Source organism: Podarcis muralis, chromosome 14, assembly GCF_964188315.1.
Source record: "Podarcis muralis chromosome 14, rPodMur119.hap1.1, whole genome shotgun sequence".
In the NCBI taxonomy this organism is placed as follows: Eukaryota; Metazoa; Chordata; class Lepidosauria; order Squamata; family Lacertidae; genus Podarcis; species Podarcis muralis.
Window position 1 is genome coordinate 39,912,131 of NC_135668.1, and position 273,617 is coordinate 40,185,747.

At 45.4% G+C, this 273,617-nt stretch overlaps 1 protein-coding gene across 1 annotated transcript; it reads right to left on the minus strand.

The window, feature by feature from the left end:
• Positions 1-2,257: 2,257 nt before the first annotated feature.
• On the minus strand, positions 2,258-242,960 carry SHISA9 (shisa family member 9). The gene is made up of 4 exons (XM_028706721.2): positions 242,120-242,960; positions 230,017-230,144; positions 29,169-29,324; positions 2,258-5,292 (listed from the first exon to the last, which is right to left on the minus strand). Exons 1-4 carry the CDS (start codon positions 242,740-242,742, stop codon positions 4,934-4,936), a joined length of 1,266 nt encoding a protein of 421 aa, XP_028562554.2. The 5' UTR covers positions 242,743-242,960; the 3' UTR covers positions 2,258-4,933.
• Positions 242,961-273,617: the final 30,657 nt, after the last annotated feature.

Sequence of the window (273,617 nt, forward strand, 5' to 3'; positions counted from 1 at the left end):
TAAGCCGCTAAGCCGCTTAACAGCTGATCGCTAAGCCGCTTATCAGCTGATCCGCTAAGCCGCTTAACAGCTGATCCGCTAAGCTGCTAAGCCGCTTAACAGCTGATCCGCTAAGCCGCTAAGCCGCTTATCAGCTGATCGCTAAGCCCGCTAAGCCGCTAATAGCGCTAATCCGCTAAGCGGCTAATGGGCTTGCTTCGCAAGACGAAAAAACCGCAAGACGAAGAGATTCGCGGAACGGATTCTTTTCGTCTTGCGAGGCACCACTGTACATTTAAAGCCGTATCATACCATTTCAAACAATCATGGCTTCCCTCCTCTGAAGAATCCAGTGGACTAGGGTGCACTGAGTGTTGTTACGGGACCCTTATTTCCCTCAGAGGTCTACAATTCCCAGAGTTCCCTGGAAAGAGGGATTGATGGTTAAATCACCTCAAAACATGTGGCTCTGTGAGGGGAGAAGGGTTGCCCTAACAGTTCCCAGCACCCCTAACAAACTCCAGTTCCCAGGATACTTTGGGGGGGGGGGGAAACCATGGCTTTTTAAAGTGGTTTGAGATTGCTTTAAGTGTATACTACAGATAAGGCAATTACACATTCCTCACCATTTACCTAAATCTTGTAAAAACAATAAAAAAAATAAGAAAAGTCAGCTGGAGGGCCCATCTAGCCTAGCAGCCTGTTCTCACAGTGGCCAGCCAGAGGCCTATGGGAAACTCATAGGCAGGACTTGAGCACAAGAGTCTTCTCCTCTCCTGGGGTTTCCAGGAACAGATATTCAGAAGTCTCCAACTGCAGAAGCAGAGCACAGCCATTATGTCTAGGAGTCTTCTATATCCCTCTCCTCCATGAATTTGCCTCATTATCTTTTAAAGTCATCCAAGTTGCTGAGCATCACTGCCTCCTGTGAGAGCAAGTTCCTCAGTTTAACTATCTGCTGCATGAAGAAATACTGTATTTTTTCGTGTATAAAGACGCCCCATATTTTGGGGGACTAAAATTTAAGAAAATGGGGGGAGATGGCACAAAGTTGTTGAGGGTACATTTTTTTTTGGGGGGGGGATTGCCCAAGGTTGTTGAGCTTTTTTAAGAGGGAATTGCTGAAAATCGCTAACCCACACGCCAGCAGAAGTTGCCAATCGCCCGCCCAATTGCCGCAGTGACAGCCAATCAATACCAGCCCTTCACACAGCCCAATAGCCTCTGACAGCCACAGCAGCAACCAATCAAACACCCACCCTATGCACTATCCATGTATAAGACGACACCCACTTTTTAGCATACTTTAACACCCCCATCCCAAAACCCCTAGTCTTATACACGGAAAAGTACGGTACTTTTTTCATCGGTCCTGAAACTTCCAGCATTCAGCTTCATTGGAGGTCCACAAATTCTATTGTTATGGAGAGGGAAAATACTTTTCTCTACCTACTTTCTCCATGCCATACATACTTTTATAAACTTCTGCCATGTCACTCAGCCTTCCTCTTAACTACAGCATCTCAAACGTTGAAACCTTTCTCCATCTCCTTGATTATTTTCCTTGCCCTTTTCAGAGCTTTATTTCCAACTCAAGCAATATCTTCTCCATTGTGAATACCTGTGAGAATTATCATAACCTTCTAGAAACCCTGTGTAGGCTGGTCCATTAGGGCGGATGGGGGGGGGGGGGCTTCCTCTCCAACTTCAGCCTGCCTTCAGCCAGCCAGCCAGCCAGCCAGCCAACCAACCAACCAACCAGCCCCTTGCCTCTCTTCTTACGTTACAGCCAATCCAAGAGCACGGCCTACCAGCTTCTTCCTCCTTAGCCTTAACATTGTCCTGCCTATGAGTTTCCCATAGGGAACAAAGTGAGAATTAATTGGCTCTGACTGGCTCTGGCGCCATCTACTGTTGGTCTTCCTGCATTCTGCCCTATCAGTCCCAATGGGCAACAGCCACTACCGCACAAACCTACACTCAAGATTTATAGAACATGGAGGGGCACAATCCAGACCTTGTCCAGGAAAATCAAATTTAAGCCTAGGGAAATCAATTTTAAACACACATGAGCTGGGGTGTGCTCTGAGTTATCCTTTGTGGTGCACTACCATGCATAACGGGGGTGGGGGGAATACATTCAAAACACAACAGAGGTTATCGATATCGTTCAGGCAGGAAAACAAAGGGCAGGCACCCTTGCTATACTGTTTTAGATGCCTTGCTAAATGCTCCCTTTTTTATTTCGACAAGCCTTATCTGGATATAATTATATCCAGATATATAATTCAGTATTTGTTTTTAACTTCTGCTGGCTTTATTTGTGTAGCATTGATAATTATTTTATATTGTTATAAATAAATAAAATAAGAAATACTTGTTTTCATCACTTGTTTTATGTACATTGCTTATAGACTGATTTTTTTTTAATTAAACGGTATATCAATTCTTCTAAATAAATATTCATAAATCAAAGTATGGTTGTACTTCTGCTGGCTCATAAACTGAACTTAAGCGCAATGGAGAACAAAACCCTCCACATTTGTGGAGTGGAGTGTCTAGGAGTGCAATCCTATATCTTCTTTTAATGGGGAGTAAGCTCCGTTGAATTAAATGAGACCAGCATTGGGCTGTGGGGCTCCTTCTGTACTATACTTTTAAAGCAATATACCACTTTAAACAGTCATGGTTTCCCCCTCAAAAATCCTGGGAATGATGGTTTGTTGAGGATGCTGAGAGTTGTTAGGAGACCCTTAAGCTCCACCTTGGAGCTTGTTGTTCTCCCTTGAGCTCCTTGGAGAAAAGTTAGAATATAAATGTGATGATAAATGCAATAAACAAATTAAGGTGTTTGGTGTCAGGGATCTCAGTAGCACCGCACTTTGCGGTGTGCCCTGCCACCTTACAGGGAAATATATATATATATGACAGAAGGAGGCCCAGGGCTCAGGCCACCTCACAGGGCCGCCCCTAACAATGCTTGTAGCAGTCTCCCAGCACCACGAAAACACCTCCCTCTCGTTCCCTATCACTCATGGGCCACAGGTGTGCAGATGCAATGAGCAAGTATGGGACATGTATGAAGGAAAGGAAGGAAAAACAAACCATTAGAAGGGAGGCAAACCATTAGCATCAGTGGGCCCTGCCAAGGCATTTGGGCCCCAACAGCTACGTGAACAAGCCAGGTGCTGTCACCATCCCTGATGTGATTGAGTTTTGCTTTCTCCGGAGAGTGGCGGAGTTTAGTGCACAGTGATTGTAAAAATCTTATGTTTTCAGTTCATTGGCTCCCAAGCGTGCAGACACAACTCTTGCATGCTTGTTCAACCTCGGCCTTGATCCAAATGTCCTTTATCATCCCAGGAGTAGCATGCCTCACATTTAGATGGGTATATTAGCATGAACAAATGCATATCAATAATGAGAAACTAATAAAAATATATTGTTTTCTTGTTTTTACATGCAGGCTTTCTTTATGGGAAATGGTAGCATGTGACGCTCCCTTTAAAACATATGGACCTTTTAAAAGGGATTAACCATATGGGGGGAAGAGGGAGAGAAAGGCTGAAAAGAAGTTAACGAAGGAACATTGGCATAAATGCAAAGATGGAATGAAAGGTTGAAAGCCAAGGATAGCCAACGTGATGTTCTCCAGATGATGATGGACTACAGCTCCCATCATCCCTGAATATCCACCATGCTGGGCTGAGGCTGATAAGAACTGAAGTTCAGCAACTTCGAGAAGATACCACATTAGTAATCTTCATACTGGGGAGATTTGAGGCAGGGAGAGATTGTTTCAATAGGCGAAGAGGCAGGCCAGGAGAGCAACTTCTGGCCTGGCAAAAACACGACACATCAGTAAAACATGTTCTCTCTTGGCAGCAAAATGGACGGAAGGACACCTGATTGGTTGAGTCCCACACATGAGGAAAGAATCGTAAGTTGGTACAGGTTTCACTTTAAAAACAAGACGATCATTAAACGTTAGCAATACAGTAAAGGCACCACCCACGCTTATTTATCTTCAGTCCAAAGTAACATGAAACGGAGGAGAGGGAATCAGGGTAAGAAAAATTTGGAACTGGCTGAAGAGCAACTGGCTTTATTCATTGCCCATAGATAGGGCAGCTTAGACTGGGGTGAAGAATCCCCACCAACACCCTGCTTCTTCTGGCCCTACCCCCACCCCCTGAAAAGTCCTGAAAAATGTAAGACATAAAAGTGGGGGCTAAAATCATCTCTCGTGTGAGCTTTCCACTTCCTAGAAAGTCTCCATATGCTTGTCACTGTAACAGTCTTCACAGGTTTCGCGTGAGTCTTTTCTTATGTTTCGTATGTATATAGATATTTTTTGCTTGCTTGCTTCTTTAGTGACGGTACAAAAAGAAAAGGAAAGGAAACACTAAAACGTAAGGATTTCTACCCAGGCGTTTGCTCGTTGTTTCAGCTTCCCCTTCTTCTCCACAGATCTTAAAATTTGTACAAAAGAAAGCCCCGAACTTCACAATGTCCCTCCCACCCTGATGTATCGTTTTGCGTTGATGCCCATCTAGCCCAAGGCAGGGACGTTGCAGAAAAAGTTCTTAAGCTGATGGATGGTGTCTCTAGATTGTGCTACTTCTCATCATGGATTTGAATTTGGAGTAGAAAGAAAGAAAGAAAGAAAGAAAGAAAGAAAGAAAGAAAGGAAGGTCCAGTCCCAAGGGGTTGGTTTCCAGTGTAAAATACAAATGGAGTTCAAATAACCTTCGGTGTATATTGCTATATAGCGCTAACCCAATCTTCGGCTCATAGCTGGCTACCTTAACCAGGAACCGCCGCCTCCCCTCTACCAGGAATGTCCACCTCTCCTTGTTCCGAGCTTTTGATCTTATCTCTTCCAGTTGTGTTTGTGTTTTTCCCCCTTGTTTTTTTTTTAATTAAAAAAAAAAGAGTAAGAAGAAAGTTGGTCTCAAACAGTCACTTCTGTCTTGCTGTTGGTGATGAAGTATGGCTGTGTGGGTAAGTAATGCTGACTCCGCGTCGTGAGTGGATCACTCCCCACCGGATCACCTGCGAGGTTCCTCCCTTTGGTTGCATAGGCATGCCTTCGGAGGGACTGGTCGCTAGGGTCCCAGGTTTTGTACGCTAAAGGGTGCATGTGTGGCTTGGAGGCTTTCGACTTCTGCCCGTTGTGCTTCATGGTGCCGCCCTCGAGGATGTGTGGGCGGTCGTCCTCCATATGCACCGGGTGGAGGGGCAGGTTCCCCTTTGCGGCGAACTCCGAGAGATGGCGCCGTTTGGAGTAGAAGTCGTCATTGACCTTGTCAGCTGGTTAAAGAAAAAGGAAAGGGAAAGCAACATCAGCTAAGAGTCAGCGGGGAAAACCCAACAACCTTTGAAATACCATACTGGTCCGAATATAAGCCGCACCCACAAATAAGCCGCACCTTTAAAATTGAAGGGGTGGGGGAAAATACCCAAATATAAGCCGCTCCCTTATAATTCCGCAGGCACTCACACCCGTAAATGGCAAATGTAGAAGAAAACCCTACAGCGATATTGTAAAAGCCCATTTTTGCAAGGTCGCAAATTTCAGCCGTACTTTTCACGGTCAGAATTTTTTGGGGAGGGAAGTGCGGCTTATGTTTGGGCCAATACAGTAAAACAGGCAATCGACAGACGACACTGTATAAAAAGACTACGACATTGGTTAAAAATAAGATACGCTTCCAGATGGGAATAACACTGTCTTCATAAATAGCGCTTATCAAAATAAAAATACAGTGATCTTTCCTTTACAGAAAGGATGGGGAAACTGTGGTCTTCCGGATAGTGGTGGACTCCATTGCCCATCAGCCCTAACTGTCATGGCCAATAGTCAGGGATGCTGGGAGTTGTCATTCTACAAGATCTAGAAGGCCACAGGTTCGCTATCCTTGCCTTAAAGAGGTCTGTGAAATCTTAGCACAGCAGACATTGCTTTCTTTCACGGTGCTCCAACAATTCATACAGTCCTACACGTCTTCCTGGGACACTAATCTATTTAATGGTTGCTAGTTTTCTGGATTTTGTCCTGGCATTTGTTTCATTTTTTATTAGATTTTAAAACATAATGATTTTCAATATAATGAACAATTACATAGCCTTATTATGATTATTTATGATTTCACATATGTCATGGGTGATTTGTACACATGGATGGTTATTTGTAAACAAGGAGAAGACACAAAAGTGAAAGATTATATATCATAGCTGATACCTGACAGAAGGAAAACAACAGATAACCACATGATCTACTATAAAAAAGTGGGATGTATCCAGTGCTAGCCCTACTCAGAGTAGACTCTTTGAAGCTAATGGACATGATTAACTTAAGTTCATTAAATTCAATGAATCTGAGTGGGACTTAGATGAAGACTACCCTTAATTTCAATTTTCTACAGGTTCTGATGTTTATTACAGCCTTTGATGGCAGGTACTAAATTTCAATATTGTTTCTATAAGAAGTAAAAATATATATGAAGAAGAAGAGAAGAAGAGTTTGGATTTGATATCCCGCCTTTCACTCCCCTTCAGGAGTCTCAAAGCGGCTAACATTCTCCTTTCCCTTCCTCCCCCACAACAAACACTCTGTGAGGTGAGTGGGGCTGAGAGACTTCAAAGAAGTGTGACTGGCCCAAGGTCACCCAGCAGCTGCATGTGGAGGAGCGGAGACGCGAACCCGGTTCCCCAGATTACGAGACTCTTAACCACTACACCGCACTGGCTCTCAATATGCCATGCTTCATAAAAGTTGCTTGGTGTCCCTAGATCTCTTCACAAACCCACTTCATGCATTAGTATTTTGGCTATCACCTACAGATATTTGTGCATCATAAATCCAATTAGGTACAGATTTTTCAGTTCAGCTGCCAAAATAGGAAAGAGAAGTAAATATGAAAAATTAGAATCTTCCAAAAAGGTTATTTTTAATCTTGCTTCTCAACTAATAATAAAAAAACAGTATAATAATGTGGCTTTTATTGTTTTTTATATTTTACAATTCCCCTCTTGGGAAGGATCAACTGGAGAGGCAGATTATAGCTACAATATTAAGGTAAGCTTTTCTCCATGTATGCATGTTGTCAATTGTCCTGAGGTTCACCCGGATTTTTTAAAAAAAGATTTTTTAAAAATTCATTTTGGAGTTTAAAAATTGCATCATTGTGAAGGTTTTGTTTTGTGTGGCACCTGGAGATCATGTTTTATGAAGTAAATAGCTAATAACAGCAAATAAATAAATAAGCAAGTATTTACACAAACTCTGGATTGTAGGTATCATCTTCGAAAAGGCTCCCCCACCCTTAGTCATAGAGAGATGGGTTCTATGTGCCTAAGATCATAAGACAAAGCTGCTGGATCAAACCAGTGGCTTTTCTGGTCTAGCCTCCAGTTCTTACAGTGACTGGCCAGATGCTCGTGGAAAGCTTGACATGAGCACAACAGCAAGACTGGGGGGAAATCTTGCGAATCAGCAGCGTTTGGAATCTGAGTTGGACTCAAGAAATACGGCATTACTCTAAGAGGCCCCCTGCTGCAATATGTGTGGGGATCATCTAAAATATGGGTGGGAAATATATGACCCTTCAGATTTAGTTGGTTTCTTATTCCCATCACCTCTGAAGATGGAGCAGACTGGTTGGGACTAACGGAACTTGGATCGCAACAACAACTGGGGGACCACAGCATCCCCCACCCCAACCGAAGTTCTTTTCCCCTTGAGAATTAATGTATTTTCATTTGGAAAGATATGCATGTTCAGTCAATTAATCAAATAAACCCACTCTGGTTCCAGTTTGGGATATTTCTCATGTTTGGGATACTTAGCTGCAAAGACAGATTATACAATGATTGCAATGAAAAGATGTTTGCAGTTTCCAAATTGTTCTACATTCTTCTTGCAAAGACATGCCAGATCACACATTGTTCCCCATTCAAAAACAGCAGCTACAACAGACTGGGCTCTTTCACCTAGTTTGCTATTCGGAAAGCCAAAGTCCTTGGTTCTTATGAATGGGCCCTTTTCAAAGATCTGCCTATTGTGTTTCATTTCCCACTTTTGAAAGGGAGCCATTCTACTGAAAGAAGAATGGAATCGTTGACTACTAGGGACGCACAAATCTGTCAATTTCACTTTCAATCTTTCTTTCATTCTTCTGACCTGAAGTCCAGTTCACTCTGTTCCTACTTCAGTTTGTGGTTTTTAAAATAAAATTTAGAATGTATCAGCATTTTAAAGCGCAGCCTTTTCCCTAATACACACATTTTTTGTGTGTCGTTTTCCCTATACGTAGATACTTTTTTTGCAAGCAGCTTCCCCCAATATACTTTATTTTCATTTGAAATTTTCACTCACATAAATTTTTATGCACATCATTTATTGCATTGCAAATTTGGAGTTGTGCTAATTCAAACGATTGGCTTTCATATTGTTTCTGGATGTGCAGATTGGGTTGATTTGTATTAAAGTGCAAAAATGATCTGAATTCCTCCTCTACCTCTGACTGATTGTCATGCTGGTTATACAGAACCTCCAGCACTGGAGCCAGTATATTATGGATAGGGAACCTGTGACCTGCCAGATGTTCTTGGACTGCAACTCCCATCTCCCCTGAACATTGGCCATGCTGAACATATACAGAGCCCTGCTGGATCAGGCCAATGGTCCATCTAGTCCAGCATTCTGTTTTCGCAATATATGAAGTTTAGTATGGTTATGTCTGGGACGCGGGTGGCTCTGTGGGTTAAACCACAGAGCCTAGGACTTGCCAATCAGAAGGTCAGCGGTTCGAATCCCCGTGATGGGGTGAGCTCCCATTGCTTGGTCCCTGCTCCTGCCCACCTAGCAGTTTGAAAGCACGTCAAAGTGCAAGTAGATAAATAGGTACCGCTCCGGCGGGAAGGTGAACGGCGTTTCTGTGCGCTGCTCTGGTTCGCCAGAAGCGGCTTAGTCATGCTGGCCACATGACCCAGAAGCTGTACGCCGGCTCCCTCGGCCAGTAAAGCGAGATGAGCGCAGCAACCCCAGAGTCGGCCACGACTGGACCTAAAGGTCAGGGGTCCTTTACCTTTATGCTTATGTTTGGGAATTAATTTTGATGGAAAAGTTAACAGAAAGGGTACGTGAAAGAAAACAACATGGGAAACTACATAACTTTTACACAACGTGGTCCTCCTTTATTACATATGCATCAAAGAAAGAACATGCATTTAAACCACCTAAGACACACAGGAGCATGTGGAATGATATTTTTTAAACCAGCAACTGTAGAAATAATTTTTCATTTGATTATGTTACTAATGTAATTACCTGGACGTAGTTGGGGCTGGGTTTTTTTGGGGGGGGGCATAAGGGAAAACTGTATTTGATTGCTTGTATTTGATTATATGTTGTTCTTATAGTCAACTAATAATATATGTGTGTGTGTGTGTGTGTGTGTGTGTGTGTGTGTGTGTGTGTGATGGATAGGCTATGGTTCAGATTCTGAGAATGAATGGGTAACAATGGCACTTCCTGCTACGCTAAGGTATCATTTCTGGAAAGGGCTTGTAATTCAAATCATATAATGACTTGTGGGCTTGCAGACATGAGTTTAAAATGTAGCATGAGGAATCAGCTCTTAAAATACTGTCCATCTGCAGATAAGTAAGACTCCAGGAGTACTTAAGTGCTCCAAAATTCTCCAGTTGGGACTTTGCCCATGGTGAATTTCATGGGCAATTATTGCCATGTGAGTTGCTAGGCTTGCATCAAGGACATTAGGTGTTTAACAGCTGCGTGCTCAGAGTTTCTTTTTGGTGCCATAATATGTTCCCTTCCTTAAAGAGATGCTTTTCCTCCTCCAGGTGAATTTAAATTGCTTTTGAAGGAGCCCATGTTGTAAAATTACGCTCTACACGCCTTACCTGTCTCCATCTGTCTCCTTCTTAATTGGCGCCTGAGTGCTTTATATAACATGCAGGTGTAGTTAAAGGGATGTCTTCTCTTTTTAATTAAAACATGGAATGTAGATAATGGCCTGTTCCAATTTCCAAACAGGATCTGAGATCGCATCTTATAGGGCTCTTGTCAGCCTTCATTGCTGCCTCCTTTTGGAGATCTGGAACCTATCAGTGAGGCATTTTCCGTCTGCTAAAGCTTTTAAGTTTGGCCAAGCAACACAGACATGGGGGGTGGAACTGACCCCCAATATATATAACTTTAGCAAATGAAAAGGAGATGAGCTCTTTTCAAGGGAAGGCTAAGGAGCATTTCTGCATTCAAGGGCTGTAACCCCATACACCCTCCCAATATAATACCTTAGTTGTAGCCATTCTGATTTTTTTTTTTTTTTAATGATAGCGAAGAATATATATTGGTATAAGTAAATAAATCTCACTATGTCATTTCCATGAGTTTCTGAATTTTTAAGCGCACTTTCCCCATTAGAGTACACATTTCTTGGTTGGAAAACGGCAACTGCATAATTTGGAGAAGTGCAAATTTCAATGGTGAGCTCATACCTGCCAACTGCTGTGAAAATATTGGGATTGTCACAAAAACCCGTAAGCCATCACAGTTTCTCACTTTTTCATGCAGAGTCCCAAATTCCCAGAGGGCCTTTCCATCAGTACACCATTTCAACATGTTACTGGAAGTTCAGACCCATGCATCCCTCTAAATTCAGACCCATTTCCCCTCCCACTCAATATGGCACCACTTCCTGTTTCTCTGAAAACAAGATCCGGGTCACTTGAATGCCCCTGAGAAAGTTTTTCACTGTTTCCCTGCTACTCAGTTGATTGGTCTCCCATAAAGAAGTGGTGAGTGGGAAACTGAAGTGGGGGGGGCTGCTTGCAAGGCCACTGCTACGGCTGCGAGGGGCGCCGAGGGGTCATGGGCACTGAACCTGTGACTTTCTGTATGCAGATTATAGGCTCTGCCGCTGAACTACAATCCTCCCCCATTAGTCTTCCTGTTCACCACTGGGACAGTGAAACTGCATTACTAGTATTTTACGGATCTGCATTACAGTCATACCTCGGGTTACAGACGCTTCAGGTTGTGCATTTTTGGGTTGCGCACCACGCCGAACCCGGAAGTACCAGTCGGGTTACTTCCGGGTTTTGGTGCTTGCGCATGCGCAGATGCGCTAAATCATGCTTTGTGCATGCGCAGAAGCAACAATTCACAACCCGCACATGCGCAGATGCGGCGCTGTGGATTGTGAATGTGCCTCCCGCACGGATCATGTTCGCAACCCGAGCGTCCACTGTACTAGGATTTTATGGATTTTTGCATTTTAATTAATCATTTTAATGTCATGCTTACATTTATGTTTTTAGATTCTGTAGTACCTTCAAGAGCCTATTTGGGCTCAGTTCTAGAAGTACATAGGGCAAAAAATGACAAAAAGTGTTCAGCACGTTAACCCAAAAAAACAGCTTTTTTATTTTTTGGCAAGAGATAAAATCAGGACCTTGGTCAGGCAGCTCCTCAGGGGGTGGAAATTGCCTTCTGATAGAAGAAATGTAGGGATTTCTTTTCTGATTAAAAGCGGGGGAAGGGTACTCTGTCTTTTGTGCCATGTTTTGAAAGAGTTTTATTACCATATCTCCCATAAATGATTTAGCACTGCAAGCGTCATTAGAGTACTTTGTTTTCCACCCCCATTAACGTTGCAGCTAATTAAATCAAAAGAGGTTTTCCTGGAGTGGCACGGAACCAGTAGCAGGAAACTGGCGAATTGGGAGAACAGAATCACTTAGTTTGGGTGGAAAAACAGGGGCTGGGGATGGAAAATGCTCCATAAAGACACAGGGAGGAATTCAATGTCACACTTTTCTGATTGTTCTGTCAGCATTTCTGCTTCCCAGACAGAACAATCCACCCCACCTCTACCCCATATGCTGTTCTAGGGGTTCTCCCAACTCTCCAGATTGGATTTGGTGGGATCCCCTGTGCTGGTTTTTCCTATTGTGCTGGTTTATCTGGGTCAGTACTTGGTGCTAAGGTAGGCACAATGCTAATTACTGATCTCCTGCACCATACTTTTGGCCTTTGCCTGGGGGGTCGGGGGTCTAAATGGGAAGAGTGGATTTTGGACAATCTACTGAGACTAGACTGGGAGTGGTATCATTGTGCTTAAGACGTTCCCACTGATGTTTTGTGCTATGATCACTCTGCTACAATTTTTCAAAGGACTGCTGCTTTATCTTGGCTTCTTCACAATTTTCATAAAAGGTAAAGGAGACCCTTGACCATTAGGTCCAGTCGTGGCCAACTCTGGGGTTGCGGTGCTCATCTCGCTTTATTGGCCGAGGGAGCCGGCGTACAGCTTCCGGGTCATGTGGCCAGCATGACTAAGCCGCTTCTGGCGAACCAGAGCAGCACACGGAAACGCTGTTTGCCTTCCCGCCGGAGCAGTCCCTATTTATCTACTTGCACTTTGACGTACTTCCGAACTGCTAGGTTGGCAGGAGCAGGGACTGAGCAATGGGAGCTCACCCCATCGTGGGGATTCGAACCGCCGACCTTCTGATCGGCAAGTCCTAAGCTCTGTGGCTTAACCACAGCGCAACCCACGTCCCTGCAATTTTTATATTTTTCACAGATACTTAGATATGTGTGGGGCCTCCTGGGATTTCATTTTATTCTTTAAAGAAGCTGTGTGTATGCATATGGGAGTGCTCTGAGTTTGATGGAAACAATAGTACAGAGGGAAGGTGTGTTTCACCCCCCCCCACACACCATCCCTCCAACTTCAGTGGCCCCACACCCTGTCTGCAATTAGCTGCTCTTGTTTCCTTACTCAATCTCCCACCTTTCTTCCAAGTTGTGTAATACAACATACCTGGTTCTTCTCCCACAATTTTCTCTTCACAAAACTCCTGTGAGGTAGGTTTGGCCAATTGGCCCAACATCACCTAATGAGCTTCGTGCCTGAGTGGGAATTTGAACCTGGGTCTCTCCAGCCTTCATCCAACTCTCTAACATGAGGCTTCAGAGCCAGTTTCCAGGAACGAAAATACTCTAGCTGAAGGTGTGGTCTCTCAGCATGTCCAAGCCAAGCATGCTGAGACAGAGCCCTCTTCTCTTCTACTAGGAATGACTAGATTCCCTCCACACACACCCCATCTCACTCCTTCACAGTTCTCCTGGTATACTGGAGAGAACGTATAGAATTTATTCTGAAATACGGACCTGCACTTTCTGGTTTATTTGCATCTTTACACTGTGATGCCAATGGGCAAGTACACATTGATAAAATACCTATTTGCCAGAAGGAAACCTTGATATGATTATACGCATGATTGAATTGAGACTTTTGCAGTGTTCAATGCATGCAGGTGGATGACTTCAAAACATGTTTTTATACCTCCTCCGAAAGGGGGGATTGCATAATTTGGGTATCTGCCCAAAGTAATGCATTACATTATGAATGAAGTGGAGGACTACATCCTTGCCTGCTGCAGGATTTCCCCTCTCTGAAACCATCTGAGTTGAACTTACGGATGGGAGAGAAATTCAACTCAGTTTGAATTTAAAGATGAACCTGACAGAGAATATGCAAACTGAAACGCAGCCAGCCTTCTCTGACTTTTACCATGCACTATGAAGGAAAGTGTGAAGAAATGCATATACTAGGGTACTGTGCACATAAATATGCAGACATTAGTGAAAATGACATACAAAACAGCATTACATTTGTCCATATATATTTTATAGTTTTCCAATGAGACAGGAGAAATTGCTTCGCAAAAATGTGTATACATCAGGGGAAATGGCATACAAAACATTGCCTATTAGAAGAAATTCACACTAAAACGTGGATGAAATTGCATGAGGACTTCTAAAAGGGGGAAAAATCATAAACTAATGCAGAAATGTGGAACACTGAACAGTATGGGAAACACATGGAAGAATATTACTATCATGACCTCCAACAGGTCATCTTTTTGGTGCCTTTTGTAGAGTTTATTTAGAGGCCTGAAACGACTTAATCAGACTCCTTGTCTAATTAACTGGCTATAGAAATGTATTATGTCATGAATAAGAGCTGTGCACTTCTGTAAAGACCACAGCATGAGTACAGTAATAGGGGCGGTGAGCTTCCCTTAAGGCAATCAAATGTGACACTGGACAGCAGTTAGGTTTCTTGGGTGATAGAGATTAGCACAGGACCGCTGACCTATCTCCCTCGACTATTAGCCAGTCCTTTGACGTCACCCATTGGCTTTGCAGTCAGGACAGTGGAAAGTGTGCTGTTTTCATTCTAAGACATTAGAAACGATACATAAAGCCAAGTAGAGCCCTTGCTTAGTGGAGGTCCCAACACAGACCTTAAGAGAGAGGAGATAACTTGACTATCAGGACTTTGGTAATGTTGCTAAGGAGAAGATTTCCCAGCAACTCCAAAGGCTGTAAAAGATCTGCTTTCCCATGTTTTCTGCTACATACTTATCAATCACATAAAGCCTCTTAAAGTGCCTGCTTGTTTGCCAGCCAGATTCCCAAAGAACACCTTGCCCCCTTAGTAAGGCATGGGTTTAAGGATGGGAAAATGAGAAATTTGCCTCTCCCAACCCAGACCTCTAGAGAGTTATGAGAAACTGTACCTATAGCATTGCCCACATGGATGTCACCGAATCCCTGCAGTTGGTGGATCTGGGGAGGGTCCCTAGCTGAGTTGGAAGCACATGCTTTCCTTGCTTATGGTCCCAGGTTCAGTCCGTGAAAAAGACTTGGTTTGACAGATCTGAACAGCCATCTCCTGTGAGAATTCTCAACCAAATTCTCTGGTGCAATATAAGGTGGTTCCTACCTCATCCCAATATCCTGAAGCTGAGGCTCCAATACTTTGGCCACCTCATGAGAAGAGAAGACTCCCTAGAAAAGACCCTGATGTTGGGAAAGACGGAGGGCAGAAGGAGAAGGGGATGACAGAGGAAGAGATGGTTGGACAGTGTTCTCGAAGCTACCAGCATGAGTTTGACCAAACTGCGGGAGGCAGTGGAAGACAGGAGTGCCTGGCGTGCTCTGGTCCATGAGGTCATGAAGCATCAGACACAACTAAACAACAACAAGAACAAGAACCTCATCCCATGATGGCTGGGTCAGAACTTTAAGCGTCTCTCTCTCTCTCTCTCTCTCTCTCTCTCTCTCTCTCTCTCTCTCTCTCTCTCTCCTACTCCAGGCATTATAAACATCACAGCTTGAGCTCCTCTTTCCCCAATTTCATTTTTTTTTGCTGCACATGAATTGATTTCAAAGCTGCCTCAATACAGTGGATGCCTGAGTTTACCTGGGGATGAATGTACAGCTGAAAGGCAACCGTCACTGCATGCCTCCAAACCCCATTTTCAACCGGTAATGCCGTGTGCAGCTGTGACGTGTCAACCTCAAAAGACAATGGTGTTCAAAGCTAGCCTTGCCAATCCAATTTTCCACCTCTTTTCTTAAAAAAAAAAGGTTTTGGGTTTTTTTGTTCTTTTTTTAAGGCATCTATCTCAAACACAAACAGCAAAAAAGCACACTGTCAAAACCCATCAAAGCTGCCAATATCCCTATATGGCACATATTTTATGCTTTCCGAATTGTCATTGTCACCAGGGTGGGGATGGGGGGGAGAGAACTCAACTGACAATGGCTGAACATTCACTGATTGTAAGAGAATTGTCAAGGCTTATGCCGGCACATTTACAGTAATACTATGTGTACATCCCCAGGCACCAGGGCAGCGTGCTTCTACAATGTGCTTGGGAGCAACATTGGAGCTGGTGGAAACAACAACAAAGACAGACTATAGGTTTATTTGGACCTGTAAGTCTCCCCCTTTTTGAAATAAAGGGAAAAGAAGAGGGATGCATCTATCAAGAAGGGAGTGAGTTCCAGAAACTCCCACCCCCTCATTTGGGCATCATTAGAATGGAGGTGGATCCGGGACACGGGTGGCGCTGTGGGTTAAACCACAGAGCCTAGGACTTGCCAATCATAAGGTTGGTGGTTTGAATCCCCGCGACAGGGTGAGCTCCCGTTGCTTGGTCCCTTCTCCTGCCAACCTAGCAGTTCAAAAGCACGTCAAAGTGCAAGTAGATAAATAGGTACCGCTCCAGCGGGAAGGTAAATGGCGTTTCCGTGCGCCGCTCTGGTTCGTCAGAAGCGGCTTAGTCATGACCCGGAAGTTGTATGCCGGCTCCCTCAGCCAGTAAAGCGAGATGAGCGCCACAACCCCAGAGTCGTCCGCGACTGGACCTAATGGTCAGGGGTCTCTTTACCTTTACTTTACTGGAATGGAGGTGGAGGGCCTATCATTTGATAGAGTAAGGGAGAAACTCCTGGCATGGAATGCTGCGAGGTGAGGAATGATGCTGTGGATTTGGGTAGGCAAGCGATGTATGCTATGTGGCCTGCCCATCACCCTTACTCCAGGCTATTCTGTTGCGCTTGAGGGTGCTCTCCTATTGCTGGTGCAATAAGAGTAAATGGTTGTCAGTAGGGCTTGGCTAAACACTGTGAGATACCGATGGATCCTGCTCTTGTGATTCACTGCCCCCTGCAGGAGGCAAGGGAGTCCTGAGCTAGCAGAGTTAACAGGGCCTGCAGGAATCAAGAGAAGCATGGGCTGCTTCAAGGTTTTTCCCACATTGAGATTTTTGCATAGTACACACACACATCATTATTTGCGATATGTTGCCAGGTCAAAAATTATGAAACCAATATCACGATGCAGACTTAAAACTGGCTCTGGATTGATTGGTCAGTGTGAAAAGCTCCCTGCCCCAGCACCATTGGGGTGTGTGGTTTGTTTTTTTGGGGGGTGAATAGTTGTGAAAGAGTGAAAAGGCTTTTTCTTTCCACCCTCCCCCCAGAAAACATTGCCATGAAATTAAGCATTGTGAAGATGCACCTAGACTTTGTTCTCATTAGTGATGTGGCGAATCATCAAAACAGTCCACACCAGGTAGCTGAGCTTGGATGCAATAAACTATGGTTGAGTCAAAATGACTCACCATTTTCTCAGAGCATTTTCTATAGTGTCAAAATATAAAGACCCCCCTCCCATTCTGACACTCCTTGTGAAGATGTTTCCCAGTTTACATTGTCCACTCTCATTCATTCTTTCTCAAATAAGTTTATTTGCCCTCAAGTGATCTCATCCCATAGTGGTGGTGTTCTGTTCACCACATGATCTCTCATCCACTGGGAACATTGTGCAATTTGGATTAAGACCGTCTCTTTCGTTGTAAACCACTCTGAGGTCTACGGGTGAAGGGTGGTATACAAATTTAATAAATGATGATAGTAGTAATAATTTACCATCAGTAACTGTGAAACCTGAATGACACACAAAGTTGTGATATACTGTCCCATTCACAATTTAATCCTTGATTGACTGGGATGACTCACATAACTAATCCAGAAGTGGTATCTTCATTTTCATTTGATTTATCAACAGTGGTGTCATCCCATTGCCAAATCTGATTGGTTGCACAGTGTTTTGACAGTATTCTAGGTATTACATGATTCCTGATTGGTTGGAATGCATAGCTAACTAATCCAGAAAGGCGAAAGCAACTTTAATGGGGATGGTGGCACTCAATGAGAGAGTGGAAATTTTTCTTCTTCTTCCATGAAATATTTATATCACTCTCCCTCCTATTTCAGCAATAAAAGAAAAGGAAGTAAAACATATTTGGTGGAACCCAACAACAAACCCACAACATCACAAGCTAACTGATACCTCTCATATGATGCCTGTAGCATCGTTGGGATCAGCATGCAACGATTTCTCAGCATTTCAGAAACGAGGTGTGCACTTTACCTCTCACCATTAAAATGGTGAAGATGGGAAGTGTCTAGATTGGTGGCTTAAGGAAAGGCTTAAGGATAATGAATCCAGCGAGATCCTAAAATCTTTCAAAGGCGTTTGATGCTTCAGTGTATTAGTGTAACCAAATTAGCTTGATCCCACGTTGATCCTGGCGATTATCTCCTTGTTTGCTGCAGTTATCTGAATTCCTTGAGAGGTATCACATCGCCATGTCTCCCTCTCCCCTCTAGTATGGACTGATATGCCTGTACTATCCCAGCCTTGTCAATCATTCAGTCATTAGGAACCCCGAGGAACTGACTTTTCCTTTTTCTTTTTTCTTAAGGAAAGGGCTTTACTAGCACTGTGCTGCTTTTATTATCTGCATGTTAATAGATTTTTTTATATTGTATTAGAGTTTAATTGCTATTTAAATAAAGTAATTTACTTTAAAAAAACTATTATCTTTTATATGTTTTTAGCTTTTTGTATTTTATCTGTGTTGTTTTAATTGGTGGAAGCCACCTTGAATCCTGGTCTGGGAAATGCATACACACATACACCTGTACACAGGGTGCAAGAGGAGGGTTCCCCAGCCATGCCACAGATTGAATTTCCTGCAGCCATGCCTCCTGCCAGCGCTGATTGGACAGCGGGGTCCAGCACAACACCAGTGACGTGGCCCGGACAGCAACAAGGGTGGGCGTCAATCTCCACTCCCCGCTGAACCACTGCAGGGGAGCCAAAGCCTGGCCGCAATGCCACCCACCAGAAAAGGTGATCGGACTTCCCAGCGTTTCTGGGAAAGAGAGATTCACTGTTAAGCCACTCTAGACACTGTAGCTCTGTGAGGGGAATAAGGGTCTCCTCATAACTCTCAGACACAACCTTGATGGCAGAAAGTGAGGAGGAATTAAAGAACCTTTTAATGAGGGTGAAAGAGGAGAGCGCAAAATATCGTCTGAAGCTCAACATAAAAAAAAACGAAGATCATGGCCACTGGTCCCATCACCTCCTGGCAAATAGAAGGGGAAGAAATGGAGGCAGTGAGAGATTTTACTTTCTTGGGCTCCATGATCACTGCAGATGGTGACAGCAGCCACGAAATTAAAAGACGCCTGCTTCTTGGGAGAAAAGCAATGACAAACCTAGACAGCATCTTGAGAAGTAGAGACATCACCTTGCCAACAAAGGTCCGTATAGTTAAAGCCATGGTTTTCCCAGTAGTGATGTATGGAAGTGAGAGCTGGACCATAAAGAAGGCTGATCGCCGAAGAATTAATGCTTTTGAATTATGGTGCTAGAGGAGACTCTGGAGAGTCCCATGGACTGCAAGAAGATCAAACGCATACATTCTTAAGGAAATCAGCCCTGAGTGCTCACTGGAAGGACAGGTCGTGAAGCTGAGGCTCCAGTACTTTGGCCACCTTATGAGAAGAGAGGACTTCCTGGAGAAGACACTGATGCTGGGAAAGATGGAGGGCACAAGGAGAAGGGGGCGACAGAGGACGAGATGGTTGGATAGTGTTTTCGAGGTTACCAGCATGAGTTTGACCAAACTGCGGGAGGTAGTGGAGGACAGAGGTGCCTGGCGTGCTCTGGTCCAGGGGGTCACGAAGAGTCGGACACGACTAAACGACTAAACAACAACAACAACAACAACAACATAACTCTCAGAACCCATAACAAACTATGTTTCCCAGGATTCCTTGGGAGAAGCCCTGGCAGTTTAAAGTGGTATGCTGCTGCTTTAAATGTATAGTGCATTTATACATTTATATACTTTAATAAGTACTATTTTATATTTCTACCAGCATTCAGTTCTCCATATAACACCACAGGACTTGTTTCCCTTACTAAATTTTCTTTTTTTTTGTTTCTGCAGAAGTGGAACTCTCTCTCTCTGACTGAAAAGCATGTTGTCTCAGTGACAGCCGACGTTGTCTTAATGGATCTCGTCGGCAGCACAAGGACAGTTCCTTAATGTGCAGTTTTGTCACATCAGTGGTGAAATTTCACTAAGTGCTAAATATGTGGTTTCAGGTTTCTATTCTGCAGGCGACAAAAAAGGTCCATTGAAATCATCATGCCCATTGTGTGCGAGCTTTTCTTCTCCTTAATAGTGGCGACAGCTGAAAAGCCTAAATGGTGAAAAATAGTGGGTTTTGTCTTCCTGTGGGAATGGGAACAAGGTCACAGGCGTTCCAGTTCACAGTAAACATAGGTTTGGGTCAGATGGCAATAGCAAAAGCCTCCTAGGAGACTTAGCTTAGTGAGAATCAAGTACAGTCATACCTCATGTTACATTTGCTTCATGTTACATTCTTTCAGGATACGTCCCGCGGCGACCCAGAAGTACCGGAAAGGGTAACTTCCGGGTTTCGTTGTTGGCGCATGTGCAGAAATGCTAAATCGCTCTTCACGCATGCGCACAAGTGCCAAATCGTGCCACACACCTGCACAGATACAGCGCTTCAGGTTGTGCTCTTTTCATGTTGTGAACGGGCCTCTGGAACGGATCCCATTCGCAATCAGAGGTACCACTGATTAATGTTAATGTTAAATAATGTTAATGTTAAATAAATTACTTCTGGTAAATGAGCCATCATAGCCGCTAGAGGGCCATGAAAGTTTGTGTCCCAGGGCAAGTCTGGACCCAGCCCCTCAACTCCTCTTGTTTCTCCCTCCTTGCATAACTCTGGATACCATTTTGCCCCTTAATATCACTGGAACCTTCCAAGGGAAAGATGCTGGGATGTTCTTGGACTGAATGTTCTTGAGGGCTGAAATAAATTTCCAAATCTCTGCAAATGAGGGCTCTTGTACTATGTTGCTTGGATCTGTTGGGTCCCAGAGCTCATTTCACACGACATTTCAGTCAACGCTGCTCTGAAGCAAAAAAAGTCAGGCGATGTTCTCCACACAAAAACCCTCCCCAATATTAGCTGTGCGATAAAATCAGCTACGGAATATGTTTTTTCCTAGAATGTAAGAGAGCAATACAGAGAAGCTGTACACTTTATTCTGAACATAAAGCATAAGTTTCCTTGCTGTCAAACTAAGAGCTTTTTTTCCCTTGACACAGAGTACTCTCTGTACTGAATATATTACTTTTAATACTCACTGTAGCTTTTCCTTCCTCCCTAAGAGTAGTTTGCTGATTTGACTACCAAAGAAGAACTGATAGAATACTTTGCCTTAAAAAAAACCCCAAACCGTGCAAGATACATTTACACCTAGGGATTGATGACTCAATCTGTTCCCATCTTGGGTCAGTTTTGCATGTGTTCATTCATATGTCTGTTCCTTCCACATTATTCTGCTGCTTTATTTTCAAAATCAGTATGAAAACTGAAACTAAATCCTGATAGAGGTGTTATGTGTCGCAACTTTCTCAAGCCCAGGAGGTGGGGAAATGGTCTGTCCTGTGCAGGCCCATGACTTGGTGGTGCTCCTGGACTCAATAATGTCCCTGGAGTCTGAAAGCCCTAAACGGCCTCGGGCCTGTACCTGAAGGAGTGTTTCCACCCCCATCATTCAGTCCAAGGCTTTTCTGGTGGTTCTCTCACTGCAAAAAGTGAAGTTACAGGGAACCAGGTAGAGGGTCTTCTTGGCAGTGGCGTCCACCCTGTGAAATGCCCTCCCAGCAAATGTCAAGGAAGCAAAGAACTACACAACTTTTAGAAGACATATGAAGGCAGCCCTGTATAAGGAAGTTTTTAATGTTTGATTATGTTTTATATGTATTGGCAGCTGCCCAGAGTGGCTGGGGCAACCCAGTCAGATGAGCAGGGTATAAATAAAATAGTAATAGCAACAACAACAACAACAACAACAACAACAACAACAACAACAATGTGGATGACACCCAGTGACTAGGAGTCCATTTTTCCAGCTCTAGCTGGCTGGCGAGTTACAGCCCCTTTTGGGCAGAAATGACCACTTTATTCCATGTTCTGGTAATGTCTCCGTTAACAAATGCTAATTAAAAAAGCACCAAGCTTCTCAAAATAACAACCACTCATTTCTCCTGCCCACAAAAAAACCATACTCAGATTTGTTTGGAGGTGTGGCTTTGAAGAAAACAGCTCTGAGCATGCTCAGAACAGCTCCTGGGTCTACCCAAATGATAGTTAACGCTATCTTAGTTAACGCTAAATGCCTTAGCCAGATTGAGATAATGATAACAGGAGGGAAAGGAAAACTACACAAGCAGGACAAATAGTAGCTCTGTTAAACAAAACAGAAGAATGTGGGGTTTTTTTCTGCCTGGAGGCAGATGAGTGGGACCTCCTGGCTAAAGAAATACTTTTGGATTGAGATTGGCTGAGTGGTGCAGAGGGATGATTGGCCAGAGAATAGGTGATTGTTGTATCCAGGACTGTCTCTACGTTAAAATGGATTTTGGAAGGATTTGTGGGACAGAAAAGAGTATACTACACACACACACACACACACACACACACGGCATTTCACTTGATAGGGTTGAGCCCTTTTTGTCCTAAAGGACCAGCCTCCAGAGCTTAGAAATCCTGATGGGCGCCATGTTGGCAACCTTTGCATAAATTGACCAATGTCTCATACACCTAGACCTGTGCACAATGAAGGACATTTGTGGCTTTAGCCAATAGAACTCAAGCTCAACCAGAGATGGGTTACTCACCCCTCTTGAGAGTGTCTCTCCCATTGTATCTGTTCTGCTAACATCTTTCTGTCATGTAAGTAAAGGTGGTTGTCAGATCAGCTAGCCACAAGTCTGACAAACAGATTATCTTTAACCTTTAAATCTTCTTTAAGTTTAAACCTGTCACTCAGCCTCTTGGGTTATCCATATTCATGGCTTTAAGATGCATTCCTGAGACATCTTTGCTCAGAATGAGCCATTAAAACTTTGAAGATCCTCCAAATCCATTTCTAATTCCATTTTCCTTTCCTCTGATGTGTAAGATTCTTTATTATCAGTAGTGTAAAGTAAACGTTGTATTTGAGTCTGAGTAGGGAGTGCAGAAGTAATTCCCTGCTTGCTCTGAAATGTGTTGAGCCTTAAGTTATGCGTATGCCATACATTTAAAGCACTTTGATACCACTTTAAAGAGCAGTTGCTTTCCTCAAAGAATTCTGGGAGCTGTAGTTAGTAAAGGAGCAGTAATTAGTAGTCTCCTATTCTTTTCCTAGAGCTATACTTCTCAGAGTGGTTTAACAGTCATTTCCTCTTCACAAGAATCTGCATGAACCCAGTCCTTGATGGATCATCTTCCCCCACCAGGAACTAAGGCTGCCTCTCCCAGAAGTGATCCTATGTGGAACATTACTGCCATGTAGACTTAGAGTGCCCAAGTCCCAACGGGATTCTGGGATTTCTTGGGGGATCTGTTTCATTTCCATGACAGGAAAAAACCATTCCATACTGGGGGTTTTCCAGTCCACCCAGAAGAAATCTTTAATTAAGTTGCCCACATTGGAAATTATGTTGATGTCTAGAACGTGGGGATATCAAATGAAGATGAATGTTGGAAGCTTCAGTGCAGACAAGAGAAAGTCTGTTTTCATATACTTGTAGCAGCAAATGCCAAACTTTAACTAGGCACTGGATGAAGATGTACCTTTTTTGTCTATCCTGAAGCTTCCAGTAACTATTGGTTAATCAAGACATGTTCAGAGCCCCTCTCCTTAATGCCACTGTTTAATAACTGTTTGCAAAGCTTTACTCTATTTGCAAACTTGTCTTTCTACTCCTTTCACAATTACTGACAATTGATAGTAAATTGGGGGGATGGGACAGTAAGTCTGGCTGTGCTTGCCAAATTCTTTAGGACCGCTTGACAAGCAAAAAAGTGAGATGGATGAAGTGCAGTAATTTTAAGTGTGCCATAACTTGGCATGGAATCTGTTTTGATGAGGGCAGTTCCTCCAAGTGGGCTGTAGCTCAGTGGTAGAGCATCTACCTTGCATTCAGAAGCTCCTGGGTTCAATCCCCTGTCAGTGTTTGTAAAAAAACAACAACAAAGGTTCTGACCTCCCTTTGTCGCCTCAGCCTGGTCCTCGGACCCTTGTCGGCATAAAAGAGTCCACAAGAAAAGTATCCTTGCAGAGTACTTTCTGCTTTTATTCTTAAAAGTCTTTCTACAAAAGCGACTGACCAACTGTACACACATCAACACTACCAGCTTTCACTAACCAACCAACCAACCAACCAACCAACCCAACACCAAACTAACATTTCTCACTCTATGTATACAACCCGGTGCAGGCCGCTGACTCATGCTGACACAGCTTTTTAAGCATTAAAGAAACAGCGGCCAATTTTTAGCCGTGACATCCTCAGCATCAGAATGTCCCCTGTCTGAAACCCTGGAGAGCTGCTCAAAGTTTGTGGAGGCAATACTGAGCTAAGCAGGCCAATGGTCTAACTTGGTACAAGGCAGCTTTCTGTGTTCCTATGGAGAGGCCCACAACTGACCTTTGCAATATAACAGCTAAGACCAATCTAGTTCCTTGTAGAATCACATAATTGTCAAGTTGGAAGGGATCCCAAGGGCCATCTGGTCCAACTCCTTGCAATACAGGGATCACAGCTAAAGAACCCCAGAGAGAGGGCCACCCAACCTCTGTTTAAGAACCTTCAAGGAAGGAGAGTCTGCCACCTTCTGAGGGAGTCCGTTCCACTATTGGACAGCTCTCACCATCAGAAAGTTCTCCCTAGTGTTTAGTTGGAATCTCCTTTCTTATAATTGGGATCAGCAATGTGAGATCAGGTGGCTGGGCTAGCTGGGTCTTTGGCCTGATCCAGCAGAGCTCTTGTTATGCTCTGATAGAGGTGGATGTTTCCTTTCTGCTTCTCACTTGGGTGGGAGAGATCCAGGGCCCAGGGTGGTGAATCAAAGGGAAAAACCTAGCTGAGCATTATGTGTAAACCTGAAGATACCTGAAGATACATGAAATCATTAAATGTATCATCCTCTGGATGTGACAAACGATGCATTAATCTGTACTTTGCAGCCTGCTTTTTCGGCATTAAACCTGGAGAGATATCCCTAAGGCTAAGACTCCCTTGATCTATTTCCCCTCCTCCTACAGGCATTTCTGGAAGCTGAAAGTTCAATATTTTACTGCTGTCTGACACAGAGATTTGGAGGAGGGAAGGTGGAAAGTACCACTCTGCTATTAGGTTTGCAGTCCCTGGCTGAGTATTTTCAAGGAAACGTAAGTCTCTTTTTACAAGTCTAGCAGCGTTGATGGAAACACGGTCAGAATATATTAGCCCTGCGCTGCTTCGACTTCCCCATTTTTCAAAACAACATCAGACAGCATTATCTGTCCTGGAGCCATGCTTGGATATTTCCTTTTTATTTACAAGAAAAGAGCACCATTTCTTGGGGGGTATCTTGTCTTCCATTCCATTATTTCCACTGCTCACTCTGTGTATACACACATCTTAGCCAAACTTCCACAGGCAGGAAGCAAGTAGCTTGCCTGGAATTCAGGACCACATTCCAGGAGAAATATCGAGAGGAAAAAGAACTGCAGCAACGTTTTTGTACTTCTTACAGATATGCATCTGCCTCCCCCAAATTCACAAAGCAAATTTATATGAAATCTGCATCTTCTAATGGCCATTGATAGAGTACTGCATTAGTTTCTGGTCTTCCTCCTTTTCCTTGACCCTCTTGAAAGCTCTTTTGGTTTGTTCTCTAAAAAGAAGGCATTTCTGTGTGCTGTTTTTGTGATCTGGCCAATCAAAGGTTGTATAGCCAGCATATTATAGTACCATGTAGCAGGTTGATGGAACTTTCTTTCATATGTGGTGGACCTGTAATAGGGTTGTGATAGGGTTGTGTCCAGGGTGAAAATCTGAACACCAATGTTGTTGATTGCCATTTCTGATCTATTTTGAACTATTATTTATGAAAAACAGCACTGCCCACATTCCTTGTCATACCTCTGGATTTTCTTAGACATCTTGCCAATTTTTGCCTGAACACTGCTTTCAACCACAGTATTCTGGGTATGTCCAAGAAATTCTGGGTGTATGGCAACCCTAACTTGTAAGAAAGTGAGGGTTTTGGGGGACATGACATATGACAAGGTAAAAAGGATGTTTAAAGTGATTATACCAAAACAACCGGAAGCCTTTCTCTTAGGGATTATAGGGACAGAAGTTCCAAAAAAGACGATTAAGTCATTTATGTAAATAACAACAGCAGCCAGGATTCTCTACACCCAAAAATGGAAGGAAGAAGTAGTTCCCTCCAAAGAAGAATGGATAAGTGAGGTTGTGGACTATGCAGAATTGGCAAAGTTAACAGCCAAAATAAGAGAATCTAACGATGATTGCTTTGTGGAAGAATGGAAGTCCTTTTCGATTTAAGTAAATATTATAGTATGATGAACTCGCAAGCAGGACTTGAAATATGAGCAACAGAAGGAAATAAAGAATACAGTAGGGATGTATTGGTATAAGAGATGGGAGATATTGTGCAGCAAAGGGGGAGAAATTAAAACACCATGGAAAATGGGGTGGGATGTCGGAAAAAGACAAATTTATTATGTATTGAAGTATATATGTCAATTTTTTTTGAAAACTTTATAAAATTTATTAAAGCAAAAGGTATTATAGGTAAAGGTAAAGGGACCCCTGACCATTAGGTCCAGTCATGGCCAACTCTGGGGTTGCGGCACTCATCTCGCTTTATTGGCTGAGGGAGCCAGCATACATCTTCTGGGTCATGTAGCCAGCATGACTAAGCCGCTTCTGGCGAACCAGAGCAGCACACGGAAACGCCGTTTACCTTCCCACCTTTTATCTACTTGCACTTTGACGTGCTTTCGAACTGCTAGGTTGGCAGGAGCAGGGACCGAGCAACGGGAGCTCACCCCGTCACGGGGATTCGAACCGCCGACCTTCTGATCGGCAAGTCCTAGGCTCTGTGGTTTAACCCACAGCACCACCCACGTCCCTAAATTATAGTACCACATAAACCATCAGATTTCCTTAGATGGTGACATCACAAAACTGTATCAGCAGAGTCAAAAGGATTACTGCTCTTCCTCTGAATGGCAGAAGATTTTTACTCCAATTTGCAGCCCCTCAAACTATCGTCCAAACTAGAGGAAAAACTTTTTTTTTAAATGAGATCATCTTCTCCCCCACCTCATTTAAGGTCAGGGTTATTCTAATGGCTGCAAGTAAAGCTTGACCTGTTTATGCAATCCAAGTTTTGAACTAATTCCACAGAGTCCCTGAGATAGTCCTCTTTCTAGCCAGCTGTGATGAACAAGTCCAGGTACGTTACCTCTGCTCTTGTCATTGGCGCATGAGTGAGCAGTGACCATTTAAGCATGGGAGTAAAAAAACATGCTTGATGAATCGAAAAAGAGAGAGAATAATTTATGCAGAAAAACCACTTTCAGCACTTTTCTACATGAATAATAAAGTGCTGGAGAAATCCCCCAAGAGACCACAACCGTGTCGGTAATAAGGAAAAGTCTGAAAGCAGAGTTTGGGCACATGTGTCTGAAAACTTTCCCTTAACACTATTGGCCGAAGCAGCCAATATACTAGGGCTGTACGCATTGGCTCTGTGTGTACCACAAATTGTGAGCCAGGGTGGTGGAGAGGGAACCGGGGGGCATCGTGGTTACAGTTGTTGGGCCAGGACCTGGGAGACCAGGGATCAAATTCTCACTTGGCCATGAAGCTCAGTGGGTGACCTTGGGCCAACCACTATCTCTCAGCCTAAACCACCTAACAGGGTTGTTGTGGGGATTAAATGTGGAGGGAGAGAGCCATGGAGCCACTGAGCCTTGAGGTCAATGGAGTAAGGTAAAGGTACCCCTGCCCGTATGGGCCAGTCGTGTCCGACTCTAGGGTTGTGCGCCCATCTCACTTAAGAGGCCGGGGGCCAGCGCTGTCCGAAGACACTTCCGGGTCACGTGGCCAGCATGACAAGCTGCATCTGGCGAGCCAACGCAGCACACAAAAACGCTGTTTACCTTCCCGCTAGTAAGCAGTCCCTATTTATCTACTTGCACCCGGGGGTGCTTTCGAACTGCTAGGTTGGCAGGTGCTGGGACCGAGCAGCGGGAGCACACCCCGCCGCGGGGATTTGAACCGCTGACCTGACGATCGGCAAGTCCTAGGCGCTGAGGTTTTACCCACAGTGCCACCCGCGTCAAAGGTGGCATATAAAAGCAATACAGTGGTACCTCGGGATACATACACTTCAGGTTACAGACGCTTCAGGTTACAGACTCCGCTAACCCAGACTCCGCTAACCTCAGGTTACAGACCGTTACAGACTCTGCTAACCTCGGGTTAAGAACTTTGCTTCAGGATGAGAACAGAAATAGTGCTCCGGCGGCGCAGCAGCAGAGGGAGGCCCCACTAGCTAAAGTGGTAGCTCAGGTTAAGAACAGTTTCAGGTTAAGAACGGACCTCCGGAATGAATTAAGTACTTAATTTTATTTTCAATCCTAAAACAAGCTCAACAACTTTGGTCGGCTCTCACTTCATCAAATCTGTCCCTCTTTGAAAAAAGTTTGGGCACCCCTGCAGTAGAGCAACAAGACTTTGACCCCTGCTCCTCCTCCTCTTGCACCCTCCATGCCCCCCAGATCAGCTTTGGGGGGTCATGAGAAGTCTCAGGACAGCACACAGAGGGAGGAGAAGGAAGAACATTCCATTTGGTAAACGTAAATGTTGGCACTGATGGAACAATCATAATAGTGCAACATTGAAATCCATCCAAAGTCTTCACAGTAGGCTAACTTTTACTTAATGTACACCTAAGCTAGTCATGGTGGTTCATTTCAATAGGCCTACTCTGAGCAAACATTAGCTGAATACATTGTTTACCCAATGCATTGAATACCCATTGTTTCTGTGCTATGAAACCAAGAGGTTAAATGCTGGGCTTTGTTGTACACAGCTTAAAGCTTGTATATTATTTAAAATTTAAAGAGACAGGAGATTATCAAAGTGAGACTATGGAAAACAAATATTGATATTGATGAAATAGTTGGACTTGTGCAAATAGCTTTGCTAGATTTCTTTAAAAAAATACACGAGGGAGAGCTTAATGAAACCAAAATAGAAAAATGTGAGAAATGTATGTGAAATATGACACGGTGTATTTATAATAATTTTGTGTGAGTGATAGAAAGAATGAGGTGATTTACCATAATAATTTTGAATATATGAAAACTTTTGTACATTATTTTATATGAAAAAGCAGGCTTGCTGCTTTTACAAAAGCCAAGAAATCTTTGCCCCCCCCCATTTAGCTGTGTGAAATATTAAATGGACATTGGGGCATTCAACCTGCTGATGTGGCAAAATTAACGAAGGAGGGGAATTCAATATTCTTTGCTTACCTACTGCTTTTAGGGATGCATACTTGTTAAGCTCCTTCCCTGGCGGCTGCTGTTCGTACGGATTTGTGATCTGCCCCATGCTTGGGAAGGAGTGTGGATGTGTCAGCTGTGGGAGAAGAGGCGATGTTGGCACCACGTTGTTCATCTGTGTTGCATCTGTACAAGAGAAGTAAGAGGAAGATCATCTCACTGAAAACAAATCAGACCTCTAAGGTTCAACATCAGGGAAATGTCCTGCCTGTAAGGCAATTTCAGGGATAGGCAACACAGTGTCCTCCAGGTGTGGTGGAATACAACTCCCATGAACCCCAAGCAGGCATGATCAATGGCCAGGGATGATGGGAGCAGTAGTCTAGGGTCACTTAAAGGACACTGTATTACATAATTAGAATTGAGTGAGCCTGTCAACGTCACTTTCTCATTTCTCCACATCAGTTTGTGATATCATTGCAGGGAGTTGGACTAGATGATAATAATAATAATAATATTATAATAATTTATTATTTATACCCCGCCCATCTGGCTGGGTTCCCCCAGCCATTCTGGGCGGCTTCCAACCGAATATTAAAAACAATACAGCGTCAGACATTAAAAACTTTCCTAAACAGGGCCGCCTTCAGTTGTCTTTTAAAAGTAAAATAGCCTTGACATCTGCTGGGAGGGCGTTCCACAGGGCAGGCGCCACTACCAAGAAGGCCCTCTGCCTGGTTCCCTGTAACCTCACTTATCACAGCGAGCCACCAGAAGGCCCTCAGTGCTGGATCTCAGTGTCCGGGCTGGATGATGGGGGTGGAGACACTCCTTCAGGTATACAGGACCGAGGACATTTAGGGCTTTAAAGGTCAGCACCAACACTTTGAATTGTGCTAGGAAACATACTGGGAGCCAATAAAGATCTTTCAGATGACCCTCATGGTCTCTTCCAACTCTACAATCTATAATTCTATATTCTTCATGAAAATTCACCAGCATCTTATTGTGAATTTCTCCTAATACACACACATTATTTTTTTTGCAAGCAAATTTTCCTAAAGTGCGTACCTTGCAAAGCAGTTCTCCCGGATACAATGCGTTTTTGTGTGCTGTTTTCACCTGTATATGCATTTTAACCCTTGTGAATGTATTTTTGTACACGTTACTTAGATGAAGAATTGCGTTACAAATTGGAGAAATGTGAATTTTAAAAGATTCCTAGCTTTGCATATTGTTTCACACAGTGTGAATTAAGGAAGTTTGTATTTAAATGAAAACCAAAGTAGATTTCCTCCATTCCCATCTATATGCATACGCATTCTCACTGGGTCAGAACCCCAGCCCCCTGCTGTTACGAAGGCTGTGGAGGTGAGGTCACATGGGCCCCACACAGGTTTTGTATATGAATTGCAGAAAGGGAAACCTTTGATGCTGACTGCTGTTTGGGGGCATCTTCAGAGGTAAAGAAGTAATGCCCCAGAAAAAGCATTGCTATTTTACTAATAAGATGAAAATACTGTGTGGGTGTTACTGTCTGTCTGTCTATCTATCTATCTATCTATCTATCTATCTATCTATCTATCTATCTATCTATCTATCTATCATCTATCTATCTATCTATCTATCTATCTATCAACTGGCCATCAAGACAGCTTGCTATTCCTTTCTAAAAATGGTATAAAAATAACCCACTAAAACTAATTTCAACACAACTTAGTGCCTTTCCACACATACCACCAAAAACAAGAGAAAGCAGCTAAAAATTAGTAAAATGGGTCATCTTATTAGAGGCCCAGAAGAATAGGATGGTTCTAACCAGAAATTTTGTAAGTTTTATGAATGCGGCCGCACACACACACACACACACACAAATTCATTAGAGTAATACTCATCAGAATACATTAGATAAACTATTCTAATACACCTTTAAAAGAAAAACTGTTTTTCCCATGGCTTCATTTTTATTTTTATTTTTAAGCCCAGTATGCTTCATGTTTGAAGAACAATTTGAAACCAAGTCTCCTACATGAATTTACAAGACTCTACTGGGTCCAGCCCAAGGTTTATAGCTGCTCTAACACTGCACATCTATTGATTTCTACTCAGAAGTAAGTGCCATTCAACTGAATGGGGCTGACTCCCAGGTAAACAGTTTCTGGGCGGTAGCCATCTGAAGGCAGCCCTGTTTAGGGAAGTTTTTAATGACTGATGTTTTAATGTATTTTTAATCTTTTGTTGGAAGCCGCCCAGAGTAGCTGGGGAAACCCAGCCAGATGGGCGGGGTATAAATAATACATTACTACCACCACCACTATTACTACTACTAAGTCATCCCAGGGGCCATAGATACAGTAGGTTCCTTCTCTGACAATGGAGAGGAAGATTCTTCTTCCATTGCTGCAGTATAAGTGGACTCTTAATTGCATATTGTTTGACCCAAGAGGCATCATTCAGGTGGTGAACTTCTAGGCTGTCTCTAATTGCCTCACACCCCTGGAATTTTGGCACCCTAAGTAGCTGAGTTACTCCCTGGAAAAGACCCTGATGTTGGGAAAGATTGAGGGCACAAGGAGAAGGGGACGGCAGAGGACGAGATGGTTGGACACTGTTCTCGAAGCTACCAGCATGAGTTTGACCAAACTGCGGGAGGCAGTGGAAGACAGAAGTGCCTGGCGTGCTCTGGTCCATGGGGTCACGAAGAGTCGGACCCGACTAAACAACTAAACAACAACAACAAGTAGCTGAGTTGGCCTCATATAACATCCACAGTATAGCAGTTGCTTGTTCCTCTATTGCCCTATCATTGAGTTCCTTTCAGCTCAAAAAGAGGATGGGGAAACAGCCACGATACCTTTAATGTGCCTTATTACCTCTTTCCTAATATTTCAACATTAGGGCACTCCCATTGCCTTTTAATGCTGTCGCTCAACAAAGTGGCTGAGAACCATCTATCACTTGTAACAGCCATGGCATGGCTAGCTCCAATCTAAATCACAGCACAAATCACACAGCAGTGCCTGTTTTCTGCTTACTCCCTACAGAGGAGCCAGAAAGCTGAACTCGTGTGGCAGGCTAGTTAACTCCCCACAACATCAAATTCAGGGTTAGAATGTTCAAGTCCAAGTGGGAACAATCTTATTCATGCAGAGTGAATTGTTCCCTTCCCGGGAATCTGGCGGTGGCCTCAATGGCTCTGCAAAGGAAGCCAGGATTTTGAGGGACTCTTGCCACATGGTTTTCTGCAAATGGCTAATGGAGCAGAGTAGATCAGCAGGAGCACCCAGGGGAAAGCATAAAAAAACTCCCCACTCTGCCAATACCAAAGGAAATCGCTTGAAAGTCTGAATGCCAATCTCAATTAATAGGGAAAGCAATTCTGAAGAGTGGATGGAGAAATTAGGTGAAATTTCAGGGGGTGGGGGCTTATAATAGATGTCTTGAAGATGGACCTGAAATTCAGGAGAGTGAAATTTTAGAACCCTGGGTGTCATCTCTTGAGTATCAATTGAGTGTCACAAAATCTGTCTTGCATCTGTATCTTTGGTAAGGATCCTGATCTCTCTTGTAGCTGCTCTATGCCTTTTCAATCCAACTCATTATTTAGAACCAGTGGCATGCGGTTAGTGGACTAGGGGGATCAGGCTAGCCCCCTAAATGTTCCCGGTAAATTAGAGTATGAAAGTATTAAAGCCTAGTGTCTCCTTCCCAAAACCTGGGAAGCTTCTACCTGGGCTAGGGAGGGAGGCGTGATGCTCCAACAGGGTCCAAGAACCCTCCTGCCACCTTCCCAAAGCCTGCCTAGCAGGCATAATGCTCCTTCTGCCCAGCTTAGGGAGGGAGGCATGATGCTCACCTGTGGGATGTCATGATGTGCCCCCCCCCAATCACCACCACAAGCTGGTGCCTCTGGTTCTAACTGCTCCCCTACAAAAAATTTCACCACTGGACTAGACCTGTAGCAGACAAAGCTCTAGCCACCCACTCCCACTATAATGGGGAACCTGAAAATAGTTGTTCTCCCCTCTCATTTACACAGAAGTGGATGGAATTTGCAGGTCTGATCCAGCAAGGCTCTTGATACCTTTTTATGTTCTTATGCTATTGTTATAGGTCTTCGGTGCTGGGTTTGCGGGTGCAAGTCATACATAATTCTTAGAATTAGTACAAGTTAGAATCAATCAAGGTTTGATTAAACTGTGCCAAACACGGAAATCCCTGGGTTCCGCATGCTAAGGAGCCAGAGGGCTAGCTGAGTGTAAGTCATTAAGGAGCAAAACAGAGTAATGGCCCATCAAGGAAACCATCAAGAGAGAGTGAAGACTGCCAGACAAGGAGAGGTGGGGCTCCTCTTCCAGCTGTGAGCTAGTGGGCAGAGACCACAGAGGATTTAAATGACAAGCAAACAGGAGGAAAATATCGGTTTTGCAAGTGGTTTGGCAAGCAGAGGGGGTGGGGTGGGCAGAACACCATGTCAGCTGAGGAAGACAGGCTAGAACAAAAAGACAGAGAGAGGATGGTGGATTTTTCTGTCTTTAGACCTAAGCCTGCTAAGCCTATGGAAGAAGCACGAGCCCCTCTTGAAATGTGATGTGTGTAAATAAAACCGTCTATTATAAAGACACTACAGTCTCTGCTGTGCCTCATTGTCCCAAAAGGGGACACAGACCTTGATAAGTGCAACTGCAAAGCTGTGGAGATTGGGGTGGCATGCAACATTATGTTCTTGTTAAATTTTTAGGGCAAGTTACTGACCTTGACATCCAGAGGCTGACTAGCAGCCTAGGAGTTAAAGAAGTGAAATCTCCAGTTGGAGAATGTATGCCTCTTGTATGTCACAAAGATCCATTGCATTGTTTAAACTGATTTTTAATCATGTTTTTCTTTTATAGTATCATTCGTTTATTGAATTCATATCCCACCGTCCCTTCCAAAGGAGTCAATATATAAAAAAATATATAAAACAGTTAAAACATCTAAAAAGAGTTTCAGTTATTCCCCCCCCAAAAAAAACCACAACAAAGCCCATTTTCAGTTAAAAACATCCTCTCATCCAGTGATATCAGGGTTAAATTTGTTGTAACCTGCCCTGAGACCCTATGGTAGGGTTATCAAATGTCCCCGGTTCCTGGGGACAGTCCCCGAATTTGCAAATCTGTCCCCGGGCAAATTCCACCCCCAGAATGTCCCCAGATTTGCAAATCTTTCCCCGGGAAATGTGGCAGTGGCAGCCTCAGCATCCCGGAGCCAGCCTGGTAGCACAGTTGGCTCTGGCTGGCTTCAGGAGCTGCTCGTTGTCGTGGCACCCACCATTTTTCCTCGCCAGAAGTCCCCATATGATGTGTCTTGTGTGCAACACATCATATGGGGACTTCTGGCGAGGAAAAATGGTGAGTGCCACAGCAGTGAGCAGCTCCTGAAGCCAGCCAGAGCCAGTTGTGCTACCAGGCTGGTACCAGGCTGCTGCTGCCACAGCCACTGCCGAAGGGGAACCGGGGATGTCCGGTGCTACAGATCTCCTTCGCCCTTCCCCCTTTGTTTTGCCTGATTGGGGGAGGCTTGGGAGAAAGGGTCCCCGGATTCATTGAAAAAAATCTGGTAACCATACCCTATGGGGAAGGGTAAGAAATCCTATAATGACAAATGTTGGCAGCAGATTTGGGGGACCCTTTCCCTTGATGGCACTACCTCCTCAGTGCTGTAGGCGATTTGCTTGCCTTGGATCTCTGGGAACAACCCAGACCACTACCCAGGGCTGAAACCACATTGGGGGGTAGGTGTTCCACCCTCCAGTGGGCCCGCAGCACCCCCCTGCTGCCTGCTGCAATCTTATTACGAAGGAGAGAACATGGACATGCAGAGAAAACAACAACAACAACAACAACAACAACCACCACCTCATCCCATGATGGCTGGGACAGAACTTTAAGTGACTCATCTCTCTCTCTCTCTCTCTCTCTCTCTCTCTCTCTCTCTCTCTCTCTCTCTCTCATAACAACTAGAACTTCCGACAACCAATGAAGCTGCATGTTGGAAGATACAGGACAGACAAAACAAAGTTCTTCTTCATGCACCACATAGTTGAACCATGGAACGTGCTCCCACAGGAGGCAAAGAAGGCCACCAATTTCGATAGGCTTAGAAGAAGATCAGATAAATTTGTGGAGGATAATGGCTACCAGCCACAAACTCTGTCCAGCCACCTCTGCTGTCAGGGGCAATATTCCCCTGAATGTCAGTTGCTGGGAATCACAAATGGGGAGAATAATGTTACCCTCAGTCCCTGCTTGCCAGCTTCCCATAGGCATTTGATTGGCCACTATGAGAGCCAGATGCTGGATTACAGGGCCATTGGCTTGATCCAGTAGGGCTCTCTTCTGATGTTCTTACCTGGGAGACCAGGATTCAAGTCCCTACTCCACGAAGCTCGCTGGGTGACCTTCCCCCCTCAGCCTAATCTACCTCACAGGGTTGTTGTTGGGATTAAATGAGGTGAGATGGTAGGGGAACCGTGTAGACCACCGTGAACTCCTTGGAGAAAAAGTTGGGATATAAATGCAGATAAATAATGACGAAATGAATGTTCAAAGCTCTTGGCGGTAGCTGCACCTTGCGGCAAGGACTTCCACGAGCAGAGAAGAAATTTAAAACAGAGCAGAACTAATGCTCAGCGAGCATTGAAAGAGTCTTCTAATATGGCAGGTGAAATCATACATAATTGAAAAGTAAAAGGGGGAGGGAATGGGGAGAAAAGATCTTTCTCTCGCTGACACTTTGCTCTTCACACTGAAGATATTCTCTCTCTCCCCCTCCCCACCACCACCTCAGATAAGAGATAAGCTCAAGGGTGAGCTTTGTTACCATTTCGACCGCAGCAGCCCTTCTTTTTACCCATCAGCCTTCAGCCTCAAAGGCAGTCAAGATGCTGCGGGCGTCTCAACCTGATGTTATTTTAAGAACCTATTTCTCTGGAGCTTCCGCAGTGATCGATAAGGACTGTATCTAGACGGGGATGTCTTGTCGTGATGATGACCCACTTCTATTTTGGGTTGCGAGGGAGGCCTTCTGATGAAGTGAGACTATTTCACTAGCAAAAGGACGCGAGGGCAGGGGGGAAACCCATACCTTTCAGCATATGGAAACGAGAGTGGCAGAAAAATTAACGGAGTGTGAAACATTTTCTATTATTATTTGTAAGTGTCCCCAGTGTCGGATAGGGACGCTGATGCTGCAACAGGGACAGGGAACTTAATTTCAGTCAGAGAACAGTAAGAACTTGATCTTTGAGTGTGGCAGCACCTACTCTTCGGAACTCCCTGCCTGTTGATATCAGGCTGGTTCCTTCACTGTACTGTTCTGCACCTGATAAAAACATTTTTGTTTAGACAAGCCTATCCAGATATTTAGCATGTTGATATGTGTTTTGATCTACTGTTTTTGTTTTATTGTTGATTTGCATTTTTCAATGTTTTAAATTATTGTTGTTATTTGTTTTCATTGATTTTACTGGTTTAGCTTTTTGCAAACCATTTTGAGGTTGTTGGGTTTTATAGTAGTAGTAGTAATAATTAATAATAATTATAATTTATTTGTACCCCATCTGACTGGGTTGCCTCAGCCACTCTGGGTGGCTTCCAACATATATAAAAATATAATAAAAGATTAAACATTAAAAAGCTTTTTACAATCAAGTGTTGTAAAATTTAATGAAATAAATAGATCATAAGCTGTGTTCCCACATGACGGTGGTGAGTAGGACTGGATGGAGAAGTGGGCATGACCAAAGATGAAAGAGGGCAGAGTTAAGGATGAGACTCTGACCTTTGTACCATAGGTTACATTCGAGCCACACTTAATCCAGAGGTGTCTACGCACCCACACCACTCCATCACCCATTCACAATTACTGTATTTTTCACTCTAGACCACACCAGACCACATGATGCACCTAGTTTTTGGAGGAGGAAAACAGGAAAAAAGAATATTCTGAATCTCAGAAGCCAGAACAGCAAGAGGGATCGCTGCGCAGTGAAAGCAGCAATCCCTCTTGCTGTTCTGGCTTCTGGGATAGCCATGCAGCCTGCATTCGCTCCATAAGACGCACACACATTTCCCCTTACTTTTTAGGAGGGAAAAAGTGAGTCTTATAGAGCAAAAAATACGGTAAATGATCGCAATTCACAATGACCACACTTAAAACACACATTTCAGCTACTCATAATAACTCAAGGAAGGCATGGAACAGAAGCTGAGAAGGGATGGTGGTCGCCTAAGGAGAGTCCTGAAAACCAGACAGAGAGGTTCTACATATTGTCTTCATCTGTACTAGTGGTAGTCACTAGTAGGGCAGTGGGAGACATTGACAGTAGCCAGAATGGGCCAGAAGGACACTGGAGGATAAATTCCCTACTGAGGGCATCCTTGGCAAAGGACAAAGCATAAAGGCTATCAAATATTCATACAGACAACTCAAGGTCTGACCAGCGATCCACCAGCCGTGGCACCACAACTAAGAAGGCCCTGCCTCATACGCATGCCAATCTAATGGACCTTAAATGATGGAGCCTCAGCAAGGGGACCCTCAGAAGCCCATCTTACAGCTCAGTTTGGTTCATACAAGTGCAGGTGAGTCTTCAAAAAGACCTGCATTGTTACCTACCAAAGTCCAGCCCTGAAAAGACTATTCGGTCAGTCTACATGATGACCTGGGTTACGTGACAGAAGCATCCTGGGCAATCTCTCTCCCTGGCACTTCCTTCAAATGCCCATGAACATCTCTACGAAGCTACCTAAGCCATTCATGTATCAAGCCTGCACGTGGGGTTCCCCTCCCCCCTTTAAGTCGCTTTGGGATTTGCTAATATTTTCGATCAGCCAGTTCATTTCACAAATCCTCTCCAACATTAGTCACACACTCCTTTGCTGCTGGCAGGGATTTGCCTGCTTTCAGAATCGCGTTTGTGTTTTCCACCGTGCGGAGGTGATTTGTAATGCAAAAGTCAACAGGAACACGGGAAAACATAGAGCAGAGGGCAGGAAACAAACCCAAGAAAGAGGAGATGGAGTGGGAAAACGTTACATGCTCTGAGCTACAGCTCGAGACTCAAACAACAGTCCTGCATCTTCTTCAATGTTGTCGTCTGCTCTAAACAGCCCTTCCTCCCATATGAGCCCAGAGCAGTTTACAAGGATTATGTACAGTCTCTTCCATCGAAGACTTTTGCATTACAAACCTGTGCCACACATGTCAGCAATTCAGGTGCCCACAGTAATAGGGCATCGCTGTGTTAAATCTCGACTAGGAATGGGTCCCCTCATTCAGCAGCAGTGACATATGGTTTTCAGGGAAATTGAAATGCAGAATGCGGACGAAACACTCCTGTCCCCAGAGTTTCTAATTGTTTGCCATGTTTTACAGTGCTCAGGTCATAGCATACCAAGTAAACACAAACACATACACAATACATGTTCACTTCTAGGCAGAGTTCACCTTCGCTCAGTATGCACACAGATTTAGAATGAGCTACAGAAACACGTATAATTTTAAAAATCTAAGCAGAAGCAAAGCATTTTGCAGCACCAGAGTGGCTTTTCCGTTTCAGCTGGCAAGTTAAGTTGCTGTGGCAAAAAAGGTGACCAATAAATGTAATAATACTAATAATTAACAATACTAATACAGTGGTACCTCAGGTTACATACGCTTCAGGTTACATACGCTTCAGGTTACAGACTCCACTAACCCAGAAATAGTACCTCGGGTTAAGAACTTTGCTTCAGGATGAGAACAGAAATCGTGCTCCGGCGGCACGGCAGCAGCAGGAGGCCCCATTAGCTAAAGTGGTGCTTCAGGTTAAGAACCGTTTCAGGTTAAGAACGGACCTCCGGAATGAATTAAGTACTTAACCCGAGGTACCACTGTAATCAGTGCTGTTTTTATAGAAAAAGAGGTGCTGGAACTCACCATGAACACCTCCCTTGCTCTCTTATAATGGCAACAGTGCCCGCCTGAGAGGTGCAGGGACTAAGTTCTGGCGAGTTCCGGCTGAAAAAAATGCCCTGCTAATAATTATTGTGATTACTTTGTAGTCTACTGCATCTAGAAGACCATGCAGGGGCATAAAAACAGGATTGGGGGAAAGCTGTTTCTCCAGATGCTGTTGGATTCCAATTCCCCCATCCCCAATGGTAAGGGATGATGAGGGCTAGTTCATGAGTCCCGTGAAGATGTCTTGGCAGGGTTGATCAGAAGGGAAGGAAGAATGGGCTGACAGGAACTGGAAAAGGGGAGATAGCCACCATTTTTCAGCCTCACGCAGTGGGCAGTCTTGTGCCAATATGAACTGCCTGGGACACTGCCTTCAAGCACAAATTAAAGGAGCAAATATCTACTGCGTACAATGTTTTTACATGAACCAAAACAACCTGCAGAACCTTTCGTTCTTCAGATAGGAGGAAATCTACCCAGAAGGCAGATAAATGTGAACCAAATGTGAACCAAATTGCCAATTAGGAGATCACCCAGGCCTGGCAAAACCCAATCATCTAATGGATGTATTCTACCGCTCAGTGATAAGGGCTTTAAAGACCCATTCACCCCTTCCCCCAGCCAGCCTGTTTTGCATTCCTTATTATTTTCATAGCGGTATGAATGCCCTTTGCAGAATTGCTCCTTTGACAACTAAACAGAGGCACAAAGGGCAGTTTTGCAATTTTTAAATGTATGCTTCTGTCCCGTGGCTAGAGGCTGCGTAGAGGACCTGACCTTTTGGATGATAAATGGAGAAAATCAGACACATAGATTAGTAATAATGTTGTCGGGGATGTATTCATTTAAAAGCATAGCCTCTTTTTGCATGGTATTATTGGTTCTTGTCAAAGCATGGGATTTCCTCGAGGAATTATACACATTCACACTGGGGCAGTAAAAAGTCCTGGATTTTGCACTGCCTGCTCCTGTGCTTGCAAAGTTTGAGTGCTGTTTACAAGCTGTGTTGCTCAATCCCCTATAAAACAGTGTGGAATCAGAGTGTCACCCATGCAACTAAAGGACTTGAAGCATTGGTCAAAACTCTCATCTCTCACCTTCCTATCCATATTGGTAAGTAAGAAACTAAGATAAACTGATTGGTCCATCAAGGACAGTACTGTCTACACCAGGCTTCCTCAAACTTGGCCCTCCAGATGTTTTTGGCCTACAACTCCCATGATCCCTAGTTAGCAGGATCAGTGGTCAGGGATGATGAGAACTGTAGTCTCAAAACATCTGGAGGGCCAAGCTTGAGGAAGCCTGGTCTACACTGACTGGAGGTGGCTTTCCAAGTTATGAGTATCTACACTTCCGACATGTGTTGCCATACGCCTGGGTTTTCCTAGCCATTTTACCGATTTACGGAAATTCCACCTGGATACTATTTCCAGCAGCCAAATCCCAGCTATGTCTGGGAAATTCCAGACGTATGGCAGCCCTACCCCTGCCTGATGTCAATAGGCAAGGAGTTCCAATGTGCAGTGTTGCCATACCAGTACCTGACCTACTGGTGAGTGTTAATGCTCTCTTATATTTTGATGTGAGCTGTTAATTGCTGATTTCTAAGTGGCTTTTTGTTCATTTAGTGCAGTAGTATTATACTTTTTATAAAGTATCATGATTGGACTACTGCATTTAGATGACTTTGTGTTGTTGTTTTTTAATGTGAACTGTTTTGGGCACAGATGTATTTGTGGAAAGTGCAGTATATAAATAAAATTGACTATGACTAAATTAGCACATGGACATTTTATGCAAGCCAGCATCCTCCTTGATCCTCTTTCTTTTTTTGGTGGTATGTCAGTGGCTGCTCTGTCAGATGTTCTTATCTTCCTCAGACAATAATGAAAGCTGGTGAACCTCCTTCTCTACACATTGAATGCTGCCTCTGCTGGATTCAAGGGGTCAGGGAGTGAAGGAGGCCTTAGACTAGGTGTGGTGAACCTTTGGCTCTCCAGATGTTGCAGCTCCTGCCATCTCTGACCATTGCCCATGCTTGCTGGGGCTGATGGGAGTTGTAGTTCAGCAACATCTGGAAGACCACAGGCTCCCCATACCTGCTTTACTGCCTTCAGTGAGACCTCCACTTCACTGTTCTTGTCACAGTGCCACCTGGCTACGCCACCTGTTCTTATGACCTAATCCAGGCATAGGCAAACTTGGCCTTCCAGATACTTTGGGACTACAACTCCCATCATCCCTAACTAGCAGGACCAGTGGTCAGGGATGATGGGAATTGTAGTCTCAAAACATCTGGAGGGCTGAGTTTGTCTATAACTGACCTAATCACATCATGAGGAGTATGGTGGGATATGCATTTATAACTGGGATCAGGGAGAAATGAATTACTCGTGTGTGTGTGTGTTTCTGTGTTTGTGTTTGTACAGAGAGAGTTCAGTTTGCTGAGGCTTCTTTTGAATTGAGCCGAGGAGAATTTGCTCATCAATAATTGCCTCACAAATTCTTACATAGAAAGATTTCCAGCCTTTCTGGCACGGCTTCTTTGGGTAGCCGGAATGTAAAAGTGGTGAATAATTCAACATCCCACTGACCTTTATGATTTTTCTCTTCATATAAGGAGGAAATGTGCTCCCATTGAACACAAGGCCAGCAGGCTTTTCTCCTTCAGTTGGAGCATGTTAACCAGGAACGGTGGGAGGAAAAAGATTGGCTTGGTTTCTTGGGGTAAACATGTGTTTATTATTTATTATCATTTCAGTTCTGTCCCACCTTTCCCTCAAGGTAATCAAGGCAACGTATGTGGTTCTGCTTCCCACTTTTTTATCATCACAACAACCCTCTGAGGTAGACTGTGACTGGCCCTAGATCGGCAAGTGAGCTTTGTGGCTCAAGTAGGGATTTGAACCCTGGTCTCCTGGGTGCTAGTCCAGTGCTCTAACCATTGCACCACAGGGGCTCTTGGGCAAATCTGCACTCAAGACTGCCTTCTTTAAAGTTTACAAGTGTCTATAGGGGATGCTGAGGTGCGGATCATTCCCTATACCCCCTTAGGCTGTGTCTTTCTTGCAAATAATCCAGCAAGAGCTGCTAATTGCTTTCTGTGTGAAAACTTACAAGTACTCATACTTTTTAGATGCAGAAATAAGTCTGATAAAGTAGCCTGCAGTTTAGTGGGAGATGTCCCCAATCCAAAACTCTGGGCCTAGGCTCAATTTCCAGTATATCCAGGTAGGTCTGAGGGTGACTCCTACCTGGAATGCTGGCCATCAGGGCAAGATGGACCAATTGTCTGACTTGGTATAAGCAGCTTCCTATGTCACACACACACACACACACACACACACACACACACTCATACTCATTCATTTCATTCGTTTATTATATTTCTATGCTGCTTTTCACCCATATGCGTCACAAAGCAGCTTACATACAATAAAAAATAACATAATAATAATAATGACATAGGACTCATTTAGATTGGTAAAGAAAAAGTGTGTGTATGCGATATAACAACGTGACACCAGGTGGCGATGTGGAGTTCTGTCTCTCCCTACCAGATTTCCCTGTATGAGTTTACAATGCTTTTAACTAAATCGCTCCTTTGATGTGTCTAGGTCCAGCCATAGTAGAACATCACAATTGCAACATAAATTATATAAAATAATTAACAAATCATCAATAAAACAACTACCTTCTATAAAACACGCTTAACAAAACAACTTAAAAACAGGTTGAACAGCACAACCACAAGAATAGTCATAACAACAACAAATTTTAATTTGTACCCCGCCCTCCCCAGCTAGAGCAGGGCTCAGAGCAGCTAACATCGTATAAATAATACAATATGCATAAAAATAAGCAATCAATTGATTAAAATGCATCTCAAAATTAATTCAAATCAATTAAAAGCAAAATTAAAACTGGACAAATGACAGTCCTCAGGTTAAAATTGAAAGTGGTTAATACTTGTCAGGACCAACTGTTTCCACTGATATCATAAGGACCTGTGAACGGGCAAGGAAACCTTCTTCATGCTTGTTCTTATACAAAGAGAAAACGAGTCAGACTGAACCCTGACCTGACTGAATCCTGACCTGGCGGAAGGATGTCAAATCTCGCAGGGCCCTGGTCTCTTGTGAGAGAGCATTTCACCAGGCCAGGGCCACGGCCGAAAAGGCCCTGGCTCTGGTCGAGGCCAGTCTAATATATAATATATAAAACCCACAAAGCATTACAGCACTCATAATGCTCATACAGCACAAAACAATATTAACAACATTAACAAACGAAGCCAAAAGCAAACCAAAAGCAAACTGAATTCACACACATGCACAGCATAGTTGGAAGCTGCTTCAAGCTGTGTGTGTCCCTTAACAGCAAAAATGGTTGTAAAAATCCAATTCTCTTAGTTAAACTGGAATTCAATAGGTGTGGAAGGCAGTGCAAACATCCACAGCTCTAAATAAATGGTAAGAGGAGGAAGACTCCACGCACCCCCTGACACAAAATGACCATCATTTTAATGAGGTTTCTCCCAAATAATCCTGGGAGCTGTAGTTTACCCTCACAGAATTACAAATTCTTGCACCCTTAGTGAACTACAGTTCCCAGGTTTCTTTGCAGGAAATCATGTGCTTTAAATGTGTGGTGTAGACCTGCAGTCATTCAACAAATCCAACACACACACACACACACACATATATATATATATATAAAATCTGGACCGTTTTTGTTTTGGAAAGTGAAAGGGAAATGCACTGAAATGCACAGGATGAACAAATGATTTAATGGGGAACATGTAAATACCCCACAAACATTGTGCTATAGCCACCCCATAAACAGTTCAGAATGAATGCTCAGTAAAGAAAGGGCGCGATCTAAGCACAACGTAAGCTTTGTGCAAGCAATTCAGGATGAATGTTCAATAAGCCGGTCGTATAGTGGAGGCCAGAGCACTTTAATTCACTTTAATTGTGCAAGGCTGAGTTTATGGTATTTATTAAACTTGTAGACCATCCTTCATCTGAAGATCACAGGGCAGTTCACAACATAAAAATACAAAATAAGAACACACACACACACACACACACATATAATATAACACAAAACAAACCAATAATCTCCCTCCTACAAACACATTTAAAAGGTCACAGAATGTACTTTTGTTTTATTTAAGATCTCTCCTGCAAAATAAAGAACAGACTGGAGGCAACCTTAGAAAGTTTATCACCCTTTCTACTTAACGGTGGTCCCTTGTGCACAAAGCTTGCTGCTGATAACCTCGGTGAAGATGAATATCGTTCAGATGTCGAAGCAATTAGTAACTAAGCCAAATGCCCTCATATTATGTAAATACCGAAAACAGCATCATTTGAGGTGGCATGAGAACTGCAGGTGACAGATTACTTCCCTGTCCTTTTCATCCGTCAAGTCAGACTAGCCTGGTAGTTAACATATTTTACCATAATATTAAAGGCAGTTTAGCATTAGGAAGTCATTAAATAAAATAAAAAAAACATTTCTCAGAGGTATTAATTAGGGAAATGTTGCTTTATGCTCATAAACGCTTTATGTTTTCCCGACTAAGGGGGTCATTTTCATAAATAATTTGAAATGTTTGCAGTTCTGATGGCAAAGAACAGGAACTTTAAAGGCCTGGAGGGAGAAGCAAGGAAGGGAGAAGAATGCTGAAGGGCAAATCAGCAACGTGGCCCAGTGCTAACAGAACAACTGTTTTAAAATGGCGGATACAGACAGGAATGTAGGCATGCCACCATATACCACTATTTCTCCATCGATCCCAGGGGTGTGGAAGAGTTTCACATTCCCTTCTGGGCAATCTTCTGGAAGCCATATTGCTGAGGCTGATGAGAGTTTTGGTCCAACTACACACAGAACCATAGAATTCAACCCAATGCAATGCAGGAATATGTAGCTGTTTGCATATGGGGATCAAACTTGTGAACTTGGTGTTATCAGCACCATGCTCTAACCAAGTGAGATGGAGGGAGCCATGCTGGCCTCACTGACTACATAAGGCAACTCTCACGTAGCCTCAGACTTATCATTGGATCAGGCTGGTATAACGATAATCTCAAAAGGAAGTTAGAACTGGCCTGAACCACCTTTCCCGCCGATCAGAAGGTCAGCGGTTCGAATACCCACAATGGGGTGAGCTCCCATTGCTCGGTCCCTGCTCCTGCCAACCTAGCAGTTCGAAAGCACGGCAAAGTGCAAGTAGATCAATAGGTACCGCTCCAGCGGGAAGGTAAACGGCATTTCCGTGCGCTGCTCTGGTTCGTCAGAAGTGGCTTAGTCATGCTGGCCAGATGACCCAGAAGCTGTACGCCGGCTCCCTTGGCCAATAAAGCGAGATGAGCGCCGCAACCCCAGAGTCGGCCACGACTGGACCTAATGGTCAGGGGTCCCTTTACCTTTACCTTTCCCAAACCTGGTGCTCCCCAGACGAATGGAACAACAGATCCCAATACTGCCATACCTCGGGTTAAAGTCACTTCAGGTTGAGTGTTTTCAGGTTACGCTCCGCGGTGACCCGGAGGTAATGGAACACGTTACTTCTGAGTTTCGCCGCTCACGCAGACGCTCAAAATGATGTCTCGCGCATGCGCAGAAGCGGCGAATTGCGACCCGTGCGCGAGCAGATGCTGGTTGCGTTCTGCTCAGGATGCGAACGGGTCTCCAGAACGGATCCTGTTCGCATCAAGAGGTACCACTGTAGCCAGTGTGGTGTAGTAGTTAGTGTGTTGGGCTAGGAGCAGGGAGACCAGGGTTCAAATCCCCACTCAGCCATTAAATTCATTGGGTGTTCTTGAGCCAAACACAGCCTCTCAGCTTAACTACATCACCAGGTTGTTGTGAGGATAAATGGGGGTGGGGCATATACCCCACATCAAGCTCCTTGGGGGAAAGGCAAGATATGAATGAATGAATGACCATTCACCATGCTGGCTGAGGTTGATAGTCCAAAACATAGAATCAAAGAATTGTGGGGCTGGAAGGGGTTCCAAGGATAATCTACTCCACCCCCCAGCAACACAGGAGTCACAGGTAAAGAATCTAGATAGATGGTCACCCAACCTCAAACCTCCAATGAATGAAAGTCCCCCACCTTCCATGTAATTGGGGAAGTCTGCTGTGGGATGTCAGGCAACAGTAGTCTTTTTTTTATGGAGATAGAATAACTTCTCCAAATCGCAATAGTACATTTCTGATCTCTTGTGACATCAATTGTTAGACTAGCAGCAAATATTTGTGTATATCATTAGCCCAGGTCCACAAATGAAAAGTGGTGCATTAACACAGAAACAAAAAATAAATAAATTGTAGTTTAATGATTCAGCAACAGTGACTTTTTAAAAGCAAGAAGCAGCTCTTTTAGCAGGTCAACAATGCATTCCCCACCACTAGATGATCGTAAAGGTACCCCTGCCCGTACGGGCCAGTCTTGACAGACTCTGGGGTTGTGCGCCCATCTCACTCAAGAGGCCGGGGGCCAGCGCTGTCTGGAGACACTTCCGGGTCACGTGGCCAGCGTGACAAAGCTGTATCTGGCCAGCCAGCGCAGCACACGGAACGCCGTTTACCTTCCCGCTGGTAAGCGGTCCCTATTTATCTACTTGCACCCGGGGGTGCTTTCAAACTGCTAGGTTGGCAGGCACTGGGACCGAGCAGCGGGAGCGCACCCCGCCGCGGGGATTCGAACCGCTGACCATGTGATCGGCAAGTCCTAGGCGCTGAGGTTTTACCCACAGCGCCACCCGCGTCCCTCTAGATGATCATAGTAAGGGAAATTAGGCTGCATTCCTATGTTCACTTTCCAGGAGGTAAGCCGCATTGAATGTGATGGGTCATGAGACAAGGTTACTGAGATCCACATTACATAGAAGCACAAAAATGGAAGGTGTGGGGTCTTCCTAACATAGGACTTCTTCCTAGGTGGGCAAAGCAATCCTAAATACAGGAAGCCAGTGGGATTTATGCCAGATTAATGTAAACTGGTGTAAATTACCCTCTTCCAGGAGCAAGGCTGCTGTAAACTGAGCTGGACAGAACCTGATAGAGGGAATACAAACCTCAGGTGGGCTTGACCAAGAGGGTAAATGGAGTGGGAAGGCAGCAGGAAGGTCAGTGAGCTGTAAACTCACTAGCAGAACACACTGTTGCTGGTGTGCTCCGAACCCACTTTGCCCCTTCTCCTGTTAAGCAACAGCAACCTGCCTGCCAGGAAGACAACATCCTGTCTCTTCCCCAGTTGGTGAACCACTTCTGCGAGCTATGAAGGTGTCTCCCATTGACATTTTGAAAAGCTCAGTAAGCCCTCTGATACAGCTCAAAAATTAATATTAGTAATAAGGAACAGAAAGAAGCTTAGCCCAGTAATGAACATCTGATATGTTTACACTCTTCCTTAAAAACAATACAGAAACAAATCACACATACACAGACCAGAAGCAATTTATCTGTTCATGGAGAGAACCAATACCAGCTTAAATAAAAGCAGTTGTTTATTTGTGAAAAGGTGGTGGAGTAAAGGTGAAGGATGGAAATTGAAGGGAAATCATTGGCATCAACAAGCCAACTTAGACATGTTGGAGTTGCATATTAGAGATATATTTGTCTGCAGAAAACACTGGCTGGTGTGACTGGAATGTAGGGCAGTTTAGAAAGGGGAGAGTTATGGATGTTGTTCTGCCCACTTTTGCTTCTGGCTCCTCCCACACTGGCATGTGGTTCTTGGAAGGCTTTCCACAATAGGCCATGGTAGGGCTGTGCACTTGGTCCCCTTATCTGATTTAGGGCATAATATGTTGCTTTAGTGGGGCCTAGATCCAACTAGATCCTGGACCATAAAGAAGGCTGATCGCCGAAGAATTGATGCTTTTGAATTATGGTGCTGGAGGAGACTCTTGAGAGTCCCATGGACTGCAAGAAGATCAGACCTATCCATTCTGAAGGAAAGCAGCCCTGAGTGCTCACTGGAAGGACATATCCTGAAGCTGAGGCTCCAATACTTTGGCCACCTCCTGAGAAGAGAAGACTCCCTGGAAAAGACCCTGATGTTGGGAAAGATTGAGGGCACAAGAAGAAGGGGACGACAGGGGATGAGATGGTTGGACAGTGTTCTCGAAGCTACAAACATGAGTCTGACCAAACTGCGGGAGGCAGTGGAAGACAGGAGTGCCTGGCGTGCTCTGGTCCGTGGGGTCATGAAGAGTCGGACACGACTAAACGACTAAACAACAAGATCCAACTCAGCATAATCTGGGACTGACCTGACACAACCTAGATTTGGTCTGACTACTGACACAGGAGCATTGCAGAGTGTTCAGTGATGGTCCTAATTAAACATGTTGTCTGGGGGGAGTGGAAGAAAGAGGGCAGAAAGAGAGGGACACAGAACACCTGCCCATCTCCTTCTCCTCCCCTCTCCTTGGAAGCCCCAGATCACTCTCAGTGGACCTGACACAACCTGAGTTGACCCAGGGCTGCCTCAACCCATCTGGCTGAACCCCAAATTGAGCAAATCAGCCCAAGTCAACCCAAGATCCAGGATTCAGCCGTTTCCAGTGCACAGCCCTAGAATTAGGCTCTCTGAAGAAGGGTCCCTGGTCCCTGAAGGGAAAATATACCAGTGCTCAAAATCACAATATTATTCCTCATATATTTCTGAAAAGTATCAGCGGCCTAGCAAGGAGTGCCTTTTTTCAAACATGAAACTGGCTCTCAGTTACAGTTTTGGACTTGCTAAATCAGCTTAATGGGGTATAATGATATTAGCGGCATTAGCAATCAGACGTTCAAAAGGGTGTGTGTGTGTGTTTTAAAGACTCTCCATGAAATGCAGAGCTAATGCATATCGCAGGAACAATTTCCGTGCAAAAACAAAAAAAAAGCAGGGGAATGCAAAACGATGCACTCTTGACAATGTTTCTGGATGATCCATGCTCCTGGATGAGAGGAGCATTTAAATAAATGTGTGCTCGTGATTGAGGAGTTCTCTTCCCACTCTCTCATTTCACTTATGCAAATTGAATATTGGCTACTTAAGGAAAGGTATGAAGTGAGAGGCACAATCTTTAAAAGAACATTTGTATAATGGGAGTATAATGGGTACAGTGCACTAGGAAAAAGGCGGGCAAAGGGGCCCATCAAGTTTGTAGTTCTCTACTATCTCGTGTTCAGGCTACGTGATAGTCAGGAAAAAAAATGAAAAGCCCAGCATTGTTGAAGGATAAGCAGCAGATCCCACAGACAGGCATTTTGCAGGCCTGGGTGGGGCCACCTTCCTCCTTCTGACCTGGATCACAGCCCTCTCCCTTCCTTGACAGCATGGCTGCCATCCCTGCTGATCGCTTTCTCCCACACCACTACAATCGCCCAATCACCATGTGTAACAGGTGGTTCCACTGCAGTATTTGCCAAGTACAGTGGACGCTCGGGTTGCGAACGTGATCCGTGCGGGATTCACGTTCGCAACCAGCAGTGTTCACAACCTGCGTATGCGCGAGTTGCGATTTGGCGGTTCTGCACATGCGCAAAGCGCGATTTAGCACTTCTGCGCATGTGCGACCGCTGAAACCCAGAAGTAACCCATTCCAGTACTTCCGGGTTTCGGCAGTCCGTAACCCGAAAAAACGCAACCTGAAGCAGCTGTAACCTGAGTCAACCGACTGTACTTCTGCCATCTCCAGGGGGCCGCGTGTACCTGGCCTTGGTGCCTGGCCTCCACCCCCCTGCTACCACCTGCTGCCTCCATGGCCACCTCCACACACCACCACATCCATGCCAGAGCTGCCCAAGGGGGTAGTAAGGCATTCTTCTCACCCGTGTGCTCCCTCCCCCTTTAGCCTGCACGCAGACATACAATCTTGTCTCTGTGTGCCTCTGTGTCGGGGAGGACCACAGCTAATACAATCCCCATTCTGCCTCCGGATAGGCCTTCTTCTCCCCCTGGCTCAAGGCTGAGCCTGCAGGGAGTCTGTTGGACTTGGGTTTCTTTTTGAATCCAGGCCTGGAGGCATTTTCCTGCAAAAGACTGAGGTCTATCAGACTCATGCCCTGCTTGTGGACTACATGGAAGAATCTAATTGGCCACTGTGAGAACAAGATGCTGGATTAGATGTATCTTTGGCCTGATCCAGCCGGGCTCTTCTAAGGTTCTCATACAAAGAAACATTATTTCTGTATGATTTGTCCCAGAGTGCGGCAAGTGAGGAACTAAGAGCCTGTCGCTTCATTATTATTTTTTTTGGTAAAATGTGCTCTGCCACATTGAATAAGATAAGCAAAGGATTTAAATTGAGGGCATGGCCTACAATCTAAACAACACATTTAAGATGCCTACAGATTTCCAGCATTAATAACTGGCTGACCCAAACCATCCTGTTAAATCTTGCTGTTGCTAAATACCATCTGAACACTGACATCCTTTCATTAGACCGGCATATTTTAAGGCATCCACTTTCAGCATTGGGTATCCCAAGATCGCTTCCGCATAGCATGTCTACAGCACTTCCACAGTGCAATCCTGTACATGTTTGCTCAAATGTGATCTCAGTGGGGTTACTCCCAGGTAAGTGTATATAGGAATAGATCTTCAAATATTCAAGATGTTTCACTTACAGTATACAGTCATACCTCGGGTTATAGATGCTTCAGGCTGCGTTTTTTCAGGTTACAGACTGCCGAAACCCGGAAGTACCGGTATGCGTTACTTCCAGGTTTCGGCACATGCACAGGAGCTCTAAATCGCACTATGCGCAGAAGCACTGAATTGCAACCCGCGCATGCACAGACGCGCAGCTGTGGGTTGCGAACACTGCGAGTTGTGAATGCTGCAGGTTGCAAACGTGCATCCCGCACGGATCATGTTCGCAACCCGAGTGTCCACTGTATATTGTTATAAGTCTTGCAGCAACCCTTCAATGTAGGCCCGTAGCACTAACCCCAGTTTGGGGTCTGAGAGACACCTGCCAATTTTTCATCAGGTCATCCCCCCCTGGCCCATTGGATCAGGGTCTACCTGCTATGAATCCTGGCCACAGGTCAGCCAGTCTTAGATCACAGATCTAAGGCACAGTTGCCTGTGTCCTGGGAACATTCAAATGTACAAAAAGTTAAGAAAGGTACAGGAAAGTCTAATGAGCTGCCTCATCCATTAAAACCCTTCTTAGGAAAGGCAGGCAGTTAGGTAATTTCAGACTCTGGACTTAATAGCCTTATGCCTCCAGCTCTTTAGATTGTGAAAGTGCTTCTTCATACAGCGTATAGCTAAACTCTGGAATTTGCTCCCACCATCATTCAAAAAAGACCTTAATTAAAATATGCAATAAAGGAATCCTATTAAAACACAGTGATTAAAAGAGCAGACTCGGGACAAGAAATCAAGGTTGCGAGCAGTGCAAGAGATCAAGGAATAATGTGTTTATTTCACTCTTGCCCCAGTGTGGGGAGCCCGCCTTGCTGCACTCGGGGGCCCTCCTGGTCTTTTTTGCTAAATGGGGGCGCCCCTGGGCATCTGCCAAGATGGCGCCCCTGTTAAACAATGTTAGAATATGTGGGTGGCGGTGGCTAACTGTAAAGTTTCTCTGTGTGAGTAAGGCTGCAGTTGGGCATGAAGGTATTTAAATATTTAAATTTATCCTATGGAGGACATCAGTCCCTCCAAGCAGGATTTGATGAGAAGTTTTGGAAGCTCCCTTTTCCTTTGAATAAAAAGCAGTGTGATTCCAGTGATGGTGAGAATGAGATTAAAGTTACTAAGATGAAATGCAAGAGGGACCCAGAGGCGCCCAGATCCTGGCTCCACCACTGTGTTGCGGGTGGGGGAGACGTGCATGAGCTGTGCCAGAGGGGTGAAAAGACTGATGTGCATTTGGGGAGATGGAAATGAAGACTGACACCTGAAGCAGGGCAAATTATCCAGAGGATTGTATTTATTTATTTTAAGGGTGCATTTCTGCCCTACCTTTGCATCACATGAGACCAGTTCTCTTCCCAAAGCCTCTAGTTCTGTCCTCTAAGTGTCCCTGACTTTGGATGCTCTTAGCACAACAAATATACCCACAATTCACAATATTGGAGATATACACCTTCAAGTACGGATGAAGGAGATTTTTTTCCGGTTTGCATTTAAAGGTAAACCTATCTAATTGGAACTTTCTGGAATTCACACGTTTTTGAATTTTGCACTGCATTTCCCCAGCCAAGGAATGTGTATGGAAATGTATACACCAAGGAAGAGTGTGCATAAAAATGCATGTTAGTGAAAATAATATTTAAAAATGCATTATATTACGGAAAATATAAATACTAGAGAAAATATATTTTGAAGGGGCAGTGGCGTAGCGTGGGTTGTCAGCACCTGGGGCAAGGCAAGTAATTTGCACCCCCTAACCCGTGGATTTTAGCACTCAAGTGCAAGCGCCCCCCCCAGATGTTGCGCCCGGCCCCCCTGCACCCCCCACGCTACGCCACTGGGGCTGGGGGCGAGCGAAGGAGCCAAGGACCCCCCCAAAGGCTCAGCAGGAATTTATTAAATTTATTATTTAACTTGTCCCTTCCCTCTGGACTCGCGCTCCCCCAGATGTTGCGCCTGGTGCAGCCGGCACCCCTGGCACCTCCCACGCTACGCCACTGTGAAGGGGGAAAAAAGTACCCTGGGCGAATGTGCATATAAATATATGTGTGTATTTGAAGTTTGCACCCAAATGCTGATGAATTTTCTTGGGGATTTTTTTTTAAATGCTCACCTGTAGATGGTAGACATCTATTTTGCATGCAAAAAGTCCTAGGTTTAATCTTCAGGTAGAGCTAGGAATGCCCTTTGCCTGAAATCCTGGAGCATCTCTACCAGCCTGTGTAGACAATACTGAACTAAATGGTCCATTGGTCTGGCTCACTATAACGGTGTTTAAACAACAAGACCCAAAATATGACAATGTTTTGAACATGAAGAACATGAAGAACATAAGTATATATACAACTTTATGAAAATCCTGTATTGAACTTTAAGAAAATAAGTATATATGTTACAATTAAACAACAGGGTGTGATATATATAAGAAGACTGACACACTGGTTGAAATTCCATTTTGACATTTTGTTCTTTTGTCTGTGCAGCTGCTTTTTCATTGGTAGATTGTTAGCTATAAGCACAACACACGTGTGTGTGTGTGTGTGTGTGTGTGTGGCATCGTTAGAGAAAGAAACCCAAAGAAAGAGCATAAAATAAATATCCTCCTGTCAGGGAACTGACATCAGAGCGAGAGGCGAAGGGGAGGCTCCCAGATTCTGCTGGCGAAGGACCAAGCACCAGGGGGAGAAGCAGCTCGGTAGAGGGGGAAGGAAATCAGCGCAACACCAGGGATGAAGGGGGGCAGATGGGGGAAGCGGAGAGGGAGCTCCGGGACTCTTCACTGGACATCAGTGAGGAGAGCACAGGTCCCCCACTACCCACGCCCTCCCTGCACAGAAGACTCCCGCGCAGTGAGAGGAGAAGGAGACTGGGAGTCAAACGGCTTTTATGCTGGAAGAGGTTTAAGAAACGCCCACAGACAGATTCTGCTAGCGACTGAGACAGCCATGCGGAGCTGGGCTGTGCAGTCAGAACGGTTTAACAAGGCAATTTAGCCTAGAGAGGCGGCAGTTTACGCACGAGTAACTCATACCCATTACACCTCCCTACAGACAAGCAAGAGCCATTGCGTGGACAGGTGGAGTTCCCCAAACCCTGGGTGGCCCCCATGTGGAATAATGGCTCAAGACAACGTGCTATGGGATTAAAATTGGCCACAACTTTATTATGTTTCAGATGTGGGTAGACCTTGGCTCAGGCATTGGGCGTTTATCCCTCCCAGTCCCCCACCAGGGATCTGGGGAACATCAGGGTTATCCAGGGTATGTGGGGATTGGACTGGCTCTGGAGAACATATATTCAAGCAGAGAGAGCCCGCCCCTGTTACACTGCCGCCTCAGGGGAGAGCAATGACAACCTCTAGGCATATGGCCAAAGCCTCCCCTCAAACAACCCCTTTAACGGGGAACCCTGGTATCGCCACCACGAAGAGGAGGGGGTGTGGGTCACCACTACATGCCCTCCCCCATTTAGGGAAGATAGACTAAAGGATTCCACCCAAGGCCTGATACCGCCAAAATTGTGACGTTTTGCTACGGGAAAGGCAAACCTGCCAATGCAGGAGAATTCCTTTCCGACCCTTCAACAGCGACCTTGACGTAGCAGCACCCACGTTGGAGAAAAGGTTAACCTGCAGAAGAAGTCTTTTTTTTTTTTTGAAATAAATTTTTATTAGTTTTTCACAAGTAAAAAAGAAACAAAGCAAAAACATAAACAAACACAAAATCGACTTCCCCGTACCACCCCTTTTCTGCATTCTTGTTTCAAGATTTTTCAGCAACCCTTTCGTAATAAACTTGTTTATATTTCATAAATTTAACTTCCATAAGTTATTAATACAACTGTAGTTCTTTATCTCTTATTGCCCTGAGCCCCTAATTTTCCAAATTACAACAGTTTTTAAGATAAACTTTAAATTTGTTCCAATCTTCATCCACCGCCTCTTTCCCCCGGCCTGCAGAAGAAGTCTTAACTGAGGGTGGGAGAAGCTCTGGAGCCAACGATTCCCAGGTAAGATCCTCCCCCTATTGTGTAGGCAGATGGTCCCTCCCCCTACCTGGCCTGATCACCTTGGCAACGCCTCCCCAGGCGGGATTGGGCAACTGGCTGAGGTGGGCGGAGACCTCCAGGTATCCCACCTGGGGAAGGCGAAGCCAAGCCTGTGCTAATGGTGCCGCATAGGGACCAGGCTGCGTGCGACCACGCAAAGGGCGCCCCCTATTTAATGTGGGGAGCGGTCATTATCAGAGTTCAATGTCCCTTTTCAGCAAGGCATGAATACTCAAGGAGGGTGTAAAGCAGCAGTGGCGTAGCGTGGGGGGTGCAGGGGGGGCCGGCCGCACTGGCCGCAACATCTGGGGTTAGGGCAAATCCACAGGTTAGGGGGCACAAATCCACGGGTTAGGGGGTACAAATCCACGGGTTAGGGGGCGCAAATTACTTGCCTTGCCCCGGGTGCTGACAACCCATGCTACGCCACTGTAAAGCAGAGTCAGTGAGGGGTGTGGCCTGGGGAATGGGGATGTGGCTTGAGAAGGGCTATGGCCTAGGGAAAGTCTCATGGGTCAGACATAGCAATTTGGAGGGCTGCATTAGACCCCCCACCCCACCCAAAAGCCTGAGGTTCCTCTGTCCTGGAATACAGTAAGACTTCAGTGTAAATATGCACAGGACTTCACTGTCACCATCATATGATTAATCAACCATGATCTACTTTAACAGGATGACAGCCTTCATTGTAAATTGGCTGGGGAGTGGATATTCTGATATTATGCAGACTTAGTCCTTCCTTTCTGAGCCTGTATTGCTCTAGTAAAGCTAGATTGCTGTATTCCACACACACACACACTCCCCAACACACACACACACACACGGCAACTTGTCTCATTTTTGCTTCTCTCCAAGACAGTTCCAGACATCATAAAAAAAAAAAAAAAAGACATTTCTGCAAAGGGATTTGACGCATTAAGTTTACTCTAACTAAGATTCATGATAGCCTTCTTGCTCTTTTCCACCAGTGGAATCAAACAACAAAACACTTGGAGGGAAGATTAGTCAGTATTCTTTTAAAATGCCTTTAAAGTACCACTGGGGGGCAATTCCATTTTAGAAAGATACAGCCGTGCTGCTCCTTATCTGTGCCCTGAAGGTCAGCCAAAAGTGCAAGAGGTTATCGTTGTCTCTTAAGACAGAATTTATCCTTGACCTTTTCCCATCAGAGAATCCAACATGAATAAATGAGGATGTGCGGTTGACAGAGCCATCCTATACATTTCTGCTGAGATGTTTTAAGTCTTACTGACTTCAGCAAGGCTGGAGATTAGAACTGCACCTTTCCTCTTAGTATGGAAGAAAGAAGTAAGAACCCAATAAATACCAGTCCAATCTTCACCAACCTTGTGCCCTCCAGATGTTTTGGACTACAACTCCCATAAGCCAGTATGATATAGTAGTGAGCCCAATGGACTGGGACCTGGCAGACTGGGGTTCAAATCTCCTCTAGGTAATGAAACTCCTTGGGTGACTAACCTACCCAACAGGGCCATTGTAAAGATAAACTGGGAAGCAGGAATAGCTCCATAGATGAAAGGTGGGATATCAATGTGGTAATAACTAAATTATAAATACCGTATTTTCCAGCGTATAAGATGACTGGGCGTATAAGACGAGCCCCCAACTTTTCCAGTTAAAATAAAGAGTTTGGGGTATACTCGCCGTATAAGACTACCCCTCTTCCAATGCACACCAAATAAAAATTAAAAAAACCAGTCTCCAGTCCGGCTCAGAAATCCACTCCACTTCCCAGTGGCCGGGGGCTTCTGGGGCCAATTTTCAAGTGTATTTCTGCTTCATCTAGAGAGCTTGGTGTCCTCTGATTTAATTTGCTGCCGTTTTATCCTTTGGTGGGGAGTTGCTGCAGGAGCTGCTGCTGTAGCCGGCATATGAGACGACCCCCGACTTTTGAGAAGATTTTCCAGGGTTAAAAAGTAGTCTTATACACCAGGAAATACAGTAGATAGATGATAGATAGATGATAGATAGATAGATGATAGATAGATAGATAGATAGATAGATAGATAGATAGATAGATGATAGATGATAGATAGATAGATAGATAGATGATAGATAGATAGATATATAGATAGATAGATGATAGATAGATAGATAGATAGATAGATAGATGATAGATAGATAGATAGATAGATGATAGATAGATAGATGATAGATGATAGATGATAGATAGATGATAGATGATAGATGATAGATGATAGATAGATAGATAGATAGATAGATGATAGATAGATAGAGATAGATAGATAGATGATAGATGATAGATAGATAGAGATAGATAGATAGATAGATGATAGATAGATGATAGATAGATAGATAGATAGATAGATAGATAGATGATAGATAGATAGATAGATAGATAGATAGATAGATAGATAGATGATAGATAGATAGAGATAGATAGATGATAGATAGATAGATAGATAGATGATAGATAGATAGATAGATTAGATAGATAGATGATAGATAGATAGATAGATAGATAGATAGATAGATGATAGATAGATAAAAAGCCATTTGCCATGTTGGCTGAGGCTGATGGGAGTTGTAGTCCAAACCTTCTGGAGGGCATTGTGTTGATGAAGGCTAACAGTGAGTGTAAGCATTTGGAGTGGGTGGTGAGGAAGAAAATTACTTAAGAAAAAACCCTGCTCTTCATGCCTGAGGACAGCCAGGAAGCAAATTTAAAACATCCTTCCCAGAAAGGCATGGTTCTATTCTTTTGCTGCCACCTTCCTAGCATCTTCCTCAACTTGAGCTGCACTGTGCTATATGGAGAAAGGGAGTGTACAGTCTATTTCTATAACAAGCTAAATCCGAGGATGGGATCGGAAGGTGCGTCAGTGAAAGCAACAGAACTCCAAAGATAAAGCAACAAACTTGAACACACAAACTCAGCGGCATCAAGGAGTTTATGAGTCCTTTTGTGAAAAAAAAAGAAAAAGCACACACAGAATTATGTAGCTGGAAGGGACAGCAGGGCTTATCTAGACCAAGGTTTCTCACACTTAGATATCTAGCTGTTGTTGGACTACAACCAGTGCCAGATTTACGTATAAGCTAAACAAACTATAGCTTAGGGCCCCACTCTCTTGGGGGCCCCCAAAAAAATTTAAAGGAAAAGAACAACCTGGATGTACATTTCCAAAATATGAAATAAATATTTGTTATGTGCAAATGGCTTTAGATACATGTTAGGTCCATAAATTACCATATAGCATATTTTCAACCCAAAAACAGTGACAATTTGTTGTTGACAAAGGACAGCTGGACATATAAAGGGCCCCATTACCTTCTGTAGCTTAGGGCCTCATCAAACCTAAATCCAGCCCTGACTACAACTCATCATTCCCAGCTAGCAGCACCACTGGTCAGGGATGATGGGAATTGTAGTCCAAAAACAGCTAGAGACCAAAGTTTGGGAAACCCTGATCTAGACTAACCACTGTTCAGTGCAGAAATCTTGAAACTCCAGCACCCTTGAGAGATGACCATGCTAAAATATTTGCAACAAAGGACAGTCCACCATCTCCAGAAGTTACTCCTCTGTTCAACAGTTCTTAGAGCTTGAAGATCTCCCAAATTCTCTGCTGCAATTTCTACCCATTTGTTCTCATCTTGCCCTCTGGAGCAACCACAAACAACTGTGCTTCTGTGTCAAAGCCCTTTGTGTGTTTTAAAATGACTCTTGTATCTCCCTTTAATCATCACTAGGCCAAACATATCCAGCTCTTCCAATCATCCTCACAGGACTTGGGTTTCAGACACAGTCTCCTGATCACCCTCCTCTGGGCATGCTTCTTATAAGGGAATTAGACAGATCCATGAGGAATAAGGCTGTGAGTGATGACTAGTCGTGATGTTTCTATGTCTAGTATTAGGGGCTTGGGCAAGATGCCTTCAGGGGGACATCCTTTTCCTTCTAGTAATCATTCACTTGCTCTTTCACAGAGGAGAAGGCTCTAAATGTCTACAAGCTCCATAGCTGAAGGCAGTACACCACACTGGCTCAATTAGAGAAAACTAAATTAGTTTTCAAATGCACTTCTCTCCTAACAGGATATGTCTGAAGAATGGATGCTTTGAGAACTTTTGATAGTCCTAGTAGGATGCACTTGAAACAATACCTGAGAAAACGGAAGCTGGAAGGCATCTGAAGGACCACTGGTTTTCCATCCCAGCCCTAGGCAAAAATGATACATATGACACTTTCCTGGAAGATACTCCTTTGAGACCAGCTGAAATCATATGAATATTTCCTTGGGAGCGAGCCAGATTGAACTCAGTATGACTTACATCTGAGTAGGTTTCATGAGATACAGAGGATCATAGGATCAGGCCTCCTATCTTTCTCCTACTCCCTTCACTGTTGGAGGCAGCACACACCTGAGTTGCTGGTGTGCGTGCAGGAGCCAGGCCCTGTGACCAATAGGACAGTGTTTCCCAACCTTGGGCCTCCAGCTGTTTTTGAACTACAATTCCCATCATCCCTGACCACTGGTCTTGCTAGCTAGGGATGATGGGAGTTGTAGTCCAAAAACAGCTGGAGGCCCAAGGTTGGGAAACACTGCAATAGGACTTTGCAGGACTGGGGCCTTCCTAAGTTTGTTCTGAAGAGGCAAGGCACAGCCTCACAGGTGAGGCCAATTGGTAACTCACAGCACCTGGTGGCAAGAGCTGGGAAGGGATATAAGGTCAGCATTTCCCTTCGGCTCTTTGCCACAGCAACACGCTTCCGGCCTTGCTGTGTTTGGCTTCTTGCTTCCTGATCCTTGAACCTCGGCTTCTTGACTCCCTGCTTCTTGATCATTGGACCCTAGACTTCTTGACTTCTTGCTTCTTGATCCTCGGACTCCTGACTTGGTGACTCCTTGCTTCCTGACCCTCAGACCCTTGGCTTCTTGACTCCCAGCTCTCTGAACCTTGGATTCTTGGCTTCCTGGTTTCTGGACCTCCGTTCCTGCTCCCACCCAGCCATCTTGCCCCCGGTCCTGATGTCCCCTGCCAGGACTTCGCTCGCCCGTGAACCGGACCATGACACTGGAAACTGCAGGAGTGGGTTGTTCTGAAATGCTTAGGTCCCACTTGCAGGTGTTCCACAGACATCTGTTTGGCCACTATGGGAACAGGATGCTGGACTAGATAGGCCATTGGCTTGATCCAGCCGGTTCTTCTTCTGTTTCCTTCAAGGAGACCAATATAGCAGTGGCACCTCCTTTGGTATATCCTCACTTTTTATGTCAAGACTTTTCTAAGGAGGGGGAGAGGCAGCGAGCTGCAGAAAGGCTATAGTTACCCATATAGTGAAACAACAACAACAAAAATCTAGTGCCTAATTATACAATTAGGAATTTAGTAACCAAGAATAAATTAGGAAGATGATTCTCTTAATAGGATAAGCATCTCCCTGGGGGTGGAGGCTGCTGGTGTTTAGACCTGTTAAAAATTGCACTAGTGAACTTGGCTGATCCTTCCAGTGACAGATTGCTGGTTGCTAAGGAAGGATGCAGAGGTCAGGTGCTGGGGTCTTGTCAGGAGGCACATCAGGCTGCATTAATTCCAGGGCACGAATTACACTCTCTGGTCTGGGCGGCGTGCAAGGAGACACTCATGAAATCTGCCACAATTATCCTCTAAATTTAGTTACCTAATTATAGGAATAGCATCAAGCAGAAGAAACTTTAAGCGCTAGTTGCTCACATTCCATTTGTGTTTCCTTTCCTTTTTTTTTATTAAAAAAGAGACACACTCTTGTAATGTCTTCCTCCTACCCCATCCCCATGGATGAGGCCATTCAGATGTAAAGGAGGCCATTGTCCCAAACACCTGTCATGTTAGTGGCTACAATTCATCGTGGAAGAAAAGCTTGTCATTGAGTAAACAGAGTCTACACAATGGATGGGGTACTCGGGGCTCTCAAGATGTTGTTGGACTCCAAGTGCCATCAGCCTCAATCAGCATGGCTCATGGACAGGGATGCTGGGAGATGTAGATATGAGTCCTACAAGACCTGCTCCACTGGTCTACTTCCACTTGGCTTGGAGAGTGTGGGAGTCACTGAAAGCTTCTGCTTCTACTGAAGGGGTCTGAGACCATCTCACTTATGAGGCCTGCAAGACCTGCTGTTCAGGATGCCTGGAGACTATTTGGATGAACTATCAATTAAGATGGGTTTTTATTGGGAGGCGGGGTCCATTTTCCAGTTTGGAACTGCTTAATTTTTGCTGTTGGTAGAGCCAGTGTGGACCATCTTGGCTGTGAGTCCTGGAAGACCTTACCTTGCAGTCCTTTCCCCACCTGGCCTGGGAAGGAGGGGCCCTGACTGACTCCACCTGCGGAAGCTGAGGCTGCTGAACAGACTCTTGGGTTCTGTTTAGGGGTTTTTGTTGGGGGTGGTTGTTCTTGATATTATTTTTTTGTATCTTTACTTTAGGTGTTATGATTTATGTGGAAATGGTTTTGATTTGGTTATGTACTTTTTGATTTATTGTTTATGACTACTTTTGTTATGTTTGTGAGCTTTCTCCCTTCATGTTGCAACCACCTTGATCATGGCTATAACTGTGGAAAGGCAGCATACAAATAAAATTATTTATGTATCTATGTGGTGTACTGGTTAGAGTGTTGGACTATTTTCTCAGAGATCAGAGTTTGACTCCTCATGCAGCTATGGTGTTTACTGGGTGACCTTGGGCCAGTCTTTGTCTCACCACCGAACCTATCTCACTGGGTTGGTGTGAGAAGAACATGAGGAGGAGAGAACAATGTAGGCCACCTTGAACTCTTTGGATGAAAAGGTGGAATATAACTGAAATAAATATAAATAGAATGCTTTTGTATCTTTATTGCCTGACCTTATTATGCGGAGATTGCTTAACTTTAGAAGTCTTCAACTTTAGAAGACCTCCTTTATGGAGGTCCTGGGCTGCCCAGATGACAAGTCCTTGCTCTTGGCCTCACTGATGTGGCCCAAAGGAAAGTAGAGCAATACGGTTGTCACCAGCTTGGCTGCAGGAGTTGCTAGAAGGAGGCGTACAAGGTGCCATTCAATCGCCTTAGGGATTCCACTCCAGATTTGTGTAGGGTTTACACCAGGGGTAGGCAACCTAAGGCCCGGGGGCCGGATGCGGCCCAATCGCCTTCTCAATCTGGCCCGCGGGCAGTCCGGGAATCAGCTTGTTTTTACATGAGTAGAATGTGTGCTTTTATTTAAAATGCATCTGAGTTATTTGTGGGGCATAGGAATTCATTCATATTTCCCCCCCAAAATATAGTCCAGCCCACCACATGGTCTGAGGGACAGTGGACCAGTCCATGGCTGAAAAAGGTTACTGACCCCTGGTTTACACCTTAGCCTTTTCTTCTCCCGAAGATATGCCGCAAGATGATGAACAATGAAAAAACCCACAGCCCTCCTTTGAAATTTGCACTTCTTTGAATTTTGCAATGAAGTTCTCCAACATATGCCACGTACGTAAATAATATACTAGGGCAAACTATGCATAAACTTTGCATTTTTAAGTGAAAATAAAATAGAAAGAGGCATTATACTGGGGGAAATGCATTGCAGGAGTGCATATATGAGGATAAATTTGTATTAAAGTGCTGATGAATTTTCATGAGTGTTTTATTACTACTACTACTACTACTACTACTACTACTACTACTATTATTATTATTATTTGCAAACTGATGAGGAAATGTGGAGAACCGAAGCCTGGAAAAATGAGAAACGGAGAGAAAATGAAATTGACCAATTCATCCATCCCTAGTCAGGTTACAAATATTTGACTAAAGAAAGGGAATAAAATGAAATCCTGTAAGGTGGGACTTTAAACTGGGGTGCTACCAGTGTGATGGGAGTTTGCCATACAGAGGAATAGAAACCATACTCCAAAGCAATTGTTGAACCAGATACTGATTTAGCCGGGAACCTGCCTCTGTATAATGAAACAAGCTCTACTTGTTCCTATAGAGTTGATCCTCTGCTTTGTCTGCAAAAGGGATACAGTGGATTAAAAATGCTGAAGATGCTGTTTTGAAGGAGGCTGGAGTTACAATATCAGATGCAGAACAGATGGAGTCTAAAATGTCACAACATTGATACAGATAGCAAGCACGCACTGCAATGGGAAGATTATTCATTACAGTTATAAACTGCAGCAGCAACAGACATATAATCATGCTGGAATACAGAGACTACTACTACTTCTTTCTTCTTCTTCCTCTTCTTCCCTGCAGCAATTGTCAAACAGCCAAGACGATGGCTACCTACGCCTAGAGTATCCGCAATAAATCCAAAGGTTCAATCCTGTGCTGGAAAGGAGAATGCTTTAAAATGCTAATGAGTGGGAGATTTGAAATGATTGATTGACTGGCAGTCCTTTGGGCAGGGAACTTGCCGGGACTTCTGAGAAAACTGGCACAGAATCAGGCTGTTGGCAAGCAAAGCTTAATCGAAAAGAACTCAAGCACTTTTGAGCTCAGCATCGTATATTTTGCAGATGAAAAAGATATAAAATAGGAACTATGTACAACCAAGAAATAGAGGATCACAACGGATTGGTTTGTTGTTGCTAATCAAAAGTTGCCTTGAGCCTGGTGGAGGAAGCTGGCTATAACTTTTTTAAACCATTTATATATTTCTTTAACTTTCTTTTGTGTTTCCCGTCAAATCGCAACCCATTTCCCAGCACGAATCACACAGGGGGAGGGGAGGAGAGTGCAGAGGAGGAGAATGGAAATCAAGGTGAGGGTAAGCAGCCAATTTTATTAGTGATTTGCCGTTAGTTCCTTTGCCTCCCAATGTAACAACATCCCAAAACGAATCGACCTGTTGCATCGGACCAGGAAGGAGGAACCTTTGGCTCCCAAAATGTTATTGGACTTCCATCACTCCCAGCCAGCATGGCCAACAGTCCAGGATGATGGGACTCGTAGTCCAGCTACATATGGAAAGGAAGGGGCTGTAGCTCAAAAGCAGAGCATCTCCCTTGAATGCAGGTCAATCCCCAGCGTCTACAGGTAGGGCTGAGAGACCAGCTCTTACCTGAGATCTTGGATCGCTGCTGTCAATCAGACTGAGCTAGATGGACCAATGGAGTTGTATGACAAAACGCTGTCACGCTGTCATGCTGGTAGCCATGTATCTATAATAGATTGTTCCTGCATGAAGCCTTGTTATTGTTGTAAGCTGATATGGAGCCAAACTCAATTTAAAAGGGGGAGAGTTCACACACTTTGTCTCTCTTGGAAGTCAGAGAAGGGGTATAAACAGTGCCGGATTTACGTATAAGCTAAACGAGCTATAGCTTAGGGCCCCACTCTCTTGTCCCCCGCCCCCCGAAAAAAAAATTAAAGGGGAAAAAAATACATTTCCAAAATGTAAGGTAAAAAACAACTAAAATGGCTTTAGATACCTATTAGGTCCATAAATTACCATAGAGCGTATATTCAACAAAAAAAACCCAGCGACAATTTGTTGTCGACAAAGGATAGCTGGGCATATAAAGGGCCCTATTACCTTCAGTAGCTTAGGGTCTCATCAAACCTAAATCCGGCCCTGGGTATAAATACCTGGAGAGGCTACTCCATGAGAGCCACACTGATCTCAGTCAGCTCCCACATGCCTGCCTTCTTATTCACCATCAGTAAATAATCGAGAGGATGGCACTGACAGTGTCAACTTCCGCTTCAAAACAAAATAAAAAAAGATTCATCTCAGTAGCACTTTAGACTCCTGCCAACCTAGCAGTTCGAAAGCATGCCAAAGTGCAAGTAGATAAATAGGTACCGCTCCAGCGTTTTTGTGCGCTGCTCTGGTTCACCAGAAGTGGCTTAGTCATGCTGGCCACATGACCCGGAAGCTGTACGCCGGCTCCCTCGGCCAATAAAGCCAGATGAGCGCCGCAACCCCAGAGTCGGCCACGACTGGACCTAATGGTCAGGGGTCCTTTTAGCACCTTAGTGACCAACTAAATTTGTTATTGGTATGAGCTTTCGTGTGCATGCGCACTTCTTCAGATACCAAGAAGTATGCACATGAAAGCTCATACCAATAACAAACTTAGTTGGTCTTTAAGGTGCTACTGGAAGGAATTTTTTTATTTTGTTTCGACTACGGCAGACCAACATGGCTACCTACCTGTAACTAGTACTTCCTCTTCCTTCGTCTCAGTGTCACCCTTGTAGAAGCAGATAGGATGAGACTGGGGGCAAAACTAGCTTTGGTTGGCTCTGCCTGTCATTGGCTCTGGCGCCACCTACTGTTGGCTTCCTTGCCTTCCACTCTACCAGTCCCAACAGCAGCCAGCGCCCACTGATAAATTTGCTAAATATTTCTTAAAGCCTATTTTGTGAGGTAGTGGCCATGAATTCATTTTACCCATGAATAGTCAGCCGTCCCACAGGGCTTTGTGTACTTCTTTCATAAGAAGGCTCATTTGAGTAGCGTTCCTTTTGTGAAAACCTGTCTGTTTAAAATCTATTTCAAAACCTTTCTGCATTGGGAAGAAGGGGAGAGGAATTTGCTGTCAGCATTAGCAAAAGGAAGAACTTACCCAGTGAGCGACTGAACTGGAATGAAGTGGTGGGGGGGGGAGTGAAATGAATCGCTTCCCCACCTGTGAAATAGCCTGTTTAACAAGTGGGACACTGCAACAAAACGTTGCAGCATGGATTGCTCCTCTTCAGAGTTCCAGGCAGTGAATCAAGTGTGCCTTTTCCCAGGATACTCCATTACATTCTTCTACCTGTGGCTTTCTGTCCCATCCCTCTCCAACTGCCAGTCATTCCAAACCTGCATCAGGCTGCTCTGGAGTTTGCTTTCAGTCAGAGCAGATTCATTGAAATTAATGACCATGACTAACTGAGGTCCATTCAATTCAGTGGGTTTGTTCTGAGTAAAAGTTAGTCAAATACAGCCCCGGGCTATATTTCTAGGGGTGTTTGTTTGTTTGTTTGTTTGCAGATTTCTTCCCAAACTTGCAATTCCAGCTACATAAGGAATACACCTACAGACAGTAAGTTCACTATACCTAAAATATCATCAAATGATGTAATCATAACAGGCCTTTGTATATCGTACTACTACTACTACTACTACTACTACTACTACTACTTTCCCAGTAGTGATGTATGGAAGTGAGAGCTGGACCATAAAGAAGGCTGATCACTGAAGAATTGATTCTTTTGAATTATGGTGCTGGAGGAGACTCTTGAGAGTCCCATGGACTGCAAGAAGATCAAACCTATCCATTCTTAAGGAAATCAGCCCTGAGTGCTCACTGGAAGGACAGATCCTGAAGCTGAGGCTCCAGTACTTTGGCCACCTCATGAGAAGAGAAGACTCCCTGGAAAAGACCCTGATGCTGGGAAAGATGGAGGGCACAAGAAGAAGGGGACAGCAGAGGATGAGATGGTTGGACAGCGTTCTCGAAGTTACAAACATGAGTTTGACCAAACTGCGGGAGGCAGTGGAAGACAGGAGGGCCTGGTATGCTCTGGTCCATGGGGTCACGAAGAGTCGGACACAACTAAAAGACTAAGCTACTACTACTACTACTACTACTACTACTACTACTACTACTATACCCTGCTTCCCCAGCTCCTAAGAACCAGGACTCTAGGAGGCTTCCGAAAATAAAAACAAACATAAATAAAACACAGAAAGCTAAAAACATATAAAAGGTAATAGTTAAATTGTTATTTAACTATAATGGAATGAAAAACCAAATCTATTAAAATATAGATAGTAAAAACAGCAGAGAATTATAAAAGCTGCTAGCTCCCCAAAGCCTGCAGCAACAAAACAGCCTTCACCTGCCGACAGAAAGGCCACAAGGAGGGAGCCAGTCTAACCTTACTAGGAGTTCCCAAGGCCGCTTTTCCTCAGAGAAGATTGCAAAGCAGTTTACGAAGGAAAACTGAGCTCACAATCCTACAGCTCTTACTTGTCCGGGTGCCTGAAGTCGAAACCTCACGTCGTGCTTGATTTAGGCTGGTTAGAAATAGCTATATCATAACAAACGGCCTGATTGGAATAAATGACTTGAATAATGAGATAGCCTTGTTAAGTATTTATATGGCGACCATCAGTCTAGGTTCTTGACACCAGTTCATCGCATTTATGCCTTTCTCAGCCAAAGATGCATGGCGAAGATAACACGAACAGAGTTTCGGCACAAAGAGTGTAATTATTCCTCACTTCTCTGATTGGCTTTTATAAGATGTTTTGATTTGAAGCATGGCTTCAGGTTCAGACTTCCTTCTCTTCCAGGCCACCGTGACATATGATCTCAGGAAAGTAAACAAAACAAAACATGCAGAGTGAAATCCTTTTTGATATATCTATACGCGCCACAGGTGGGGAGTGTTTTTCAGCCCAAGGGCCACATTCCTTCTGGGGAAATCTGGGGGGGGGGGCAAATGACAGTGGTGTGTGGGGCCATAGGCAAATAATTAATCTACATGTTACCTTTGTAACATTTAAACAGGCCAGTTTCTACACACACTCACAAATCTCTCTATCTTCCATCCAGACAAGCAAGAGGCATAATCAGGCATTAGTAACATTAAAGGCAGGGAAAACACGGCTGTGAGGCCGAGTCTGCATCCCCCACCCTCCAGAACTGAGGTTCCTCACTGTGGGACATCATTGCAGTCAAAACCAACAGTTCATGTTTTACTAGATAAGCACACTAAAGGGCTGAGGCTCACAGAGCTCTCCTGCAAAATTTGCCAGAGAGAACTCTGTGAGATCTCTTCCTCAGAGCCACAGAGCCAGTGTGGTGTAGTGGTTAAGAGCGGTGGACTCATAATCTGGTGAACCGGGTTCGCTTCCCCGGTTCTCCACATGCAGCTGCTGGGTGATCTTTGGCTAGTCACACTTCTTTGAAGTCTCTCAGCCCCACTCACCTCACAGAGTGTTTGTTGTGGGGGAGGAAGGGAAAGGAGATTGTTAGCTGCTTTGAGACTCCTTCGGGTAGTGATAAAGCGGGATATCAAATCCAAACTCCTCCTCCTCCTCCTTCCTTTGTATAGTGTGGCAGGAAGCTGTAACACTACATACTTCCTTCCTGTCTGGGCAGCCTCCTCTTCATCGTGCTTTCAAGTTGACCACACATGCGTGTCTGAGCTGTACAGCTCAAATACCATTTTTGAAGTTGCAAGTTTTGTAACTTAGTAGTAGTTATAAACCTGCCTTCATTTTGCTGCTGAACTGCTGCTTCAAGATCTACAGTATGTAAGTAAACACTACTTTTACTTCTTCACAAACCAGAGTACAGTGGTACCTCTGGTTGCGAACGGGATCCATTCCGGAGTGCTGTTCACAACCCGAAAGGAACACAACCCGTGTCTGCGCGTCTGTTCACGCGCGGGTCGCGATTTGCTGCTTCTGCACATGCGCGTGACATCATTTTGCACGTCTGCGCATGTGCAAGTGGCGAAACCTGGAAGTAACCCTTTCCAGTACTTCCAGGTCGCCACAGGATGCAACCTGAAAAAAACATATCATGAAGCAAATGTAACAAGCGGTATGTATGTATGATTGTTGTTTTTAAGATGAGGAAAAGTGGAATTTGCTGCCAAGGAGTGTGGTGGAGTCTCCTTCTTTGGAGGTCTTTAAGCAGAGGCTTGACAACCATATGTCAGGAGTGCTCTGATGGTGTTTCCTGCTTGGCAGGGGGTTGGACTCGATGGCCCTTGTGGTCTATTCCAACTCTATGATTCTATGAAAAGAGGTAATACCAGGGAAAATCCAGTCTGCCTTAAAGCATTCTGGATTAATGTTTAGAGAAGGTTAAATCAACCTTGTCTTAGCTTCCAAGTTTAACGATGATACTCCACTGATCTCACTAACACGAACAAGGAAGGATAATGATAGCTACAACTTGCTGTATTGACCACACTTGACGGTCCATATGGGACCAATGCAGGCATGATTGCTATGTGAACTCTGCCAGAACCCACCTTGAGGTCAAGTCTTTTTTCTTTTTGAAATGTAAAGCTATGCTCTATGAGTCACAGTGGTTTGTTATTTCCCCCCAAAATCAAGGGCTCAAATGTACTTTGGGAACACTGTTTAGATTTTTCATTCATTCTCCTCCTTTTTTACCTGCTGTGAATAATGCATCTGTTTATCATAAACCCTTGAGAAACGGGGATCAGAAAATAGAAGCTGAATTTCAGCCCACTCTGGAGTGACATCGCAGCAACAATGCGCAGCAGATAAGGCAAAAGAAGATTACAGGCGACATGCTGACAGCACGGCCATCCTTAGGCACTCAGAAAGAGAACACAGGTTTCCTGCAGCTTGGAAAAATCACACCAATCCATTCCTCCAACACTGGCTAATGTTACCTTCCTTACTTCCTTACTAGGACACTCATATAATAGCGCTGAAATAAAGGTAGGAAAACCAGTGCGCATGTCTGTCAGAGTCACAAACAAATTCCCATACATGGAAGCATTTCCATCCTCTTGAAGAACAACCAGCCTTCAACTGGTAGGGTGGAATTAGGTGGGGAACCTTAGGCAAGGGCAAAGGATACCCCTCTCTATCATACCGGCTGCCCAGTTGCATCCCCCTTGAGTGTTTTTAACCTGGCTGAAATGTGTCCTTGAACTCTAACAATGCCCCCTGCTTCCTTGGATGAAGAATAGAGAGTAACCAGCCTACCATACAGAGGTTAAATCCAAATTTCAAGTTCATAAGTTTCTTGTGCTAGACAAAGGCTATGACAAACTTTTAGCAACAGTATTAATAAAATACAAAAGAACATAAATTCATAATATGAGCCACCATCCATGATGAGAGAGAGAAGTTACCAGAGGTAAAATCCATTGCTCTACCCACTGGTGAGGGAATAAATGAATGAAGAGTGGACTTCCTTCACTTTCCATTTTTTAATTTATTTATTCCTCCCCTCCTCCACCAGTGCAAAGCTGCGATTGCGCAAGTAAAATAAGCATAAGATGTGAGTTAACAGTACTCATTATTATTTGCTCTTAATCTTTTCAGGGATTTGCCCAAAGAAAGTGAGTTATGCTAAAGTCCCATTCAAATTAATGGAGGTATAAATCTAGTCACAACTCACAACTTGCCCTATTGATTTCAGGGAGACTTGCGCTACAATACTACGCACACTTATTTCAGAAGAAGCACCATCAAATACATGGGCGGACATGTACGGAATCACAGCATCAACCAAAACCGCTTCCCTCTGGATTTTGACGCCTGTACTTATTTGTCATGATCAGTTAGTGTTTAAAACATTGCAGGTCTCTTTGTTGCTGCAATGGACTAAGAGAACGACCCCTCTGGAACATCACATTGCAGGGTTTCTGGCGCATCTCTTTCCTTTGCGTTGCATCTCCTTTAGAAGCGCCTGCGCCAGAAGACCCTTCGCGTCCCAACATGGGTGCTAATGCACCTGTTCTTGAAAGCAACATGGATTCACAGATGGCTGATAAAGTGCGTCGGGCACTGGCTGCAAATAAAAAAATCGCAAGCACTCCACAGCACAGCCTTCAGTCCAATTTAAATGAGCCTCTAGTAAGTTCGCATTACAGTCAATTCACAAGTGTACACAAGGGTGTCTTCACAATAGAGGCTAAGAATAGTACTTGAATTTCCTGTGTTTGCAAATTAAATGAGACACTTGGATTGGGATGAAAATGAACTTTTGCTTTTTTTAAAGGCACTCTTCTGCTTTCTATAGGACATTAACAGCATTATGAAATGGTGCATTGGAGACAGTAAGATGTTCTTGGGCTTTTTGGCAAATGCCCACAAATTAGTGGGAGCCTAACGGGCATTGGGAGTTAACCTCTCTGACAGGGCCGTAGCTAGGGGGTGGTGAGGTGGGACCACGCCAGGGGCGCAAGTGATGGGGGCCCCCTGCAAAATCGGCTTAAAAATATGTCCATAAATATAAATATTGATTATTGCCTCATAAGAAACAGTTTTAAATAAAGGGAGGATTGAATGGGTGGAGGGGGCGGGGTTGGAGGAGAGGCGGAAAGAAGAGCTAATTTGTCTGTGGCTGCGGGGGGGGGGGAGCGCAATCTGGATGGTTCTGCCAGGGGTGCAAGATCACCTAGCTATGGCTACTCTCTGATGGGCAACTGCCCTTCACCCGTGACGAACATGCTTAGAAGAGAGAGCTCAGGTGGTAGAGCAGGTACTTGCAAGCAGAACTTTCCAGGTTCAGTTGCAATTGCAGCTGCTAGACTCAACTGCTCAGTCAGAGCGCCAGACCAGAAACAAATTAAAATCGTGTCCATGACAGGCGGCAGTGGTGGGCCCCACCAGGGCATTGGACCCCAGGCAACTGCCCAAAGATGCCAAGCTCTGAGTCTGTTCCTGAAGCCTAGTTTTACAATGCTTTTAGCAGGACGCAGTATCCTATGGCAAAGGTGGGGTACCTCAGCTCTGGGGCCCAAAAGAAGGCACCCAGGCTCTTTATGTGACCCTTGGGAATCTTCCCAGGCCACACCCACTTCCCAGCCACACCCCATAGGCCACACCCATCCCCAGCCTTTTTTAACAGCCTGCTTGAGTGTGTACAGTGGTACCTCAGGTTAAGTACTTAATTCGTTTCGGAGGTCCGTACTTAACCTGAAACTGTTCTTAACCTGAAGCACCACTTTAGCTAATGGGGCCTCCTGCTGTTGTCATGCCTCTGGAGCACAATTTCTGTTCTCATCCTGAAGCAAAGTTCTTAACCCGAGGTAATATTTCTGGGTTAGCGGAGTCTGTAACCTGAACTGTATGTAACCCGAGGTACAACTGTATTTCTTGGCTGGGGTGTCCTTGAAGTCTGGTAATGGTTCTTGCCTGTCTGGAAGGAGCACAGAGTATGATATGTGAGGGTGTGTAGAAACACCTATAATTTATATTTATTGCTCTGCTGTCATGGACTGGTTGGATGCAGAGGAATGGTAGGAGGAACCAGCAAGGGAAGAGGGCTCAGAGTGCTGCGGAGTGGTGGTGGGACAATAACAAGTGGTCACAGGGAGAAGAATGGGAAGAGGAGGTGTTGAAAGCTGAGGGATAACACGGCTTAGTGATCTGGGAGAGCCGGTGGCAGAGATAAGTCCAGAATCAGAGGCAGAAACAGAAGCAGGAGAGGGGGAGGAGGAAGGCCAAGAGGTAGATATGAGTCAGGCGGGTGAAGAATCAGGGATGTCTCCCCCTCCTGCTGCAACGAGCTCTTTTACTGCCTTGTCTCCCAGATCCAGAAGAGGCATGAAAAGGGTGGAGGAGAAATTGGTGATGTGCAGACACAGTCTCCAAATGCTTGGGAAAAACCCCTGGAGAGGCAGGCACCTTGGGCAACTGTGGGGAGGTGGGGACTTTCAGTCCTGGCAACTGATTTCCATGGAGCAAAACCACCAGGACTAAGTTGCTGTGCTCATTTGACCTGACACTCAGCCAAGTCTGTGGAGGCCGTGTTTTTGCTAATAAAGAGTTAACTCCAGCTTTGAGCTGTTTGGTTACTGACTAGCACATTCCTGTGACATCTGGCTTCCTTTGTCACTGCTCCCTCTCACCCCTGGCATGTGGCCCCTGGAAGTTTGCTCAGAAGGGAATGAGGCCCTCAGCCTGAAAAAGGTTCAGGCGGAACTTATCTGCAACTGAATCTCATCTCCCCAGCCCCATGGAGTCCCAGTAATGTACGGCCCTGACATTGCGACTCACCACAAAATATTTCCCTTCCCATCCTCCAAACTGCCAGTGCTGCAAGACTCTGCTGATCTTCTGGAGCGGGGAAAAATCCAACTATATTTTATGGCCGTTTCTTACAACCTCAGCGGTAATAAAGATGCAGGATGTGTGGAAACCTGGCTTACAATATTGTTGCTGATGAAGGTGGCAGAGCAGAATCCATCTCCTTCTCTGCTCAGCACCACAGGGCCATCGGAGCAAACTTGTACCAGGCATAAGGGCTTAAAGACAAATTGAAGGTCGCTACCTGGAAAAAGTGCAAAAGGCATGATTGCTCTTTGCAATAGCCCCAGAGGCTCAGCGCTTTCCCAAACAGGGTATGCAGCCATCCCTCTTACGGACTAACCTATTACATCTCCCCCTGCCTTATAAGACTTGGTTTTATAGCTTGCTCTATCCTAAGGGCTTGAGCACAGGGCAGGCTATTTGTTTCTTGGACTGTTTAACACAGTGGAGATTGGAGCATTAGGGAGCGCGGGGGCTGCCCCACCAACTCTGTCTGCCCCCATTCAGTCCAGAGGGTGGCACTGGCTCAGGGCTGTCTTACCCAGGGGTAGGCAACCTAAGGCCCGTGGGCCGGATGCGGCCCAATCGCCTTCTAAATCTGGCTCGTGGATGGTCCAGGAATCAGCATGTTTTTACATGAGTAGAATGTGTCCTTTTATTTAAAAGGTTCTCTGAGTTATTTGTGGGGCATAGGAATCCGTTCATCCCCCCCCCCTTCAAAATATAGTCCAGCCCACCACATGGTCTGAGTGACCATGGCTGGAAAAGGTTGCTGACCCCTGGTCTTACCCATAGGCACTAGGAGTGTGGGGGCATACGTGCGCCGGACTCTCAGGGGCGCCAGGCTGAGAGTCCAGGGAAGAGCCCACCCATCAGCTGGAGTGCCATGGTGGGCTCTTCTGCTGCAGGTGGCTCTGCACCACGAGTTCAGAGGCAACCGAGCCAATGAGATGCTGAGGCAGCTGGCCGGCTCCGCCCTCCTGCACGCCTGGGACTGGGCAACTGGGGCGGCACCAGGTGGATCTTTGCACCCCAGCGCCACATATGCTTAAGACAGCCCTGCACTGGCTATCAGTTCCCTCCTCCTTAGTCTCAGTGTTTTCCCTGTAGAACTCATCCCCTTACAAGGGAGGAGGATGGGACTGAACTATAATTAGTTGGTTCCACCTATCATTGGCTGCAGCTTAGCCTGTCACTAACTCTGGCTCCACCTACTGTCGCCAGCAGCCATGGATAAACAACAAAGGAGATCCCCTGTAAACAACCACAGGCAACACGCGGCTAATAATGTGCTAACAAAATATTTATAACAGTATAAAGGTAAAGGTCCCCTTCATGGATCACTGCCTTGCCGTGGCGAAGGGGCTTGAAGAACTCAGAGAAGCTATGAACTACGCCAAGCAGGGCATACAAGATGAACAGGTCATAGTGGAGAGTTTTGACCAAACGTGATCCACCTGGAGGAGGAACCGGCAAGCCACTCCAGTATCCTGCCAAGAAAACTCCATGGACAAAGACAACAGGCATATAAAAGTTATGACGCTGGAAGATGAGCCCCTCAGGTCGGAAGGCGTCCAACATGCTACTGGGGAAGAGCGGAGGGCAAGTACAAGTAGATCCAGAGCTGATGAAGCGGCTGGGCCAAAGCCGAAAGGACGCTCAGTTGCGGATATGCCTGGAAGCGAAAGGAAAGTCCAATGCTGTAAAGAAAAATATTGCATAGGAACCTGGAATGTAAGAACCATGAACCTGGGTAAGTTGGAGGTGGTCAAAAATGAGATGGCAAGAATAAATATTGACATCCTGGGCATCAGTGAACTAAAATGGACGGGAATGGGTGAATTCAGTTCAGATGACCATCACATCTACTACTGTGGGCAAGAAACCTGTAAAAGAAATGGAGTGGCCCTCATAGTCAACAAAAGAGTGGCGAAAGCTGTACTGGGATGCAATCTCAAAAATGATAGAATGATCTCGATACGAATCCAAGGCAGACCTTTTAACATCACAGTAATCCAAGTGTATGCACCAACCACTGGTGCTGAAGAAACTGAAATTGACCAATTCTATGAAGACTTACAACACCTTATAGAAGTGACACCAAAGAAGGATGTTCTTCTCATTATAGGGGATTGGAATGCTAAAGTAGGGAGGCAAGAGATAAAAGGAACAACTGGCAAGTTTGGCCTTGGAGATCAAAACGAAGCAGGGCAAAGGCTAATAGAGTTCTGTCAAGAGAACAAGCTGGTCATCACAAACACGCTTTTCCAACAACACAAGAGACGACTCTACACATGGACATCACCAGATGGGCAGCATCGAAATCAGATTGATTATATTCTCTGCAGCCAAAGATGGAGAAGCTCTATACAGTCAGCAAAAACAAGACCTGGAGCTGACTGTGGCTCAGATCATCAGCTTCTTATAGCAAAATTCAAGCTTAAACTGAAGAAAGTAGGAAAAACCACTGGGCCGGTAAGATACAATCTAAGTCAAATCCCTTATGAATACACAGTGGAAGTGAGGAACAGGTTTAAGGATTTAGATTTGGTGGACAGAGTGCCTGAAGAACTATGGATGGAGGCTCGTAACATTGTACAGGAGGCAGCAACGAAAACCATCCCAATGAAAAGGAAATGCAAGAAAGCAAAGTGGCTGTCCAACGAGGCCTTACAAATAGCGGAGGAGAGAAGGCAAGCAAAATGCGAGGGAGATAGTGAAAGATACAGGAAACTGAATGCAGATTTCCAAAGAATAGCAAGGAGAGACAAGAAGGCCTTCTTAAACGAGCAATGCAAACAAATAGAGGAAAACAACAGAATGGGAAGAACCAGAGATCTGTTCAAGAAAATTGGAGATATGAAAGGAACATTTCGTACAAAGATTACCATAATAAAGGACAAAAGTGGTAAGGACCTAACAGAAGCAGAAGACATCAAGAAGAGGTGGCAAGAATACACAGAGGAATTATACCAGGAAGATATGGATGTCTCGTACACCCCAGGTAGTGTGGCTGCTGACCTTGAGCCAGACATCCTGGAAAGTGAAGTCAAATGGGCCTTAGAAAGCACTGCAAATAACAAGGCCAGTGGAAGTGATGGTATTCCAGCTGAACTATTTAAAATTTTAAAAGATGATGCTGTTAAGGTGCTACACTCAATATGCCAGCAAATTTGGAAAACTCAGCAGTGGCCAGAAGATTGGAGAAGATCAGTCTACATCCCAATCCCAAAGAAGGGCAGTGCCAAAGAATGCTCCAACTACCGCACAATTGCACTCATTTCACACGCTAGCAAGGTTATGCTTAAAATTCTACAAGGAAGGCTCAAGCAGTATGTGGATCGAGAACTCCCAGAAGTGCAAGCTGGATTTAGAAGAGGCAGAGGAACCAGAGACCAAATTGCAAACATGCGCTGGATTATGGAGAAAGCTAGAGAGTTCCAGAAAGACATCTACTTCTGCTTCATTGACTATGCAAAAGCCTTTGACTGTGTCGACCACAGCAAACTATGGCAAGTTCTTAAAGAAATGGGAGTGCCTGATCACCTCATCTGTCTCCTGAGAAATCTCTATGTGGGACAAGAAGCTACAGTTAGAACTGGATATGGAACAACTGATTGGTTCAAAATTGGGAAAGGAGTACGACAAGGCTGTATTTTGTCTCCCTGCTTATTTAATTTATATGCAGAATACATAATGCGAAAGGCTGGGCTGGATGCATCCCAAGCTGGAATTAAGATTGCTGGAAGAAATATCAACAACCTCAGATATGCAGATGACACAACCTTGATGGCAGAAAGTGAGGAGGAATTAAAGAACCTTTTAATGAGGGTGAAAGAGGAGAGCGCAAAATATGGTCTGAAGCTCAACATCAAAAAAACGAAGATCATGGCCACTGGTCCCATCACCTCCTGGCAAATAGAAGGGGAAGAAATGGAGGTAGTGAGAGATTTTACTTTCTTGGGCTCCATGATCACTGCAGATGGTGACAGCAGCCACGAAATTAAAAGACGCCTGCTTCTTGGGAGAAGGGCAATGACAGGCCTAGACAGCATCTTGAGAAGTAGAGATGTCACCTTGCCAACAAAGGTCCGTATAGTTAAAGCCATGGTTTTCCCAGTAGTGATGTATGGAAGTGAGAGCTGGACCATAAAGAAGGCTGATCGCCGAAGAATTGATGCTTTTGAATTATGGTGCTGGAGACGACTCTTGAGAGTCCCATGGACTGCAAGAAGATCAAACACATCCATTCTTAAGGAAATCAGCCCTGAGTGCTCACTGGAAGGACAGATCGTGAAGCTGAGGCTCCAGTACTTTGGCCACCTCATGAGAAGAGAAGACTCCCTGGAGAAGACACTGATGCTGGGAAAGATGGAGGGCACAAGGAGAAGGGGGCGACAGAGGACAAGATGGTTGGATAGTGTTTTCGAGGTTACCAGCATGGGTTTGACCAAACTGCGGGAGGTAGTGGAGGACAGGGGTGCCTGGCGTGTTCTGGTCCATGGGGTCACGAAGAGTCGGACACGACTAAACGACTAAACAACAACAACAAAAGGTAAAGGTGCCCCTGCCCGTATGGGCCAGTCTTGCCAGACTCTAGGGTTGTGCGCTCATCTCACTCAAGAGGCCGGGGGCCAGCGCTGTCCGGAGACACTTCCGGGTCACGTGGCCAGCGTGACATCGCTGCTCTGGCGAGCCAGCGCAGCACACGGAACGCCGTTTACCTTCCCGCCAGTAAGCGGTCCCTATTTATCTACTTGCACCCGAGGGTGCTTTCGAACTGCTAGGTTGGCAGGCGCTGAGACCAAGCGACAGGAGTGCACCCCACCGTGGGGATTCGAACCACCGAACTTTCGATCGGCAAGTCCTAGGTGCTGAGGCTTTTACCCACAGCGCCACCCGCGTCCCTGTTTATAACAGTATAACGTTTCACAATTCAAAAACAGAAAATATGCAATGGAGTAACGAATAATTGGAGTCATGAACAACAATAATTGGAGTCAACAATAGAGAGCATGGTTAGTCAGTATCAGAGAACCTGGAGATGAAGGCAAAATGCCTTTCAATAGGCACAGTCCTGCAAATGTGCAGTGACGTAGCATAGAACAGTTTTGATGGTAATTCTTCATCAGCAAATGAATTGTCCCTACAGGTACATCAAGTAGCAAAGGATCAGCAACCACTGAGAAGTGTAGTAAGCTGATACCAGCTTACCAGGACCATGTTCAAATCCCCACTCAGCCATGGAGCTTGCCGCATGACCTTGGACCAGTCTCTCAGCCTGACCTACCTCACAGGGGTGTTGTGAGGATAAAATGGAGAGAGGTAGGAGAACCATGCATGCCACACCCTGAGCACCTGGGAAGAGAGATGGAGTATTAATGCAATCCGTATAGTTAAAGCCATGGTTTTCCCAGTAGTGATGTATATAAGTGAGAGCTGGACCATCAAGAAGGCTGATCGCCGAAGAATTGATGCTTTTGAATTATGGTGCTGGAGGAGACTCTGGAGAGTCCCATGGACTGCAAGAAGATCAAACCTCTCTATTCTTAAGGAAATCAGACCTGAGTGCTCACTGGAAGGACAGATCCTGAAGCTGAGGCTCCAATACTTTGGCCACCTCATGAGAAGAGAAGACTCCCTGGAAAAGACCCTGATGTTGGGAAAGATGGAGGGCACAAGGAGAAGGGGACGACAGAGGACGAGATGGTTGGACAGTGTTCTCGAAGCTACCAGCATGAGTTTGACCAAAATGCGGGAGGCAGTGGAAGACAGGAGTGCCTGGCGTGCATGGGGTCCCGAAGAGTTGGACACGACTAAACGACTAAACAACAACAACAAAGTCTAGCTCAGTATTGTCTACTAAGATTCTCCAGGGTTTCAGGTAGGAGCTTTTTCCAGTCCTACCTGGAGATGCTAGGGATCAAACCTGAAACATTATGCTAGGCAGATGCTCTACCACTGAGCTATGGGTCTTTCCATAAGGGTGAGGGGCTTGTGCTATGTTATATTGGCTACAGGAAACCTAAGACACAAGGAAAGTAGAAATTATAGCAAGGATCAATATTTTTCATTTTCTGTTCCTGCACACCTTTAGGTAGAGTTTCTCATTTTGGCACAGATCCTACCCATCAGCCCTACTGAGGTGAACTGAGAATGTGGGCAGAAGGTGTGCTTCAGGTCTACCCACAATCCCCAGAGAACCGACCACTGCAAGGTATGCGGAAAACCTTTTCCACTTGAATTTTTTCCCTACCATCTTTAGAATGGTGTGTGCGAATATATAAAACACCCCAAGTAACACCCCTTATAAACTAGGGCAAGGAGAACTTTCTCTGTTACTATGGTGATGGTTGCTGCAAAACTCTTCAGATAGACTGATGTGCAGAAGAACAAAAGCCTCTCAGAAAGACATCAGGGATTTTACTGTATGGATGTGGGTTACCTCAGCAGATCCGGAGAAGGATCCTCTTGAGAAAACAGTTCCACAGCGAATAGTTACTCCAGAGCATTGGCTTGCCTTGTGTGGTGCCATGCCACCCCCCAAAGCTAATTGTTTAGTGGAGAGAGTGGGGGGGGGGGGGGAGAAAGATGTGATCAGAAGTTGTGCTTGCCTGAAGAACCGGGCTTGTTTACAGTAGCAGGTCAACAGATGTGTATTTGTATATAAAAAGGTAAAGGACCCCTGACAGTTAAGTCCAGTCGCGGAGGACTCTGGGGTTGTGGCGCTCATCTCACTTTACTGGCCAAGGGAGCCAGCGTACAGCTTCCGGGTCATGTGGCCAGCATGACTAAGCCGCTTCTGGCGAACCAGAGCAGCGCACGGAAACGGCGTTTACCTTCCCGCCAGAGTGGTACCTATTTATCTACTTGCACTTTGACATGCTTTCGAACTGCTAGGTTGGCAGGAGCAGGGACCAAGCAATGGGAGCTCACCCTGTCATGGGGATTCGAACCGCTGACCTTCCGATCTGACCTTCGAACCGCTGACCTTCCAAGTCCTAGGCTCTGTGGTTTAGACCACAGCACCACGCATTTGTATATATACAAATATATATATTTATATTTGTATATATATGCATCGCCTGCCAACCTAGCAGTTCGAAAGCACCCCCGGGTGCAAGTAGATAAATAGGGACTGCTTACCAGCGGGAAGGTAAACGGCATTTCCGTGTGCTGCGCTGGCTCGCCAGATGCAGCTTGTCACGCTGGCCACGTGACCCGGAGGTGTCTGCGGACAGCCCTGGCTCCCGGCCTATAGAGTGAGATGAGCGCACAACCCTAGAGTCTGGCAAGACTGGCCCGTACGGGCAGGGGTACCTTTACCTTTACCTTTATATATATGCATATAAATGTGTACTCTCATGGGGTGCATGAATGGATGAAACCACAAGCAGAGATAGGCAATTCCTTCCAAAGTTGTCCTGATCAAATGACTCTCTGGCTTGGTTCTGGAAATTATGCTTCAAGCCACAGTCAAGTTAGCACACAAGAATCTGAGGCCATGCCTTGATCCTGGTTTTTGTTTGTTTGTTTTTAAGCATAGTGCCCCCTGATATTTTGGACTACAACTCCCATCATCCCTAGTTATTGGTCATGCTGGTTGGGAACAATGGGAGCTGTAGTCCACAACATCTGGAGGACACCACATTGGCTCCCCCTGGTTTAAACCAATGGGTTGGAGCAAACCACAGCTCCCACAAGTTCATCTGTAACACAGAACTGTGGTTTGCCTATACAACGAAAGGGAAAACGTTCTTTTACCTTTAAACATGGAGGAGAAATAGAGGACAGAGGAAGTGTGTGAGTCCAGGGCTGTCTGGAACTCATTTCTGGCCTTAAATCCATTTTTAATGTGATTATCCTAAGTAGACCTTTATTTCTTTCATTGCCTATGGAAAAAGAAAAAAAGAAACCCTAATTCTGGCCCTCCTTACGACAATTGCTTCATGCATCTGTTATCAACCTCCCTCTCAGGTTTCTCCAGGCTAGACAACCACATCTCCTTCTGTTTCCCTTTCATTCTGCAGCCATTGCTTTTCTTAGGTTATTTACAGCTTTTCTTTTTTACATATTTATTCGAGTGAGGCCAGCTGATACAAGAGTTGAACAAGGATTTAGTGTTTAGAGATGAACAAATATTTAGAGGGGATTTAGCATCGCTGGTCCCATACTGTGGAACACTCTTCCAGCAGAGATTCAGCAGCCGTCCTTGCTCTTAACCTTCAGATATCTCTTGAGGACATTTTTATGCTGGTAGGGCTATCTAGTTGCTTAATTTTCATTTCTTTTTAGATTACTCAGTCATTTTGCGATTATTTTGTATTTTATCATAAGATATTTCATAAGTGTAGGTGGTATAGTTTATAAAGACATAAATAAACATGAATAGTCCAGGAAAGCTCTCCCCCATGACCAAGTAGTTGAAATACCTTCTTATCCTGTTCACGACAAGCTGGAATGTGTGCAGGGGAGAGTGACCAAGCTGATAAATGGCCTATAAACCAAGCCTTATGAGGAACAGTTGAAGGAGTTGGGTACATTTAGCCAGGAGAAGACTGAGAGGTGATTTGATAGCCATCTTGCAATATCTGAAGGGCTGCCACATGGAAGATGGAGCGAGCATGTTTTCTGCTGCTCCAGAGGGTAGGATGCAAACCAATGGATTCAAATTACAAGAAATGAGATTCCGACTGAACAGTAGGAAGACCTTTCTGGCAGTAAGAGCTGTTCAACAGTGGAATGGACTACAGTGGTACCTCGGGTTAAGAACTTAATTTGTTCTGGAGGTCTGTTCTTAACCTGAGGTACCACTTTAGCTAATGGGGCCTCCCACTGCCGCCGCACGATTTCTGTTCTCATCCTGAAGCAAAGTTCTTAACCCGAGGTACTATTTCTGGGTTAGTGGAGTCTGTAACCTGAAGCGTCTGTAACCTGAAGCGTCTGTAATCCGAGGTACCACTGTACCTGGGAAGCTAATGGGCTCTCCTTCATAGGAGGTTTTTAAACAGAGGCTGGATGGCCATCTGCCAGGGATTCTTTAGTTGTAATTCCTTCATTGGATTAGATGACCCTTGGGATCATTTCCAATCCTGCAATTCTGTGATTCAGTGTATATTATTGGGCAAAGGGAGTGTGCACAAAAATGCATATATTAGAAGACAAGCGTACAAAGATACACACAAATTTCCAAAGCTGTGTGTAAGATCTGGTAAGACTGGGTTACTCGATTGCATGTCTAAGACACAATCTTGAGGATCTGCAGGATATTAATTCATCCTGATTTAATTATGGTTCAGTTGCTATCTGATTTTACAGTTGCCTCTGAGGAAGAGCAACAGCTTGAAATGTGTTGGGCACTGTAAATATTTACTGGAAGGTGTGTTTTTTTTTAATGGATACGTTTTTATTTGACACCTTGGGATTCCCCTCCCTGTTTCCAGTTATATTTGAGCGATTGCCCTGATTCCCTCCCACTCCTCCCTGTTTTGGCCACCTCAAATTCAAGAATCAATACACCACCGAATCTCCAATCTCTTCTAGAGGACCATTCTCCCCTTCGGTGATGCAATGAGGCTGCCAGGGGGAGGCTTTTGTAGTGTTTTGTCAATTTCACATCATCCCTTGAGCTCCTGATTTGTTTCACTTACCCTGGCTCAAATCGCCTTGTCTTTCCACCAGCATGACTGCGGTGACAGGGACTGCCTAGGCTTCACAGCCTTATATGCTTAACCAGCTTCCCGCCATTTCAATTCTCTTTTCTAAAAAAGAAGTGTATTCCATGTGTCCGCCTAGAGCAGGGCTAGGGAAGAAATCTTCTTTCAGCTCAGAGGCTGCATTCCATAATAAGAGGAGCCTCCTGGATCAGGCCAATAGTCCTGTAGCCATAGTGGCCAACCACATGCCTCCGAAACTCCTAAGCAGGATTCGAGCACAAGAGCCCTCTCCTCTCCTGTAAAGGTAAAGGTAAAGGGACCCCTGACCATTAGGTCCAGTCGTGGCCGACTCTGGGGTTGTGGCGTTCATCTCACTTTATTGGCTAAGGGAGCCGGCATACAGCTTCCGGGTCATGTGGCCAGCATGACTAAGCCGCTTCTGGCGAACCAGAGCAGCGCACGGAAACGCCGTTTACCTTCCCACCAGAGCAGTACCTATTTATCTACTTGCACTTTGACGTGCTTTCCCACTGCTAGGTTGGCAGGAGCAGGGACCGAGCAACGGGAGCTCACCCCGTCACGGGGATTCGAACCGCCGACCTTCTGATCAGCAAGTCCTAGGCTCTGTGGTTTAACAGCAACTGTAGTTTGCAGCAACTGGTATTCAGAAGCATTGCTGCCTCTGATCATGGAGGCAGAGAATAACAATCATGGCCAAGAGCCATTTAAAGTCTTCTCCTCATCCAATTCTGTTTTACAGGACTGCCTCTCCTGGTATGCCCCGCAGAGGACCTTAAGTGTGGCAAAATTGATATTGGGACCCCGCTAATTGATTTATTGGTCCTCAATTAGCTATTTATGGCAGCCCGGTCCGGCGCGCTTCCCTCAGCTGCGCCACTCAGCTCCGTCGTCCCGTAACTCTCAATCACACCTTAGCAGAGATAAACACAGCGGTGAAAAACTGTCACGTCCTTTGACAAACACATACAGAGTCCAGGTTTGTCCATTTCAGTTCTTTATTCCGACATTCCCCCAGGGATCTCCTGGGCTCACCTCCGCCATTACAGGCTACGTCTTTCTCCCTCAAAGACCCAGGAGGAACAGACAGAAACTCCTCCCAGGCTCCTCCCAGCTTCTACAGCTGACGTCTGAATGTTGAGGCATCATGGGAACTTCTTAACCAGTTAAGTTCCAAACCTGACACCCCCTCTATGCCGAAACCATTCTGACGAGACCTTCTGAGTTCAACACCTTCCCCTTTGCCTTGTGCCCCTTCCCGGCATCTTTCCCAGGCACCTGTTGAACCCCTTCAACATTCCCAGAATCACACTGTGCGACACTTTTCCACGCACCTGTGACCTGATACCCTACTGACCCATTAGAGCCAGCAGTTGTGTCTTCTCCGTCAGACTCTTCCCCCTCTGACTCGACAACCCGTCCGTGAGCTTTCTCCATTACCGGAGATGAAGCCTCACACCTGGACACTCCTTTCACAACCCTTGGAGATGCCCAAACCTGCCCTGAACCCTGATCCTGGACTTGGTCCCCATCACCGGGTTTTGAACCCTGATTCTGGACCTGATCCCCATTCACCGGGTTCAGCCACAGCCTCCCTTCTCCCTTGAGAAGACTTTGCACCCGTCACCTGGTGACGTATTCCCTTTTCCGTGAAAAACTCCTCCAGAGCAGACCCAGTAAACTGTGACCCTCGGTCGCTCTTGAACCCTTGCACCTTGGTGGAAAACCTTAGTTCCACCTCCGCAACCCAATCCTTGATCAGTTGCGCCGCCTCCCCCTGTGATTTGAGAGAGAGACACCAGCCAACCTGGCTGTGGTCATCTGTCAGCGATGGCACATACCTGGCCCCACCCAGACTCTCATACCTCATGGGTCCTGACAGATCTGTGTGTGAACAAGCTCAAAGGGCTTCTTTGGCTACCCTCCCAAACCCGGGAAAACCGTGTACCTGTGCACCTTTGCATGCCCTGCACCCTAGGGACCTCCCACATTTCCGGAGTTTACACCCTTTTGTGCACCTGTGCAACTTTTGCACATCTTTGGGAACCTTAGCACACTGCACCTGTGCTTTCCCAGCATTCCCACCACCCTCCAGAGGTGTCTCCAGAACAAAGAAATTATTCTTGCTCTTCGCCATGTTGACCTGTTGTCGCCCCCTCTGAAAATGGAACAGGTGTCATTTTCAAAGCATTTTTTTGAACCCCTGCTTCGTTAGAGCAGATACAGATAACCGACAACAATTCAGTCCCGGCACAACGTAGACCTCTGGCTCCTCCTGTAAAGGAGAGAAAAACACGTTAGCCACACCACAGACTGATTTTCTGTGCTCCGTCTGCGAACATAACAATCAATCCTGTTGAAACAGCCCTGCAGTTCCGCATTCCGCCTGCAGGCTTGCCTATCAGGTGCTGCCTGATAGCAGAATCCAAAACACCCAGCGTGTCACCGTGTCCTGGCTGGAGTTGTTCTTCACAGTTGCCATAGAAGCAACAAACGTCCCGCTGCCTCTGTCCTTGGCAGCGTCCGAAACCGCAACATCCTGCGTTGCTCTGAAGACTGGACTTATCTCAGAGTTCCCAGACAACTCTGCAGCACGTATCTCCCTCTGCAGCAGATGGCTGGCCTTGAAGCCTGTAGCTGTGTCCTGTTTCCCAGGCTTCGACTTTCGACGCAAACATCTCTTGGCAGCCTTTGGAAAAAGAGGCTTTTCTGTGCTTTTACTGCTCACCGCCCCCCCACTGCTCCCAGGGCTCCCAGGACGCTTTCCTGCACCCCCAGTGGTAGGTAAAGGGCTCCCAGCAGCTTGCCTCTCTCCAAGCTCCTCACGCAGATGTTGAACTCCAGTGGAAAATCACTGCCTTGGGCTCCTCCCGCTGGCCTCCTTCTCCTTCTTCCGGAAAAGCACTCCTTGCCAGCTTTGCCCCCTCTGAACCGCCATCTTGCCTTTCTGTTCTGAAGCAGCCATCTCCCAGCCCTTGCTTCCGCCTCCAGCCTCACAAACTCCCTGGAGCACTAGGCAAACGGCCTCTGGCTTCCTGGCACCCAGAACAGTAGACTTCAGATCAGCAGCCAGGTTGCCCAACTTCTTAAAGTGAGCATGGAACGTCCTCCAAGACCTGGCAGCCTGCCATCTTCTTCCATTCTCCCAAGGGGCCCCAAGCTGTACTTACAGATCACAAGCTCCTCTGGCACTCCCTTCCGTGGAGAAACGATTTTCCAGCTGCTCTTCAGCTCTCTGCAACACAGGCAACCACTTTGTGTCTTTCAGTCAGCCGCTTTTAGCTCCGCAGCTACTCCTTGCCTCTTAACACCAGGCAAAAAAAACCACCATCTCCTGCCGCTCCGTTGCTCCGATCGCCAACTTCAAACGCATTCCAGCAGCCTCTTCAGTGACAGTTTTACAAGCGGTGATTAGTACCCATAACCTGTGGCAATAGATATATTGGGACCCCGCTAATTGATTTATTGGTCCTCAATTAGCTATTTATGGCAGCCCGGTCCGGCGCGCTTCCCTCAGCTGCGCCACTCAGCTCCGTCGTCCCGTAACTCTCAATCACACCTTAGCAGAGATAAACACAGCGGTGAAAAACTGTCACGTCCTTTGACAAACACATACAGAGTCCAGGTTTGTCCATTTCAGTTCTTTATTCCGACATTCCCCCAGGGATCTCCTGGGCTCACCTCCGCCATTACAGGCTACGTCTTTCTCCCTCAAAGACCCAGGAGGAACAGACAGAAACTCCTCCCAGGCTCCTCCCAGCTTCTACAGCTGACGTCTGAATGTTGAGGCATCATGGGAACTTCTTAACCAGTTAAGTTCCAAACCTGACATTAAGGTCCATGAATAACCATAGTTTAGAGGTCCCAGGCCCTAAGGAAGTCAGACTATCCTCCACCAGGGTCAGGGCCTCTTCAGTGATGGCTCCGACCTGGTGGAATGCTCTGTCCCATGGGACTAGGGCCCTTCAGGATTTAACCTCCTTCCGTCGGGCCTGTAAGACAAAGCTATTCCGCCTGGCCTTTAATTTGAATTCAGCCTGATCTTTTATTTCGCTTCTCTTCCCTCCCCTTCCCCTTTTATGAAGGTTACCCACTCTGAGACCCCACAGCTAATTCCCCCCTGGCCTCCTCGCTGGCCCAAGTAGGACCAATTCAGCCAGCTAGCCCTGGAGATTATCTAATGCTTATTTCCACTAAATTTTGATTTTTGAATTTTGAATTTTATTGTTATTTATGTTTTTATACTGTATTTTATGCTGCTTTTACAATTAAGTGTTTTAAATTTGTTGTTAGCCACCCTGAGCCCAGTTTTTGAACCGGGAAGGGCGGGGTGTATATATATATATATATATGCTTTCGTATATATATATATATATATATGAACCTGTTTTGCAATTGTGTGATGTTAACATGATTAAAAAAAATCTTCCTCTCTGCCATTTTTTAAAATGGTGGTGATACAGGAGACGGAGAGTCCATTGGCTTGTCATAAATCCTAGATGAATAGAGTCTTGAAAGAACTTTTAGTTTTGTATTTCTTTTTATTTTAAGGAGAAAAAGAAAATTGTCCCACGGAGCAAAGAGCAACTGTGAAATGATGAAACCATGTGCTTCTGCCATTGCACAATTCAGTATTTTTAAAAAATAAAAATAAATGAGTGGTGTTGGGGAATAAAACTAAGTGCTCTTTCAATGTTTAGCAGTTCAGTTTCCTCTTTGAAAAAAAATCCGAAACACTTTATTACGAACTTCTGTTCTGAAAACCATCCCAAGAAGTGTAATGTTCAGGGTGGGTTCTGGTTGAGGGGGGTCCCATTGCCATTCCTCCCCACCCCCAGCTCATGAAATATGCTGCTAGCAGTCGAGGCCAGATTTCCAGCCTATCAGCATATTGGGGGCCAGGAGACTAATGAAGTTTTAAAACCTTCATTTTGTGATCTCTGATATAATGGAGCACAGTAATTATTGGAAACCCTCAGAGCGCCTCCTCTTTGGACGGAAGAGGTTTTAATAAAGTCATTAACTTTACAAGAGGAGTGAAAGCCTTTTGCAAGTCTCTTTGCTCCCAATTTACTTTTGGTGTTAAGGAGGGGGGGGGGACAGTTTGCAAGGTGGCTCCCAAAGGTATTTTTAAAGTGTGTTTTTTATTATTAAAATTAATAATAATGTGCTGAGTCAAGTTATGAAACTGACTGGGAGGAAAACACAGGAGAGGCATCTCTGTTCAAGTATATTTCACTTGCTAATACTTCAGCCTTACTTGAAAAATCACCTTCTTGGTAATTAATCCCGTCCAGTGGGAGCATTCAAGGGCAGCCGCCATGAGAATTTGAAGTTCTTGCAAAAGTCTGCTAATGCTTCGATAATTCATACATGGTCTTCCATTTGAAGGGAAAACCCCAATGACTTTACAGTTTCATCAGGACAGGTTTTGAACAGCAATTCTGCACTACACTTGCATGATGCCTGTTATGTATTATATTGAGTTGTGCATAAAATCACACCTGCAACCAGAGCAGGGCCCTGTGGGGAAACTGGTCTCCTAAGGGATGTTCCAGCTCCTTCCCTGAAATTTCAGCTTTCTTTAAATTATATTCACTGCAGGGGCTTGGACTAGATTACCCTTGGGGTCCTTACCAACTCTATGGTTTACACACAATCTCAACCTCTAGCTACCACTTTCACATTTGGAGATATAAGGGAGAGCTTATATCGTCCTAAAGAATCCTGGAAATGTGGTTTATGAATGGTGCTGAGAGTTGTTAGGAGACACCTTATTCCCCTCACAGTGTTACAATTCCTGGAGTGGTTAAACAATCAACTCCTCAACCAAGGATACTCTGGCAATTGTAACTGTGTGAAAGGAATCAGGATGTCTTTCAGTACCCTGAAGAAACTACAGATCCTATCAATGCTTTCTCCCCTATATTGTACTTATTGCTGCAAGCTACTCTTTCAGCAGGGAAGATGCAGGAAACGCTTCACACTCCTTTCTTCTGATTCCTTTGCAGCAGTGAATTAAGTGACCAAGTGACCTTAGTATCAGCAGCACCTCCATATGTGCCTAATAAGTCTCCACATTTTGCTTTCTAACTTTCTTTATAGATATCCAATTGACTTGCTTTGTTTTTCACAAAATGAAAGTTAAGAGTCCAGATCTCATGCTGGGGAGGTGGGATGACAGAATGAACATGAAGATGAACTAGAAATCATGCAAAGTTCTACCCCAAAATAAACTTAATTCATTGTCATCGACCCAGCAATCATGGGAACTGCTTTCAGGTGTTGTTCAGAGATTTTTGAACTGGTGCAATTACCGTATTTTTCGCTCTATAACACGCAGATTTTTTCTCCTAAAAAGGAAGGGGAAATGTCTGTGCGTGTTATGCAGCGAATGTGTGGTCCCTGGAGCCGAAAAATGAGGCAAAAATCAAACCGCGCTTCAGGGAGAAGGGAGCTCCGTGAGAGAGGAAGTGGTGGCTTTCCTGCATTCTGCCTCAGGGTCTTACTGCCCACCCTGCTCTGTTTCGTTACTGTGTTTGCTCAAACGGAACAAAGAGCAGGGAAAGCCCCTCCCCTCCAGGCAAGTAGAGGGGAGAGCAGAGCGTCCCTCGTTCTATCCTCTCCCTGCTCCGGAGGGAACAATGTTTGTGAAGGGAAGAGAGATTACAGGTTCGGCTTAAAATTCTGATTTGACTTCCTGCTTTTTGTTTTTGGAGACACACAGCATTCAAATATGCTTTCTTCCATTTAAAAGGATGAAATCCTTAAACAGTGTTTTGCCTGTAAATTCATGCGATCTGGAAGATTACAGTGTCTGTACCTCTTAAGGGATGGCAAAGCTTAGGTTTCGCTGCTAAATAGTTCTTAATGCAGTTAAAATGCTTTCTTCTGTCATGCTGGTGGGAGGGAGAGGGAGAGAGAGAGAGCGCAGGCTGGCTGGCTTGTGTGGGTGGGTGGGGGAAAACTTTTGCCTTCCTTTCCTCACGTTATAGCCCTCTCCTGCATTCTTAGCCTTCTGTGTTTTTCCTTCCCTCCCCACTTAAAATGTGGTTACAAAGCATGGATCCACATGGATCCTCAGGATCTTTGCATTGGGTCACCCCAAATTCACCATCAGAGCACACAGCATGTCCATGGCTACAGCCTGCCCCCCCAAAATCACACACCCATTGTTGCCTGGGGCTGCAATGGTGCAAAAACGTGGTTACAAAGCATGGATCCACATGGATCCTCAGGATCTTTGCATTGGGTCAGCCAAAATTCACCATCAGAGCACATAGCATGTCCATGGCTACAGCCTGTCCCCCCCCCCCAAAAAAAAATCATGCACCCACTGTTGCCTGGGGCTGCAATGGTGCAAAAACGTGGTTACAAAGCATGGATCCACATGGATCCTCAGGATCTTTGCATTGGGTCAGCCAAAATTCACCATCAGAGCACATAGCATGTCCATGGCTACAGCCTGTCCCCCCCCAAAAAAAAAAAATCATGCACCCACTGTTGCCTGGGGCTGCAATGGTGCAAAAACGTGGTTACAAAGCATGGATCCACATGGATCCTCAGGATCTTTGCATTGGGTCAGCCAAAATTCACCATCAGAGCACATAGCATGTCCATGGCTACAGCCTGTCCCCCCCAAAAAAAATCATGCACCCACTGTTGCCTGGGGCTGCAATGGTGCAAAAACGTGGTTAAAAAGTATGGGTCCACATGGATCCTCAGGATCTTTGCATTGGGTCAGCCAAAATTCACCATCAGAGCACATAGCATGTCCATGGCTACAGCCTGCCCCCCCAAAAAAATCACGCACCCACTGTTGCCTGGGGCTGCAATGGTGCAAAAACGTGGTTACAAAGCATGGATCCACAGGGATTCTCAGGATTTTTGCATTGGGTCACCCCAAATTCACCATCAGATCACATGTCTGTGGCCACAGCATGAAGCACAAAAATGATACGTCCACTGTTTCATTCAGAATATTTTTTCCCTTGTTTTCCTCCTCTAAAAACGATGTGCGTGTTATGGTCAGGTGCGTGTTATAGAGCGAAAAATACGGTAACTGCTGTCAACTGAACTTGTTTATTCTATGAGCTGGGAAGAGAGTTGCCAGTTCAGATACAATGGTTTTGCATCTGAACCATGATTTATTTTTATGCATACAGGCTTCCTCCTCCTTTATCTCAGAAGCACTATAATGCAAGGGGAGAGAACCACACACACATGAGACCAGAGCAAGAGCTTGGCTTTAACCTCCTGCTTTCGTTGTGGTCTGCTTGGGGAGCTGTTTCCCTGCATGCACATGCATAGGCAAACTTTCTGCAACTACACCTGTGATACCCTTGCTTTGCAGAAAGTCAAGCAAGTGAGAACAGGCAGACCTAGAAAGTGTGGATATCTTAAAGTAAGTTTACTTAAAAGCAAACATCAGGACGGTATTCATTGGTATTTGAATGAATGACTGCACTTAAACAGCTTAGATATGTAGAGGAGCTGAAACTAATGAAGCATGCTTAGCATCCAGCTTACTTAAAGCCTTTTAGCCTGGAACGAAGAAAATTGGCAACAATGCAATCTTCTTATGAATGAGGGCTGGATGAGAAAAGGGCGGCGGGGGGAGGGGAGAGAGAGCATGGCTGGGCTCTTTAAAAATTTGATGTGCAAGGAAGGATGGCAACAATTTATCAGCTTCATGGAAAATCCATCTGTATCCAGAGGAGAGTGACAAAGGTGGTGAGGGAACTGGAGAGCAAATCTTATGAGGATGGGTCAAAGGATTTGGTCACGTTTCATCTGGAGAAGATATGATTATAGCGGGGTAGGAGAGCTGGGGGAATAAAACCGCATCTGGCAATCAATGCACCCCTTAGGATTAAGAAAGTACCCCTGACCGTTAGCTCCAGTCGCAGACAACTCTGGGGTTGCGGCGCTCATCTCGCTTTACTGGCCAAGGGAGCCAGCATTTGTCCGCAGACAGCTTCCGGGTCATGTGGCCAGCATGACTAAGCCGCTTCTGGTGAACCAGAGCAGCACAAGGAAACACCGTTTACCTTCCCGCCGGAGCGGTACCTATTTATCTACTTGCACTTTGACATGCTTTTGAACTGCTAGATGGGCAGGAGTTGGGACCGAACAACGGGAACTCACCCTGTTGCGGAGGATTCGAACTGCCGACCTTCTGATCGGCAAGCCCTAGGCTCTGTGGTTTAGACCACAGCGCCACCCGCATCCCTAGTACATGGGTAAAGGTTAAGGGACCCCTGACCATTAGGTCCAGTCGTGACCGACTCTGGGGTTGCGGCGCTCATCTTGCTTTATTGGCCAAGGAAGCCGGCGTACAGCTTCCAGGTCATTTGGCCAGCATGACTAAGCCGCTTCTGGCGAACCAGAGCAGCGCATGGAAACACCATTTACCTTCCTGCCGGAGCGGTACCTATTTATCTACTTGTACTTTGACATGCTTTCAAACTGCTAGGTTGGCAGGAAGTACATGGGTAGACAAGTCTAAAAGGCCCATGACACAATTTTTCACGGTCCTCTAGTGGCTATGGTGGTTCATTTACCAGAAGGGGTCACATACGAGTGATATTGGCCCAATTCTTGCTTGGGACAGTCAGTTGCATTACAGCCATGCAAAAGTCAAAGGTTACTATGCACAGCACACATCTCTCGATTCTCTTTTCGGCCACACTGAAGGGCATTATCTCAGTTCAAGGATACATTCCAGCCAGGCAAGAGCACGCCAATCATCTTGTTTCCAAAGATGATTGTGGAGCCAGGATCAGTTTTTTAAAGCTGTTTTTATCTTAACAAAAGCTTGAAGAAACGTTTAAAATTCAGACCCAAACTTTCTGCTGTGCAGGTTTTAGAGGCTGATTCTTTCTGCCCACCCCACCCCAAATCCTGGATGGTTTCCAACCACCAAAAGCTATGAATATATTTCAATACTTAGGTTGGAGCGAGTAATCTCCCGGAATGAAGCTGTTCATCATTCTCGGAATTGTAATTCGGAGAAGTTGTTAAAAGCAAGGTGCCCAAACTACTTACCCCCACAGCAGCCCATTGAGACTATTTCAGAGTAAACAAGCCTGACAACTGGAGTCTTTTTCAGAGTGCAGGCTACAACTCATTACTCAGAAATGGCCATCATCAACATTGCACAGCAGCAAATGAGCCTGTGCTGGTTTGTAAGTTGTTAGGGTGGGCAGCTATGATTAATCCCAGCTTCTGGGCACATTGTCCTCTTTCAGAACACACTGCTAAACTTGTATTTATCTTACATACATTATGTTTTCTTCCCAAATAAAGTGGGTAAAAAATAATCATCATTGAGTGTGCTTTTCATTGCACAATTTACATGGTGGTAGATCTGGCCTTTCTAAGGCTCTGTTCTAAAGCCTTGAGTCCCCAACTCTCATCATCCCTGGCTAGGGATGTGCATTAAGTTCTCATTTTTCAAAATCTCGTAAGATATAACACATAATTCACTATTTCGTGCCCTCATCAAAGCAGGCACACATTGAGAGAGATTCCACAAGCATTCACAGGATTACAACGCCCTGTACCATATTGGGGTTGGCTTGTTTTTTGAGAAAAAAAATTCATAATAAAAAATTCTGCTACATTACCTTCCACTGACCTACGAAATCTCCTTCCCTATATACCTATATGTCTGTAGTAAAATGATATAAAATTACGCAAATCAAAACATGTTATCAGTTATGTGGTGGAAATTCATGTTATGAAACACACATCTAAGTTTTGGAAAACAATTATGGAACCTTATGCAGGGATAGATGAGGATCAGGATTACAAAAGAGAAAGAGCTGCAAAGTGGGATGGGCTCAATTATTCACAAAAAAATAAAAAATGAATGAAGCACGGTGACATCACAAATTACAACCCTCTCCCTGACCATTGGCTGCAGGTGAAGGGAGCTGTATCTATGGCTGGCAGAGTATTTATATTCAATTCACATTTAAAGGAAAACTTACATACCTAATATGCATTTTCTGAAGTGATCTACAAAGCAAAACACAGCCACCTTTTGAAAATTGCACTTCTACAAATTTTGCAGTGCAATGCTCCAGCCAAGAAACATGTATAAAAAGTGTGCGTTAAATGCCATCTATTAGTGGAAATAAATAGAAATATGCCTTATACAGTGGTACCTCGGGTTAAGAACTGAATTCGTTCTGGAGGTCAGATCTTAACCTGAAAATGTTCTTAACCTGAGGTACCACTTTAGCTAATGAGGCCTCCCGCTGCTGCTGCCGTGCCGCCACCGCACAATTTCGGTTCTCATCCTGAAGCAAAGTTCTTAACCCGAGGTACTATTTCTGGGTTAGTGGAGTCTGAAACCTGAAGCGTCTGTAACCTGAGGTACCACTGTACTAGGGAAAGTTGCTTTGCAATGATGTGTACATTAGGGAAAGCTGTCTTCATAAACATGCATGTTAGGAGAAATTCACATGAGAAAGCCAGTGAATTTTCATTACAAATTGATGTGCAGACACAGAGAACTGAATTTAAGTTCGGAAAAATTAGTTCCCATATTATTTTGGGGAAATGTGCCTTTATCTATTATTTATTTAGTGCATTTATAGCCCACCTTTTTCTCAACGGAGCTCAAGGTTGAGAAATGCATGGTTCTCAATTAATCCCCATCACAACCCTACGATGGAGGTTAGGCTGAGATGCAATGACTGGCCCAAGGTCACCTGCTGAGCTCCATAGCTGAGTGGGGATTTGAACTCTGGTCTCCCAGGTCCTCGACCAACACTCTACCCACTACACCACACTGACAAACTGAATCCTAGTTAACATACTGTCTTCCCACTCCCTGAAATTCCAGTTCACCACAAAACTGAGAATTGACAGACTATTAGAAAATGTGGGCTATTGGCAGCATTGGAAGAGAGCGTCCGTTTCACACTGTGTGGCATTTTCAAAGTGACAGCACCGGTGATTTAAAAGAGCTGTAACCCACTTCTCCGCCAGCTGCAGTCACGTCAAAGCAGTAAAAGATGAGCTCTAACTTTTCCTCCTCCTTTGGTCTTAAAACAAAATGTGATGCACCATACCCAGCTGTTTTCATTTACCAGGAATGAGGCGTCACAGGGCTCTATCTCGTCTCCTGTGCAGCTCATCATCTATGTGGAACAGTTGGATGAGGTCATCCGGACAATTGCTCTGAAGTGTCTTTAACATGCTGATCACACACAGCTCTCCAACTCTTTTTCTTCATCAGTCTGATCTTAGGGAGGTCAGTGACGGATTCAGCATGCTGTCCTCAGTAGGATAGGGGCAAATCCAGAAGCGCTGGGTCCCTTCATGATGGTCACAGCAATGGCCCCTCACAGCCAGGCCCCTTCTAAGGTTATACAACCTTCTAACATTATACAATAATCTTATAATTATTTGCTAATTATAATTATTAGGGGTGCATTGCAATAATCAGTGCAGATCTCCATGTGTTGCTTTTCCACTAGGCCTACTATTTTCTATGCTTGTACATGGCCAAATAACTTGAAGTGCTCTAACAACTTCTTTCAGAGTGTCATAAGTTGCATTTTCCTTGCAATTTCATTGTACGTAACAGAACTTGCACGCCATTCTCTCGGAAGTGAAGCATCTTGTGTTTTCAGTGTTCCTGTGTATGTGTGTGTTTCCTGCACCTTAGGCTGCCTCTTGTTCTCTTTTTTTAAAAAAATCATTTTTATTTGATTTTACAAATATAAATTTATAACCACACCAAATACACATCCATATAAAGAGATTACTCTGAATCTCGAGACTTCCCCCCATCCCCTCCATGGTTCCTATTGTCAACATTTTCAACTGCATATTACTTTGTAATCTATATTTTACAATATTGTCCGTAGTATTTGTTACATTACAAGTGAGATTAAAATCCTGCTAATGTTTACAGTGGTCTCCTAAATAAATTATAAACTTTTCCCATTCTTTCTTGAATTTCTTGTCTTCTTGGTCCCTGAGCTTTCCTGTCAGTTTTGCCATTTCTGTGTAGTCATAGTTTGCCATTCCTCTCTGGTAAGGTGTTTTCAGTCCTTCTAAATGCTTAATTTTGGAGCATACAGACAACTCCTCCTCAGTGTTCTTCCTGAGTGCCTTCTCCAGAGTGACCCTTGGAGCCAATCCTCCATGACGGTCTCATCTCCTTTTCTTCTGGCTCCAGTTCGCATGAAGGGTGAGACGACTTCCTCTCAGTGACTACAAAGCTCCCCTCCCATGCTGATTAGGAGGTTCTTAGATGCAAGACATAGGAGGACCCTGCAAGGACCATGGTGCCAAAACAGTAAGAAGAAGAAGAAGAGTTTGGATTTGATATCCCGCTTTATCACTACCCTAAGGAGTCTCAAAGCGGCTAACATTCTCCTTTCCCTTCCTCCCCCACAACAAACACTCTGTGAGGTGAGTGGGGCTGAGAGACTTCAGAGAAGTGTGACTGGCCCAAGGTCACCCAGCAGCTGCATGTGGAGGAGCGGAGACGCGAACCCGGTTCCCCAGATTACGAGACTACCACTCTTAACCACTACACCGCACTGGCTCTCACTGGATGATGAGTAACATCATCCATTGTGATGTTTTATTCTGGATTGTTTTATTTGCTGTTTTAATGTAGGCTGTAAACCGCTTTAACATTTAAAATATAAAGTGATGACAACAACAACCCAGAAAACCAGACCACTACACTACTGGCTGTCTTCCATTATTTGTGGACCACAGCTCCCACCAGCCCCAGCCAGTATTGGCCGATAGCTAGGGATACTAGTAGTTGTGGTCCATAATCTCTGAAGGGCACCATGCTGGCAACCTGGTCACTATGCTGGAATCCGGCACACACTTTTGAGCATCTGTGTGCATTGTTTTCACACAGAAGCAGAACAACAGGTGGACTCTCTCACATCTCAGCCTGAAATGTTTCCTTACCATTTTCCCCAGGCTTCCACGCATCCACTTGCACTGTATATTAATATTGCATTATATTAATATTACATTGAAATCAATGATCCAAACATCCCAGTGATTGCAATAAAACATTACTGCTTATTATTACCAGCTGTGATGAAAGAAAATGTGCCAAGGTCCATTACACTGAAAGTGGAGTCAACATGAGGGTGTTTTTTTTAGTATTTATTTTCTTCCTTCCTTCCTTCCTTGCTTACTTCCAAACGGATAAACACAACCTTGGCCAGCAGCTAGTTTTAGAAACTGGCCAGTGAGGAACGAAGTGATGGGAATAATTTATAGCTCTAGAACAAGGGCTGTGCAAAGCCCTCCTCCTGATCCAATATGGCCCCCAACCTGATCTGGACTGACCCAGGGAACACTCAACGCAACCTGGCCTCATATTTAACTGGAGTTTTATAAATGTTAATTAAGCATAAGATGAGAGAAGGAGATGTTGTGTCTCCCCGCACACAAGCCACAGAGACTAGAAGCATTCGATACTTCAGGAAGCTGCTTTCCAAGTCCCTACAGGGAAGGACCTTGCAAGAAGGGATCCTGCTGGAGTCTGCAGCCTTCCTGTCTGATATCCCACCCTGGACAGACCCAGTTTGCTCGGGGTGGCCCAACCTGGGTTTATCTGTGTGCAGGCCTGGGACTCGGGCTCAGACTCAGAACCAGAGGAGTCTCAGTCCGCACTGGATCCTTTGCCTCAGGCATCATCTGAACCAAGTCTGGGGCCTGATCCTGAAGAGTCCCAGTCTGCACAGGTTCCCCTGCAACAAACACCAGCTGGGCCGAGTCAGGGGCCTGAGCCTACCCTGGCTTTAGATGCGGGGATTACCTCGTTGCCTTCAGCTGGGCCATCACTTACGGCTGCTCCACTACCGGTTGGGTCAGGAGAGGCTGAGGCGGCCTCTGGGTCTAGTAACCCACTGACATTTCCCAAGCTGCAGAGACTAAGGTCTAAGAGAAGGAGAGACCTGAGTACTTGCAGGAGGAGTGGTCGCCTCCGGGCGAAACAGGGAGGTGAGTCGCCGGGGGATCAGGACCGGCTGTTACCCCGACAAAGATAAAAGGCTGTCGGACCCCGCCCCAGGTGGCGGGAGCAACATTGCTCTATGCTAGATCCTGCCTGAGATCCTGTACCTGTCCTTGCCTGGTTTCCTGCCTCGTGTCCTGCCTTGGCACTGTCAGACTGACTCCTAGTGGAACCTCTGGATTCTGGACCAGTCCTGGACCATGTTTCTCGGGTTATCCCCAGGCCCAGCACAATCTGGGGTTCTTGTGACTCCGCTCAGCACAAGCCTGGATGCCCCTACAATGAGCCTGATTTGGTTCAGGCCTTGGCTGAATCTGGTGCACAGCACATGGTCTTTATATACAGAAGAGCGTGGATATGATAGAGAGGCAGCAGAGTTGGCCTCAAGGCAAATGAGACATGGTGCAATCGTGAGTGGTTGCTCAGTGGTAGAGGACATGCTCTGCTGGCAAAAGGTCTTAGGTTTGATGTTGACATTTCAAGGTGTGTGTGTGGGGGGGGGGAAGGTCTCCTGTCTGTAACCCTCTGGAGACGCTGCCAGTCAGAATTAGATGTTCCCTGCTGAAAATCCCCAGCCACCACAAGGTCTCCTCTGTAACCCAATGCTAGTCCTACTCAGACCCATTGACATTATTGGAAAGGACTGGCTTAAATTTATTAATGTCCATGGGTCTACTCTGAGAAGGACTAGTATGGGCTGTGTGGTGTGTTGGATTTTTATTGCATGTGACTGCGTGTTGTGTTTAGTGTTTAGCCTTAGGGAAGAGTGTGTTGAAGAGACAATGCAAAACAAAGCCTTTCCGCCAAGACTTAGGGCCCCTTCCTGACACATTTGGACAAAAACTGGCCATTTCTATTTTTTTATCTTTGTTACACTTGGGCGTATCCGGATGAGTTCGTTTCAGTGGGTCTTTGGTTGGCGTAATTGTTTTGATAACATAGCGCTCAGAATAGCAGAGCCTTGATTGACTCCAAGAATGACACTGAGGGCTTCATTCATAGAATTAAGAGATCACACACATGTGAAATGTGCATAATTTAAGAACATAATAGCTGTAATCACTAGCACAGTAAAGGTCACTGGGTCCGTCATTACTGCTAGACCATTTCCCTTCATTTCCCGCTTTTTCAAATGTCTATGTTACCACCTCAGCGCTTTGTCCGTGCCTTGTTTTGAACAGCTCTTTTTCTCTCGTAAAAACTTTTCTCTGGCATGCTTCCCCCCCCCCCCAATTGCACCAAGAATCTGTGACTGAAACAAGGCTGACTCCAGGTTTCAGGAGGGTGAGGGAGGGGGCAACAAAAGGCCCTCCAACTGCCCCTCAGAGAGTTTATTTGCTGACAGCAGCGATCTGCGGTGGCTGGCTACAAGCTGCCTTCCACTTCCATTACCCACAATGCCTTGCTGTAGCATTGCTCCAAAGCATTGTGGGTCAGTAAAATGGCATGTGCAATACAGTATAAGTGTAAAGTGATGTATATAGAGGCGAAACATCTTAATTTCACACATACACTCCTATGGGGTCTGAACTGGCAGTGACTACCCAAGAATGAGATCTTGGGGTCATAGTAGATAGCTGGATAAAGATATTGGCCCAGTGTGCCACAGCTCTGGGGGGGGAAAAGGCAAACAAAATGCTATAGATCATTAGGAAAGGAATTGAAAATAAAACTGCTGATATAATTATGTTGTTACACAGATCTATGGTGTGACTGTGGGAAACCTTGAACACAAGAGCAATCTCTCCTCCTGTGATTTCCAGCAACTACTATCCTGAAGCATCACTGCCTCTGTGGAAGCAGAGCATAGTCATCAAGTCTAGTCGCCATTTATAGCCTCATCCTCTCTGAATCTGTCCCATCTTCATTCAAAGCAGCGGTTCTCAACCTGTGGGTCCCCAGATGTTGTTGGACTACAACTCCCATCATCCCTTGCTAGCTAGGGGTGATAGGAGTTGTAGTTCAACAACATCTGGGGACCCACAGGTTGAGAAAGGCTGATCTAAAGCCTTCCAAGTTGGTGGCATTCACTGCCTCCTGTGGGAATGAGTTCCATAGGTTAACTGTGCTACTTTTTTTAATGTCTGATTAGCCTCAATCTTCTGTCTACTGAACTTCCAGTTCAAACCACTGACCTCAGAGGCTACCAGCTGCCAAAAAGTCACCCCAGCTCTGGAATTTCATGTGACAAACTAGTGCCCCTGTTGGCTGGGGGTGGAATTTACTCTGGCCCTTATCCTAATGTGGTAAGAGTTGTTTGACTGTGGAACGGGCTACCTGGGATAGTGATGGCCTCTCCTCCCTTGAAGGTTTATAAGCAGAGGTTAGATGGCCATCTGTCATGGATGCTTTAGCTGAGATTCCTGCATTGCAGCAGGTTGGACTAGATGACCTTTGGGTCCCTTCCATCTCCAAGATTCTATGATTCTACCCCATACATGGAACTTTTTATGTAGGGAGCATTGGTTAACAATAACTCCCCCATGCCCTGCCATTTTAAGTTCTTTTTTTTTTAACAGAGAGACTTTAAAAAAAGTACATTAAATATATCTTAGTAAACCTTGAGGAACAATACCAATAGGTTAACTGGTATGGCATACCCATTAATCACAATAGTAATTATCTGTAGAGTATTTCTAAAGAAGTAAGATTTTCTAGCAGCATCTTTTATGGTGCGTTTCTCTCCCCCCCCTCCCGCTCCCTTGAACACACACGCAAACATAACCCGCCTTTAAATTAAGCTAGTTGACTATAAAAGATGATTCCTTGCTCCTTTCTTGAAAAGATTTATATGCACTATTGTATTCTCCTCTCCCTGCCCCCTTTCCCTGGGGAGCAAACCAAAACACAGGCATCGTTCGAAATGCGTGCTTCTCTGAATTTTGTAGTGCGGTTCTCTAGCCAAGTAATGTGTACAGAAATGCATATACGGCCGTAAAGTTTGCATGAAAATGCATACATTAGTGAAAATAATGTAGACAAATGCATCATACTAGGGAAAATATATGCTGCCAAAATGTACAGGATAGGCAAAATTGCAGACAAAGAAGTGTGTATGTTAGGAGAAATCAGCACTAAAATGCTGACGAGTTTCCATGAGGATTTTAAAAAAGAATCACAGACTGATGTGGAAATGTTGGAGAACTGAACTTTAGATGGAGAAAAAGCAAAACCCTATTCATAGAAACATAGAGTGTGAGGGGACCACAATCTTCATCTAGTTCAAACCCCTGCAATGCAGAAATCTTTTTGCCCATTGTGGGGCTTGAACCCATGACCCTGAGATTAAGGACTCAGCTACACCGCTGCAAATAAAATGTTTTAAATGTGTTGTAAAGTGCAATATACAAATGTGACATTAGAGGGCGACAGTGAGCTATGCAAAATTCAATGTATTTTTCAAAACGTTTTTTATAAAAGCATTTTCACAGCTAAGAGTCTCACTCCTATAGTTAGAGACCACTATCTCTATCTATCTATCTATCTATCTATCTATCTATCTATCATCTATCTATCTATCTATCTATCTATCTATCTATCTATCTATCGATCTATCTTAGCAGTCTACAACACTATAAAAACAAAAAAGTTAAAAGCAAAAAGAAATGAAAAACAAATATTAATGGACTGTTGTGGGTGATGCACTTGCTTAGGCCTGGCAGAATAGAAAAGTTTCCAGCAGGTGTCTAAAAGTTGGCATAGAAGTTGTCCACCAGAGGCACTTAAATCAGAGAAACATAGGAAACTGCCTTATGCGTAGTCAGACCAACAGTCTATCTAGCTCAGTATTGCCTACAATGACTGGAAGTTCAGGCAGCAAGTGTCTCCCAGCCCTACCTGCCGATGCCAGGGGTTGAATTTGGGACCTCCTGGATGCGAAGCAGATCCTCTGTCACTGAGTCACAGCCCTTCCCAAGCTCCAGAGCTGAAGCTACACCAGGCCCCTTCAGACCAATCTCTGTGTTCCATCATCAAGCAGTGGCAATGTTGCACATAATCTCCCCACAGTTGATTTGGCCTGCAGGCAAATAGGTGGATATGCAAAGCTGTTTGATCCTTCAGTCCCGGGGAGATTCTGCATATCATGCCCATAAGGTAAGATCAGTGCGCTCCTGTTTGCAAGGAAGAGAGAAGCACGTCTATCGCTGAGAATTCAGTGACACAGGTGCCTTTGTTCCTTGATATATTTTAGTATGGTGGGAGTGCCACACTTCGCTGATGCTGACGCCTGGGAGTTGCCACTGAATGTTGCCCAAAGCAAAATCCAGAGGTGAATTTGGAGGTACCGTTTCAAGCAAAAGACTGGAGCAATTTTCAGAGAAGGAAAGACGAGTTTTGATTTTGATTTTTTTTTACAAAAGGATTTAAAAAAATAAATAAATCATTGGGGTGGGAGGGACTCAAACTATTCCCATTCCAGCTTCACATTCTAAGTACATTCTATCCCATTTACTGCAGATTATCTGAAAAAAGTTTACGTTTAAATTCCACACGCTATTTGTACACTCTTCCCTCCTAAAATATGAGATTTAGTTGGCAATCGGGAGCTTATGATACAAATGCTATTTGTATTTCTAGATGGTCAGCTGTTGGCTCATTACTCGATGGCCTTCTAGTGGGCCAGAGGGAGCTACTTTTAAAAAGAGGCAACTGTTTTTAAAAAGAGGTTTCTATTTTAAACTCTATTTTAAATAGAGGTTAAAAAGAGGTGTCAGGGATTCTTTTGCTGTGACTCCCACATTGCAGAGGGGTTAGACTAGATGACCCTACGGTCCCTTCCTTCTCTACAATTCTGTGTTTCTGTAAATAAGTCCAGCAAACCTCCTAATAACCCACATTGTTCATCTAGCACCTTTCTTACTCCCAAGATAAATAGTGCACCCGTTGAGGGTTGTCAAAACCTTTGGAGACATATCTAAAGGATCAAGCAACTACAGTGGTACCTCGGGTTAAGAACTTAATTCGTTCTGGAGGTCTGTTCTTAACCTGAAACTGTTCTTAACCTGAGGTACCACTTTAGCTAATGGGGCCTCGCACCGCTGCAGCACAATTTCTGTTCTCAATCTGAAGCAAAGTTCTTAACCTGAGGTACTATTTCTGGGTTAGCGGAGTCTGTAACCTGAAGCGTCTGTAACCTGAGGTACCACTGTACTTCACTGCTACTGAGATATCACCAGATTTGTGCCTTAGGCAATGGAGGCAGTGAACCTTTTTTTCAGCCTGCGGGCCACATTCCCTTCTGGGTAACCACCTCAGGGCCACATGCAAGTGGTAGGTGAGGCCAGAGGCAAATTGGATGGAGCCATGGATGTAAATTTTACCTCTGTACAGTAGCTGTTTTCAACGCACATTCAGCAACCCCTCTCTGTCTTCCATTCATGCAGGTGAGAGCGTTACCAGAATTGAACATTTGGGACATGAAGCAGAGGCAGTGATAGAGCGGCCTGGCAAGGGACAGATAGTGAGGCCCAGAACAGCTGCATTTTGCCCCCACACCTGAGGTTCCTCACTGGGTCAGAAATTGGCAGGTTACAGTGTGCAGCTCTTGGCAGTGAAATAAAGTCACCATTGTGGCTTTATCGGCGTTATTTTTATTCCTCGGTGGTTACTCATTTTATCCTCCAGTCAATGAATTTTTAGCTCATCATGATGGCAGCCTTTGAGCAGTGTGAGAAGTGTTGTCAGCCTCCCTTTCCCCTCTCTGATCCCAATTAAAAAGTCACAATTGTGACGCAAAAAGATTGTGCCACATGATCTCTGTAAGATGGAGGAGAAAAAGGAGCATTTGATTCTACAGCAAGTTCGCTGAAATGACAGCCAAAGCTGGGTGCCTTTCATGCCACGACTTGTGCCAGGGATGCTAAAATCAGGCCAGAACCCTACTTTCTGGGCATCCTAGCTCACAACAGCATTTCTGCAGGATTTGGGACTTTTTAACCTCCAGAGCCCTTCAGCCCCAGCCAGCATAGTCAATGGCCAGGGATAATGGGATTTGAAGTTCAGAAACATTTGAAGGTCCCCTGACTCTTCCCCGCCCCCAGTTTATGGTTTGTGGGAGATTAGGGGGACACTCCCCTGTGAATAAAGATTGCGGGGTTTAGGACTTGTACTAGTTTAGAGGAAAAGGCAAGAAAGATGTAACATGATAGAAGCAAGTATAATGATGCACAGCATGGAGAACATGGGTCGAGAAATGTTTTTCTCCCTCTCACATAGCAATAGAACTCACGGACATCCAATGAAGCTAATTGTTGGCAGACTCAGGGCAGATAAAATAAATTGATGCAGCACAAAATTAAACCAGGGAACTGGCTCCCACAGGAGATGGCCGCCATCTTGGATGACTTTAAAAGTGGGTCGGACAAATTCATGGCGCATAAGGTTATCAATAGCTACAAGGGGTGCGGGTGGCACTGTGGTCTAAACCACCGAGCCTCATGGGCTTGCTGATCGGAAGGTCGGTGGTTTGAATCCCCACGATGGGGTGAGCTCCCGTTGCTCTGTCCCAGCTCCTGCCAACCTAGTTCAAAAGCACACCAGTGCAAGTAGATAAATAGGTACCACTGCAGCGGGAAGGTAAACGGTGTTTCTGTGCACTCTGGCTTCCATCACAGTTCTGTTGTGCCAGAAGTGGTTTAGTCATGCTGGCCACATGACCCGGAAAGCTGTCTGTGGACAAACGCCGGTTCCCTTGGCCTGAAAGTGAGATGAAGCACCACAACCCGATGGTTGCCTTTGACTGGACTTAACCGTCCAGGAGTCCTTTACTTTTACCTTTTTACTAGCCACAACGGCTATGCTCTGCCTCTATGGTCAGAGGCAGAAATGATTCTGAATATCAGTTGCTAGAAACATGCTAGAAACCACAGGAAGGTGTGTGTGTTCGTGCGCTTCTTTCCGGCTCTTGTATTCTTGGATGAGCACAGTGAGAACAGGATGCTGGGTCAAAAACTCATCCTTAAATATGTTTTTCTACTGGAGGAGAAGAAAGCAACATACACGACATCTTCCATGTGAATGTCCAGCAACCAATTAGCCTCTCTGTTGAGGATTTACCTTACCAATCTTTCCTTGCTTTTTTTTTATGACTTTGGTGATCTGCTTGTGGGAGATTCTGCCATTACATCCTGAACCTTTTCACAGGTCACTGCCTTGATGCTTTCTGGAAGTCCCCCAAGTAGCTTTATGGAATCACACAGGCTTCTGATGACCATTAAGCAGTCTTCAGAGAGAACCTGGCATTGCAGTGGGGAATACCTATTGAAAAATTGTTAATGTTGGCAGATAACAGCAATAAGGGTTTAGCTATAAAATCTTGCTTAGATCTTCTGCCGGTTTGTTAGGCTTCATTAAAAAACAATGGGAACATGAGCTGGAAATCAAACTGGACCCAGATCTGTGGAATAAAATATAGACTAGGCCACCCTTCTGATCCATCTTGGTGAGGAACAGAGAATAAACTTTGAAATTAAATTAATTTATGGTATTTAAACCCCAGGAGATTGTCTATAATTTATCCTGGTTCATCCCCAAGGTGCTGGAGAGGCTGCACTGCAACTGGAACATACTTACATTGATGGTGGGAAAGCCCCCTCATGGCAAATCTTTGGGTCAAGGATTTTTAATGAAATATAATTCGATGATTCTGTGCGAATGGCTCTCCAGAACTAGATTAATTTATATAGTATTTATTTTTATGTAGTAAGCAACTTATCAGTTATCTCTTATAGGCAGCAAGACATATCATAACCTGGGCATTTGAAGGATCTTTCTGGTAAGCAACTGGTTTAAACAGTCTGGGAAGGAGCTATATTAGAAAAACTGGCAAATAAACTATGAATGTTGCATGGACAAACAAAACAGAACAAATTTACTCCAGTTTGGCTTGGCTTTATAATGTTTCCCAGTGTCCCAGAATATCAGCAATCTTCTCCAACAGCATATACCACAATCTGGCTAGTTTCTTTCTCTAGCCTTTTACAAACTTGTGATACAAAGGAACACAAATATATAATTCAGACAAATTACTACCCTTGAAACTTCACCTTATTTTTTATCTGTTCCAGAAAACTCATGGAATATTTATTACTATTACCAATGTAGTTGCCAAGTCTTGGGGCTCTTTTTAATTTTAATTTTGTTATGTCTGTGGTTAAGACGGCAACTTCATTATTTCGTCAAACTATCAAAGATGGGTTGTTGTTGTTTTTACAATCAAGCTGATTGAGTTGTGGTTTTTTTACGATCAAGCAGAAGATGAATTTTATGAAACAAGCAAATAAATAAATAAAATTGAGCAGCGCATGTATACATCTCCACCGATTTTGGAAATGAAAAGCAGAACACTCCTTGACTCCTTAACTAGCACCTGCCTGGTACCAATAGGCAGGGAGTTCCAACGTGTAGGTAAAGGTAAAGGAAAAGGTAAAGGGATCCCTAACCATTAGGTCCAGTCACGGACGACTCTGGGGTTGCTGCGCTCATCTCGCTTTATTGGCCGAGGGAGCTGGCGTACAGCTTCCGGGTCATGTGGCCAGCATGACTGAGCTACTTCTGGTGAACCAGAGCAGCACAAGGAAACGCCGTTTACCTTCCCGCCGGAGCAGTACCTATTTATCTACTTGCACTTTGACGTGCTTTCGAACTGCTAGGTTGGCAGGAGCAGGGACCGAGCAACGGGAGCTCACTCCGTTGTGGGGATTTGAACCGCCGACCTTCTGATCGGCAAGTCCTAGGTTCTGTGGTTTAACCCACAGCGCCACCCATGTCCCCTAGCGTGTAGGTACTGCCACACTAAAATATTGATTCCTTACAAATGTGGAATGTGTATTACATGCCACCTGTAACAGAGCCACTTTTGCACTTGGGAATCTGCCTTAGACTGAGTCAGACCACTGGCTAGTAGCTTAGTATCACTGACACTGCCTGGCAGTAGCTCTTCCAGTCTCATTTGGAGATTCTGGGGATCAAACCTGGGACCTTTGGCATGCCCAGCTTCGCTGACAGCTGCCTAGCTTCATTTCTGCCAGAGGTGCAACTCAGTCTGTGCATCTGTACCTCCTCCCCCAAGATCCGCACATGCAAATCTTTCTGTTTCCATCTTCCTGTTTGCTCATTCACACACTGACTGAGCTGCACTTCCCATTCATCAACGTCATGCCGCCCGGCTTGGGCCGGTGGCGTAAGCCACAGCTGCTGCTTTGGGAGCCACCATGCTGCTGTAAATAAATGCCATTCTTGGAAAATGCTTTGCAGAAGTGCAAGACTTAACACATTTCCCTTCCTCGGAAATAGGCCCTTTCAAAGTCAGCTGGTTAGGAAAAAATAATAATAAGAGGATGAAATGTTAGGGGCAGGAAGAAATGAAAGTACCAGCACAACCGTCAGGAAGAAACTGTCACTGGTCTTGATATTGCTGTATTTCATGCACACATGGGCAAACCGGTCTATTTTTGCATGTCTTCAGTCAGAAGTGCATCCTGTTTCTGCCTGAATCTGCAATTTGGGAACCAAGCCTTATGAAGAACAGCAGAGGGAGCTGGGTATGTTTGGTCTGGAGGAGCCTGATGGGTGATATGTTAGCCACCTTCAAATATTAGAAGGGCTGTAACACGGGCACTGTGGGTTAAACCACAGAGCCTAGGACTGATCAGAAGGTCGGCAGTTCGAATCCCCATAATGGGGTGAGCTTCCGTTCCTCGGTCCCTGCTCCTGCCAACCTAGCAGTTCGAAAGCACGTCAAAGTGCAAGTAGATAAACAGGTACCGCTCCTGCGGGAAGGTAAACGGCGTTTCTGTGCGCTGCTCTGGTTCACCAGAAGTGGCTTAGTCATGCTGGCCACATGACCCGGAAGCTGTACGTCGGCTCCCTCAGCCAATTAAGCAAGATGAGCGCCGCAACCCCAGAGTCAGCCACGACTGGACCTAGTGTTTAGGGGTCCCTTTACCTTTACCTTTAACACGGAACAAGTTGGAGCTTGTTTCGTGCTGCTCCAAAGAGTAGGACCCAACCAGTGGATTCAAATGACAAGTAAGGAGATTCTGACTAAACATGAGGAAGAACTTGCTGACAGGCTTCTGGAACAGATGACATCAGGAGGTAGTTGGCTCTTCTTGGTATCTGTTGGGAATTCTTTAGCTGTGATTCATACTTTGTGTGTACGGGTTGGACTCTGTGACCCTTGGGGTATCTCCCAGCTCTGCAGTTCTATGATTCTATGATTCTAATTAAACAACTGAAAAGGCCTGTCAGCATAGAAATATCTTCAAGAGAAGCCTGAAAATCTAATGCAAGAATGATGATGATGGATCTGTGTGTATACACACACAAAGAGATACATACACACATTCAAAATGCACATTGTTAAATGAACTTTGATATATTTGCTGAGTGATCTGTGGAGGATGTTTTTACCTCTGGATTTATTGAACTGAGCAAGGGACCAAAATTAGATGGGGGAGCATTGGGGGGGGGGCATTGAACCTACCTAATTCACACTTTCCAGACCAATACACAAACAAAAACACAGCTACCTTTTATAATCCACACTTCTCTGAATATTGCAAAGAACGTTCTCCAGCCAAAAATGCAAAAAAGTGGTTATTAGTTTACATAAGCACAAAGGTGCATATAGTGGTTAAAAGAACATACAGATGCACACCGTGTTTAGGAAATGGTTTGTAAAAATGTGTTTAGGGCAAAAGTGTGCACAACATATGCATGAAAATGTTTTTTTATTTTTGAGCAAATTGATTCAGAAATGAGAAACTGAGAGAAGCCACAGTGGAGAGATTTGCCCATCCCTAGTTGGAACTAGATGGCCTATAAGGCACCATTGAAGCCTATGACTCTAATTCAGGCATTCAAGCAATACATGGGGAAAGAATGTGGGGGTTCTGACCTTTCCGTTTTGAGTAGGAAAGTCTGAGAGGGACTTCTAAGAATGTTCAGATAAAGACCTCCAAACAATCAGGGAACCTGATAGTGCAGGGTCCTTGATAGCAGGGAACCTTCCAACAACATTAAGCTCTCTTCAGACCTTCATGCTCAGTGAGCAAGGATCTCCTGAGGGGCTGGAGATAGTATATATAATCCCATTGCCCTCTTCACACAAAGGTGAATGTGTGAACCTGAGCAGAGCTCATAGAAAGCCAGTGTGGTGTAGTGGTTAAGAGCGATAGACTCGTAATCTGGGGAACCGAGTTTGCGTCTCCACTCCTCCACATGCAGCTGCTGGGTGACCTTGGGCCAGCCACACTTATTTGAAGTCTCTCAGCCCCACTCACCTCACAGAGTGTTTGTTGTGGGGGAGGAAGGGAATGGAGATTGCTAGCCGCTTTGAGAATCCTGAAGGGGAGTGAAAGGCGGGATATCAAATCCAAACTCTTCTTCTTCTTCTTCTTCATAGAAGCATCGTTTGCAGAACAACAAGCAATAGTTTTGCTGAGGCCATATGACTGCAGCTTATTTACAAATGGTGTCTGAATACTGAATTGGATAAGGTGGTATGTACTGTTTATGTTTGTCACTGATTTGACACAATAAATAAGAAAAATGACTGAGTGATTCATTCAGGCCAGCGAATGAGCAGCCACAAACATCCAGGAAAATCTACACGTGAAAATTTTGAGGGCGGCAATTTCCTAGGACATTTCGCTTCCCTCTGTGAAAGGTAGTGTGTTTCAAGTTATTGACAACGATTGTGTGCGCCAGCACCATGCTGGAAAAGGAACAGTGATTCACATCTATCAGAAAACACTAAAACAGTTCCTTAAGCACTGTTTAAGGCAGCCATGTAATTACCTGTCAATAAGAATGAAGATGTGAAAAGCTATGGAGCAATTCTAACGATGGGAGTTGTAGTCTAACAACATTTGAAGGGAATCTCTAGTCAAAGAACTAAAAATGTTTAGAGTTGGACACCAAAGCCCCGGGCAATGCAGGAATCTCAGCTAAGTCCATTCCTTCAAGTTTGTGCCATGAGCAGAAACTGAAACTCCAACCCAGAATTTTAATGTTTGGGTATTAAAAGGAAAAGAAAACACACAAAACAGCTGCAACTTGAGAATTCTGACGAAAATTAAAGAGGAGTGGAAATTCCCTGTGTTTGTTTCTTTGCCCTAGAAATCATGTGGCTGGTATTTGCTGTTATTTTCAGTCTACAAATGTTATGTAATTGATGACACCTCACCAATGTTTGCATCGTGTTTCCTTTGCAGTGAAATGAATGGGGTGGGATAATGTGATGATGGCCCCATCCATTCATTAGAACATCATCCGTTCATTATGTAAAATTTCACCACAGTGGATAGAGACAGAGGCAGTGAAAGCAGAACAGTACTGCAGATGACGAATATGAGGTGGAACAGAAAGGAATACCTAGCTGCAACCAGAGTATTTTTTTTTTTTAAGAACGTAAGAACTTCAGGCCAATGGCCCATCTAGTCCAGCATCTTGTTCTCCCAGTGGCCAACCAGATGCCTGTGGAAAACTGGCAAGCAGGATTGGAGCACAAAAACCTACTTCTGTAGTTTCCAGCAATTGGTATTCATGAGCATGGATGCCTCCATCTGTGCCATTGTGGCTTGCAGCTATTGATAGCCTTCTCCTCCATGTATTTGTCTAATCCTCTTTTGAAGTCATCCAAGATGGCGGCCATCACTGCCTCCTGCGGGAGCAACTTCAACTACACACTGCATGAAGGGCTTTATTTTATCTGTCCTGAATCTTCCAATGTTCAGCTTCATTGGATGTCCATGATTTTTTATGTTATGAGAGAGGAAAGAGTGTGCTTTTTTTTTTTTATAAAAAAAAGACTTCATTAACCTAAAAGCTATCAAATCCCTTTTCAAAATATAATCAAGCACCATCCTTCTTTCATTCTTTCTCTCTCTCTCCCCACACCCCTTCCACAATTTAGGAAACCACTTAATGAAACTGAATATCTTTGCATATTTCACAACTTCAAAAGGACTCTCCAAAACTTCAAAGGGTAACTTTTGAAGTCTCCTCAGGTGCAAGCCATCTGAAAGGGATTTATGTTCTGACTCAAGACCTATTTTGGTATGTACACATACATATTCTCTCTCTCTCTCTCTCTCTCTCTCTCTCTCTCTCTCTCTCTCTCTCTCACACACACACACACACACACACCAGCTCTATACATCCCTTTTAGTATTTTAATGACTCCCCTTCCCCAACATCTGCAGCTCCTTCTTAATGTGACATGACTACAAAATTTCACATGGCTAAACCTGTATGGATTATAATTATAAAACCCGGTATAGCAGAACTTTCTTCCCTTTCCCTCCCCTCTCCTTTTCTTAATAACTTAGCAACCGAAGTTATTGCTATTTTAAATAAAATGTAGCAGAGAAGAATAAGGAAAGAGCCCACTTCTGCACTGAACATTTAGCATCTCTGTCTCTCGGGTCTACAATCAACCATTATTTCCCCATGGTTATAGCATCTTTCCATGTGAATAGCAATATCCAATGTTATCCTTGCAAAAATCCTGTTAGGTCATGAGGGCCACATTCGCTCCTGGGCAGCCTTACAGGGACAGCATGTCAGTATGGCAGCTGGGTCCCGGTTTCAGCACAGAAACTGCTTTGGTCGCCCTGTATGATGACCTCTGTTGGGAGACAGACAGGAGAAATGTGTCCCTGCTCATTCTCCTCAGCCAAGGAACCAACAGTTCAACTCCCTTCAATTTCTTCATCCCCCTGCTCTTTAGGATTGCTGCTTCAAAGGAATATTTTTCTCCTTGTTTTTCCCCCTCCCTCTTTGTAGGTGTGTGTAACATCCATAATCTGCATTCTATTTCTCTCTCTCTCTCTTCTTGTCAGAAGACAACTGGAGCAGAACCCAAGGCATAAGGGAACAGTGGAATAGTAAGAGAGCAGAACTGGTCAAAGCCCCTCATTCCCAATTCAAACCGTGAACTGTTTTGAGCAACTAAGTCACAGGCTGCAGGAAGGTAAATGGGAATCTGGGCATCCCAACAGAATATTCAAGGCATCTCCAGCGTGTGAAGTACTGATCAATGGCACTCCCACAAAATCGGCTTCCTTTCCCACGAGTGGTTTCCTATATCAAACCAAGCTTTCAAATTGGCTTAATGTATTATAGGAATGCAGTCTCAAAACTGCACCAGAAAGGCTTAATTCAGAGGTAGCTAACAAGCAGTGTTAGAAATTCAGATTTATAAGTAAGGTGCCAAATGGTTCCTTAAACCAGGGTTACAGTCACCAAAACAGAATAGCTCTAAAGTGGTATTTTTTCCAATACAACTTTTTGGTTGCTGAATTTCATTCTGATTGTGCGGATAAAATATAATGGATAGGATTCTACAGGTTGTGTTGCTAATGTTAGGTTCCAAGGATGCCCAGGCATGCACCTCCAGGTGGTGGAGACATCAGGCACTATCCTGGCACCTGGGCATCTTCACTTGGTCACAAGTGGCCGAAAGCCAGGTGCAAAATGTGCCTGGCACCTGTTGAATTTTGAACTACCTTTCCCATCAGCTCCAGCCAGCCAACATAGATAATTGTTGGGGGTGATGGGAGCTGTAGTCCAAATCTGAGTTCATTTCCTCCACAACCAGAATTTCTTTCCTATTTTTGGATTATGGTGGTGGTGGAGACTGGAAGCCTTTTTGAAAGTGGTGGTGCAGAAATGACTAAAGGTATATTTTGCAGTGGGAAGGATTCAGCACTCTTCTCCCATTGGTACATCTCCCCAGACCACATATTGCTGCCCTGTGGGAAACACTGACTTGGTATCTGTCCCTTTCCTTTGAAAGGTCAAGCGTGTCCCCCTCCTGTACAGAAGTCACAACGAAGGCAACGGAGACAGTCCCTGACAAAGTCTTCCATAAGCAATTGCAGGACAGCAGCCTGGAAATTTCCCTACTTTTTCAACATCCCCAGTTCAGGCACTGTTCCTGCTTGCTTCCCGATTCAAGTGTGTGGTCCCATAAATACTAATGTGATTGGATCTCCGTGTACATAATAGATGTTATTCAGAGGTAGATCAGATGCCATCTGCAAAATGCCTTTTAATTGCCCTGCGCACATGACACTGTTCCTTCCTCCCTTCCTCCTGAGTTATTTAGAACTCTTGCTTTATAAAATGCATTATTCACAACACAATCTGTCCTACTGATGTACGGGCAGAACATACATTTCAAGACCCGCATTCATTTTGTGTTGCGCACTTTCCCCACATCAAACTATTCTAATCTTCACACACACACACACACACACACACACGGGGAAAAATTCTTCAGATTGCCTCTCATCAGAATGTTGAAAAAGTGAGATCCGTTGAGTTGTACAAACTCCTCTTAATGAGCAATCAATCCCCTCCTGGAGCCTTTATCAATCGTCTTTAAGAGCAGTGGATTCCCCTCATCTGGAAGACATCACTGAGTGTTTAAAAGGACCCCTCAATGAATCCTTTGATGCAATGACCCAAATGTTGTTTGTCCTCCATTGAAACCTTTGGAGGTGTTCTACAGTCTCCTTCACTCCAAATTCTGAACCTTCCCATCAGGGGTGCCCTAGACCAAAAGAGACAGAACTGAGCAAGCCAGAAGGCAAGACTAAAGAATACAGGAATACACCAGAGCTCAAAAGGGCTGTAGCTCAGTGGTAAGCATGCAGAAGGTCCCCGGTTCAATTCCAAACATCTCCAGTAGGTCTGCCTAAAACCCTGGAAAACTTCTACCAATCTGTGTCAACCATACAGAACTAGATGGGCCAATGGTCTGATGCAGTCTAAGGCAGCTTCCAATGTTCAAAACTTGTTGATCAAGAAAGGCTCATATGGAACAGAAAGCCAGGGCCTGAGGGTACTTCACCGAGAAGTTCCTCCTGCAGTTCAGTGTCTCACCACATGGGGCAGCCGTCCACAAATCCTAGCAGCTCCTGACCCTCATTTCCCATCAGCCCCAGCAAGAATCGCGCTTGCTTTCTAACCCACCAGGAAGGTTACCTTTCCAAACAATGCACAACAAATGCAACTGTTTCCCTATGACGGGGTTGCAATGTTCAGCTATGCCACTAGAGCCAAAGCATTTTCACAAAGATTTAAAATCTACAGCTAAACCCCTCCACATTCAATCTCACTGATGTTATCAGGGGATGCTACCAAAGTTCATGCCAGCGGGTGTTTGTTTGAGAATTTTTAAAAAAGTTTTATCTGAGTTCATGATCCAGACCATGTTTCGATCCAATTCTGATTTATTCTGAACTAATTGGGCTATCTCTGTTTATTATGCGGCATTATCTCTCCTTGTCTCTGTTTCCATCAGTCCCTCCAAGCTGTCAACTGTATTTTTACAGATACTTAAGATGTTATGTGGTCAAACCATGGGCCATAATTCACCCCCACAGTCAGAGTCACTTTCTCTTCTCAAAGCACCAGCCTCATAAATCACTGCTGCCAAAGGGCCATAAATCACCCTGGATCCTACCAGACAACAGTCCCATTATTGAATTTCAGTCTACCCTTCCTTAAGCAAAATAAAGATTAATGCACTTAGCCATGATAAACAACCAGGATGCATCCGTAATTAAAGGCTGGAAAACATTGTCAGCATGCATGGAATCGGAACGAAGGAGAGAAACGAGATCTTTGAAGGCTCATCTGTGTTATGAGTTTATCACTGGGCTGCGCTGAGTTTTAAGTTGATTTAACCAGAGGCTGTCTCGACAGCAATGGCGCAGAAAACCTGGGAGAATCAAATTGTGTTTGTGCAGGTCAGAGTGCAGCAGTCCTCTGGTACGCAAAACAGGAAGATTGATGACCTAACCAGGGAGGGTGGTTGTCAGGGGTTCAGGAGCAGAGGGACAGGAGAGGGAGGAAGTAGAGACCGAGGGAGAGGAATCTGAGGGAGAAGTCAGCGAGGGCAGCCATCCGAGGTCTCTAAGTCTCTCCAGTGAATCAGAGGATTCACAGAAAGGGGCCCCAGTGGTCAGAGCCAGGGGGTTGCCAGAGGGAACACCCCAGGAAGGAGGGGCCAGAGGGGATTCAGAGAGCAGCAGCTGGAAATCGGGACCAACTTTCCCACCGGAGAGCAGTAAGGGGGAGGAGTCCCAAACATCGGCAGCAGGCAGCCTTCCGTCAGCGGAAGGACATGAGTCAGGGTTAGCCACGCCTGCATCAGAGAGCGAGGTAACGGTCAAAAGGAAGGTCAGGGGCAGCGCGCGCGCGCCAAGTTCAAATGTACAGGAGGGGGGCGCAATGGGCAGTCCGGAGAGAGAGCCGGGTCCCAAAGCCCGCCGGAGAGAAGGGGAGGAGTCCGAAGGGTCCGCGTCCGAGGCATCCCGGAAAGAAGGCACCCAGGGGGGTAGTAGGACCCAGAGGAGGAAGGAGAAACGTAGAAGGTGGAGTAAGGCTAGAGTCTTAAGCTGGTATACAGGGGGCGGAGACTCAGACGAGGCTTCGCTGGTCTAGGGTTCAGACGTAGAGACGCACGCTAGTGTTTGGAAATGGAAACTAAATGCCAATAAAGACTTCTGTACAGTTCTAATGGCTAGCGTTGGTCTTCTGTGAGCTGAGACCGGGAGGCAGTCTCTGACAGTAAGCCTCGTCTCCAGTTATCATCGGTTTTCTTCGCCTCAAGCATCGCTAAGGAAGCGAGGCAGGGAGGGTGGAAGACTGGTGCCTTGCGAGCTCACAAGAGTCAGGCAAGATGACTACAGAACAGAAAATAGCTTCCCTGCAAGAAGCGGTGACGCTACTCAACGCTGAAATAATCGCATCCAGGAAGAGAGAGGAAGAAGCGGCAGCTGCATGCAGAGATCTTCAAGCCAGGTTGGAAGGGCTTGTAAAGCAGGGGATCCCAGCACCCAGGTCCGAGGGGATCGGTTTGGGGAAGAGAGGAGGCAGCATTGTATCTCACTTTGATGGGAATTTGCAGCAGTACCCCAATTTCAGAGCAGATGTGCTGTTTGCGCTGCAGCTGCTGGAAAGAGACTTTAGAGATGAGCGGGAAAAAGTGGGGTTTATTTTGTCTCATTTGCATGGGGACGCGAAATCATGGCTACGCAACCTGTGGAGAGATAAGGATCCAGCGCTCCAAAGCGCAGATGCGTTCATTAAGGCGATGGACTCCTGTTTCTTATCCAAAATAGACCTGGACATTGCCAGGAGGGACATATTTGGGCTAAGACAAGGGAAAGCCAGCGTGAGGCAGTATCATTCCCGGTTTTTTGCATTGGTCAACGCGCTGAATTGGGATAAGGATTCTCCGCCGGTTAGAGACCTTTTTTGGGAGGGTCTGAATGCACAGATCAAGGATGAGATGGCAAGGGGAGAGAGACCCACCACCACTCAGCAAGTGGTTGAAAGAGCGTTGTCTATTGGGGTGAGGCAGGAAGAACGTCCGTGGAGCAAAGAAGAAGGGCGTTGGGGACGTTCACCAGCGAGAGTGCCCTCCCTCTTGCCCAGAGAGGCAGCGCGTGCGCAGTCCACGCCTCCACAGGGAGGGGGCGAGGAGCAGATGGAGATTGGCGGTGCTAGGGCTCACTCAGCTACCAGAGCCTTAACGCCGGGAGCAGTAAAATCGAAGCTGCCTAGAAGGAACAGGAAGTGTTATATATGTGAGAGTGCAGAGCACATGGCGAAAGAGTGTCCCCAGAGGAGTTTCAAGCACACTGCAGCTTCAGTGACAGTATTGGAAACAACTCAGCAGAGAGCACCACAGCAGGGAAACGACCAGGTCTGGCTGGAAGAGGAGGCACTGGGGCCCAGCCAGACGAGTCAGTGAGGAAGTCCCCAGAGATTTTGCAGCCCACAGACCCCCTCCCGCCCAAGCCAGTGGTGCAGCTAACCGCATCGCTTCAGCTGCCCAATGGACTCACCTTAGAAGTGCCTATTACAATTGACTCTGGCAGTAACGCAGACTTTATAGGATTGGAGTTCATTCAACAACACAACGTAGCATTACTGCCAGCCACACTGCCCCTGAAGGTTGTCACGGTGGATGGCAGGGAACTGCTAGGGGGGCAGGTGGTGCAGCAGACGCCGCCTATGGTGATGCAAATTGGGAATCACCGGGAAGTTATCAGTTTCAATGTCACCCAGCTGTCCGACACGCCTATAGTATTAGGCATGAGTTGGCTGCACAGGCACAGCCCAGCATTGGCGTGGTACCAGCGCCACCTGACTTTTGGCTCCTCCTACTGTGCAGAACACTGCATTATACCCAGCCCGGAAGGGGAAGAGGAGGACCCGCAGTTGCAGTTGGGCACGCTGCAAGCAGTACCCCACAAGTATGCGGAGTTTTTGGAGGTATTCTGCGAGAAGGAGGCGGACAAGCTACCCCCTCACAGACCCTATGATTGCAAGATTGACCTCCTGCCGGGGGCGACGCTGCCAACTGGGAAACTGTACTCCATGTCTGAGGATGAACTGCAAGAACTCAGGGAGTTCATAGATCACAATTTGAAGCGTGGGTTCATCCGGGAGTCGAAAGCGGTGGGAGGCAGTCCCGTATTCTTTGTGAAGAAGCGGGATACGCCCCAAAAAAGACTGGTGGTGGACTTCAGAATCTTGAATTCGAAAACCAAGCCCTCAGCTTTCCCCATGCCCAAGATAGACGACCTGCTCGCGACGGTGCGGAAAGGACGCGTTTTCACCAAGCTGGATCTACGTGGCGCGTACAACCTGATTCGCATGCGCGACGGAGACGAGTGGAAGACGGCCATGTTCACGCCACTGGGCACCTACGAATACAGAGTTATGCCCTTCGGATTACAAAATGGCTCTCACACTTTCCAAGCCTTTATGCATCACGTGCTGGCGGGGCTCCTTTACAAGAAGTGCGTATGCTTCCTGGACGACATCCTGATTTTTTCAGAATCGCGAGAGGCGCACGAGAGGGATGTCAGGGAAGTTCTGCAGAGACTGAAGGAGCACAGGCTGTACGCCAAACTGGAGAAGTGCCAGTTCGACGTGACGGAGGTGGATTTCCTGGGCTACAAGTTGTCGGACAAGGGGCTCGCCATGGACAGCGCCAAGGTTCGCGCAGTTTTGGACTGGAAGAGCCCACGCAATCGGAAGGAAGTCCAGCGGTTTGTCGGCTTTGCCAACTTTTACCGCAAGTTCATCAAGGGATTTGCCATGCAGACAGCGGCCATCACCGACACGCTCAGCTCCAAGAAGAAGAAATTCATCTGGACGGAGCAAGCGGAGCAGTCCTTTCAGAAACTCAAGCGTCTCTTCGCGTCCGAAGAGCAGCTGCTGCATGTGAATCCCAGCAGACCCATGAGGGTGGAGACGGACGCCTCAGACAGAGCCGTGGGAGCTGTCCTGTTGCAACAAGACCAGCAGGGGGACTGGAGGCCGTGCGCCTTCTACTCGAGGAAGCTCAGCAAGTCGGAGCAGAATTACACTATCTGGGACAGGGAGTTGCTAGCCATACATGCAGCATTCAAGGCATGGAGGCACTTCCTCATCGGAGCCAGACATACAGTGCAGGTCCACACGGACCACAAGAATCTGGAGTACTGGCGCACGGCTAGGTTCCTCAACCAGAGACACATTAGATGGGCAGAGTTCTTCGCGGACTTCGACTTCAAGATAGAGTACATCCCAGGCGACAACAACGTGATGGCGGATGCATTGTCCAGAAAGCCGCAATACCTGGAGGAGGCGGCACCGTCGGCGGCCAAGCACATTTTCGCACCGGAAGCGTGGGCATGCGCGTCGGCAACCGTGGACCTGGACGCCGTACGTCGCGCGCTGCGGGAAGACCCCTTCGCACGGGCCAAGATGGAGGAGGTGCACAGGGGCACAGCGAGGGCCGACGAGTTCCAGATTCGCGATGGGTTGCTCCTCCACAAGGGAGCACTCTACGTGCCGGGAGATGACCTCCGCGCAAGGGTCCTGCAGCAGCTACACGACGCTCCCACCGCAGGGCACTTTGGCAAAGAAAAGACTGTCGAACTCGTAGCCAGAGACTTTTGGTGGCCCAAGATGCGGGGGGAAGTAGCGGATTACGTCTCGAGATGTGACACCTGCCAAAGGGCCAAGTCAGTTCACAGACCGCCGGCGGGATTGCTGGAACCGCTGCAGACACCGTCTGAACCGTGGGAGAGGGTGGCCCTGGACTTCGTCACGGATCTGCCCAGCTCGAGGGGAAAGACAGCAGTGCTAGTGGTGGTGGACATGTTTACTAAGATGGCACACTTCATTCCGTGTGCGAAGGTAGCCACAGCAGAGCAGACCGCCAAACTGTTCATAGACCACGTGTTCAAGGTCCACGGTCTGCCACGGTCTATTCTTTCCGACCGGGGGCGACAGTTCATCTCGAACTTCTGGCAGAAGCTGATGGGCATTCTGAACGTCAAAGTCAATTTGGCGTCGGCGAGACACCCGCAGACCAACGGACAAGCGGAGAGGGTCAACGCCGTCATGCAGCAGTACCTACGATGCTACGCCAACCAGCAGCCCACGACATGGGTGGACTACCTGCCGCTCGCCGAGTTCGCTTACAACAATACGAAGCACGTGTCGACGGGGGTGACGCCGTTCTTCGCCAACAACGGGAGGCATCCCAGAACCTTCCCGGGTTTAGAGAGAGTGGGGGAGGGGGAGCCACAGGCAGCGGAAGCCTTAGCGTCAGAGTTGCAGGAAGTCCACGAACAGCTCAGGAGGCAGTTAGAACTAGCTAAGCACGCATACAAGGTGCAGGCCGACAGACACAGAAGAGTTGGGGAAGACATACAGGTGGGTGACTGGGTCTGGCTAGCAGCGCAAGCAGTGCCGACCAGATCATTAGCTAAGAAGAAGCTAGGTCATAAGCAGCTAGGACCTTACCAAGTCCAGGCGCAGGTCAATCCAGTGGCCTTCCGGTTGGCTCTTCCGGAGGGTTCCAGAATGCATCCGGTGTTCCATAGATCGGTGCTCACGCCCTACAAAGCACCTCATAGGTTTCAGGAGCCAGACACCGCACCAGACCAGAGCAGTGAAGGGCCCAGAGTGAGGGGGCCGACTAGGAAGGGACACATCAATGAGGTCACAGAGATTTTGGACTCCAGATGGGGGGAAGAGGGAGTAGAATATTTCCTAGCCAGAGAGGGTACCCCGGCCAGTGCCAACAGCTGGGTACCGGACTATGCCTTGGAGGAACCGCTGCTCAAAGAGGAGTTTCATGCCCTCTTCCCGCACAGGCCCATGCCAGCAGAGTATTTCGATGACTGGCTTTTCACCCCCACTCTTTCAGCCAGCACATTCCTGGGGTTCGACTCGGACGAGGAACAGGCACCAGTCCCCAGCTCTCAGGTGGGTTCGCCACCGGGGTCTGCATCAGACCACTCGTATTGGTGGGATGATCAACCAGAGGAGCAGTGGCGCAGGAAGTGGCTGAGGGGTCCTTGGATGGGACCACCCGAAGAGGGGGAGAGGGGCGAGACGGACATGGACGTGTTGGGGGACAACGTGGGGTTCGAGCATGAAGACAGAGAGATGGAAGCAGAGGAGAGCGACGTTGACGAGTACATGGGGGATGAACTGTATCCGGCAAGCACCCCCGCGACGACGGAGCACCCAGTACCCGCACCGGAAGGAGGGGAGGGGGGAAGGGGGGGCTTCGAGGGGGGGATGGATGTCAGGGGTTCAGGAGCAGAGGGACAGGAGAGGGAGGAAGTAGAGACCGAGGGAGAGGAATCTGAGGGAGAAGTCAGCGAGGGCAGCCATCCGAGGTCTCTAAGTCTCTCCAGTGAATCAGAGGATTCACAGAAAGGGGCCCCAGTGGTCAGAGCCAGGGGGTTGCCAGAGGGAACACCCCAGGAAGGAGGGGCCAGAGGGGATTCAGAGAGCAGCAGCTGGAAATCGGGACCAACTTTCCCACCGGAGAGCAGTAAGGGGGAGGAGTCCCAAACATCGGCAGCAGGCAGCCTTCCGTCAGCGGAAGGACATGAGTCAGGGTTAGCCACGCCTGCATCAGAGAGCGAGGTAACGGTCAAAAGGAAGGTCAGGGGCAGCGCGCGCGCGCCAAGTTCAAATGTACAGGAGGGGGGCGCAATGGGCAGTCCGGAGAGAGAGCCGGGTCCCAAAGCCCGCCGGAGAGAAGGGGAGGAGTCCGAAGGGTCCGCGTCCGAGGCATCCCGGAAAGAAGGCACCCAGGGGGGTAGTAGGACCCAGAGGAGGAAGGAGAAACGTAGAAGGTGGAGTAAGGCTAGAGTCTTAAGCTGGTATACAGGGGGCGGAGACTCAGACGAGGCTTCGCTGGTCTAGGGTTCAGACGTAGAGACGCACGCTAGTGTTTGGAAATGGAAACTAAATGCCAATAAAGACTTCTGTACAGTTCTAATGGCTAGCGTTGGTCTTCTGTGAGCTGAGACCGGGAGGCAGTCTCTGACAGTGGTTGTAAAGATCCACAGAATGAGAACTACTAAAAGTATATTTGCACACTGGCACCGTAATCCTAGATCTTTAAATTGCAGAGATGTTTTAACATCCTTACTTTGTCAATAAGGCTGTGGAGCTGTCTCAGCAAGCCACCCTAATGCTCACCCTTCACTGTTACTGCTGTGGGGGCAGTTGGCTGGTGAGATGGGAAGTGGTGTCTACCACATGGCAGAGAGTAAGAAAGTCTGGAAAATAGAACTGAGGCAAGTCTCAGCTTCCTAGTTTGGAGTGGAGCTCTGGCACTGGATGTAAATGAAGGATGAAGAACTTGGTAGTCCTCCAGATGTTGTTGGACTACAACTCCCATCATCCTGCCTATTGACCATGCTGGGTGGAACTGATGGGATTTGGAGTCCAAGAACTTATGGAAGGCCAGAGGTTCCCTATTATTTACTCTATTCTGTCTTGGGGTAGCTCTCCGGAGTCTGATGACCAAAAAAAGAGAGGAAATTAAATAAAGCATACAATTTCATTTCTTCCCATTCTTATATAAAGAGGTATGGGTTGCATCCAATGTTAGCCCTACTCAGAATAGACCATTTGAAATTAATGAACACAACTAACTCAGGCCCATTAATTTCATTGGGTGTACCAGGAAATTAGCTGGATGCAATTGTATATTTATTGAATTGAATAGTGTAATTAGTTGTATGCAGTTCCGTACCCCTTTCTATTGGAAGAAAAGGCTATCAAAAATAAAATTAAAAAGAGGACAAAATGAGCACATAGATTCCTGTAAAATTTGCATATGTTAATCTATGGGTATGGATGCAAATGTAGAAACAATCATTAAAATATAAAGGCAATGCAACTCATCGTAGAGGGAAAAGATGTGCGCTTGCTGCCGAAAGCCACATTCACACCATACGTTTAAATGTCTATGCTGCCACTTTAAACAGTCATGGCTTTCCCCAAATAATTATGGGAGCTGTAGTTTCTTATGGGAGCTGAGAGTTTTTAGGTGGCTCCTATTCCCTCTATTCAGAACAGTTCCCAGAGTTGTTTAACAACCAATCCCTCTTCCTATGGAACTCTGGGAAATGCAGTGAGAGAAATGGAGGCCTCTTAGGAACTCTCAGCATCTTTAATAAACTACAGCTCCCATAATTCTTTGGGGGGAAGCCATGACGGTTTAAAGTAGCACCACAATACTTTACAGTGGTACCTCGGGTAAAGAACTTAATTCGTTCTGGAGGTCTGTTCTTAACCTGAAATTGTTCTTAACCTGAAGCACCACTTTAGCTAATGGAGCCTCCTGCTGCCGCTGCACCGCCGGAGCACGATTTCTGTTCTCATCCTGAAGCAAAGTTCTTAACCCGAGGTACTATTTCTGGGTTAGCAGAGTCTGTAACCTGAAGTGTATGTAACCCGAGGTACCACTGTAAATGTGTGGTGTGAATGTAGCCTGAGAAAGCCCTGTCACGGGTCAATACCAACTGGGCAGCCCCCATTGGCAACACCACCACCAAGGCCTCACCTGCCAATTGCAGGGTCCTGTGCTGCCCTTTCATGGTCCCATTGGGCGGCCCCATTTATGCAGAGAACATTTATGCAGCCACCACAAGGGGACAACAGAGGAACTGCTGAGTCAGTCCAATGAAAATGAAGGTTCAAGGAAACCCAGCCAGATAGGCGGGGTATAAATAATAAAGATAAAGGTATAGGGACCCCTGGCCATTAGGTCCAGTTGTGACCGACTCTCATCTCGCTTTACTGGCCAAGGGAGCCGGTGTACAGCTTCGGGGTCATGTGGCCAGCATGACTAAGCCTCTTCTGGCGAACCAGAGCAGCAAACGGAAACGCCGTTTACCTTCCCGCCGGAGCGGTACCTATTTATCTACTTGCACTTTGATGTGCTTTCAAACTGCTTGGTTGGCAGGAGATAAATAATAATAACAGTTAAATATCTACTGAGCAGGCTCACTAAATGTTGTTGGATTCCATTACCTATCAGTCCCAGCAAGCATCCCAGCCAGGAATGATGTGAGGAGTAGTCAAAAAGAGCTGGAAGGAACTGCATTGGCTGCTCCCTACAAAAGTCTGTGAGCACATCTGAAATGGGTCTCTGGCTTGCAGCCTTGACATGACTATCGCTATACAAAAGCTACTGTGTCCACTCAGCCCCACCTTACAAAACTCAAAGCAAAGAGGCCAGGTGAATCTTCCTTTTTATTCAACAGAATGTGTCATCATTTCCATCGCACTTCAAAGGGGGTTGTTACACAATCACGCCTCTTTATGTAAATGGTGCCTCTGCCCTGCATTTTTATGTAAACAGCCAAGAGTTATGTAAATAAGGAGTCATATAGTGCCACCCTCACTTTCATGTGATAGAGTTGATTAAATATATATATATCCTGAAATTTATCTGCTTCCCAATGCTCCAGCTAAATCATCTGGAATGGTTTGCCACATGGATAAGGATGGGCAAATCTTTCTGTAACCCCCTTCAGTCTGCATCACTTAGATGTGTTTTGCCCATAGCTATTCTCTACCTAGACAAACCTAGACAGCATCTTAAAAAGTAGAGACATCACCTTGCCAACAAAGGTCTGTATAGTAAAAGCTATGGTTTTCCCAGTAGTGATGTATGGAAGTGAGAGCTGGACCATAAAGAAGGCTGATCGCCGAAGAATTGATGCTTTTGAATTCTGGTGCTGGAGGAGACTCTTGAGAGTCCCATGGACTGCAAGAAGATCAAACCTATCCATTCTGAAGGAAATCAGCCCTGAGTGCTCACTGAGAGGACAGATCCTGAAGCTGAGGCTCCAATACTTTGGCCACCTCATGAGAAGAGAAGACTCCCTGGAAAAGACCCTGATGCTGGGAAAGATGGAGGGCACAAGGAGAAGGGGACGACAAAGGACAAGATGGTTGGACAGTGTTCTCGAAGCTACCAGCATGAGTTTGACCAAACTGCGGGAGGCAGTGGAAGACAGGAGTGCCTGGCATGCTCTGGTCCATGGGGTCACGAAGAGTCAGACACGACCAAACGACTAAACAATAACAACATTCTCTACAATTTCTGGATTAATCTGCCAATTTTAATTTTTATTCATCTCAAAGTACCTATTTACAGGCACGTGCTGTAACTTTGGGGACTTAGTTGGATGTCCCCTGTGAAGTCATTCCTCTTACAGCTCTGTGATTCTTGACTGGAAGAATAAGGTTTGGGGACACCTGAAGCTGCTTCATGCTAGCTCAGGCCAACAGTCCATCTACTTCAGTATTGTCTACACTGACTGGCAGCAACTTTTCAGAGTTTCGGAAACAGGTGTCTCCTAGTCCTACCTGGGGGACGTGGGTGGCGCTGTAGGTTAAACCACTGAGCCTAGGGCTTGGCTATCAGAAGGTCGGCAGTTCAAATCCCCGCAACGGGATGAGCTCCCGTTGCTCGGTCCCTGCTCCTGCAGACCTAGCAGTTTGAAAGCACGTCAAGTGCAAGTAGATAAATAGGTACCGCTGTGGCAGGAAGGTAAATGGTGTTTTCGTGCACTGCTCTGGTTCGCCAAAAGCAGCTTAGTCATGCTGGCCACATGACCCGGAAGCTGTACCTCCCTTGGCCAATAAAGCGAGATGAGCACTGCAACCCCAGAGTCGTCCGCGACTGGACCTAATGGTCAGGGGTCACTTTACCTTAGTCCTACCTGGACATGCCGGGGATTGAATTTAGGACCTTCTGTACGCCAAGTAGTTTCCCTGCCACTGAGTTATGGCCCTTCCCTGAAGTATTTGGTTGGAAGGGGATTGATGGATCCAGTAGGAATGCTGGAGCTTCTCACAATGGTTCTGATAGGTCAACTATCCTGCTTTTCTTATGTATGAGTCTCTCAATGGATGGACTCTCCTGGAAGTAGAGAAGTTTGAGAATCAGGGCTTGGTTTTGCTTCTCCCTACAGGAGATACTCAGTGCTATTTTTCTAGAAAAAGAGGTGCTGGAACTCAGTTCTGGTGAGTTCCAGCTGAAAATAAGCTGGGTCATTGAAGTCTCTTTGCGTGGAAGACAGATTATAGATTGAAAGTTTTGGAGGCTGAGAGAGGAGAAGCAGAAAGACACATCATTCTCTGCAAGAACAGCAATTTGCTCATCAACCGAATGGGAGATCAGGATCAGTGCTGGCTGGTTCCTATTGGGACTGGTGAGGTGGAGGGCAGGAAGACCAACAGTATGTGGAGCCAGAGCCAATGACTTGCAAAGCAGCCGATGAAAGGCAGAGCCAGCTAATTCTACTTTTGTCCCCATCCTCCTCCCAACTGAGTACTATAAAGGTCGACACAGTGACTAAGGAGGAGGAAGCTGACAGCTCCGTAGACTGGCAGGCAGCAAGAAGGCTGTTCAGTTGGGGCTAGCTAAAGGTGGACTGTGGTCAGTGGGGCAGTACCCCACATGCCCCAAAAGACCAACTGTTGGCATAGTACATGCAGTAATGTTTCTAAAGGGAAAGAGATTATACACAACCTCAACTGGCAGGCTTTTTCTGGAGGCTTCTGATAGCGGGGACGTCAGCTGCTCATGGAAATACAACTCATGATTCAAGCCAGTGAGCTCCATAACAGAAACAGCATAAAGGCCTCAGCATATACACAAGCTGGACTTCTTTGAACAGTTTTCTAAGGTTTTGTGCAACTGGAGCAGCATGGCGTTCTCTGCACTCACTTTGAAAGTGATGTCAGTCCTCAATCATTTAAGAGCCTGTTGTGGTAGCATGTGATGTTGGCTGATCCCACTCCCAGCTACTCTCCACCTTCAGATTTCTCAGGATTAATAAAGTTCAGTGAATCATTTTGAAAAAAATAAAGGCTCATGGATACTTAAGGATATTAGCTAAGCAAATTGGTGCTCATTTCACTCCTCAAGTTCCCCAAACACTTAGCAAAATGGTCTATTGATTTGACAGGGGCAAAGGTGGCTTTTTCATCACTCCTTCTTATTGAAGGTCATGGCTCAAAAAGAGAGGAAAATACGGGAAGCAAAGCATTGACTGCGAAGGTGGTATCATCAAGAAAGGTTTGGCTTCTAGGACTGTGGTCTCTGTTTCCTTGAGGAAAGACTCCAGGCAAGAGATGTGTTGCACCTCACAGCAGCTGGCAAGAATATGTTTGCTAAGAGTCTCACAAACCTGATCATGAGGACTTTAAACTAAATCCTGAGGGGGAAGGAGACAATATTGCAGGTAACAGGGGATTTAAGAAGGGCGTGTATAAGTAATGGTAAAGGTAAAGGGACCCCTGACCATTAGGTCCAGTCGTGGCCGACTCTGGGGTTGCGGCGCTCATCTCGCTTTACTGGCCGAGGGAGCCGGCGTACAGCTTCCGGGTCATGTGGCCAGCATGACTAAGCCGCTTCTGGCGAACCAGAGCAGCGCATGGAAACGCCATTCACCTTGCCGCCTGAGTGGTACCTATTTATCTACTTGCACTTTGATGTGCTTTTGAACTGCTAGGTTGGCAGGAGCAGGGACCGAGCAATGGGAGCGCACCCTGTCGCGGGGATTCGAACTGCTGACCTTCCGATCAGTCCTAGGCTCTGTGGTTTAACCCACAGCGCCACCCGCGTCCCTATAAGTAATGGAAGAAAGCTCAAATCACTAAGAAAAAGTGTACATGAGTAGCCAAATGTTGCAGGGAGAAGGTCAGGCAGGCCAAAACTCAGAATTAGCTCAGGTTTGCAAAAGAGGTTAAAAATAAAAGGTTTCTTTAGCTATGTTTGAAGGAAGAGGAAGAGCAAGAAAGTAGTAGGTCCTGTGCATGGAGAAGACATAGAAATGCTATTTCAGCGGTGGGTCTCAAATTTCAGCAGTGCCAATGTGATGCTAAATTCTGCAACCCTCTCCACTCCAGTCTACAGCATTGTTGTGGCGCACCCTGCAGCATGGCATTCAGTGCAGCCAAACCAGTCGTGCTCCCCTAAAACCACCTCTGGCTATTGGGTGACAGAGAGATGGCAGAACTTCTCAACACCTACTTGTCAGGGAGTGGGCAGAGGAGGAATGGTGGAGACCACCTCCCCATCCTGAACCCTCCAGGGAGCAGGAAGACAGTATAGATTTACAACAGGGGTTTGAGGGAGGTAGCAGCTCAGAGGCAGATGAGGGGGAAAGCTGGGAAATCATGGGAGAGCCGGAACAACACCCAGCTGACATGTTGTCATTAGAAAGCATTCCTGATCCTCCATCTCCCAGAACCTGGCAAGCTTTAAAAGTAGGAGAGCAAAGAGCTTAAAGACAAAGGGCATGTAGCAGCACCTGTAGAAGAGGAATGAGGAAGTGGGAGAGACGAGGGGTGGAGATTCACTTGGGACAACACCATTATCCAAGAGGCTGGGTTCTATAGCCTCTTTCTCTCTAAAGATTGAAATAAAAAAGGACAGTAAGAAACTTTTCCTTGTCTTTATACTTTCCTGGGCAACCAGCTGGGAGCTACTGGCGGCATCCTGACACTACTTTGCCTTTGTCTTCACCCAAAAGGAAAGCCATGCCCAACCTGGTGATAACAGAATAAATGATGTAAGGAGGAAGCTGCAGCCCAAGATAGGGAACAAGGTGGTAAGAGTACTAAAAGAGCCTTCATCTCAGAGCCTCTGTCTATAATCTTTGAGAATTCTTGGAGAATGGGTGAGGTCCCTGCAGACTGGAGTTGGGCAGATGTTGTCTCCATCTTCAAAAAAGGAAAAAGACCCATGTAACTATCAACTGGTCAGCTTGACACTGATATCAGGAAAAGTCCTAGAACAGATAATTGAACAGTTGGTCTTTGAGCACTTAGAAGAGGATGCTGTGATTACAAAGACTCAGAGTGGGTTTCTCAAAAAGAAGTCATGCCAGATGAATCTCATTTATTTTATTGATAGAGTTAGCAGCTTGGTGGATCAGAAGAATGCTATGGATGGAGTGTATGCTGATCTCAGTAAGGTATTTGAAAAAGCCCTCATTCTTGCAGAGAAGCTGGTAAAATATGGGCTGGACGAGGTAGCTGTTAAGTGGATTTGTAGCTGGTTGACTGACTGAAGACACAGAGTGCTCACTAATGGTTCCTCATCATCCTGGGGAAAAATGACAAGTGGGAATTCTGCAAGGTACTGTCCTGGGCCTGTTGTTCAACATCTTTACGAAATGACTTGGATGAAGGAATTGAGGGGTTGCTCATCAAATTTGCAGATGTTGGCAAACTGGGAGGGGTAGCTAATGCCGTAGAGGACATAATCGGGATTCCAGATGACCTTAACAGATTGGTGAACTGGGCCCAAACTAACAAAAAGAATTTCAATAGGGACAAATATAAAGTTCTACACTTAGGCAGGAATAACCAGCTGCACAAATATCAGATGGGGGACACTTGGCTTGCCAGTAGTACATGTGAAAAGGATCTAGGAGTTTTAGTAGACCACAAGCTTAACATGGGTCAACAGTGTGATGAAGCAGCAAAAAATAAAAATAAAAAAGCAAATTCTATTCTAGGCTGCATCAACAGAAGTATAGTGTCCAGATCAAGGGTAGTAATAGTACCACTCTATTCTGCCTTGCTCAGACCACACCTGGAGTTCTGGGCACCACAATTTAAGAAGGATATTGACAAGCTGGAACATGTGCAGAGGAAAGTGAACAAGATGATCAAGCGTCTGGAAACCAAGCATTATGAGGAATGGTCGAACGGTTCGCTGCCTGTTGTATAAGGTTGGCAACAATAGGAAGTGAAATCTAAAACAGTTTAAAAACATCTATTTTCCACCCGGGTGTCCCAATGAGATCTGCAGCCATTTTATCCTTCTGTCTTAGAGATGGCAGCCTGTTACTGAAAATTGAACACCATCCAGTGTTAAATGCTTGAAATGGCTAACCGGTGTGCAGGCGGGGAGAGGGTTTAAGAGCGATGGTTCTGAAAAGCACTGCAGAAATGAAAGAACTAAGAAAGAGGAAAAGTGAGGGAGGAAGAAAATAATGCGTGCAAGAAACAGTTATCTTGCAAGTATCGTGATGGTTTGTGTAATTCATTGTTCCAAACCTTTCTCAGCCTGAGGGCTGCATTCCCTTCTGGGGGTAGCATCCTAGCATTGGGCAGGAGCAGAGGCGGAGAATGTGGGGCAAGAAATGTGAATTTTATTTTTAATAGTAGGCTAGTTACTACACACACACACACACACAGAGAGAGAGAGAGAGAGAGAGAGAGAGAGAGCGCTCTTGACACACATACCCAACTGCTTCCCATCCAGGCAAGCAAGAACTCAATCCAACCAGACAACAAAAACAAAACAAACAACCCTCAAGGAAAGTGTGATGCGGGGCTGGGGAGAGGGGTATGAAATATACTCAGAGTCGAGAGTGGATTTCATGCTCTTTATTCGGTTCATAGTGGTGAGGAGGAATGGAAGTTCCCTCAGAATGTCTGCTTTATATACATTATTTACACAATGGGCCCCACGTGACTGGCTAATTCCAGGATTCTCCTGTAGGCCAATCAGGTTGTGGATTCATTTCCACCTGGAGCTGGATTGGGTGGCTCCTGCAGACCAATCAGACTGCTGCATTCTGGATCCTATTGTTCTAGGACCAATCAGACTGCTGCATTCTGAATCCTATTGTTCTAGGACCATTCAGACTGCTGCATTCTGAAGCCTATTCAACTCAGTATATAACAGGGTGGTTTGGGGAGATGGGTGTGTGGCTGTCTGGTGGTAGCGTGGGGAGAATCCTGAGGGCTAAATAGAGATGTTTGGAGGGCCACAGTTTGCACTGAAGTTTCCCTCCCATGCCTTACAGCAGTGATGCTTACTCAGAAGAAAGAATGGATAAATAAATCTCTTTCTGACCCGTGTCATATTCACATCTGCTCACCCATAGGTCCATTCTGTTCCATTTCTATATCAATCTGTTTTAGTTTTTTAATCTTCGTGGTGATTTGCATTTAAATGTGTATTTAAATAGGAATTTTGCATGTATCTTCTCTCATAATATGTATTGTGCAATGCCTGTTCTTTCAAGATAAGTTTCTAGACCCATTTTGCTGCAATCTCCCGTCTCCCCAAGAACTAAGGTCCCACACATTTTGCTTCTTGGTGCAGAGCAGAAAATGGTACCTCTCCCCCGCTCCTACCAAGTATAGACTTGGGTGTGTGGAGAGTGTTGTATGAAGTTAACTGTGCTTAGCTTATTTTTTCAAGTTACTGTTTTGTTAATGTTGCTAATAATGTTTTATAGATTATAAATGCCGTATTGATTTGTTAATCATATAATATGATTTTTGCTGTAATTGTGATGTTCAGCTTATTTTTTTAGTTGCTGTTTTGTTAATAGTGTTTTATTGATGATTTGTTAATTATTTTATATGATTCATGCTGTATTTGTGATGTTCTGTACTGTTTTGTTACTTCTTGATTGTAAGCCGCTTTGATATTCATTTGAACGAAAAGCGGCATAGAAATATAATACTCCAGATCAATCTCTATCACAAGATTTGGAGCAGTATGAATTCCAGTGGACAGCTGCACTCCAACTTTCATGCTAGAGTGGGAGGTGCAGATCTAGTTAATTGATATGTGAATTTACCAAGACTGAACTCTTCAAGCAACCCTACTCAGAAGCAAGTCCTACTTTGTACTGTGGGGTTTACTCTCTAGCACAGGGATGGGGTCCTCCAGATGTTTTTGTACTCCAGCTCCCATCATCCACAGTCCAATGGTCAGGGATGATGGGAGCTGTAATGCAGAACATCTGGAAGACCACAGCAAGTGCACTTAGGTAAGTCCTTTCGGAGACTCCAGCTGCAATGCTGTACTCGTTGCAGCTTACTTTTGAGTAGCCGTGTAAAGGATTGCAGTGCAAATGTGGCCACAGATCAAAATGCAGCTTTGCCATTTCATTGGTTTACACAGCACCATCTCCGTCATGGCTACCAATAAGTCCCATTGAATTCAACTTACCTACTCAATAGGTAAGTGGGTCTAGGATTGCAGCCTTTGTCCCCTAAAATGTTGGGAAGTCTTTATTCGTCAATGCAAACACAATCACAGAGAGTATAAGATCAGCCAGCCCAACTTTTGTCCTCCCCACTCAGACATTCTGGAATGGTTCCCATTTCTTTATGTCTACCGTGAGAAGTCATTTTTTTCTTATATCCAACTTTTAAGTCTTCCTGAGGGTTTCTTCCCCTTTCCCTTCCAGTTGCTCTTAACATTTCTGAATGTGCTAAACACGTCAGAAAGGATGCCCCAGATTAAAGAACAAATGGCCAATTTCAAAGCTGTGAGCACAGCGCTTACGGCACCAAGGGAAATGGCGGCTGTGCTAACACGAGGCCTTTGCTATTAACCAAGGGCACTGCCCTTGTTAAAGGTTAGGGCAGTCTCTCTTTCTCAGCTCAACCTACTGAAGAGATGGGAAATTGTGCTTCTCTTTGGCTCAGGAGAAGTGTTAATTCAGGTACCGGCTACCCAAATCGGAGCTGCTTAAAAAAGAACCCAACCCACTATATTTTTTTGGGAAAACTGCTTTGTAGAGTTCCTCCTCCTCTTGGAGAAATTTGGTGAAATGGTCCCTGCAATGTCACTGCCCACAAATAAGTGAAGAATAATGACTTGCCATTTGTATGCAGCTCTAACTAGGAATCCTAGAGGAACCCGTGGCCCAGTGGCGTAGCGTGGGTTGTCAGCACCCGGGGCAAGGCAAGTAATTTGCGCCCCCTAACCTGTGGATTTGTGCCCCTAACCCGTGGATTTGCGCCCCCTAACCTGTGGATTTGCCCTAACCCCAGATGTTGCGCCCGGTGCGGCCGGCCCCCTGCACCCCCCATGCTACGCCACTGCCGTGGCCCTCCAGATGTTGTTGGATTCCATCAACCCCAGCCAGCATAGTCTACACCTGGGGATGATGAGAGGTGTAGCTTAGGAACACCTGGTGGGCCAAAGGTTTCTCACCCATGTTCTGGGGAATGAATTGGGGGTCATTTTCACATTGAGCAGGTGTGTTGCCACTGAGCCATAGTCCTTAAAGATCCTTATTTTCTGGATGGCAGTTCTAGCAGATGGCTAGCACATGCAAAAAGGAGCAAAGGAAGATGCCTTTCTGTCAGTCAGACCATCACACTTACCTGAAACCAAACCCCAGTTAACACAGTACATGCTTGTGAATGAACATTCTTAGGAATGCCATCAGTGAAGCATTCCTATTGCAGATGCCCCGGGCAAGATCCAAGTCTGAGGGGGCTTTGGTAAAAGTGTTCCCTAGTGGGTCTCTGCTGCCGCGTCCCGGTGGACCTTATATGACACTGGTGTCAGGTAGGTAGTAGGAGTGCTCTAAGCAGCACTTTCTGGTCAGGAAGCTGCCATTTTAATTGCCTCCAATGCCCCAGAGTGATCCTGTGTTGGACATTTGTTAAGAATGTTGTTGTTTAGTCATTTAGTCGTGTCCGACTCTTCGTGACCCCATGAACCAGAGCACACCAGGCACTCCTGTCTTCCACTGCCTCCCGCAGTTTGGTCAAACTCATGTTGGTAACTTCGAGAACACTGTCTCGTCCTTGTGCCCACAATCTTTCCCAGCATCAGGGTCTTTTCCAGGGAGTCTTCTCTTCTCATGAGGTGGCCAAAGTATTGGAGCCTCAGCTTCAGGATCTGTCCTTCCAGTGAGCACTCAGGGCTGATTTCCTTCAGAATGGAGAGGTTTGATCTTCTTGCAGTCCATGGGACTCTCAAGAGTCTCCTCCAGCACCATAATTCAAAAGCATCAATTCTTCGGCGATCAGCCTTCTTTATGGTCCAGCTCTCACTTCTATACATCACTACTGGGAAAACCATAGCTTTAACAATACGGACCTTTGTCGGCAAGGTGATGTCTCTGCTTTTTAAGATGCTGTCTGTTAAGAATGTAGGAACTGCCTTATACCCTTAGCAGACTAGTTCAGTATTGTCTACACTGACTGGTATCAGATCTCCAGTGTTTCAGGCAGAAGTCTCTCCCAGCCCAATCTGCAGATGCCAGGGATTGAGCCTGGGACCTTCTGCATGCGAGGCAAATGTCCTACCACTGAGCCACAGACTGTGCAATGGTGTGCTGTGACCTCAAGATGCTCCCAAGCGCTGGGAAAGGAACACAAAGCAATGCTCTTCAGCAGCAGTACCAAAAGAGCCGCCAATACATATAGGTAGCTCTGTCATAGTGAGGAATTGGATGAACTAAAAGGTTCCCCGAAACACTCTGGGAATCAGATATATGGCCTCAGTTAGACTACCAGAAATACCTTTTAATGGCAGAACCACCCAGGTAGGCAATCTAATACAGTCTGCACACTTATTTCCCTGTTGATGAGTTGCCGTTACGCTGCCACCTGGGCAGCCGTAGTTGCAAAAGATTTAAAGCTATGCTGATGAGAACGCTGGGCCTCTCTTCTCCTTGTCCTTAGTGGAGATGTCATGCATTTATTAAAATGTATATATTTTGAATCTGGAGGACATGTTGTGCCAAACTGCAAGGTTGATTTAAGATCACCGTGTGAATTTCCGCCAACTCTTGTCTCTTTCGGATTATTCTGCTTGAGTTTTTGCTATGCCGAACGGCAGGTAATGTACCAAAAAAGAGCAAGAAAAAGAAAGCCCACCCCACAACACCCTGCTTAAGCCTTTGCATGTATTTAATTTGTCCTGACAAGGACCTCTAGGCAACTCAGCGCATATTTGGAATGCAATAACCTCGTACTAGTTCAAGGTGTATTCCCCAGGGAGGGATACGCTTTTAAAGTACTCGTGTTTGTTATTTTCCTTCCACGATTCTTTTCTTCCTTTGTCTAAAATTTCTCTGATGAAAATAGGGGTGTTTTAAGGAAAAGCAGGACACCTAGGATCAAATCAGAAAGTAGGAGCGCTTTGGTAAATACGGGATTGCCCTTGGAAAATAGGGACACTTGGAGGGTCTGCAAGTGCCCACCCTTGTTCTTAAATGAAGGCTGATTCCATCACCCTCCTCTTTGTCCTTTCCACTGTTCAGTCTTTAGGAAACCTTTCTCTCTTTCCCCTATGTTCCTGTGGCTGCGGTGGTAGAGTTGATGTTCATTTTTCCTCACTCTGTTGCTCTCCTCTTCCGCCCTCTTGCCTGCTCCTGTTCATCCCTTGATTCCCAACTGCTATTTACTTATTTCCATCCTTTTAACATTTACACAGAGGTTATCAGCAGTCCCCCTGGCCCCCCTGTGTTGTCCCCTCTCTCTGGCTTTGATTCACGGCTCTCCCTCTTTCCACCCTCTTTGTCTTCTGCGCTTTTATTCTGGTGGACAAATAATAATGGCAAAGTGCTCTCCTCTTCCCCGAGCAATCATGCATCCAAGGGCAACGCAACTGGATTCACTTTCTTTCTGATGAGACAGCACTGTGGGGACTTCATGGTGTCTTTATGATATTTATTTACAAATACACAAGCAGAGCAGAGCCGATATAAACAGATCCTTGCAGGAGGCAGCACAACTGGAAATCCTCTTTTCAACCCCCCAGATCAACCAAGGCAGTGCTTAGCGTGCTCCCAGACTGTCAGTATTTGAGGGGGGGGAGGGATTCAAGGGCATACCAGAAGTTGAGGTCTGCGCGATTGAAGTGCTCTGTTGCCCTAGTGCCATAAATAGGCTTAAAAATAAAATAAAAACAAACTTTCTGCAGTTAGGAAAGTGATGGGGAAATGCGGTGAAATGTGTTGGATGAACAAATGATCAACAGGAAGAAGAAGAAGAAGAAGAAGAAGAAGAAGAAGAAGAAGAAGAAGAGGAGGAGGAGGAGGAGGAGGAGGAGGAGGAGTTTGGATTTGATATCCCGCTTTATCACTACCCTAAGGAGTCTAAAAGCGGCTAACAATCTCATTTTCCTTCCTCCCCCACAACAAACACTCTGTGAGGTGAGTGAGGCTGAGAGACTTCAGAGAAGTGTGACTAGCCCAAGGTCACCCAGCAGCTGCATGTGGAGGAGCAGGGAATCGAACCCGGTTCACCAGATTACTAGTCCACTGCTCTTAACCACTACACCACACTGGCTCTCTTGGAAGACATATAAAGGCCCCACAAGCAAACCAGGATGAATGCTCATTATTGTATAACCTCCCTGCAAGCAAACAAATGCTTAATAACACAGGAAATTGCCTTATACAGAGTCAGACCAATGCTTCACCTAGCTTGGTACTGTCTTTTCTGACTGGCAGCGATTCTCAAGGGTTTCGGGCAAATGATATCCCCAACTGTATGTAGAGATGCTGGAGACAGAGCCTGGGAGCACCTGCAAGTAAATTGTGTGCTGTGTCACTGAGCCATTCCCAGACATAAAACCTGGACAATGTTTAACCTCCGGATAAGACTTATGCCAATACAACAGGGATGAAGGCTTAACAAACAGGCTATCATGAGGAGCCTGTAGACATCCAGCCTGTTCCTTCCGTTCCCACTAAATTCAAGGCTTTCTTTCCTTCTGTGTCAAAACTGAACCCCTTCCATTAGTTCTGGTCACATTCCAAAGGCAGGTGGGAGCAATTTCCATGCTAATCACATCCCCAGCCATTAAGGAACATTAACATTATTTTGTCAAGTCCCTGACTGTCCATTAGTCTTGTCAGGCAAAGTCATAGTGATAGGCCCATTTGCACTAATCAAGACAGCAAAATTCCTAGTCAGTACAGTGGTACCTCGGGTTAAGAACTTAATTTGTTCTGGAGGTCCGTTCTTAACCTGAAACTGTTCTTAACCTGAGGTACCACTTTAGCTAATGGGGCCTCCTGCTGCCGTTGCGCTGCCGCCATGCGATTTCTGTTCTCATCCTGAAGCAAAATTCTTAACCCGAGGTAATATTTCTGGCTTAGCGTAGTCTGTAACCTGAAGCATCTGTGACCTGAAGCGTCTGTAACCAGAGGTACCACTGTACTTATCTTGACTTCTCTTTGGCGTCTGATGCTTAACTTCTTTCTTTCTTTCTTTCTTTCTTTCTTTCTTTCTTTCTTTCTTTCTTTCTTTCTCTCTCTCTCTCTCTCTCTCTCTCTCTCTCTCTCTCTCTCTCTCTCTCTCTCTCTCCCTGCCTCCCTCAGTTCTTTGCATTAGCCACCACACATAGGAACACAAAAAGCTGCCTTTGCAGAATGCCCCCAAAAGTATACACTTCCTACAAATGTGACACAAAACTTTTGATCCCTGAGTATGCTAAAGCTATCCAATATTAGAAGTGCTGGGGAAGGTGGCAGCATTTTTCAATCACAGGTTTTTTTATGGGAATTTCCTTTCTACACATTGTTTTCCTCCTCCTTTTTCAGACCAAGGGTTTCTCTAGCTCTGAACCGTTTGCACTGGCTGGCAGACAAGTCTCCAGGGTTTAACAGACATGGGGCATTCCCAACCCCTACCTAGGGTTGCTGAAGATTGAACCCGGGACTTCCTGCATCCAGAATAGATGCTCCTTCACTGAGTTACAGCCCATTCCACTGCTGTGTATTCCCTGGATCTTAGTTTTATCTCCAGGACCTCTGCTTTCCTTCCCCTCTACTTTTCTGCTCCCTGAGTGGCATAATAAGCTGACTTATAACAGCACAGAATCTTTGTCCGTCAAGGCCAGAACTGCATGTTCTACCAGGTAGCTGTTCTCCATTGTACTGATGTGGGCATGCTCTTCTGTGCATTTGTAAAACATGATGCAAAAAAAATATCACTGGCCCTGCTGAATTGTAGTCCAACAGCATCTGGAGAGTACCAGGATAGGGAAGGCTGCTGTAATTTAAGGAAAGGGCACTTTGAGGGTTCTGTTCCCAAACACCAGTGTCAAATGCGTCCAAGGCTTAGAAAGGGTATTTGAAGAGAGGAGATGTCTTGTGAAAATAAATGGTTATGAAAGTCGATACCGAACATCTGCTTAGCAGGATAAAGGTGGAGGGAACGGGGAGCAGAAATCACTTTCCTTTTCTGAATCTCAAGATACCAAATTAGAAGAATCGAAAAAATAACATGTGCTGCTAACATATTGTGATTATGCTCAATTAAGGTTTTTCCATACTTCACAGACCATAGTAAGAGGATACAACTTCTATTTTTGCGGCTGTAGACAGCGTGAATTATGTAGTACAGGGAGGGGGGGCTGCTGGTGGTTTTTTGTTTTGTTTTGCCTAGTCATCTGTAAATACGATCTATTAAAATAACTGAATGCCTGTATTTTGTTATTTGTGTGGCACTTAATGCAATAATGGGAGGTGGTATCATGGTATAGACAGACAGACAGACAGACAGATCAGAGGCCTCTCTCTGTGCATTTAAGTGATTAAATGTTATAGTTACAGCTGTCTCTGAATCATAGGAACATAGCAGTGATGGCTGGTACACATGGGGACTGGTTGGATGGAAAGCAGGGAGACCACCAGTAGGTGGCGCCAGAGCTAATGACAGGCAGAGCCAACAAATTCTGTTTTTGTCCCCAACCTCCTCTTGCCCGCTGAGTTCTACAAGGTCGGAACTGAGACTAAGCAGGAGGGCATTGGCACAGGCAGTGCCACTACCTGGATTGGATGTATATAAGAAGGCAGGCAAGTGAGGGACGGCTGAGGCCAGGCTGAGGGCAGTGTAGGGCAGTGTACCATTTCCTGTTCAGACCATTCATATAACAGCATGTTAGAAATGCTAGTGGGTTCACAAATACAATATCTAGCGCTGGCTAAAGTTGCCCTTTGGAAGGAAGTAGAATCTCCCTCCCTCCCCCCCTCCCCCCACTCCTGATCAGGATCCTGAATCTTCCCAGGAGCAGTGGGACAGTATAGATTTGGAACAGTGGTTCACAGAGGGACCTAGTTCAGAAGACAGTAGTTCGGAAGAACTGGGTGGTGAACAGCTAGGAGAAGAACTGGGAAAGAGAGAGTTAACAGACTGTCTCTCGCTGGAAAGCATCCATCCGCCCAGCCCAAGGTCAAGGAGAGCGGATAAGGTGGCAGCACAGAAAGCACAGTGGTTGCGAGATCAGGTTGCAAGACGCGGAAGTGATGTGGGTGACTAGGGGGGAAGTGGGTGGAACCCTTAATTGGGAGCACCTTCATTCCTAGGAATTGATTCTTTGTTCTCTCGCTGTGATCATTAAAATCTCTAAATGGTAAGAGACTCCTTTCGCTTTGTTCTGCTCTACTGCTAAAGGGGGGGTGGGGAGCAGAGTCCCTGAAGCTTGATAGGTGGACACACGAGGAAGAGATGAGAATATCAAAAGATGTTGTTGGAAGTTAACATAGGGACATAGGAAGCTGCCTTCTGCTAAGTCCAATCATTGATTTGTCTAGCTCAGTGACTGGTAGTGATGCTCCAGGATTTCAGGTAAGCTTCTCTCCCAGCTGTACCAGGGATTGAACCTGGGACCTTTTGCATGCAAGTCAGATGCTCTACCACTGAGATACTTCTGGAAGCAGGTCTCTAGGGATGAGAGAAATGGAAGGCAATGCTCAGCCTAATTCTTGGCCCTGATGCGACCTTGAGAGGCTGATGCCAGTTTGACGGACTTTTACCAGATGGTGTGGGATGCCGGGTTTTGATAGATGAGGAGAGAAGACGCAGGAAAATGGTGCACTCAGCTTTCCTCAAGTCACTAAGTTCAGATCCGCCAACATCTGACAAAGTAGAATAGATGCTGCATCTGTTCCTTCAAGCAAACAGCAGTCTACAATCAGGCTAACTTGTCAAGGGGGTATCATGCAGCGACCCACGGCACCGGGAAACTTTCTCTCTAGTTGACTTTACGCTGTCCTGACAATTAGGTGCAAAGGAGAATTTCATCTGGTTTGCAAGTTTAAGTGAAGCAGTCTAATTTGCACCTTTCAGACTGTTACAAGATGGGAAGGACATTTCTCACTTCTCGGAATTTTGCAGTACACCTCTATGCTCAAAAAAGTATCAAAGTATGTTAAAAGACGGAACCTTGAAGTGATTCTTTCTAGATAGTATTAAGATTAGTATTGAGGTAGATATTAAAATAATACAAGCAGAGGCACACAACAGAATTCTGTGTTGTGTTCCTAGGTATATCCTGCCCAGCTGTTGATGTGTGCATAAGGCATGTGATGGACATGCTTGCAGTCTGCATACATTGTCCTTGTGTCAATCATGTTTGTGTGCATTGTGTGCGTTCTGTGTGTCTGCTGTGTGTGTTGTGCATGTGTGTCATGTTTGTGTGCACTGTGTGCGTGCTGTGTGTTTCTTGTATTGTGTGTGTTATGCATGTATGTTGCATGTGCTGTGCATGTATGTGGTGTGTGGTGTGCATGTGTGTCATGTTTGGCACACATACACAACATGAGGGTTTTTTCAATACAATTTTTATGAAATAAATGGTTGTGTATGTTGTGCATCTTTTGTTTATGTGATGCACATGTATATGTTGTGTGTGTATGTTTGTATGTGTTGTGCATCAGTGTCATAGCTGTGTATGTGTTGTGTGTGTGTGTGTGTTGTATGTGTGTGGATGTGCACACGCTGTTTCTTTGCTTACATTCCCTCTCCTTTTGAGTCAAGAACCATATTGCAAAATGCGAGGAAGTGATAAATCAAAGCGGTAGCTGCACTTTGTTCCGAATATTTAGTGCAGGCTAAGTGCAGTTCAGGTCTATTTGTATGGGAAACTGAAAGCACTGAGCATTCTTCAGGGGCAGGAAAGAAATGAAGTTCAGTTTGCATTTTCATGCAAACCTACCTGATTTGCACTGCCTGAAACAACAAGCGAACTGAAGCAGTACTCCAGCTTTTGCAATGCCCTTTTCTGGCTATGACTTGCTTACAAAAATGTGTATATGAGATGAAAGTGTGCATTTATAAAGTGTATACACCTGTGATAATAGCATACAAAACAGAAAGAAAGCTAAAATGACCAATTCACCCATCCTTAAGCATCCCTGCTTCCCGGTTAGGACCTTCTCTTTGCTCCTACTGCTGCTGCATTGCAGTGTCTGGGGACAGAGATATTGCCTGTCAGTTGTCCTAATTTCAAGCCAGTCTAGAAAATGAGGCACAAAAGACTCTCTCTCTCTCTCTCTCTCTCTCTCTCTCTCTCTCTCTGTGTGTGTGTGTGTGTGTGTGTGTAGAGGAGGAATAAAAGCTCTCACACACTTCTGTCTGGCTTGCCTCCCCGAATCCGGGGTTGTCGTTGGCTCTTTGCACAGCGTTTCCCCCAGTGCCAGGAAATTAAGCCCATGGGACACAAAGGTAGACGCCCCTACCTAATTTCTAATGAAAGTCAGATTACCAAATTGCGACTCTCAAAAATTAGCTCCTTGTCTGCCTGCATCTGTCTCCGGCAAAGTCAGCTTTCCAGTCCTGCTACTCCATCCGACAATGCAGCCAATCATATCCCATTCTACGGCTGTTTCCTAGGCAACCGGCATATACTGTATCTATGAGAACTTAACTGCGACACATTAGTTTAAAAAACACGGGAGAACATGGTGCAGGTTCTTCTGCTTTTGCCGCCCCCTTCCCCCCACCCCAAACATACTTTGGGAACCTAAAAGTAGTGGAAACATGTCAAGATGAATGGCTATTGGGAAGAAAAGGCCAGAATTTTAGGCACAGATAATTCAGTTTGTGACTCTAATGTCCACTGGCGCTCTTTTCCTTTGTGGAAGTGAGTGTCTAAGGCATGATGCCGTCTAATGACTTAAGACAACGAGTTATACAAGTTTCTGGTGTGCATTGCTCACCTCTGGCATATTGGTGTTAGGCAAGATACTTTCTCTCAACCTTAGCCCCTCCCCCGCCTGCAACCTGGGAAGAGAATAAAAGTGGTTCCCAAACTTGGGGGGTACTCCCCACCCGTGGTTCCATACACTCATCTCCAGTGCCCCCTATCCTATAAAAAGCATTATTCAGTATAGCGGTTTGCACAGTCCCCTATGAAGATAGTAACATGATAGAATTCACAACAGTAACAATTAATTGCGCATTTATTCAAAATCCAGTTAAGTCTATTTAATCTAATTAACTCAACAAGATTGATGGACTTGATCCAGTGATACCAGCTTTTCAAAATCTGGTAGACATTTTCACTTCTAGCAACCTCTGCCTTCCCCTTGCCTCTTTGTACCCCTATGTAATTCCCCACCAGGGGGCTATACTACCCAAATGGGAACTACTGCTTTACAACAGGGTTGTTGGATTTGGATTTGATATCCCGCTTTATCACTACCTTAAGGAGTCTCAAAGCGGCTAACATTCTCCTTTCCCTTCCTCCCCCACAACAAACACTCTGGGAGGTGAGTGGGGCTGAGAGACTTCAGAGAAGTGTGACTAGCCCAAGGTCACCCAGCAGCTGCATGTGGAGGAGCAGGGAATCAAACCCGGTTCACCAGATTACGAGTCCACCGCTCTTAACCACTACACCGCACTGGCTTGTGTGGTGTAGTGTTGTTGGAAAGCAACCTTCCTCCAAACTGTTGTAAACTTGCTGTACTCCAAACTTGTTGTAAACTTGTTGTAAAGCAAGGTTGTTGTAAAGCAACCTTCCTCCAAACTGAATCACCAGTTTCCTATTGTGACCACCCCATAATGGTAAGGTCTGCCCTTGAGGGTGAACCGCTATGGCTATCATTCTGAAACTGGGCAGGATTCATCCTGTCAGAGGGGATGGCTGTGCCTGCAAATGGCATTCAATTCTGGCAGGAAAATCAAATGTTTACACATTTTTCCTTTTCCACTCAACCTGAGAGGTACCTTCCTGTATCTTGGCTTGCTCCTCAGTCCTGCCTTCTGGCCTGTCCAACACGTTCTGATTTGCTCTTGAGTCTGGACTTAAGCGGCTCCTTCGTTCTGCCACATGGCTTGTTCTTCAGTCTTGACTTGTTCTTCATCCCTGAATTCTGGCTTGTCTTTCAGTCTTGACTTGTTAGTCAGCCTTGACTTCTAATTTCCCCAGTGGCTCTGAGTTGCTTTTTGGTCCTGACAACTGAGTTCCATGGCTCCAAGTTTGTGGCTGTAGTGCACAGCCCAGCTTTGACACAAATATGACTTGGTTTCCTCACTGCTTATTCACCACTACGGTGAGGGATCCTCTCAACAGAGCATTTCAGTCAATATAAAGTAAAGGTAAAGGGACCCCTGACCATTAGGTCCAGTCGTGACCGACTCTGGGGTTGCGGCTCTCATCTCGCTTTATTGGCCGAGGGAGCTGGTGTACAGCTTCCGGGTCATGTGGCCAGCATGACTAAGCTGCTTCTGGTGAACCAGAGCAGCGCACGGAAATGCCGTTTACCTTCCCGCCGGAGTGGTACCTATTTATCTACTTGCACTTTGACGCGCATTCAAACTGCTAGGTTGGCAGGAGCAGGGACCAAACAATGGGAGCTCACCCCGTTGTGGGGATTCGAACTGCCGACCTTCTGATCAGCAAGTCCTAGGCTCTGTGGTTTAATCCACAGTGCCACCCGCGTCCCAGGGCCACTAAAATCAGGACAATGCCTGCGAATTTAACCTTATTTTGCAGCTTCTCCACCACCCCAAAAAAATCAAGGCAGGACCACAAAAGTACAAATTGGCATCTGAAAGGTGCAACAAGAATCTTTAAACTATTGGTCCTATTTGGGGGATGAGGGAAGGAAGATTTGGCCTCGAGAATAGCAAAATGTCATGGGTTAACATTGCCAATAGATGGGGTGGGGGGGGGAAATGAGACATTTCTTAAGAAGGTTAACATATTTCTACTAAAGCTCATTCAAAAGCAGAACGAGATTTTAAAATGTGCATATATGTAACCTAGGGGCATACGAGGACAGTTAGGTGGGAGATCTGTAGCAACGCTTCCCTTAGATCATCGTACTATAGAGTGTAGTACATGGAAGCAGATCTGCTTATGTGTCTACACACACACACACACACACACACACACACACACACACACACACACTTGTGTCATGATTTGGATGAATTCAGAACTGAAGCAGGCTTCTTCTGACAGATTCGAGGCTTGTCTGAATTGAAGCGAGATCTCTCCAACATGCACTTTGGAGATTATGTTGTTTAAAAATGCAAAACGGTATGCCTGCAAAAACTGAAACATTTCTCCCCAAGCTTGTCAGATAAGAAAAACACCAGGGTAGGAGGGGGTGGAGAGAGAGAGAGAGAGAGAGAGAGAGAGAGAGAGAGAGAGAGAGAGAGAGAGAGAGGGATGAGAGCACGATCTTTTTTGATCAACAGGTCTAACTTCTGCTGAGTGGGAATAATTTTACCAGTGCTCTCTAATCACAACGCTTCGGTGAAGAAGTAACATATCACCTTGTTTTTGTCTGCTAGGTCTGCTTGCTTGGAAAATACTGAACATTTAACACTTTCTGCTTCAGTGTTTTCAAACTCATGCATTTGCTCTTGTCAAGCCACCTTTTTGCCGTTTCTGTGACTTTTGTTGCCAATTGAGTACAAGGCCACCCTCATGCTGCCCCCCCCCCAATTTTCATAGCCTCCTAGCCCCCACACCCATCCTTCTGAAATTGTATAGGCTACTTTCCTGGGGGATGTGCTTCTATGGCGCATGTCATTTTCATCACAAAATCATTGCCCAGAAAGCCACAGAGAGGGAAGCAAATCAATTTCAGATCTCCACCAAATCAACATTAAAGAGTCACTAGGAACCCTGAACCTGTAATTTGGCAGGTTTCTTACCTAGAAGTACCTCTACAATGTACCCCATTTTCATACAGGTGGCCCATAAATCAGTAGAAGAAATTAGGTGACTTATTTTATAACTACCCCCAAATTATCAAGGTTGGTCCTTGCAGGGAAACCACAGCAGCTATCCTTCTAAAAACAGAAAGCCCATCAGAAGGAGGGAGAGGGAGATATCAATATAATATATCAAAGACTCAAATGCATTGTGTCTTCAAATGGTTTCCTTCAGTGGAAGAAAAAGTATAATTTAAAAGCAAAGCCTCTGCTTTTTGTAAAACCCAAAATAAACAAGTAAATGTCTAGTAACATTTGTTATGCCATATATTGTATGTGTGTGTGATATTAAGTTACCTCAAGAAGAGAACATGTACATTACTGAATACACACCTAATAAGAGGAGAGTGGGGTCTTCTCCACCTACAGGTTTTATGTTGTATGGCTCAATTTTCTCCAAAGAATTCCCCCCCTAAATTTGAGGGTAGTTTTAACCGGCAAATTTCATATATAACTATATGTGCAAATTTGCCCCAAAGCTGACCCATCTCTAAAAGGATTGACTAGAACAGTCACACATTTTTAGCCTCCAGCAATCAATTTCCTCAAGATTTACAAGAGATTTACTAGAGATGTTGGATCCTTTCATGACTTGGAGAGGTCCAGAGGTGAAACTAAAAGAACTTGGAAAATATAGCAAAAGTATACATGAGAAAATTAAATCTAAAGTTAAGCAGGATGAATAGTTTTGATGCAGAAATCAGGAGAACGTGCCATTTAGTACACACACACACACACACACACACACACACATTTATGAAGCCAGTTGATCCAAATACTTTTTTTAGCATATGACAGTTTGCATCCAGACCACCTTAAAAGGAGTTTACCATACTCCCAAATATTGAGGATTTGCAGGAAATGCAGTAATCTAAGGCTGCAAGACAACCTCCCTTTGCTGGGGGTTAGACTGCAGGTTGGTGGATAGGACAGAGGTGTCCCTCTGCCAGCAGGGACCCCCACTAGATGTAGCCCACAGAAAGCCCCCAAATGGGGCATTCAGGACAGTGAGGTGCTGAGCCATCCTGGTATCCACTGGCCCCAAAGCTGGCCCCACCCCAGTTACTCAACAGCAATGGACCCATTGAGGGCTTGGCCACTCTGCCAGCTCCAGGCTGGTGCAGTGAATTCTTTGTCTCCCACCTTCTGTGCCAACCGGTGGGACTGTGAATGTGGTGAGATGGGATGGGCCAGAGTAATGGAGTCACCATTGCTGCCTAGCCAGGGTCTGAATTGTCCCACCCAGGACTTTCTTAAACAATCATCGATTCTGATGGAACTCAAACAATGAGGGCATCCCTATAGACTTCTAAAACAATAAATATATAAAGCCAAAGGAACAGGGATTGAGTTGTCAGCAGATACGTGTGGCAAGATGGTCGCAAGGAGTCTCTGGTGAATCAGAACCCTTGTGAGAAAAGGTGGAGACATTTATCAAGAAAGGCAAGTTTAGTTTAAATCCAATTACTAGTGAAAAATGCTTGGTGGAAGGTATCTTATTGTTACTTTCCTCGAACGGATTAATAACTTGGTAAGTGTGTCTACTTGCGGTAGAAACGGTAAAGGTTCCTGGGACCTAATTAGGTTTTTGCTCTCATGTTATCCAGAGGCTCATTATGCACACCTGCTTGTTCTGGAGGAATTCCCTACTGGCAAAAAGTCCTGTTTCAGCCAACATTTCTTCCTCCAGTCCCTTAGCAATGTCACTTACACATTTTGTTCACAGTAAAGCCAAAATAATTCCCCAGTTGTGCACAGAGTTGCAGGTGAACTGGGGTTCTCTAACACACATTCTGTCCTACAGAGCACAGGTGGACAGAATGCCAATTTGGATCTATTGGTAGATTTGTGTGGTTTTCAGTAGATCAGTGACGATTTCTGACAAATAACAAAAACTACAGCGCTTTCCCCTCACCCGCACACCCTAAATTTGGCTCCTGAAGCCAAGGAAGTTTGAGGGGCAACCAGGAGTTTAAATGCAGATTAATGCAGAAGTAGGATGCAACAGTTCAGTCCACAGAGCATGAGACTCTTAATCTCCGGGCTGTGGGTTCGAACCCCACGTTGGGCAAAAGATTTTTGCATTGCAGGGAGTTGAACTAGATGACCACTGTGGTCCCTTCCAACTCTACAAATCTATGGTTCTATAACTAGGGATGGAAGAATCTGTCAATTTCTATTTCCTTCAGTTTTGCATTTTCCCCAACTGCAGTTCAGTTCTCCAACATTTCCACATCTGTTTGTGACTCTTTTTTTAAAGTCCTCATCAAAATTCATCAGCATTTTAGTGCCAATTTCTCCTAACAGATACACTTTTTTGTCTGCAATTTTGCCTAACATATACATTTTGGCAACACATATTTCCCCAGTATAATTTTCACTAATATATGCCTCTTCGTGTACATTTTACTGCAGTATATGCATTTTTCTACACATTACTTGGGTGGAGAACTACGCTGCAAAAACCTGAGAAACATGGATTTCGAACAATGGCTGGGTTTTGGTTCCCATATTCTTTCAGGAGGTGCATATCAGAGAGATTCACCTTTGGATGCAAACTGAATTTCTCCCCTATGAATGAACACATGAAAATCTGACAATGCAATCTCTCCTTGAACCTTCCAGCATACTTCTTTCAAAGTGTGACCACAGCACACGTGGCCACAGGGACAGGGAAACTTTGTCAGCCTGAAGGCCACACACCCTTCTAGATAACCTTCCAAGGGCAACATGTCAGTGGTCAGCAGGGACACAAAGAAAAGCGGGCAGAGCAACAAATGTAAATTTCACTTTTGTACAATAGACTAGCATCTACACACATTCCCACAACCTCTGGGAAAGAAAGAGGCATTGTCAGAGTTCAAGGACATATTCTGGGCAAAAGCACTGAAGGAGGGTGCAGAGCAAGGTGGGTGAGGCATGTGGCCAAGGAGAAGAAGGTGGGGCTGGGGACAAGGTGGGGCTTCAGTGAGTCCCACTGGGCTGGAGGGGAATAATAATAATAATATAATAAATAATAATAATAATAATAATAATAATAATAATAATAATAATAATAATATTTATACCCTGCCCATCTGGCTAGGTTTCCCCAGCCACTCTGGGAGGCTCCCAACAGAATATTAAAAACACGATAAAACATCAAACATTGAAAACTTCCCTAAACAGGGCTGCCTTCAGATGTCTTCTAAAAGTCAGATGGTTGTTTCTTTCCTTGAGATCTGATGGGAAGGCATTCCACAGGGAGAGTGCCACTACCAAAAAGGCCCTCTGCCTGGTTCCCTGCAACCTCACTTCTCACTGTGAGGGAACTGCCAGAAGGCCCTCGGTGCTGGACCTCAGTGTCTGGGCTGAACGATGGGGATGGAGACGGTCCTTCAGGTATACTGGGTTGAGGCTGTTTAGGGCTTTAAAGGTCAGCACCAACACTTTGAATTGTGCTTGAAAACATACGGGGAGCCAATGTAGGTCCTTCAGGACCGGGAACATTTGGTCCTGAGAGTCCCCACCCTCACTCTACCAGGAATGCAGCAGAAAAACAAAACCAACTTTGTGTGCATGCACAGAAGAGAAAATATCTCCTTGCATTCCTTCTTTCCTTTTCTCCACCCATCAGTATCCAGAAATTTGATACTGGAAACTCACTCCCCACCTGCTGGCTGAAATGGTCCGCTCTCCCACCTCAAGCTTCCGCCGCTGATTCATTTTTCTGTGTGGTTTGGCTTTGATTACCTTTCCCTTTGGTACCCAACCTAGCCCTTTTGTATTGTGGCAATTTCATACTATGTACGCTCTTAAGCGTAACGATAGGTCAGGGGATAATTAAGGAGTTATGGCCGGCAGAAAAACACACACCTCGGTGCTTTTAATGTCTAGACGGTATAAAAATATAAGGTTCGCCGTGAATAAGTAGGAGAGGGAGCGTTCGGCAGGACCATCCGCTCATCTCCTAAAGAAATGTACAGCCTAATTAGAAGGCAGTTTGGGGGCACAGATCGAGCCCCGGCTAGTGCCTCTGAGAGCTTTGTGGCTGTTTCATAAATGCAGACAGAGCCCTTGCCAAGTACAGGGCAGGCCTAATCAGGAACACTTGATAATTGTGTGCGGCTTTCAAGGTATTTAGGACCAGACTGGTGCCAGAGTTCATGGCGGGAGCAGACGCCAAGGCTGCATTGCTCTCCTGTCTTTCAACACTGCACATCACTGCCGGTTAGCAACTGGGAGAATGGCAAGTTCTTTCCTGAGCTCCAACATCAAGCATGACTGCTTGGGCTGCTTTGGTTTGGCTGATCTGGTTAATCGGTTCCGCAGATCCCCTCATTTGTTATATTTAATAAATCTAACCCTTTCCCCCTACCATAACCATTGCATCGTGTGTCTTCTTTATGGGTGTGATGGCAATAAGCAGACCAAATGTCAAAAATGAGCTCTTTTGTAAGAACTCCAAATACATACCCTCCAACATACCCTCCTGCTCCATAATAATAACTTTACTATTTATACCCTGCCCATCTGACTGGGTTGCCCTAGTCACTCTGGGAGGCTTCCAACATACACAAAAACATAATACAGTGGTACCTCGGGTTAAGAACTTAATTCATTCTGGAGGTCTGTTCTTAACCTAAAACTGTTCTTAACCTGAAGCACCACTTTAGCTAATGGGGCCTCCTGCTGCGCTGCACCGCCGGAGCACGATTTCTGTTCTCATCCTGAAGCAAAGTTCTTAACCCGAGGTAATATTTCTGGGTTAGCGGAGTCTGTAACCTGAAGCATATGTAACCTGAAGCATATGTAACCCGAGGTACCACTGTAAAACATTAAACACTAAACAAAAAACCCCTCCCCTATACGGGGCTGTCTTCAGATGGTTCAGGCGTCAGATAACTACATAACCTCCAAAATTGCTCTGATGAAAATAGGATGTCCTGAGGAAAAGTGGGACATTCTGGGATCAAATCAGAAACTGGGATGACTTCTGTAAATTTGGGGCTGTCCCTGGAAAATAGGGTCACTTGGAGGGTCTGCAAATAGCCAGCTTGCCTGGAACGATGTGAAATAGCATCTAGTTCAGGGGTGCAGAACCTCAGACCTGGAGGCCAAATGCAGCCCCACCCCACCCCAGATCTCAAAGTTTGGGGTTTGTTTGTTTTTTGCCTGGCTGGAATGTGTCCTTGAACTCTGACAATGCTTCTTGGCTGCTTGAGTGGAAGATGGGGGGGGGGGTAATGTGTTTTAAATGAGGTTGCTGCACAAAGGTAAACTTTATACTCATTGTTCCATCCACTTCTGCCTCTGACCACACCCACCTTGGGCATGTGGCCCTCAGAAGGCTGTCCAGAAGGGACGGTGGCCCTTGGGATGGAAAAGTTCCCACACTGTCTATCGAGTTGAACATTTTATTCTTCTGATTATGATTCCTAACATCAGTTAAGTAACATCAGGCCTAAATAAACTCGCACGGCTTTTGGTATTTAGCCTGCAACAGAGGATCAGAGAAAGGCCCAGCGATGGGCTTGACAAATTAGACTTTTTAATTCTTTCTTTCTTTCCCCTCCCCTCCCTGCCATCAGCACCAGAATCCTCGGAATTCACATTCAAATGAAGATGGTGCATTAGTGCTTAACTGTAACCAGTGCCTTTAAGCACATTACCCAATCTCACCATGGCAACATCTTTCAGCTGATCTTATTTATAGTAAGAGAAAGAAAATAAGCAAAATAAAAATAAAATAAAAAAACCTCTCCTGACCCAACCGTAATCACAGTGCCTGTTAAACCAGCATCCCTAGAAATATAGTGCTGGAAGCCTGACCACTTTCTCCACGCCGCATGTAATTTTATAAACTTCTATCATGTCACCTCTTCCTCACCTTCTCTCTAAACTAAAAAGTCCTGCACTCTGCAGCCTTTCCTCACAGAGGAGATACTCCACCCCCTTGACAATTTTGGCTGCCACTTTCTGAACCTTTTCCAGCTCTACAATATCCTTATTTGAGGTGAGCTCTAGGCATTATCCCAAATGCAGTATTAGGACCATCTCTCTCCATATGAACCTACCCGGACCCAGAGATCATTCTCTTAGGCCCTTCTTCGTGTGCTTCGTCCACAAGAGGTCCGGAGGGTGGCAACACAAAATGGGCTCTTTTTGCAGTGGCTGCCCATTTGTGGAATGACACCTGCTTCTTGAGAGAAAAGCAATGACAAACCTAGACAGCATCTTAAAAAGCAGAGACATCACCTTGCCAACAAAGGTCTGTATAGTTAAAGCTATGGTTTTCCCAGTAGTGATGTATGGAAGTGAGAGCTGGACCATAAAGAAGACTGGTCGCCAAAGAATTGATGCTTTTGAATAATGGTGCTGGAGGAGACTCTTGAGAGTCCCATGGACTGCAAGAAGATCAAACCTATCCATTCTTAAGGAAATCAGCCCTGAGTGCTCACTGGAAGGACAGATCTTGAAGCTGAGGCTCCAATATTTTGGCCACCTCATGAGAAGAGAAGACTCCCTGGAAAAGAACCTGGTGTTGGGAAAGATGGAGGGCACAAGGAGAAGGGGACGACAGAAGACGAGATGGTTGGATAGTGTTCTCCAAGCTACCAGCATGAGTTTGACCAAACTGCAGGAGGCAGTGGAAGACAGGAGTGCCTGGCGTGCTCTGGTCCATGGGGTCACGAAGAGTCAGACACGACTAAACAACAACAACTCCCCAGAGAGGTTCATCTGGCGCCTTCATTATACATCTTTAGGTGCCAGGCAAAAATATTCTGCCAGGCCTTTGACTGATTAACATCCAATACCCTTTTAAATGTGTTGAGGGAGGAGGAGGGGCTACTGGGTTGTTTTTATTTTCATATGTGTTTTGTTTTTGTTTTTTAATACTGTGGGGGGTTTTTAATGTTGCGAACCACCCTGAGATTACTTGGGGGGAAAGACTGCACTGGGGTTGTGCCCTGCCTGATGTGTTGGACCGATGACCATTTGAGAGAGCACCATGGTTGTCATGGAGGCCGTGCAGTTTTCAGGAGGTTCCACAGCAGCCTGGAAGGCTGTAGAGAGGCCTGCAAGCCTATGCTGGGGTATTCTGGGAATTTTTTTTTTGGAAAAAAAACCAGCTGCTGGGAGGTAGCCCCTGAGAGAATGTGCTGATGTCAGAGCACTGCAACCCTTCTATCCTCCAACGGGTGAATGGGTTATTGGTTTTCAACTGTGGGCTGGTATCTTGTTTGTTTTGCAATAAGTTAAAAGCCCCCACCCGTGCCCTGTCGATTTGAAAAACGAGCCTTTCAACTGCTTCACTTCAGTGCCTGCTTCCCCTCTCAACCATGGGAGCAACTTTTATGGAACAGTTGGAGAACAACAGGAGGTGACTGGTGGGATGGAGTAATGAAAGATTCATGAAAGGGTAAAAATAGCTGGAGTTCTTTCCTTTAAAAAGAAAGAAAGAATGGGTTTAATTCAAAACCCCTTCCTATTTCCCCTTTCATTCCCTTCCTCACTTAACACTGAAAATAAACAATGATCTTGGTTTTAAATGCACTAGGGGAACATCTTGAAGGGGTGGAGGCAAAGAAGCAAAGAGGCTGGTCCTTCCCACTTAGACGTCCCACAGAAAGCATCTAAATATATCCGGGGGGGGGGGGGGTCAGAAATTGTATTCACAACTACTCAAAAGACCAGGAATTATTTTCATTAGTTATTATATGTTTATCCTACCCATCGTCTAAAGCTACATTCACATAATGCATTTAAAGTACTATGACACCACAGCCATGGCTTCCCCAAAAGAATCCTGGGAGCTGTAGTTTACTAAGGGTGCTGGGAGTTGTTAGGAGACTCCTATTCCCCTCATTGTCCATTTACTGTATTTATTTTTCCTGATTTGAACTATAACACTGTGATTTTCTTGAGTCAAAATGAGAGTACCCCTAAACATGTTTTAGGGGAGAAAAAGAGCTGGGTTTAACAGTCAATCCCTCTTCACAGGGAAGTCTGAAAACTGTAGCTCTGTGGAGGCAACAGGGGCCTCTTAAAAGCTCCTGACACCCTTTATGAACTACAGCTTCCATAATTCCTTGGGGGAAGCCAAGTTTAAGAAAGTATCATAGTGCTTTAAATGTTTGGTATGGATGTGGCTAAAGAAGCTCAAGGAAGGTTATGTGGTTCTCCCCATCCCCCAATTTCATCCTCACAATAACCCTGTGGAGGAGCTTATGCTGAGAGAGCATAACTTTGATCCTGAACCAGCCAAATCTGAGATATGTCTGGACTGGATCAAGGCAGTCCCAGATTGCCTTGGGCCAAGCTGGGTCCACCTGGAGCTATCAAGGACTGTCTCTGCCTATGTATTCCCTCTAATTGCTGCCAACCACATGTTTAATTGGGCTTTAAAACAGCATTTAAACAATGGAATTGTGCAAGGCCACCTGATTCTGTTTGAGCTCCAAATTGGCCTCAGTTTGGGACCAGATCATGTCTGGGCCTGATCAGAATTGTCAAATCACATCCCAAACTGAATTGGGGTGCCTTGTACAGCTCTAGTTTAAACACTCCAACAGGCGGCAGCAACAGAGTCACAAAGGTTCATGCTAGGCTTGGGTTGTGGAGCTTTCATACGTAGGTTTACTCAGCGCTCTCACTGGGGACTATTGTGACTGCTATTCAAACAGGTTGATGAAGTGTGTCGGCAATATTGCTTGTTTTATTTAACTAAATCAGATTGCCAGTCTCACCTGAGGCAGCATCTGAATGAACAGAGAAGCCCAAAGAAATATGGCAAAGTATAACAACACAGAAAATTCCCACTGACTTCCTGAGAAGAAATCATTACGATTGTATAACATCTTGCCCTTGCGAAACAAACAGAGAAATCTGATCACATGGGAGCTCTTTTCTAGGCAGACTTCCAAAACCCTCCTCAAATGTTGGAGTTTCGGATTTTCTGGTCTGGGCACCATAGGAGGTGCTAGCAGGCACACCAGCACTCATGGGACTGTGTTGTCCATCCCTGAAATACTCTCCCTGGAAGCTGACCAGGGTCCTGAAGTCTTGCTGCTAGCCAGTCCAACAGCCCCTGATGATGAGGAGGAGGAGGAGTTTGGATTTGATATCCCGCTTTATCACTACCCAAAGGAGTCTCAAAGCGGCTAACATTCTTCTTTCCCTTCCTCCCCACAACAAACACTCTGTGAGGTGAGTGAGGCTGAGAGACTTCAGAGAAGTGTGACTGGCCCAAGGTCACCCAGCAGCTGCATGTGGAGGAGCGGGGACGCGAACCCAGTTCACCAGATTACTAGTCCACTGCTCTTAACCACTACACCACACTGGCTAGTGTGGGGTCCTAGTCTGAAACAGAATGCAAGTCGACCTAAACAATGTACATGCAGAAGCACATGTGCATTGCAGTCAATGCACAAGCATGCATTTTTGTCGGCCACAGTTTCTAATTGCATGTAATGCAGTGAGAACAATTTTGTGCGAGCTGCACAATAATTCTTACACAGAAGTTTGCTCTCTGTAGCAATTATTTCCGAGAGCTGAAGCAATCCCCAAAGAAGCAGACATTAGAAGGAAAGATGAGAGTGGAATGATTTGGAGGGTTTGCAACCTTGGGAGGAAGCTCTCGCTCTCTTCCTCCAGCCCCTCCCTGCACTCTCTCATGTTTTGCTCCTTTAATTTGCAACATGACCTGTCAGCCTTAAAAGAGTTTGTTTATGCATCCCTTTGGAGAACTGAGTGGGCGAAATAGTGCTACAAAGTGACAGAATCCACCAGAACAGCCCAAGAGAAATTACTATCAATGAGGCAGTTACTCTCCCAAGTGTTTCTACTTAGGGACTGGAGTGAAACAGAGGGATCTTCCTGAAAACAACCAGAGGTTTAGGAAAAAAACACACCTAGCATTATCTCTTAAATCCTCCCCATTCAGGATTGTTCTGGTTTGGTAACTTCAGCTGGTGCAGAATTCAGTGGCCAGGTTGCTCAGCAGGGCAAGATAGTCTGAGCATATAAAATCGATCATGGCCTGACTGCACTGGCTGCCAATTAATTTCCAGGCCCAATTCAAGTGCTGGTTTTGACTAGAAAGCCTTAAACAGCTCAGGACCACAGTACTTCAAGGACCGCCTTTCTACATATGAACATGCCTGGAACCTGATATCATCATCTAAGGCCTTCTTTGTGTGCCTCCTCCATGAGAGGTCCGGAAGGCTGCAACATGAGAATGGGCCTTTTCTGTGGTGACCCCCCATTTGTGGAATGCTCTCCCCAGGGAGGCTCACCTGGCACCTTCATTACATATCTTTACAAAAGCCATTGGCTACCTGGAAAGTAAGGAAAATATGCAAACACACGAAAAGCAACCCCACACAGCACCCATGAGAATTTCACCTAAATTCTTTCTGTCCTCTTTGATAATGTCCTAATGCAATTTCTTTTCTCATTAATTGATGAAGAATGGTGTTTGCTTTCATTTAAACATCAAAAATGCACAAGAATGTTTTGACACAGTGCTAATTTGGTTCCCAAAGTGGAACTGATGCATTCTGAGACTTCAGTTGTTCAGGGTTTTAAAAGATTTGTTTCCAAGTTTCGTAGAGATTGCTGCCCACAAGCCGTTTGCAAAAGCTTCCCCTTCCATCAGTTCTTTGGTGTCTCAACACAATTGCCTCCATCTGGCATTGATAAAACATTGTAAAACAAATGAGCAAAAGCAATCCTGATGTTATGCATCAATGGTTGCATCCAGATCATTTATGTGGCACCCCAGCAATGTACAGAAGCACTTCTCTGCATTGCCCAGAAATCATACTGCATTTATTTATTTATTTATTTATTTATTTGATTTCTTAACTGTTCATGGACTTAGAAGAGACAACAATGATGTTGACGCACACTGATTTCCATTCCTGACCACAGAGAACATAAAAATTACCACCATTTATTTATTTATTTATTTATTTATTTATTTATTTATTTATTGAATTATAATTATAATTTATATACCACCCTATACCCAGAGGTCTCAGGGCAATTCACAGAATAAAATCAAAATATAAAACCACAAAATACATAATCTAAATAAAAACGACAACCCAATTTCCATTTCCTTTCCCATTTTTGTAGGAATTCTCAGGCATCCCTGAGGTGTGAATCGTGGCCAGCAGTTATGCATTCTGTCCTGTCGCAGGAGAGTAGCCGAGTTAAAAAAAATAATGCTGAGATAAGCAAACAGAATCCTCTCTAGTTCCTTGCTTTGGACAGGTACCCTGTGGCTCTTGTGGCATAATTTATGGCAATAAGAGACTATAAACTTTTGAAAGCTTTATGGTGACCCAAAGCCCTACAACATTTGAAGGGGAAGATGTGACAGAAGAGGGAAATGAATAGACTGAGATTTCAAGCAGAGGGGGGAAGACTGTTGCTTTGAATAAGAATGCCGATCCCTCTTTGATGGATTGCCTTTCATGCTGTCTGACAAGCTCATATACAGCTTTGCTATAGGCAAGGAAGTTGTGTTCATTTTCATGTGAAAGACACACATTCTTCCTGGTGGGGTCAATTGATTGGCTCCAGGGACAGTGGGGGACATGTTAGCACACTTCACACACCCAAAGGACTATCATAATGAAGAAGGGGCAAACATGTTCTCAGTTGCTCTGGAGAACAAGAGGACTAGATCCCATCTGGGTCCAGCTCATTGAATTGATTTTATTTATGACAGCACCGCCGAAGTATAATTAAAGGCAATACTGAAATGTTCCAAGATTGACAGGACAGTGGTAACTAGGTAACCTCTCCAGTTTGGTGTAGTGGAAGAAATCTGGTATGAATTCTATTGAAGATGTCCCTTCCTGAACTCTGCAATTTACCATTGAATAATGTGTGTAAAATACTGCTTCATATGTTCAATTTGCCATCTGGAGGCTCAGAGAGGCAGTGTTTGATGGATGGAGTTTTCTCTAAATATATGTTGCTACTTTGAGAGAACCATCAATCACTGCCAGGGACCAAATTTCAGCAAATGTCTTCAGCGAACCCGTGCTCTTTCTTTACATCAACTACTGATGAGCATTGCAAGTCAAAGACCCACATTTTCCAACCCAAGTTCCAAAGTATGCAACTTCTTCTCAAAGAGAAGGATGAAAAGAGCATCAGGTCTAGCCTGACTTATTTAAGTACATTTTTTAATCTGCAAGGCCTATGCTCTAGTTAGCAGTTATGGCTGGTACCCATTGGAAGTAGTGGAGGAGAAGGCAGGGAGACCAATGGCAAGAGAAACCCCAGCCAATGATTGGCAACGACAACCATTTTTGTCCCCCTTCTGCTCCCTGCTGAACTCTAAAAGGACAACACTGAGACTAATGAGGAGGAAAGTGACACACAGCGACACCCCCTGGACCAGTTGTAAGAAGGCAGGCAGGTGGGGAGGTTGGTGAGACAGTGCCCCATTTGCCTAGAGGGCTGGCCTCCACTGGCACCGAGAAAAGTGGTAACATTTAGAACTGTTCTACAAGGGATTAGGCACTCAGATGGACTTACCTAAACAGCTGTAGACCTATTTTATTTAAAGAAGGGTTGATGAACCTGTGGTTCTCCAGATGTTGTTCAGCTACCACTCCCAACATCCCTGACCATTGGCCAAATTTTCTATCCCTGGTTTAAACCCACGTCTTCCTCACCCAGGTAACAAGAGTTTACCCCTGACCATTAGATCCAGTCGTGGACGACTCTGGGGTTGCGGCACTCATCTAGCTTTACTGGCCGAGGGAGCCAGTGTACAGCTTCCAGGTCATGTGGCCAGCATGACTAAGCCGCTTCTGGCGAACCAGAGCAGCACACGGAAACGCTGTTTACCTTCCTGCCGGAGTGGTACCTATTAATCTAATGGCACTTTGACGTGCTTTTTAACTGCTAGGTTGGCAGGAGCAGGGACCGAGCAACGGGAGCTCACCCCGTCGCAGGGATTCGAACCGCCGACCTTCTGATTTAAACCACAGCGCCACCCATGTCCCTCCTAACAAGAGGGTATTAGGGTCCAATTATAAAGCAACAAGGCTGCATGAGTGAAGAGAACTAAACCCTTCCATACCTTTGAAGCCCTGAAGGAATCTGAAGATATTTTTTTACCTCATACAAACCTACTTGTCTATTAGGAGCATTGAACTATAGACGGTTAGACAAACCAAACTGCTTCGTTGCTCCTGTAGGACAAGTATTAGAATGAATGAAAGATTGCTAATAAACTAAACATGAAATAAATGCGATTTTAATGAGCCAAACTTGGGGCAAATGAATCTTTCAGGAACAAAAGTGAATGCAATCCTGAAATTGGGGGGGGGGATCCTGCGCACCCTTGTATACAATGATTTGTTCATGGGTTGCCTCTGACAAATAAGCCACAGTTTTATCACTTTGGATTTAGATTACCAGGGATTCAATTTTGTTTATATTAAGGTTCATTGAGAATGAATTATAGCCTATCTGGATACTCAAGGTTCTCATTCAAGGGGGAAATTCATCATATGCTGATGGCAAGAGGCCATTTATTTCTCTTTTTAAAAATATGTTTTAATTAAAATGCAAAATGAGGCATAAAACAGAATCATCACAGAAAACAGGTATGAAATGTTGAAGCAGAGACAAAAAGGAGGCCAAAGACATCAGCAATACATTCCAGACTTTTGATAAAATAGAAATTATAACCAGTCTATAAAAATGAAAACACCATTAACATGGATATCTTCTATTTTCCAGGGGGAGGAGTGGCATTTCCAGTGAACCTTAGTTAGTGAGGTTCTGCATATAATCCTATTTTATTGTATTATTCACAGACATTTGTAGGTGGCAGGAGTGGGGTAGGGATTGGTTATGTTCTGCCGTTTCTAAACAATAGCTAGTGTGAATATGATCATTGCAAGAGATGTTGGGAAGTCAGGCTAGGGTTGCCTGATGGGTTTATTAAAAACAAAAAATCTTCAGGATTTTGATTCAATGCACTAAAAGCTTTTCAGATGGTCCTTCCCTCCCCCAATGATGTTGGCACAAACCGTAGGGAACGGGTCCTGAAAAATCATGGGCAACCAGGATTGGAACATCTGAAAGCAGTTTGGTTGGAAACAGACATTTGGCTTGCCTTCGGGAAGGACAGCTTTGGGGCAAAAGGCCAGGCTTTCTGAAGATCAGACATCAGGAGAAGTTACCCACCTCCGCTCTCTAGGCAGACCTAAAAAATATTTTCGGTTCAATTAAGGTGCATCACACAGTGTGTAAAATAACACATGGGGCCTGTGACAAAAGGTTGCAGTGTGGAATTCTGCTGTTTAAAATTCCATTCCGTTTCATTCCGTTCCACCACATGTCAGCTCCTCTGGCCAATAGAGTTAACATTCTATAGCTACTGAGCACACTAGACTCTCCTTAGAACGGTTTTGATGGGGTATTATCTCTCCTTGGGTTCCCCCCCCCTACAGTTAAAACAACAACAACAAACTTCTGCAAACCCTGGGGTTTCCTCGAGCCTGCTGGCACCTCTATTTTGTGGGCGGGTGGTGCTGTGGGTTAAACCACAGAGCCTAGGACTTGCCGATCAGAAGGTCAGAGGTTCAAATCCCCGTGACGGGGTGAGCTCCCGTTGCTCGGTCCCTGCTCCTGCCAACCTAGCAGTTCGAAAGCATGTCAAAGTGCAAGTAGATAAATAGGTACCACTCCGGCGGGAAGGTAAACGGCGTTTCCGTGCACTGCTCTGGTTCACCTGAAGCAGCTTAGTCATGCTGGCCACATGACCCGGAAGATGTACGCCGGCTCCCTCGGCCAATAAAGCGAGATGAGAGCCGCAACCCCAGAGTTAGCCACGACTGGACCTAATGGTCAGGGGTCCCTTTACCTTTAATGATATTGTAGCTGCACGTTTGGCAAACCCTCACCATGATCAGCTCCTGCCCAGAAACCTATGTCCCCACAGTGGAAGGATGTGTGGATCCAGAATTGGCCTCCTCAGTCACTTACAGACTTACAGACTTACACTTAAGACCATGTTCATGGAAGACAATCTTACTCAGCTACGAGTGATCGCCAAAGAAGAATATAAACAGTATATAAACAATTGTATGCAAATCCTGAATGCTGGGACTAAATTCAGGCCTATGCATCAGACTCAGCCAAAGTCTGGATCCTGAACTGAATTAGCCCAATTTGGACCAATCCAGGCTTTGGCTGCATCAGGTTGAGACAACCCTGGATTGCCATGGGTTGGGTTAACCTGCCCAGAAAGATCCCAAATTTCCGAAAGGTGTTGAGGTGGCAGGACGATGGGAGACAAGGCAGATAACCTCTGCAGGGTCTACTTTGCCAGTACATTCCCTGAGAAATGAACTGGTGAAGCAGCACCCAGCAGCACTGAACTCTCCACTAACCAACAGGTGAATGTTAAATCCTCCTCCCTGCGGTGATCTGTTTAATCAGTGTGAGCCCTGGAATGGATCCTGTGGAGATGTCCACATCCTAAAGAAAAGGAATGTTACCGTATTTTTTGCTCTATAAGACTCACTTTTTCCCTCCTAAAAAGTAAGGGGAAATGTGTGTGTGTCTTATGGAGCGAATGCAGGCTGCGCAGCTATCCCAGAAGCCAGAACACCAAGAGGGGTTGCTGCTTTCACTGCGCAGCGATCCCTCTTGCTGTTCTGGCTTCTGAGATTCAGAATATATTTTTTTCTTATTTTCCTCCTCCAAAAACTAGGTGCGTCTTGTGGTCTGGTGCATCTTATAGAGCGAAAAATACAGTATGTCATTAGAAATACTTTGGTCTGTGTGGATGAATCTAGAATATTGTGTGGCTACAGAATCCCTCAATTTCCTTCTGAAAGAAGTGACATTCATTCAGACCTTCAAGGTTTTCTTTTGTTTCCTCAAATCTAGAATTTTCTAGTTGTCATGGAACAATGGAGTTTGCAAAATAAATAAATAAATTAAAGTCTCGCAAGAGATGCCACATAAATATAGTGCCAGGCAGGAGACTTTGAACAGATGGCCAACGTACATCACAAGACAGCTCCTTGAAAACTCTCGTAGGTCTTGGAAGGATAACTTGGGAGTTTCAAAAGACAAAAGGCACAAAAAAGAAAGCAGACGTGTGAACTTTCTGCTCTGGTTTATATATGAAGCTCTAACATGTCCCTGAATTTTGGAAACAGGGGGAGAAAAATAGGGTGAATTCTGTTTAACATGTCCTTTTTCAAACTCTGCAATAAAGTAATGTGTGTAAGATTCTGCATTGCATGTTCAGTTTGCATCTGGAGGCTCAGAGACGCAAGGTTTGATGGATGTTCAAGGTCCTGGTATTCATTTACAAACTGGAAGGTAGGGACAAATTCAGAAGTGCTGGTTCCTTTCATCATGGTCGCTCCCATGCCCTCTCACAGTCACACCCCTTCCTAAGACTGAGTCAACTAGATCACCTTCCTTTAACTGTTACCAGTTCCCATGCATCAGTGGTTGTGCATCTCTAAAGGTAAAGGGACCCCTGACCATTAGGTCCAGTCACAGACGACTCTGGGGTTGCGGCACTCATCTCACTTTATTGACCGAGGGAGCTGGCGTACAGCTTCCAGGTCATGTGGCCAGCATGACTAAGCCACTTCTGTCGAACCAGAGCAGCGCACGGAAACGCCCTTTACCTTCCAGCCGGAGCGGTACCTTTTTATCTACTTGCAACTTTGACGTGCTTTCGAACTGCTAGGTTGGCAGGAGCAGGGACCATCAATGGGAGCTCACCCCGTTGCGGGGATTTGAACTGCCGACCTTCTTATCGGCAAGTCCTAGGCTCTGTGATTTAACCCACAGCGCCACCCGCGTCCCCTAGGGCTCCCATTTACTGAAGATCCACCCTGATATGCTTGCACAAAGCTTATGCAAACGTTAAACAATGTTCAGTCTCTACTGAGGATTCGTTCTGGGCACATTCACGGTGGCTATACAACAAGAAGCATATGTCCTGGTTGCATCCTGATTTGCTTGTGCAGTGGTGACACATAACTATCTTCATCAATGGCTTAATCCCATAACTTTTAGTACAATTTTCCTGGCAGCTTCCTGTCTGTAGAAAGTGTTGTGTTATTTTCACGTGGCTTTGTTGCACCAGAGTGTTTTTAATCCACTGTTAATTGCACAAATGTTAATTTCCAGTATGTGGTTGAATGCCTATCACAAAACACTGGCTGGTAGCCCTAATGCAACTTTTTTTTTAAAAAAAAAGCCTGATTCAAGATTTCGAAGCTATTTTAAATTCTTTTCCCAGGATCTATATTTATTCTCTGGGTGATTGAATCATATCTGAATTATTCCTCTCTTTAAAAATAAAATAAAATACAAGTATGTTGAAGCCATACATCTGTCTTTCATTTGTGACCTCCCAGGAGAAAAATGTGATTTCTCTCCAAGCCTTACAGCGTATTGAAAAGTTTCATCCAGCAGGAGTAATTAGGCATATTCCTCCATTTATCTCAATGAAATGAGAACCATCTCTGACAGTCACTGTGTCTTGCATGGTAGCTTAAATCCACTTTATCACTAAAGGAGCTTTAGTCAACCAGGAGAAGCTGCAGCTAAATGTCCCGAAAGTAGGTTGATGTATTTAGTTGGTCATGGCCTCTTGACAGGAAACAATGGAAGTCCTTTTGTCCTTCCTTATCACGTTATTTTAATTTATCCTTTTGGCATACATATGTAATTGCACCTAACGAAGCTCTGTGTATCATGGATAGGGATGGGGGAGAGAGGCTGATTGTTTAGAAATCACCTCATTTGCACTCCTCAAACCGATACGTGAACTGAAAGCTATTCTTCAGAACTCACACTTCTCTGAATTCTGTAGTGCAGTTCTCTAATCAAACAACGTTTACAAAAATGCAGTGCGGTGTAGTGGTTAGAGTGTTGGATCAAAACCTTGGAGACAAGAGTTCAAATCCCCACTGGGCCATGAAGTTCACAGGGTGACCTTGGGCCGGTCACTCATTCTCAGCCTAACTGGCCTCACGAGGGAGGAGGACAACTATGGGAGGAGGACAACTATGTATGCCACCTTGAGATCCTTGGAGGAGAGGTGGAATAAAAATAAAATAAATAATAAAATAAATATATTAGAGGAAAGCGTTCCTAAAAATGTTGGTGGAAACCATGTGTAAATATTCATTGCCATCACACCCATAAAGAAGACTCAACACAATCACTAAGTTGCAAAAGGTTTATATGTATTTTTAAAAATGTAACACTATAGAGGAACTGCAGAAAAAGCAATTAACCAAGATCAAACCAGATTATCTAAATTGATGTAGTCCGAGCTGGAAAGTTTCCTAATGGGGAGGGATCAACTCCCCTGCAACTCCTAGGCATGTTTCCAGTCTCCATAGCAAGGATTGGAAGGAGTTCTTCCTCCTTGCTATGAGTGCCTTGGGTCTACAGACCCAACAAGAGCACTGTGGCCTCACAGGACTGACATTCACTGCAGCATGCATGCTGATCCCTCAGGGCTGTGAGATCCAGAACGCACTCTCTTTGTCTAATAATTCCCAGCATAGCTGAGCCACCAGGAACATGCAGTTTCTGTTCCAAGCCCTGATCTGAATTCAAAATGGAAAGTATCTAGATCATCAGCCTCATCCAGGAATCCCTAGAGCTGCGGAGCCTCCACATGTTCAAACACTTTCCTACAAAATGGCATCTTTGAGGCTGAACCAATCAATGACTGCCATCAAAATTGGCTTCAACAGCTGCCTCACTACTGCCTTGTTCCACATCCGTGGCAAAACCTCTTTGCTCAATGAGGTAATCTGCTTTGAACTCCATTGTCAGTTCTCCATCAAAGGCAGAATATCAATTATCATCATCATCATCATCATCATCATTAAATAACAACAGTAAAGTAGCTCTGTGGTTACAGCATCTACTTTGCAAATGGAAGGTCCCAGGTTGAAATCCCCAGCCCCCTCCATCTAGGGCTGGGAGACAGCTCCTGTCTGAAGCCTTGGAGAGCAACTGCCAGTCAGAACAGGCAATACTCAGCTCATGCAAGACTGAAACAGAGCAGAAATAGACTGACACATCCATCGTTAGCTGGGAGTAGATGTAACCCGGCTGCCCTTTCATATACATTTAAAATCTCATGTTGGTTGTCCCTCATCTTTGTGAATGCGTTTTTGCAAGCATGATAAGAACAGCACAAGGGTGAAAAGGAATCACAGCGACAGATCACAATGCATCGGAACAATCAGTATCGGACAAAGGGTACAACCGCGCAGAGGCTACGTGTTAAACATTTTCTAACACATTTTCTAGGGACATGTCTTTTGAATTAAAATTGCCAAAGAAATGACGTTGCTGGAGGTGGAAGAGAAATTCACTTAAGTTCATATCTGAAGGAGAACTGAACAAATCCAAACTTTCTGGGACAATTTGCAACCCGAAAGACAGCCGTCCTTCATAATTCACACGTCTCCGAATTTTGCAATGCACTACTTCAGCCAAGCACACAACTGCATATCCCCAGGGTAAAGTGTGCATAGAAGAATGAAAAGAACATACAGAAATGTGTTGTGTTAGAGGAAATTGTCTTGCAAAATAAAGTGTAGTCAGGCAAAATTTCATTAAAAAGGTATACAGTATATTAGAAGAAATTCGCAATAAAATGCTGGTGAATTTTCATGAGGAATTACTTTGTTGAAAATGCAAACAAATGTAGAAATGGGGAGAGATGAACTTAAGTTTTTTTTTAAAGAGAGAGAGAGAGAAATGGAGACTGAAATTGACATATTTGTCCATCTCTAGTTGAGAGCCCAAAGTAATAATTACTGTAGATCTTAAATAATCCGGATTTAAAATGTGATATTGTCATTCTGTTGTTTGAAATCATCCCCCTGCTCTCCACCCCCCCAAAAAACTGGCTGTCAAAAATTTCAAATGTGCTTGTGCTGCACAAAGTCTTTCAAAGTCTTAATATATTGCTCTGGGCTGGGTGAAATCTTATGGGGCGGGGGTGGCGCTTAAAACAGCTTGCGTTTGAAATTGAACGCAAAATGATAATATTGCCTAACGCTCTGAAATACACAGCATCCTGGACTGAAAAAACGGAAATGAGAAACCTCAAAGGACTTGCTAGTCAAATCCAAAAAGCAAAGCAATTATTAAGCCACCGTTTGATCCTACACAGCTCTGGAAATCTAATTCTGGAATAAAGAAAGTGGTATAAATGAAGATGTAATAGAATTAGGGGCTGCTGAAGTCAGGGTATTGATTTCAAGCCATCAATCGTCATGCACAAAGCTTCCTCGCTAAAGACTTCTGTGCTTTTATATTTCTCAAGCCCCTGTCTGACAGTTATTTGACTCTAACTTGTCTACAGGGCTGAATTTAGGCATTTTGCTGCTTGAAGCTTAATTATCATCGCCTCCCAATAGCCAGTGCCTCACTAGATACACCAACCAGCCATTCAAAGGAGCTTGCTATACCCTGCATGCATACATTCCACCCTGTGGAACTCACTCCCACAAGAGGCAGCCATGGCCGGCAAATTCGGCGGCTTTAAAAGAGGATAAGTCCATATTATTGGCACAAAAATGGAAGCAAGAAGAATTACCGACGATAGAAGAATGGTGGATGGAATTGATGGACTATGCAGGATTGGACAAATTAACTGGAAGGATTCGAAACCTGCGGGATCAGAGATTCTTTGAAGACTGGAGTAAATATACGAATTATTTGAAAAGTAATAGTAATGAACAGATTACGCTAGTAGGACTGCAAGAAGTTTTCTAAGGAGAACTATATGAAATATTGCAAGAAAGACTGAGAGAATTTTTAGTTGATGATAATTAAGAGTAATAGAAATATTAAGAAATGTAGAATAAGTGATAAAAGATGGAAAATCATCAGAGGTGTTGACGGAAGTCTAAAACAATGTATAAGATAATAATAATAATAATAATTTTTTATTTATACCCCGCCCTCCCCAGCCAAGACCGGGCTCAGGGCAGCTAACAACCAATAATAAAAACAAGTTGATTAAAATACAATTTAAAATACAACATTAAAACATTAGGATGCAGCCTCTTCACAGGAGGAGAAAGGAAAAAGAAAGAGGGGGAGGGAATCAAACTGATTCTAAGCCAAAGGCCAGGTGGAACAACTCTGTCTTACAGGCCCTGCGGAAAGAAATCAGATCCCGCAGGGCCCTGGTCTCATGAGACAGAGCGTTGTCCATAAGAAGTTATGTTATGTGATGGTTGGAAATGATACGTTAACAAAACCAATAAAAATATAAATAAATAATAAAAAAGAGGATAAGTCCAATTCATGGCTGTGCTCTTCCTTCACAGTTGGAAGCAATGCATTTCTGAACACCAGTTGCTTGAAAGCCCAGAATGGGAGGGCACTCTTGTGCTCACGTCCGGCTTGTGGGCTTCCCACCCACCTCTGGTCGATCACTGTGCTCAAAGCAGTTAGCAGGTTTCTTTCAAGAGAAAGATGCTGGGGGAACTTCCCCTAAGGAAACAGATACTTGCTACCCAGGAAAAATTACCCAAGGAGTAGGCTTCATCGGTTGCAAAAGTGCAAAGTTGATTCCATAGATAAAGATAATAGGATAGCTCCAACAGAAAACTGAAGCTTCTTCCTCACATTCCAACAGAATGCTACTATGAGATTCGCCCTGGAGTAAAATTATCTAATGAATCTACCAGCCCCTGGGAAAAGACATCTACTTACAGAAAAGGAATGAGTTATTTTCTCAGTGCTGCAGCACTGAGACTTCATTTTTCCCTTTTCCCTTTTCTTAAAAATGAACAGAAAAAGAGGGCAGGAAAGCCTTTACATCCTCGTAAAAATGAATGAAGCACGGAAGAATATTTGTATACTCTGGCTTTTGAGCAACTAGGTTTTACTCAGAATAAACTCATGCTCATTAGCTTCAATGGGTCTTCTCTGTGTAGGACTAATGTGGGATTCAACCCGATGTCTCCTTATTTCCTCAAAGAGGATTTCAATACTGGATTCCCACCTTGCCATTGACTTGCTGTTACCGCCCATAAATCCACTGTAAATTGAGACATTCACACACACACGCTCAAAAATAATGTTCATGCTTATTTTTTGTTGTGGCTCCACGCTTTGACTGAAATATCATTGTCATTGGAAAAGATTAACGCTAATATTAAAGAAAAACCACCTATGGTTTGACTTAAATTAAATAAACCCCAGATTCCATTGCTTTTTCCCAGTACAAGTAGAATTTTATTTTATATCTTCCTCCTTGCACATAGCCACAAGCAGACCAGTTTTCATCATTCCAGCATTCCCCTTGACCCGCAAGTCTAGTTTAAGCCCAGGGCATTTTGGAAATCCTGGCCAGGATCATTACTGAGGATGGTGGAACAATGTCCCTGCATTCCACTTACTCAGACACAGAAGCAGCGGAAGCTGGTCCCCTACAGCAGCAGCACCAACCCTCAGTCTGCCCCTAGTGAGCCCCTATCTGCCTGCCTTCTTATGTATGGGCAACCAGTCCAGACGGTGGCACTGCCTGTTTGCTTCTTTGTCTCATTGTTCCCCTTGTAGAAGTTGGGAGGGAGGAGGATGGGGACAAAACTAGAATTCGTTGGCTCCACCTGTCATTGGCTCTTGACTCTCGCTGGCTCTGTTTCCACCTCCCATTGGCTTTTCTGCTTTCCATTCCACTTAGGACTTGCCCACCAGACTCTACCCCTTGAATACCTCTGCCCCTTGCTCTTCCTCCATCTCTTTAAAAGACTTGCACACATATCTCTTCACACCGCAATAGTGAAGCGAAGTCGGTTTAAAGATTTCTCCGAGTTGCTTTCGCCACCTCTGGTTAAAGCAACGGCAGTGACCTGGTTGAAAGATGAAATGATTTTGTGCTACAATGAGATGATTGCGAGAGATGAAACGATCGCTGCAGCTCATTGCTGCAGATTCCTTTTATGTCCTAGATATTCCCCTAACTGTGTTTCTTTTGTGTTAGGGTTAGGATGAGAAGAGGCAATTTCTTCAGACAATTACGACAGTCAGGGGTTCTTGCTGCAAACCAACAAAGCTGCCAGCAGTTCAAGGCAGGTGAGGGCTAGTGGGTTCACTTTGGGACAAGGGGGAGAATATTTATCAGCTCGAGGACCACATTTCTTTCTGAGCAACCTTCCAGGAGCCATGCACTAGGGTTTGGTGGGGTCAGAAGCAAAAGCAGAGAGCAATTAGTGTGAATTTTGCCTTTGTGCAGTAGGCTGCTTTCTACACACAAACTCCCCTCCCTTCCTTTCATCTAGACAAGCAAGAGGCACTATCAGGGGTGCCGGGGTTGTCCTGGGGGGTGAGCCCTTTTCGGCTCCCTCAATATAAGCAGGGAGCGGCGCGGCTGCAGTGGTTGGCTCCTTCTCATCCTCCTCCCGTCACAGAGGGGAAGGAGAGTCAAAACAGCCTCCCGCTGGTGACAAAGCCAGGAGGAGAGGATGAGGAGCTGCCAGCCATTGAAGCTGTGTGTGATGTCACACCTGTGGTGTGGGCCCAATCAATCACCCCTTGCAAACTGGCATCTCTGGGTACCATCAGACTTCAAGGTGCTTCCCCATACCTGCCCTAAAGGGGTCTATGCCTCTGAATGCCAAGTGGGGAGAGTGTTGTTGCCCTGAGGTCCTGCTTGCAGACTTCCTACAGGTATCAGCTTGGACACTGAGAACAGGATGCTGAACTCAATGGGCTTTTGCCCTGATTCAGATATGGTTTGGAGAGAGTTCTGAGGGCCAGATACAGAGATCTAGAGGGTTGCATTTGGCCCCCAAGGCAGAGGTTCCCAACCCTTGCTTTAGGACCTCACAGAAGTACCACCAACATCCTCAGAGCAGATATGAAAGAGCTGTAATAAGAAGTCAGCACCTGATACGACGGGACTTTATGACATTTCCAATAACACGGTGTTTCATTTTCCACTGATATCCTGCCAGATTTTTTTTCAATTCTTCTCTACCTTGTTCCTGACTTTAGAAAGAAATCCAATGGAAACAGAACAGAGCATGAGTTGTCAAGTAAGAAATATGTGCCAGGTTGGCATAGCCAGAGGCAGCATCTGAAAAACACATTCATATTTTTTTTAGCCTGCTGGGCTTATTTTATTTTATTTTTATTTTGCCCCAGACCAAATAAGCCTTTGCTCCAAACAAACATTTGCTCATTCCGTTCATTTGGCTATTATGGGCCAAATCAGGCAATCAGTTTATAGTGCAATAAATGTGCAGTGGTGATTCTTCAGTTCTTGCATGGGATCCATATGTTTTGAAGCAAAAGAGCACTTCTGGTGCCCAGCCCACAATATTTCACTTTCAGTAGGAATTTTAGGCTTCATTAACAGATCTGTAATCTCCAAGTCATCGGAAAGGGATGTTGTTAAGAGTTGCATATGCCCCAGAGGTATGCCTGACATCAACTGGAAACTGGGGCTTTAGTATTATGGTTCCAGGTCTGAGGAATCAGCTTCCAAGTGGATAATAGAATGAGAGAATTGTAGAATTGGAAGGGATCCCAATCATCATCTAGTCCAAACCCCCTGCAATGCAGGAGTCACAGCTACAGAATCCATGACAGATGGCCATCCATCCTCTGCTTAAAAACCTGAAATGAAGGAGAGTCCACTCCACTCCAGCCAGTCTGTTCCACTGTGGAACAGCTCTTACCATCAGAAAGTTCTTCCTAATCTTCAGTTGAAATCTCCTGGCTTGTAACTTGAATCAACTGGTTCAGGTCCTACGCTCTGGAGTATCGTAAAATAAGCTTGCACCATCTTCAGATATTTGAAGATGCTTATCATATCACCTTTCAGTCTTCTCCAGGCTAAACATACCCAACTCCCTCAACCATTCCTCACAAGGCTTGGTGTCCAAGCCCTTGATTATATTTGTTGCTCTCCTCTGCATATGTTCCAGTTTGCCAACATCCTTCCACACCCTGGTGTTTTCTTTTTTATAGTAAGTTTAGAGACATTATTTCATTCCCCTCCCCCTTAAATGCTTTCCCTCAATGTGTTTGTGTGTGTGTGTCCAAGTCACTTCAGGAGATCCTCACTTCAACTTGATCCACCTCATATAGATCCTGCTTTGCTTCACAGAAGCCATGGGTGACTTGGTGGCACCCTACTTTAGCTTGGGGTTTGGGATTTATCCAAAGCCCCATTAATTTCAGCAGTGCATGGGAACCAGAAGGTTGTGTCAAAAGCTTCATGGAACGAGGGGACTTTGAGGAGGAGGAGTATGAGAACATCTAATCATACATGCAATATAAGGCAGGTGTGGGAAACCTCTGGCTCATCAGATGTTGGACATCAGAGTTCGTCAGCATGGATAATGAGAGCGCTAGTCCAAAAACATCTGTGTTCTTTCCCACAGTCTTCATATGTCATTTTGATGACACCTCTCCCTACCTTCTAGACCAGCCTTTCTCAGCCTTGGATCCCCAAAAGTTCTTGAACTATAACTCCCATCATCCCTGACCACTGGCCATACTGGCTAGGAATGATGGGAGTTGTAGTCCAACAGCAAATGGGGACCCAAGGTTGAGGAAGGTTGTTCTAGACCAAGGATGGGGAACCTATGTCCTTCCAGATGTTGTTAGACTTCAGCTCCCAGCGACTCCAGCCAGCAAGGGCAATGGCCAGTGATGATAGGACTCAGAGTCCAGCAACATCTGGAGAGCCACAGTTTCCCCATCCCTGTTCTAGAGAGATGGTAACTAGCAGTCTTCTTTTTTATTAATGTTTGTTGGTTCTCTTAGGCAGTGATATCCTTCCCTCCTCCTAGCACAGAACTAGTTAGCTCCCCAGCCTCTGAGTGAAATGTTGTGACAAGATGAGTAAGCTTTAATCATAACCTTTGCGCACATTTTAATTTAAGGGTTTAGCATTAAATTGCCAACTGTTTGCATCCTTGCCCCTTCTTTTTTCTGGTTTTGCTATAAACAAAATCCATTTCTATAGTGGCTACCGTGGCTGCAGTGAAGACTTCCTGCAATTGTTCTGCAAATTGTGCTAAGGGCTTCTTCTGTGAGATCAAAGGTTTATTGAGTGGCTGATTAGCAGAGCCTTTGAAGTTTGGCATTGCTTCAAATTAACGTATCTTTTTTTAAAAGAAGAAGAAGAAGGAAAAGACAAATAATGGCCCCACGGCATAATCAACAAACTGTTTGGGTGGATGTTCATGAATTTCAGATGTTTTACAGCTTGAGCTGTAGGATGCAATGAGGCACGAGCCCTAATCAGGCTTTCTACAACAGGGTACAGTCAATACCTAGAAAGAGAATTGGGATGGTTCCTGTTAGTCCCATCCCTGACCCCTCACAAATTGATAGCTCCTTCTGCACAAATCCTGCATGTTGTCATGACTAGGGTTGCAGCAAGATCAGAGGAAACAAGGTCAAGTCCCTTTTAATGAGTTTTTTTCAATCTTAATAGCAAGAGACAAAAGAACGCAACAATGACATTGCTCCAAACTGGGCTCCACCCCTGTCCCTCCTAGAAACAGCACTTTCCCTGACTGTGGCCACCCGTCGTCAAATGTCTCTGATTCCATTGTTCCTGCACCCTTAACGAATGCCGAGTTTTAGGGGAAGGGGGGGTTCAGAAACACTCTCCAGTGATAGTGTGTCAGCTTGTTCCCCTTCCACATTTCCCCCCTTCTTCTAACATTTCCTAACTCTTCTGTTTGTCTGTCTCTGAGCTGTGACTTCCCTCAAACTCCTCAAAGCCCTTCTATGATTCAATACTGCATTCAACACGCCTTCTGCAGTGTCAGGAGAAGGGGTGTGTGTTATCTCCACCATTCCTCTTGAGGAGTCAATCCCTCTTGAGTCAATCCCAGACACAATCCCAGACACTAGTCCGCCCTGAATTTGAAGCATGCAGCCCTGTTTCCTTCCCACTGCAGTTTGCCTCCCACCAAAATCTCCATTATCCGCCTTGCTGTCCACCAAGGCCAAATTATGTAATTTATGTAATTAATTTACATTATGTTGTTGTTTTGCTTTTCCCCACCCCATTCACTTTGATACAAAGGAAGCACAATGCAAGTGGCTATGTTCTCCCTCTACTATCAGAGGCATCTACTTGGCTACTGTGAGAGCAGGATGGTGGACTTGAAGTGGCCTGATCCAGCGGGCTCTCTTGTGTTCTTATGTTCAAAGAGTGTGGGGTGGATATAACCCATTATGTATCATTTACAGATTGAAAGTAACAACAGTGTATCCTGATTGCATTCACCAGATTGATTTCCTTTCCAGACCTGGGACGACAAAACAACCCTTGGTGATTTCCGATGTTCCCTGGGAAGAGGGATTGATTGCGAAACCGTTTGGGGAACTGGAAATACGGGTCTCCTAAATACTCTCAATACCTTTAAAAGACAGGTATCAGGATTCTTTGGGGGAAGTCACAGTTGTTTAAAATGGTATAAGAGTACATTAAGTGGATAGTGCAGATGGGGCTGTAAACAGGCACTCAAATGGCACAAGAGGGAAGAAGGGTTTTTCTTGAGAGTATTTGCAGTTTCCTCCTAGGGAACTTTTGTTGCAGAAATGAACTTTGCAAAACAACAACAACCACAAAGCCCCCAACGTATGCAACAGCTTCTTTGTGGGCAAACAGAATCAAATGAGGGAGTAGCTTTAAATGCTGCCTTTTTATGGTGGGTGAGCACACAGCCAACAAAATATTCTTAGAAAATCAAGTAATGGTACCATAAATGAGTGGTCAGAGGGAATGATTAGCCTGCTCTTGTTTCTGAAATTTCCTTTATTTAATTAGCTCTGGTTTCTAGCGCTGAAGTTGCATTCTTTGGGAGAGCTCAGCAACCAGAGACGTGAGTCAAGAAGAGAACAGGAATTCACAAAACCAGTCCAGAGTTAAACTTTCTCAGACAAGATTGTGCCTTTTCCCTCACTCCCTCTAGGAAAAAAACCACCACTTTGCAGAATGTTCTCCAAGTATTCTCCACCATTTCTTTTGTGGCAGATATCATCCACTCTTATACACACACACACACACACACACATGCACACACACACACACACACACGCACACAAAGTCCTTTAAAAATGCTGGGTGTGGGAAATTGTGGAGAATACATTGGAGGTTGGTCCATTAGGGGAAATGGGGCCCTGCCCCACCAACCTCAGTCTGTGCTCAGCCAGCCCCTCACCTGCCTGCCTTCTTGCAGACAGCCAAGCTACAAGATTAACCTGGCTGTCAGCTTCCTCCTCTGTAGTCTCAGTGTTGCCCTTGTAGAAATTAGCAGAGAGGAAGATGGGGACAAAACTAGAATTAGTTGGCTCTGTCTGTCATTGGCTCTGGACACAACTGTGGTGAGCGTCTTGGCATTCTGCCCCCACCAGTCCCCAGAAACACCAGCCACCACTGGGAGGTTGTCAATCTATGACCTGGCTGCCAAACCCTCCCCACACACCAAAAAAACTTTTAAAAATAAATATGCATACTGCCTCTGACCATGGAAGCAAAACATACCCGTGACGGCTAGTTTCCAGTTGTTAGCCTTACGCTCCACAAATCTGTCTAATCCTCTTTTAAAGCCATCCACATTGACAGCCATCACTTCCTCCTGTGGGAGCGAGTTCCTGTCAGGGGCTGGACTGAGGAGGAATGGTGGGAGCTGCCCCCCATCTCTCTGCACCTTCCTGAGAAGACGAGGACAGTATAGATTTAGAACAGCGGTTTGCAGAAGGGCACAGTTCAGAGGCTGCAGAGGGGAAAAGCTGGGAAATATTGGGGGAGCAGCAGGAAGACGAAGCACCGGGGGAGAGTAAGCTGGCAGACTCAGTGTCTTTGGAGAGCATTCCTGAGCCCCCCTCTCTCAGGACTAGGCGGGCATTGAGAGTGGTAGAACAGAAAACCCAGAGGCAGAAAGCTCAGTTAAGCCGACGCAGGGCTGAAGTAGAATAAGGGGGGCAGAGGGGGTTGGGCTTTACTTGGAGCAACACCATTACTTAATAGAGACAGGATTCCTTTGTCTCTCTCTGTGAATACTGAATAAATTATGTGGTAAGAACTCTTTTCGGTTATCTACTTTTGACTGCCACCAGGGGAGGGATCGTAATTCCCTGAAGCCTGGTCAGATCCATAGTTTAACAACGCGCTGCATGAAGAAGTAACTTCCTTTTATCTGTCTGGAACCTTCTATCTTCATTGGAAGTCCACAAGAAATACTTTTCTCTATCCACTCTCCTCAGGCCATTCCTACTTTCATGAGCTTCAATCATGTCACCTCTTTTTTTAAAATCCCAGGTGTGTTTACTATCTTCAGCTCCTTTGGGAGGAAAGGTAAGATATAAAATTGAATGAATGAATGAATGAATGAATGAATGAATGAATATTGTCTCCTAGGCATTTCCCCTTGTGGTTATGATGTGGTACAGGCTTAATTTTTTTTTTTAGCATACTTCTATCAGCACAGGACACACTGTATCATGGGTGTTATAGTCTTAAAGGTAAAGGTAAAGGTACCCCTGCCCATACGGGCCAGTCTTGCCAGACTCTGGGGTTGTGCGCCCATCTCACTCAAGAGGCCGGGGGCCAGCACTGTCCACAGACACTTCCGGGTCACGTGGCCAGTGTGACATCGCTGCTCTGGCGAGCCAGAGCCGCACACAGAAACGCCGTTTACCTTCCTGCTAGAAAGCGGTCCCTATTTATCTACTTGCACCCAGGGGTGCTTTTGAACTGCTAGGTTGGCAGGCGCTGGGACCGAGCAACGGGAGCGCACCCCGCCGCGGGATTTGAACCACTGACCTTTCGATCGGCAAGCCCTAGGCGCTGAGGCTTTTACCCACAGCACCACCCGCGTCCCTTATAGTCTTAGAGCTGCATAAACACCTTGGTTCCTCACCTCCCACCTCAAATATGTCCATTTCATACTTGGCTGTCTTGATATCATGGGACTTGATGCACTTGTGTATTGGGCTGGGTGCATTTTCTCTCTCTCTCAATTCTTCATCGGTGAGGCAGCAGCGCCTTCAAAACTATCACTTCCAATCTAAACATCAGGAGCTTAACAAATGTCACTCTGTAAGTGCTTCAATATATTCACCAGCTGCGGAACAGTTTCCACCACGTTCATGCAAGTTTTATGCAAATTAGGTTAATTATTTATAGGTAAGGTAGACAGATGCGTTTCCACCCCATCTTGGAAGCATATGAAGTATCCAACTCCCACTCTTGTTTGAGATGTTCCATGTTCGAGAACTTCTCTAGCCCCAATTGACCCTAAACATTCAGATTTTCTGATTTGCTGAAAGCCTACAGGATCAGCTCAGGTCCTGCTTCCGTCTAAGATATGCCATTATTACAGTTGTACTTCCTCATCCAAGCTCTGTCGGTTTCCCCTCCTTTTGCATTCCACCTTCTATTGCACTTGGACAAACCCAGACCTAGCCTAATTCAGCCATTGGTGGGGATCAGGTGGTAGAGGCATGAGATGGTTAGATGGACTGTACCACTTATGTTTGTGAATGCTACCCTACTTTTTTTTTAAGACACCCTTATGGGTTGTAGCCAACTAAGTTCTGCTCAGCATGGATCCATCAAAATTAATGGACCCGAGTTAGTCAAATTTAAAGCACATGACTCAAAGAATCCTGAAAATTGTAGTTTAGCCTCCCCCCCCACAAAGCTACAATTCTCAGCACCTTTAACAAACTACAGTTCCCAAAATTCTTCACCTTCAAATATTTGAAGAGCTGTCACAAGGAAGATGTGGCGAGCTTGTTTTTCGCTGCTCCATTCAAATGACCGGAATGGAGATTCTGACTAAACATTAGATAGGACTTTCTGACAGAGAGAGCTGTTCAGCAATTGAACAGATGACCTCTGAAGGTGGTGGAATCTCCTTCATTGGAGGTTTCCAAACAGAAGTTGGATGGTGATCTGTCAGGGATTCTTTAGCTGTGATTCTTTGGGGTCCCTTCCAACACTACAATCCTATGATTCTATGATTCTATCCTGTGAAGTGGAGAGACATGCATGTCGAATGTGCTTTACATGGATGGCATGGATGTCTCCAGTGGAGTTCAAGGAAACTCATAGGCAAGGCTAGTTTCCAAAACTGCAGCATCACCCCAAAGACTGAGGGCTCATCCAGACTTCCTTTTCTGCTGCATTTTCTATGAAAGGCCCATCATTTCCATGGTCAAGTTTGAGAGGGTATATATATATATATATATATTGTCCCACTGCTTTCCCCAGGAAAACGTGCTGCTTACCACTGAAATGGAAACAAACATCAACTCTGTGGAAAACTCTTATTGTTGTTTATTCCATTTCAGTGGTAAATAGGGGGTTTTCCCAAAGGGACAAAACAAACAAACAAACAAACAAACAAACCCACCCCCACCACTCAGACCCCTGGCTGAAAAGCACAAACCTTCGCCTACAAATCGCGGCACAAATGGAAGTCTGGATGAGCCCCGAACCTGCTCAGAGCAAAACAACTTATTGCCTAGATATGCTATGCATTTGTCATTACCTTTTGCTAGAACAATAAAATGTATTATTGATTGTTGCTGCCTAGATTTTTTTCTGGCAATGAGCACACGCTGCTACTGTAAGCTGAAACACATGCAGTGATCATTTCAGTAATAGCGTCAAAAGGATTGCAAGGAAGACTATTCCACCAAAATATTTCCCCCCCTTTTTGAACACAAAATATGGAACTGGGGGAATTGTGCCGTTAGGAAGCTGATGATTCACAGTTTTGAAAGTGGGGGTAAAATTAGACACGTTAAGCGTATGTGTTTATTAAGGTCTTAAATGATGGGCGATGTCAGGGTCACAGAATCATAGAACTGTAGAGTTGAAAAGGACTTGAAGGGTCATCTATCCCAATGCAGGAATAGCAGTAAAAAGAATCCCAGACCAATGACCATTCAACCTAAAATTGCTCCCTGTTAGCTACCACTAGGCACTAAAGGAATCATCACTCTAGAATAGATAAGAACCACTGACTCCGATGAAGAACTCACCACTGATACAGGGTGCAAGCAATGAGTTTTCCTTTCCTTTTACTCTGTGGTGTCTGATAGGGAATTCGTGCAATTGGTATATCTGCTTTTTTATTATTGAAAAAAATCCAGTCCCCTCCGCTATAATTAGTGGTCATTTAATTAACCTAGGTGACCCTCAGGCTGCAATACTAATCTGGGAATATGCCCCATTGAGCACAGTGGGACTTGCATTATGTGCACAGGGTTGTGGTCTGTAAGTTTAACTAGTAAGCCCATTCTAGACTTAGGGAAAAGTTGTGCCCCAAGACCAGAGTTTCATTATTTATTCTAATTATTTCTACCCGGGCTTTAATGAACTTTTAAAAATCTATAACAAGGGGTAGTGATAAGAAAAATAATAATTTATTACGGTCAAAGACCAGCTCAAATTAAAAATACGGCCACATCAAATCCAAGGAGAGCAGTATAAGTAGAGATCAACCACAAAATGCCTTCTGGGATTTAAAAGGAAAAGGTTTCTGTGCCCATCTATAAGAAGGGAAAAAGAGGGCTTGGTAAATCTAGCTGGATCCCACAATGTGGTGCCATTTCTGAAAAGTCTCTGTCCGTGGTTTCCACCTGTTAACAACATTTCTATTTCTATTAAGAACCTAAGAATATAAGGCGAGCCTGCTGGGTCAGGCTGATAGCCCCTCTAGTTCAGCATCCTCTTCTCACAGTGGCTGACCAGATGTCCGTGGGAAGTTCTCAGCAGGCAGTATTCAGTATAATGTCTCTGACCATAGGAGCCAACTCCTAAGAGCTGAGGGGTCTTCGCTCCCCCAATAAAATATTTGGGGGGATGCCCTCCCCCGGCTTGATGGGCATTGCCATTGAAATGGTGTGCATGCATTGTGTCATGTGATCAATTATGGGGGTGGGGCTTACCTGGCGCCCCCAATATTTTATTGAAGTTGGCACCGCTATTTCTGACAGTGGAAGTAGAGCATAGCTGTCGTGGCTGCTAGCCATTGGTAGCCCTGTTCTCCATGCATTTGTCTAAAACATCTAGGTTCGTGGCTGCCTCCTGTAGGAGAGGGTTCCCTTGTTTACCGTATTTTTTGCGCTATAAGACTCGCTTTTTCCCTCCTAAAAAGTAAGGGGAAATGTGTGTGCGTCTTATGGAGTGAATGCAGGCTGCGCAGCTATCCCAGAAGCCAGAACAGCAAGAGGGATTGCTGCTTTCACTGTGTAGCGATCCCTCTTGCTGTTCTGGCTTCTGAGATTCAGAATATTTTTTTTTTCTTGTTTTCCTCCTCCAAAAACTAGATGCGTCTTGTGGTCTGGTGTGTATTATAGAGCGAAAAATACGGTAATTATGTGCTGTGCCAAGAAGTGCTTCCTTTTATCTGTCCCAAATCTTCCAGTGTTCAGCTTGTTATTTCTATTGTTGTTGTTGTGAAAGCCTCTTGTTATCTAGGGTCTTTTCTAGAGCTTTTGGTCCCCAGATTTTGTTGGGCTACAACTGCCATCATTACTGATCAGCGACTACGAAGCAAGTAAAGAAAGGGAGTCCCCCACTGCCTTTTCCCACTCTTCTACCAAAACCGGGCATTCTCTAGCTGTCCCAAAGCAGACTGCAAGGAGTCCCTTTTCAGCCCTGCGGCCATTCAATTGAGATGTGATTATGTAAACAAGACCCAGCAAAATTGCTCAGTTAAGTGGTCTGTGCACTGCAGGCTTAATAAAAGAGATCATAAATCTTCTCCTGACGGAGAGACAAAGAAGAAGCAAAGATCTGTGAAATCCTCATTTTATACATCCATTAGTTTTCATTCCTGTAAAGTGTTAAGTCCCTCATCCAGCAGATATGTATAGAGATCTGTAACCCTTTTTTTTTAAAAAAAGTACTCCTCTATGAAATGCGTTTGAGTACAACATGCCTTTACTTTTAAGCACTGTGACCTAAATCCTACCCACATATTCAGAACCATTGAGATCTGCCATTATCTGAGAGGAGGAGGAACGAAAACCACGGTTTTCTCTTGAGACTGCACCTTAGGAGGGAATAAGATTCATTACACTTCATCCAGGCTTTGGAGTCTCCTCTGACATCAATCTCTTTACACGTAGCTCCAGGAAGCTTGTATCTCCCAGAAGGGAACTGCCTAGGATAAGATCTGACAGCTAGTATCTATGTGTGGGAAATGGAAGGTTGTTTGCCTTTGATTCTTGAACAAAACCTTCAAATATCCCTTTGTTTAAATCATCAGTACAAGTTTCAAAAGGATGAGGAGTGCCCTATTTTTCTGCTGCCCTTCCATGGTTAAGAACATTCACAATCAGATCAGCCCAACTCATAATTTGTTCTTCTAGAAGTGCTGAGTGCTAGGAATGCTAAAAAGGGGTTCAGTTGTGGCTCATTTGAACCACAGACTTCCTGGCAGCCATGGAAACTGGGGGGAAGTTTACCTATGTGTACAGGTCACTAGAGTACGGTACAATTGTCCCAGGTGCCAAACCTCTTCCAATGACCGGCCAGAACTTCTGGGCTTGGAGCCACTACTGTGGAACAAGACGGCGAAGTGGTGGTCGGCTCAGCAGACAAGTGGAGCAGATGAGACATCAACCCAAGCTGCTGCATCCTCGTTGCTATGATAATGGCAGTGTGATGCCTGTACACACAAGGTCTGCATGTTTTGCAAGAGGTGGGGAAGGAAGACAAGGCAGTAAAACATGGCATGCAAGAGGATGAGGATGATTGTTTGATGGCTCTGTCAGAGACCATGGAAACAGAATGCGGATAGAAATAATGGTGAATTCTGATGACAATAGGAGTGGAAATGGCCAGTGTGGACATATTTGTCCCATGTCCAGAACGAAAATCAATCCAGTGAATACAATCAATACTCTCTGGGAATTGCCCTGAGACTTGCTGGTATAGAGCGAAATACAAATTTAATTAATAATAACAACAATAACAATTCTTCTTCTTCTTCTCTTCTTCTTCTTTGGCGATCACTCGTAGCCGAGTAAGATTGTCTTCCATAAACATAGTTTTAACAGTGAGTTCGTAAGTGACTGTGGAGGCCAATTCTGGATCCACACTTCCTTCCACAGTGGAGACATTGGTTTCCGGGCAGGAGTTGATACAGTGTGGATTTGCCAAGCATGCCTTCCTCTTAGCATGTTTCTCCCTTGCTTCTCCCTTGCTCCCTTGTAAAGGCTGTTCTCCAACTGGAGCACTCGCAGGCCAGTGTTTCCCAGTTGTCAGTGTTTATACTACATTTTTAAAGATTTGCCTTGAGAGAGTCTTTAAACCTCTTTTGTTGACTACCAGCATTACACTTTCCATTTTTAAGTTCGGAATAGAGTAGTTGCTTTGGAAGACAATCATCAGGCATCCACACAACATGACAAGTCCAACAAAGTTGATGATGAAGAATCATTGCTTTAACACTGGTGATCTTTGCTGCTTCTAGTACACTGATATTAGTTCACCTGTCTTCCCAAGTGATGTGTAAAAATTTTTGGAGACACCGTTAATGGAATCTTTCAAGGAGTTGGAGATGGCATTTATAAGTGGTCTATGTTTCACAAGCATACTGTAAGGTTGGTAGTACAATAACTTTGTAAACAAGCGTTTTGGTTTCCCTGCAAATGTCCTGGTCCTCAAACACCCTGCACTTCAATCGGGAGAAAGCCGCACTCGCAGAGCTCAGGAGATGCGAACACAATAGAATCAAAATTATAGAAATGTGAAGGGACCATGAGGGTCATCTAGTCCAACCCCCTGCAATGCAGGAATCTTTTGTCCAGTCGTGGACCTCAAACCCGTGACCCTAAGATTAAGAGTCTCATGGTCCAACCCCACACAATGCAGAAATCACAGCTGAAGAATCCCTGACAGATGGCCATTCCACTTCTGTTTAAAAACATCTCATGAAGTAGAGTCCACCATCTTCCAAGATAGTCCATTTCACTGCCAAACAGCTCTTACCACCATAAAGTTCTTTCTAATGTTTAGTTGGAATCTCCTTTCTTATAATTTTAATCAGCAATGAAATTAAATGGCAATGCAATTTACCTAAGTTTACCAAATTTTGTCACAATGGACAATGAAATGAAGAGCATCAATTTTGGTGGAAGGCAAACTGCAGTGAAACAGAAACAGTGCTGTATGTGACAAAAATAGGACAGGATGAGCAGGGACTCTGGGGAAGTAGCATTAAACTATATAACTCCTGGGAACCAGTTATGGGTGCCATCCAGCCCCTCTCCTCTAAAGGTGGGGGTATCCACAGAAAAGACCAGAAGATTATCTAATTTCCCAGGATACTAGAGGTTTCCAACTCCATGACTGAGAATTGAAGCGCTGATCAGCCAAAGAAAGAAATGCAGCAGCAATTAACTTTTTCAAAAAGCCATTGTCAAGGACTCTGTTGGTAATTACAGCCGCAAAGTCACTAGCTGGGGTGGAAGAGGAGGAAGAATGACCTTGGGTCCTGTTTTGTGCATGTGTGTATTGAAAGGTTTTTGTGCGCATGTGGCTGTGATTTAAAACGGAATGCACTGTTACAAAGTTCAAGGTGTTCCGTGGATTCCTTTCCAAATCCTCTGCCGAGAAGATTCCTAAGCCCGATAAGATGAAGAAGATTGCTTATAAATCCACCTACAATATTTGAATGTTTCTTTTGTGCTCTAGTTACCTCTAAACATCTGGCAAAGTCAAAGAGGTGAAGGCCAATGTATGCACCAAGTTGTTGAAACTCCCTATTGGAAGTGTGGGCTCCTAATAGTGCACCCAGGTTGGAAAACACAGAAAGAGCTCCTCAGAAAGTTGCATACTTTGTCTTGGGGGCAGTGGTGGCTGGTGCTCATTGAGACTGGTAGGCCAAAGGCCACCAGTAGTTGGAGCCAGAGCCAATGACAGGCAAGCCAACTAATTCTATTTTTGCCCCCATCCTCTTCCCTAGTGAGTTCTAACATGATGACTAAGGAGGAGAAGGAGGAGGAAGCTGACAGACAGGTCATACCCTGGACTGGTGTAAGTATGAAGGCAGGCATGTGGGGGCTGACAAATGTTGGTGGGGCAGTGCCCCATGTCCCTCATGGACTAGCACCCACTCCTCAGGGGATCTCACCACAATAAGAGATACAATGTTGGAATATGGAGCTTACCCTTTTTCCAACAAAGCACCAAATATTATAAGTGTGCCAAGGACAATCCTTCCACACAAAGGAAGGAGCTCAGGGTTTCAAACCACAGAGCAGCAAAACAATATAATTAAAATATATTTATACAGTGGTACCTTGATCTGCAACCATTTTGGATTACAACCATGTCAAACCCGGAAGTGCGTGTCCCTTTTTTTGGATTACAACCCATTTTTGGATTACAACCAATTTTGGGGGGGACGCCCCATTGGCGAAAGCACGCCTTGGGTTACAACCTGTTTTGGTTTACAACTGGACCTCCGGAACGGATTATGGTTGTAAAACATAATACCACTGTAAAGAACATTTAAAAACAGTCACATACCGTTAAAGCTAACAGTTTCAAGGTTGTCAGGAACAGTTTCATTCAGCCATTAAATGTCTGGGTGAACAGGAATGTCTTGAAGTCCCTCCTTAATGTTACCAGTGAGGAAGATAGCACAGCTCACCAGAGAAGGCACTCCACCAACAAGGAACCACCACTGAGAAGGCCCTGTCACAGGGCAGCACCCAGAGGTGGCCCCAGCCACAGGAAATACAATTTCAGTGCTGGTCCTCCACTACATTTGAGGGCAGCAAGCTAGGGTCCAATCTGCACTATACATTTAAAGCAGTATTATGCCACTCTAAACAGCCGTGGCTCCCCCCCCCCAAAGAATGCTGGGAACTGTAGTTTGTTAATGGTGATGAGGGTTGCTAGAGACCCTATTCCACTCACAGAGTTCCATTTCCCCAAGTTCCCTGGGACTAATTGCTAAACCGCTCTGGGAAGTAGTAAAATACTGCCTTAAATTTATAGTGCAGATGAGGCCTAGCTTAGGGAGAAGACGGATAGCCTCAGGGTCCACTTTGTTGTGTCCTCCAACACTTTGTCCCAGCTCCTCAGAGTTGAGGCTCCTGCCTTGAAGTGCAAAGTTAGGACCAGTTCTTCCCACACTTCTCCCCACCCCCATCCCAAATCCTATTCCTGTAAGTGAGGGCTTCAGCAGGGCTGGGGTACCCCCTGTAATGGACAACACCTAGTTCTGCTCTAGATTGTGTGAGAGACACCACAAGTCTGTAATATCGTCTCCTCAAGGGAAGATGTCAAACTTGCAGCTGTTCGAAGTAGCAGAAACCAAATAATATGGGGGGGGGACCCTTCTTTATTCTGACAGGGGGTGGGGGAATGGGAAAATAGCAATTATGTCGGAGGCTTTGAGGAATCCATCACAACCCATAAAAACATACCGAGTTTTGTTTTTACATCACAAAATTGGAAATGTAAATACCCATGCAATGTCCTATGCGAGATTAAAGATGACAGAAATGTATTCTTGTCCAATAGATTGACTGAGGTGAAAAATAACTTTATACAATAGTTTAAGTTCTAAACAAAATGTTACCCAACAGCAATGTCTTGTAGGAGAAAGATTGGAGGAGATGCCGTTCCAAGAGAAGGTAGAAAATATTTGGTACAGAGAGAAAAATATCTAGGGCTGTTGAAATCCATTGTTGGTGGTGAGAAAATATTGCCCATGCAGGAACAATCTGAGCCCCTGCAACAGGACTGAATTAACTCAGACATAACACAGGACGGGCCAAATCTTTATTGACTGCAGCAGAAGGTGGGATTGGCATGAAAACAGGGGAAGGATGCTGTTACTTATTCCATCAACTCTTAATGATGGAATGGGACTCCATTGGGGTTTGGGGCACCCAAACAACTTCCACATGGGAATCACCCAGCACTGAACCCGGGCACAAGTCAAGCATCCAGGGCCCCACTGGGTGACTGAATGAGAGATTTTGTGGCAAGGTTCCAAACCCTCCCAGGGAGTGGAATAAAGACATATGAAACAGTATTTTTGGTTAATGGGAGGAAAAGGCCACAACTTTATTGGTTACAGAATGTGAGAGGTATTGGCTTAGGCATTGGAAACCACACAACTATATCTGACTCCTGCCTGTCTGCAGGAGTCTTGGAAGGGTTAACCACCAGTAGGGGGAGCCCTGCTGATGCACATCAACCAGGGACTCCCCCAGGGTCACCGCTAGGGGTCGTACCATGGCCCTATCTCCCCGTCTGGGGCTTCGGACGGAGCCCACGCCCCCCGGATTCCTTTAATGGAATACCCTTGAATTAGGAGGGGTAGGTGATGGCCACTACCTCCCCTCACCATCAACCTAATACTCCAATGGCTAACTGCCAAACCTTACAAAGTTGTGACGATTTGCTACGAGGTAGGGGGAAAAAACCAAATTGGTGCCAATTTGCCAAGTGGAAAAATTCCTACCAGGCCCCTTGGACAACCAAGGTGACCAACCGAGGTCCATAGCAAGGTCAAGAAATGAAAGAGCCTAACCTAAGGGAGGGAGGGTGGGGAAACTGGCTGAGCAGGGAGAAAAACAGGGGTGAGTCCTTGGCCATGGGCAGTTTAAATAGCCATGCCCAGGACCGTCCAAATTGGACAGCCTAAAGGTGATGTGGCCGAGGACCATTCAATGGTGCAGGGGTGATCCTGCCCTGTGCGTGTGGGGAGGGCTTTCTCCCAGCCCGCAACGACATCTCCCCGGGAATGGGAAATGGCTGTTCTACCTGGCAAAGGCCTTAACCTACTCTTGTGGTGGGCCATAGCCAATTCTCCCCACCCCCAGTCTTTTATGCCCCCCTTTTATTATGCTTATCTTGGCATAATAAAAGCCAGCCAGTCATACAATTGTTCCAACAACACTTAATAATAGTGTTTGTAGGGGAGGTTTGGGTTTGTTTTTGGTTTGTTGGGCATTTTGTGTTCTCATTTTGTGTTTTTATGTTGCGAACCATCCTTTGGGCAGCATGCAAATTTATCTAAATGATGTTGATGTAAGTAAGCATCACTGAGGGAAAGGCAGAAAATAACCCAACCAAGGGGCCACTTTAGGTTGGGGATAAAAAAATCCTTTCCACCCCTGTCAACCAACAGCTCGAATAGCCCAGTAGTTCTAGCACCCAGGGTAGGAGGGTGGGAAAACCACAAGGGCAAAATGGCCCTAAGTCCTTATGGGTGAGCTCCTCCTACTTCTCACAGATGTTGTCCTCTCATGAGAAGCTGACAGGGGAAATGCTACTCGGCCTCCCCCTCCACTTTCCAGGTCCCACACCACCAGGGGAAATTACCCCATGCACAGGTCACACCCAGAGCAAGGTTTTTGATGACTTATGCTGAAGTCTCCCTCCTTTTTACTTTATGTCTCACATGATTAAAATGTTTTAAAGTAAAGGATTTCTGAAATCTCACAGTAGTCCCTGAACACCACCTAGAATTCCTATCACATTCCTGCAACTACAGCAGCAGCATCTGACAGGTTGCATCATCATGCTGTGGGTGCAAACCAGTGTGTTCCATCATTGCAATGATGGAAAGGTGAACTTAGCAAATTTGCATTTTCTGAAATTCCTTCGAAATTTGCACTTCTCTGAATTTTGCAGTGCACTTCTGAAGTACTAAGTATGAAAACGTATATAGCAGGGTAAAGTATATATTAGTGGGAATGATGTACAGAATGCATTATATGGGGGGATTGCTTTGCAACAGTGTGTACAGTTGCAAATAACACTCTGCATAGTAGGAGAAATTTGCACATAAATGCTGGTGAGTTTTCATGGGGACTTTTTCTTTTTTTAAATAAATAAATAAATTGCAAACTGATCTAGAAATGTGGAGAACTGCATGAGAAACCGAGAAAGCAAAGCTGACATATTTGCCTATCCCTAGTATTTATGGTCAAAGTTTTGGATACATTTTGAGAAGATTGCAGGAAACAATTTGACTCCCTCCACCAGTTGCAGGCTCGTGATGCTTTCTAGCAATGCACCGCATTAGGTCCTAGCTCCCACTGGTTAAGAGGCTGACTCACTCAGCTTGGGAAAAGTTTTACTATTCAAACCATGCTGCCGGCTGGGGAGTCGGAGTGTCAAGCATTCATGATGCAGGACTGCTGCAGATCTCTCCATGCTGTTCTCTTCACATTAGTGTAAAGACAAAGCGTAACTCCTGGCCCTTTATAAGTATTGACAAGAGGCATCACAGCTGGTTAGCAGAGGCCCACATAACCAGCGCAGAGAAGACACTAATTGCTCTTTCCGTTATCAAGAGAATTCAGACTGGAAGGGATTGCCTTGTCAAAGAGCTTCATTGTTTGTATCAGGCTTCATGAATTGTGATCGCAGCCAACATTTCCTTTCTTGTGTTTTCAGAGTCAAAATCCCAGGACTGCCTTTCCCCTGCTCCTTACACATAGCAAACAAAACACAGTCATAACAATATCCATGCATTAATTGCACTGGTTGAGGACATAAGAACAAGCATCCATCTAGCCCAGCATTCAGTTCTCACAGTGGCCAACCAGATGTCCATAGGGAGTCCTCTAGCAGGACCTGAGTTCAACAGCATTCTCCCCATTTCTGATTCCCAGCAATTGATATTCAGAGACATACTGCCTCCAACCATGAAGACAGAATATAGCCATGATGGCTAGTGGCCATTGATAGTGTTATCCTGCATGAATTTGTCTAACCCTCTTTTAACGTGTTGGTGCTGACCTTTAAAGCCCTAAACGGCCTCAGCCCAGTATACCTGAAGGAGCATCTCCACCCCCATCGTTCTGCCCGGACCCTGAGGTCCAGCTCCAAGGGCCTTCTGGCAGTTCCCTCATTATGGGAGGTGAGGTTATAGGGAACCAGGCAGAGAGCCTTCTTGGTAGTGGCACCCACCCTGTGGAACGCCCTCCCATCAGATGTCAAGGAAATAAACAACTATCTGACTTCTAGAAGACATCTGAAGGCAGCCCTGTTTAGGGAAGTTTTTAATGTTCGATGTTTTATCTTGTTTTTAATATTCTGTTGGGAGCCGCCCAGAGTGGCTGGGGAAACCCAGCCAGATGGACTGGGTATAAATAATAAATTGTTATTATTATCAAAGTTATTATTAAAGCCATCCATGTTGGTGGCCATCACCACCATTTGTGCTGTGTGAAGAAGGAATTCATTTTGCCTGTCCTGAGTGTTTCAACACCCCACTTCTTTGGATAGCCCTGACTGTGGATGGTTGCTCTTTTCTGCAATTATGACCCATGAAGAATTTCAAAGAATTGTTGAGTTGGAAGGGAATGTCAAGGGTCATCTTGTTCAACCCCCTGCAATGCAGGCATCATATCTACAGAATCCCTGACTGACAGACGGCCAGCCAATCTCTGCTTAAAAACCTTGAATAATTAAATGCATGTACACGTATAGATGTGGCTAGTGGGCAGTCCTACCTCTTCCTCCAAATTTTGCCTATATAACACAGGGAAATCACTTTTGAAACCCATTTAGATCAGGGATGGAAAATCTTTGTCCCTCCAGATGTTGCTGGATGACAGAACTGTCAGGAGCTCAGCCTACACTCGAGTAGGAGTGTAGAGACACATGCCCGACTGGCATGTTCTCTCCCTCCTGGTCGATTATTCTGGAACTTCAAAAGCTTTCTTCAGCCCGAACATCACAGCGACCGATGCCAACTGACACCGGCACACTTAGGGTTCCGCAGAGTCTTTGCAGTTTGTGTAACAGACCTCAGCAACTCAGCATTTTGGCTAATCTACTTTATTTACATATAAACACACACGGAGCACTGCAACACGGCTCCCTCTCTTTCTAGCATCAGACAGCAAAAAAGAGAAAGGACAAAGGACAATAGTCCCACTTCACAGAACACAGTAACACAAACATCCTGTCTTCGTCACTTCCCACTCTGTGAAGTCAAAACATATACCATCATGTGATAGACAACAATCCCATGACTGCAATCATGGAGCAGGAATTCTCACAATAACGTGGGCAATTTGTACACAGCAACTTAAGTGTCTTGCAAACCTCTTCAACCTGGAGCACAGAAAGTTGCCTCATACCAAGATTTGTCCATCAGGTCAACCTTTGGGTTGAGGAACCTGGTGCCATCCAGACTCCAACTCCCATCAGCCCCAGCCAGCATTGCCAATGGGCAAGGAAGATGGGAGTTGTAGTACAACACCGTCTGAAGGGCCACAAGTCCCCCACACCTGGCCTAGATTGACGAGGTACCGCTCTCCCAGGGTTTCAAAATCTGAGACCATCCCAGCCCTACTTTGAGATGCAACTGATTTTATGTGTGGAATTACTAAAGCCATGCTCCATGCAGCTCGGAGAGCAGTATACGCATTCATGCAGCCATTAACGGCAAGCGTAATGCAAAGCAAACACAATTAGCTTCAACTCAATTTATATTTAATGACAATTAAGAAAGCTTCATTCTTCCAATTAAAACTTCACTCAATAAAACAAAGAAAGGCTTTAATCAGCTCTTTGCAGGATACGGGCTTTCCAACAGCACTGTCAATTCTCTCTCACCCCCCACCATTATATTTGCACATCTCAATCAGGACAAAATTTTATGTTGCCTGAGGTTGGATGATAGCGAAGTGTCCCGCCCTGTATTTCAGGCCAGTGGGCTAGCTTACGGGGCTCACTGCAGGCCACATAGAAGACACATCTCTTTCCTCCAGCAGTGGAGGGGGATCAGAGGGATTAGGAGGAAGAGCTGGTAGCTCCTGCTGCTGCCACCCTCTCCACACCATCCAGCATCTTCTGCTTGAAGCAGCTGCCTCACTCTGTCTAACGGTAGGGCCAGCCCTGATTCTCAATCTTCTTCATATAATCTCAGGACAAGGATAGGGAGCCTCAGGCCTGGAGGCCAATGTAGCCCTCCAGGTCTCTCTATCTGCTCCTTGGGACTCTCCCCAAACCACACCCATCATTGCCCCTGCTTTGCACCCTCCTTGAGTATTTTTGGCTAACTAGAACATGCCCTTAAATTCTGATCGTGCTTCTTGCTTGCCTGGATGAAGTACAGAGAGGGCTCTAGTGTGGATACAGGAACTCCCCGTTTGTGCAGGGATTGTGTTCTGGGCCTTCATGTGTATCAGCAGTTGCCCCTTCCACCTCCGCCCCACCCCACCCCCATTCTACCACCCTCCAGGGTTGAAAGCATCAGACGTGTTGGCAGCCGCACATGCCTTGGTCGTGTGCAAAATGGTTGTTCCCTGTAATTTAATATTTGTCACTCCACCCACATTTGTTTCTGGCCCCTCCCACCATTGGCAAGTGGTCCCTGAAAAGTTGCCTAAAAGGGAATGTGGACCTCAGGCTGCACAAAGAGCCCAGCTTCTGCCATGGGGTAAGAAGGCAGGCAGGTGGAGGTCTAGCTGAGGGCAGATTGAGATGGGTGGGGCAATGCCCCATTTCCCCTAATGGAGCAGCATGCACTTCTCTTGGTAAAACATATCTGGCTGTATGTCTCATTCACCCTAGTCTCCCTCCTACCACCCATACATTCAAAACCACTAGCCTGTTACAGAAGGGGGGGGGGTGCGGACAGGCTACTGCAAACATTTAAGGATTTTCATCTGTGAATTTCATTTATGTCAAAGGGTTTGTGTGTTTCTCTCCACCGAATGCAGGCAGGGTTTCCGTAGCAATTTAATTTATTCTAATGAAAAGATATGATTATATATAGCTTTTGATTCATTTCCATGCTGGGCTACTTTGTTGAACGCCGCATCCGAGGAGTGGTATTAATTTAACTAATTACTATGCACGGATTGAGGAGGGATTCGAGGCCATTGCAAAAAAATAAAATAAAAGGAGCTTCGTTTTAATAACTGGTAGAGAGGGTTTAGCAAGAAGATGAAAGGGGAGGAAACGCCATGTGGCCTTATTCCTCAAATGTATTTATGACCACCAGTGGAAGCCGCTTCCAAGCAGTTTAGGCTGATCAAGAAGGCATCAGACTTTGGAGTTAGAATAATGGAACTATAGAACTGGAAAGGATCCCAGGGGTCATATACTCCAACCCCCTGCATAGCTAAAGAATCCCTGACAAATCCCTGGCCATCTACCCTCTGCTTAAAAACCTCCAATGAAGGAGAGTCCATCACCTTCCAAGGGAGTCTGTTCCACTGTCAAACAGCTTTTGAAGTCAGAAAGTTCTTCCTGGTGTTTAGCCGGAATTCCCTTCCTTGTAATTTCAATCCATTGGTTCGGGCCCAATTCTCTGGAGCAGCAGAAAACAAGCTTATTCCCTCTTCCACATGACAGCCCTTCAGACATCTGCAGACCCTCCAAGTGTCTTTGTTTCCCAGGGATGTTGTAAAGGTGGTAACACTCCCGCACAATCAGCGCGATATTTACAGTCTTTATTACATATATACAAGAACAGCTACAGTTCAGAATTACCTGTCCGGACATGTTGAGTCAGATTCGGGGAGTGGCTTCCTACGATTCCCGCGCCAATACAGTAGGCATGGGAATCGCATTTGATCCTTACGTTTCATTTCCCTCCTTGTCTGTGCTGATTTGAAAGCCCCCTCCCTTCCTGAGTCTGAGCTTCATTCCTGAGTCTCTGGGCAGTTGAAGGGCTCTTCAGCATCCCTGGGCCCTTTTTCTCCCTGACTGCTCTCCGCTCCCTGTTCTGCCTCTTCTGTCCATTGCTCCTCAGAGTCCTCCCTGACAGACGTTCCTGATTTAGAGAAGCCACCCTGGTTTCTGATTTGATCCCAGAATGCCCCACTTTTCCTTAGGATGTCCCTATTTTCATTGGAGAAATGTTGGAGGGTATGGAGTTATCCAACCCCCGAGCCGTCTGAAGGCAATCCTGTATAGGGAAGTTTTTTTGAATATTTTATCATTATATATATATATATATATGTTGGAAGCTGTCCATAGTGGCTAGGGCAACCCAGTAAGATCTGTGGGTTATAAATAGTAAAATTATCATTATAGAATGGGACTTCCCTAATTTCATCAGAGAAATAATGGAGGGTATGTATTTGAAGAGGAATATCATGACTTCTCTCACTCTTATCCAGGCTAAACGTACTCAATTGTTCTTCATAAGGCTTCCAGACCCTTTATCATCCTGGTTTCTCTCTTCTGCGTTGTATTGTTGGATATAAAAGACAACCATCAGGAGAGCCCATTAGAACTGGTAAGCCAGTTCCACTGCTTAACATTGTGTACCATCAATGATGTTTCCCCCAGTGTTTCATGTGTGTATGTCCCAGCACCTGAGCATCAAGGGCATGCTGCCCCGATGAAAGTATGAGCGTTTCTCTTCTTCTTAGCTTATAGAATATTAATTAAGGATGAAAGGATAGCCATCAAGGCTTGGCCCGAAATGACTGCTGTAACAGGCATTGATAGGCCTATCCTTGAGGAATACATCTAATCTGTCTCAGTTTTTACTGACTTAGGTATGTCCAGATAAACAATGCCCTTCTCTCTTCCTCTCTCTAAAATGACAACTAAGAATATAAGAACCTGCTAGTGTCAGGGGCTGGACTGAGGAGGAATGGTGGGAGTCGCCCCCCCCCCCTTCTCCTGAACCTTCCTGAGAACAGAAGGACATTATAGATTTAGAACAGTGGTTTGCAGAAGGGCATAGTTCAGAGGCTGCAGAGGGGGGAAAGCTGGGAAATATTGGGAGAGGAACAGCAGGAAGAAGAAACACTGGGGGAGAGACGGTTGACAGATGCAGTGTCTTTGGAGAGCATTCCTGAACCCCTCTCTCCCAGGACTAGACATGCATTGAGAATAGTAGAACGGAAAGCTCAGAAACAGAAAGCCCAGATCAGCCGGCGCAGGGATGACATAGGATAAGAGAGACGCAGGGGGTTGGGCTTTACACGGAGCAATGCCATCATTGAATAGAGACTACATTCATTTGTCTCTCTGTGTGAATACTGAATAAATTACGTGGTAAGGACTCTTTGTGTTTACAGTGGTACCTCAGGTTACATACGCTTCAGGTTACAGACTCTGCTAACCCAGAAATAGTGCTTCAGGTTAAGAACTTTGCTTCGGGATGAGAACAGAAATCGTGCCCCAGTAGCGTGGCGGCAGCAGGAGGCCCCATTAGCTAAAGTGGTGCTTCAGGTTAAGAACAGTTTCAGGTTAAGAATGGACCTCTGGAACGAATTAAGTACTTAACCTGAGGTACCACTGTATCTGCTTCTTTGTCTGATACCCGGGGAGAGATAGGATTCACTGAACCTTGACAGCTAGTAAAGGTAAAGGTACCCCTGCCCGTACGGGCCAGTCTTGACAGACTCTAGGGTTGTGCGCTCATCTCACTCTAGAGGCCGGGAGCCAGCGCTGTCCGCAGACACTTCCGGGTCACGTGGCCAGCGTGACGAAGCTACTCTGGCTAGCCAGAGCCGCACACGGAAACGCCGTTTACCTTCCCGCTAGTAAGCGGTCCCTATTTATCTACTTGCACCCGGGGGTGCTTTCGAACTGCTAGGTTGGCAGGCGCTGGGACCGAGCAATGGGAGCGCACCCCGCTGCGGGGATTCAAACCGCTGACCATGCGATCAGTAAGTCTTAGACGCTGAGGTTTTACCCACAGCGCCACCTGCGTCCCTGGATTAGACAGCTAAATTAGGCCAAAAGCTAGGCCAAAAGCTCATCTAGTCGAGCACCCAGCTCTCTCAAGAGCCAACCAGATTCCCCAATGGGAAGCCTGAAAGCAACAGCAACAGCACCCTCCCCACTTGTGATGTCCACCATTCACAGTCTTACTGCTTCGAACGCTGGAGGTCCAACATACCACTGGTATCCTCCACAAATGTGATTTTGCCTTTCGCTCTGAATATGATTTGGGCCAGATAACTATTGCACCTCCTCTGCTTTCTCTTCTTTAACATAAAACCATTTTCCTGCAACTTTTTGAATGTCCTGATAAGTTATTTCCAGGAGAGGGAAAGGTATGCCATAACCTTAGCTTTAAAAAGAGAGAGATGGGGGGAAACAACAACCAGCTTTGACAGCGATGTCATACCAATTCAGATCGCTGCCAGCTCAGCTAAACTTCTAGCATTACCCTTCAGGACTGTAATTCTAGGATGTCAGCCTGGATGCACAATTCAAGGCACGAGCTCCTTTCCATTACACTCTGCAATTAATGGCAACATTAAGGACTCAATAGGGCTAAGAATAACCTCGGTCCACCAGCAAGATAGCAGAGGCATGTTCCCAGCAAAGAGACTACATTAGGAGGATGCTCAAGAAACAGAATCCATAGTCGATGTAGGAAAGTGCTGAGCTATTGGGGGGGGGGGGAGAGCCTACAAACATAAGAGCCCTACTAGATTTTGGACCAAATGCTTCTCTAGTTCAGCATCTTCAAACAAACAAAAAATGGCAATATTAACAAAGATTTAAACAGGAATGGGTAAAAAAACAAAACAATCAGGAACTAAGGAACAACAGTGTCTGAACTTATGAGTCAATTAAAGCCTGGGCTAAAAGATAACTCTTCACAAGGTGTCTGAAGCAACTAATAGATGATGCTCCACATTCAGAAAAGGGAGGGGCATTCCACAGTGCAGGAGCAACAACAGAAAATGCCTGTTTACAGGTCACTGTGATTTTCTGTAGGGTGTGGTGCCATGAGCAAAAAATTTCCCCAGATGATCAAAGTGATGTTGCAGGTCTAGACAGGGGCAAGCAGTCTTTCAGATAACCTGGTCCCAAGTTGTTCAGGGCTTTCTATGTTAGTCACAAGACCTTGACCCTGGCCCAGTAGTTGATATTCAAGCTCTGTAAAGGTAAAGGGACCCCTGACCATTAGGTCCAGTCGCGGACGACTCTGGGGTTGCGGTGCTCATCTCGCTTTACTGGCCAAGGGAGCCGGCGTACAGCTTCCGGGTCATGTGGCCAGCATGACTAAGCCGCTTCTGGCGAATCAGAGCAGTGCACGGAAACGCCGTTTACCTTCCCGCCGGAGTGATACCTATTTATCTACTTGCACTTTGACGTGCTTTCAAACTGCTAGGTTGGAAGGAGCTGGGACCAAGCAACGGGAGCTCACCCCGTCGTGGGGATTCAAACCGCCAACCTTGCGATCGGCAAGCCCTAGGCTCTGTGGTTTAACCCAAAGTTCCACCCGTGTCCCTCAAGCTCTGTAGCATCCAGTATATTTCCTTCAGCACAGGTATACTATGTGTGCATCCAGGTGCTTCATTCAACCTGTAGAACACAGCCAATTGCAAACCTCAGCCAGATTTTTTTCAATGGAACAGAATACATTTCAGGATGGACTTTGACTCCTGGTAGAAGATGAGTGTGGAAGTTCTGAATTAGGGATGGAGAAGCCAGCCTATATCTGGTCCCTGTTAGTTTTGCATAGCTTCATTCTTAAGTCCCTGTTAGTTCATTTGCAAGTCTTTTTGCACCCCATTTCCACATCATTATTTGTTGTTTTTTAAAAAAAATCTGAAATTTCACATTTTAACATACTCCCCCACCAAAAAACAACAACCCACACCTTTGTGTATGCATTTTCAACTAAATATGTGTTTTCATATGCTTGTGGGGGGGGGGGGAAGGTACATTCTTCAATAACTGTATCACTGCATTTCCAGAAATCTGGAAAAATGATAACTGCATTCTGATTCGCACGTTAGACCAGGAAGTATAGATCAGGAGAGTTCACATTAAAATGCGGACCTTATAGAATCATCTAGCATCACCCCTATTCTGAATAGAGGAGAGAAATAATATATACATCAGTGCCTGGGTAGCTACGAAGACAGCTCTCCATTAATGATTTATAATTACATATGATAATTGGAGAGATAAGAGATGTCAAATAAGCAGCACTGATTAGTCCAACGTGCTCTGCAAAAGTGATTAAACTCTAGTGACCTTGTCTGAGGCTGTGCACCAAAAAAAGTAAATGTGAGTCAATCTGACTGCATCTTCTTCTTACCACGGTTTACATAAGAAGTATTCCAGTGCAAGGATTTCCCCGCATTTTTCCTGTACTATGGAGTTGTGCTAGGGCTAATCTGAGGCCAATCTTATCTCCATTAGCGTCTGAAGAGCCATCCACACTTTAATTGGTCTGTGATTGTATGTCATGGGTCTGAGAGGTGTTTACTCAGCAGCGGAATGGACTCCCTTGGGACTCTCCCTCCTTGGAGGTTGGATGGCCATCTGTCAAGGATGCTTTAGTTGAGATTCCTGCCTTACAGGGGGTTGGACTAGATGACCCTCAGGGTCCCTTCCAACTCTACAATTTTATGATTCTGCTACTTTGTTTTCTGACCCACTACCACTTTCCTCAGAAAAAAAACCTGCCGTTTACTGCTGAGTTGGAACAAACGTCAAATCGCAGAAAGCCCAACTGATGTATGTTCTGATTCAGCAGTAAACAAGGGGGTTTCCCCGGGAAAGCCGGGGGTGGGGGTGGGGGTGGGGGACAGGACAAAAAAGAAATCCTCTCAGACCTGTGACTTGAAATCATGGAACAAAAAAAAGTGTAGATGGGCCTTGAAACAGATATGTAGCATATTTAACATCAAAGAACTGTAGAGCTAGAATGGACCCCAATAGTCATCTAGCGAAATCCACTGCAATGTAGGAATCACAGCTACGTTTAATCATTTAGTTTAATCATTCACAGTAAGAATATAAGAAGACCCCTGCAAAGTCCATCCAACAGCCTGCTTCCCATTGTGGCCAGTGTTTGATAAAAGCGTACATAGTAGAGTTTAAGGGAAATTAGGCTGTATACAGTAAGACTAAAGGTCAAATGTGACCACACACACACACACACACACAAACACACACACCCCTGCACAAATTGTTCAGTCTGGTCAAATTATCAGTTTGTCTTTAAATTATGTAAATATGCAACTCAATTATAAAGAAAAAGCTAAGTTTGCACCCTGCACTTACAAAGTAGCATTTACAGGAAAAATTCAGTAGCAAAAGAGCATATACAATTTAAAAAACTGAGCGCCAGACCTTAATATTTTTCTTGCCAAAGGGAACATAAACAAGACACGGACATAGGAAGACTTTGTTGCAACCCCCCCCCCCAACCCTGAAATATTAAAATGCATAATAAATTTATCAGAACAAAGAAATTACTATACAAAATATATTTCCTATTTAGTTTTCCTTTATCAAAAGGTGCTTTGCATATCAGTAAAACTGATTACAAAGCCTCTCCTTATTTAAAAAAATGTATTTCAAGTTTAGCATTAAAACACATTGATATAAACATGATTAGTGCAATGTTTTGTTAATTATTATTTATTTATTTATTTATTTGTTTATTTATACCCCGCCCATCTGGCTGGGCTTCCCCAGCCACTCTGGGCGGTTTCCCCCCCCCCCCAAAAAAAAAATTAAAATACTGTAATACATCAAACATTAAAAGCTTCCCTAATCAGTTCTCTATTGCCTTTTGTATTTTTTTAAAAAAAGTTATTTAATGCCGGGAGGAGATGCTGAGTTTACACAAACCGGATGATACTGGGCCCCCTCTTTTCTGTGGGGGTAGTACTCTCCAGCTGAAGGGGGAAATGGCACTGACACAAGAAGAAACAGGAGGGTTAAATGAACATTCAGCCCTCCCACCACCCAGGAATCAGGGTAAAATTATGCTTAAAGCACTGTGTGCAGCTACTTTCTGTGTTTCTCTTAGTTAAGCACAGTAATAGGGATTGGTATTGGGATCACAGCATGTCAGGAAATGAAATTTATTCCTTCCCTTCCCAACCACGGCCCCATTACTTTCTGGCTCATGGTAAAGTATTATGTATTGACAGGGATGCGGGTGGCGCTGTGGTCTAAACCACTGAGCCTCTTGGGCTTGCTGATCAGAAGGTCAGCGGTTCGAATCCATGCGATGGAGTGAGCTCCCGTTGCTCTGTCCCAGCTCCTAGCAGTTCGAAAGCACGCAAGTGCAAGTAGATAAATAGGTACTGCTGCGGTCAGAAGGTAAAGGGCATTTCCATGCGCTCTGGCACTCGTCACGGTCCTCCATACGCCAGCAGCAGTTTAATCATGCTGGCCACATGACTTGGAAAGCTGTCTGTGGACAAACGCCGGCTCCCTCTGCCTGAAAGCGAGATGAGTGCCGCAACCCCATAGTCGCCTTTGACTGGACTTAACCTTCCAGAGGGGTCCTTTACCTTCATGTATTGACATGCTGGGTTAAAAAACAACTTTTAGCGTTCATGTTTGTCACCTGTATTCTTACAAAAGTCTGAAAAAAAGCAATAAATTATGCATTATAAAATTTCTCTACAAGATCCTGTGTGTGTGTGTGTGTGTGTGTGTGTCTGTATAAAATCTTCAACAGCTTGGGATCAGTTCACTTGGGGAATTGTTGTGTCCTGTCCATACCTACTTGACTGAATATTTGAATATTTTGGGAGCTGGTCTTTCAGTGTCACCTTGGAACTCCCTGCCTATTGGCATTGTCTTGTTGTATTGTTGTATGGTTCTATTGTTTTAGACAGCTGCTGAATTTTTTAAAATTATTATTTCAACAAGCCTACCCAGACATATAATTTAATTACCTGTATATCTGAACAGTTTTACTGACTCTATCCAGGTCTTAATGATAATTATTTTATGCATCCTTGGTTTCAATAGTTTTGTGGATTTTAACTGCGTTTGAGCTACAATTTTATGATCTGCACTGCTCAGAGAGCTCTTTCATTAAACAGTTTACATATCTTTCTAATGAAAATAAAATAAATAACAAGCGGATCTCCTGCAGCTATAATTAAGTTTACAGTAGCAATTAAGAAGAGATGTAGCTGCAGACTATGCGTTAAGTATAAATGTGTAGTTTGACCCTCAGCATCCATAGAAGATCCTGATACGAAAGCATCACTAACGTTTTTTGGGGAGATGGCCTTTCAGAATAACCCTCGGGACTCTGCCTGGGACACGCCTCTTCCCTAGCCATGCCCCCCATACCCTCCAGCATTTCTCGGATGAAAATAGGGACATCCTAGCCTACATCAGAAAGCTTCTCCCACATTTCATCTCACTGCACACATAAACATCATACACACAAATACATTTGTCACCTTGAGCCAATTACAACCTCTCTGCTGAACGTACCTCAAAGGATTATTGTAAAGAAAAATGTTCAAGGGAAGGGATTGTGCACAAGACCTTCGAAAGATAAATGGAATGAAATAACATTTTAGCAAGACGTTGCCCTGAGTCCTTATCAGGGGAAAAGGTGGGATGTAACAACAACAACAACAACAACAACAACAACAACAACCAAAACTGTGAGAGTGATCAGTAACATAAAGGTAAAGGTAAAGGGACCCCTGACCATTAGGTCCAGTCGTGGCCGACTCTGGGGTTGCAGCGCTCATCTCGCTTTATTGGCCAAGGGAGCCGGTGTACAGCTTCCGGGTCATGTGGCCAGCATGACTAAGCCGCTTCTGGCGAACCAGAGCAGCGCACGGAAACGCCTTTTACCTTCCTGCTGGAGCGGTACCTATTTCTCTACTTGCACTTTGAGGTGCTTTCGAACTGCTAGGTTGGCAGGAGCAGAGACCGAGCAACGGGAGCTCACCCCATTGCGGGGATTCGAACCGCCGACCTTCTGATCAGCAAGTCCTAGGCTCTGTGGTTTAACCCACAGCGCCATCCGTGTCCTAATCAGTAACATACCAGAGAGTAAATTCTATTGAACTCAGTGGGACTTACTTCTGAGTAAAAATGTTTAGCATTGCAGTGTAAGGCTGCCCAGTCTTTACTCAGTTACCTGGGAGTAAGTTCCATTGAATACAGTGGGACTTACTTCTGAATAGAGATGTAAAGGCTTGCAGTGAAAAGCTCAATTTATAAAAGAGGAATCCACACTCCCTGCGTTTTGTAAGAAATGGCTGACTACTGAAGCACTGCAATTAAATAATTTAAAGTGGGTTGGCGACATTTTTTTCAGAATTATAGGAAGGGCTTCGTATGCCAGCCTCGCCATTTCCTTCATTTGGTGCAGGTATTTTATTGTCAGTATAAGCAGGACTCCATCTTTGCACCAACACACACACACACACACCACTTTTAATTGTTCTCTGAGACATGGAGGGGAGGAGGAGGAAGAAGAAGAAGAAGAAGAAGAAGAAGAAGAAGAAGAAGAAGAAGAAGAGGAGGAGGAGGAGGAGGAGGAGGAGGAGGAGGAGGAGGAGTTTGGATTTGATATCCCGCTTTATCACTACCCGAAGGAGTCTCAAAGCAACTAACAATCTCCTTTCCCTTCCTCCCCCACAACAAACACTCTGTGAGGTGAGTGGGGCTGAGAGACTTCAGAGAAGTGTGACTAGCCCAAGGTCACCCAGCAGCTGCATGTGGAGGAGCGGAGACCCAAATCTGGTTCACCAGATTACAAGTCTACCACTCAGCAGAAACCGGGGTGGCTTCTGTAATTCTGGGACTGTCTCTGGAATATTGGAACTCTTGGAGGGCATACACCCTAATGGACTGGCTCCAAGCTGTTGATGGCCTTTTTCTGGTTGGAATGAGTCCTTGCCTCTTGCTTGTTCAGATGAAGGATGGAGAGGTTTGCGGGATACGTGAATGTTTTGTCTGAACCTCTGATTTTTAGTGTATGAAGACAAGACTTGTTGCTGCACCCACTTCTGCCTCTGTCTCTGCCCACCACTGGCATGTGGCAGCCAGAAAATTGCCAGTGAGGAAATGTGGCCCTCAGACTAATAAATCACTCCCTGTCCCTGTTCTAAAGGCTGCAAAGAGTGCCCCCCCTCTGGGATCTCCTTAAATGTCTTCTGCTTGCTTCTACACCCCAATCAATGCAAGCACAGTGCAGAATCAGATTACTATTAAAGTATTCAATGGGCCGAGGGCTGAGTACCATTCATACTCAGAATCAGAGAAATGAGAATGAGAGCATCACCTGAAAGAGAATGATCCAGACAAGGATCAAGTCCTCAAAGGGATTTGAGAAACAAACAGTGGTTTGGTGGGAGACATATAATCAATGGAGCTTCGTACGATTCAAGATGATGCGCTCAGCTGGATAACTGCCCAGCCGTCGCCCTGGCTTTAAGCCAAGGTGTCTTATGCTGTCAAATCCAGTCTTTGGCCTGTGGGGGGTACTAGTTAGTTTCCCCACACTTCACCACCTGGCAGGATCTGTAACCAGAGGAAGGAACTCTAGCTTTGAACTCTCAATCTAGCCTCAGGGTCTGCTGAGTCAAAGCTCAGGCCAATTCACTCTCAGCAAACCATCATAACACAGCTGCCATGGTTGATCTGGCCCTTGAGATGGTTAAGGATGTGCTCTCAAATTGTCATAACTGGGGACATAGAAAGGATCACACCTTTGGGCTCAGGGTTGGGGTGGAGGAGAAATTTGATGCAGTGTGGATGTGAAGCCAACTTGATCAAATTCACACAAAAAAATACTAGAACTGAAACACAGATAGCATTCAAAATTCACACCTATCTGAATTTTGCATTGTAGTTCTCTAATGTTTACAAAGATGGATATATTAGGGGAATGTTTGCAGTGTGTGTGTGTGTGTGTGTGTGTGTGTGTGTGTAGTGCAAACATTCCCCTAATATATCTGATACTCCCTAAGAAAAAAATTCCTCATGAACATTCTTCAGCATACTAGTTCAAGGTTCTCCTGTTAAACTTCTTTCAATATGCAATTTTGACTAATGCACACATTTTGGCATGTTTGTATGTTTAATAGGAGAACTTTGCACTAATATGCTGAAGAATGTTCATGAGGATTTTTTAATTTATTTTTTAGGAAGTATCAGAGCGAGAGAAGAAATATCCCCTCCCCACCAGCCCCAGAACCTCACTTTCCCATAATCCCCCTCTGCATCAAGAACCAAGCTGCCTACCGCCTCCCTGGACTGAGTAGGTATATTGTCATCCTTTAAGGATTCCAGACTGGTCTCCCTCACAGTGTTGGAGCCAACAGATGCTGAAGCAGAAAGAGGCTGCTCCCATTGGAATCAGAAGCCATCACCCAGACTTGTCCAAAGTCCTATTTGCATCTAAGTCTGGGATTGTCTGTTGCTAAAGCAACATTTGAATCTGCTGGTATGAGTCTCCTGCCTGAGAAATTGATTTTGCCTTGCCTCAATTTTGTTTTGCCTGAGATGGAACTTCCCTTCCTTGAGCCTGCCTTCCTTTTACTTGATATACTGAATCCTGAACCCTTGCCTAGAGCTCTTGCTGGAGCTCCATTAACGGAGACCACCACTTGAGTCACACCAACCAAAACAGAAGAAAGTATCCTCTTGTTAGGCAATGTGGGGATATGCATCCTTCTCCTTGCCCCCAATACAATTCTTCAGGGTTCACCATGAAGAACCAAGAAGTCAGTTTTGCAGTCTATGGGTGAGGCTATCAAGTTAGAACTGGTGTTTCTGATCAATCAGACCATAATAGGGGCAAAGGGAAGAAGATGCTAAGAAAGCCAGAAATGGCTTCCACTATAACCTACATTTTCCCTCAGACTATCTAGGATGGCTGAAACGACCATAATTACTGTATTTTTCGCCCCATAGGACGCACCAGCCCATAGGACGCACCTAGTTTTTTTTTTGGGGGGGGGGGGAATAAAGTAAAAAAAATTATCCCCCCCCCCGGCATGGGGCTGGGGAAGCCCGAGCTTCCTCCGACCCCAGCCCCCAGAACAGGCAGCTCTCCGCAAGCCTTGGGAGCCCGGCGCCGGGCTCCCACGGCTTGCGCAGAGCTGCGCAAAGCTCGAAGCCTGGGCGCGCTGCTTCGGCATGCAGGCAACTCTCCGCAAGCCATGGGAGCCCAGCGCCGGGCTCCCACGGCTTGCAGAGAGCTGCGCAAAGCCTGGAGAGCGAGAGGGGTCGGTGCGCACCGTCCCCTCTCGCTCTCCAGGCTTCAGCGAAAGCCTGCATTCGCCCCATAGGACGCACACACATTTCCCCTTCATTTTTGGAGGGGAAAAAGTGCGTCCTATAGGGCGAAAAATACGGTAATTATATACAGTAGTTAATGTCAATGTATTTCAATGGGAGGGAAACACCAGAAACAATGCAGAAATTGTTTATGCAACACTTGCTGTTGAACTGGTATAATAGTGCTTTGACTGTATGGTACAGACGTGGCTTCTATTTACATAACATTCTCCAGTATCTTCACCACTCTCTCCCTCCCATTCCATTTCCCCACCCCTCATATATCTCCTTCCATCTCAACATCGAAGCCAATGGGGCGGTTGGCCATTTTGAAACAAAATACAACCTGTCACCATCTAAATTTCAAGAGGGGCTGCACTGCCGCAAACCTCTAATAATTATCTGATAATATGACACCATTTGTCGGAACCGAGTCTATTTCACACTTGCTGCCGAATAGCTAAATGGAACAGTGCTCTGTTCCAGTTCTCTCCTTTGCCCGATTAATTAGATTTCAATTGCTCCTATGATAAATGCTCAATATGCCCATAGGATGCTAGCGAACAGTTTCCTCTCCTCTCCTTTCCCTTTTTAATTACACAAAGCATCTGTGACTCACTCACAATGCTGTGCAACAACTGATAGCAGTTCATAGTCAGTCTACCTCTGGGTCTGATGTTTCTACAAGGGTTTGACCGTGGTTCTTTCACAATGAACTAGAAAGATTGCTTCCCAATCCTTCACTTAGGTAATGCTGTACTCTGGACTTCACAGTCTTACTGCAGGCAGGGAGGACCCTTAAGATGGTAATGTGCAGTCCATTACAGTGGTACCTCGGGTTAAGAACTTAATTTGTTCCGGAGGTCTGTTCTTAACCTGAAACTGTTCTTAACCTGAAGCACCACTTTAGCTAATGGGGCCTTCTGCTGCCGCCGTGCTGCTGCCTCACGATTTCTGTTCTCATCCTGAAGCAAAGTTCTTAAACTGAGGTACTATTTCTGGGTTGGCAGAGTCTGTAACCTGAAGCGTCTGTAACCTGAAGCGTCTGTAACCCGAGGTATCACTGCACATTCAAATGATGTTGTGGGGAGGATCTTTTCATTACTTCACTTACTTTAAATCAGGGGTGGGGAACCTCAGGGGCTGAATGCAGTGGTGTAGCTAGCTGCTCGGGTGCCCGGTGCAGTGCACGAATCCTGCAGCTGGGGACGGAGTGAGCTGGCAATGGGGGTGGGGCGAGCCAAGCCAGGGCATGCTGCACGGAGCCTCTCCACAGCCTCCCTCTGAGCTGTAGGGCGGCTGAGGCGGTGGGCAGACGCAAGCCCCGCGCTGCTCAAAAAAGCAGTGTGGAGCTTGCAGGCAGTCCGCTTGCTGCCTTCCCCTCAGGAGAGACACGTGGCTCAGGCACGCTGCAGGCCCTGCGGTGTGACACCCAGTGCCTCCCACCTCACCTAGCTACCAGTGGCGTAGGAAGGGGGTGTGGTGGGTGCAGGAGTTTTTTTGGGGGGAAGTATCATGAGCCCCAATTTTTTAATTTTATTTTAAAAACACATATTTTTGCCATTCTGTCACCCCCCTCAGTGATGGCATCCAGGATGGACCGCACCCCCCGCACCGCCCTTCCTAAGCCATTGGCTGAAGGCAATCCTCCCAAGTCCCAGGCCTTTCTATTTGACCCTTAGGACTCTCCCAGTGCCACACCTTCTCACTTGGCCACACCCCTCAGCAATCCTGCTTTGCATATTCCAGCCAGGCTAAAACACTAAAGGGAAGCCCAATTGTAAGCACTATCCCAGGATCATATCTGCACACCGAAGTATCTCATGGGGTTGGGCAAAGAAACTGGGCTAGCTTTTCCAGCAAGTGCTCACAAGGACAGAAAGGGACTCTTTAGAAGTATAGGCTTCATTCACAAGTTTTGCTTGTATGAAAAGGAGATTTCATTTTATTAAAAAATAAAATAAAATACAATGGCGGAAACAAATCTGTTGTTTTTTTTAAATAAAAATTAAGCACCCATTTTTAAACAATAATCCTTCTATTGAAACAACATTTACAAAATTAAACAAAAAGACTCCATTAAATTAGATAGTTTAAAAACCAGTCTTCTGCCTTCTTCATTTGTTTGGCTATGGACGAGTGAGCAGGGACTGAAATGCATTTGTTTGTTTGTTTGTGTTTGTTTGTTTGTGGCATTTGTATGTCACCCAATGATGGCATCAATATTTTGTGGGAGGGTTTCAAGAGGTTTCCATAAATTTATGTTTGCCCAGTTGGGTTTGTCCTGGGCCCTTTCAGGAGAAAGAGTGGGATATGCATTGAGGGAAGATAAATAAAAATAATAAAGTGGATTAAAGCTCTCTGTCACAACATACACACACAAACACATGGTTCTTCTTAATTTAAAAATGGACTGTTTGCAGTTAGGAAAGAAAAGAGAAAATGCACCAAAAGGTGTGGGTTAAACAAGCAATTTATGGAAAGACACACAAACACCATACAAGCAAACTAGAATGAATGCTCATTGTTTAGTAAGAAATAAAAACAAATGAAAAACAGATGTGTTCTAACCTCTCACAAGCTTTGGGCAAGCAAGTCAGGACAAATGTTCAATAAAAAGGTCCTCTAGAGGAGCCCTGGATGGTACACAATTAACCAGAGGCATCTTTTAAAATCAGATTTTAAAAGAAACAGTTAATCAAATCAGTGACTCATCTGAATATTGCAGCCCTACTCATTTTCATTTGAGGCCATGTGCCATTCATGACGCAACTGCTGTCCGAGAGGTCTGCCATGCACCAGCACCAGTGTCACAAAGCTTTGAAGGGAAGACTTGTGGAAAGGTGCTAAATCAGGGTCGGGAGGCAAACAACCATTTCACAACACTCGTATTCCATTCAGGCTGACACCATGGATTGAAAACGAGCCCCCTAATCACTTAAACTGCCAGCCCTCAGAATTATGACTTCTCTTGGGAGCCTGATATTGGGGGGGGGGATTATAAACACATTATAAAAATAGGGTATTTCCTCCCCTTCTGCTCCAGTTGTCCTTGGCCTTCTGATTTTACAAAATGACACAGCATGCTAACCTAGGCAGTTTTCTTTCATGAATAGAGCATTAATTAAATTATCTCGGGTGCTTATTTTACATGTGTAAATATTTGAATACTCTTGTTCAAATCCATTGGAGTCGTTAGAAATCCCTGACTTGCAGACAGCAGTTCCGAATGAAAAAGAAAACTTATTTACAATCCTAAAAAGCTTTTGCTGTTGCCCCGACCCGTCTGGGAATTAGAAACTCGGTATACCATGTTTCGACAGAGCGTCATAAACCCATGGCCTTGTTCAGCTCAAGCTTCTGGTTGTTCTGATTTTAAGTACATAAGAAAAATCCCTCCTGGGTCGGGTCAAAGGTCCATCTACTCCAGCATCCTGTTTTCAAGCATGACTGGAGTGCAGCAATGATTCAACTGGTTATCAGAGGGAAAACCTCCTCTGATTGTGGAGGAAAAACATGGCCCTCACTGCTAGCAGCCACTGAAAGCCATCGCCTCCATGAATTTGCTTAATCCCCCTTTGTTGTTGTTTAGTCGTTTAGTCGTGTCCGACTCTTCGTGACCCCATGGACCAGAGCACGCCAGGCACTCCTGTCTTCCACTGCCTCCCGCAGTTTGGTCAGACTCATGCTGGTAGCTTCGAGAACACTGTCCAACCATCTCGTCCTCTGTTGTCCCCTTCTCCTTGGGCCCTCCATCTTTCCCAACATCAGGGTCTTTTCCAGGGAGTCTTCTCTTCTCATGAGGTGGTCAAAGTATTGGAGCTTCAGCTTCAGGATCTGTCCTTCCAGTGAGCACTCACTGCTGATTTCCTTAAGAATGGATAGGTTTGATCTTCTTGCAGTCCATGGTACTCTCCAGAGTCTCCTCCAGCACCATAATTCAAAAGCATCAATTCTTCGGCAATCAGCCTTCTTTATGGTCCAGCTCTCACTTCCATACATCACTACTGGGAAAACCATAGCTTTAACAATGTGAACCTTTGTCGGCAAGGTGATGTCTCTGCTTTTTAAGATGCTGTCTAGGTTTGTCATTGCTTTTCTCCCAAGAAGCAGGCATCTTTATCCCCCTTTAAAGCCATCCAAATTGGGGGCCACCCCTCCATCACGCAGGAGTGAATTCTGTAGTTTAATGATATGCCGTGTGTACCTCCTTTATCTGTCTCGAACCTTCCAACATTCAGCTTCATTGAATGGCTCTGAGTTGTAGCATTATATGAGAGAGGAAGGAGAAACCTCTCCCTACCTGGGATGTAAGAAGACGCTGTTTTCTCTTCCACTCCGTATTTGTCATCAGCAGAACTGTTTCCATTCTGCTGCAGTTTGTTTCCCACCCAAAGCTGTTTATCCATCTCACTGTCTGCTGCAGCACAATTCTGTGACTCACGTTATTTGTGAAAGTAATCACAATAAATGGCCTTGTTATTCCATCCCATTCAATTCAATTCAAAGGAAACACAATGCAAATGGGGAGCAAACAATCACACGATCATTTGCCGGCTGAAAGCAACAACAGCGAATGCCAATAGTATTTGCTGAGTTGATTTCCATTCTGGTACATAGGGTGAATAAGGGAACACCTGCAATTTAAGAATATAAGAGCACAAGAAGAGCCTGCTGGATGAGGCCAGGAGCTCATCTAGTCCAGCATCCAGTGCCCTAATAGGTGCCCGTGGAAAACTCACAAGCAGAATTTGAGCATGAGAGCACTCTGTCAGGTGTGCGTGCAGGAGCCAGGCCCTGTGACCAATAGGACTCTGCAGGACTGATCTGCTATGATTAAATGGGCACAGGATGTTGGACATAATATTATGATGGCTGACTGGGAACAGTTATGGACCACTGGTATGAAATTTACGGCATGTAATGCCTTAAAAGAGAATTTAATGAAAATGATTTATAGGTGGTACATAACACCAGTCAAGCTTGCAAAAATTTACCATTTGCCTGATAATAAATGTTGGAAATGTAAAGAGACTGAAGGTACTTTCTTTCACCTTTGGTGGACATGCCCAAAGATTAAGGCATTCTGGGAGATGATCTATAATGAAATGAAAAAGGTATTTAAATATACCTTCCTGAAGAAACCAGAGGCCTTTCTCCTGGGCATGGTCGGCCAATTGGTGCCAAAGAAGGATAGAACTTTCTTTATGTATGCTACAACAGCAGCAAGAATACTCATTGCAAAGTACTGGAAGACACAAGATCTACCCACTTTGGAAGAATGGCAGATGAAGGTGATGGACTACATGGAGTTTGCGGAAATGACTGGCAGAATCCGAGACCAGGGAGAAGAGTCGGTGGAAGAAGATTGGAAAAAATTTAAAGTATATTTACAGAAATATTGTAAAATAAATGAATGTTAGAAGGATGCTGGAAAGAAGTTATATGGCTTTAGCAGAAATGTTATAAAGAACTAAGTAAAAATAGATTGTTAATGGGTCAAAGTGTAAAATTTAAGGTTAAATTGCGTTAGATAAATTATGGAACAAAATTTAAGAATGAGGGAAAGGACTTACTGAAACAACTAACTGAATTAGAATACAAAAAAGGAGGTGTGAGGAAGTCAAGGAAACAAGTAAATGAAAGATAAAGATATGAAAATACTGGATGGGTTTTTTAAAAAAATGTTTTTTAAAAAAATGTTTTTGTTTTTTCTTTTGTATTGTTTTGCTGTATTGATGTTTTTTATTGTATTTTCTTTTATTTTTGAAGTATTCTAACTTTTTATTGTTTGTTTTTCTTTTTTCTGCAATTGTTAAATTTTAATAAATATCTTTTTTTTAAAAAAAGGACTCTGCAGGACTGGGGCCTTCCTAAGTTTGTTCTGAAGAGGCAAGGCATGGCCTCATAGGTGGGGCTGATTGGTAACTCACAGCACCTGGTGGCAGGAGCTGGGAAGGGTTATAAGGTCAGTATTTCCCTTCAGCTCTTTGCCACAGCAACACGCTCCCTGCCTTGCTGCATTTGGCTTCTTGATCCTTAAACCTCGGCTTCTTGACTCCCTGCTTCTTGATCCTCGGACCCTTGGCTTCTTGACTCCTGGCTCTCTGACCCTCGGACTCTTGGCTTTCTGACTCCTGGCTTCTGGACTCCCGTTCCTGCTCCCACCCCGCCATCTTGCTCCTGGTCCTGACATTCCCAGCCGGGTCTTTAATCACCCATGAACCGGAGACCGTGACACACTTTGCCCTCCTGTGGTTTCTAGCAGCTGGTATTCAGAAGTACTGCTGCCTCCATCGTGACCAGTAGCCATCAATAGCCCTCTTGTCCATGCATTTGTATAATCCTCTTTTAAAGTCATCCAAGTTGGTGGCCATCACTGCCTCTGTGGGAGTGAGCTCCATAGTTTAACTGTGTGCTATGTGAATCCGGACGTGAGTGGTGCTGTGGGTTAAACCACAGAGCCTAGGACTTGCTGATCAGAAGGTCAGCAGTTCGAATCCCCATGATGGGGTGAGCTCCCATTGCTTGGTCCCTGCTCCTGCCCACCTAGCAGTTCGAAAGCACCTCAAAGTGCCAGTAGATAAATAGGTACCGCTCAGGTGGGAAGGTAAACAGTGTTTCTGTGCGCTGCTCTGGTTCGCCAGAAGCGGCTTAGTCATGCCAGCCACATGACCCGGAAGCTGTACGCCGGCTCCCTCGGCCAGTAAAGTGAGATGAGCGCCGCAACCCCAGAGTCATCCGTGACTGGACCTAATGGTCAGGGGTCCCTTTAACTTTACTTATGTGAATAAGTCGTTTCTTTTATTTCCTCTCCCACTTCTGTTTTTGCTTGAATTCTCTGACAGCCCTCCTCTCCATGCACTTTCTCGGCACCATAATTTCACACACCTCTATCATTCCCCCTCTTACTTTCCTTTTCTCCAAACTCAAAATTCTCCAAACAGGGCTGGGGTCACACAGCCTCTGCCTATCGCTGAAGAGCTTGGATCAAGCCCCGTCAACTCCTTGCTGCCAAAGAGAGACCTCATAATTGTTCTCATTCTGCTGATTCGGGAATGTAAGAACTTTCCCTGCCAGTTCAGCGTGTGCACCAGAAGGTTTGGGAGGCAAGTTGTGACATTTAAAAGGTGAAGAAACATCCTTGCTGAAGTCGGCTGAAATGGAAGTGTTAAAGTGGAGGGGGGGTTGCTGTGGAGTTCTTATTGTTTCCCTCCCCACTGCAAAGAAGAAGAAAACCATCGTGAATTAATTGCATCATTCCTAAGAACATCCGGTGACCAGACAACCACAGTGTGGAGAGAATATGGCCATTAAGGCATCAAGCTTGGAAGTATTAATTAAACGCAGCATCTTATTTATCCAGCAGCAGCCAGCTCCCTTATAAAGCCCAGGAGAGGCTCGGAGAACAGACAATGAATGACACTCTGAGTCCTAAGGGGAAATGACTTATGCTACTTGGCAAGCCTCTTCCTGATGTCGAGCTCAGTGCCGAGAGCATTAAATGAGCATCGTTTACATGCCCGGGAAGGAAGGGCAGGCACACTACCTAAGGGTGGGAAGTGGGTTAAGAAGGGTAAGCAAGCATAAATGTTGGCTGAAAATAAATCCATCTGTTATTCTCAAATATGAGGCATTGACGTCGCCTTTAGGATGCATTCGATTTCTCTCTCTCTCTTTCCTGGAAAAATGTTCTTAGTTGGACACTTCTTAGTTGGAGGTTTGGGGGAGAAATTTGATCCAGTTCACATTTAAAGGCAAGCCTAGCTAATTTGCCCTTTCTCAAATGGCTTGTGAAACGAAGCACACCCATCCCCTGGAATCCACACTTCTCTGAATTTCGCAACGCAGCTCCCCAGCCAAGTAAAGTGTACCAAAATGCATATATACTAGTGCACAGTATGCATAAAATGTTTGGTTCATAGAATCATAGAGTTGGTTTCCTTCATTCCCAGGATCTATGCTGATCAGTGCCGTATTTACGTATAAGCTAAACAAGCTATAGTTTAGGGCCCCACTCTCTTGGGGGCCCCAAAAAAATTTAAAAGAAAAAACAAACTGGATGTACATTTCCAAAATATAAGATAAAAAAACAAATAAAATAAAACCTACATGCAGCAACAGTGTTTTGTGTTGTGCAGGCTCCTGTTTGTTATGTGCAAATGGCTTTAGATACCTATTAGGTTCATAAATTACCATATAGCTTATATTCAACAAAAAACAGCGGCAGTTTGTTGTTGGCTAAGGACAGTTGGACATATAAAGGGCCCCATTACCTTCAGTAGCTTAGAGCCTCATCAAACCCAAATCCAGCCCTGATGCTGGTTAACAATGGTCTGCTCATTCAAAATGAATGCAGATTATTACAAGAGTTAACTTAAAGGAGTGCTGAAGTACTAAAGGACAGACTTGTGCAGAGGTTCTCCAGAGGATAACTAAGTCCATTAAATGTGCTCTGATTTTTCTGCATTCCATGGGTAGGGAGAGCTCACCCGCTCATGCCAACTGGGTCAACTCCAGTAGATTTGACTCTGCTTGTCAAAGTTCTTCCGTGGGATGCGTTGGAAGAGCAAACAGGAATAATAAAACACAGGAGCCCAAATCGAAACACACACATGATACAAGTGTTAAAATGACATGAGCAAAGTAATTGGTTGTATATGCAAATGATCTTGCTGGTGGCGGTGGGAAATGCCAAGAGCTCCTTCTAATTAAGGAAGGCTTTTAACAGTAATTTAGTTAGCAAAGTGTGGCTGGAATTGTTAAGAGGCGTTCTGAGTGAAATGCTGGTCAGGTTACTGATGGCAGAGGAGGTATATTTGGTGAGAGGTGTCTTGGATATTAAAACTTGCTTGCATTTAGAAACCAGTTTTAAGAAGGTTCTTAGAAAAACACAAAGGCTGCAATTCAAGCCCCTTTAAACAAGTTTTTTGGGGAGGTTTTAGGGGAGTTGAATGAACACATCCTTCCGCTTGATTCTACCAGCTCAGCCAGCCTCCTGCTGACCAGCAAACATTGGTGGTATTCCTTTTTTTTTTTCCCAATACATTTTTATTAACATTGGTGGTATTCCTGCCAATGAAGCCTTGCAGAAAACCCTGAAACAGGACATTCAAGGGTGAGGGTGGGGCTGGAGTTGGGGTTGGGCCCACCGAATCCTTGTACATTTTCTGGGACTCAGTTGGGGTGGGGAAATCTGCAATGCAAGTGCCATATTTTGCAGTCCAGCAATGTGCCTGCTTATATTTTGCCCTTGGTACACTAGGTGTACTTCTTATCAAGGAAGAACTATTTTGCGATTATATCCCGGGCAGTTTGTCATCCCAGGAAAAGACAAGGCTGTGCTATTTCTAGAAATGCGTATGGGCAGGTGAGAGCAAGCGGCAAACAACAAAAGATAATGTTTCTGGGTCAGTAGATGGTAGGGAACATTAATCATCTTGCATGTGGGAAAAGATCGTGTGGGACCAAAATAAACAGAGAGATCTTGACCAGTTCAACAGAGATAAACTGAGATGCGCCTGTGTTAATGGTGTCTGGAAGCAGCCCAGTCTGTTACAGAGTCACTCTGCATTGCTCCAGATCAATTCATTATTTGGGTATGAATCTGATCTATGAAACAGGAAGCTCTGTTTTGCCACCACTGGCCATAATGGGACTGGAGTACACTGACAAAGTAATTCACCATCATTAAGAGTTTGGGCTGTCTGTCCACAGGAAAGATCCTGCACTTCTCCATCCCCTCCCCTCTCCTCTCCTGTACATAGAATTGTAGAATAGTAAAGCTGGAATAGATATCAAAGGCCATCTAGTCCAACCCCCTGCAATGAAGGAATCACAGCTAAAGAATCCCTGACAGGTGGCCATCCAACCTCTGTTTAAAAAGCTTTCAGCACCTTCCAAGGTAGTCTGTTCCACTGTCGAACAACTCTTACAGCCCTCAATCCTGCTGAGCTGTGGAAGTTCCTCTGAGCAGCTTTATTTCATTCCTCTGGGAATAAGAGGGAGGTTGTGTGTTCAACGTTTTGAGAAAATTGAGGTGACAGTGCTAGTCAGAAACTTAGAGAGTCCATGATGGTCATGCTAATGGTGCAACTCGGGGGCATAGTTAATGGGGCAACTCAGGAGTATCAGAGTCCGCCCTGAAACTCCCTAACCCCACTCTGTTTGGGGTCCACACAGACCAATGCACACCCCTAGGATCTCATCACCCTTTTCCATAGTGCTGCAGAATGAAGCTAGGCTGGAGGCATTGTGGGATGGGGAAACTGTCAATTTTGGTTTTTCTTAGTTTCTCATTTTCCAAGTTTTGTTTGCCACATCCCCCTTAAAAAAAAAAAAGAACAAATCCTGGTTAAAAAAACAGCAACATTTTTGTGTTAATTTCTCCTAATATGCAATTTGTTGTATGCAATTTTTCTTCATATACACATTGTTGCAAAGTGATCTCCCCTTATATAATGCTTTTCTTTCCATCTTTTCAGTCATATATGCAGTTTATACATGCTACTGGGCGGGAGAACTGCATTGCAAAATTCAAAGAAGTGCCAATTTCAAAGGATGGCTATCTTTCGATCCATGTGTTATTTCAGAAAGTGCAAATTAGGAAGCTTCAATTATAAAGTCTCAGATCTATGGGTCCCAATCTCAAAGCTGATTCATCTTTGTACTGGGATAGTTTTGCAGGGCAAACATAATTCCCGTTTCCGAAGGAGAGAGCGAGCTTCAAAACCTTTTTAAACATGCTAAACACTCACCTTTCGCCGGGTCCTTTTAATCCATCTGTGCCATATTTACAAGCCTGCATCATATTTTAGCAGATGCTGGATAAAGCAAGGAAGCCTGACTGCATACATTAGGAAGTTTACGAATGCCTAGCCTAGTAGCTCCTAGGCAATTGTTAAATACTAATGTAGGCTTTCCCTCCTGGACCTTTCCTTCCACAGATTGAACTTCAAGTGGTGTTTCTGCTCCTTTGATCCCTTTAATCTGTGTTTTGCTGCTTTATAACACGATTCACTTAGAAATACCATCGCCATGCCAGTCCCATTATTATCAAGCAAAGCCAAGAAAGGATCTGAGTGTGTTTATTATTTATGCAATGGCTACCTTGTTGAAGCGGATAAAGCAAAACGCAGTAGGACAAATCTCTAGAGACGTGGCACCAAGTTACAACTGTCAACATTCAAGACAACAGAAATATGGGGAAACAGGTTGTATTCATTAAAATATAACAACTTGAGGATCTGCAAATCAACCTAATTCAACCAACGTAACCAAGTCAAGTAAGTGTCTGCTGGGATAGCTCAGCAGGTAGTGCATGAGATTCTTAATCTCAAGGTCGTGGGTTTGAGCCCCAAGTTGGACAAAAGATTCCTACATCACAGGGGGTTGGACTAGATGACCCTCATGGTCCCTTCCCCCTCTACAATTCTATGATTCTATGTCTGGGCAGGCAAGTTGTAATAAATGGGGCATAACTGACCCCACTCATCACTGAGCAAGTTTACTGCTGCCACAAACTGTGCCCCCATAAAAGGGGGAATGGCACTGTAATCACTCGCAGATTATCACAATATTGCTTTTGATGTACAACCAAGTGTTTTAGTACGCTTCTTAAGAACTGCTGAAAGAACTATTTTAGCTGTTGATAACTGGGCAAGCTCCTGCCTCGGCCTTTAGGAACTCAGGTAAAGAACAAAAATAAAAGTTTACTTAAAGAAAGAAAAAAATCAAAGGCCTTTGATAGTGGTGTCATATTCCAAGACTAGACAAATTTCCTTTCCTGGTGACAAATCTTTAAAGATAGGGGTAAAAAGTCTACAGATGATGGATCAAGTAATTTATTCATTTGGACAGTGGGGTTTAGTTATCAGATGTAGGGATGGGAAAATTCCTTTGAGTGCAGTTAAGAATTTGACTTGGCGACTCCAGGATATTGGGGAAACAGCTTGATTTCCTCATTCATCCAAGCTCAGTTCTGCAATTTGGAAGCCCGTTATGCTGTTGATTAAATCTTAGGAAGTACAATGAGGCACAAATGCCTTTCTTAAGCCTCCTACCCATGGGCCCCTTGTGTTATACCCTGCTGTCTCCTTCCCTCAAATTTTTTTGGTAGCAGTAGCAGTGAGGACTATCTCCTCCATTGAGTCAGGGACCCTAACATAGCAGCATCCCAGCTACCAGGAGCCCTGGGACTCAGGTGCCCTGGAAAACTACACACCCCAGTGTTCCTTGTTGAGTTCTGCATACCCAAGAGGTCATCTTACTTTCCAAGTTGAAGAATGATTTCATGGGGCCATAACACTCAATATACCATGCACTCAAGATGCAGAAGCCTGTATCTGAATCGCTAGAGTTGCAAACAACTGTGTTTTACCCACTGAAATTAGTGAACCTAAATTAGTCACGTCCATTAATTTAAATAGGCCTACTCTAAACATCAATTGATGCCTTTGAATTATGGTGCTGGAGGAGACTCTTGAGAGTCCCATGGACTGCAAGAAGATCAAACCTATCCATTCTTAAGGAAATCAGCCCTGAGTGCTCACTGGAAGGACAGATCCTGAAGCTGAGGCTCCAATACTTTGGCCACCTCATGAGAAGAGAAGACTCCCTGGAAAAGACCCTGATGTTGGGAAAGAGAAGCACAAGGAGAAGGGGAAGACAGAGGAGGAGATGGTTGGATAGCGTTCTCAAAGCTACCAGCATGAGTTTGACCAAACTGCGGGAGGCAGTGGAAGACACGAGTGCCTGGCGTGCTCTGGTCCATGGGGTCACGAAGAGTCGGACATGACTAAAGACTAAACAACACACTCTAAACATGGGACACTATGGTGTGCTGTGTTTTTCCCACTGGAGTCCACACTGAAGGGATGCAGCTCAGCAAGAGAGCATCTGCTTTGCATGCAGAATGTCCTGGGTTCAATCTCTAACATTACCAGGTAAGGCTGGAGAGCCACTGTCGGTCTATGTAGACAATACTGAGCTAGACTGAACAGTGTTGTGACACAGTCTAAGGCCATGTGTTCCTACTATAGGGCAATTTAAAAGCTATGTGTTTCATGTGGAGAAGAATAATCCGCAGGGTGTCTTCTCTTCCTCCTCTACAGTGTTCCTTTCTTTTTCCAAAGCAGGAAGGCAAAATGTGTGAGATCTATCTGGCGCTAAGTACCTGAGAGAGGAAATAACGCTTTTAATAACAAGTGAAAGAGTGATCCCTTATGATGCTGGAAATGTCCACTTACAGTGAAAAATGTGTATTACTAAAAAGGTTTTGTGTTGTTCCAGTCCAAGCGTGATGTCCAAGAAGAGAACGTGCTCTTGGACCAGGAACTGCAAGATGGTGTGACTTTGCCACATTAGGAATGTCCCCAACAATGCTACATAAAAGGAACTGTGGGAAATTCAGATGGCAGCTCACAACGACGCATTGCTGATTGGTGCGTTGCCCCTGCCTCTTGCTACCACCAGCCAATCAGCCCACTGGAGTCAACTGGTGTAGAAGAGGACCCAAGCAGGAGTGGCCATCCTTTGTGGGCCAGTGGTCCCATTGAGATTTTTCTTTTAAGTCATGTGTATCAGTCACAAAATGGCTACCACGGGGGCATGGCATGGCGCAAGATGGCTTCAAGAGCGGAAAAAGAGACAGGGCCACAAAATGGTGTGAGCGTGCCGCTTCCCATATCAAACACCCCATAAGGTGGAAAGGAAAGTGACCCACCATGTGCTCACTCACAGAGAGAAGCTCCTTGCACCTCTTCTGTATTCAGAACAGATGGGAGGGTGTGTGTCCCGTCCTAGCATCCAATGAAATGAGTCCATGTTTACCAGGAGGTGTTGCGGGTAGGAGACGCGAAGCATCTGAGCAGGAAATTCAAACTGTCTCTTGTCCGTTGCAGGTTTTTGAGGCAATGCTTACAGAGACCTTTTGCAGTCCCACAGAAGGAACTAAGCAAGCACAGCGGTGCTCAGGGGCACCATTCTGGCAACCCTTGCAAACAGAGGCATGCTGTCAAGAGCTCACTCAAACCAGGAACCAGCTCTATTCTGGTTTCATCCCAACTTTTACGCCTTTACCATTCTGGAGCTTAAGCTCAAGCCAGTCCTCAGAGTCTTTAACGGAATGTGGATCGAGTACTAAATGAAAGCGACAAACTCCGCTGAACAGCGGCACATGCAAGATCCCTTTCACTGATTTCCCAGGGAGTTGAACTGATAAATCATGTCTGACAAGAGCCATTTTAGCATCCAGACAAGATCTACTGAACTTACAAAAAAGACTCCCCCCGCCCTCAGCCGCCTGTGATACATTACACTGAACTTAGCCAAGGACAAATGCCTATGGTCCACACATGCTGAATTAGGCCCTGGGCTTGCGGGGGGGGGGGGGGAGCTTACATATATTTAATTTTCTAAACTCATTACTTCCTCCTGCGCCATGCAGCATAGGAAAGAATCAGTCCCCTACATCGTCCTGCAGTTATCTAACCAAACGTGCTATGAGCCTCTCCATTTGCTCCATGCCACGGATACATCTTTCGACTTGAGCTGTAATGCGCACAAACAAACAAAGCAGTGCGCTCTGTGTTTCAAATTAACAATTACCCATTTCCACGGCAGGCTCTTCACATTGTATTCCGTGCTAGCCTCGCAGATCCATATTTTATGAAATGTAAATTAATTATATTTTACATTAAACGGCTTGCGGAAAGTGGTTAAATACAAACTCAGGACTAATTAATCAGCACTGGTAGATTACAGAGGCTGAGTAATTCGTGTAGGCAATCAACGAGATGTACAATTGCTGTCTGAGGGGGCTTACAGTGCCTGCTGGGAGTTCAGACTTCTGTGTATCAGGCTGAGGAGGCCTCTTTAGCACAGGTGGTGGGAGACAAACCCAGGCCTCCAGGCCTCCCTGCCCCTTGGAACTAAGCCCAGGCCATGCCCCTCACTGGCTCTGCTTCAGCACCCTAAATATTGCTGCATGGCTTGAATGTGTCCATCAATCCGGACAATGCCTCTTGCTCCCCTGGATGGAGGGCAGTGAGGGACGTGTGACTGAGCATAGAAAATGGTCTGCTGCGCAAAGGTGAAATTTACATATGTTGCACCACCCACATTTAGAGCTCAAAGGAATCAAAGAACCAAGCTAGTCCAGTCCTCCCTGCCCACTGCAGGAATCTTGCAACCGGAGCAGATGGCTGTCCACCAGGCTCTTCTTATCTCCTGCAAATAGGGATGGTTGAATCTGTCAGTTTCAGTTTCTCTCCATTTCACTCTTTTCCCAGTCTTCAGGTCAGTTCTCCTGAAGTTTTCACATCAGTATGCAATAACAATAATAAAGTCCTCGTAGTGATAATAAAGCATTTGATTGTGAATTTCTAATAGACACATCTTTGTGTCCAGCTTCACCTAAAAGACACATTTTTGCAAAGTGGAAACTCCCTTACATGATGTATTTTTGTATGGCATATTGACTAATATATGCATTTATAGGCACACTTTACACCAGTTTATGTATTTTTGTACACATTACTTGACTGGAGACTTGCTCTGCAAAATTTGGATTTTGAAGGATGACTGTGTTTCAATTTGCATAGTATTTCAGAGAACTGGGTAAATCCACCTTTTAATATGAATGGAACTGAATTTCTCCTTCATCTCTACCTGCAAAGGAGGGCCAGGAGTAGCCAGGGTGGTGCTACAGAGCTCCCTTCCAACACTGGCACTGCGATGTGGGGATGGGGAAGGACGGTGCAGAGACCAGATTTCACTGGCAATTTACCAAATTGGCTCTGCTAGTGTGCCCATGCAGCACCTGACCTCTGCCATCCTGTTCCACTTCAAACAGGTAAGCAACAGTGACACCGGTGTTGGAAGAACAGCTCCACAACATCACACTAGCCACTCCTGAGGAGGACCCAGCTGTATCCCATTATCAAATCACTCTTGATGTTTAGCCCACAACCCGCTTCCTTTCCATTTCTCCTCATAAGTTCCAGGCCTGCCCTCTGGAGCAACAGAGAAAGACTTTGATACTTCTCAATGAATCCAGTCCATTCACCCAGCTGGAGAGGCAGTGTTGTGCAGTGATCAGACCTGGACCCGGGACACCAGGGTTCAAATCCCCACACAGCCATGAAACTCATTGAGTGACCTTGGACTAGTTACCAACTCTCAGCCTACTTCACAGGGCTATTTTGAGAATAATATGGAATTTGGGGTAAGACACGTATGTCCCCTTAAGCTCCTTTGGATGATAGTGGTGATACAAATGCAATAATAAATAAAGTAGGTGGATAACAGTTATCCAGTGCAAGAAACTGAATTAGTCTGCTGTTAGAACTACTTGCATAGACTATTGCTTGTGTTGCAATGTGTACAGCCATTGGGTTATCCTATCTTCCCAAAACCAGTTTTAAGAAAATGGACACTTTTAGGGAACAATGTCCAATGTGAAGATCATCCACTGGACTCCTCCCAAATTTGGTCCATAAAGAGCATCACTGAAATCACACTCTAACCAGCAGCGGCCAACGGAATTGACTTCCCAGTGCAGCTGCTACCTAGCTAAGAGCAAAACAATACTATTGACATCAGAGGAGTATCATGGCATGGGGAAATAAAGTGTCCTGTACCAACAGCCATTTCTTATTCCTCTCATTTAGGAAGCGTGACAGCCACCGGGTGATGATTCCACTGATATCGAGCAGCAATCATTAGGAACTGAGGGGGAAATTACTAAAGGCATCATTCCGAGGGCTGCTTCAGGTGTAATGAGTTTTCAGCTCAAGAAAATCCTTCCACATGGAAACAGGCAAGTCCCTGTGTGCTGTACTGAGCTGGGGTGGGGAGCCTTTGACAGCCCATGGGCCACATTCCCTTCTGGACAGCCTTCAGGGGGCCACATGCCCATAGTAGGCAGGGCCAGATGAAAAAGTGGGTGGAGCAAGTAATGTAAATTTTACCTTTGTGCAGCAGGCTCATTTCTAGACACACCTCCCAATACTCCATCCAAAGAAGCAAGAGGCCAAGGGGTTTGTTCCAGCCAGGCAAAAACTCTTGAGTGAGGACGAATAAGAGAAGGGCCCACCTTTCCAGTCAAGACCCACTCATGGCCAGATCCAGCACTCGATGAGATGTCTCCAAAGGAGGACCGCCCTATTGCCAGCCCAGTGTGAAGAAGGACAAAGTAGAGACAAAGCACCCTCCCAAATTACCCACCTCCACAACCCTGGAAGAGCCAAGAAGTCTGTAGACCAGGTGTAGGGAAATGTTTGCCCCTCCAGATGTTGCTGAATTAGAACTCTCATCATCCCTGGCCATTGTCATGCTTGCTGGAGCTGATGGGAGATGCAGTTCAGCAACATCTGGAATTTCCCACAACTGCTGTAGACTCAGGGGGTCTGTGGCTCCCTAACTGGTCACAAATCCTAACTCCAGATCTTTATAATCATCTCTGTGATGCCAGGATCAGAAACGACAGTGAATCTCAACCCAGATCAGAAGTTGCTGTGTACATACGGCAGAATATGACCACACATCTCTAAGCTGCTGCCCCATTCAGCGTAGTATTCCCCAGGCTGCAGCCCTGCTGAAGCAACCAGGAAGGGATGAAATAACAAAACCAACCATTAAGCTCTTCACATGCAGCCTGGCAGTCGCTTGTTCAGCACCACATTCTGATCATCCCCTAATTGTATGTGCTAGTTTGGACTCCTTGGATGGACAACTCCACTGAGGCTTCAGCACTCTTCCTGCTGGACAGCTCCTCATCCTTGCTCCGAATCTGAGAAATCCAAGCCTCAGCAGTGGTGGCAAGAATGAGACACCGAAGGGTCGCTTTCATAGGTTTAAAAAGCAACTTTTGAAGCAACCTACTGGGGAAATTGAAAAGCCAGCCTTTGTCTTTATCGCGGGTTTCCTGCAATGCATTAGAGAGGTGGCCATTTCACGTAAGGTGAGTCAGGGCTTGAGGACATGGGAAATTAGATGTGCTCAGTCATTAACTCAGCAGTGTGAGGCCAGCAGGCAAAACACAAATCCTAATGCTGCCTTCCTGTCACAGAACGGGGGACGTGGGAGGGTGGAGGCATATTTCACTAATCAGGCAGGTAGGTTGAAATGTTTCCTGGTAGGCAGTGCTGCTCATATTTCAGCTTCTTTTGTTTATTTATTTTGAGGCTGTCCATTTCAGCCGGAGACAGATTTGTGGTGGCTACCCCAAAAGAAAAGGGGAAGGGAATGTTTGTTGAGGTTTACTTGCAAAGATGCAACCAGAGATACAGGGCACAGCTTTTCATTCATTTCATCAGTTGGATGGGAAAGCCGTGTTTATTTGGAATTCTTTGTATGCCATGGATGCCGTACAAAGTGTATATCGAATGGAAGGGTGTGCATAGCATTTGTAAGCATATAAGGGCCCTCCTGGATCAGGGCAAAGGCTCTGCTGGTTCAGCAACCAGTCTCACAGTGTCCAAGCAGATGCCAATGGGAGGCCTTCAATCAGGACCTGAGTGCAATAACATTTGCCCCACTTGGCAGTCAGAGGCATATATACACCTTTAGACCAGAGGTGGGGAAACTCAGACCCAGGAGCCGAAAGTCCCCCTACCCCCTGTCCTCTCCATCTGGCCCTGAAGGTTTCCCCAGACCCCACCCCTTACTGGCCCTCTTTGCCCCCCCCCCCAAATATTTTGCTTTGCTTGGGTGTGTTCTTGAGCTCTGCTCATGGCTATTGGTTGCCTAGATAGAGGGGTGATGCATAGAACCCAGCTTACTGTACAAAAGTAAAATTGGCATGTGTGGCTCTGCCCATTTTTGCCTCAGGCTCCAACCACCACTGGCATGGGACCCTCAAATATTTGCCAAAAAGAGAATGCGGTCCCCAAGCAGAAAACTTGAATGCCTGACTTCTGGTTGAAGCCAGTTAGGAATCTGTAATGCAGGGTACAACTGCCCCAGCCGATGATCTCAGTAACTGAGCTGGGGGAATAAGGGCTCAGCCAGTCCTCCTGGTATCATGGACCCAAATGGTTCAGGGCTTTGTATATTAACATACACCTGTGTGCCAATTCTGTGGCAGTCAATTAATAGTAGTTTTTTAATAACAGCAATAATGGTCATGATGATGATGATGGGAAGGAGAAGAACAAAAATGAAGACCAAAGCATAATGTTTGAAAAACAGATATCTCATCCCTTTGGTGTTATACATCTATCTGGAAGAGGTTTCTAAAGTTTAGATTGTATCTTATTGTCTTGCTCTTGCAGCCTTGTGCTTTCAGACAGATAAGTAGGGAGATAAGGAACAAGGAGGCAGAAGGAAGGAAAAGGAGGAAGAGGGGATGCTGATAAGTTATGTGTGTTTACAGAACAAGGGGTCCAAGTCCCATGTTACAGCAGTTGTTCTTTTGGGACAATGTGGCAGTAATCAAGGCACTCCAGAAAGGCACCCCTATGCCATTAGCTGTGTACAAGACAGCCCCTCAAATATATCTCTCTCATTCTGAAAATGCTAGTTCTGCTACCCAGTTCCGGCATATGAGACACAGCAATAATAATAATAATAATAATAATAATAATAATAATAATAATAAATATTATTTGTACCCCGCCCATCTGGCTGGGTTTCCCCAGCCACTCTGGGCGGCTTCCATAGAAACCAAAGATACAGTAAAATATCACAGATTAAAAACTTCCCTGAACAGGGCTGCCTTAAGATGTCTTCTGAATGTCAGGTAGTTATTTATCGCTTTGACATCTGATGGGAGGGTGTTCCACAGGGCGGGCGCCACTACCGAGAAGGCCCTCTGCCTGGTTCCCTGTAGCTTATATTTCCTAGGCCATTAAACTAAGGTAGTTGTGGAAGTTGCTCCAGATATGCACAACTGTCTGAGATGTTCTGAGAACTCTGTTTCATCAAAACCTGCAATGGGGTTCAGGGAGGGGTTCCACCTGAAGCACGCAGCAGTGAAAGTTCTTGTCGTAGCACTTGCAAAACACAAGTGGAAAACTTAGCAATAAATCGCAGTCCTTGCAGCTGTTACGTGCAGCAAATCAAAGGAAAGCTGAAAGGATTGCAACTCAAGAGAAGCTCAAGAAAAACTTTGCATTTTTCCTAGGCTTCCCCTGAGGTTCTGCAAGCGTTGTCCAATCATTTCCAAAACCCAACCCAATGCCTAATAGACAATTACTTGGGTGGATAGTATCTTTTGGTACATGATACAAACAAGCTATATTGCTGACAAGTTATGGGAGTGTGCACTTGTGGAAGGAAAGACTATTACTCTGGTGTGACATGACTTTCTTATCAGCTCTGAACATTAAAGAAATATTTACAGGCACATAGTAAAACAAATTCTGCAGTGTATCTTTACTGCATTCAAATGTCAATTATGCAAGCACATGAGAGAAACCCGGTTGGATCAGACACTCCACTGGTTGCCCTAGGCAACTGCAGAAAGAAAGGGATGCAGGCACTAGCCTTGTCCATTAGCCACCTGACTAAAGGGTGCTGTGTTGTGTGCATGTAAGCCTGCAAGTTTGGGTTTCTTTGTTGCTTGCAAGCCGCCTTAGAGTCATTTGAATGAAAGGTGGTTCATGAATGCTCAAAATAAACACACACTATCAAATCCTGGAGGCTCCACATGACAGTCAGAACTGTAAACCACTTGACAGATTTCTCTTCTATGAATTTTGACTAAAGGAATCTAATCAAGCGACCATCACTATGTAGGAAGTAGACTTCTACCAAGACAGACTATTGGCACATCTAGCTTAGTGTAGCCTGCACCGGCTGGCAGCAGCTCTGTTGGGTTTCAGACAGGGGTCTGTATAAGCCCACTCCGAAGATACCAAGGACTGAACTTGGGTTTTGCCTGCAAGGGAGATAATCTATAAAACTGAGCTACAGTGGCACATTCCTTACATTGATTATGCATTCCGTGTGATGGTGCAATGTTGCATTTATAGGTTGTGGCTTTCTTTGGTCTGTCCCAAAAGAATATCACAAGCTAAGCCCCATCCTCTCTTAATTTGATTAAAGGCATCTAAGCTGGTGGTCATTGTTAGATCTTGTGGCAGTGAATTCCATAAACTGATTATGCACTGTGTGATTATGCAGTGATGTGTTTATGAGATTATGTGTTGTGACTTCCTTTGATCTGCCCTGAATCTGCCACCAGTCACTTTCATAGCCTGACCCTGAATATGATGAGAGAGGGAGGAAAACTTATCTTTCTACTTCCTTCACACCACCCATAATTTATCCATTTCAGCCATGTCTTCCCTTACTCACCAAATTTCTTTCTGCAAATACATTTTATTGCACTTTCCTGACATAACAATAAACTTAATAAGCATAGATTTGTGTACAATGAGTTTGAGTCATAAGCGTCTTAAATGCATCAGAATTTTATGCACTCAGCTTACATAACAGACTTTTCCCTTCAACAATTCCTCCTTTTTGCTGTATTACAATACAGACCTCCCCCCCCCCCAGCAAAAAAAAATATATGGGATTTCAGTGGGTGAAAATTACAGGGGGCCTCCTTTACGGATGATCTGAAAGGAAACTAGATATCTATAAATTGATCTTCTTTTCCTGCATCCTCTGTCTAGTCTACTACAGTGTGTTAACCTCTCAAACAATGCCAGCTGTCACATTCTGTCAAAACCTGAACTGTATATCCTGATCTGGTTTTCTGATCCCGTGAGCTGCGATTGATAAAGAAAGAGAGCCCTGAGTGCTTTGAGGAAGATGGTTCAAATCCCTGAGAATTTTGGGTTGCTCTTTTCTTAAGCTTTTCCCAGCTTTCTAGTATCCTTTTTGAGAAGGGAGGGCACTATCAGAATTGTGCATGGTATTCAAAATGTGCCTATAGCACAGATTGGTAGGAAGACTTCACAATATTGTATGTAGGTTTGTCCACATGTTACACAGGTGTTCCCTACAAATGTACGTACAAGTGTTTGTGTGAAAGAGTCTACACCTTTTTATGTGTACAGCTCATCTGTCATGTACAAAGGGACATAGACTGTACACTCACTGAATGCAATGTATGAAGACCCCTCGTTTTACTTTCAACCCACTTCCTCCATTCCACAAATAAAGTGGATACTTTCATTGTTCTATCTACCTGTGGTGCCAAATTTCTTTCCTGGTTAGCAAACACATGCTCAGCCCACATCAGTGTATGTATGAAGTTAGGTTTTCCACCTTTTCCACCATTTATTTCCTTATGTTGAACCTCACTTGCCATTCTTCTGACAATGCACCAAGTTTGGGGATAGCTTTTGAGAAAGAACTCTGCGCAGACTCATAATATTGTGCCTGCCACATTAAACAAAGTCAAAATTGCATGCTAATAGTGTATTTTGTTGTATACTAAATAACTGGAGAATTACGGAAGTGCAAGAAATACACAAACAAATAAATGTGGGGACGAAGCTGCAGCCCTGTGCACACTTTCCTGGGAGTAAGCCCCACTGGACATAATGAGGATTACTTCTGAGTAGGCATGCTTAGGATGAACCGCACTCTTAACATGAGTAACATCACAATATTACAACTGGATTAAGGAACGATGGGAGAAAATCAATTGGTTTAGGATAGATGGAAAGGGGAATGAAAATTGTAAGAATAATGAATGGGTTAATGACAGATATGACTGCAATAAGTAGGAGCAGTTTTTCTTTAATTTACAATACATCATTATTTGTGACTTGAGGCTCTTGCATATTAGCCTTATACCTTCTTTTATTATCATTTACTGTTTTAACAGTGATTACTGGAAACAGAATAGGTGCGAAGTTTAAACGTGCCTGTTGACTACTGTTCTTAATTATTCACTGATAAGTCTTGTTTGAGGGAGTGTTCAGATTTGCAAACTAAATAGTTGCATTCCAAAGATCCAATATAAGTTTGCAAAAGAAAATTGGAGATATTACTGGTTGGAAATGGGGCCCAAGAGACTAGAGATGGGTGAGCTTCCCAAACATACTCCCTCAAGGAATAATTCCTCCATTATTTGGGGGGGGGGCAGGAAAAAGTGGTGAATGAGCAAAGTCAGAGGAGAAGATTTTACCTATGTGGGATTTTTCTCTGACCTGAGACGTTCCATTATCTCTTAGAGAACAGTGGGAAGCCTAATTAGGGTCAAAACAGCAAAACTTCTCCGGTTTGAAATTCAATCTGAGCCAGAGAAGAATTAGGAAGGGTTGGCACTGGCCTCACTTCTCCACTGAGATGGACTTCATTAAGCCCCTAAAGGTCGTTGTCTTCTTCTTCTTCTTCTTCTTCTTCTTCTTCTTCTTCTTCTTCTTCTTCTTCTTCTCCTCCTCCTCCTCCTCCTCCTCCTCCTCCTCCTCCTCCCAGGTCTGGCTCCCTAGCATCTCTAAAGAAGGTAAATATTGAAAGCTAAAGAATGAAAGGTCAAGGCAATAAATATATTGTCTGTTTGGATTAAGTTGTCCATAGAATGACACTCTGCCCTTTGCTAGACCCACCACGGACATTTCAGAGAAGAAAAGGGCAACACAGAAAGCAAAGGAGGATCCCCTTTGGCTATCAGGACATCAGGAAAACTTTTGCACTTGTGCATTTGGGGACTTCATATTGTGGTGTACAACAGGTTTCATGTGGCATAAAGGGTCATCATCATTGGGCATCCTAGGAAGGGGCCCACTGGCAATCAGCAGAGCCCCCTGGCCTTCCTGCTCCTTGTTGCTGTCGCCACCAGTTTCCTTGCCAAGACTGAGTGAACAAGGAGGGACAGGAGGGTGAAGAAGTCACAGCCAGTGGCGTAGTGTGGGTTGTCAGCACCTGGGGCAAGGCAAGTAATTTGCGCCCCCTAACCTGTGGATTTGCGCCCCCTAACTCGTAGATTTGCGCCCCCTAACCTGTGGATTTGCCCTAACCCCAGATGTGGCGCCCGGTGCGGCCGGCCCCCCCTGCACCCCCCACACTACGCCACTGGTCACAGCAGCCTCCCATCACCTCACTCTTTTCTTCCAGGTACCCATGGTAACAGTGGTGAGGAGGGGCAGCCACAGGGGGCAATCTACCAAATGTTGCCCCCCTCTTCCAAACAAAACCCCCTTGCAACCTGATACAGAGCTGATTCTCTCAAGCCAATTTGGCAAACAATGGTTTGTATTTATGCATGGCAGAGTGGGGAACTGAGGGCCACATTCCTTCTATGCAACATTCCAAGGGCCACATGCCAGTGGAGGGCAGGGCCAAAGGCAAAAGTGGGGGGCGGGGACAAATGTAAATTCTATCTTTGTGCAGTGGATTAGTTTCTGCACACACTCACATATTCCAGTCCAGCTAGGCAAAAAACTCAGCAGGTGTGAAATGGGATCAGTGAGGGGTGTGGCAGAGAGTTTCAGGGCCCAGATAGAGAGGATAGGAGGGTCACATTTGGCCCCCAGCCCTGAGGTTCCCCACCTCTGGTGCATGAAAACCAGGTGGTCAAGCAATTACATTTCTTGGTCCACTTAAAAATTGGGACTATTTGATTGATGGTATGGTTTAAACATTTGCCTTCTGCCTTTTTGGTCTCAAAGGACGGGCCTCGTAGGGCACTCAAGGTTGCTGACAAGGTAAATTAGAGTTCTTGGTGAAGTCCAATATGAACCGACTAAACTACATGTCCTGGATGTACATGTGCAAAGCTTATTGTGATGAATATAGGTCAGAATGGAAATCTCTAGACAATACTGAGCTACAGTACATGCACCAAGGAGCTACATACAAACTGCATTATACAATAAGCACATGAAAATCAAAAGGCCTAACTTTGTCATGTTACTTAATTTCAGTGGGTCTACTTTGAGTAAACTTAGTCAAATGGCACCCCAGTGGTTGGTCAGCCTGAGGATAAGACAGCTTGCTATGTACCTATTCCTGCATTAAGGAGGGGGTTGAACTAAAAAGGCACATTTATGGGATGCATTCCGAACTTTTAACCCATCATGCTGGGGGTGGGGTGCTGGATAGGGTGGAAGTATCCCACTGCCCAGCACAACTCTGCCAGCCTTTGTCCACAGAGTGAAATTAGTATTGCTGCACATGCATGAAATTCTCTCTTCCACCTTCTGAAAGGGCAGGTGGCTGGAAGTCAATGGAAAAAACGAAGTGGGATTTTCTTATTTTCTCATCACTTTCATTATTCTATTTTGATGCATTTTCAAATCATAGTTCAGATTCCGTTCAACTTTCAATGACTTAATATGTATTCTTTTCCCTCCCCTTTCCATTTTCACTTCCAGTTCATTTTGACTCCTTGACAAGACTGCAGGTATACTGCAGTGTCAACATTTTGCCTTGCTTTGTTTTGTTTCTAGACTATATGCATGTCCAAAAACCACACCTTTGATCTGCTTCCTGACGTATGACAATAAAATAAAATAAGGATGCTTTAGAAATTCAGCTTCTGCAAATTCGGGGTCGAAACCACCCAATGCACTGCATTTTCTCTATTTCAGGAAACCAAAGGTTCCTGTGGCCTCTTCATCTACCTGTGGATCCCTCTCCTCAATTCATGGCCTAATGAGGCTTGAAAACAGCCTGTTATTTTGTTCTGAAGGGAGACTATTTCAAATCTAATTATTGAGGAAGGTAGTGGCTGTTTATTTGGGGGGGTGAGGGTTTCAGCTAGGTAGGGAGATTTTATCATGATGATGATTTAAAAAATAATAATTTTCAATTTAATAAGGAAAAAAGGATGCAGTTAAAAGTACATGAACATCTGCAAATATCAAGGATTTCAACAATACAAAATTTACGTGAGTAGCAGCTTCAAACCAAAAGGAATGCATCACTGAACAACCCCCCCCCCCATCATATGCCTCGAAGAGGCATCTTTAGCGTTACACCTCCAACATCTATCTGTATTCAACAGATGCTTCCTACACAAATTCTGTGGAATCCAATATACTCCAAATAATAATTGGATCAATCTCAATTTCAGGTACTAGGAAACATTCCATATGGATTCTAAAGCAATTTTTCCATTGTTTAGGCTGTATAATTCCTTGTTCCACACATCCCTGTTGTACAAGTTCCTGAACTCCCACCAAAATCCATAAAGCATTTATAAACAATGGTTATGGGTTTAGTTTTCTGTAAAAAAAATAATCCAATAATCCCCCCCACAGTTTTGAAGATGCCAACAGCACTGAAAACCGATAGGCCACAGGCAGTGCTTGTTTTAAAGGGGAGGGTGTGTGTGCCAGTACTCACTATGAAGTTGTTACAGTGAGTGCCAGACTTTTAACCTTTTTTAAAAAGGGGGTGGGGTGCTAGTATTGCATACCCTTGAATACCCCCAGGAAAAAAAGCACTGTAGAGGAAGGGTTAATCTATTGCAGTGTGCTGTGAATCCTGTTTCCACCACCAGTGGCAATTAGATCTGCAAAGAGCCTCCTAGCAATATTCACACCTAATAGCAGGGGCAGGAGGAGTGAGAGTCTGGGGTTGTGTGGGTGAGAGAAAAAGAATGAATGAATTGCTGTGTGTTTTATGTGACAATGGATATATGAGAGAGAGAGAGAGAGAGAGAGAGAGAGAGAGAGAGAGAGAGAGAGAGAGAGTAGCCCTCCAGATATAATTAAACTCCCACTCCTATTGGCTATTCTGGTGCAGAATAGCCTATTGGCTATTGGCTATTCTGGCCCAGTTCAGGGATGATGGGAATAAAAGCCCAACAATATCATTAGAGGGCACCATGTTGGCTACCCCTAATGTGCATGGATGTGCGCAAAGGAGAATGTGAGTGCAGCCTCACTACTTTTTGCATTGTACCTGCACACTTCTGCATTGGCCCCAACTACCACTGACATGCGGTCCCTTGAAAGCTTCCCGGCTCTGCTTTACTGATTTTGGAACTTTGCCATCTGCTGGATTACTAAATGCAGTAATGTAAAAAATAAAATAAAACGCAGGTTTTCATTCAAGGCAAATGTAAAAAGTTGTACTGCTTCCATCTCTGTCCACATAGAAAACCATGCTTGTGTAGATGCAAAGACATACACACCCAACCACACCCTGAAAACTGAACATGCACAATTCCCATCTCAACTGGCTAAACCAGTTTGGCATGGAAGGGAGTAATACTGCTACCAGTGTCCTGGGATTTAGAGCAAGCTAGGCTTTCAAATACAAAGAAATATTTCTTTGAGGACAGCGGGTGGGGGAGGGGAGGGAAGGGAAAGGGTTGTGTGGTGAGAGACGTGTTATGATCTGGGAGGAAAGATCTAATTATTGAGTGGGTAGGAAAAGAGAAGAATCGGACAGTGGGCAGAGGTTAGGGAGGAAAGGAATATGAATGGAAAAGGTATAAAGCAGAGCCTGAACACAATCCATCCCAACTGCATGTAAGGTGAAAACAAAAGCACAATATTATGCATCAATGGTAGCCGATGTGTTGTCCTGCAGATGTTGTTGGACTACAGTTCCCATCAGGCCCTGTCAGTGTGGCCAATGGCCAGGGATGATGTGAGATGTAGTCCAAAGCACCTGGATGACACCATGTTGACTATTCCTGTTCTACCCATCCTCATCAGTGGAACCATACATGTGGTATGTAAGAAAAACCCACAAAACAGAGCAATAGAGGCAGTTTTCTGAGCAGGGGGGGGGGGGGACAACCAAGGTTGCAGTCATTTCTCATGTCATAAGACATGCGTGTATCTCCATGTTCCAAAATGGCCTTTAGCTATTATGCAATTCCATCTCCAATACTGCCTGTCCATCATCTTGTGACTCAATTGCACATTCCACATACGTTTTAACCAACAGGCACCTACTGCCATCCAACTTAAGACAGATGCGGGTACAGCCTAAGTTCAATGGCTTCAAGCAGGGAGCTGCATCACATTTGCAGAACCCGCTCTCACAACATCACAACCCACCTTCAGCACAAACGTTGACAAAATCGCCAATTCCAACCACAAGGACTAGTATGGGAAAGTGTTCACATTACACTTCAAAGACTGACACCATTCGAGATTTCTTATTCTGGGGTGGAGGGGAGTATTTGTTAAGAAACTGCTTGAAACAACTTTGACATTATCAGCAAAACAACCCTCCCCTCCCCCAACATCAAACATTTCAAAAGGTCCCGAAAAGCTAATGAATAAATTGCCCAAATAAGCATTTTGCCACTTGCCATTTGCCATAGATACATTAAAGAGCAATTTCCAATTTTAAAAAAGAACTCAGTGCACCGAGGGTCTAACCACTCATGTCAAATTTTTGATCTCATGACCTTCCATTTACATTCTTGCTTGAGATATTCTTGGAAGTTGAATAACACCAAGTGGGCTGGAGCAGTCATTGCCAGCTACCATTCTTTTGTACTGCTCCATCTTCTCTCCAAATATAATTATATAAAATGTTTTTCCCCTACCAAACGCATTTTTCTTGCTTGCATTTGCTGATAGGGAAAAAAATGGCATGGAAGCTTTTGTTTGATGAAACTGAAACTTGGCTATTAGAAACTTTCTCCTACTTTAGGCATAAATACATTCAAGCATCATTGCTGAACTGTCAAAAAAATGCAGTCTTCTAAGACATTTCAAAGTGTTAGCTTTACGTAATCATGTAAATACTTTTCTCCAGCAGATGTTTTGCCCAAACGTGGCAACAGCAAGCATACAAACATATAAAAGGGATGGTCTTGATCCATCAAAGGGTTTAATGCATGCCCCAATCCCACTTCCCTCTCCTCCCACTGCTGAAAGTACTTACCTATGAGTAAATCTTACTGAATTTGGCCAGACTTACTTCTGAGTAGGCATGCATAGGATTGCCCTGCCAGACACATTTTTCATCCTTATAGTGGGGGACAGAGAATAACCCCCAACAATCTGGCAGAGAAAGCAGCAGCAAGATCTGTCCACATGAAGATCCAAGTGTATAATATCCTCATTTTAAAGTGCGATTTATACACTGAAGATGCACAGCAGCACATCATAAACCTTTCCACTGCCTGAGGGATATCTCTACATTACTTCAGCTCTGGCCTCCCAGCAAATATCCTTCTTTGAGCCAAAATCCATAATCCTTCTTTTGACAACTTTGCAAAGTGTCGAGTCCTCTGTTAATTCTGGCTTTGGCAGCAGCTGACTCCTTGGGAGTCGGTCCCATCAACTATGTCCTACTCAGAGTAGACCCACTGAAATGAATGGGCCCATAAGTCATGTCCGCTGATTTCAGTGGGCCTACTCAGAGTAGGACTAGCAGTGGGCAAAACCTACTGAGACCTACTTCCACATGAATATGCTGCATGAGGGTTCCCCACACACCCCTTTTTGTCCTTCTGAGGTGAAGCATAAAACCAAGAACAAACTATTGCATAAATGTTTCGAGATAACTCTTTCAGAAGGGGATGAAAATATTGGGGGCGGAGGCACAACAGCCAAACAAACAAAAAGTGAAATCCAGACTCTGAAAGGATTTGCTGACTGCCAAGGCATAGCCTTCACTGCTATGCAATCGAATTCAGTGACAAGGCAATAAAAGATCCTTTCTCCTTGGCAAGAACCCGTTGACTGGCTCCCACAGCTGTAAACATCTCTGACCGTGACCAAGCAAAAACCAAGACAATGCAACTCACGCAAGTTGTTTGCAGGAGGTCTCGTTTCCATGTTCTCATAGTGCTGCACGTGGACCACAATGTTGAGATCTCGTTCCATGTGGTCTGTTGTGCAGGGAGCTTCTGGTCTCATAACATCAGCAAGAGCCCTAAAGAAGGGTGGGAAAGGGAAAAGAGTTAGATGCAGCCTTCCATAAAACCTTTGGCGCACTCTCCCCCTCTCTCCAGTGTGGTGTAGTGGTTAAGAGCGGTAGACTCGTAATCTGGTGAACCGGGTTCGATTCCCTGCTCCTCCAAATGCAGCTGCTGGGTGACCTTGGGCTAGTCACACTTCTCTGAAGTCTCTCAGCCCCACTCACCTCACAGAGTGTTTGTTGTGGGGGAGGAAGGGAAAGGAGAATGTTAGCCGCTTTGAGACTCCTTCGGGTAGTGATAAAGCAGGATATCAAATCCAAACTCTTCTCTCTCTCTCTCCTGCCCTGGAAATAGACTCTCAAATTTTTATTTTGGTAGATCCCTTCCCACTAACAGCAAACTTTGTGAGCCCATGCCAACAGGACCGAAGCCCAAACTAAACCACTAAAAACAAAATGGAGGTATCAACCAACTTGGGTGCCTCCTGAGATACGAGAAATAAAACACACACACACACAAAAGGGTTTTTTGAAATTCCTTTTTTAAAACAGACACACAAGACTGAGGGTGCTCCGTCAACTCCAGGAGATATGGAATGATGGGAAAGAAAACCAGAGAAACAGTAGAATGTCATGCTTGAGGAGTTCACACATGGCTGGCTGGAACCCTGGACAGGAGTATTCATATTTGAGTAGGAAGATGTTCTGCAACAGTTTGTGGTGGCTACAACTTGTTATCAGAGCAGCGGAAGCTTCTTTTTAGAATGTTCATTTCCGAAGTGAGGACTCAGGGGACGAGTCCATGAACACAAACACACACACACTTTTCAAATGCTACTTCTGTCTGTTTTGTGGTTTTGCTGGAGGTGTAGACACTTTTGGATGAGGCCAGCTCCCAAGACTCCCAAGCAAATATACCACCTTCACGCTGATTTGATTTCATGATGTCATCTGAAGCTATATTTTTCCCACATTCTGGATTCTTGTGGGTTTGTTTATAAAGCACCCAGAAGCATTGCCTCCAGTAGAATTTCTCCATACTCCACCCCACTTTGTGCTCACAGAAATGGGTGAGATGTTCTCCAACTTCACCATCTGCAGCAACTTTGACACACATTTCCTCCGTTCAGTTCTCCACAAATCTGCATCAATTTGCTCCCCCCCCCCAAAAAAAAATCCTCAAGAAAATTCATCAGCATTTTTGTGCAAATTTCTCCTGATGTACACATTTTTGTTTGCCGTTTTGCCTAATACAGTGGTACCTCGGGTTAAGTACTTAATTCGTTCCAGAAGTCCGTACTTAACCTGAAACTGTTCTTAACCTGAAGCACCACTTTAGCTAATGGGGCCCTCCTGCTGCTGTCGCACCGCCGGAGCACAATTTCTGTTCTCATCCTGAAGCAAAGTTCTTAACCTGAAGCAATATTTCTGGGTTAGCGGAGTCTGTAACCTGAAGTGTATGTAACCCGAGGTACCACTGTATACACATCTTTGCAAAGCAACTTTCCCTAACATGATCCTTCTGAGTATGGTATTTTCAGTATCGTATGCACACTTTGCCCTGGTGTATACCTAGCTGTACATACTGCTTGCAACATCTGCAGAAGTGTGAATTTCCAAAGATGGCTGTGTTTGAGCCCGAGTATTGTTTCAGAAAGAAAGTGCTAGTTAGGTTTGCCTTTAAAATCAAATTTCTTCCCCATTCCTAGTTGGGAATAAATCACTTTGGGCAGCCTAGTTTTTATGAGGTCCCCCCCACCCCAAGTGTTTCCTGCTTGGCAGGGGGTTGGACTCGATGGCCCTTGTGGTCTATTCCAACTCTATGATTCTATGATTCTAAGATTACTACTAAATGAAAACCAGTCCTGCAATATGGCAGGGGAAAGGAATGAGTATGTGGTTTCCCAGAAATATATATCTATTTTTAAAATGGCTCAGGTCTTTCTCCTGCCAAACTCCGGCACTCATAGAAATTGATAAAATGAGCGTCTCATCAGAACGTGTCCTGGTCCTGTAGTGCTCCTTTGGTCTGATCAGCCTAAGATGGAATCCAAGATGTTGGCAACTGCTTTGCTGAGACCCATCTGATGTGGCCTCACAACGCACCTGTGGGTCCTGACCCACTGACTGGAGACCTAGGATTTAAACCAGTGGATCCCCAAAAATTACCAGGTCCGCTAAGAGGCAAGCAGGTAGCAAGAGGGCACTGGAGATGTAAATAACTATCAGACTTTGAAAAGCTGTTATCACTGGATCAAGTTCATCAGGTTTGTTGAATTAATTACATGAAATAGTTTTAATTGGACTTTGAATAAATTGATTATGACTGTTTTGAATTTTATTGTGTTATTATCTCCCTCAGGGACGCAGATGGCGCTGTGGGTTAAATCACAGAGCCTAGGGCTTGCCTATCAGAAGGTCGGCGGTTCGAATCCCCGTGGCAGAGTAAGCTCCCATTGCTTGGTCCCTGGCTCCTGCCAACCTAGCAGTTCAAAAGCACGTCAAAGTGTAAGTAGATAAATAGGTACCACTCCGGCAGGAAGGTAAACGGTGTTTCCGTGCACTGCTCTGGTTCGCCAGAAGCGGCTTAGCCATGCTGGCCACATGACCTGGAAGCTGTACGCCGGCTCCCTCGGCCAATAAAGTGAGATGAGCACCACAACCCCAGGGTCGGTCACGACTGGACCTAGTGGTCAGGGGTCCCTTTACCTTTATCTCCCTTAGTGGGTCATCCAGACTGCTGTTCTGGTTATGCTTTTTATAGGGTAGGAGGCACTGGGGATGGATTTATAGAACCAAGGGGCAATGACCCCCCCCAAAAAAAAACACTTTAGGAACCACTGATTTAAACCATGCCAGGTCTGGCTGGGCCCTTCTAGGTAGCATAGATTATATAACCACTAACCAAGTCTGGATGCTACTGACAGAAACGTGCAGCAAAAAGGGGAGGAGAAAATTAATCGAGATTTTTTTCTTTTTGCTCTCAGACTGTTGGAAGTCTCTTTTAATGTGCATGGCAAGCTAATTACACATGATACTCAGTGATTCTTGACTGTGGGGCAGTATTATGTCATTTAAATCTCAGATGGATTTCTGATCACCAGGTTCTTTTTATTTTAAAAAAAACAGAGAGGAGAGGGTTGTGCTTGCTTGATCCAGTTAAAAAAGGAGGAGAAAGATTTGTAAGAGCAGGTAGCCAGAATGAGTTTGGGCATTTTGAAATGACACTTCAATAAGAAGCAAATCTTCAAGACCCGCCACTGCAGAGCTGGCCTACATAGCAGAGGAAAAACTCGCAGCTAGCAAAGATCCCAAAGAGCTGTGTACATTAATAGGCTCCTAAGAGGGGAATATTATCCCAATACAGCCTCAAGTTATAGACTGATCCTGAATAATCCACAAAAAGCACACACACACAGCACACAGATCCAGTCGGTTCAGAGAGGATTTTTGATACAGGGAAAATGGCCAAAGCTTAAGGTAGCTGCATATATTTTACAAAAATGCTGGAGACGGCTGTGTGCTGGGACAGGGAGGCAGGAAGCAGAAATGTGGCAAATCTAATGACCTGTTTATTGAGCATTCATCCTGGTTCACTTAAGCAGAGGTTAGACTGTATTTGACTATTGAGCATTCCTCTTGATTCCTTGCTTCCAAGGCTGTCATATGGCGAGCCACATTTCCTCCTGAATATCTCTTGGTTTGTTTGCGTGATGGTTATACACCTTCCCATTAACCATTTGCCCCACACTTTATTATTTATTGCATTTCCATCCTACCCTTTTTCTCCAATGAACTCAAGGCAGTGTACATGGTTCTCCCCCTTCCTCATTTAATCCCCACAACAAGGTAGGTTGTGCTAAGTGGCGGTGACTGGCCCAAGTTCACCCAGTGAGCTTCATGGCCAACGTGGCAATCTGAGCCACTACTCCGCACCTGCTCTGTTTGGGGTGCATTTTGGTACATTTCCCCATCACGTTTCTAAGCAGAAGATGGGCAGGTGTTGTTGTTTTTTGAGTTGATTTATTGCACTGGGACAACAGAGAGACTTAATCCATTTTAATGGTGCAAACCTCTTCAGCTTTAGAAACCTTAGTAACAATAACTGCATTACTCAGTTTTGGAGAAACAAAAAACCTCCAACAGCGGGAGAATGGCTGAAGAAAACTTGGAAGAATGTCTTGTTCGTTGAGCTAACATACAATAGGAATCCAATATAAGCAATATGTTTTGGCTACATTAGCAACAGCACTCCCAGCTTGAAGACTGGAAACAGAACAAACTTGCAAATTGGGGAGCTGAGACAAGGAGGCCATCGCAGCCTAGCAGAAGACCACTTGCACAATACAATTACTGCAAGAAACCAAATAGCATGGGCATCATCAAAATGTGTGCCTGCTTCTTGAAACCCAAACACATGCATATGAGTGGCCAGAGACTCCCAGCCAAGTGTGACATGTGTAGAACATCCACATTTTAGATGCCGTCTGTGGATGCAATTCCTGAAACAATATCTCAACTTGTTCCTGGGGAATTAATTCATGGGCTTTCAAACTAGGAGCTTTGTTGTTTCCTGCTAATATTCATAGTCACTGTGCTACACTGGCTTGCAATCAGGTTAGAGAATCTATAGTGGCAATGGGGAACTTCCCATTTTTGTTGGATTACAACTCTCATCATCACTGGCAATTGGACAACAGCAAAAGGACCACAAGCTCCCCATCCCTGATTTACATAAGTTGCCAGTGGGGTCTCCTGTGAATGAATACTCCTCCCTACACATCTGCATGCAAACTAGGGGCTGAAGTCAACTCACGTTTTTCACTAGCCAAAGCCAGTATAAGGACTCTTGCTTGTGAAATGGGGCTTTCCTACCTCTCCCAACTCCACAAGTAACCCCATGCCTCACCTGTATCAGCTCGGGGGGGGGGGTGAGGAGTGCCCCCAGAACAGTGCATGGGGGGAGGGGAAGGAGAGGGGAGTTCATTTCACCAAGCAAGCAGAAATGCTGACACTGCCAGAATGATCTCCTTAGCACTACAATAGACTGTACCCAAAATTATACACAAATAAAAAACTAGATATCAAGGATAATGGTCAGCTATGAAGATAGAGTGTAAAAAGAGGTACAGTGGTACCTTGGTTCTCGGATTTAATCTGTTCTGGGAGTCTGTTTGACTCCCAAACTGGTTCAAAAACCAAGACGTGGCTTCCCATTGGCTGCAGGAGCTTCCTGCACTCAATCGGAAACTGCAGAAGCTGTGTTGGACGTTCAGCTTCTGAAAAACATTCACAAACCGGAACACTCACTTCCAGGTTTGTAGTGTTGAGGAGCAGTTTTGTTCGGGAGCCAAGCCGTTTGAATACCAAGGTATCACTGTAGTGGACTTATTTAGATTTAGGTGGTAAATCTTATGCAAGTTTTATATTACCCCAACCCAACTCCCCCCCCCCTCTCTTTCCTCTCCCCAAATCCCCGCCATCAGGGATGGGGCAAGACATTGTTCCTTCTTAGGCAGCAAACTCTGCTGTTGCTACACCCCACTCCTGTTATCATTGATTGATTGATTGATTGATTGATTGATTGATATACCAAATGGGTTTCTATGTGGTCTTCAAAACATAAAAACCATTTCCACCAACATTAAAACCAACAAGGGTAATTTAAAAACACCATAAAACAAACCTATTAAAATATAAACATCCACAATTAAAATATGCAATAAAGCAATGTAATTTTTAAAAGCCCAGCCATTAAAACAGGAGACTCAGGTCAAGGGAATGCTTGTGTAAATGTGTGCCTCTTCCAAAGCCAGCAGAATACCAATGCAGATTCTCTCACCACTGTCACTTTCACTCGTCCCCTCCTCGTCCCACCACCACTGTGCTTACTTTTGAACCATTTTGCTGGCAGCAGCCCTGGTGGCCTCTCTGCCTGCACTGAGGAAGAGGGTCCCGTCAGCCCATTCAGTAGCCGTGCCTAAGTAGAAGGGCAGCAGCAGCAGCAATGACCAGTGAGTTAAGTGAGCAGGAGCCCAGGGGATGCCAATCACACACATCGACGCAGGAGACAATGGTGGCAACCAACCTGGATGGCATTAAAAGAGGATTAGACAAATTCATGGAGAACAAGGCTTGCTGGTTCGTAGCCACCATGGCTATGTTCTGCCTTCACTGTTGGAGGCAGTATGACCCTGAATACCAGCTGGTGCTGTTGTGCTCATGTCCCTGCTTGTGGGTTTCCCATCTGGTTGGCCATTGTGGAAACAGGATTCTGGAAGAGTTGGGCCATTGGCCTGATCCAGCAGGTTCGTATTCTGTTCTTACGAATGAGGCCATTGCCTTGGCTTGCTGCATGAAAGTGCCTGAGTTTTGCTTAACATCCCACCTGATGAATAGTTTTGGAGAATTCAAAAGTTTGGTCCCTATTTTGGGACAGTTTGACTGGTCCCAATAAATGTATTGTCTGACTATTGATTGGGGTGGAGTTATGGTGGAGAGAGTGAACGATTCTTAAACACATTTGCAACTCTGGTGTACAGATTGATCCATGCACCAGCCATCCCATTCCCCATCTGTTGTGTTTATTCCGCAAGAGCTTCAACTTCCCTTCCAATCTCCTGAAACACTTCATTGCTTCTGTCATGTCCAAATGGACTTCCTCATTCTCTTATCGCAGATCGCCACTAAGACAATCTTTCAGCTGCTGCAAGGAAGAAAGTGCCACTGAAGTCAACTTCTGAGTAAGCATGCACATGACTGAGCTAAAAGGATCGCTTATCGCAGTTCACAGCTAAAGTTCCATTATTAAATTCCTGTTATTAAAGTTTCTTTTTTTTAATGCTACTTTTCTGAGCAAGGGTAAACATTGATTTCAAATCAACCACAGGCCAATCTTGGACGTTGATTGATTTTATTCCTGCTGCTTACTGGGAGGAAATATAAGCAGAGCCTGTTTGATCAGGTCAAAGCCTCATTTAGTCCAGCAATTTATTCTCCCAGGGGCTAGTTATATGCCTCTCCTGGTCCACCCAGCTAAGGAAGGCATATGTCTGATAGTTCAGTCTTCATTGACAAAACAAGCACTTACAGCAACTCCCACAGTGCTCCAGATGTGTGTGTGCGTGCACACACACACACACACACACACACACACTTCTGGCAACAAGACGGCTGTCCCTCAGATCTGCACCAAAAGGTTGCCCTCCTCTCTGCCAGTTTATATACCCTGCCCTGACAGGTTGCACACCTGCAACCCGAGACTTTTTTGGCATGGAAGTTGTCCCACTTCAAGCCCCTTCTGGTTCTAGGAGACAGTAGGGCAGGGAAAGGCGAGCAATCTACTGACCCGTCTGTCACTGGAACAGCCTCTGCATCTTCCACCACATTCCACGTGCCTTCCTCCATCTCAGAATGTTCTGACTCTTCCTCCTCCCCCTCCCCCTGCCCTTGCTTCTGCCTTGTGACAGACGCCAAACCCCATAAATCACTGGTCCCCTCTGCTGGGTCAATCTCCTGGCCCCTTGCCTCTGTCACACACTCTGTGGAGCCTCTGAGAATTGTAGCTTTGAGAAGGCAATAGGTGTCTCTTGGGAACTCTCCGAACCCTTAACAAACTACAGTTCCCAAGATTCTTTTGGTGGAGCCATGACTGTTTAAAGTGGTAGCAGAGTGCTTTAAATGTGACCTAGTTCAGTGGGACAAGCCAGAGTATTTCACTTCTATCCCCCAAAGTCTTTGGGCCACACAAAATGAATGGGGCAAAGTAGATGGAAGAGCCAGATAGAACAGCAAAGGGAATGTTAACATAGCCATGGATAGAATATTTTTGTCCCCAACAGTGGAGTTAGGTACTTTTACAATCTTGACTTAATGGTCAAATGGGAACTCCTCTTTAGAAGATAATGTGTGTTGCTTAATTTCTTTCTCCTTGTGGTACACCAGCACTGCTCATTCTGCTGAGCATTGCCCTCGGACATCTGCCCCAAAGTGCTGCCTTGATGACACCAGTATTTGTCCCTCTCCTGTATTGAAAATGTGTAACATTCCTGTTTTACTTAATTACAATGAATTCCTGGTGGCGTGTCCTATGCCTTCCTAAGTGACTTGGATAATTGTCCCCTGAATTCACTCCCCACCCCCACCAGAAATCTTTAAAGTCTTCCCACCTGGTTATTTTTCATGAATATATACCAAGCAAGCATTTGATTCTGCCCCTTCCCTTCCCTTCCATCATATCATTCACTTTTCATCAGCTGCTTCTGGTCCTAAGTTTGGAGACCAGGTAACAAAAGAGCACTGTGGAGTTCAAATATCATGAACTAATCTGCAGCAATAGAGGACCTTGTTGAGGACTAGCCAATTAATCTTGACAGATGCTGGCCAGAAGGGGTTTGAAACATGTCCCCCTTATGAATCTCATCCGTTAGCTTAAGTAGCAAGATCTCACCAGAAACTTTCGTACCACTGTTAGATGAGCAACAGGGAGTTGAGGGATTATGATTTCTCTTAGTGAACACCGTACAGCTTCTCTCCTTCAACAGCATTTGAAACAGGTAAGACGCTTAATTTTGGATGAGGATCAATGAGAAAGGTAATTATAAGCACCTTCACTAAGGAATGAGGAATATTGGGAGCTACTGTGGATCCCTTTGCAGCCCAGCAATGACTCCTGGAATAATTCCAGCAGTTGCAAGTGCGTAGAGATGCACCGGGAAAACTTGTCAATAGAGGACCCCAGTTGCTCTACAGAAGTTTCAGCCCAGAGAATTGCTCCTGAGCAAACATTAATGAACATTAAAAGCTGCCTTATACTAGGTCAGACAATTTGTACATATAGGCTATAACTGTGTATGCTGACCAGTAGCAGCTTTCCAGGTCTCAGGCAGAAAAGGACCTGTGATCCTGTTTAAAGAAACAGCCTGGGGTCCCTTTCAGCTAGATATACTAAGGTTCAAACACAGAACCTTCTGCATGCATTCCATGTGCTCTCCTATGAGCTATTGGCTCATCCAAAAATGGTACATTCATTGGACACGTTTTCCTATGTATCTTCGTCCTTGAGAATCACTCCGGCAACCATCTCACTGCTGAAGTGTCCTCAATCCCAGCTGCTCTGTTGCATGAATAAACTAGAAGTTTAGGGTATGCAACATTTGTCATATATATGACAACTTTATAGAATAAGCACATACACAAAAAGGCAGCTGTCCCCAAGGAAGCTTTGCTCGTAGGAAGAAGATAGGTGAGAAGGGAAAGAGAAGAGTGGCAAAAGCAATAAAGGGGAAAATGGGGCAAATGCATGGAATTCTAGAGTTAGAAGAGACCTCAGAGTTTATCTGTAGAAAATCCATGAGTTCAGCATCACCGATAATTCTGCACACAAAAAAAGAGCACCTTTCATGAAGGAGAAACCCTCACCTCCTGAAATAATTCCAATGCTGAACAGCTTTTATCACCAGGACATATTTCCTAATGTTTAGTTGCCATTCGCTTTGCTGGGATGTGAAGGTTTGAGTCCTATACTCTAGATTAACGGGGGATGAATTAGCCCCATCTCTCTCAGATATTTGAAGACCGCTATTTATAATGCCTAATCTTCCCCTTTCTGGGATATTTAGACTTCCTTGAGGTTGGGGAAAGATGTTGGAGGAAGGCAGGCAGAAATTAAGCATGAGAAGATTTGTATAAATGATGGGTTTTAAGGAGGGAGTTGAAGAGGAACATAGGAAGGTGCCTTATACCAAGTCAGACTGTTGGTCCATCTAACTCAGTGCCATCTGCACTGACTGACAGCAGCTTTTGGGGGTTTCAGGAAGGGGATTTTCCCCAGCCTTACCTGGAGATGCTGGGGATTGAACCTGTGTCCTTCTGCATGCAAAGGCACTGAACTATGGTCCTTCCGTGCATAGCTCCATCTAAAGAACCTGAGAGAGTTCCAAGCATAAAAGACCCACAAGGGGAAACAGGTGGAGTTGCTGGGAGGCTCCTGTTTCTCTGCAAGACAATCTTTGCATGGAACTGAACCTCTGAACGATGAGCACAGGCACTTGCCACAAATTAACCAGAGGCAAACAATCACTTCCCCCTTCCTAGCTCAGAGGTTGTCCTGCTCATTGTCGCCGTGTCACCTTTTCAGCATACCTGTCCACGTAGACACTATAGAAGCAGAGGCAGGGAGGCAGTAGGGTGCCCAAACCTCTGCCAAGCTTTGAGGGGCAGAGGACAGAATGGAATCTCACTCTCCACCTGCTCTTGGCCTTCATTTAGTGGCTGAGCCGTCTCAAGGCCAGGAGGGCGTTTTTGGATAGCCCTCCACTTGTAACCCTGGATTCACAGCATGTTGGGTTGCCTGCGAATTCCTGTGCTCTGCTGCTCTCCTCCTTGGTAGTAAAAATGATCACCCATCAGCCAGTTTATAAATAGCAAATAATTGCTAGTGAAAGAACGGGTGATGCATTCTGAATCCTATTTTGGGTGTCTCGTTGCAGGGGGAGGCTGTTAATCACAAAGCAAGAGCAGGATCTTGGACAAGGAGATGCTCCAGGTGCAGAGTCCATGGGAGGGGAAAGGAGGAGACCGGGAAGAGATGAGGAACCAGACTACCTTTGAGTTATACCTTTCCAGAGCAAAACAGCCCTGTCCATCTGAAGGCATCCTGGCAACTCCAGCCTTCATCTTGAAAGTTCCCCTGGTTATGCTGGGATCAATTTAATAGAGCTATTTGCTGCTGCTGCTGCTGCTTCTCCTCTCTTTTTTGTAATTGTTTTTATTTTATCTGCAAATGTCTTTCCCCATCTGTTTTGCTTTCATGTGTTGGGGATTAGCATAATGAATCAGACAGACCGAATGATTTGACAAACGGGTTGGGTCTTTGATTCTCTACTGTTGACACAATTTGGGGGGAGTGTGTGTTCGCGTGTGTGTGTTTAGAATGGCAGGGAGAGGCAGCCAAAAGTGGGATTGTGCCCACTTGCCTGATCGCCAGCTTGTGGTTAGAGCAGCACCCAACAGCTTAATTTGCCATTGTGTGTGTGTGTGTGTGTGTGTGTGTGTGTGTGTGTGTGTGTTATATTTGATCTGAAACAGCCAGTTACTTGATAGATGCAAAGCGTACAACACAACACAGAGACGCCAGTCCACCTCCTCATTGGCCTCATTGTAAAGTGAGGTATTATATCAACCTCTGTCTCATCAGGACCCTCAGTCTGGGGTCCTTCTCTGCAATCTCCCTCCTGTGCTTCATCCTTTCCTTTCAATGTTAGGGAGCAGGTTCTGTTTCTCAGGTGTGGAGGCTCAAGCACCCGCGAGCTGAGATTGTGCCCGCTTTGTACCTAGAAACCAAGGAGATGCTCAAATGAAGGGGTGGGTGTGTGAGAGAAAGAGACAGTGTTTACAAGCCACTGCAGAGAAGTTTGCCCCGTAAGCGCAACAGTTGGAAAGCGGTGGGGGGGGGGGGGAGAGAGAGAGAGAGAGAGAGAGAGAGAGAGAGAGAGAGAGAGAGAGAGAGAGAGAGAGACCTCGCAAGCAGAGTTAAACGGCAGACCTCGCAAGCAGAGTTAAACGCCACATTTATTTATTTATTTATTTATTTTGCTGTTGCTGCGCTTCTCCATCATGAGTGAGCTTCTGTGCGCGCGCGCCCCTCACCCAATCTTTTCACTATCTGGAGCTGCTCGGCCGCCGCTGCGCCAAGACATGTGCGTTAATCCCTGTGCAAGCATCTGGCTAACACACCAGGGGGTGGCTACTGGTTCTTACATGCCCCATCGAGAGGGAGAGAGCGCACCCTGAAGAAAGTGGGGAGGCGGGGGACTCCAGCGACGGTGGTTTTGTAGTCATGGCTTTTAAGGCCAGCGGGAGTTCTTTCTTAGGCTCAACACGCGCACAGAGACTCGGGCAGGTGGCCGCCTCTGTGCTCGGGTTGAGTTCGCGGGTCGTCAGCCCCCACTACACAACATCCGAAAAAAGGTGATTAAGCCTCGCCTTACCTGGACATGTGTTCCCTCTGAGGTCGATGCGCTTTCTCCAGCCCCAGTTTGGTGAAGATGCCCACCAATACCATGACAGCCACCACCCCGCAGATGATGTAGACGATGAGGTTGGTTTTGTCTCGGGTGGGGTCGTGGGAAGGGTCGACGGGGCGGTTGGGCGTCTTGCGCCCGTTCAGCCAGGGGGGCTTGATGTAGTTGGTGCAGATATCCTGATCCAAGCGGCCCTTCCGGTACTTGCAGCAGAAGCGAAAGCCACAAGTGCCGCAACAGAAAGGGTATTCCCGGACGCTGCAATTGAACGACGGGTCCCACTGGCCCATCACGTCGTAGTAGCCCCTGCATTCCTCCGGAGTCGGGGGCGGCTCCGAGGCGTCGACGTGCTGCTCCCCTTCTCGGCTCTGGTTCCCCCCGGAGAGCATCACGATGCTGCCCAAGTGCTGCCCGGCTTTTTCCTGCGCCCGGCACAAAAGGGTGAGGAGGTCCGCCACCAAGTAGCTCAAGAACAGCCGGAGGAAGCCCTTCATCCTTCTCAGCGCCAGCCCGGGCGAGCTGAGGCTGTCTCCGCCGCCGCCGCAACTCAAGCCGCTCGACGCTGCTGCGATGCGCCAAGAACTGCACATAAAGGGGGCTCTCGGGCAACCGCGGGGAGCCCGCTCGCCTGGCAGCCCGCGCGGGGTTTCAGCACCGTGGACAGCTCCGTGGCTTTCAGCGCGCTGGGAAGCTCCTAGCGGCCGCGCAGCTTTGCAGGGCCGCCTCTGCCGTGCATGCGGAGCTGGGGGGCGGGGGTGCCAGTCCCACCTCTTCTCTCTCTCTCTCAATCTCTCTCTCTTGTTCTTTCTCTCTCTCTCTCTCTCCCCCCCCCCCCACCTTCCGAAGCCTCAGAGCGCGGGGAGTGAACTGCGCGCGGCACTTGTGGAGCGTGGAGGCAGGCAGGAAAAGCGAGCGTGGATGAGTGAGGGTCCAAAAGCACGGAGGAGGGTGGTCGGCGAGGGGGGCGGAAGGGGCAAGAAGCCTCTGGGGAAATCGGAGCGCGGGGTGGTGGCGGCGGCAGCGGCGGCTGCAGAGCGGTTTTGCAGCGGTAGGTGGTTGCGAGGGGCGGGGAGATGGAGCAGCGATGGTGTCTCTAGAGGGAGGGGAGGACGCGACTCAACTGGCTTCGCTCTCCAGCTGCCATCCAGCTCGCACACCAACGGGCAGAGGAGACCTCGCCAAGTTCTCCAGCAGGGAAACTCTCTTGCTGGAAGACGCGCGCCCTCCCCGGCCTCTCCTGCAAGGAGGAGAGGGGAGGAGACTGCAGCTTCTTCCTGGCATGGGAGCCAGGAACAGTTTGCGTGTGACCCACCTCACCGGTGGGAAAGCAGTCGGGCAGAGAATTAGGTCGGAACCAAAGGCTCTGAGCGGGTGGGGCAAGCAACTTGGAGAAACAGGGAGAGCACATCCATAACAGATTTTGGGCCAGTTTGCTTTGGGGGGGGAAGGGGTGACACAGCCAACCGCCCACTTCCTCCAGCATCTCTCAGAACCAGTTTATCCCAGGAGTGGGCAAACTCCAGACTTGAGGGATGGGGGGGTCTACTTTGGGGTGTGTTTTTTACTAGAAACCCAGGGACTGGAGCTCTGATAATGCTCATTATCAGATTATTAAAGTAATGACTTTGGCTAGCTAGTTAGGCACCACAGTTAGCATAACCAAAGCTGCTCTGTGCCATAGAACAAATAGGTAGGCCTGGCCCTTCCATTTCACCTACCTGTTATGTAGGAGAACAAGAATCAGAGGGGTGTATGGTTGTGCGTGTGTGTGTGTGTGTGTGAGAGAGAGAGAGAGAGAGAGAGAGAGAGAGAGAGAGAGAGAGAGAGAGAGAGATCTGGAAGCAGGCTGGAAGGGGGGGGGGTGTGAGAAACCTGTTCTGTTCAGTGCTAAGCCTAAGCTGCACTTTGGCGGGAGGGTTCAAGAAACCTAAAGGGAAAGCAATATCTAAGGGAATGTTAATGCTGTCAGCAGTTCCATCCTATGCTTAGCTTGTATATGTGTGGAAAGAAAACCATACATCCTAAAGACACCACAGTCTCTGCTGACCTTCATTCTCTGGAAACTGAGAGTGCAACCCCTCTCTGCAGCCCCTGGAATCAGAGATTGGGTTGGTGTGTAATAGTGCTCTGCTCCTGTTCTCCCAGCAACTGATTTTCAGAAGCATGTTGCCTCTGTTCCTGGAGGTGGCAAATACATATAGCTATCATGACAAGTAACCATGGATAACCGTTTCGGGAAGGGCCATAGGGCAAGTAGCAGAGCATCTGCTGTGCGTGTAGAAGGTCCCAGCTGCAATTCCTGGTGTCCGTGGGTAGTGCTAGCCAAGACCTCCATCTGAAATCTTGGAGAGTCACTGCTGAGACAATAAACGGACCAAAGGCCTAACTTGGTACAAGACTTATGGTCCTGTTCTCCATGAACTTGTCTAATCCTTCTTTAAGTCCATCCAAGCTGGCTGCCATCACCACATATTGGGGCGGCCAATTCCATACTATAACTATGCACCATGTGAATAGTTTTTTCTGATCCTATATCCTGAAGGGATATCCTGAAGGGATATCCAGCACTGAGTTTCATTACATGAATCTGGTTTCTAGTATTGTGAAAGGAGGAAAAACATCTCCCTATCCACTTTCTCTACACCATGCATAATTTAATACAGACCTTTATCATTACCCCCTCCACACACACACTTTTCCCCCCAAAGGTAAAATTTGATTACCTTTCATCGTAGGAGAGTTGTTCCAGCCCCTTGATCATTTTGGATGCCCTTTTCCGCAGATGTTTTGCAAAACTCTGCACACATGGGGGAGGGATCCAAGACTGCCGCACATGTGTTATGGTATGAGCATTATTTCATGTGCCACTTTTTCCAGTGTGTCTAATGTTCCGCCTTCTTTACCATGCTTCCCTGCAGAATAAGCCCTGTTATATTCACAGTAGAGAAGGGCAGTGAAATATGATGGCCTGATATGATGATCTAAGATGATCCACTACATCCATAGATGAGCTGGAGTCCAGGTTCCATGATGCCATCACACTAGTCAGAAGACAGTATTGACTTCCACTTATATTTGTAGCACAGCATGAGGACTTTTTGGGGAAGATGCACATAACTGAATGCCTTTCCTCCACCTCTCTTTTTCCTCCATAGCCTCCCCATATCACATATTAGATTGTAAGCTCCTTGGAATAGGGATCTGTCATGCTTTGTAAAGTGCCACATACGTTTATGGTGATCTATAAATTCACATACACAAAGCTCAAGTTAGTATTTGTGCTCTGTGGTGGCAATGCTGTATTGATAAGGTGGGTGAGGTGGCAGACATGGAGTGCACTGTTTTGCTCTCTTCTACACCTATATCTGCTGCAAGACATGGTGTCACTGTGCTGTTGGTATGAAGGTCTGTAGCTCAGCGGCAAAGCATCTGCCTTCTGTGCAGGAGGTTCAAGGTTCAATCCCTGGCCTCTCTAGGTCAAGCTAAGAGAGGCTTCCTGTCTGAAACCCTGGAGTGCTGCTGCCAGTCACTGTGTCCTGAACCCCTGGCCTACCTGGCAGCAAGTCAAGTCCAAAGCCCAAGTCCAGGAGTCAAGCCACACAAGCAAAGGAGCAAAGTCCAACAGCCAGGAAATGCAATTCAGGGTCAATCCAAGTAGCCAAGTCTGAAGTCCAGCAGTCAGGGTACAGTCCAGAGTCAAACCCAAAGCACAGTTCTGTAGAGATCCAGGAGCATCCAAACCAAGGTCCACAAACATGGACAGTTGAGTAGACCCAACACCTCAGCACTGCTGCCCCTTTTGTACTTTGCATGCTGATTGCAGCATCTGGGCTTGATGAAGCATGTGACCCTCACCTGTTCCAAGCCAAATCCAGCTAAGGAATCACACACCTCCTCCCAGAGCTAGCGAGCCCCACCTGGCCAGCTAGGGAGCTGGGCTGTGGGCCCTTGCCTAGAGCACCACTCCTGCTGCTCCCTATGCCTCAAAGCCAGCTATGGTCATGGGGACAGGAGCTCCTCTGGCTCTGGTGATGGGTCCTGTTGCTTTGATTCCTGAGCACTGACCCCATCCCCTCATGATCCTCTGTCACCCTGTGAGTACTTCCTTCCCCATCCCCTGTTTGCCCTGGTTTGTCCCAGTCCCAGTTACATCCCTCACCGGGATCATCTTCCTCCTCCCTGTTGTCCTGCCAGTTCATGACACACTGCAGACAGCACTAAACCAGATAGACCAATGGTTTGACTTGGTATTGCACAGTTTCCTGGCTTCTTGAGGTCCTAGGATGTGACCTGAAGCACATTATGTTAGAGGGGGCTTTTTTTCCACTGGTTGCAGATGACAGAAGCTATGACACCACGAGACCGGTGTAAAACCAAATCAAATAAAGGTTTTATTATAAAACAACAAAGCTTGTGGGTGTTTTTCCTTGCAGGCAAAGTCAAACTGCAACTTTTCCTCCTTTTATAGTCATGACCAGCTGTAACCAATCTGCCCAGAGCTCACAGAAACTGTTCTTAAAGGTACAAACATCCTTACTGTTTCTTTGCAGAATGATTCCCAACACATTATGCAGAAAACTGGACTAAAACTAAGGAGATGTCAGTGACTGGATAAGAGACCTCATGTATTTGACCATGAGTTCCATAATGGAAAAAAGCTGTGTATAGATGTTGAAAATTGGGAGTTGAGGACTGCTATCTGCCCGAGGGCCACATTGCTTTCCAGGCAGCCTTCCAAGGGCCACATGTCAATGGTGGGTGGGAACACCAGCAGAAGTGGGCAGAGTGATGAATGTACATTTTATGTTTGTCCTGTAGGCTAGTTTCTCTTTCATCCATCCAGACAAGCGAGAGGCATTATCAGGGTACATCCCAGTCACGCAAAAACATTCTGGGTATGAAGCACAACCAGTGAGGGTTGTGACATGGTGGTTCTGAGGGTCTGTGGTTCCCCATTCATGTCATCAAAGTAATGCAACATTCTACCGTGGTCCAACACCACAACATACAACATTGCACTGGGAGAAGACCTGTTCCTCAGCATCTTCTCTAATGTCTGCCTCTCACAGCCAGCCATAGATCAGAAGCTCAGACTGTGTATTTAGCCCAAGGCAGCTGGTACTAGGCTAAACCTTGGCACAAGCTGGTTGCTCTCGCCACCCTTTTCTCTTGCATCTCAGATTTTGAACTGCTGATGTGTCTGGATCTCTCCAGCCAACTTCCTCCCCGAAATCATGAAGGTGCAGTAAATAAACAATAAGGTGATTCAGAGGACAAAGCAGACGTCTGAAATTGGAGAGGGCTGTAGTTAGCTAATTGCCATTCTTGGTCTCCTCTTAAAAATAGGACTGGAGAGTACAGTGATGATTCCACTAAACATTTTGACAGCCAGCCTGACATTATTGGCCAGTGGGTGAGAAGCAAAGCCCAGGGACTCTAAAGCAAAAGAAAAACAATCCATTCCGTCTCAGCCCCAGCCCTCACTGGCTTTAATATTTAATTCTTAAAACTGTTACCTCTTTCCAGCTCTCCTTGGAGCACCTGTCTTTGCTCCCTTGCCAATACCTTTGCTTCTCTGCCATTATTTATTATTTAACCGTGTAAAGCTCTTTGGGAGAAGGTTAGCACTAAATATACTGAAAAGAACGAAGTAACAGCATGAAGGTGGAAGCTCCAGCCTTGCAGAGCACTTAGATCTGAAGCCCAGAAAAGTTCTTGCACAGTATCACAGTGCTGCATTCCTAAGATGGAGGCTGCTGGTTATAACTTTGGGAAATTTCCAACCCTTTCTTTACATACCGTATTTTTCACTCTATAAGACGCACCAGACCGCAAGACGCACCGAGTTTTTGGAGGAGGGAAACAAGAAAAAAAATATTCTGAATTTCAGAAGCCAGAACAGCAAGAGGGATCACTGCGCAGTGAAAGCAGCAACCCCTCTTGCTGTTCTGGCCTCTGGGATAGCTGCGCAGCCTGCATTCGCTCCATAACACACACACACATTTCCCCTTACTTTTTAGAAGGGAAAAAGTGAGTCTTATAGATAAAAAATTACGGTACTCCCTGTTCTCTTTCCATTCCTTGAAAAGTGTTGGATGAATTTTGTAAGTAGGATAGAATATATTATTTTACCATTTATCCTCCCTTTTACTCACGTGTGTGAGCAGAATGTTTAAAGTAGAAGAAGAAGAAGAGTTTGGATTTGATATCCCGCCTTTCACTCCCTTTAAGGAGTCTCAAAGCGGCTAACATTCTCCTTTCCCTTCCTCCCCCACAACAAACACTGTGAGGTGAGTGGGGCTGAGAGACTTCAGAGAAGTGTGACTAGCCCAAGGTCACCCAGCAGATGCATGTGGAGGAGCGGAGACACAAACCCGGTTCCCCAGATTACGAGACTACTGCTCTTAACTACTACACCACACTGGCTCTCAGTTTAATGCTTAGAATTCATTCGCCTTGTTAGCAGAGTTTAAAACACAATGCTTTGCAGCATTAAATGGAAAACTTTGAGACTAGACTGTATAGCCTTCTTGGTATTTATCCATGCTGTGGTAGCAGACTGGGTTTCCCCCTCTCCCTCTCTTAATAAAAGAATCACACAACAGGCTGTAAAGCAAGCATAAAAACAGCATTTGCTTACATAAAGTCCTGCACTGGGTTCCAGCAGTAACAGTAACAAAAACAAGGCAGGGAAATTCTACTTCTAGATTACAGAATACATAGTTGAGTTCAAAATGGAGTCTCTGCTGGACTGAAGACCAGACAGACATCTGTCTGCCTCAGAAGCATGGTGGGAAAGAGAATGAGTTCTGAGGCAGGAAGAAGTAGAAAAGATTAAAAATAATAATAAAAATAAAATTAAATCTCATTCTCCCAGTTTTCCAGGTTGCCAAGTTTCCTGGGTTGCCAAGAGCAGTATCTTTCAGCTATCAAATGCCTTGGTAAACAGGAATGTTTTGAAATTCCTCCTAAAAGTCAGTAATGAGAGAAATGGATCCATCTCACCAGTGAGAGCATTCCACAAGAGGGGAACCACAACTGAGAAAGCCCAACAGAGGTCACTACTAACTGGGCAGTGCCCAATGGTGGCACCACCACCAACGAGGCCTTGTCTTCCTATTGCAGGTGTTCTTGTACCCCCCTCCCAACCAGGATCTTTTATTTATTTACTCATTTACATTCTTTCTATGGTAAGTATTGTAGTATATTCGTGCATTTGTGTGTTTTCTTCCATTAATGCCTCCAGACAAGATTCTGAGTGTAAATAAATCATCTTTACACTTCTACCATTTTGCAGCTTTTCATTTCTTCAAAGTCCTTCGTTAACGGTGTGAGCGAGGAAATGGGTGTTTTGCTTAGCAAAGAACATTCTGCTACAAGGGAAGATGCAACAGGCAATGTCAGCTTCATCACACAGCTTGAAAATTGGCCAAGGATGCACTTCAAAGCCTGAGATGCTTCCTCTCCTTGGAATGGCAATGCACATGGTGTTCTTCTCTCTCCCCCACATAAACAAGTCACACCGGATTGTAAACAACTAAGTCCTACTCATTTCAATCAATGAATATGTTTGCCGTGCCTATTACATTCAATGGGTCTATTATGAGTAGGACTAGCATTGCATACAACCTACTAGGATCGTTGTTGTTGTTGTTGTTGTTGTTTTAAAAGGGTCTTATGTTCAACATCCCCAGTAGTGATGTATGGAAGTGAGAGCTGGACCATCAAGAAGGCTGATCGCCGAAGAATTGATGCTTTTGAATTCTGGTGCTGGAGGAGACTCTTGAGAGTCCCATGGACTGCAAGAAGCTCAAACCTATCCATTCTGAAGGAAATCAGCCCTGAGTGCTCACTGGAAGGACAGATCCTGAAGCTGAGGCTCCAATACTTTGGCGACCTCATGGGAAGAGAAGACTCCCTGGAAAAGACCCTGGTGTTGGGAAAGATGGAGGGCACAAGGAGAAGGGGACGACAGAGGACGAGATGGTTGGACAGTGTTCTCGAAGCTACCAGCATGAGCCTGACCAAACTCCGGGAGGCAGTGGAAGACAGGAGTGCCTGGCGTGCTCTGGTCCATGGGTTCACGAAGAGTCGGACACGACTAAACGACTAAACAACAACAAATGTTCAACATCATGATACACCATACCTTCACAACCAGCAATAATTTTGCAGAACTTTCTGACTTAGAATTAATATTCCTCCAGGAAAGAAGGTTGTGGGGGGCAGAGAGGTAGGTGAAACCAAAGCTACTTGCATGAGCTAATTGGTTTTACATTTGTTGTTGATGATTTATTACCAGCTCTTCACCATGAGGTCTCAGGTGAGGTCACAACAGTGTAAAATACAACATTAGTTAAAAACAAATTACAATCACGGCTAGCGTGGACTCTGAAATATATCCCTCAAGTGCCAAAGTGTCAAGTGTAGAGACATGCATATTCAGCATATGAAAACAGCTGTATAAGGAAGGTGCCAGACACACCTCTGTGTGAAGGGAAACCCACAATCTAAGGACTGTCATGGAGAAGGCCCTTTAATGGGCCCAAGTTTGCAGAGGAACAACCAAGAGGTCCCCCTCTGTCAATCTTGACACCCATGAAGCTCTGTAAGGAAGGAGGTGGTATCTCAGATATTTGTTGGTTGCAATGAAAAATAGGTATATAAAAGGAGAATTCCCTGGATGCCAAGTTCCAGGTTTGGAGCAATTACTCTTTAGTGAGAGGACCCCAATAGAGTTTTAAAATCACAAAATATGCAACAAAGTAAAGCATGGCAACAAAGGCTGTTAAACCTTTAAAACATGCCCTTCTACATTGCATCCAAAGTACTCTTCTTCCCCTAGCATAGAAAAAAGACCACACATCCGGTAAGTTAAAATTGGCTTACTTACAAACAAAAGGTCAGGTTCATGTGCTTCTACATACATGAGTCAGAAAACACAGGGAGTAAAACCTAGCATAGTTACCGTGGTGAAAGTTCCTAAATATTGGAATAGGAACCCAAGAAAGCCTTGTTAGAGTCATGCAATCTAAGCTTGGAGCAACCAGCTCAGATCTCTTTATACCTGAGCTTATCAGGTAGACTGAAGGGGAACAATAGGCCTGATTACCTTCCTCCCAAGGTGAGGGAGAGTGACCTAGCTAAGCCCAGTATACTGGACAGCTTACTCTGTGGCATTAACCCCTTCATGCATGTTGGTTATATGAGGCCAGCTATCCCACAGAAATGAACAAAAAGCTGGCACAGTCAGGTTGGGGAGCCTCAGTCTTGGGGGCTGAATGCAGGCCTCTCTATCTGGCTCTTGGGACTCTTGTCGGGCTACACCTCTGACCTGATTTGTGCTTTCCCCTGGCTGGTATGTCTCTCTCTCTCTCTCTCTCTCTCTCTCTCTCTCTCTCTCTCTCTCTCAATGCTTTTTATTGAACTTTCTTTAACACCAGCAAAACAAAATAAATACACTAATGTTCTAAAAGCTTATATACACTTGTTTTCTCACGCTCTATCGAGCACGGACTTCCCTCCTTCCCTCCCTCCCTTCAACAGGTTTTCATATTAATCTTTCATTTATCACAGATTCTTAATAACATCCTAATCACATCATAAGATTTATTTTAGCCCTACTACAGTCTTTCAACTTCTGCAGTTATTACGTATATACTCCACAAATTTACTCCATTCATTTCTGAACTTTGTTTCTCCTTGGTTACGGGTTCTGTGGGCCAGTTTTGCTAATTCCACATATTCAACCATTTTTGCCTGCCACTCCACTAATGTTGGTATTTCCTGGGATTTCCACTTTGGGGCTACTAGGATTCTGGCCTCAGTCGTATGGTATGTGTCTTTCTCACTTGCCTGGATGGAAGAGGGAAGTGAGAGAGACAACTAGCCTATGGTACAAGATTCACATGTATTGCCATGCCTGCTTTTGCACCCAGCCCCACCTACCACTGGCATGTGGTTATGTAGCAGGTTGCCCTGAAAGGAATGAGGCCCTCAGACTAAAACGTATTCCCTATCCCTAAGATGGAGGTTGACCAGTTTTTGGAAACCATGGGAGGGGGGGAGGACTCTTTTGTTTTCAGATCCTGCCTGTGAGTTTTCCCACAGACATCTCGATGGCCACACTGAGAACAGGATGCTGGACTAGGCAGGCCACTGACCTGATGCAGCAATTTTGGCCTTCCACCTAACCATAGCTGTCAACTTACAGATTTGAAAATAAGGGACCAGCAGCCTCGAAAATAAGGGATCAGCAGCCCAAATAAGGGATCAACAATTACTTTTATAAAATTCATATTTTGCTGCGTGCAAATGGCTTTAGATACCTATTAGGTCCATAAATTACCATATAGCATATATTCAACACAAAAAAACAGCAACAATTTGTTGTTGACAAAGCAAGCTGGACATAGAAAGGGCCCCATTACCTTCAGTAGCTTATTTAAGAGACATCATCAATAAGGGACAGCAGCGGGACATGGCGCTAGAATAAGGGACTGTCCCGCCAAATAAGGGACGCTTGACAGCTATGCACCTAACAAAGGTCTAATTTCCCTGTAAATTTGGATAAAGGACGAGACTCACATAAATAACAGCTTGGCAATATCAGGTCCCCACAGCTGACTTAAAGCACTGGAATGAATTACTAGTGCTTCTCAGTATGGGCAGCAGAGACGGTTACAGCAAGAGGAGTGTGTGGAGGGGAATCAATTAAGAAATAATAATTATGAGCCAAACTGAATGCTGTGTGGAATGTAATGGGCTACACACAAGACATTCGTTCTCCAGGGAAGCCCTGCATGCCAAGAGCAATCACCATTTCAAATATCTATATTTCAATTTGCTTCAGTTCATGATAGCGCTCCTGACTTCAGGGCAATCCCCTGGAGATTAATGACCATGCCAGGGTGAAATCCAAAACCCATAATTCCCTCTTGGGCAACTGTTATTTCCCCAAAGAGCAGAGAACATCTCAATCTTGAATAATAAATGTACATACTAGTGACACAGCCATTGCTGCTATAACAAGCCTGACCCCAGATAATGTTTTTACATAGATCACATGCATGTATAGCACATCCCAGGTAAAGCTAAGCATGCCTGCATCACATTGGTTGTTCTGGTTTAAGGCAGGGGTGCGGAAACTCAGGCCGAGAGGCCAAAATGCAGCACTCTAGCCCTCTCTGTCTGGCCCACAGGACTCTCCCCTTGCCATATGACCCCCTCCCCAAGTTACACAACCTCAATGCAGGACACACACCCCAGTGTCTTTGCCTGGCAGAAATGTGTCCTTGAACTCTGCTAATGCCTCTTGCTTGCCTGGAGAAAGAAGGGTATGTGAGCATATGGAGAAACTAGCCTATTGTAGAAAGGTAAACACGGCCCCTGGAAAGCTGTTCAGAAGGGAATGTGGACCTCTGGCTGAGAAAGACTCCCCAGGCCAGCTTTACTGGTATCGGCCTTGAGCTGGGAGTCAGAGGAAGGGGTCAAGCTGGTTCAGTGCAAGACTGGCAAGGGGCCCACATCAGACAACAGTCCTTGAGCCTGAGGTTGATGATCAGCAGCCAACAAGGCCAGAGACTAGTGGTCAAGATCCCACAAAGCCCTTGCAAGCACCTTCTCCTGAGCCCAGAGAACTGAATACTTCCCACACCAATGGCAAAGGGAATGTGCAAGGCAAGATGCCCCAGAGAAGAGGAGGAAAGGGGTCGTCTACAGGGCAGAGGGTGGTCCCTTTAAAAATCACAATCCTTCCAGCAAGGTAGTGGAGCTGAGGAGCAGTGGAATCATAGCAGTCCTTGGAGAAGGTTCTCACCAGGAGCTGTCCCTTGTCCTGTAGCCACAGGCCTGCATCGCTGCTTCATCTGCCACGATTTCATGCATAGTGAGCAGCAGCTATAGATGGATCAGTGTAGTGTGTGTGTGTGTGTGTGTGTGTGTGTGTGTGTGTGTTGCAGTTAATGTGCAGTTTGAATGGAGGACAGAATTCCAGAACTTTGGCGGTGCCACCACAGGGAAGGCTCTGCAAGGCAGCACTTTACACACCTCTTTATCCTGGGCTTTGATGCCTGAGCTGTGTTTCCAGAGCCCGCCCTACTCCTGTGATTGTGATCTGTTTTAACTGTTCTTCATTTTGAGCTTTAAATAGTTGCAACCTACCCTGGGACCTACTGGTGAAGGGCAGGTAATAAACAAATCTTCTCATTTCAAGGCAGTTTAGCATTTTATGAATCTTATTTATTTAAAATATTTAAGATGCAATTCTATCCACACCTGGCAATGAGGGCAGTTTGCAGATATGTACTCCTTCTCTGGCATTAAAGCAAACAGCAGTATGACTCTTCCCTTTATCTCTGTGTGTGGACAATGCCATTATATAGTTCAGCCACTAGTTGGCGCTGGACCTAATGGAATCTGGGTAGAGTCAGACACTTATTGTGTCTGTCCTGTTGTTATTTAAGAAACAGAATAAAGTCCTTGTCTGGTTTCCTGAGCGATGTGTCCTCTAAGCCTCCCATGGCACTGAACAACTAAAGCAGGCTCATAGCCAGAAATGATGTGGCGAGACAACTTAAGGACACATTGGGGGAGAGATTGGAATTAAACCAGAACAGGCAGAGGCTGTCAGGTTTTGTTTTTTAAATAGACTGTTGGGTTTTTCCATATATTACAACTGCTCCTGTTTACCAAGGATAGTTCCTACATTCTGGTGCTTTTGCTTAGTAAATCACTATCCCTGCTTTTGCCTTTTCACTGCAGCTAAGTGGCTCCATCGGGGTAGGACTTGGGGCCAGAGGTCCAGGGCGCTAATCAGCACAACCCGCAAGAGGGCACCTAAGCACAGCAAGGCTGACTACAGTGGTACCTCTGGTTGCAAACGGGATCCGTTCCGGAGGCCCGTTCGCAACATGAAAAGAGCGCAACCCGCAGCGGCGCGTCTGCACACGCACGGGTTGCGATTCACCGCTTCTGCGCATGTGCGTGATGTCATTTTTGCGCTTCTGCGCATGTGTGAGCGGCGAAACCCAGAAGTAACCCTTTCCGGTACTTCCTGATTGCCACGGGACGTAACATGAAAGAATGTAACATGAAGCGGACGTAACATGAGGTATGACTATACTACCTTTTGAAACAAGGATTATGCATGATGTTCTAAAGAGGGGTCTCCCAATAAGACCATCTGAAATAAGTGAGGAAAAAGCAAGGCCACCTAAAGGGACATTGTCTGGATATATGTATGTATTTACATTACATACCATTCTTCATCCGAGGATCGCCAGGCAGTTTCCAATATAAAAAATACATAACATAGTAACAAACAACAGCAACCTCACGCACAGTTCTAAAGGTCATAGACTTTATTTATTTTATTTTCTCCGTGTATTAACATAATGAAGTCCAGGGTCTAGGTCAGAGATGGGGAACCTCAGATTCAGGGGTCAAATGTGCCCCTCCAAGGACTCACTATCTAGCCACTGGGACTCTTTGTAGGCCACAAACCCTCCCAAACTACACTCCTCACTGAAGGTGCTTTGCACCCTCTTCCAGTGCTTTTGCCTGGCTGGAATCTGTCCTTGGTCATCATAGAGTCATAGATCTGTAGATTTTTGTGGTGAGGCGACCAGAACTGTACGCAATATTCCAAACGGAGTTGAACCATAGATTTGTATAAAGGAATATTATATTGGCAGTTTTAGTTTCAGTTCCTTTCCTCATGATCCCTTACCTGGAATTTGACTTTTTCGCAGATGCCGTCCACTGGGTTGACTGTTTAACAAGCATTCCTTCTGCTCAGTTTGCAGCGAGCTTAGATGATGTTGCATCAAACCAAGTGTTATCCCTCACTTTCCAGTGCATTTTCTTATGACTCTTCTTGTTACAAAACAAAAACACAAAACACCTGAACTTTTAAGGAAGTGAATTTGTTGTGCAAGATTTCCCCACCGAATATAATTACACAACCTGAATCTGCCGGTAGGTGATTGAATCCTACCCCAAAATAGCCACAGCCTCAAAGCAACCAAGGTGCGCAGCGTGTATTATTTATTTATGTTTTTCTTTTTTTACTTCCAGCTTTTGACTATATGGGTCTACATCAGGGTGGAGGGAACCATTTTCAGTCTGAGAATTCTGATCTGGGCAACATTTCTGGAGTCACATTTGGCCCTGGAGGCCTCCACTAGGCCATTGGGTAGAACCCTACCTTTGTGCTTTCCTTATAGATGTGCAAGGAAAATGAAAGCTGACCATTCAATGGAAAGCTTGGAATACACACTATGTGTGAGAGAGGACCCTAAAGAACACACTATCCCTGAACTACTGTATATTAGTTTTGATTTCCCTCCCACTGCCACGCACAGATATTCTGCAAAAACACAGGTGCCCTTCTACAGAAACATAGCCCCACCTTTATACTACTTAGCATTCAGTCAGTCCTGTCAACATTATTTGAATTAACTCTCAACGAGATTTCTTTCAGCTGGTCTCCCAGGTGATAACTGGCCTTGGAAAGGAAAATCACTAGCTACAAGTCATATTCATAGAGAGGCAGGGAGATGATGCAGAGGACACCAACGTCTGGGAAGCAGGGGTTAGAAAGCTGCTTCTAACTGAGGGCCATGTTCCCTTCTGGGCAACCTCTCAGGGGCCAGATGGCAGTGGGTGTGGCAAGAAGCAAAAGTGGGGAGAGCAATGAATGCCAGTTTTGCCACATAAATGAGGTTCATTCATAAACACACTCTATCCTCCATTCAGGGAAGCAAGAGGCATTGTCAGAGTCCAAGGACATATACCAGCCAGGCAGAAACAGGGCCAGTAAGAGATGTGGGGAGAGGATGTTCCCTGGGAAGGGTCCTGGGGGCCACACAGAGAGGCTTGGGTGGGGGGCACTTAGCCCCTGGGCCTGAGGTTCCCTACCGCTGATGAAAAGCAAAAGCAGCTTTACATAACTCTTTTTGGGGAAGAACTTGAGCAAATCCACCCAGAGGTTTTCCTGCTGCAACAGCAGTGTTGGAATGAATAGGAGCATCACAAAGGCCAGGCCATTGAATTCAATGGGAGTTAACAACACAAAGGTTAGTTTTGGGGGAAGTGGGGGGAATCCATGTGAAAATGAAAAACAATTGCCGAAAATGCACTTAAAGGTAAAGGGACCCCTGACCATTAGGTCCAGTCGTGACCGACTCTGGGGTTGCGGCGCTCATCTCGCTTTATTGGCCGAGGGAGCTGGCGTACATCTTCCGGGTCATGTGGCCAGCATGACTAAGCTGCCTCCGGCGAACCAGAGCAGCGCACGGAAATGCTGTTTAACTTCCTGCCAGAGCATCAGAGTGCACTTTGATGTGTTTTCGAACTGCTAGGTTGGCAGGAGTTGGGACCGAGCAATGGGAGCTCACCCCGTCACGGGGATTCGAACCGCTGACCTTCTGATCGGCAAGTCCTAGGCTCTGTGGTTTAGACCACAGCGCCACCCGCGTCCCCAAAATGCACTTATGCACCAGCAAAAAATAAAATAAAAGCCAGAATAGCACACCAATCGTCATAAAAGTTGTACACACAACATTATGTGTATAGATTAACATTGAGAAAGAATCACTATAGCTTAAATAGAGAGACTATAGTGAAGAGGACTGGCGTGCCTGCAGTGGTCAGTCTGCTGCTACCCAGATGTTAATTGTTAATGGGCAATTTCAAAGGGAAAGCCTTAGCTCAGGACCAGAGCATTTACCTTGCATGCAGAAGGTCCCAGGATCAAGCCCTGGCACCTCCAGGTATCCAGGTAGGACTAGGAGAAACCCCTCCCTGAAACCCTGCCAGCCAGTGTGGGCAATACTGAGCTAGACAGACCCGTGGTATGACTCGGTATAAGACACCTTCCTCTGTGCTGAAAGAGTTTCCCTCCAGATCCAATTGCAGCATCTGCAGGTTGGGAGGAGCTGTCCAAAAAGATGCTGAGAGCAGGTCCTGGAGGTACTTTGTTGCTACATCACCTTCAATCAGCATATTCTCCCTGACCTGTTAAACATCATCTAATTTTAATAACCTGGGGAGGAGAGGAACTTGTGTCTGCGCAGGAGGCAAAATTGCCCATGACTGCAAATTGGCCGAGTCCCCCAGGCAACAGAAGCTTATCCACCGGTGTCTTTTTAACCTTTATTTGTGTCGGTTTAAGAGTTTGCATGCAGCCCTTTCCGTGGCAAAGGCCTCTGGGAGACACACAAGTGTAGCACCTTCAGGTTCCTTTTAAACTGAGGCTGCCCCAACAGAGAGGAAATCTTGCTGGCGTCAGATTTGCAAACCTATCCGGTGGGGTTAATACTGAAAGACCTACATTGGCTCCCAGTACGTTTCCGAGCACAATTCAAAGTGTTGGTGTTGACCTTTAAAGCCCTAAACGGCCTCGGCCCAGTATACCTGAAGGAGCGTCTCCACCCCCATCGTTCTGCCCAGACGCTGAGGTCCAGTGCCAAGGGCCTTCTGGCAGTTCCCTCACTGCAAGAAGCAAAGCTACAGGGAACCAGACAGAGGGCCTTCTCAGTAGTGGCACCCGCCCTGTGGAACGCCCTCCCACCAGATGTCAAATTGATAAACAACTACCTGATATTTAGAGGACATCTGAAGGCAGCCCTGTTCAGGGAAGTTTTTAATGTGTGACATTTTAATGTATTTTTAATCTTTGTTGGAAGCCGCACAGAGTGGCTGGGGAAACCCAGCCAGATGGGCGGGGTACAAATAATAAATTATACGGCCTAGGACCCTCGTACCTACGGGACTGCCTCTCCTGGTATGTCCCACGGAGGACCTTACGATCTTCAAATAAAAACATCTTGGAGGTCCCGGGCCACAGGGAGGTTAGGCTGGCCTCAACCAGAGGCAGGGCTTTTTCAGCTGTGGCCCCGATCTGGTGGAACGCTCTGTCACAAGAGACTAGGGCCCTGCAGGACTTGACTTTCTGCAGGGCCTGCAAGACAGAGCCTTTGGCCAGGGCACAGCCTGACCCCCTCCTTTGGTAATCCTCACAGAACTCTAGCCCAATGGTTGCCATGAATTTGATTTTGAATTGATTTTAGAATGAATTGATTTTAGAATGCTGTATTACTTTTACTGTTGTTAGCCGCTCTGAGCACGGCTTCAGCTGGGGAGGGCGGGATATAAATAAAATTTTATTATTATTCTTATTCTTATTATTTATCTACAACCTGCTGGGCCTCCTCCACCCCCCAGCCACCCATGATGCCCTTTGCATCCTTGCTGGGGTGGAATGCTCCCATTTACCTCAGGAACCTTGCTAGGATGGTGTTATGTACTGAGTTGAATAGGATCCAAAATGCAGCAGTCTGATTGGTCCTAGAACAATAGGATTCAGAATGCAGCAGTCTGATTGGTCCTAGAACAACGCAGCAGTATGATTGGTCTGCAGGAGCCACCCAATCCGGCTCCAAATGGAAGTGAATCCACAACCTGATTGGTCTACAGGAGAATTCCGGAATTAGCCAATCACGGGCAGCCCATTGTGTAAATAATGTATATAAAGCAGATACTTTGAGGGGACTTTCATTCCTCCTCACCACTATGAGCTGAATAAAGAGCATGAAATCCACTCTCGACTCTGAGTATATTTCAGATGGCTAGAAAAAGGAGCCGTCTTCTGTTTCTAATAAGGGTGTAGAAGCAGGTAATGGGAAAGACATTTGTCTTAGAAGAGCCACTGCTGGTCAGAGCAGGCAATTGTGGACTACATGCGCAAATGGTCTATCTATGGCCTCATCTGCACTCCACACTGAAAGCAGTATCATACCTCTTTAAACAGTCATGGTTTCTCTCAAAGAATCCTGGGGGTCGTTGCTTGTTAACAGTGCTGAGACTCTTCTGCAACTCAGAGCAGTGCTGGCTGCCGCTGATGGGAGTTGTAGTTTAAAACGTCAGGAGAGCGCTTGGTTGGGGAAAGACGGCCCAACAGAAGATGAGGAGCAGTGAAGTGTGTGTGTGTGTGTGTGTGTGTGTGTGTGTGTGTGTGTGTGATGAAACATTTCCCCCCCCCCCCAAGTGCTAAAATTTATGCGCCTCATTCTCTATTTTGGTACACAGTGAGGGCCAGGTATGAATAATATATCCACCGCTCAACGTGTAAAGTATGGAAGGAATATTTTAAAACGTTTAATTATTCAAATGAAGGAATTAACTTACTGTGCCTCTCTTGCAGTTCTGCCGGTGATTCCAAACTTATGGAGGAAAGGTGTAGAGGAGTAATAATAATAATAATAATAGAATAAAAAGGAAGAGATTAATGATGGGGAAATTTACAGCAAGAAAGGAAACAAAAATCCTAAAATTCAGAAAGAAAAGGATTTTAATGTGTTATATTCACGACCTATAATGGTGGCATAATTATTCTTCCTACAAACCCCAGCTTAAAATCACAACAACCCTTTGAGGTTGGTTAGGCTGAGAGAGAGGGCCGAAATATATGAGTAGTATTCAACTACGTTTTACTCACAGGAGACCCATATGAAATGAATGGGCATGATCATCCTGGGTCTATTGCCTTCAACAGGTGTACTTGGACCACTCTGTTATATTAATTGCACCTTGTTTTTTAAAAAATGCGCTTAGGGCTGCCACTTTTATTCTGAAGGAAAAGCAACTGTGCAAGGCCCTAATCTGTGTCCCTAATCCAGATCTTGTCACTGTTGCTAGTTTTCTAACCCAAACCCCCACCATACTTGTTCCCCCCCCCCCACGAGGGCACCTGTTTATATGAGGATTTGAAGCTGATTTTTCCTGGCCCTTGTCCAACCGTACAGCAGGGATAGCCAACCTGGTGCTCTGCAGATGCTGTTGGCCTACAGCTCCCATCACCTGTGACCATTGGCCATGCTGCCTGGGGCTGCTGGGAGTTGAAGTCCAAGAACATCAGGAAGGCACCCTGTTGAAGTGGCACAGCGTGGGTTGCCGGTGCCCAGGACTGCATAGGTGGGGTGGGAAGGAGAGGAACAGACACATGCACATTCAATGACCTAACAGCATCAGCATCACCCAGGAGATTGCAGCTGCAGAGATAAGTAAAGAAGAATTGTTCCGTTGTCTGGAGGGTTTATGAAATATACTCGGAGTCCTTTAGTGATTTCATGCTCTTTATTGCAGCTTGTAAAACAGTGATTGAATTGCCCCCCAAACCTCAGGTGGTACCTTGGGTTACATTTGCTTCAGGTTACATACGCTTCAGGTTACAGACTCCGCTAACCCAGAAATAGTGCTTCAGGTTAAGAATTTTGCTTCAGGATGAGAACAGAAATCGTGCTCCAGCAGTGTGGCAGCAGCAGGAGGCCCCATTAGCTAAAGTGGTGCTTCAGGTTAAGAACAGGTTAAGTACGGACCTCCGGAATGAATTAAGTACTTAACCTGAGGTACCACTGTACTTTATACACAATGAGTCCTGTCTGATTGGCTGATTCTGCTTCCCTCCTGGAGCCTGATTGGTCTTTTCCTGCAAGTCAATCAGTTGTTACATTCCAGGATCCTACTTACCTATTGATCTAGGATCCAAGCTTAGTACATAACTGGTCACTTCCTGGTTTGCATAGAGAAGACATTTTCAACGGTAATGCACAGCTGTATTGAGGCAGCCCCGGGTGTCAAAATTCTGAGCCCTTAACAACTTTGCGCCTGGGGCAACTTCCCCTGTGGCCCTCCCTATGCTACGCCACTGCCTTCTTGGCTATATTCTTAGCTGAAAAAGCCACTAAAGCAGGGGTGGCTAAGCTTTTTGAGGGGCCAAGGGCCGCTTTCGGCCTTGGCCCACCCTCCAGGGGCCGCATGCCTATGGTGGGTGAGATCACCCCTACACTCCCGCATGCACGCACAAACATACAAGACACACAGGCTGTCCCTTCTCGAGGGATCTGTGCAATTGTTATCAGCCGCCACTGTAGACAAGTCCCCGGCACCCAAATCTAGCACTTGCACACCAGAGCCTGACGAAATGTGAAAGCTTTATTTGATGATTTGTAGCTAAACTGCCAGGGAGTCGAGACTATGCTGCCAGACGCCTCGGTGGCACCGACGGCAATGCACCATGCGCGGTTGCACCTCAGCGCTTTCCAAGGTGAGCCTCACCTGACACCCTCTGCTGGGAACTGAGGATGGAGAAGGAACAACTGCGCTTGCCGGCGGGGCCGGGTGGGGGGAGGGGGGAGAGAAATTGGACTCTCATGTAACTGAAAGGGAAACCAAATTAAATTGGAAATTGGATTGCAAAAAGCTTGTTTAATTTAGAAATGCATTTTGAGATGGAATGTTGGCACAGAAAGGAGGCAGTGGGTTGCCCAGTGTGGGGTGAGTTATGCAAGAAGAGAACGTCGAAAGCTAGACCGCACTTCCATTGAAGAAAAGGGCTCGCTTGTTTCAAGGACACTGGGTTCCCCCACCAATAGAAGTTTTATTAGCTTTTGTTTAACAAGCTGGAAAACCTCAGCGTTCCATTCAAACAAGTCAAACGTCCAGTCGCAGCATGCAATAGCTGGAGGGGCAGGAATCCAGGTACATTTACTCAAAGACTGGACTACTGTAATGCACTCTATGTGGGGCTTCCCCTGTGTCAGATCTGGAAGCTGCAGTTAGTGCAGAACGCTGCAGCACAATTGCTGACAGGAGTCAGACCTTGTCAGCATATAATATTTGTGCTCACAGATCTGAACAGGTCAAGGCGTTACTATGAGTATACAAAGCCCTTAATAACTTTGGAACAGTCTACCTGCAAGACTGCTTTACACCGTATATGCCGTCTTGACTGCTTCAATCTGTGGAACTGGCACTGCTACAGGTGTCATATAATATCTGTTCTGCATTTGTAAGATCTTTTCGTGTGGCAGCACTTGGAACTCCCTGCCTCTTGACACCGGGCAGGAGCCTTCTCTGTGCTCTTCTTGGCGCCTGCTAAAACATTTTTGTTTATACAGTACAAACCTACCCAGATATCTAGAAGGCTGGTGTGGTTTTCATTTATTGCTGGTTTTAATTTTCCGAATGCTTCAAATGCTTTTACTATTAATCTTACTGTTTTATTCTTTTTTGTAAATCGCCTTGATGTTTTCTACCACCAAGCAGTGTATAAATTTTACAAAACAAATAAATAGTGCATTTTGACACTGCACATATTTATTTAAGATTTCAGTACACGGGATTACTTGGGAACAACATAGCCCTTCCACATGGTCTGAAAAGCAGGAAGAGTAAATAGAAATTGCCCCTTATTGACATACACTGGGGTGGGAGGAAACCAGGGACCATCAAACCTGCCTTTCCAAATTACACCCTTTACACCCTCCAAATTACACCTCTCCTATGTTGAGTTAGGCATTCCCAAAGTACTATATTCCATACATTGCATACCTTCCAACATTCTGCAGAGGAAATTAGATACGTTTCTCACTCCCCCGCCACTGACCCTCCTTGACCCTCCATTTTTTGTCTGTCCCCCCCCCCCCCCACTGCAGAGCAGATCTGCCATCACCACACCAAGAGCACACACATCCCGAGAAAACTCCTTAATCCCTATTTTATTTTATTTTATTTTTTAGTTTAGTTTATTCTTTGGTAGATTTACAAAAAGAGAAAACCCACACAAATAAATTTTAGAAAGGGGCAAGATTAGACGCGGATGCTCGGAGCATTTTTATTTTATTTTTAATCAAGACTCCTTGCACTCCACTCCCCCTTTCTTTCCGCCCAGGGTGACCCTGCCCTCCGCCTACCCCTCGGAGCCGGCATGCCACACAGAGCTGGGTCTCGGTGGTGGCAGCCTCTCCTTCTCCTCCTCCTCGCCTGGTCTCCAGCAGCTCCTATGAGCTGCCCAAGGAAGATGGCCGGCAGTGGCAGCTATGGAGAAGCCACAGAGAGGCAATGGGGTGCAAGGGCGGAGGAAGGGGGTGCGGTAGGGCAGACCGCCCCAGGTGTCACCACTGAGGGGGTGACAAAATGCCAGGCGGCACTCACCATGGGGCCTGCAGCACACCTGAGCCACATGTCTCTCCTAGGAGTGACGTGATGGCTTGGACGCCCGCAGGCTCCATACTGCCCCAAACGGTTTGTCCGCCGCCTCCCCCTAGGCTGTAGGGCGGCTGAGTGGGAAGAGGCAGGCAGACTCCTTGGAGGCCCCTGGAGCATCCTGCCCTGGCTGGCCCCACCCCTGGGCGCAGGGCATGATCAGTTTGCTCCGCCACTGATGGAATGCCCCTTTGCGCCTGCCACTGTCACAGCTGCTGCGCAGGACAAGCACCAGCTCCTCTTCCTCCTCAATCTCGGTGGCGGGTAAAATAGGAACATTCCAGGATCAAATCAGAATGGCTTTTGTAATTCTGGGTCTGTCCCTGGAAAACAGGAACACTTGGGAGACACGACCTTGCAAGCCCAAGTCTTCAAAGGGAGTAGTTTCCTTCCATCGCTGCACAATTGTCCGTTTTGCTGCAGTTGGCGTAAAGACTGCTGCAGGTCTTTGCAGGGCAAAGTTGGATTCATGTCACTTCTAACAAGATCAAAACCAAAGAGGGGTAAAGATTTATCAAGTGGCCAGCAACTCCTGAGACAGTGTTGAAAACCTTTATCCAAAACTTGCACACAATACTACGTTTCAGCAGCGTTACAGGCCCACAGAGGGGTGATATCAGAGCTACAATTCCCAATGCCCTTAACGAAACACAGATCCCAGAGTTCTCTGGGGAAATCATGTGCTTTGAATGTATGATGCATTTGCAGATAGATAAGGGAAGTCTGCAAGCCTCTGGTTTTCTCTGAGCATGCTCATACCTCCCTACGGTTTCTCGGTAGCTCCAATTTGATTCCATTCTTGTTGGCACTCACTACCCAAGCTGGCTATTACAGGGGGTGATTTGCATCATTGAATCAAGTCGTAGAACCCAAGCTGCTCTTGTCTCAGAATTTGGCTGACCTTGACATACTGTTATGTGTTTTGTTTTGTTTTGCTTTGTTTTAAGCGCACACCTCACAGAGCCCTGTGTGTCGCTGGTGCAACACCGTGTCTGCCCTTCCACCCTAATACAGACTCTGATGAAGGAAGGAATGCAAGGCTGGGAGCTACTGACTGCCCAAGCCATGCATCTACTGCAGAAATGTCTGCAAGCAGAAGCTGCAGCCTTCCAATCCAGGTATTTAAGAAGGGAACCCGGGATCACGCTAGGAGAACGTGCCATTCTCTGCAGCCTTTTGCTGAACAGAGCACACTGCCTTTGTCTGCGCACTGCTATGCTCCATATGCCTGCCACCATTTGACGACAATGAAAACGTCCCCAAATGCTATGAGCCCATCTGGAGAAGTGGCACTCAGACTAATTTCCTGGCTTACAGTGCAAGGAGGGCTCCGTTTTTGTTTTTGTTTAAATCGATTATCCCCCCGGCAATGATAGGAACATTACCGCAGCAAGCCGAGCAATATTTCCCATGATTCAAACCATAAATTCCTCTTGTGTACTCAAACTAAGAAAAGGACAGAAAGAAGAAAGGGGTTTGAGCAACAGGGGAAGAAGCCTGATTGCCTTCCTAAAGATTCGTAGGAACCTACTCATGAGTCAGACCATTGGGTCAGCTAGGCAGGCATTGTCTACACCAAATATAGCCGTCTTTTGAAATACACCCTTCTTCTAACTTTGCAATGGAGTTCTCCGGCCAAGTAATGTGTACAAAAATGCATGTGCTAGGGTAGAAGTGCACCTACAAATGCATGTGTTGGTAAAAATTATATGGAAATGTGAAGATCGGAATTTAAGATTTGAGGGGGAAAGAGAAACCAAAACAGACAGATTTGCCCATCCAATAAGCTTCCTTAGGGAGGGCACCATTACCGTAAAGGCTATCTCTCCAGGAGGTAACAGGAAGTGTGACCTTGGCTGATGATCTAAGAGGTTCCTCTACCGCACAGGCAGAATTAGAGCCAGCATAGGTCCCAACTTGGAGGCTGTTTTCCCCAAACCACTTCCACCTGTCCCACATCTGATGCCATAGGTTGTGCCATGTATGTGGCAGGTGGAGATGTAGCTATTTGTGCACCCTTGGTGATGAGAGCAAGTTCCGCATGTAGCATAGCAGACCCATGCCCAAGCCAGGCATGGGGAACTCAGCTGACAGGCAGGAACTCCAAGCCTACTGAATCAGCTATGCAATGTGTTAAGCAGCTGATCCCTGCAGAAAGCAGACTTGGGAGTCCCCACCTATCAGCTGATTTTATTTTGTTGTGTGGCCTGCCATGTTCCAACTGAAAAATTGGGCCACCCGCCATCACAGTGCGGGTGAGAGAGCCAGTGTGGTGTAGTGGTTAAGAGCGGTAGATTCGTAATCTGGGGAACCGGGTTCCAGTCTCCGTTCCTCCACATGCAGCTGCTGGGTGACCTTGGGCTAGTCACACTTCTCTGAAGTCTCTCAGCCCCACTCACATCATAGAGTGTTTGTTGTGGGGGAGGAAGGGAAAGGAGAATGTTAGCCGCTTTGAGACTCCTTAGGGTAGTGATAAAGTGGGATATCAAATCCAAACTCTTCTTCTTCTTCTTCTTCACAGTGATGCCAGGTAAGTGGAAGGTTGATAGGACCCATCCACCTGTCAAAGTGGCCCACTCAGGTTAGGGGAACCCAGAATCTGTCCCACAGGTCAGTTCCCCATCCCCGATCCAAAGCCATGGCAAGGATGCGACAGGACAAGGAATTACCTCATCCATCTCTGTCCCAAGCTCATTTAGGGATTGAATCAATGTCAGCACTTTGAATTGGGCTGAAGAGTGAACAGGCTGCCATTGGAGGCCCTTCAAGTTGGGTGAGATGGGATACCAGTACAAATATACCCAACAAAATCCAAGCATCTAGATTCAGGCAGGTAGCTGTGTTGGTCTGATGCAGTCGAAATAAATTACTCTGTGCTAACTGAATCTTCTGGGCCATCTTCAAGGGCAGCCCCACGTGCATCAGATTACAGTAGCCTAATCAGGAGGTCACCATGGCACAGAGCTATAGCACACGGGAACAAGTCTGTGAAAAATAGAGAAGATACATTAATGGGCTAGCTCCATTACATCACCTTCCCCCTTTCTCGCATAGTCACAGCGAACCAAAGAATGCATTATAGGTTTCTCGAACAAATGGAGCCCGCCCACACGGTATGACTCAGATGAAAATCAATTAGTGTGGATTAGCTGTGGAAACAATCAATGCCACTTAAGTCCACACCCTAGCAACAAAAAGATCAGTTGTGACAAACTAACCAACTTTCGAGTGTTCAGATCCCTGCCCTTTTAAATGTGCCTGGCAACATCCATAATGACAGGTTTATGTCATCGGAGCTTTTGGGGAATGGGATTTTTCCCCAAATCAAAGAACAATGATCTCTCCCTTGTTTCTGCGCACGCCTGCACGCAAAAGAGTGAGCATTCGACTTATTGTGATCGTCCACCTCATTGTAATCATGACTCATTCACACTTAAGAGCATCTGCAGGCACTACGCTCTCCTGGTATTGGAGGAAAGTTTTGCTCCTGCTGCCAATACAGTTTAATTAAGGGCAAAACCCTGCCAACACAGTAGAAAGCATCTCCTTGGTTAGTGAACATCTGGGACAGACACACAGGGCCCAGCAGTATTCAAAGAGGTAACTGTCAGCTGCCCAAGCATGTTCTTTCTGTCTTTGAGCTCTGGGCACACAGACATTAAGCAAAAGGTTTCATCACAGGTTTTAAAGACTCGCTGGAATCTCTGCAACAACTATCATTCATGCACAGCCCCCCTCCCCATGACCTGATCCTGGGCCCCAGGTTGCCCCTCAACATAATCTGGCCCCAAAATCAATTCAGAGGTAGGGGTGTCCCGTGCCCCCCCCAGAACAGGGGGGCCAATCCTGATGGTTGCTGTTCCACCAGCATGTTGCCTGCAGGGAGCACACTGGCAAAGCGGACCCCAGCAGCCAGCAGGACCGAATCCTCCACTCACTAGCTGGTGAGTGGATGGGTCAATCCTGCTCAGTTCCCCTGCATGTGTGTGTATCCTGCTGCTGCAAACAGGCTCACACAGAGAAGTCTCCTTATTCCTGTCCAATATCCAGAGGCGGGTTTAGTGCGTCTCGACTGGTTCCCCCACACAGGGCACCGAGTCAAGACCTAGTAAAGTGCTTGCTAAGGGAAGGAGGCGTGAGGGCTCTGACAGGGTCATGGAGGAGGAGGAGGAGGAGGAAGAGGAAGAGGAAGAGGAGGAAGAGGAAGAGTTTGGATTTGATATCCCTCTTTATCACTACCCGAAGGAGTCTCAAAGTGGCTAACTTTCTCCTTTCCCTTCCTCCCCCACAACAGACACTCTGTGAGGTGAGTGAGGCTGAAAGACTTCGGAGAAGTGTGACTAGCCCAAGGTCACCCAGCAGCTGCATGTGGAGGAGCGGAGACGCGAACCCGGTTCACCAGATTACGAGTCTACCACTCTTAACCACTACACCACACTGGCTCTCCTCCCTCCTTCTCCAATCCTAGTTAGCACTCACCCGGCTTTGGGAAGAAGATAGGAGGGCTCTAGGACTCTGTCAGGGTGCCACATTACCAAAGCCCACTGCAGTAATACTCTGGACAGCTCTTATTCATCCTATGAGGACTCCATGCCCAATATCAGGTCAGGGCTGGGCTTGCCAGGCAACTGAAAAGTGGCACCATTTAGAGGGAGGCTAAAGTCTGTTCGTTTTCCAGAGAGCAGGGAGCTTGACATTAGGACAGAGGTGGAAAAGGGTTCCTTCTTGTCACTTTCCTTTAATCAAAAGGCAGCAGTCCAGGAGCAAGGAAATACAGTGGTACCTCGGGTTACAGATGCTTCAGGTTACAGAAGCTTCAGGTTACAGACTCTGCTAACCCAGAAGTAGTACCTCGGGTTAAGAACTTTGCTTCAGGATGAGAACAGAAATCGCGCAGCGGCAGCAGGAGGCCCCATTAGCTAAAGTGGTGCTTCAGGTTAAGAACAGTTTCAGGTTAAGAATGGACCTCCAGAACGAATTAAGTTCTTTACCCGAGGTACCACTGTATACTCTTTCAAAATGGTCCTGTGGGGACAACAGCGTCCCATCATGATGTAGCATCAGGGCCAGCCCATCCCGTTTTGCCGATTAGGGTGAAATGGAAAGGTACCTTCCCCTGCTGAAACTTCACTTCCCTGGATCAAGAAGTTGGGGCTTCCAGGTTCTCTCACAAGAGGTCCCTGAGATCTCGCTGGAACCCACACCTGCCTCTCCTTGCTTCTCCGGAGACAGCATGGAGACAAGATCTCACAACAACTCACTGGAAGCCACTGCTTCTCCTTGCTTCTCTGGTGGTGGCAGGGGCAGGCAGAATGCCCATAGGGGCATCAACCCTTAGTATTCTGCTGCCCAGGGCAGCTTTCTCAGTCTGCCTCCTGGGTGGGCCAGCACTGTGTAGTGTTGTCCCTAAAGGTAAAGGAACCCCTGACCAATAGGTCCAGTCATGACTGACTCTGGGGTTGCGGCGCTCATCTTGCTTTACTGGCCGAGGGAGCTGGCGTACAGCTTCCGGGTCATGTGGCCAGCATGTTCTGGCAAACCAGAGCAGCACACGGAAACGCCGTTTACCTTCCCGCTGGAGCGGTACCTATTTATCTACTTGCACTTTGATGTGCTTTCGAACTGCTAGGTTGGCAGGAGCAGGGACCGAGCAACGGGAGCTCACCCCATTGCGGGGATTTGAACCGCCGACCTTCTGATCGGCAAGCCCAAGGCTCAGTGGTTTAGACCACAGCGCCACCCACGTCCCTAGCATTGTCCCTAGGGGAGGATTATTAGGAAAAGACTGTGATGCCTAGGACTTGAGTGGGAAGTGAGATTGCACTTGCAAGCCATGGCCTTCCAGTGTCAGTGCTCCCAGCTCCCCCCGCCCCAGCCTCCAGTGGCTACACTTTCATGCTACACTTTCAGCATCAGTGTGAAAGGAGAACTGTGTGTGTATGTACAGATAAGGCTTGCAGGTCCTCCCCTCCCCAGATACAGACCGATGAGCTAGACCACTAGTCCAATCAGTGAAACACTGAGCTTTTGCCTGGCAACTATAGTTGGAAACTAAGTGGCTCTTATCTTCTGTGGTGACACAATTACAGCCGTCTTAGCTACAAACCTATTTAATTGATCGCCAGAATGATCATTGGGAATTTTATAGCGTGTTCTCTTTTACGGTTGTTTCTTTTCATTGGTGAGATAAGGGCTATTATGTACGATTTGTCAGAATAAGCCTTTTAATATCTGTATATGATGCTCGTTTTTTTTTAAATGTCCCATGGCGAAGACGCTGGCAGCACAATCCCAAACCTATCTGCTCAGTCCCAGAGTGTTCCAAGGTCTCAGGTAGAGAGATAAATAAAGTGCTATAGCATTGCTTCAACTTAGGGGTGGGGATCTGAATCTGGTTGGTGGACTGAATCCTTTTCTCTGCCCCTTGAACCAGGGGGTAGAGTTTGACAGGTGGACAGGGGCTTCCACATGCCCATCACATGAAGTCACCTGACGTCACATTGACACCATTTTTGCATAGCACTCTGCATGGGGCTTTGCAAGTCTGGAGGATCAATGAAGGAGTTTTTCAATAATAATAATAGTAGTAGTAGTAGTAGTAGTAGTAGTAGTAGTAATAATAATAGAAGATTTGTTACAAAAAGAAAAGTGCAAACATAACTCAAATAAATTTTAAAAGAATAAAAAAATGTAAACATCACCGCCTGGAGGGACAAGGGTGCAAAGATATAGTGCAGCTCCAAAGGACAATAAAGGTTTCCTTTACAAATTATATGTGTGTGCATGAATGTGTATTCTCCACCTGTGAGTTCCACCATTACTGACAATAAAGGTTCGATATAGTCACTGAGTGATCAGGTGCCTCACATGATTTTATAAGAAATAAAACCACATTTTATAAGAAATAAAATCATATCACAAAAGAATCCTGGAAATTATTTCTTAAAGGTGCTGAGAATTGTAGATCTGTGATGAGTAAACTACAGTTTCCAGGATTCATGAAGTGTGTGTGATGTGATTTAAATGTACATTGCGCATGCAGTCATCATCATCATCATCATTATTATTATTATTATTATTATTTCTTAAACCATGCTTCATCCAGGGATCACAGGGCGGTTTACAATAAAACACAAAAATACATCATAGTAACAAACAGAAACAATACCCCCAGCCACCCACAAACAGTTTATAAGGCCACACAGAGGTTGTTTAATTAGCCAAAGGCCTGGGAGAAGAGGGATGGTTTTGCCTCACACCTAAAGATGTGCTCCAGGTGAGCCTCTCCGCTCCTCCACTTGCATGGGCCTTGTTTCCATGATTCTTTGAGGGAAGGCATGTGCTTGAAATGTGTGTTAAATGTTTTTGAAATGTATGGTGTAAAGCTGGGATGGGGCAATTTTGGAGCAATTTTGGCCGCAAGCCCCCCACCTCTGCTTTAAAGCGCCACAAATCCTGTATTTCCTTTGTCGTTCTTTTGACCAAGCTCTTAACACACGCTATTTTAAAGGGCTCTTGTCAGTTTCACATCCGCCAGTTTCCTTTGTCCATGTTCTTTTCTCTTTTAACTATTCAGAAAGAGTGAAATGCTTCTCTAAACAAATACACACACATTGTGGGTTTTAAGATGCTCTCTTACTGCTTAAGATGCCAGCTCTACTCTGAAGCTTTTTCCAGGCATAATGTCTGTTTATAAAAAGTTCTGGTGTGCTTGGCAAAGCAAAACATGGTGAGATTTTGTGCATATTTTTTTTTAAAAAAAGACCTTACAGCAGAGAGATGGAACAGGTAATACAGCAAAACAGCAACATTAAAGAGTCTTCCTGAATTAGATTTTAGGAAAGAATTGGGATACTGGTTATTTCATTGAGATTTATGTTTTTAAATAGCACATTCAGAAGTTCGGAGCAAGTAACAGAACACATAAAACAGCAAAATCCAACAGGAAGATTTTTCCTCAAATCCCCACATTTACAGCAACCTAATATCAACAGCCCAACACTTTAGCTGTTCCCACATGTTAATTTTAAAATCTAAAACCCAAAGGCAGACAATAGGCAGTTGGTTGTTTGTATTGTTATAGGAATCCCAAGGTCTTATATATATTTCATAAACGTTCATAAATGTACAAGGCAAACATATACATACGCATATAAAACCATAAAAAAGCTTTGGTCGGCCCTTTGGTCGGCCCTCACAGCCCTTCACTTCATCAAATCTGGCCCTCTTTGAAAAAAGTTTGGGCACCACTGCTTGTCTCTATGCCAGGGGTCTGCAACCCGCGGCTCCGGAGCCGCATGTGGCTCTTTTACACCCTTGCCGCAGCTCCAGGGCGGATACTAGCGAGGGGAGGAGGCGCATTGTGCGCTCCGACACTCCCCACTGTGACGGGCGCTGTACTGGCTGTGACGTCGCATGGGGGCGGTGCGTGTGTTAGTCACGCACTGTCCCGACGTCACCTTCACGGTTTTGCGGCTCCCAGTTTTTTTTCTTAGGAAACGGGTCCAAGTGGCTCTTTTTGTCTTAAAGGTTGCAGACCCCTGCTCTATGCTCACAGATCCTGTGACCTGGATCCAGGAACTAAGTATTTACCATCACAAAAGAATGGCCAGGCTGTCCAGGTAGAGCAAAGATTGACCATTATCAGGTATCTTGACAGACAAGTTTTCTGCTGTAGAGGGCCCCCCTATGTTGTATTTCTACTGGAGACCACCTCTTTCTGTGATGTATGTATGATGTTTTGGGGGGTGGTCTTGAGCTACAGAGTAGGCAATTTCAAAAGTCTGTATAAGGGACTGCACACCATTGTTTGGGGTTCCTCCTCCCTCCTGCATGTGGTGAGTGAGACCCTGTTGCAACAGTTTAATAAAGATCATGCTTACTAGCTGCTTTGCTTCTCAATACAGTCATACCTTGGGTTACAGACGCTTTGGGCTGCGCGATTTAGGGTTGTGCACCGCGTCGAACCCGGAAGTACTGGGACGGGTTAATTCCAGGTTACGGCACTTGCACATGCGCAGAAGGCTAAATCACGCTTTGCACATGCACAGAAGTGCCGAATCGTGACCTGCACGTGCACAGACGCGGCACTGTGGGTTGCGAACGCTGCAGCTTGCAAACGTGCTTCCCGCACAGATCACGTTCACAACCCGAGCGTCCAATGTATTCTCTGGTTGGCCTCGTGTTATTTTCTCCTACCAATAGAGAACCTACTTTAAGAACTGTATACGGGCTCTTCTTAGATACCCCAAAGGATATAGGAGCAGTTTTCTCTTATACAGTGGTACCTCTGGTACTTAATTCGTTCTGGAGGTTCGTTCTTAACCTGAAACTATTCTTAACCTGAAGCACCACTTTAGCTAATGGGACCTCCTGCTGCTGCCGTGCCACAGCAGTGCGATTTCTCTTCTCATCCTGA

What these genes read in the sequence shown, in the direction of transcription:
- SHISA9 (XM_028706721.2), bottom strand. Translation starts at nt 242,742, where the DNA reads ATGTGCAGTTCTTGGCGCATCGCAGCAGCGTCGAGCGGCTTGAGTTGC. An exon ending in CAGAGGGAACACATGTCCAG is followed by an intron (nt 230,145 to 242,119) that starts GTAAGGCGAGGC and finishes ACCCTTCTTTAG; the next exon opens with GGCTCTTGCTGATGTTATGA. An exon ending in TGCATCCCTAAAAGCAGTAG is followed by an intron (nt 5,293 to 29,168) that starts GTAAGCAAAGAA and finishes TTCTTTAACCAG; the next exon opens with CTGACAAGGTCAATGACGAC.